Here is a 288,358-nt window from a genome sequence, read left to right on the forward strand (position 1 = left end):
GAAATGCCCATTCAGGACCTTCCGAGATGAAATCCCAGGATGAGGACTGTAACAGGCTCAGCCACCCTGTTAGGGGGATAGCTCTAGGATCCCGGGGCCATATACAAGGTGTCCCCAAAAAGTGTATGCAGACTTTGAGTAATTATTACAATGGGTTAAATCTGAAAAGAAAGAAACATCAGTTGAGCTATCAGATGTTAAAACATCATGAAGATGACTCTGGTCTCCCAGGCATAGAGACCTACAAAATTGTAGGCTTGTTTAAATAGTATATGGGTCCAAAGATCTAGAAAAAATCCTAGGTAGACAGAGATAAAAAGATTCATTTCTAGTCACTCTTCTTCTTCTTTTTTTTTTTTTTAAAAAGTCTTGTCATTTGAAAACCCTGGTGATACAAAGATGATCCTTTCTTAATCTATGGGTACTTCTCATATGGACAGATAATTACATTTGTCTATCTGTTTGGACTCTGACTTCTTATAAAAGGGCTTTAGTTGCTAATTACTTTATGTTCAGTAAATGCTAAGAAAAATGTGAGCAGAGTATAGTCAAGCTCAGGGGCAGAGTTTCCTAAGGAGATGAAATTTGAGCAGGTCTTTGAAAAATGATGGGGTGTCACCAGGTGGGCAGGGAAGAGGCTAGTTTGGGCAAGCTATACTGAAGAGTGTGGATTTCTTCTTGTATGGCGCCACTGAAGACGTTAAAGCAGCAGAAAAGCAGAAGTCTGAATTAGTACAATGACCTTTTACTTTACAAAAGCCTCATAAGAAAAACTTGCATTTTCTATTGCTTTAGTTGATAAATTCTCAGTTATATGCCATTGAATTTTTAACCCTGCTTAGGTCATATCAGAACCTCTTCATATTTTCAGAAAATTCCAGAGGATAGGAGTCAGGATAGGCCCTTACTACAGTAATCTTAGAGTATAATAATAGCATTCGTAGAGAACATTATGTCTTTAAAAAGTTGAGAGCTACCCAGGGCCTGTCACTCCCAAATATGCCTCATAGCAGTCCTCTTCCCTTTTTCCTGGTGAGGGTCAATGTGTCACTTTGGGTTGATCATGGAGACCAGGTTTTTCATGAGGCCAGTTTTTAAGTCCCCAAGGGTGACCTGGCTGAGGAGGGAGTATAAACTCATGAAGGAGGTCCGGTTGACAGAGTAGGATTGCCACTTGGTAAAGCACAGCATTCTGCCTGGTCAGAATCAGACTCAAATGAGGTGATTAAAAAAAAAATTAAATTCTTTATGGTTTAAAGTATTACATAAGTCTCCTTTTTCCCCCATTGATCACTCCCCGGCTGCCCCCACCCCCCAGATCATGCCCTCACCCCACCCTCTCTGTCTGTGTCCATTGGTAATGCTCATATGCATGCATACAAGTCCTTTGTTTGATCTCTTACCCCATCACTCCCTCCTCCCCACTGCCACACTGCCTTCCCTAATAGGTTGGACAGTCTGTTCGATGCTTCTATGACTCTGGTTCTATTTTTGTTCATCAGTTTATGTTGTTCATTATATTCCACAAATAAGTGAGATCATGTGATATTTATCTTTCTCCAACTGGCTTATTTCGCTTAGCCTAATGTTCTCCAGTTCCATCCATGCTGTTGCAAATGGTAAGAATTCCTTCTTTTTTATAGCAGCATAGTATTCCATTGTATAGATGTACCACAGTTTTTTAATCCACTCATCTGCTGATGGGCACTTAGACTGTTTCCAAATCTTAGCTATTGTAAATTGTGCTGCTATGAACATAGGGGTGTATATATCTTTTCTGATTGGTGTTTCTAGTTTCTTGGGATATATTCCTAGAAGTGGAACTACTGGGTCAAATGGAAGTTCCATTTTCAGTTTTTTGAGGAAACTCCATACTGTTCTCCACAGTGGCTGCACCAGTCTGCAGTCCCACCAGCAGTGCAAGAGGGTTCCTTTTTCTCCGCATTCTCTCCAGCACTTGTCAGTTTGTTGATTTGTTGATGATAGCCATTCCGACAGGTGTGAGATGGTACCTCATTGTTGTTTTCGTTTGCATCTCAAATGAGGTGATTTTTAATAGGGTTGGGGGTGGGGAGCAGGGCAAGCAGACTAGGGTATATTTTTGGGTGGGGGTGGGGGAAGACTTGAGTAAGGGACTATTTCAGGAAAGCCTAGAAACCACACAAGCATCTCAGACACCGCGATTAATGTTGAAGAGTGTGGAATGAGAAGAACCATGAAGAAGAGTAAGAGAATGGAAGAGAAATTATGTCAGCTCATTTTTTTGTCTGGAGACGGTCCTGTCCTCAGCAACCTATTGCAATTTCATGAATTCCCACTCATTCCATTGGGTGTAGATAATGGATAAGACTTCCATTCTGATTTGACCAGCTTTTGGGAAGTGAGAAGAAAGGCCAAAGGGAAGCACTTCGACATGGAGATTCAAGTCATACTTCCAGGGATGAGCCAGATGCTAGGGAAGCCTGTTGAAGGCCTTGGTCAGGAGTTGCTCTACCATGATGTCTCCTCGGCAACTGTGTAGCACTTTCTCTCTCCGCAGTAAATCTGAGGACAGCGAGGTATTGTTACCCGGGCTGGGCAATTCTAGGCTGGCCTCCGTTCACACTGCCCACATAGAAGACTGTCCTAACTTTGGACACTAAACCAAGGACAGAGACTGATAAAATAATCTCCATGTTGAATAGGACCTGTATCTTGTACATGGCTACTTTTTGGATAATTTAGTCCAGATTTGTGTGAGTGAGCCTGCACCTGTCAGAGGGAAGCCCCTGCTGCTCTGGGAATTTAATTGCCAATTCTCTGTTTTGTGGCCTGTTTTGACCCCAGCTTCTAGGATTTTCTCTCTGGAGGCCTTGATTCAGAAGTCCCCCATTGTATTGGGCTACTTGGGTGCTCCTAACTTCCCTGGCTTCAATGGGAACAAAGCCAGATAATCAAGGTGGGTGGTCTCCTGGGGGAATGGAAATGTCTTTGATCAAAATTGGCAAGCCAGGAGAAAGGCCAGGGAGTTTGGGATAGGGCATGAAGTTTTTTTTTTTTTTTTTTTTGGCTTGTTTTTTAAACCATATTATTTCCAACTAGAAATGCCAGTGAATTCTTCAGGTAAGAGATGTCATTTCTCTAGCAGCAACAAGTAGTCATCTGAGTGGATGAGGCACACTGAGCCGTGCATGGTGAACAAAAGAGGGCAGTTCCCACAAGCCTTTGACTGTCTCCAGCCGGAACCTCTTTTCGTTTGCAGGTTAAGAAAGGATGCAGGTCTGCCTGGAGCTACGTATTTCTAGAGTCTGAGGGCTGGGTGTCTGTCTGCCCGGGCAGGTTGTAGCCTTTTCTGTACTGAGCAAGGCAGCTTCTTCTCTAGAATGTGTGTTTCCTTTTCAGACACTGATATGCCTGCTTTGGAGGGAGGAATAGAATATTGCTTCTAGAACCGTTTTCAATTTTACATACAGAAAAACGAACTCAGGGCTGAGAGCCAAGAGCTACACGGGGTCAATTGAGCCCCAGTGTTAGGAACTGCAGGAGATGTCTCTTACTGGGCTTCATTTCTGCCAGGAACCTCTAATGTCATTTAACGACGGGATGGACACAGACTTCAAAATGCTCCTGTGTAAATGACCTCGACTGACAGCATGCACTTTTTTTTTTTTTTTTAATTTTTCCAGATGAGGAAGGGAATAGTCAGTGACGCAGCGGGTCGTGGGGTCCTGTCCTCCTTCCACCCCCGGGGCACTGCAGCCGGTCGGGGCTGGAGAGGCAGATGCCAGAGCGGGCTCTGCAGAAGCCGGGCTCGCCGCTGAGTGGGTCTGAGGGACGAGGCACCTCCAGGACCGCCGCACGTCCCGGGGCGGCTGACGCGGTCTGGGGGCGTTCCTGGGAGCCGGGGGCCGAGGAGTCAGGCCGAAGCCCCGGGAGGAGCCGGCGGGGCCACGTGACCGGCCGCGGCAGGCCCAGAAATAGCAGCGGCGGCGGTTCCGCCAGCGGCGCCGCGAGGGAAAGGCGGAGACTGGAGGACGCTGGCTCGGCGTGGGCGCGGCGCGGCCGGGGCCCCGGAGGATGCTGAGCCCCTGCCCGGACCGGTCCCGAGCACATGATGGCGATACGGGAGCTCAAAGTGTGCCTTCTCGGGGTGAGTCCTGCGCTGCCACCCGCCGGGGACACCCTCGACCGTGCGCCTCCCACGCCCCCTGCTCTCCTGTCGTTCTTGCACCCCTCTTGGCCCCTGCACCCCCTTTTGTCCCGAGACACCCCCCCTGATTCCCCTTGGTCTGTACGCCCTCCTATTCCCCCGCGTCCACCTCCCCTCGCCCGTCCCGGCGCTCCCCAAGCGCCCCCGTAGTCTCCGTGCCCCCCGGGTGCCCCCGCACCCCGTCGTCCCCTGCCGTCCCTGGCCCGTGCGCCCACCTTGTCCCGGTGCCCCTGGCCCTCCTACCACCCCACAACCCCGCCGCGTCCCAGCCCTGTTGGGGTTCGGGTCCGAGCCTGCTCGGCTTTCTGAACCCGTCCCACCCCCGCCGGCCGGGTTCCCGGGATCCGCTCGGGCCTCGCGGGGCCGGGCCGCCCGGGACCCTCCGCTGGAACCCAGAGCCGCGGCGGGTCCTGGCCACGGCCGTGGAGGGCTTTCTCCTGCGCTTTTGATAATTTCCTTCCGGCGGAAACTTTAAGTTCCTCGGACCCGGCAGGGCGCCGAGTCCCCCCCGGCCTCCGGGGCCAGCGAAGGTGGGAGGGCGCGAGGGGACGCCGGCCGGCGGGGAGGCGGGGGCGGCGGGTGTTGCGCCTGGAAAACTTCTGTGCCCCAGGTGAAAGCGGGGTGAGCAAGCCCCCTGCCACCCGCCCCCTTCCGAAGTGGGTCCTTCTGAGCCCGAAGAAACGAGAGAGAAGCCAGACACAAAGGCGAAAACAAACTCCCAAGCGGTGGGTCCCGGCGGACCTGGCCGAGGACCCGGCAGCCCTTGGAAAACCGCCCCGGGGAGTTCAGAGAGGGCTGACGGTCACTTCTTCCCCTTTCTGGCCTTTTCTGGGGCGTGGGGTGGGGGCAGTGTTCAATTCCAGAGTTATTTCTTTGGAAAGAGCCGGGTTCAAGCGGTGTTTCCAGCAGCCTTGGCGCCCGTACCCATTTGTACTGCGCTTGGCAAGGAAAACCATTGGTCCCACGAAAACCATTTCCAGAAACAGGAGCATCGGTGGGGGGGGGGGGGGGGGTAGACCCGTCCTTACGCGTCTCAAAGAAATGCTAACTGGCCTGTCAAGATGGATGTACAGGAAGTGTATAAAGAGGAAATGATTCTAGGCTAGGATTGACTTGTGGCAGCTCAGCGGGGTGTCCAGGCTACGACCAGGCTCCTCTGGAACCTTTGACAGGAGGGGTTCCTGACCGTCTCCTACGGCTGTCCTTGGCCAGAACTCTCGTGTCCCCTGGGCTGTGGGGTTCCCCTCGAGTCCCAGGGCATCTGGCACACTGCCTGTTGCTCCTGCACAACCCGCCTGGTGCTCCTGCCCCCTGGCTGGCTCAGCCGCCGGTGGGATCTGAACAGGAGGCTGCTCTGGGCTTCCTCTGTTGACCTTTCTCAGTGTGTCAGGGGTAGGTTTCACGGTCTGCCAGGCTCTGTAATGTAGTCCAGACATCAGTCCCAGGGATCCCGTGTTTTCCTTGTGAGGAGTCATTTCGGACTCTTAGAAGGCCTTCCAAGACTTAGAAGGAATGTCATGTCCCAGGGAATCGAGAAGCAACTTCGACACGTGTTGTGTGTGTCAGGCGAGGCCATGAGAACAAATGATGTAGGAAATATTTGGCCTCCTACCCCCCCCCCCCTCATGTTTTCTCCCTTGTCATCTCCTTGAATGGCACAGGCCCTGCCCCATCACATGAATTATTTTCAAGTTCACTGTTTGATAAATCTCCATGTCTTTCTATAAGGAAACAGATCAGTGGAAAGGGCCCTGCCTGCCCCAGGAGGCAGCATCCGGGTCCCCATTCTTCCCCCACTCACTAGCTGTGCAGCTTTGGACAAGTATCGCAGTCACCTCCTTTGTAAAATGGATATAATAACATCTTTTCTTTTAAGGCAGAGGACTATATCAGATGATCTTCTTAGATATGTGGTACCATTTCCTGCCAAGCTATGATTCCAGGTGACAGTGCGCAAGCTTGGGAGATGAGAAAGCTGGGAGAAATCCCTTCACTTCTTTTTCTCTTATCTCTGAGAATGAAGCACACTCTTAGTGGCGTCCTGGACACATGCCTCACCCTGGTTTGCTTGTTCTTTGCAGTGACTCGACTCTGTTGGCATAGGAGTCTGAGCTTGGAAAAGGAGAACAGTCCCAAAACAGAGCAGGAAAGATATTTCTGAACAAACAGAGGCTTTGATGTACCAACCATATCACACCACTTTCATGGCCTTTTAAAAAATTTTTTTGAGAATGGCTCTAGGTTTTAGTCTTACTTAGGTCAGAGGATATCTTATTTGAAAGGCCAGTGACCTTATTATTTGCCGGTCCTGTCCTGGACAAGATGTGTGACAGGCTATATTCTCAATTGTTCACCCAAATACGGTGATTTTTTTTGGGGGTGAGAGAGCATTTGGGTAAACAATTGTAACTGCCTTGGGTTTGTTCTCTTGATTTGAGAGAGAACTCTGTGGGTCAGTGGCTGGACTTACGAAAGTCTAGAAGTCCTTTCAAAAATTTGATAAGAACCCTGAGCTCCTCTGCTGTTTGTGTCAGGAGATCTGTGAAGTGTTGCATGTGGCTAGCACTAAGCTTCCTGTTTTTTTAGCACTGCCACACCTCCCTGAAGTCTCAGTATAACCAAGACCCTAGCAGGCACACCCTCTCTTGGGATCACTTTCTGTTGGGCCCCCTTGAGAAGGTGATGGAAAATGTGGGCCTCCTAATTGGACTCTTGCTATCTCACTGGAGAGGTTGGGGGCCTTTTTGTGCCTGATCTTTAACTTTGATTGCTTAGTGATTACTTGGGGATGTGCTTCCCAAGGTTGTTTTAGGCATAGGTAGAGTAGACTTTTATCTTCACTGTAGTCTCTTGCTTCCATGGTGGGGTCAGAGGTTCCTGGCAAGAGGGTCATTTGTAGCAGGTGGAAGTGAGAGTGGGCCAGATGTCTTCTCTACCTGTACCTGTGCCTTTCAGCCCTGATGTTAGGGTATGTCTGATGTTATTTCTTTTGGCAAAGGCTCCCACATGGAATTGACAGTAGTCTGTGGAACATTCTCTGAATGCTTTGTGCTGTTGGAAAAACCAAGGACTCAAGCACCTTGGATTTCTTTAGATATCCTTTTATAAATTCTTGACTCTCATTATTCTTATGGGTGTACTTCCTCGTTTTTTATCCCAAAGCTTTTGTGAATGACCTTTCTTGGGGTGAGTTGGGCCATCTATTGGAAGCTAACCATACAGGAGGGTGTGTTTGATAGGGGTTCTAGCTGGATACCTAGGACCCTAGGTTTTTGCCAATAGAGTACCAATTGTCCCACACTGTAATCTCAATTAGTATTATAAAGCATGGAGCTTAAAAACAACTCCCTTAAAAACAGCCAAGTATGTTAAAAAAAAAACCCCAAAAAACTAACAAAAACAATACTGAGGCAACAGCTGTTCCAACCCCAAAGGTGGAAAGCTTCCCAGTATGCATTTTTAACCCACATTACCCCCGGCAAAAAGCAAGAGGAGAGAGAGAGAGAGAGAGAGAGAGAGAGAGAGAGAGAGAGAGAGAGAGAAGAAAAAGCAAGAGGAGGAGGAGGAGGGAGAAGGAGGAGGAGGGAGGAAGAGGAGAGAAGAAGGAGGAGGAGGAGGAGAAAGAGGAGAGAAGAAGGAGGAGGAGGAGGAGAGAGAGGAGGAGGAGGAAGAGGAGAGGAGGAGGAGGAGGGGGAGGAGGGGGAGGAGAAAGAGGAGGAGAGGGAAGAGGAGGAGGAGGGAAGGAGGAAGAGGAGAGGAGGAGGAGGAGGGAAGGAGGAAGAGGAGAGGAGGAGGAGGAGGGGGAGGAGGGGGAGGAGAAAGAGGAGGAGAGGGAAGAGGAGGAGAGAAGGAAGAGGAAAAAAGGAGTGGGAGGAGAGGATCTTTCTTTTATTATTTTCTCTGGGTGTGTATGGTGTACACTTAAAAACTACTTCTGAGTGGAATCCCAAAGAGATTTATATTTGGACTTTGGTTGTCTTGACAACATTTTAGAGATTTCTGCCACTTCCTCAACAGCTGAGTGGTGAAGAGACAACTGAAGACACTCCTGCTTCTGATAAGGAGCTTGATGATGTATCTCTTTTTGGCCTTGTTGAATCTGTATGGTGTACATCACCTAGAAATCAAATACCTGGGATTTGGTGGGACATCTGAGCAGTGGGGTCTTCAGGTACATATGTACAGGCCTTCACATGTAAGATGCATGTGGTTCTTGAGGACACAGGAGTGGAATAGATTTCTGCTCACAGTAGGCATATCAGTCAGCACTGTGGAGCCTCAAATGGACTGCTTTGAGCAATAGGAAGCTCCCGTTACTGTAAGTGTTCTATAAGGTTACTTGAATTTGTCGGGGTCATTGTTTTTGTTTTTTTAAAAAAATATATTTTATTGATTTTTTACACAGAAGAAGGGAGAGGGATAGAGAGTTAGAAACATCGATGAGAAACATCGATCAACTGCCTCCTGCACACCCCCCACTGGGGATGTGCCCGCAACCAGGGTACATGCCCCTGACCAGAATCGAACCTGGGACCCTTCAGTCTGCAGGTCGACGCTCTATCCACCGAGCCAAACCGGTTTTGGCTGTCGGTGTCATTGTTGAAGGAATGAATATACCGGGAGGACTGGGCTAGGCAACTATCACATTTGCTTTTCTTTTCAGTCTGAGATTTTGTTAACATACACATTTTTATTTTCTTTCCCAGAAAGTAGCATTTCCTTGGGAGGGGGGGGGGGAGGGCGAGTGTGGAGAGGGTGTGCAGAGAGGCTAGCAATATAATGCATTTTTTACTACAACTGATTCCTCTATTAAATTGAACCCCTGTGGAAAGTGTGGTTCAGCGTTGGTGGTACTGGGCAGAGAATCAACGTAAATGATACAGCCTCTCACCATGGTCCAGTCCCAAGATGGCGGCCACCACGAAGAGGCAGCTGCAGAAGATGTCAATGTTGCCTTTGAAAATCAACAAAAGATAAACAAATCTGCACAGCATACAAGTAGAATCACAGAACAGAAGGAAGAAATAGATATCAAAAAAGAAACAACTCCAGAATTTTAGAAGATGCACGTGAGGACATCATGCTTGCAGATCCTAGCTGCTTAATGATACCTTATCAAGTTGGTGATGTTTTCATTAGCCATTCTCAAGAAGAAACACAAGAAATGTTAGAAGAAGCAAAGAAAAATGTGCAAGAAGAAATTGATGACTTAGTATCTGGGGTGGAATCACTTCTCTGATTGTTCTCAGATTTGAAAGTTTGGTTACATGCAGAAATTTAAAAAAATATATATATTTTATTGGTTTTTTTATAGAGAGGAAGGGAGAGGGATAGAGAGTTAGAAACATCGATCAGCTGCCTCCTGCACACTCCCTACTGGGTATGTGCCTGCAGCCAAGGTACATGCCCTTGACCGGAATCGAACCTGGGACCCTTCAGTCTGCAGGCCGACGCTCTAGCCACTGAGCCAAACTGGTTAGGGCTACATGCAAAATTTGGGAGCAACAAACTTTGAAGCTGATGAAAGTTAATATTTTATAATACTTAAAATTTTTATTTAATAAACTTGATACTGTTTAAATGATAATTTCCCTTTTCCAATGATATATAGAAAGCAAAGCTTCCTCTTTAAAATAGGTGCTGGGACATACAAAGATTTTGAGTCCATAAATTAGAAAAAGTGTTCAAATTTATCTTATTTTATTTTTTAATCCTCACCGGAGGATATTTTTCCACTGATTTTTAAAGAGAGTGGGAAAGACAGAGAGAAACATTGATGTGAGAGAAACACATTGACTGGTTGCCTCCTGCACGAGCCCGACCAGGGCCTGGGCTGGGGAGGACCCTGTAACCGAGGTACATGTCCCTGACCTGAATCAAACCCAGGGACCCTTCAGTCTGCAGGTTGATGCTCTATCCACTGAACCAAACCGGCTAGGGCAACGTCTTCAAATTTAATTGTGTCCAACAGGTTTAGCTAATTTTTAGTGCTTGCAAGTCTGTGCAACTATTATACTTTCATTTATCTTAGTTTTTATAATTTATAATGTGTTTGAAAATGGAACAGGCATTCATTCACTCAATCCTTCACCATTTATTGCATGCTTCTTTCATGCTGGGAGCTGTGGGTGTTTGATGCCTGTCTTCAAAGAGTACTCTGCTTTCCCCAGGATGTGGACACACTAGCAATGCACTAAACTACATGGCCTGCATTCCTGTGACAGCAGAAGTAACAGAGTGTGATGATAAATATTGACTATCATCTTATTAGACATGAGGACAGGTGAGGGACAGAAAGTTTTTAATCAAGGTTTGTTTTGAGTACTTGCTGTGGTGCAAGCTCTGCTAGAGATAGAAAGTAGGGAGGGTGGGTTTCTCGTCTCTGCTTGTGATGGAGAGACTCCTGGTTGAGCAGGAAAGACAGGCATGTGCACAGGAACTAGTATCCGTGGCATTTGTGATGCATGGGATGCTGGAGGTGCAGTAGGAGGTGGTGAAGTTTAAGTTAAATATGTTGGGTGCTGGGAAGGGAGCAATCTGGGAAGGTTTCGTGGAGTGGGAAGGATCTGAACATGCCTCAAAGGAGGAACGGTGGGCATGGACCGCAGGCACTGGAGAGAGCAGGTGTGGCTCCGGGTCTCAGTTGTTTTCTGGAGGGCTGATGTAGCTGAGCGTGTAGGGAGGTGAAGAGCACAGCCCTCCCACTCCTGGGCTGACCGCTCTTCCATTGATTCCACTGTCTCTCTAGGATGAGTTCTTTTATAAAAAGAAACTCTGCTTTTCCCGTGGCTTATTTTGAAAAATTTTCAAATTTATAAAACAGTTAAAGGAGTAGTACAGTGAATTGTTTGTAGACATCTCACATAGTAGGGCTAACATTTTGCCACTCTTGCGTTCTCTTTCTAATGTATCTAAATAACACTACTTTTTTTTTGTTTTCCCCTGAACCACCTGAAAGTAAATTGCAGACATTCTAACACTTCACCCCTAAATACTTCAGTATATATCTTTTAGGAAAAAGGACAGATCCCCCACACGACTATAACAGCATTATCTCACAAATACAATAGTGCTGAGCATAGGGTCCATACTCAGCTTTTTCATTTGTCCCTAAATGGCCTTAACAGGTGTTTAAAAAAAAATCCAGGTTCCAGTCAGAGATCATGTATTACCTTGGCTTGTCATGTCTCTCATCTAAAGCAACTCCTCTCCTCTTTTTCTACCATGACATTAGTATTTTTGCAGAATCCCAGGCCAGTTGCTTTGTAGAAAGTCCCAACATCTTAGTCTGATTGCTTCCTCATTGCTTCTTCTGGCTCAGCTTTTTGGCGAGAAGACAACAAAAGTGATGTTGGTCTTATTTTTTATGTGCTCATGTATAATTTTAAAATATTCTTTCCCATTTACTTCTGTGATACTCATTCAGAAAATATCTTTTCGCTTGTACAAGTGCCAGGCATGATGTGTCTGAACAAAACAGACAAAGGGATTTTGACTTGTAGAATTTAGATTTTAGCAGGAAGCTGGGGAATATAAAATCTACAGCCTGTCAGAAGGTCTTATATAGAAAAAAAGACATGACAGAGCCGAGTGAGGGGCACAGGAGCTCTGGGAGGTGGGGAGCGGGTTGGTTGGGTGGTGGGTGATCAAGTGTGTTCAGTCTCCGGCAGGACCAGAGGGGAGCATCACCTCTCACTTACCCAGGGGCTGACTTTGGTTCTGTATCTTCAGTTCCGTGCTGTGATCCCTGAGCTGCTGAGAGTCACACGTATGTCCTGTGGAGCCAGAGTTGTCTTTCTTGTTTTCTAACTTTGTCAGCAGAAATCAGAAAAAGGAAAGTGAGATTTAACATCAGTGTCACTGAATGAGTTTCTCACTGTGGTATCTTCAGTTTCGATGAGTCTTTTTCTGATATATTTTCTGACTTCTGAGGTCCCAGACCTGCTTCTACTTCACTGGAGGTCATGAACTTGGCTTCTGCTTGCTCAGAATTTAACCCATAGGGTAGCCTAGGCTACTTAGGTCAGTTCCCCCAGATGCTCCTAGAAGACTTGCGTTATCAGAAGATTGAGTGGGCCCTGAAGGAGAGCAAGCAGGACCTAGGGGAAATCATTTTCCTTCCATTTTTCTCTGCTTGAACAAGATACCAGAGAGCTAGATCCCTTTGTAACCACTGTATTTGTTTGTCAAAATTTTTGAATTCTCCGGCATTACTTCATTTCTGCCCTATGGAATCACTGTTTTAACTGAGGTCTGCAAATAGATTGTGTGGTCCTTAAAAAGAGCCTCCATCGGCCCCACCGGTGTGGCTCAGGTGGTTGAGTGTCCTCCCATGCACTAAGAGGTTGCTGATTCGATTCCAGGGCAGGGCACAGGCCTGAGTTTTGGGCTCTATCCCCAGTAGGGGGAGTGCAGGAGACAGCTAGGCCATCCCTGTTTCTGTCTCTCCCTCTCCCTTTCTCTCAATAAAAACATGTTTTAAAAAAGTGCTTCCATCCAAGACCCCTTAGAAAGGAAGGTGAGAGAGAGAGAGAGAGAGAGAGAGAGAGAGAAGAGGAGAGAGAGAGAGAGAGGAAGGGGAGAGATAGAGAGAGGAAGGGAGGCACACACACACACACACACACACACACACACACACACACACAGGGTTTCATGTAAAACTTGCCCTTTGCTGGTGAGGGGAGTGAACTGTTCCTGTTGGTTTTTTTTTTTTTTTTTTTTGTGTGTGTGTGTGTGCATGTGTGTGCATGTGTGTGTTTTGTTATTTTTCTGGTTAGACTATTAGCCAGGGCATTTACATTTATGGCAAGCTTAAGCTTAATTAACACATTGTGTACCAGTAGTTTTATTGCTAGCTTTATCCAGTGTCCAGATAAGTTTCTATTGAACGAGTACAAAAAACGTTTTACAAAGTATCATACTTTAAAAAGATATTAGCTTGTAAGAACATGTAATAAATAACTTCAAAATGCAATGGGTATTTAATTTTAAGGCGTGCCTTTAACATTTATGTAAAACACTGTGTAATATGAAAACACAAGAATGCTCGTGATCCGCCCGCAATGTGTTGTCTTTTTTTAAAGAACATCTCATAGCATCATCATACATGCTTCATAGATACATGTTTTATTTTAGAACTAAAATATCACCTAAACTTTCTCATAATAAACTTCAAGAAGGCTATTTTTTTCCATAAAGTAATACATGTTCATCTTAATTCAATTTTAAATCTAATTATGAGGTAGGGGAAATAATTAGTAATAAAATGTTAAATGTTGATTTTCCTTTGAGATCACGAGTTGAGGTTTGCAGTTTGATGCCTTTAACATCCTTTCTTTATAATAACATATGTAATTGTACCAACTTGCTGAGGTCTTGTTTTCCTCTGGTTAGTTTGTAATCCTGCAGGCGTAAAGAAATCATCCTGCCTGCCTCCTTGTCTTCACGGCTCACCTGCTCATAGCTCTTCTTCTGTCCCTGTATTCTGTTTTACATTCGGGTGACTGCTTTTTTATTTTATGATCAACATCAGGCTCACCATCCTCCCCCATTTCTTCTGCTACGTCTCTGTTCTTTTCTGCTCCACAGGGTCATTTTCTTCCCCCATTTAAATTTGTTTTCTGATTCTCTGCACTTCTCATCGATGAATCATCAGTCTGTCCTCCTTTTAAAGAGACATCCAGGAAAAAGTTTCTGACTCTGCTTTTCACTTACTCCCCTCACTGAGCAGGGATTATTCTGAGATCCGCATAAACAGTTTGTGTAAATTTTCATTATGTGTACATATTTACACAATAATTAAAGTCTACATTGGGGCCCCGTAGGGTCTTAAAAAGGTCTGAGAAATACTGCTGTAGGCACTCAGGTTGGCCATGGCTAATGGAGGCTTTCCCTAATGAAGTGTCCGTGTTGGCAGGACTCAGGGAAAGGAAGGCTGCGTCTGATCGTCGGTCCCTGGGCACCACCAGGTGGAATGTGGAGGTATATTCTGAGCGATGCTGAGTGTGGGCCCGAGATGCTATCCCAGAGCAGCAGGCCTCAACTCAACAGTCTTACTGCTTTTTCTGGTGTGATGCAACTAATGGACAATCTTGAAAATCTTAGATACTACCATAGAAACACATAGATTCTGATGAAACCTCAAATATATGTGACAAAATAAAGCAAATTATACATTTGCTTTTTTAAAATGCTCTTCTCATGAAGACATTTATAGAAGCATGTGAGTCATGAACTCAGTCATTTCAAGATCTCCCAACACAATTCAGTTTAAAAAGAACTACTAATAAATATGGTATATCAATTTTTTAAAAGAAAGACCTCTATTTAAAAAAGATGATTTGTATTATTTCTAAACCTCCACCTCATAGGTTAATCTTAGTAAGATAACGTAATATATAATACTAGAGGTTCGGTGCACAGATTCATGCACAGGTGGGGTCCGGCCAGCCCACCCCAATGGGGGCCGATGGGGCTGGGCCGGTGGTGGGTAGGGGATTTGGGAGGTTGGCCAGCCGGCCCCGCCCCCGATCAGGGTGGGGGGACCAGTTGGGGGCGGGGCCAGCCAGGGTTAGGGGCCTCGGGTGGTTGGGGCTGCAGTGTGTGTCATAGTGACTGGTCGTTTTGGTCATTGTGGTCATTCTGTCGTTCTGGTCACTTGGCTTTTATATATATAGATTGTACAATAAAAATGTACAAATTTAAAAATATTGTTACAATTATAATTGATATAATTTATTGCTATGAACATGTTGCTACTTTTAACATGAGTTGTATTATTGCACATTTCACTTGCAGCAGCCCTATGCTTTGTATTTATTCATCATAACTAACATGCCACAAGCCAATGGGCACATCTTTGTTCTTGCTTATGCATCGAGTGTGAGGGAGTTTTGTTCTCTTCATATATCCTTGACTTCCTCCTTATTAAAAAATATCCATGGGAACTTATATGCATATATGCATAGCTCATGGACACAGACAATAGAGTGGTGAAGGCCTGGGAGGAGTGGGGGCAGGGTGGAGAGGGTCAATGGGAACAAACAAACAAACAAACAAAGGGGACATCTGTAATACTTGCAACAATAAGGATAAATTAAAAAAGGAAAAAAGTAATTGAAAACTCACTGGCACAATAATAATTTGTAATTGCCCCTACCCCTAATCACAGTGACATCAGTAACAGTTAAGAAAGATTGTTGTACAGTTCTGGAATTGCAGCCAAACTTACTCTGTTCTTTTCCAATCAGGAAAGCATGATGCAGTGCCTTTGCCTTTGATTAAAAAAGACGTCACCTTGAAGTCACTCTAGCTTATCAATATCACTTTAATAATAGCAGTAGACATGTACTGACTATATCTCACGTGCCAGGCACTGTGCTGAGTGTTTCAGATATCCATTGCTGCATAACAAACCACCGCAAACTTAGTGGTTTTCAATAATCATTTATTATTATTTTTCTTAGTGCTGTGGGTTGACTGGGCTCAGATGGGTAGTTCTTGTTTGGGGTTTCTCATATAGTTTCAGTCAGGTGGTGGCCAGGGCTGGAGCCTTAGAACACTTGCTAATGCGCATGTCTGGTGGCTGGGCTAGGGTGGCTGTATCAGCTGGGATTAACCAGGCATCTTTTTGCATGTGGCTTCTCCACACAGTTAGCTTGGGTTTCCTATAGCATGGAGTCTCAGGGCAGTTAGACTTACATGGTGGCTGGCTATTTCTAGAGCAAGTGTTCTAAGAGCCGTGGGCAGAAGCTAAAAAGTTTCTTGTGATCTACCCTCACAGATCCCAGAATGTCATTTCTGCCACTTGTATTAATCAAGCAAGTAACTAAGGCCAGCCCAGAAGCAAAGGCAGGAGAATTACACTCTACCTCTGAATGGCAGGAATAGCAACAATTTGTGGCCCTCTTATATGGCCTCTGCTGAATAAGTGGTTTACATATTATGGCATTAAAGGACTTGTAAGGGTGAATGCTGTTATTATTGTCATCTTATTGATGAGGAAACTGAAGCTCAGAGGGTTGAGTAACATTTGCAAAGACTCTCTGTTAATAAATAATGCTTCATGGATTAGAACTAGCTTTGTAGGCCTCCAAAACCCAATGCATGTAACCTCTTTTCGGTGTGGCAAACTTTGTTGTTAGTCACAAATGACTTGTTCACAACCGGCATGTAGTAGGGAGGGCACCATTGAATCAATAGAATAAGATTTTAAAAACGTAAGAGGTCTTGTATCAATAAGAATTGTAATTTAACTAGAGGCTCAGTGCACGAATTCATGCACGGGTGGGGTCCCATGGCCTGGCTGGTGATTGGGGCCGATTGGGCCTGTCTCCTGCCCTGATTGGGGCTTGGGGCTGATCAGGGCTGGCTGGCCGGGGTGAGGGGCCACAGGAGGTTGGTGGGGCCAATTGGGGCCAGCTGGCTGCGGGAGGTTGGCTGTGGGAGCATCTGCCCCCTGGTGGTCAGTGCGCATCATAGTGACCAGTGGACCAGTCGTTCGGTCACTTAGGCTTTTATATATATAGTTAATCTGATTGAATAATTTGAACCAGGTATGAAGTACTTCATGGGAGAAAAAGAGGCAAATTGCCACAAGGTTGGGTCCTGGGCAGGTTTTCTGGGAGTGAGATGGCTGTTTCTCACTTCTGGGAATGTATTAGACTTGAAGAGTCAAAGTGCTTTCTTGGGGAAGGTCGGATGTTGATGACAGCACTAAGGTGTGACAGCCAAACAACAACACCTTGTATTTGTTTCTCATTTTATAGTTCACAGTGTGCTGTCCATATGTTGTTTTATTTAATCCTCAAACAACCTTATGTGGTAGGCATTTTGTCTCTATTTGCAGATGTGAGAGGCCAGGGCTTAGCAATGTTAAAGGCTTTGCTCCAGGTCACAGAGCTTGTGTCCAGGTAGCACCCTCGAGCCCCGGCTTTTTAGCTGTTCCATTTCCCAGCTCACGTGTCCAGGAAGTAGGCGACTTACTCTAGTCCTTTTCCCCCTTGGTTTCCTCATAGGATCCATGTCAAGTGCTCTATTTGGGTTTTGGAAATTTCATTTTGTGAACTGTGATCAATCAGTCAGGAAGGCCAACCTGCTGGACTGTAGGGGCCTGTTAGACTTTAGACGTTTCTTGGTCTGCCATTACAGCTGTGAATCACAACTGGACAGGCATCCTGCCAGTGCAGCACAGTGAGAGTGGGCACGCCTCCGGGCAGGCAGACGTGATTACCATGCCAGTCACGGAACGTCAGGGCTCCATTTCCTGCTTTGTAAACCGCTGACAGTTTACAGGGAAACCCTTTAGCAGGAAACCCTAAATGGCATATCATATACAAAAAATTTTCTTACCTATTTTGCCCCAAACAATTAAAAAGTATTTTGATTTGTAATTTATTGATTTTAGAGAGAGAGATGGAGAGAGAGAGAAACATTGATTTGTTGTTCCACTTGTTTATTGGTTTCTTTTTGTTTGTGCCCTGACTGGAGATTGAACCCGAAACCTTGACGTATTGAGATGATGCTTTAACCAACTGAGCTCCCCAGCCAGGATGCCCCAAGCAATTTTACACCTGATAACCTCAAGGCTCAGAAGAATTTGAATAGATTCTTTCTACAAGAGGGGCTCCAGCTTAGACCTTTTCTTGTGTCTCCTTTCCTAAGGGATCTTGCAAGGCACAGGTGCTAGGCAACAGCTTTTGATTTACTATGTGATACTGTAGAGCTTCATTATTTTCACTAATTGGACCAAATTTGTAACATATTCTTTACATTTTTATATTCAAGTACTAGAGGCCCGGTGAATGAAATTCGTGCATGGGGGGAGTGTCCCTCAGCCCAGCCTGCACCCTCTCCAATCTGGGACCCCTTGAGGGATGTCCGACTGCCCGTTTAGGCCCGATCCTACTGGGATTGGGCCTAAACGGGCAGTCTGATATTCCTCTCACAATCCAGGACTGCTGGCTCCCAACTGCTCGCCTGCCTCTGCCTGATTGCCCCTAACCACTTTTGCCTGCCAGCCTGATCATCCCCTAACCACTCCACTGCCAGCCTGATTGATGCCTAAATGCTCCCCGGCTGGCCCGATTGCCCCCAACTGCCCTCCCCTGCTGGCCTGGTCTCCCCCAACTGCCCTCCTCTGCTGGCCCAGTTACCCTAACTGCCCTCCCTGCTGGCTTGATTGCCCACTACTGCCCTCCCCTGCAGGCCTGTTCCCTCCCAACTGCCCTCCCCTGCAGGCCTGGGTCCCCCCCAACTGTCCACTGCAGGCCTGGTTCCTCCTCAACTGCCCTCCCCTGCACGCCTGGTCCCCCCCAACTGCCCTCCCCTGCTGGCCTGGTGTCCCCCAACTGCCCACCCTGCTGGCCTGATTGCCCACAGCTGCCCTCCCCTGCAGGCCTGGTCCCCCCCAACTACCCTCCCCCTGCAGGCCTGGTCCCCCCACAACTGCCCTCCCCCTGCAGGCCTGGTCCCTCCCAACTGCCCTCCCCTGCAGGCCTGGTCCCCCCCAACTGCCCACAACTGCTCTCCCCTGCCAGCCATCTTGTGGTAGCCATCTTGTGTCCACATGGGGCAGCCATATTTGACCACATGGGGGCGGCCATCTTGTGTCTTGGAGTGATGGTAAATTTGCATATTACTCTTTTATTAGATAGGATAATATACATTCCAAAAAACTACCTCTTAAATATAGCGCACCATGGATTTTCACAAATTAAACAGAACAAAATGAGTATTACCAGCACCCCCAGAAGCCCACCCTATTCCTCCTTCCAAAAAAAAAAAAAAATAGTAACCCACTCTCTTCCTGCCTTCCAACACCACAAAACTGTAACATATACTTACTGTAGGATCTTCATTATTTTGAAGTAATTATACTAAGGTGGTGGTGTTTGACAGAGGTTCCTAGTACAGGAGCCTCCCACTGAATGGGCTGGGGCTGACATTGGGTGCTGGAGGTGCAGAGACTTGGATGCTGGTCTGGCTTTGGCAGGTGGGGCAGGGCAGGCTGCAGCCACTGGTGGCCAGTGCTGTAAAACAATACAATGATCTGGGTGTACTGGTATGTGAAAGGGGTTGGAAAGCAGTGTCTTTGGAGACCTATTTTAATCAATTAACTAAGAAGCATATTAGTTGTAGATAAATAAGCCCTTTAAAGTGTTCATGGGCATTTGAAAGCAGTTCTCTCAAATATTAAAAATATTGTTTCCATTTTTAATGAAGAAAATCTTTGCTAAGATCAGTCTTTATTAAAGTTCTTTTTAATGACTAGGCTTAACACATACTTGTAAAGAATAAAAATGGTATACAGAAGGTACAGAATGAAAAGTAAAAGACCACTTTTTCCCTCCACTCATCTATTCCTTTTGTATTTTTCTAGATATTATCTATTCACTAGAGGCTCAGTGCACGAATTCATGCACAGGTGGGGTCCCTCAGCCTGGCTGGTGTTCGGGGCCAAATGGGATTGTGGGAGGTTGGCTAGGGGGAGGGACCACAGGAGGTTCTGCCAGCCGGGGGGAGGGACTGCAGAAGGTTAGCCGACCATGGGAGGTTGGCTGTGGGAGTGCACTGAACACCAGGGGGCAGCTTCTGTGTTGAGTGTCTGCCCCCTAGTGGTCAGTGTGTGTCATAGAGACCGGTCGACCAGTCATTTGGTCACTTAGGCTTTTATATATATAGATATGCACGTGTTATTTTCTTGCCCTTTTCACCTAAAGGTAAACCTTTAGTATATGTCTTTGTTAGTATGTATCAATCGACCTTATTTATTTTTAAAATCATCACCTGAATATATGTTTAGAGAGAGAAAGACATCCATGTGAGAGAGAAACATCAATCTGTTACCTACTGTACTTGCCTTGACTAGGATTGAACCCTCAGTCTAGGTTTGTGCCCTGCCTGGGGATCAAACCCACAACCATTTGGTGTACTGGACGACACTCCTACCAACTGAGCCACCTGGCCAGGGCAATAATGTCTTTTTTAAAAAACATTTTAAATTATTTGATCATGTGGAGTTTATCCCATATAATAAAAAGCTAATATGCAAATTGTCCCCTCGGGTGTATGACTGACCAGGAGTTTGACCGCTTGCTATGATGTGCGCTGAGCACCAGGGGGTGGCGCAGAATGAAGGAAGGCACTGGCTGACAGCCAGCAGCCAGCAGCCAGGGGAAGGAAGGCCCTGATCATCCCTGATCGCCGGCCAGGTTTAGGGACCCTACCCTAGTATGAATTTCGTGCACCGGGCCTCTCGTTTTGGTATAAAGAGCCAGAAGGGATCTGCTTTTTGTTTTTTAACTACTAATGCTTTACCTCAGTAATTACTTTTAATGCCATCTATTGATTAATTGATTGTTATTTACTGATCTAATATGCTATTTTTGTCATAAGTGATATACCAATGTGCATGTGGGTCTATTTCTTGATTCTCTATTGTTCTATTAAAAGTTTCATTGATTTCTGAATCAATCAGCTTCAGGCAAATTTAGAAATCACATAAAGGAATCAACTTGTGGGAACTGAACGGTATCGGTGCCTTGAATGCCAGGGTCTGCAAGTCAGAGCTGGTTAACTGGTTTGCTCACTCAACAAATATTTATTGAGCCATTATTAACAGGCAAAAGTTTTGCTAGGTGCTGAGTATATAGCGAGTTTTGATCAGCTATGACAATGCCTATCTTACTGAGAATAATAATCTGTAACATTGCATATATTGAATTGCTTCAGTCACTACTGGAAGACACTTTCATGGAGTGAAAAATCCAAGGGTAGCTAAAGGGAAAGAGGGGTATTGTGACCTGAGTTGGGGTGGTACCTGGCTTTGAAGTGTAATGGCTTATGTGTTTGGATCGGTGGTAGAAACCCAGCGGAGCAATGAATTACAGTTTCTACCATCAACAGCACTTGGGTATTTTCCAAGCTGTAAATATTTTTTTCAACTTCGGTATGTGTGGGATCACTTCCATTGGAGTTAGTTCAGAAATTGCTATGGCAGTGAGAATTTAGAGTCTAAATGTTAGGGATAAATCAAGTTTAACATGTAACAGTCCATTTAAAATGATCCTAGCCTAGCCAGTTTGGCTCAGTGGATAGAGCGTCGGCCTGCGGACCTAGGGGTCCCGGGTTCGATTCCGGTCAGGGGCATGTACCTTGGTTGTGGGCACATCCCCAGTGGGGGGCGTGCAGGAGGCAGCTGATAAATGTTTCTCTCTCCTCGATGTTTCTAACTATCCCTTTCCCTTCCTCTCTGTAAAAAATCAATAAAATATGTTTATATATAAAATGATCCCAGAACCTGGGTTCATCTCCACAAATAACGAGCAGTGCTGGAGTCCCTCTTCCTGCAGGTGAAAGCTCTCTAGTGCATGTGGTGTCCAGACTATAGGGCGTCTGCCCTGGTGAGTGAAGCCTTGGCCCACACTGCAGTGCTCGTCTAGCATTGCTGTTGCCAGTCAGACTGGGGGCTGGCTGCTCCGGGAGGATAGCGCTTCCTGGGCCCATGGTTGTACGGTTGGAATAGGAGCCTTGAGAAGTTATAAACTTGCTTAGGACCTCCCAGCCCACCAGCGGCAGAACCGGTGTTCACCTTCAGCCACCACACCCAGGGGCTGGATGAGGTCAGGTGTCTAACCAGGGAGTGTGGTCAAAGGTTGGTACTTAAGTTGTGAGTGAGCTCAGGTTAAGCCTCCAAGATGATGGTGGCCAAGGTCACTGTGCTCTCAGGCTTGGTTACTGGAAGCTGGTCCTGAACGAGGAAGGGGGAAGCCGTATCCCTGAGCCACTCCTTGTTTTGTGGGATGCGCCTACCTGGATGAGGGCACCTTTAGTGGAGACAGCTCAAGACTGGCTGAAGGAATTTAAAAGATCACCTTTGAAATCTTTGTCACATGAGACGTGTAAACAGAGCTGGGTAACCACGCGGCGAGGGCACACATACGTGCTCGCTACGTGTTTTGTGAAGCCTAGGCTAGCATTTTGTGTGGGCAGATTTCTGGTTAGTGGTGGAGGGAGGAGGAAGACCATGGCTCTGGGCTGAGGGATGTCCGCCAGGCACCTTCCAGGAGTGGCAGAGGAGGAAGCGGCCCTGGCCCTCACCTGCCCTTTCAGCTGTAAGTAAGAAGTCGTTGCTACGTGAACCGCTTAGAGGAATTAGGCTACTAGACATTGAAATGAAGTGTTGAAGGAATTTTGAAGCATTCTTTTTTTGGGTGCGTTTAAACTGCACACATGTGTTCAGATCTGTGAGTTAAAGTCTCAGTGTTTGAAAATGGAAAGACAGATCAGGAAGGGTTGCCCTAAGTGCGCACTTACAACAGCCCCACAGCTCAGGCCGGGCTCTTGTTCAAGTTTTGGGTTGGGGTCTTTTCCTTCAGCTTTAGTTGCCTAGTGTTTATTGAGATGGTAACTTTATTTATTTATTTTTATTGCTATGAAACTCTCATGTAAAGTGGTGGGGAAATGGTCAGAGTAAGCTTGTGCGTGTATTACCTCAGTTTCACTATTCACGCATGTGAAGTCATGCTCGTCAGTGGTGAACTTCCATACACAGGAGAGGTGCTCATTGCTCTCTAAACGGACAGAGCTTACTTTAGCTGGAATGTTAACACTTTTGTGGCCTATGATCCTCAGAAATCATGGGATGGAAGACTCCCTTAGCTTAGTTTCCAGATCAGATGTAGAGAAGCTTCCTCCAGAGAACCCGAAACGTGGCCGAGCAGGGAGCAGCTTCTCCTTGGAACTAAGTTTTTTCTTGAGTTGGGTGCAGCATCCGGTCTGAGTTGTACAAAGCCACAAAATTAGATGAAAGGAATATGTAGATATTTGTCTCTTATTTCAGGAAATTCCCTTAATTTAGGATGGAAATAGATCCTGGCTTCTGAATAGAAGCTAAAAAGCCAAAGACCCCTTTGGCAGGTTGGTTCCAGGCACAGGACCTGGTTCTACAGGCAGAGCACACACCACGGACTCTGTGTAGGAGCCGTACCCTGAGGAGCTGGGACGCCCCACACTGGCTGGGATGAGCAGTGCCCAGCAGACTTACATAGCCAGCCTGACATCTTAGTGGGATTTTGGCTGTGGTCACTGTCTATTTTCCCAGCCCAGGTTTTCTGAAAATCATGTGAGTTTATCAGAGTTCAGACTCTCACCCTCCCGCGCCCCCCCCACCCCCCCCACACACACATTTGTGTTCTTCAGGTACGGAGGGTTAAATGAATCATACTCCTCAGTTCATGCCACATTGTTATCCCAGGTCCATGTGCATCCTCTCTCATTTTTTAGCTTTGATTGATTCATTTTTATCTCTTTACTCCACTCCCGGCCTCTACCCAGCTCTGACCATTCTCTTGTGTTTATTGTGTGTCTTTTTGTTTCTATGCTAATATCTTTTCACTAAATTCCTTTCTGCTCTGACCATTCTCTTGTGTTTATTGTGTGTCTTTTTGTTTCTATGCTAATATCTTTTCACTAAATTCCTTTCTGCTTCAATGTGCCACTTTGACCTCCAACCCCAACTTCAGGGTATTATGGTGAGAAGTGTGGTGATGGGTTTGAAGCAACTTGGGTAGGCAGACTGCAAGAGTGGAGGAATAAATAAGTCATATTAAGTGGAGCTCATGAGCACAGGAAAGGAGAGCAGTGTGGGTGAGGAAGGGCCACATAGAGAAGATGTACAAAGGAGACTCAGAGAAGTCCCTGTGGAGGACGCATTTGTGGTAACCCTGACCACGTGGCTCCTCAACCTGGTCTTGGCTTCCAGTTGGTTCTGTGGACCCAGCCAGTCCACGGAGATCTAAGGGACTGCCCAGGGGAAGATGCCCAGGGCTCAGCCCTTCGCAGACCTGGCTCCAGTGTGACCAGTGCGGAAGAGAGGTGGGCACAGCCACGGGATGACTGAGTTCTGAAGTGAGAAGGAATGTGAGATCCATTCCTTGGATTAGGTGACTGAAAGCTCCCTGGGGTGGCAACGGCTATTTTACTCTTTCAGATGCCTGTTACAATTTATTAGCTGTTTGTACTTCTAAAATGTTTTGTACACCAATCCAATTAAGAATGGATCAATAGGTTTATGCGTCTAGCAGAGGATCGGTTAACAAGTTTAGAATATTGTGCTGAGGTGACACTTGTGTTTTATGACTTTGTAGATGATGGATTCTGCTCCTGTGACAAGGTCAAGCCCATAAAAAATCCAATCAAATGCCATAAAAAGCACAGGTCCATATGTCAGTTTAATTCTGTAGCAGTCTTTTTGTCGGCGTAGTTGGTGATTCCATCTGTTTCAATTTAAGATTAGCTCTAGTCATGCCTCCGTAATAGGTGGTCTCTCTCTCTTACACACACACACACACACACGCACACAGAGTTGCCTTATATAACATGTAATATAATGTATAGTTTACAATATATAAATATATATTCTATGTAATATAAAAGTATACTTATTTATATTGTAGGAGAGGCTGAGTGGTGATAGAGTATAGCATTTGTAATTCAATGTATGGAGGAGGATGCTGGTTTCTCTTTGTGAAAATGTTTTCATTATACTGCTTGTTATTGGGTGGATAAATAATGCTGTTAGTTATGAACTACTACTACTGAGCAGACACATGTCATTCTCTCCTGCAGCTCTTTATAAAAATGTCATGGCCAAAGTGAATTGCTTGTGCTGATTATTCTGGTCATGGATCGAAGCAGATGTCACAGCTAATCAATCTGGGATTGGTAATAGATTATCGTGAAGGCAGGAAATGTCAGGCTAGAACAAATTGACCTATAGCTGTTCTAACATCTCAGGTAATGATGGTAGGCTATATGCAGTGGGGCTGAAATACTACATTGCATAAGATGTCTAAGCCGGGGTCTTTAAATAGGTTACAGGATTCCAACAGATACCCCATCCCTTTCAGCTTTTTTAAAAAGCTCTTGTTACTGAATGGTCATAAAAGGTGTTTTGTTTGTCTTGATGCTAACCAACAAGACAGGATTACCAACAACTTGGGCCTGGCAGGCAGCCAGCCTGCCAGTGTTTAAATGGTGCTTGCTGCCATGGCAACCCCAAGGGCCGCATGTGTGTGAAACTAGATGCAGCTGCTGAAGAACAGTGTAACTTGACAGCACAGTGAGCATAGCCTCAGTTCAAATGAGGTGATGCCGGCCTGGGGCACGGGGAAACCAAGGTGGCAGACAGACCACCCGTCCAATAGCTAAATATGGGTGGGTGACATTTCCCAAATAAGAACATTGGGAAAAAATATGGGTTTAAAGAAATGGATTGTGATGCCTGGTATAGTGTCATCTTTACAAGTAAATCTTGTAAAGTTAGATTTGGAATTTGCAAGAATTCAGACAGAGGCCCAGGAGGAATGTACCTGTGTACCCCTTCTGAAGTGGGTGCTAAGCAAGGACATACGCTGAAGAAGCTATAAGGATAATTCTTAGCCTAGAGAGGAATACACAGGCTTTTAAGTTTCTTAGATTAAGTTTCTTGTATTCATTAGGATACAGGCTTAGCTGCTGAAACAAGAAATCCCAAAGTATAGTGACTAAAATAGGATAGAACTAATTTCTTTCTCCTTTATCATTCCTGGTTGCTGGTTTAGGGCTGGTTTGCTGGCATCTGAGGTCAACACATTGCCTGTGCTTCTCTCCTGTTTGCCAGAACCTAGTCTCATGGCCCCCTTTACCAGCTAAACTTGGGGTTCTTTTTCTGATGGATAAAGGGGAGAGTGGGTATTGTGCACCTGAAATAGCTTCTCCCATAAGCACCTTTTATGTTCCAATAAGGTCACTGCCAGGCCAGCAATGCCGTGACTGTAGCTTTGAATTGATTTTTCTCTTGGGCTCTGGACTCTAAGAAGAGAGAAGCAAGATTGGGTCATGGGAAGAGCATGATGATTCCTATCAGACCGACCAAATGACTGAATCCTGACTCTGTCACTTCCTATTTATGTGTCCTTAAGTTGGGGTTGCTGAGCCTGAGACACAAATCCCTCACTTGTGAGGCAGATATTGTCTCACAATATCTGTTGACAACAATATCTGTCTCAAAGAGTTATTGTTATAGTTAAAGAGCATAAGTAACATGAGACCATCCAGGGTCATGCCGATGATATGATAAATTCTCAATAAAAATTAGTTTTTTCTTTTTTAGGAAGAACTGTAGAAGTCACCTACTTTCCTAACACTTCTAGAAAAACAAGTTGACTTTCTCAGAAACTTGATTTAATTTGCATTATTGCACCAGTAATACATCACTTTACAATAAAAGTACTTCTCCTCCACCAGGAATACACCACTTTACAATAAAAGTACTTTTACTTTTCCAAATGCAAATTTTAAAATTCTATTGATGGGCTAATGTTACCCACCCAGAGGTAACTCACAGCCATCACACATCTTCTGGTTATTGGTGGAAGTGGGGTATCCCATTCCCCATTGGGTGCTGGGGGTCGGGTCCTTAAGATATCTTGAGGAAAAGAATTTCCTGAGACTCTCACAGGAGGATGAATAATTTTTATTTGGATTTCCAAAGACCCATTTCCCATAATCCAGTCCTGGAAGACGTGCAGTTGGGGATTCAGCAGAGCTAGAAGCAAATTCAGTCTCCAAAATGATGGAGCTGGGTCCAGTTCAGCATTAGGCTAGTTACAGTCCCTCAGTCCATTGTGTGAGGCCCACATGGCCATGAGCCATGTGGATGAGCACAGGAGCATGAGAGCCCTGCAAGCCAGGAGTGTAAGCGGGCAAGAGAGCAAGAGCCCAGGTGTGTGAACCAAGAGAGCAAACTCCTTTGTTTAGGAGATTAAATATCTTAAATCTTCCTGTGCTTGCAGTGGCCACACCTACTCTGCCCAATGACCTGTTTCCGGGTGTGTCTGACAGGCAAGTACCTTTCCTATAGCACCCGGACTCTACTGGGCATGGGTCTCTTCTCCACCCTGTTCAGGCTCTTTCCCCAGCGAGAGGGGGAAAGAGCCTGGGGAGTGTTAAACTGCATATTTGGCCTTCCCTTTGCTCCTTTCCTGTTAATTAATAACTAGGTTAAATTACAACGGTATCAATACCAATGCTAAATGAAGGGGTAAACAAAAAAATCAGGTTTCCTTGGGCAATGACATGCAAGCTGCCTTATGGGGGTCTGTCGTGGCAGCACGTGGCCCCAAGGAGGCTTTGAGGCAGTCCTGAGTGGCAGCCCTCACTGCATTGCAGATGTTCCCTCCTGGTATGTAATGCAAGATGGACTTGAGCAAGCCCCTGGCAGGTACAGTGCTGATTCATACCCCGAGCCCGGCCACCTGGGAAGTCACCTACCTTCCTTCCACCACCACTGCTGTGCACATGTGCATGTGCCAGCACTCCCTCCCAGGCCAAGCTCACACGCATGTGCACAGGCAGCTGTCCAGGGTGCTTTGCTGGCTTTCAAAGGCTGTTAGGAGTGGAGACCACGGCCTCCCACCTGGATTCCCTACTGCATCCATGAGCGCTTTAAGTTACCATCTACTTCACTGCACATTGGTGGTCCCTCCAGCTGCTCCTGGGCCTGTTAGCTCCCTCAGGTGAGGTTACTTTCTACATGAACCCTGAGATTGCCATTTGGGGGGGTTGCATGTGGAAATTCTCACCTCAGTTTGTCTTTTATGAACTGAACCTTGCCCTCATTCAGTGCCCATAGGATTCCTGATGATATTGGGGTCCCTGGGGCAGGCAGGGAAAGGGCGTCAGTGGCCCCTCCAAGTGACTTCCAGGCCTGTGGTGTGGCGGGGGGGGGGGGAGACGGGGAGGCTCAGGCTTGCTGCCCTCCAGAGTTGTCCCCAGGCCTCACCAACAGCCTGTGGATAAGACAGAGTTGAGTTCATTGCTGACCACCTGGCAATGCCAAAGTGTTGGCAGTGTCTCGGTAGGGGGAGGCAAGGTCTGGTGATTGAGAAGGACACGTTTGCTCTAAGGCGGCTTTCAGAGCAGGAACTTGGTTGGGATTGGGTAAGATTCATGACATCACGGTGCAGGATTGGTGGAAACAGAAAGGAGGTTTTTGAGGGTTTCAGAGAATCCTAGGACTTAAACTGTCTGTTGACGCTTCCTATTGAAGAGCGGATGGGTCTTCTGGGAAGTTCCTGTCCTGAACAATCATCCCATTTGTCTAGCAGGAAGAGTAAAGAAATGCTAATGTGACGGAGGAACAGCCAGGCCCTGTTACCGTAGCAGGAAGGGAGTGTGGGGCCAGCCCTTCGCTTTCAAGTGCACATGCTAAGGGCACACTCAGTGTTTTCTTCGTAGCTTTTTGTCTTCTAATAAAAGATAGGTTTTTATTCCTAAGCGTGGATGGAACTAGGGCTGGGGGAAGGGGAACAGCTAAGGGGTGAGGGATTTCTTTTTAGGTAATGAAAATGTTCTTGAATTGTGTGGTGGTGGTTGCACAGCTCTGAATATATAGTAAAAGCCATTAAACTGTACACTTAAAAAATGTGGATGGGATAAATGCCCATTTAAAAAGCAGTTGTAACCAAGTAATGCTTACCGAGTAAAATGAAGACCAGGGACAATAATTCAGCCCCTAGACCTACTTTTGATGGAAATAATTTTGCTTGAAATACTTTATTTTCCTTGGATTTTGTGATTTTTTTTTAAAGTTCTGTGTGGTGACTTTTCATGTACAGGCCTTAACGGCTATGAAGAGAATGATTAACAGATGTACAAATAAATTTCATATGTTCAAATGCTATAAAACAATATATTACCAAATATAAACAGGATAGATGTAATCTCTGATTATACTATATATCTCAATTCACTTGAAAATGAAGTATTGCCTTAAGCCAAATAATAAAACCTGAATTTTACATAAGCCTGTCTGAAAGTATTTGAAAGTTACTATTTTTTTCTAGATTTCTAGAAGGGCTGGTTCACAGGAGGGCTAATTGGTTAGGAAGGCAGTGGCCAACCCTCTCCTCTTCTGAGCTCCTAAGATAGATGCCAGGTTGGATCCTGGGTGGGTTTGGGAAAACTCCCGGGTTTCGACAGACACGTGTTCCCTGCTCCTGGGCTCCAGGAAACCTTCCTTCCCAGCCTACATGCACAACCGGTTCTGTTAGTCATTCTTGGCAAGCTGGGAGTCCTCACGTCCCCTTCCAGGAAGCGGTGACAACACCAGGTTTTGCCACCTTGGAGCCCAGATTGGTTTATCTGTCCTGTGTCCGGTGCCTTAGGGCCCCTATCATTTAGGCCTCCGTCTCATTTTGCAGAGAGATCTGGACGTTAGCCCACAGGTTCTACTACTGTTGACTCCCGTGGAGCAAGAGACTCACTTCATGTGAGTGCTTCCTCCTCATCCCCAGGTCACCTCCTAACTGCACTGCAGGCCTGGGCCTGATGTTACTAGGAAGCCCATTAATCTTTTCCCATTTTAGTTCTCATTTTCACTTAGTGGTGGAGTTGCTTCTGCTAATTCCTTTTCTCATCCACAACTTCAGCTTTTCTCTTATTTTCTGTGTCATGTTGTGAGGAAATGTGGAGTAAGCAGAAAAGATTCCTGGGTGTCTCCAATAAAAAACTATGTGTCATGTAGAGAACTCCCTTCCAAGGTATTGGTTCTCGCCTTTTCTTGCCTTTTGTCTGTTTTGGATCTCTGTAAGTTGTAGATGACTGGTAGCAATGCAAAAGAATTGCTGTTTATAGACATGGAAAAAAATCTATCAGTGTGGTTAAAATGCCAGGAGGAAAATTCTGAGACTTTCTGAATTGAATTATAGCAGCCTGGAGAGTGAGAGAAAGAGACAGAATAATAGCTGGGGGTCAGCTAACAACACTGCTCACATTCCTGAGTTAGAATTTAGAATTAACTTCCAGGCTATTCCCCGGGAGCCTCCACTTCCTGTTTACACAGGAACTTCCCAGAGCATTGCTCACAACCAGTCCACGGGAACCAACTCTTCCTCCTGGACCCTGCACCTGTCCTGTTATCAGAGAATTGAGTGACTGCCCTTCTCCGTTGCTAGTGGAAGTGGGGTTCTTGGGGCGCTGCTGGAATAAGAATTTCCAGAGGCCCGCATGGGAAGATGAGATGTGGTAGAAAGTTTTATTTGCATGGAATTTTATCCTTGGGTTTGTCAAGTCCCATTTCCCTTAATCCCGTCCTGGAAGAGGTGCAGCTGGGGATCCAGCAGAGCTAGAAGCAAAGCCAGAGTCCAAAGTTTCTGTTCCATGGTGGTGCTGAGTCTGGCACACATCAGCCTAATTTTAGTTTATCATTCCATTGTGTGTGTGGTCAGCCATGTGGGCAAGTACACAGCCTGAGAGCCCCGCAAGCCAGGAGTCAGGCCCTAGCAGCAAGCGGGAGAGAAGGTGTGTGTGTGTGTGTGTGTGTGTGTGTGTGTGTGTGTGTGCGCGCTTCTTTGTTCAGGAGCATTTGTGTCTCAGATTTCATTCCCTTGGAGTGGCCATGCCTATTCTGGCCAATGACCTGCTCCCAGGTGTGACTGACAGATAATCACCTCCCCTACCATCAAAAGACCTTAGTGGGCATGTGTCTATTCTTTCTTTGTCCAGTCCCTTCCCTGGGGATCTGCGGGAAACAGACCTGGAGAGTGCGAAATTGCAGCTTTCTGGCACAAATGGCATGCCTATATTATCAGGCCTCCCCCTGCTCCTTTCCTGATAATTAATAACTGGGTTAATTACAGTGGCATCTGTCCCACTTCACCTTTTCCCACCCCCTTTATCTATATCTATAGTCAATGTAAATTCTTTCAAAACAACTTACATGTGTCTTCTCCCTACGTGATGTAGGAGGAAAGCCCGTCAGCCCCAGGACAGTGGACATGTTGCCTTCTCCATCTGCTGGTGGTTACTTCATAGCCCAGGACCTGCTCTTTTTTCTTGCTAGCAATGGCCCAGTAATCCCTTTGTTTTAAAATGACTTTTAGCTGAGGGAGTTAAATTTTAATGAAGAAAAATAAAAAGCCAATTTGTTGTCTATTTGTAAATTCAGTTCAACCTTTGCTTAGATCATTCCTTTAATCCATACAAATTTGTGCTTCTTCCACTTCTCCTTTGAACTTGTAACATTCTACTGATTCCTTTATTAATAACAAGGTCAGTAAAATCTTTTAGCACATGTTCACCTTATAGCTATATGAGAGTCATGATTTTACCTTTGGTAATTGTTCTTAACATAACATTTTATGGTTTCTATTAAAAAAACAAAGGCGCTTTGCTTTCTGGTTAACCAGTGACAAGAATGGACCCTCGTGAGAGGAATTTGGATCCAAAAGGTGGAAGAACTACTCAATCCTAAGGGATTTGCGACATTAGAAGTTTTGCTCTTAAAATTGAAAAAATGAAGGTAGACTCATAAACAATCAATAGATCAAAGAAGAAATTAAATGTTATTTAGAAAATGATTTGAAATGAGTGAAAATGAAAACACAACATACCAAAACTTAGAGGATGCTACAAAAGGGAAATTTGTAGCTTATGTAAATGCCTAAATTTAAAAAGAATATTTCAAATCAATAACCTAACTTAAATGATACAGAGATTAGAAAAACAATAGGGAAAATCAATTAGACCAAAAGTTGGTTCTTTAAATATCAACAAAACTTGACAAACTTTTTGCTAGATTGTGAATAAGAGAGAAGATGGAAATAACTAAAATAAAAAAATGGAAGTGGGGACATTAATATTGACATTATAGAAGGGTAATGGACTCGAATCGAATCCGATGAGCAATTTTATACCAAAAAGTTAGATAACCTAGATTAAATGGATAGATTTCTGGAAGTATCAACGACCAAACAGTCTGAAGAAGAAATAGAAAATTGGAATAGACCTATCTATACTAATAAAAGGGTAATATGCTAATTAGACTGGGAGACCTTCTGGGAGACTTTCCAGACGTCCTTCCGGACAAAGCCATGGTGGCGGGGCTGAGGCAGAGGTGGTTAGGGGTGATCAGGCCAGGAGGGGAGGGCAGTTGGGGGCAATCAGGCTGGCAGGGGGAGGCAGTTGGGGGCGAGAAGGCTGGCGGGGGGGTGGGGGCAGTAGGTGGTGAGCAGGCCGGCAGGTGAGCGGTTAGGAGCCAGCGGTCCTGGATTGTGAGAGGGATGTCCGACTGCCGGTTTAGGCCCTATCGAACAGGGATTGGGCCTAAACCGGCAGTCAGACATCCCCCGAAGGGTCCGAGATTGGAGAGGGTGCAGGCCAGGCTGAGGGACACCCCCCTCCTGCCCCCCATATACAAATTTTATGCACTGGGCCACTAGTAACAAATAAAGAGAATGAATCAGTTATAAAAAACTTAACAAAAAGCTCAGAACCTATGGCTCCCCCCCCCCCATTTTATTGAGATATAATTGATACAGTTGATATAAATCACTATATAAGTTTAAGGTGTACAGTATAATAGTTTCACTTACATCATCTCATATAGATGTAATATAAAGAAAAAGCAAAAAAGAAAAATACTTTCTTGTGATGAAACTACTAGGATTTACTTTCTTAACTTTCCTATATATCATATAGCAGTGTTAATTTTGGTCATCATGTTCTATTATATCCTAGTATTTGCCTTATAATTGGAAGTATATACCTTTTTTCCCCCTGCAAAAAGCTTTATTGTTTCATTTGGTCCAATGCATGGGAGAGGGCCTCAGGGTGGTTAAAAGAATGGCTAGTAGTTTTGGGGAGAGGCTCAGGTAAAAGCCAGACACCAGGGGGATGCAGAGGGGCCTCTCAAAGGCCTCTGGGCTCCAAAGGCTCCTGGCCATGCTTGAGGGTGAGCCTTTCCATGAGATACTCACCCAGCCCAGCCTGGGGCCGGCAGCCTGCAGAGGTGAGTCAGGTGTCGCCCATCTTCTTGATGAGTTTCACCTCCTCACCCCGGAAGTGGTTCTGCAGGAGCCACAGGATGAGAGGCTGCGTGGGGAGAACCCAGGGCCTGCAGCTCCAAAGGGCCTGGTTCAGGTGCCTCTCCAAGGCCAGGCGGCTGCCATGGTCCTGAGTTTTGCCCACTCACCTTGGGGAGGCTTCAGCACGTCCTGGAAGAGAATGCGGCCACCGCGCTGGTTTTGCAGCTTGAAGAGCTGCTCAGCGCCCTCTCGCTTCTCCCTGGAACCTTCGGGAGAAGTGGCCTTGCCCTCGGGAGAGAAGCCAGAGAGAGGCACTAGGAGGTCAGGCGGCCGCAGATGCAGGCAGGCCAGGCAGTGACCGCAGCCTCCACTCGGTGGAATAATGCTGACGAATTCGGGAGCTCATGGTGGTCCAGCAATAGGGAGTTAAGGCAGAAAGACAACGGTGTGTTGGCTGGTCCCGGAGGTGGCTCTGAAGGTGGCGACTGGATGAGCTCAGGAGAGAGGCCGGAGGCGGGAAGAAGGGGCGTCCCTGGGTCTGTTCCATCCAAACACTGTTGAAGCAAGAGACAGATCTGGGACCACTAAGGGTACAGCCAAGTGTGAACCTTTGACCTTCCTCCAGTTTTCTCCCCATGCCCTGCCTCTGGTAACCACAGTCTGATCTCTGTTCCTATGACCACCCCAACCTTGTGCTCCATAAGCAGTTTGTGGGAGGGTGGGGGTTGTCATTATTTACAGTATCCACTCATTCTACTCCTGGACTGCTGTTTCCTGTTTTCATTTTGTTAGTGCCCCTAAGTGGTGTGTGCTCTCTGTGTTGTATTCCAGACCGTGACCTCTTCAAGGGTCTGTTTAATTGGAGTTCTCTCATGATGTCCTCCTCCCATGAAAAGAGATAGGGAGTAACGAAGAACCGTAAAAACAATTGTGATTTAAAGTTTGCAAAATTGTTCCCAAGAATGGCTATCAGATCTTGATCTATTTACTTGGAAAACAGTGTCTATAATTTTTATAGCATGCTGTATATACAAAACTAAATCATTAGAGACTGTTATTCTCTGTAAGGGAGGCAAATCCTGATGGTTCCTCTGGGACACTACATGGGTGAGACACAGATTTCCTAAGTCTCCTTTGCTCCCTTTGCTCCCTTCCCTCCTGCCTCCCCCCAGCCCCATGCAGTGACTGGTTCAAAAAATGAAAGGCTAAGCTGAAGAATCTCCTGATCCTGGGCTGGTGGGCCCGTGGCTGTATCTTTCTAACTTTTCTTCACACTAGGTCATTGTTTCTCCCCAAACTGAGCTCCCGATTGAAATGTAGCTGGCCACTCAGCTGATAGTGTGGTATGAGCAGGTCAGAGGGTAGGGGTTGGGATGCTTTGTGAATCTGGCATCTTACAAAGGAGGGGATGTTTTGGAGATGTGTGTGTGAGAACAGTTGTACACTGGGGTTGTGTGTTTTGGCTTTAGTGGAGATAGCACAGCCAGCCTAGCTGCTACTGTTTTGAGGGAGCATAAACAGCTAGCTGATTTGGGTCTAGAGTCAAGATTAAGCGTAATAGAAAATGCAAGTTCCAAATTTTTTTTTCCTTCTGTCAGCAGAATGGCAGGATGCTGCTGCCGTCTGTGTTCTGGCTGACCCTGTGTTCCTGGCCGCCACAGATACAGTTTGCCATTTAGATCCATTTAACAGAAAAGGGTCCTAGCTTGTGGTAAGAATGTCGGCTTGGCGTGCTGGGACTCGGGGAACACGTTTTAAAATTATACTACTCCTTTTTGGGGAGAGGGGCAGGCACATACAACGGGACTGTAGGCACATTTACCAGCATGTTTTCATGTGCATCAGATACTGGGGAAAGTATTTTGTGCCACTTTGGGTAAGACACCAGATTTCTGGGTAGGAAACCAAAGTTTGTAATTAGCAGCCAAGGTCGTGTGGTCAGATCACGGCAAAGCAGAAGTTTGCGCTCTGAGTTCAGAGAAGGTCTGTAATCTCTTTCTTGACCTTGAAGTTGTCCAAACCACTAAGTGAAGAAACATACTTCCTTTGGTTCATCTGACCAAATTATTCTTGTAAATTTTTGGGTTGTTTGCCTCAATCTAACTGCAATCTTTCAGCCTGCTTGAGAGAGAATTTGGTGGAGGAGGTGGGGGCAGCAAATCGTTGCTCCCCAGAGTCAAAACATTAACAGACCAAAGGTTCCAAACCAGAATGATGATTTCACTCTTGGAGCAAGTAATCCTCTTTCCTGGCATATACTTTATTTCATTTTTTTAAAGAAAACAAAGTCAATCAGTTGTATTTTTGTAAAGCTAGAATATAGAAATGAACATTCTCTGACAAATTAGAGCAGTGGTCGGCAAACTCATTAGTCAACAGACCCAGATATCAACAGTACGACGATTGAAATTTCTTTTGAGAGACAAATTTTTTAAACTTAAACTTCTTTTAACACCACTTCTTCAAAATAGACTCGCCCAGGCCGTGGTATTTTGTGGAAGAGCCACACTCAAAGGGCCAAAAAGCCGCATGTGGCTCGTGAGCCGCGGTTTGCCGACCACGGAATTAGAGGATGCACGTAGCTTTCTGTGACTTAGATTCTGAGTGCACATATTGCAATGCCTGGCTGTGGCCCATGATGCAGAGGAGATGTGCTCGATCCAGTGAGTGCTCCTGGTGCTGTGGCCAGAGGCAGACAGACTAATAACACTTGTCGAAGAAACCAGCTTGAGCTAATTAGTGCCTGTAAAAAGTATGTGTAATGGTGCGATGGCAAAGGGAAGACGCCCGGTGGGAAGGGGCCTGGCGATGTGTAACATGACCGGGGCTCATCCATAAAATCCTTAGGGATGTTTCCTCCTGGTGGTCAAGCTGCAGGTGGGGCAGCCTGCTGGTGTGCTGCTCGTGGACATCAGGAGGTTCCAACATGCCATGGGGCCCAATGAAAGAAAGAAAAGGTGCAAAATGTTCCATGGAGCCCAACAGCAGCGATGCAGCTGAGCCTCAGGGAGATGGGATGTAGTAGGATCACTAGCTGTCCTGGAGGGCTGTCTTGGGCTGCTTGACTTCATTCTCTGCACAGTTGCTTCCTATTTTCCCTGGCAGGGAGTTACAGGATGGCTGCCTCCAGCCTCGCTTCCCGTGTCATGGTTCTGGCTTCAGGGAGCTTCTCCTCTGCGTGTTTCCCAGCCTCGGCATGAGAGTTCTCCCCCCTAGTGCGGCGTGCGGTTCTTATAAGTCTATCTGCGTCACCTGCGAGGCTCTTAGAGCACAGAGATGTGAAATCTAGAGGTAGGAAGGGCAGTTGTGGCTTCCACTAGCTTCAATGTGCAGTGGGAAGGAATATCTCTACTTCATCGGCACGGTATTGAGAAGACACTGATGGATATGTCATTCTTTTAAATTTCTATTTCTGTAATGTTTTACACATTGTATACTATCTTAGTACAGTCATACATGAATACCATTTGTAAATAAATATACACATATTAGAGGATGCATACAAACTTTTTCTGCATTCAGGGATGTGCAATCAAAGCAGTTTGGAGTCTGTTACTTTATGGAATGTTTACACTACATATAGGATGTTTACCTACAGTACATCTGGGAATATTCATTGATTCATACAAGGAGTGATTCCTGGGGCTGCTGTCGGGAGAGGAGGTGGACATGCATGTGGGCTTTGCTGGGAGCCTTATCCTACTAGCATGCCGAAGACCTTCAGAGTATCGGCTGGGCTTGACTTCCTGCAGATTTCCCTTTTGGCCAACTGGAACCCAGAGCCCTACGGAGAAAGGGCTTCTGGGAAATGTCATCCCTGCTTTAGCCAAGTGGACAATAGGATAATCCAGGATGGTGCACAGCAGGCCAGTGGAATGGTGCCTGTAGAGGGTCTTTGTGTGTATGTGTGTGTATATGCATGCATGTACACAGATATGCATCTGTTTGTGCATGTGTATATGTGCACACATGTGCTTCAGATTCCCTTCATGGACATGTTCAGGAATGTCCGAAGCGGGGAGATAGAGCCTTGGGTTAGGGAGCCTCTTTAAGGACAATTCCTTCCAGTCAGAGCAGGGTCAAAGGAAGAGGCAGAAGGGCAACCACATGATCATGGGGAGGCATCTTTGCCATTTTCCCCTTTTAATGGCATTTGTTTGTCATGTTGCTGGAATTCTCCTCCTCTTTCTCTCTTCCTCCATTTTCCAATCCTGCTCCCCACCTTGCCTGGTTAATTTGTGCTTTTGGCTTCCGATTTAATGCCCCTGCCTCCACGAAGCCTTCCCTGATCTCTCAAATGTGGGTTAGATGTCCCTTTGTTTCCCCATCATAGCACTCATCATGGTATCTCTAGTTTACTTGTCTGTTCTTCAGGACTAGGCGTTCTGTAGTGGTAGGGACATCTGATCTTGCTGGGACTTACCAGCAATAGCCATTTCATTCTGTTTTTGATGTCAGACAAGTGATAAGTGGTCTGGCCTTTCTGATTTCAAGTTCTAAGTTGTGCTTGTGTGCATGTGTGTGTATGTTGATGGTTCATTCATCCCCTTGCCTCCCTCTCTGCCTGTAAGGATGACTGATGCCCACCATTGCTGGGACCTCTGCTCTGAAGGTGAAGCACAGGGGGCAGGATTTCAAGACAGTATAACTTATAACATCTTCAGAATTCACCAGGTGGCTCTGGTGGTTGGGAACAGGAAGTAGGGCAGTGGAAGATTAAGCAGAATTTACAATCTTAAAGATCAGGTGGTATGTGGACTTGAGATAAGAAGTGGTAGCTCTGTCTTTTCCAGTGTTCATAGGCATTCAGAGATCAGGAGGGGAGCCTGAGAGGTGTCCCCTCAGCTTCTTAGAATGGAAGGGATTTAGAGGCATCTGTGTCTTCAGTGGATCTTAAAAATATTTAGGTCAGAGGTGACACTGAGAATCTGATGAAGGACCTTCTCACCAGAAAAACTTGCCTACCTACAAGGTTTACATAAAATTGAGGGGGGGGAGGGTTATTGGATGCCTGACATTTGTGATCCATTTCTGACCCTCATCCTAGAGGTGTGGCCACAGGACTAACGAGCAGTATGCCGCTTGTTTGTGTGTGGTTGAATGGCTGGTGGGAACAGGGGAGGTTGGAGTGAGATGTTGTCTCCTCGTCCTTGTCCCAGAGCTTTTTCAGTTCATAGTCTTGCCTTTCACTTGAATGGAAAGTACTTTTGCCTGTTGTCCAGGCAAGAACAAAACCTATAGAAAAAAATGTAAAGAGTTTACAAGAGTTTATTTCATCCAAACTGAGGACATGCCTGGAAGCAAGATCGAAATGGAATGAGAAAATGCTCTGGAGAATGACGGTTATGGGATTCATTTTATATATATACTTAGAATTAAAGGAGAACACTGAAGGAAGGTTACATGAAATCCATTGGTGGCAGATTAAGGCGGTGGGAGAAAGCAAAGAGGGGAAATATCTGGGATTGGATAAAAAGAAAAATGGAGAGATGCTTCTTTTATATCGGTGGTGCAGGGTAGTTAACATTTAGCATTTATAGTAAATAGAGATGGGATGCAGGCAGCAAGATCACAGGGAGTATTTTTGGTGCATGTGCTCCTTTGAGGGTGGTTCCACCTCCAAGGGGTCTGAGAAGGATTACTCTGGCATTTCAAAGGCATGTTACCTTAGATGCAGAAGAGCATGGGATAGGGCTCACTTAAGGCAAAGATTAACCTTTCACTAAGGAAGCTATAGGCCTAGGGTGGAACTACCCACCATGACCTGCCCAGTTAGGAATTTATGATCAGATCATCTTGTTACTTTTGGTCACTGAGCTTGTCAGGTTTGCTACATTGCCCTTTTTTTGTTCACACTCTTTATGGTGGTACTGAAAGAACACAAATGCCATTGGATTCTAATAAGGGGTAAATGCCCTGAATGGTCTTTGGGTGCTGTGGGTGTGATGTGTCAAAGTGTCAGTTATCAGGATTGTGTCTGCTCAGAAGCCCCTTGGCTGGAGGGGAAGAGCATTGTGAGAAGAAGGGAGCATTGGCCTGAGGTGGTCCCAATAAACATATTTGCAGGGGGCATGAGGGTAGGTAAATTGTTAGATTGTTGTTTGCCTTGTCTTTCATCCAAGAGTTTGCTATTCCACATTTTTTTCCACTGAGATTTAGGGTCAATTTAATAAGTTGTTCTTTAGAACAGTGTTCTGAGGCATGTTAATAGGATTATCTAAAGCGGCGAGATGAGGGAACGAGCTCCCAGATATGTCCTCCATGCTTCCTTTCTCCCTCCATCTTCCAGGTTCAAGCACCAACCATCCTGGCTGGGGCCCAACTGCTGGATGGGAGAACATTTCTACATTTCCTCTGAAATGTCCTCTCATGGTTCCTAAGGCTCATGCTGTGTATGTGGAGGGAGGAGGTGAGATAGGAGGAACCAAAACAGCCCATCCTCTGACGTTGGGTTCCCTGTTGACTCACAGTGTGTGGAAATGAACCAACGAAGGAGAATGTTCCTAATGCAATGAAAAGGCACTTAATAAAATGGCGCAACACTTCACTGGGAGCTGTATGAATGGTTACTCAAAGCAACCCTGGAATGTCTGTGATGAGATCTTAACAGAAAATTCTGAAGTTTTCAGATTTTCTTTTCTGATCTGAGATGTATCTTCTCTAGAGGTTTGCCCTGAAGGCTGAATTATTGCTTTACGGTCTAGCTCTTTATCTACGACAACTTCACCTGATGGCTTTAGGTTTATCCTCAGTGCTTAAATCACTTTAAATAGGTTTTGTCTGTTAAAGCAATGTAATATCTTTTCATTCTCAGGGACCTAAGAGGACTCTTATAGGAATACTACAAGCCCGTTGCACGAAGTTTCGTGCAAAAGACCTTCCTTCACCTGGCTGCTGGCACCAGTTTTCTGCCAGCACCAGTTTTCCTCTGGCCACCCGCTGATCGGAGCGCCTCCCGCCAGCGTGATCGGCCACCCTGAGTTCCTCCAGCGCCGCCGGTGGAGGAACTTGGGGTGGCTGGGAGGCACTCCGATTGGCGGGTGGCCAGAGGAAAACTGGTGCTGGTGGAAAACTGGTGCCGGCAGCCACTCAATCAGCCACCCCGAGTTCCGCCACCGGCGCCTTCCACCGGCCCCATGGGTCCTCCCGCAGCGCCGGCCATTGGGGCCGGCAGGAAGAACGGGGTCCCCGCCCCCTGCCAGCCCAATCGGCCACCCAGAGTTCCGCCCCCAGCCTCCCAACGGCCCAATCGTGAGCGTAGCGGAGTGATGGTAATTTGCATATTACCACTTTATTAGGTGGGATTATTAGGTACGATTCAGAATCACTGCTCTCAGGGCAGAGTTTCAACTTTGCCCTCACTGCGGCTCAGTCTCTCACACTGTTGACCTGCCCTCAACCTTCATTTCCTACTCTGCAAAATGGTAATAACCCTACTTCATTAGGGTTGCTGAATGGATTAAGTAAAAGTGGTTCAGAGCCAGTGCTTAATAAATGTTATCTACAACATCTATAATACTTATTTGTTGCCCCCGAATGTAATGGTGTAGAATTATTATGTTGTACACCCGAAAATAATATAATGTTATATATCAATTATACCTCAACTAAAAAAATACAACTGCTTAAAACAATATGCACTTAATCTCCTGGTTTTGTGGGTCAGGAATCTGGGCACAGTTCATGGGTCTTCTGGCTTAGGGTCTCTTACAAGGCCGAAATCAGGTGTCAGTTGGGGCAGGGTCTGCTTTCCAGCTCCCTTGGTGGGCGATGACAAGAAGCAGTTGCTGGAAGCCTGTTGTAGGTGTGCACTGAGGCCTGCCTGCTATTGGCTGGAGCCTCTCTCAGCTCCTTGCCTCCTGGTCCCCCATGCATGGCGGCTTGCTTCATTAGAGCAAGCAGGTGAGAGGCAGCAAATGGGCATGTGAGAAAAAGGGCAGTCACAGTATTTTATAGCCTAACCTTGGGAGTAACATTGATCATTTTTGTCATATTCTGATTTTTAGGAGCAAGTCATTAGGTCCAGGCCACATACAGAGAATCACTGGGAACCATTTTGGAAGCAGCCTACTGTAATTATGATAATTATTTATCCTTAGTTGCTAGATCTGCAAGTCAGGAACAGTGGGAATATTGAGGGTTTCGTAACAAATTACAGAATATAATAAAATCCAATGATTGGTGCCTGTGTTGGCCAGGTATTTCATGGAATCAGTGGAGTTTCCCTCTAGGACAAGGGGAGCCTGTGTCTATGTCACTTGTCTAGTGACCTGTGTTACCCATCTAAGAGCCCACACATGTATTACTTGTGAAGAAAGAAAGGTGGCATAAGAACAGTTGGTTCCTTTGTCAGGAAGTATGATTTTAAATAAAAAACAGTGTTAAAAGTTGTTTTTTAAAAACAGGTCACGCCTTCTAGGATTCATTACATAAACTGAAATTTTTGCTTAGCTGCACAGAATTTGCACATTGGGACAAATTGCTCTTTGAAAATGCAGAGAAACAATGAGGGCTATTAGAAGAACAACAGAAGTGAAGGAGTTATGGACCTTCCTCTTCTCCATTTAAGGAGTGTCTTCCTTTTTTTTTCTTTAACTTATCTGAGAAATAAGGCAGGAGGAGAGATGGTGACCACGGGGGTTTCTTTAAGAACTGGGATGAGGAGAGGGATGGAGCCTCTGGTATTCATCGTTTCTCACTCCCAATAGATATGTCATTGATTTGGCCCCTAGGACATTTCTTTGCCATCAGCAGGGTCAAGAAGCTACCCAGCCATTGGGCCACAGCACTCCATGACTGAAATATTGCTGAACTTTGGAATCCACCAGATCTGCCAAATCTGGAATAATCTTACAACAGTAAAAGGGAACCATTTTTAAAAGTATTATAAATATTTTCTTACTAGTATTAGTTTCTTGGGATTGGATGATGTCCCAGAAGCAAGGCCAGTTATCGTTTTTAAACACTCATCAAAGAGTCAGAGAAGATCTTGGGTGGAGTCTTAGCTTTAACATCATGTCCTTGGACAAATTGTCCTGATTTCCTCCTCTGAAATGGTGCTGCTAAGACTAATTAGACCTGACCAAAGATATGGGGAGACAAGCCAATGACTGAATGCCTCCCCACAGACAATAGGACTGGCCCCACAGAGAATCAAGATAATGGAATTATCAAACATGAACTTTAAACTATGTATGTTTAATATGTTTAAGGAAATAAAAGTCATGCAGTCAAAATTTGGCAAGCAATTGAAAACTGCACCATGAAAATTTTACAATAGAATAAATATAATAATTGATATTGGGAAATCAATAAATGGGATTACTCTCATGTTAGATACGTCTGTAGAAAGAACTAAAAATTAGCTCAGAATGCAACCTCCAAACTGAAATTCAGACAAAAAGATGGAAAATGAAAAGAGAATATAAGAGATATACATGATAAGGTAAAAAAGATAAATGCAGGCATAATTGGAGTCCCAGAAGGATAGAGAAGATATAATGGAGCAGAAGCAACCCTTGAAGAGTAATAGCTGATGCTTTTCTGTGTAAAATGCCTAGCTGGGTGCCTGGAACTTCTTTTTTTTTATATATATATTTTATTGATTTTCTTTACAGAGAGGAAAGGAGAGGGACAGAGAGCTAGAAACATCGATGAGAGAGAAACATCGATCAGCTGCCCCTTGCACACCCCCCACTGGGGATGTGCCCGCAACCAATGTACATGCCCCTGACCGGAATCGAATCCGGGACCCTTCAGTCCGCAGACCGACGCTCCATCCACTGAGCCAAACCGGTTTTGGCTGGAACTTCTTATGTGCTCAGTAAATGTCAGCTTTTGTCATTGCCCTTATTACTATTTTGACCACTGTTGTTCGTATGAAAAGTGTGTACTATTGGCAGTATTACTAGAACCCAAATCCACAAGACCATTCACTCCCCCAAGATCTTACTCTCCTGGGGCATTCTCTTTGTACTAAAGGCCTGGGAATCTGGTTCCCACTGGCTGAAATCCCCAGTTTGAAATTAGAGTAAGTTTCCTATGGAAACGATATACATGGGTATCAGGTTCTTCTTTGTAGAGTACAGTTCAGCATAAGTTTGGGAAGTAATCATTATTTATTTACAGCATTATTTTGGTGAAAAATGCATGTCTGAATTTCAAATGGTTAGCCAACAAATGCACTTTTGGAACACAGCATCAGCCATCCAGGTGATGTATTGATGTTTACCTGTACGATAATCTCAGTCACTATCACCCTTACCCTGTCTGATTCTTTTGTAAAGTTTAAGTCTGATGTGTAAGTATCCTGACTGGAGGAATCAGGATTTTATCTTCTTATCTCTTGTCTTGCATATTGCTGACTGCATAGACACTGAATAAATGAATGGATGTGTGGATGGATGGATGCTTTCTGGTTTGGTCGGTGAACAGAGTGCTAGATATGGAGAAAGGGAAGTCTGAATCTTGTTTATGCTTTTACTACTCTATAGGATTGCAGGCAATTCACATAACTTTAAAAAAAAATTTATTTCAGAGAGGAAGGGAGAGGGAGAGAGAGATAGAAACATCAATGATGACAGAGAATCATTGATCTGCTGCCTCCTGCTGGCTCCTAACCACAATGGGGATGGAGCCTGAAACCCGGGCATTTGACTGGAATGGAACCTGTGCCTTTGACTGGAATGGAACCTGGGACCCCCTAGTCCGCAGGCCAACTCTCTATCTACTGAGCAAAACCAGCTAGGGCCACGTAAACTTTAAGACCATATTCTCCTTATGTGGGAAATGTGGACAATGCCATCTAGCCTCCCTTTACAAAGGGTTGTGGTGAGGACTGAATGAATAAGGTAAGAGAATATGTGTGTCTTTGTTTCTTTTTAAACCATTTAATAATTTATTTCTTGTGCTTTCATGCTCCTCATTTCTGCTTATTTCTTCACTAGAGGCCTGGTGCATGAAATTTGTGCACAGGTGTGTGTGTGTGTGTGTGTGTGTGTGTGTCCCTCAGCCCAGCCTGCACCCTCTCCAACCTGGGACCCCTGGGGGATGTCCGACTGCCGGTTTAGGCCCAATGTGGGATCAGGCCTAAACCGGCAATCGGACATCCCTCTCACAATCCGGGACCGCTGGCTCCTAATCGCTCGTCTGCCTGCCTGATTGCCACCTAACTGCCCTTCCCTGCAGGCCTGGTCACCCCCAACTGCCCTCCCCTGCCGGCCTGATCGCCTCCAACTGCCCTCCCCCGCAGGCCTGGTCGCCCCTAATTGTCCTCCCCTGCCGGCCTGGTCACCCCCAACTGCCCTCCCCTGCCGGTCTGATCACGCCCCTAACTGCTTGCTCCCCTACGCTGGCCTGATCTCGCCCCTAACTGCTTGCTCCCCCTTGCTGGCCTGATCTCACCCCTAACTGCCTGCTTCCCCGCAGGCCTGATGGCCCCTAAATGCTTGCTCCCCTGCCGGCCTGATCGCCCCTAACTGCCTCTGCCTCAGCCCCCGCCACCGTGGCTTTGTCCAGAAGGAATTCAGACATCCGGAAGATGTCCAGTTGATCCGGTCTAATTAGCATATTACCCTTTTATTAGTATAGATATTCTCTAGTAGAATTCTCCCCCACACACATCTCTCCTAGTCATTTTTGCACCTTATTCTCTGTATGTGGACTTTAGATTATTAGTTATCTTACCTTATAATAGACAAATATGCAAATTGACCGCACCTTCGCCCAAGCCACGCCCACCAACCAAGCCACGCCCATCAACCACGCCCACGAGGAAACCGTTGCAGGGACCCTGCTGGGGTGCGGCGGAGCCCAAGGTCCGGAAAGCCGCCTTGGGCGCCAGCTGGGTGCCTGCTCCGATCGCAGGGACCCGGCTGGGGTGCGGCGGAGCCCAAGGGGGCCTTTCCGGGCCTTGGGTGCCAGCCGGGTGCCTGCTCTGATCGCAGGGACGCTGGGTGCAGCCGAGCCCAAGGCCACCGCCCCGGCCAAGCCGGGACCCTGAAAGAAGGTAGAAGGCGGTGGCCACAGCCAAGGCCTGGGTCCCTGGTGCTGGCAGAAAACTGGTGCAGGCAGCCAGGTGAATGAAGGTCTATTGCACGAATCTTCGTGCAAACGGGCTACTAGTTATTATTTAAAATTCTCTTTTCTATAATTTTTAAAATTTATTTTTATTGATTTCAGAGAGGAAGAGAGAAAGAGAGATAGAAACATCAATGATGAGAAACAATCATCTATCGGCTGCCTCCTGCACACCCCCTACTGGGGATTGAGCCCACAACCCAGGCATATGCCCTAATTGGGAATCGAACCATTACCTCCTGGTTCATAGGTTGACACTCAACCACTGAGGCACACTGGCCAGGCTAGAGGATTGTGGAATTTCTAAGCTATGTTCACTAATTTCCATGGGGGCATTAACCTTAATGCTTAAATTCATTAATGCTATTAATATGTTAAAAATTAGGTCTGTAAGCTTTTTCACCCCCCATGAGATAGAGAAAACAAAATCTAATGACTATCAGACTTGGGGCAGAACCCACCTTTTTCTTTATTGATTAAGGTATTACATATGTGTCTTCATTCCCCCCATTGCTCCTCCACCCCCCCTTCACTCATGCCCTCACCCCACCTTTTTCAGTATGACAATTTAGTTTCATTTTTGTCATATCTATAGTTAGTTCCCCTTTGTAAATGGATTTAAGACATTTGTTATAATATGCACCACTGGCATTTTTCAACATTACCATGACGAGGAATTGCCAAGTTGTTTCTGGGAATGCTCAGGAGCTTTTTATTTATATTGTGTTTCTCTCAAATAATTTTGTGGTATGGTTTCCTAAATACAGTAAGATGCCTAGAGTTGGATTTTCTTGCATTGTTAGCTCACTTTTTCCTAAGAACATAGCGTGAAGGCTGAGATTTACTCTGCTTGGATAGAGATCTCACCACCACCAGAGGAAATCTGATAGAATATGTGGTAATGAAACAAGCATATTATGGATTTGAATTTAGTGATGCTTTTTGCTTTTATGGCTTTTTTTTTTTTTTTTTTTTTTGGTAGTGGTTCCTTTGATTGATAAATATTGAACCATTTTCAGTGCTAAAGAATCTGGTAAATTGTCCTAGGGATGTATAGGAATAATTTTATACCAGCAAGACACTATTTAGGGTCAGAGGCCAATAGGCCCATTACGTGTATAATTGTAGTATAACCTTGAACAGTATCCAGGAACAAAGTGCTTCAGACCTCCTGTGGGAAGGGACGTGTAAACACAGAATCAAGATCTCCAGGGAGCGCGGTGGAAGCTCTGGGAGTGATGTGTAGGACTCTGACCTTGAGTCCTCAGTTCGGTCAATTTCGTTTCCTCAGAAGCAGTGGCCTTTGACTTTTGTAAAGGGTGTGTGCGATTGGAGTTCTCATAATTGCTTTGTTATAATTCCAGTGCAGAGAAGTGGAGGGGATGTGTGTGTGCTCTCCATCTTGGCCAAAGCTTTAAAAAAGTGGATTCATATGGAATTTGTGCTGCATTTCTGTGGGATTTCTTTGAAGCCTCTAAGTGCAGACTACAGAGCTTCTCGGATTTGATTCCTGAGCCTGACAGAGGCATATTCCTTTGTGTTGACTTCCGTTCTGTTTTCTGTTCTGGGTGGACCCAGGTTTTGGGTTGTGAAAAGGACTGGTATTGCCATTGGGGAGCGCTGGTGTTATAGAGCAGAGAGAATTCATCCACCGGTACTAGCAGAGGCAAACACTCAACACCGAGAACCGCAGTGGAGAAAGATTGGGTATTTTATTATTAATGGCACCACCTCGGAGATTGGGAAGCTAATGCTTAAAGGATGAACTCCCCGATGTCTTATAAGTCACAGATTATGTAGGGCAAAATCACAAGACACTGTAGGTTAGAGGGCTCAGGGTGGTGCTGGGAGCTGATGGGTCGAAGGTGAGGTAAAGGTAATAAAGCATTTCTTTAGGTCTTGAGGACAGCTCTGGCATCTGTCTGGTCTCACGGGAAAGCAGCCAGCGGGTCACTCTGCCTTAGAGTTCAGGAACTGAAACATAACTTAAGTCAAAATGTTGTCTTTGGCCTGCCAGAGGTCTGGACCTTGTGATCATTAGTCAGGTCCGGGCTACTGTCTTCTGCTGCCTCAGGGGTTGCTGGTTATACCAGGTCTCTATAAGGCACATATACATAACTTCTAAAGCTAGGATTTGAAACTAAGTTTAATCAAAGTCAAAAGGACCCTGGGTTTCACTGGCCTGGATGACTGGGACCTGGTCTTCTGACACAGGGTGTGGTGATGAAGCCCTGTGTTGTGGTGCCCTACAGATACAGGAAACGGAAACTCTTTGTGCTCATGACCTCCTCTCTTCTGCAGCAGCACACACTTCCTCCAGATTTCTCCTCCATCTTCCCAAAGAGGAAAAAATAGCCAGATGTGAGTGGCACTGTCCCCTATCACCAGGCACTCCTCTCTGCATCTGCCTCCAGTTTGTCTTCACACAAGGCCTTTGTGTGCAAGGGCGTGGGGGATGGTGGCCGTGTCCAGTGCCCTTGACAAGACCTTTACTCCACTGGGTCGGGCTCTGCGCCGCTGATGGCTTCCCTCACATTTTGGGTCAGAAGATCAAACCATTTGTCATTCTATGGTTCTGCCTCTTTCTCTCCTTATCTTGTTTATCTCCACTCACAAGATCTGGCTGACCTCTGCAGTCCTCCTAAATTTAATGCCTTATCAACGTGTAAGACAAGACTTTTTAGAAGTATGCAAAGCTTAAAGTCTAAACAAATAAATGGATGGCTGAATGAAACAAAGAAATAAATGCAAAACTCCTTGCTACATGGATTTTCTCTGACTCCTAGACCAGATGCTGGATTTATCATTTCCATGACTCATGTTATGGGCTAATTGTATTCTGCTCTTACACATTTTTTTTTTTTTTTTAGAAATGGGAAATGATAAAAGACTGCTGTGGCTGGAATACAAGGTCAGAGAGGTAGGGGGAGAAGCTGGGGGAGGCAAGGGTCCAGTCATACAGAGCCTTGTGGACCATGGTTAGGATTTGGTCTCCTTCTCGGAGTACTGAGAAGTTATCAGAAGTAGTGGTGTGATCAGATGTTCATTCTTATGCAAAGATTTGGTAGAAATTAGAGATTTGAGAAACTTGGGGAGAACATTGAAGTATACTTCTGTTGAACTGAGATAGTACCAGAGAAGATGAAAAGAAGAATAAAAATTTGAAGCTCTTTGGGAAGAAATGGTCAGGAGTTAGTGCTTGATTGGGTATGGCTGCTGAAGAAGATTGACGTCAAGGGCAACTCCCAAGCTTCTGTCTTGAGCAACTGGATGGGTGATGACGATGATGACTTGGAAACTGGAAGTTCTAGAAGAAGACCAGATTTTGTGGAGGAATTTTAAGGTCAAATGGCTTAAAAAGGAGAGATGGGCAAAAATAGTGACTGCTTTACAAACAGGTCATGAGCTTCAGAATTGTAAATTTATTCTTGCTTAAATTATTTCCTTTTATCCTTTTATCTCATTAATAACCACCTAGGCACATACAAAGCACTTTTAATTATTTAGCTTTTGATTTCAAAGGATTACATATACAATAGTATTCTGTCACATTTTAAAAAATATATTTTATTGATATTTTACAGAGAGGAAGCGAGAGGGATAGAGAGTTAGAAACATCGATGAGAGAGAAACATCAATCAGCTGCCTCCTGCACACTTCCTACTGGGGATGTGCCCACAACCAAGGTACATGTCCTTGACTAGAATCGAACCTGGGACCCTTTAGTCCGCAGGCTGATACTCTATCACTGAGCCAAACTGGTTAGGGCCATTCTGTCACATTTTGATAAGCATGAAATGAAAGCTTAAAGATTACTGTTGACCCAGCTAGTGTGGTTCAATGGTTGAGCATCGACACATGAAACCAGGAGGTCACAGTTCTGTTTCTGGTCAGGGCACATGCCCAGGTTGTGGGCTCCATCCCCAATAGGGGGCATGCAGGAGGCAGCTGATCAATGATTTTCTCTCTCATCATTGATGTTTCTATCTCTCTCCCTCTCCTTTCCTCTCTCTGAAATAAATAACATATTAAAAAAAAAGATTAGTGTTTCCCTGGCCAGTGTTGTTCAGTAGTTAGAGTGTCAACCCACCCACTGAAGGGTCTCAGGTTTGATTCCTGGTCAAGAGCACATACCTGAGTTGCAGGTTCCATCCCTGGTCCTGGTTGAGGCGCATGCAGAAGGCAGTCAATCGATGTGTCTCTCTCACATTGATGTTTCCCTCTCTTTCTCTCTCATCTTATCTCTCTCTTTCTCTTTCCTTCTCCCTCTCTTCCACTCTCTCTGAAAAGCAATGGGGAAAAAATATTCTCAGGTGAGGATTAACAACAACAGAAAAGATTACTGTTTATGCCATAATTGATTTAACTTATGGTTAATTTTAGGCCATTTCTAATTTTTATAAATAATACTTCAATTAACTTTTTTTGTGATCATTTTTCCTTCTTTCAATTAATCTTAGGAGTGGAATTCCTGTATCTGTGTGTCTTGTTATGGTCTGTGATTTCCTTTCCATAAGAGGCATGTTGATTTATAACGTTACCAACAATGTATTTTCCTTACTAGTTTCCTCCACAACCTTACCACCTATAAAGGTGTCCAAAGCAGCTGCAGAGCAGCACTTAGTGAGGTTGGAGGGGGAACAGTCAGCTATGGGAGAGGACAGCCATTTGTTCTGAGTTGTAGTGATTCTCTGCAGAGCTGGATTGAAAAGATTTTGAGGCCTTTTTCAGGTTCAGTAACATAATGTGTTCTGAATTGATTGGTGATGTCTTCCATCAGAGAGGATTAGGTAGCAGTGATATATCTGCATAGGATTTACTATTCTTTATCTTGGGAGGTAGGAATTCCTACCAGAAGCCCCTTGCAGGAGTTCAGGAGTGAATCAGATAATGCTTAGAGTTTTTACGTGGCAAAAGCTGAGATTGTCATGTCTCAGAGTAAGTGGTTGTTCTCAGAGAATTGTTTTAATGAGCCTCAATAAATAATGTATATGGAAGGAATATCATGAGAGATCCAGTTCCCAGTTAGTTGGGACTAATTGCTAGTCTTCAGAATGCATCTGACATCAACCTTACAGGGGATACAGTGAAACACTGGTTATCCCTGAGGCAGGATATAGCAAACTTTATTTCTGATTTGTGGATTCATACTACCCAGTAGTTGGTAGTATGTCCTCCACATTATAGGCAACAACAACAACAAAACACTCAGCAGCTATATCTTGAGAACACAGGATACTCTATGGAAGGTAAAACTGGAAAGCAGTAATAAAAGTATTCCTTGTGAATCCTAGAAAATGGGCCTTTTCTATTGAAGCAATGCACTTTGGCAGGCAGGCGATTTAACTTGGTCAGAACCTTAAGAGGTTTTCAGTGGGACTCAGAAAATTTGGTTCTGACTCTGTCAGCCAGCTGTGTGACCTGGAGGAAGTCACACAACTTCCTCTTTTGCAAAACCAGGAGAATTGCAAGATGGGCTTCGACATTCTCATAGAATGGAAAAATACACGCATGGACAAGTTTCCTTCCATTGCTGTAAGTCCACTACAAATACAGGGACCTTTAGAGAATGGTGGGCAGCCATGATCCTCCTCTCTCATCCTTTCTCTTTCTTCACTGACTCCTTTATTCACCCAGTAGGCTTTCTTCTCTTTTCCTGCTTTAAACCTGTATGTATTCCTGTGTGATAGTCATGACTCACAGGCAACGTTTTCCTCTTGTGTATGTGTCATGTCTGAATGAGGTTCCTTCAGGAAAGGAAATCACAAAGCTGAGTGATTCATGAAAATTGCCCAGTCTCCTGGCTTCAGGCCACCTCAGCAATCCTTGAGCAGGGCCTTCCCCTCGTGGCCAGCAGGGGAACAGCAGGGGCCTGGGAGAAGGAGGTTCTGGAGGTCATTTCTTGAGCCCTCACAAAGCCACTGGTCAGAGATGATTTGAGGCTGTTGTGTGTTTTTTTGTGTTTTTTTTTTGGTAAGAATATTTTCTTTTCTGAAACAAACTAAAACTTTGCCTATCTGTTTGTCCTGTTATTTCCCTCCCCCATCTCAAATGTATAAGAAAAGAAGTTGTAAAAGGAAAAGAGGCACTGAGTGTATTTGACCGAAGAATTGATTGTTAAATCCAAATTTGAGCAGGTTTGCTGCTTGAACGATTCAGAAAAGCTGGTGTTTTAGCTTGAGTTGTCTGTAGAAGTTGATGAGTAGAGATGAATAAGATGGCTTTTGAATTTTTCATCTTCAGGGGTGTTTTGAGGGTCACCTTTGCAGGAGCTGCTTGGCTGTTTGGGGGACTTAGAGCCAGTTGTTTTGAGCAGAGCTCTTGGGTAGAGTGACTAGATAGACTCCAAAACGTGCTTCTTAGAGCAGAGTCCTCACTGCAGACACTCGTTGTAGCCAAAGCCTGTACACCCAAGGCCGACCACAGAGAGTAAGTGCCATGCCGCTAACAGCGGGGAGGGCCTGGGATGAGCTAGGGGCATTTCAGGGGGCTCATTTTCTCAGCTTGGAAGGAGGGTGAGCCTGGCGTAAGTTGAAAGGACACCAAGGAGGGCCAAAAAAGCAAAAGACTTGGGAGGTAAGGATTTGTCTCCTGATCCCTGGGCGGTGGGTTAGCCACAGGCAGAGCAGCCCTGCCCGCCCCTGTGTGCAGGAACTTGCCTCTGTCAGGCACTTTCCATGGTCATAGACCTCTGACCTCTGCACATTGATCTGCACATTGCAGATAAATGGCCTTTGGTGCAGTTGTTTTATTATAGCTCAGAACCCCGGAAGGCCGCTCTCTCTGGGATCTGAGACCAGGAAGCCGGGGAGGGGCCAGGTTATCACCCTTTGGTCAGGGCTCGCCTACAGTTGGCACGTGGAAGGTAGCACTTGATGATTGCTTGCTGGGCCCGTGGACAATGGATGCATAGAAGTGTCCTGAGAAAGAGAATTCCTAGACTGTGATCGAGAGGTCTGGAGAGGGACAAGACAGACCCTCGCATTAACCTGCCTTCCCCTTGTGGGAATGGCTTCACATGCTCAGAGAGGCCAGAGATGAATGACTTAGCATTTCTTCTGGAATAATAAATTTAGAAGCTGTGTAGCGTCGGGGAGGGGTTGCACCCCACGAACGTGGCAGTGATAAAATAAAAGTTAGTGGGGTCAGTGTTGGCAGTTTGCAGAAAAAGGTTCACTTTGTAAAAGTGGATTTTCCTTGTCTTCAAGGTTAAGGCAGCACAGTTCTTCAGTTTCAAAGGAGGGCCAGGAGCCACTCATCCACAGGGGTTTTAAAAGCAACTGAGATGAAAAGAACTGAGTTGTGGTTTGGGGGAGTGCGGGGAACATTAGCCGGAATCCATAGTGAGGGTGCAGTGCAGCTCAGAAATAGCAGCGGCATTGATTTGGAATCCGAGGAGCTGAAGTTTTAATTCTGCCGTCTCCTCTCTGAACTCTGCACATCGATCTGCTCACTGCAGACAAACGGCTTTCGGTGCCGTTGTTTTATTATGGCTCCGAACCCGAAGGCCGCCCTCATTGGCATGGGAGACCTCTGGAGAATGATTTTCTGATGAGTATCGCCAGCCAATGCCCCTCTTCCCCGAGGTTTGCTGGAATTGCCCCCTAACTATAGGAGCAAGAAGGAGTAAAACTAATTCAGATTGCCAGTTGGTATTTCAAATCTTATTTCATATTTATGTCTAAAGAAAAACACATTTCTCTGAGTTTTAACATCTTCTCCTTCATATTTACGCTTTTAAAGTTGTACCTTTAAACTAGGTACTGTATGACAATTCTTTTTTTCTTTTTGGGTCTCATTTCCCTTTCACTTATAGATCTCAAAATGTGTCCATGATCCTGTCAGATAAGCACAGCTGGATGAGGACTTCTGTGTTTATAGTATGCCGACCTCGCATCCTTTGGCCTTGTCACCCCTCTGGGAAGAGGAGTTATTGGCAACTGCTTTGTTCTCCTTTCTGGGCAATCTCCCAACTTTGTTTTGTAATTCTTCCTTTGAAATTTCCACTTCTACCATTGTACTTGTAATTTCTGAGAGAGTACGATCAGCCTTATTTTCTGAATGAGCATCCTGCTTTCTTGTTGTGTGTATAAAGTCCTGGTATTTCTTGTTTCTTTTTATAAGACTAAAGTACCCAAAGCTCTGTTTGCACCGAGGCTTGTCCACTGGTGCACACGTGGCCTTTAGTTGGGGGACTCTAAGCATCAGGAGCTGCAGTTTTACCTCTTACCAGGATGGGGTTCCTTGCCTCTGCTGTCTGGGCTTGCACAGGGCAGGGAAAAGCATCAGGTGCTCCCTTGAGCTGTACCTGAAGTGCCCAAACCCAACCACAATCGGTGCAGGTTTCCTGGAGAGTCGCCCTCCCATCAGGAGGGTCTGTTCTCTGGTATGTGGCTTGGAGGGCTAAGGGTATGCTTGTGTGAACCTTTCACTGACCATGATTTCAACTTGCTCCTTCAGTTCTTAATATATTCATGGTTCGGTGGCATGAATTGACTTGCTTCTCATTAGCTTTCCTTCCTGCAGGCATTTAAGGCTCCAGCGCTTCTTTCGCAGTGACCATTCGGCCAAGTGCTTTTCATTGACTTTACTTGTCTGGTGTTATCTCTTCTCTTATCTTTTGACCTTGTATATTTTATTCCTTAAACCATTTTGCAAGGGTTTTGGAAGGGACTGGGTAGAAATACTAGTACATATATTTGATTTCTAATGTGTAAGTAGACCTCTATCCTAATTAGCTTAGAAGAATTATTTAATAGAGAAAGAGCTGAGATGAATTCATATAATTAAGCAAAACTGGAGATTATTATGCAAACATCAGATTCTACAGAGAAAATGTCAGAAATACAGAAATTAGAGCTTTGGCCAAGTAGCTCAGTTGGTTAGAGGTATCACCCTGATACACCAAGATTGTGGGTTCAGTCTCCAGTCAGGACACATACAGGAGTCAACCAATGAATGCATAGATAAGTGCAGTAACAAACCGATGTTTCTCTCTCTCTCAACCAATGGGGGGAAAAAAAACTTACAAAAAAGAAATACAGAAATTAAAATTCAGAGATCTCACAAGGTGATACCTAGAAAAATAGATTTTTCTGAACACCGAGGTTTTGAACAAAGTCAATTCTATCTCTACCAAAATAATGTGGTGTTTTGCCATACTTCTCTAGACTGCTCTAAAAATTCCCAAATGTCTGAAAATATATGTATTGTGGACATGCCAGTTCTAGTTTAATTATTATATATATGTAGGACATGTTTCTAAAACTTATTTTTACCATACTTCTTTTCTTTCTATGAAAGCAATACAATTTCATTATAGAAATTACTGGTGCCAAAACCGGTTTGGCTCAGTGGATTGAGCGTCGGCCTGCGGACTGAAAGGTCCCAGGTTCGATTCCGGTCAAGGGCATGTACCTTGGTTGCGGGCACATCCCCAGTAGGGGGTGTGCAGGAGGCAGCTGATCGATGTTTCTCTCTCATCGATGTTTCTAGCTTTCTATCTCTCCCTTCCTCTCTGTAAAAAATCAATAAAATATATTTTTAAAAAAAGATAAGGAGCCTCGTGTTATTCACAGAGCAGCATGCATTTAAAAAAAAAAAAGAAATTACTGGTAAGAAATAGAAGAAAATATACCCCCTCCCCACTCCCCCCACACACAATTAACCAGAAATGACCTCTCTGTCCTCTTGCTCTGTGTTTATACTAGTTTGTAATTGGCACCATTGATATTCATGGTGTGTCCTCCTTCTTTTCCAGGACACCGGGGTTGGGAAATCGAGCATTGTGTGTCGATTTGTCCAGGATCACTTTGATCACAACATCAGCCCGACCATTGGGTAAGTTTCTGTGTGTTCCTCCCTTTCGCATTTCTTCCCTTCAGAGCACTCAGAGAGGTCACTTTGGGCCTGAGCCTTCAAGAGGTTTCATCCCAGCCAGTGGGAAAGACTTTGACAGCAATTCAGTCACTTTTAAGTTGTGTGTCTGGGCTTACTTTCTTGTCAGTGATTTTTTTCCTAGCCAACTATTGTCATGCTGCAGTCTAAGGTCATTTCCTTGATCTCAAAGAGTATTGTTCTGAAAATGATGCCAGCTTTCTTTCCAGATGGAAGATGAGACACAGGGCAAATCCCCAAAGGCTCTGTTGTAACTTACCTGCCAGTAAACCTGGAAATGCTGTGCACGCACATGGCAGAGGTGCCTGCCCAGTCTGTGGGAGAGGTTGGTTTTCATGTTCTGGATTAATCGAGTGTCAGCATTTCCATTCTAATGCTTGGGGACGGACGGGTGGGTTGGTCACTTCTGGGTCCCTGACCTTACATTTCCCCCTTTTCTTTGGATTCTTTTGCCAGACGTGCTTTTGCTATGTGTTTTGCAGGTGCTTGATTTTTCAGTCTCTTAGAGCTTGGCTTCACTTATGTTTCTCCCTGAAGATAGCATGATCCTTGCAGAGAGCAAAGTATCATTTTCTTCAGAAGGGAAACAATGCATGTATATATTTTGGGAATCCTGTACGGTTGATGATGGGCGATTGTCTCTGTTGGTCGTTAGTGGCAGGGCATAAGCAGATGCTCAAGAACAGTTGGTTGATAGGCCAGTGGTTGGAGCGGTGGAGGTGAGAAAAACCAACACATTTTGCAGTTAAAAGTGGCTTAAAGAGACATGTTCACAAAAATATATGTCAAGCCAACAAGTTAACTCTCCCAGTGTCATGGATGCTGACAGAAGACACAGGACGCCTGGGTCAGAAGCAAGGGAAATAGCAGTTGCTACAGTATTATTTTACATTGGTTCCCTAAGCTCCAATTTTCCATAGGGTGCTGTGAAGAGGTTCAAGTGACACTCCACATGCAGTAGCTTGCGTTATAGGAGAGGAACCCCAAGTTAGGGAACTCGAATCTTTTACAATGGACAATAGGCATGTCTGTGCTTTGCTCCAAAGGGATACCTTATCTCTCCCTACCAAGGCTATTTGCTTTACAGACATCCTTGAAAACACAGTCTGGGAGAAAGACAGTGCCTCTGCTTGCAAGAGACCCATGGAGTATTGTCTCCCAACATAGCCACTTCTGTAGATTGGGGACAGTTTTATAGAGGAAATTCTTTTTACTCTTCCCTTTGAAGTACTTTTTTTCTTCTTAATTTGCCACTTTGTCTTTCTTGATAGTAAAAGTAAGACCGATAAGAATAATTAACTCTGAAGTATGTTTCTAGAAGAGAAACTTTCATTGTCTATTTTTGAACTTAAAAATTTTAAAAAAATAACAAATCTGAATTTCTTTTGTAATGATATTTTTTTTAAAAATAAAAAGGCAATGCATGCTTCTACCACATATATGGTAAATATATAAAAGTGTTAAATGTAACTGTTATGTATAGTTATAAACATCATTATGCCTATACAGAAGTATGTCATTTTCGTCACAATCTCTTGATCATAATGACAACCCAGGTTCAAGGGAGGGGAAATAAGCGCTACTTCATGGTGGGAGGGGCAGCATGAGGAAGCCTTCCCCCGCCCCAATGGATCATTGGTAGCCAATCAAATACTGTTGACAGTGCTTTGTCTAGCAAATGCATTGTAGTTGTATGTTTTTTTTTTAATTATGTATTATATGAAGACTGTCTGTACTTTCTGCTTAATTTTTCTGTAAGCCTAAAATTTTTCTAAAAAACACTCTATGTATTAACTAAAACATTATATGTCTTTAAATTATAATGCACATTATGAAAACTTTAGACCATACATAAACAACTAAAAACAAAAACAGTATCACACACTACCTAACGTGTTACAGCATGTATTCTTTATCCACAAAGGTCTTCCTTATTCTTTTTCATGAATACAGATTTCTTGGAAGATGGCATAAACAGAATACTTTAAACTCTATATGTGCAGTCCAATTTTTCTGATTATAAAAGTTTATGTTCACCCTGGCTAGTATAGCTCAGTTGGTTGGAGTGTCGACCCATAAACCAAAGGTCATGAATTTGATTCCCATTCAGGGCACATATGTAGGTTGTGGGTTCAATTCCAGGTCGAGGTGTGTATAGGAGGTGGCTGGTCGATGTTTTTCTCTCACATCTCTCTCTCTCTCACCCTTCCTCTCTCTCTAAAAATCAGTAAGTATATCCTCAGATGAGTATTAAAATTTTTTTAAAATTTCATGTTCACTCTAAAAAGCTAAAAAACACATAACTTATAAAATAAAAATCATAATATATATATATATATATATAGTTTTATCCTATTTTCTACTTAATGTATTATGAACATGTTCCTATAATGTTACATAATCTTCAAAAACATGATGAAAATAGTAGTTTTTTTCTAGTTATGTACCCATTATAAAAATTGAAAATGAAGAAAACCATGAGGACAATTATAAAAATTACCCATGACCTAGTAACTACTGCAAACATTGGCTATATTTTCTTCCGGTCTTTTTTCTTATATACTGTATGCATTAAATAATTTTTTCATTTAACATTATATTGTGAATTTTATGCCATTAAATGTTCTTTAACAATAATGATTTTTAGCCGAAACCGGTTTGGCTCAATGGATAGAGCGTCGGCCTGCGGACTGAAGGGTCCCAGGTTCGATTCCGGTCAGGGGCATGTACCTTGGTTGTGGGCACATCCCCAGTAGGGGTTGTACAAGAGGCAGCTGATCGATGTCTCTCTATCATCGATGTTTCTGACTCTCTATCCCTCTCTCTTCCTCTCTGTAAAAAAATCAATAAAATATATTTTTTTAATAATGATTTTTAATGGCTCTGCTTTCATTTAAGGCATTTAGGTTGTTTAAAATATTTAAAAATATTATAAATAATGTTATGATGTATATCCTTGGGCATAAATACTTGCATGTACCTCTTTTTATTTCACTGGGTTAAACTCATAGCAATGGAGTAATTTAGTCAAAGAATAAGAACATATTTAAAGTTATTGATAGATATTGCCAAATTGTTTTTCAGAAAGGTTGTCCTTATTTTTGTATATACTTACCAGCGTTAGAAAATTTAGAAAATTTTTGTATATATGATTTTGAATTTTTTTTTCCTGTAGACTTCAAACTTAAACATGTCTTACACCTTCAAATTTCTTCATAAACACAATTTTAAATGATTGTAGCATTAAATTATGTGACATTCTGCTTTTTATCTACATAATTTCTCACTTTTTTCTGGCAACAAGATTAAGCTCAGCTCCTCCGTTCTTATCTGTTTTCTTTTCCTAATATAGTTTATTTTCCCAATTTTAAAATTGCTCAAAATTTCTTATCTCTTCTGAGATTTTGAGAAAATGTTTCCCAACCAGTTTCAGAAAAATAAAGCCTGCAGCAGCAAACAGATATTTGGAAGATGGCATAAATGGAATACTTTTCAAAAAATTGTGTGCTTATCCCTTAGCTGGTAGATTTGGTGGGCTGGCATTGTGGCTTACAGATGTGCTTTGTTTAGCCTGCTTTAAAAAATTAAGCTAATGATGAGGAATCTGAAGATTTTTACATAATACACTTACATTCCTGGCTTCTCGCATAAATCCGTAGGCTTGGAGCACATGCTTTGGTGGCAGAAGCCTCGTAGATGTGAGCCAGAGGCACTCTACTCCCTGTGGGTGGACAGGCTTTCTCTGCTCCATGTTGTCCCCACTATTACTATTATTGCTACTATTATTTTTATCAGTGTTTTACTCCTAGCCCGCTTTGCTCATTTACATGTCCTACTTGGCCCCATAGACATTTCAGTTCATGTCCCTTGCATAAGAGCCTTTTTCTCAGTTACCCTGCTGGCCCCAGGGACAGAGCAGCTAGGTGATTTGTTTAGGTAAACAGTAAACTTGTAACTCAAACCAAATGAGTCCACTTTTATTTTATTTTTTATTATTTTCTTTATTGATTAAGGTATTACATATGTGTCCTTATCCCCCCATTGCCCTCCCCTCCCTGCTCATGCCCTCACCCCTCTAGTGTCTGTGTTCATTGGTTATGCTTATATGCATGCATACAAGTCCTTTGGCTGATCTCTCCCCTTAACCCCCATCCTCCCCTCCCTTCCCTCTGAGGTTTGATAGTCTGATTGATGCTTCTCTGACTCTGGATCTGTTTTTGTTCATCAGTTTATGTTGTTCATTATATTCCACAAATGATTGAGGTCATGTGATATTTATCTTTTTTCAACTGACTTATTTTGCTTAGCATAATGCTCTCCAGTTCCATCCATGCTGTTGCAAATGGGAGGAGTTCCTTCCTTTTTACAGCAGCGTAGTATTCCATTGTGTAGATGTACCACAGTTTTCTAATCCACTCATCTGCTGATGGGCACTTAGGCTGTTTCCAAATCTTAGCTATTGTAAATTGTGCTGCTGTGAGCATAGGAGTGCATATATCCTTTCTGATTGTTGTTTCTAGTTTCTTGGGATATATTCCTAGAAGTGGGATCACTGGGTTAAATGGGAGTTCCATTTTTAGTTTTTTGAGGAAACGCCATACTGTTCTCCACAGTGGCTGCACCAGTCTGCATTCCCAGCAGCAGTGCATGAGGGTTCCTAGTCACAGGAGATGATAAAAATTAACTCTTTCAATGTTAAGACAATGACATTTCATAGCCTATGGCCTTTTCCCAATGAGAATATGATCTCAGTGGGAAGAAGGAGGGTGCACGTTAAAAGTGGACTCACCAAGTTAAAAGTGGACTCACCAAGCGCACCCTCCTTCTTTCCACTGAGATTCCATTCTCATTGGGAAAAGGCCATAGGCTATGAAATGTCATTGTCTTAGCATTGAAAGAGTTAATTCTTATCGACTCCTGTGACTCACCCTGAAAAATCTTGGCTCTGCTATTCAAGCAGATTGTGTTAACATCGTGTGTGTGTTAACTTTTACAAGGAAATTGGGTTATTTCTGCCAGATTTCGGTTCCCACAGATAATGAAGTCAGTTCAGCATTTTCGATGCTCCTTCTTTACCACTGTGGAAGGAAGTCCACAGAGAAGAAAAGACACTTGAACTTCTTAAGATTGAAAGCTAGCAAAGAGGCTGAAAAAAACCCTAAACAACCAAAAGATTAATCTTGATCAATTTTGATTCCAAATATTGATAGTCTTTCTCCTAGTGGCAAGAAATCAGGAACAGAGAAGGGTATGTACATGTGTGTGTGTGTGCATACATACTAGTATGTGTGTATTTGTATATATGTATATACACATATATGATATGCATATTACTGTTACTAAAGCTGTTCCTCACAGGCTTATTGTGTATCAAGGGGAAATTTCACAGATGTTATTGCCTCATTTCATCCTAAAACAGCCCTCTGGGTCACATAGAGTAGATATTGGTCCTATTTCACAGATGAGTGAACTGACAGACTTTCTAAGCGCTCATTCCACTCCGACGGGCAGTGAGGGCCTCTGCATTCTTTCCCGACTTTGCCTTCAGGTTCTCCTTTGACCAAGGTCAATGTGGTCTTTCGGGTCTCAGAAGCCCCCACTGTCCCTGCCTGTAAACTGAGGGGTTAGCCTGGGTATTTCGTGTTTTTTTTCCAGCTCTAAAGTCTATGGTCCTGAGATTTTAAAGGCATGAACTTAGTTTTCCAAGTCTGAGAACTTTTAAAGGATAGGATTGATGTAGCATTTATCCTGTTGCCTAGGACATATAGAGGAATGAATGGAAATCCGTCTTATATCAGAGTAAAAAACAAAAAAAACAAAACAAAAACAGAATATTGATATAGCTGTCTACATCAAGCATGTCAAACTCACAGCCCATGGGCTGTATGTGGCCCACAACGAATATTTTTGTGGCCCAGCCAATATAATGATATGTAAGAAACGTTTTAATAAAAATTTCGTAACTTAATTTTTACACTATCCTGTTATACATAATTATTAATAATGAACTACAACGTTCCCTAATGACTGATTACTATAATCGTGTTGCATTCATTTCCCTTACGTGCTTTACACACAGGTGCACCATTTTTCTCCTCTAATACTAGCAGCAAATATTTTAGCAGCTGATTGCCATGTCATTAGTATTGGACTGACTTGTTTGGTGCATGAAACAGGAAATATTTCACTTTCGGAGAACAAGAAAAATAGGTTTATTTGCGTTATGCTTATTAATTTGTGCAGTTATTCAGTGTCTGGTAAGTTAATGTTCAAGAAAAAATATTAATTTTTATTAAAATGTTCTATTATTTTATGTTAACAATTACTCATTTATTTCAGCCCTTTGTATTCAGCATGTCTCTATCGAAATAAACCTACATTTCTATGAAAATTGAAGCTTTTGTTTTTTTGCAACCCACATAAACGTAAACCTTGTTTATTTGGCCCATGTTAGCCTTTGAGTTTGACATGCTTGGTCTACATAAAAGTTTAAAAGGCATTTATGCCCTAGCCGGTTTGGCTTAGTGGATAGAGCGTTGGCCTGCAGACCAAAGGGTCCCAGGTTCAATTCAGATCAAGGGCACATGCCTGGGTTGCAGGCTCCATCCCCAGTAGGGGGCATGCAGGAGGCAGCCAATCAATGATTCTCTCTCATCATTGATATTTCTATCTCTATCTCCCTCTCCCTTCCTCTCTGAAATCAATAAAAATATATTTTAAAAAATGAAAAAATAATTAAAGGCATTTATGGCAAAAAATCCATAAACAAAGTTAAAGGGCAAAGATTAAACTGCAAAAAATGTTTTTTAAGGATACTATTACAAAGATTAGTATAAAATACTAAAACAGCATAAGAAATGGATGAGCATCCCAACTGAAAAGTGGGCAAAAGGCCATGAACTAAAGATACAAAAGAAAAATGCAAGTGGATAATAAACACTAACATGATGTTCAAACCTCTAATAAACATGATAAAAATAGGACTAAGATGCATTTTCTACCTGTCATACTGGAAAAGATTTGAAGGATTAGAACTGGTCGGGGAGAAGATGGCCCCATACATTGCCATGGATGTGTGGTTGGCACAATCCACAGGTTGGTGACTGTAGCAAAGTAGAGCATGTCTGCTTCTAAGAATTAACTCCAAAGAAGTAGTTGTACAAGGATCCACAGACCTAGGTACAAGGATATTCATTTAGTTATTGTCATCATAATGAAAATAGGTGACCAGCCGAAACCGGTTTGGCTCAGTGGATAGAGCGTCGGCCTGCGGACTCAAGGGTCCCGGGTTCGATTCCGGTCAAGGCATGTACCTTGGTTGCGGGCACATCCCCAGTAGGGGGTGTGCAAGAGGCAGCTGATCGATGTTTCTCTCTCATCGATGTTTCTGGCTCTCTATCCCTCTCTCTTCCTCTCTGTAAAAAATCAATAAAATATATTAAAAAAAAAAATTTTTAAAAAAAGAAATGAAAATAGGTGACCAAAACGTCTACCAATGGAGTAGTGAATAAATTCCTAACATGGTGTATAACATCATTTAGATAATGATGTTCATCTGTATTTGTAGAAACAGAAAGATGTCCATGACATATAAAGTAGAGAAGAAACAAAATTTATGATCAATTTGGGGGTAAAAGTTGTATAAAAATAATTTGGAAGGATATATACCAACTTATTAGTAATGATTGTGGCTAGGTGGTGAGATGGACAATTGATTTTTATTTTCTTTTTAGCAAAGTACATATATTGCTTTTATAATGAGAAAAGTAATAGGGATATTTCCATTTTTGGAATTATTTTTGCTCTTATCAGTAGTTTGGAATGTATTTTGAACATTTTTAAAGAAATAAAGTATCATGGGACAGAAGTTGTGTTGATAATATTTCATCATATCACATAAGAAAAATATGTTTGATAATTAGAACTCTCTATTAACCCATGGTACGTATATGTATGTTGTGAGAATAATGCGGGAATTGCAGGAATTTATACTTTTCTCCTTGGGAATTCTGTAATTTGTCTTAGGGTAAAGTGGAAGTTGAGGAAATATTACTGGGATGAGTGCTGAGTGAATGCAGGGCTGGACTCTGTACTGGCCAGTTGGGCCAGCTGGGCCATATGGAAGTGAAGGAAGACATCCTGACACTTTACCCCTAAAAACTCTAGTATGCATCTCCTAAGAATAAGAACATTATTCATACCCAGAAACTTAATTTTGATTCAATGATAATATCTGACATATAGTCTAAATTTAAATTCCTCCAGTTGACCCCAAAATATCTTTTAAAGCTGTTTATCTCCTAATCCAGGATCCAGTCAAGGGCCATATAGTGAATGCATTTGGTTGTTTTATTGCTTTCTTCTTTCTTAATCTAGATTCTAGATCAATCTCCATGCCTTTTGTTTTGTTTGCTTTTCATAACATTGACTTATTTGAAGCATTCAGGCCAGTTACCTTATAAAATCTTCCACATCCTGGATTTGCCTATTTCCTCATGGCTAAATTCAGATGAAACATTTTTTGGCTAGAACGCTGTGTAGGAGATGTATGTACTTATTCCATCACAGTAGGAGGCTTCTCATGTCTGGTTGTTCCATTGTTGGGGATGCTTGCTGTTTTTTAATGACGGGGAAGCTTTATATTACACAAAAAAGTCAAGGGTATTAAACATTTCTTGTATTAAATTTTTACATCTTTCATGAGCACAAAGAAAATGCTTATTAAGAGAAAATATACAAAAAGAAAAAGAACTTATGAACACAGATTACAGAGTGGTGGAGGGGGATAGGTGGAGGTGGAAGAGGGTATTTTGGGAATAAATGGTGATAGAAAATAAAATAAAGAACATAAAAATATATTTAAATTAAATAAAACTATAAATACGGGAAATAAAAAAGAAAATATGCAAAAAGAAAATACCATGTGTTTCATTATCTACTAAGAATTTCAAATTCATCCTTTTTTGTTGAGAAAGCATAACTATTTATTAAGCTATCCATCTTTATCCCTGCATTTATGCAAGTAGGATGGGAATAAGATAGTATTTTTTTTTTGGTGCTGCTAGTGTGGGATTCATAGCATAGGTAAAGATGTAAGGTAATTATTTTTAAAATATTTTTATTGATTTTTTTTTATTGAGAGAGAGAGAAGAAGGAAGATCAAGGGAGGGAAACATTGATGTGAGAGCAGAACATTGATTGGCTGCCTCCTGCAAGTCCCCTACCAGGGATTGACCCACAACCCAGGTATGTGCCCTGACCAGGAATTGAATTGGCAACCTTTTGTTTCATGGGACAACACCCAACCAACTGAGCCACGTAGGCCTGGGCAAGGCAATTTTTTTTTTACTTGTGCCATTGCAAGGCCCAAACTGGAAAATGCCTAAATACCAGCTGTCCTTCCATTCTTAATTGTTATAGTAAGTTTTTAAAATCTACAGTTTCATTTGTTTTTATGATCTTTGGCATCAGTCTTAGAACACCTGAAGATAAATGTTTTTGGAAATAGTATTTTGAATACATTTTTTTGCCTTTTTTCCTCTTCTAAAACCTCCAGCTGGACTAACAGAAAATGTATTTTCTTTTGGGTGACAGAATCCTAACAGCTCTCCTTTCCTCTTTGTGGCCCTTCAAGGACAAAGATGATGCTGGAACTTTAATGTTAAATTAAATAAATGAGGCATAATGTTAACTTGTTTGAAACAGAAGTCTTTTTGAAGATTGTAGAGGATAACTGGTAATGTGAAGATGTTGATTCTGTTTTTTCAGGGCGTCTTTTATGACCAAAACTGTGCCTTGTGGAAATGAACTTCACAAATTCCTCATCTGGGATACTGCTGGTCAGGAACGGGTAAGGATCCCTTGTTGTTGGCTTTCAAAAGAAAATACTAAGATCACTTTCTGAAGGGTTCTTTGTATTTGGCAAGACTCTAGTGGTTGCAAGTGACAGAAACCCAGCTGGAAATGATTAAAACAAAAAAGGAAGTGTACTCTTCAGCTATGAGAAAAATGTAAGGGGGTGCCTATTTTAAGGCAGGGCTGAGTTCAAGTCCTTCAAATGTATTGTCAGAGGCACCCAACTCTATTCCTTTTCTTTGCTAGGCTTACCTCTAGATTAGCTTCATTAGGCAGAACCTCTTCTTCCCTTCAGCAAGGGTGGCAAGCAACTCTAGGCCTGCATTCTGACACCTTAGCATCCTAATGAAGGAAAGCACTTCTTTCCCATGAGTTGCATCATATGTCTTGGCGCCTGAGGGTTCTCTTTGGTCATTTGGGTCACGTGCTCACTCTTGAGCTGATGCTGTACAGAGTTCGGGGGAGAGGGTACGGGCGGGGGGTGGGGGGTGGGGCGGGGCGGAGGTCAGCACTCCTACTAGTAGCACCAGGTAATATCCTTACCCCAGAGCTATCCGCTCCATCTGAATCACATTGGCTGCAAGTCAGATAGACTTAGTTCCCCAAAGAAAGTCTGGGTTCTCTTACTGGAAAATGGGGGAATGGACATTGGATTACTAGAACAGTAGATGACTTCTCTCTTATTCTTAATTCTTTTTGTTTGCTGAAAATATTTATGGAAAAGGTTATTTAAGAAGCTCATGTCTTTTATATTTTAAAAAAGTGAAATAATGAATTCCAACACACGGTGTCTATAACAGAATTTGTGTAATAACTAGATTGTATATTATCAAAGTTGAAAGGGGTGGTCAGAATAAATGAAGCACAGGGATAACCAATATCTTGTCTTAACTGAGAGTTTTCGGCTGATTAAAACTTTCATCAGAGCAAATAATTATGGAGTAAGATAGGTTGAACTTTCCCTTGTCTGATCCAAACGCAAAGGTCAGCTTCTCTACCTACCCCATTTAAAATGTCAACACCTCCCTCCTGTTCCCTCCCTCTAGAGCTCTTACCACCTTCTAATATACTATTTAATTCACTTAATTATTTGTTTATTTTATATATATAATGTATATTTTTTATCCTCACCAAAGGATATGTTTTTTTAATTGTTTTCAAGAGAGAGTAAGGGAGGGAGGGAGGAAGAGAGAGAGAGAAAACATCAATTGGTTACCTCCTGTATGTGCCCTGACTGGGGATTAAACCTGAAACCTTTTGGTGTACGGGACAACACTCCAACCACTGATCCACCTGGCCAGGGCACTTACTCTGTTTATTGTCTCTCTCCCTCGAAGAGAATCCAGGGTTCAGGATAATCCATTATTTTCATTATCAGCTTCTAACAAACAAGAGTATGTTTATATAATTTTCATTTTATGTAAGTCCTCATTTAAAACTAACTTTCCAGCGTTTATAGATTAAAGCCTTTTAAAAATCTCTTTTAAAAAAAAGAAAATTAGGACAAATCTTCTGGCCTACAAATGCTAACCTCATTAGAATGTCTTCTGTCTTGCTACTAAATTAAAAGGACAGGCTTGCATACATGCAGCCACTGCCTGAAATACCTCTTCAACTCCATTAGTCAGCTGTGCACTCTGACTCCCGAAAAGAGGGGGACGGATTGAAGGAAAAAGTGTCTTCTTAGAGACATCTTCGTTACATACTTTTGTGTTCTTTGTAGTTGTTCTAGTTTTTTTTGGTTTTGGTTGTTAATGAAACTCAAACAGTGGAATTTTCTTGCTCCCCTTTTTACTTTTGGCCATGAAATAGTTGCTTTTGCAGCTGCTTTTAATGAATGTAATAAGTCTATTTTACAAATAGCTGGTTTAATATTGCTGCTTCTACGACTGGCTGCTGTGTCCCGAGGGCTTGCTGTATTCCATGCACTATTCTGAGTGCCCTCTGTGCTAACACATTAGTCCTCTCACAGCACTCTGAGGTAGGGGCTGTTTCTATCCCCATTTACAGGTGAGGTCACAGAGGCGTAGAGAGGTTAAGTAACTTGCTCAAGGTCACACAGTCAATATGATATAAAGCTGAAATTTGAATCCAGTAGTCTGGGTCCTGAGGTTTTGTTCTGATAGAAAAACCACACAAATGCTATACAGTTGAAAGTAAAATTATCCAAAATTTCACTACCCAGATATTCCCACTATTGACATTAGATGGCCATTCTTTAGGTATCTCACTATGTATGTGTTGATAATTATATGTCAGTGGGATCATGATTCTTCATAACCTGCTGTTTTCATTTGATAATACCATTTTCTACAGGGAGATTTCTGTATATTGTAAGCAGAGTATTTGATATTTACCTACCTATTCTGATATAATATTCAAGAGGTTGACTGCTTTTGATGAAATTTGGTACTCTAAAGTGACTATGTGGTTTGTAGTTTGGCCCACTTACCATCTCAAAGCAAAACAGCAATAGAAACTTTTTTATATGATTGTATTTCTAATTATTGTAATTGCTTTTCCTAAAATTTGACTATTAGATATCTATTGCTATATTGCTATGTCTGTACTCTTAAAAGAATCTTATATATTATATTAGTATTACATATCTGATTAGTGTTATAGATTGCTACAATTATTAGTATTATATGTGCAAGGCATAACTCCATAGCATTGCTTCAGGGATGAGCAATTGAGATTTGGATGATAATTTCAGGTGAAAGCTTTTTAGAATCTAGATTTGTGGAGAGAGTGAGCAATATCTACATGGCCTTCGTGGCCATCAATCCCTCTAACCCTCGAAGGCCTGATTTAGTTATCCTCAGGCTGTCCTTGCCTTGTGTCCCTTGGTGCAGTCTTGCATCTCTCCAGTGATGGCAATTTTTCAATCGTTTTGGCAGCTTATTGCTAGACTTAATCGTGCTTGTAATGACGTTGCCTAATGTTTGAGCTAAAAATAAATTCCCCGCTGTTGCTTGTGCCTACTGCTGTTTGTTCTGTCTCATTAATTATTGGAGTCCAGTGCATTTTAGTATCCCTCCTTTAGTATCTTTGTAGAAATATGCTACTGTTCTCCTTAGTTTTCATATATTTAAACAAACAAAATCTCTTTGGCTTTATGATTTGACAATATAAAGACATAGATCTGTGTCCTCCAAGGAGGATAATGCTCAGCCCAGCTCTTTGCATGTATTAATTAGTCAATATTTGTTTATTTGTGGACAGAGTGAGCCAAGTTCTCCCTAGCATACATGGTATTCTGGTTAATGCCCTACTCACTGCCCCGTACTAATTCTATATTATATTTGTGGCACAATTCATATTCTTGAAAAATTACCTTTCCCTCTGAGCACTGGAAATGTGAAAGGATTCTCCTCCTCTTCCCTCTCTTTGTATAAGAGAACTTTCATTCTTGATTTGCTGTCTTACTTTTCATTCAATCACATATGATGGGCATCCTTTGATTCTTTCAGTGGCAAATTGTAATCCACAGAGTGCCTCTGTAAAAAAAAAAGTTTTAAAAAATTTAATCATTTTCAATTGATTGTTGAATCCAATTTGTTGAAAGCTCAGCATTTTCAAGATTTGTGCAATTAGTTTATTGCTATGGAGAAGGGTGTTGAGAGGGGAGCGTGTGGGCTTTGGCGGGTTTTCACCCTGTCCTCTTCAGATGGGCTGTGCTGGTTTCTGTTTCATGCTAAGCTGTGAGGAAGAGCAGCAGTAGCTCAGAAGGATGTGTGCAGGTACCGCAGCTCAGAGAGGTCCCAGGGGAGAAAAAGGAATTGATCTGCCCAGCTCTGTCCTCCCATCTTCCATCCATCAGGATTTGTGTGGGGAGATGAGAGAGACTTCTTTCCCATTCCGTTTTCTTTTGACTTCGTTCTTCATTTTTCTACTAAATTGGGATCCATAATATCCCTATTGCTGTTAAAATATTCTCATCACAATAGGATATACAACCTTCATTTCCTAGATGTGTGCTTCCAAATCATTGCTTCTGCTGTAAAACACAATCACAATCCATGGGATAACAGAATTTACAATGTCAGTATCGGAAGAATTTCAGGCTTCATTCCCTTGGTTTGATCCATCAGAGCAACATTATTTTATTTATTTATTTATTTAATATATATTTTTTGTTGATTTCAGAGAGGAAGGGAGAGGGAGTTAGAAACATCAATGATGAGTAAGAGTCATTGATTGGCTGCTTCCTGCATGCCACCTCCTGGGGACCGAGCCTGCAACCGGGGAATGGAACTGTGACCTGGTTCATAGGTTGATGCTCGACCATTGAGCCACACCGGCCCAGCAGAGCAGCTTATTTTAAGAATCTAATATGGAAAATATTAATATTTTATTCTTTTGTTTCATTTGGTTGAAGTCTGTGTTAAGCTGCCTGTCCTTCCTAGTGGACTGCCTGCATAACGGTTTAAATGTGTTTCCGATGGTCTTAGGCGACCCTGCTAGTGGTTCCTAAGACCATCAGAAAACACAGATATTTACATTACAATTAATTAACAGTAGCAAAATTACAGTTATGAAGTAGCAACGAAAATAATTTTATGGTTGGGGGTCACCACAACATGAGGAACTGTATTAAAGGGTCGCGGCATTAGAAAGGTTGAGAACCACTGCCCTAGAGTCTATGGTCAAGAAAGTGGTTCACTATTCATAGGCCATGGCTAGAGTCAGAGAAAGTTTGACTTGCGGGGGGGGGGGGGGGGGGGGGGCGGGGCTGAAGAATGAGGCCTCTTACAAGCTCAGAACGAGCTGCTCTTTGTTTTCCCCTTCGCTTGCCCTGCAGCCACTGGAAATAGCAGGCCCAGCTCCACACACCACCAGCAAAGAGCACACATTCAAAATCTGGCTTCTAGCTTGCTGTTGGCGGGGAATGCTTCACCCTATGGCATCTTCCCCACAAATCCACTAGAGAACGGTTTTCCTAAGAACTTCCCTTCGATGAGAGAGTAAATATACGATTTTGCTATCCCCCTCCTTCCCCAAGAGAACAGTGCCTTTAATTAGTGCAAATTGAGATCTGATGAGATAAATATTCTAAATATTCCCTCTCCCCCCTCCCCGCATGGCCAGAAGACAGATTAGAAGCTTGCCGTTAGGTGTATGCTATTAAAAATGAGATCAATAGCCATCAATACGGCTGTGCCATGTCGTTTTCTTTTAGAAGAAGCCTCAGGAATCACCTTCAGTTAAAAGGTGATTCAGCTATAGCTGAAGAGGTACAGTGATGTTTAAAATGGGCGACAACAGCTGCAGAAGGAAAGCATGGCAGTGATATTTGAGGAGGGGCGTCTGCTAGCAGCTGTGTGGGCAGAGCTGGAGCCACTTTGCTGGCATATATCCCCAGAGCCGTGCTGTTTGGGGTGTTGATGTCATTTAGGAAATTAGGAACTAAGGTGCAGAACTGCCCTTTGGGTGTCAGGATGCCACTGACAGGAGAGAAGGAGGAAGGACATGTCCACATGTTAGAATAAATTTAATAAGTCCTTTGGAAAACACTCAAAACATTTTTGTACGCGGCCGGTGAGATGGGAAAGCTGGGAGTGAAGGAAAGGGAATGGGAAGTGTGAGACAGGAACAGTGGGGAGGAAAATCTCAACCCCGAGTTGATCTTAGAAAACAAGGATGAGCTTCTCTTGCCTGATGGTAGACCCAGCCCCCTTCCCCTTCTGCGTTCCCCTCCCCCTTTGCCTTCCTCAGGAACAGGCAGGTTCTAGGAGGGAAGGTGACTGTTAGATTCTTCACAAGTTTGCCACGATGTTTTACTGGTGTGTATTTTAGTCTGGGATGCCCTACGTAGCTTCTAATTGTGAGACACTGTCTGTGCCTTTGGGTTGACGCCAATTTCCGTTCTGCTGACTCTCAGAGGACCTGTGGCAAAGATTACAGCATCCGAGCTGGAGATAGGCATTGGGGGTGAGGTAGGGTTGCATTTATTAAGCATCTAAGAAGTACTTTACCTGGTTGTGTTTTGTCTTCTCCCCTCCTCTCCCTATTTTTTCTTTTATACAGTTAATTTCCTAAATCTGGTTAAAATGCAGGCAAAGGGCACTATGAGGCCTATGAATCTCATTCTTGACAAGGAAATTAGGCACCTGGACTTCATGTAATTACCAAAAGGACATGCTCCTGAGGTGCTCAAGGACACATCTAAACAGGGACAGCTGGCGTGCCCTCAGAGCACAGACATGGCTGTTTGGAGACATTTGTATCCAGAGCAGCCCCTTTGAAGGCAGTCTGACTTCATCCTTCACTCCAAGAAAACATTCACTTTTTGAGGCCAGGGATCTTGTCTTCTTCCCCTTTTCTGTTTGTTTCCTGTGGCTGCTGTAACAGATGACCACACATTTAGTATATTCCTTCTCTCACAGTTCTGAAGGGCAGAAGTCCAAAATGAGTCTGATGGCCAATATAAACTACAATCAGGGCTGTGTTCCTTTCTGGAGGCTCCGGGAAGAATCAGTTTCCTTGCCTCTTTCAGAGAGACTGCCTGTTTTCCTTGGTTAGTGGCCCCTTCCTCCATCTTCAAAATCAGCAGCACAGCATCTTCAAATCTCTCTGACTCTCTTGCCTCCCTTTTCCACTAGTAAGGACCATTGGGTTGACATTGGGCCCACCTGGACAATCTAGGACAATCTCCCCCTATCAGGATCAGTTGGTTAGCAACCTTAACTCCAACCTTAATCCCCCTTTGCCATGGACCATAATATATTCACAGATTCCAAGGATTAGGACGTGGACATCTTTAGAGGGTATCATTCTGCCTACCAACTCGTATCTCCCCATTGCTAAGAACAGTACCTGTCATGTATCAAGTGTTCAGTAGATACTTGTCAAATAAATGAGTAAATTCGGCATAAGCTAAATCTTCATTTCATCATCTTAAGCAATGTTTTGTTTCAGAGAAGCAACTGAGGGATGGACAAAGCATGGGATTTGTTGTTAGAATTCCTGTGTTCAAGGTCTAGTTCTACCATAGAAGAGCTGGGTGTCTGTGGGCAATTTACTTAACCATTCTGAGCCTATTCCCTCATCTATAAAATGAGAACAGCCCTATCGTCTACCTGCCTTGACAGGGTTATTGATTCATCATGTGTTCAGTCATTAAATATGAGTCCCTGCTGTGGCCTAGATAGGGGGTCAGGGATGGGTTCTCAGAGGAGGTGGCAGTTGAGAAAAGGTGTGATGAAATGAGGGAGTGAGCCTTGCGGATGTTGAGGGGAGCAGGGTCCAGGTTGGGGGAAGGTATGTGGGAAGGCCTTGAGGCTCCATGTGGCTGCTTGTGTCAGAGCAGAGAGGAGTCCAGAGGCTGAAGCAAACAGGAAGAGGGCCTAGTGTTTGAGTATCTAGGGCCTTAGACACCAGAGTACAGAGTTTGGATTTTATGTTTAGTAAGTATGAACAGGAAAGTGACACAATTTGGCTTTTATTTGAAGAAATTACTCTGCTTTACAATTAGCACAATATGATGTTAAGTGTCTACTTCAGAAGACTCCAGTGGTAGAGTGGGTGGGAAGTGAGGAGAGGGTAGGAACATGCCAGGGACCAGGTGTTAGGGATGATCTTGAGCCTAGGGGATGAGAAAATGGACGTGCATCATATTATGCTCTCTTCTTGTGTATATGTTTGAAAATTTCTATAATAAAATGTTGAAAATAGATTTAATGGTCTATGTCAGTGGTCGGCAAACTCATTAGTCAGCAGAGCCGCAGTTTGCCGACCACTGGTCTATGTAAATCAAGCATGTCAATCTCAAAGGCTAACACGGATCAAATAAGTTTTAAGTTTATGTGGGCCACAAAAGAACAAAAAGCTTCAATTTTCATAGAAAGGTAGGTTTATTTCGATAGAGACTTGCTGAATACAAAGGGCTGAAATAAATAATTGTTAACATAAAATAATAGAACATTTTAATAAAAATTAATATTTTTTTCTTGAACATTAACTTACCAGACACTGAATAAGTGCACAGATTAGTAAGTGTAACGCAAATAAACCTATTTTTCTTGTTCTCCCAAAGCAAAAAATTTCCTGTTGCACATAACAAACAAGTCAGTCCAAGACTAACGACATGGCAATTGGCTGCTAAAATATTCGCTGCTAGTATTAGTGGAGAGAAATGGTGCGCCTGCGCGTAAGGCTTGTAAGGGAAATGAATGCAACACGGTTATAGTAATCAGTCATTAGCGAACGTTGTAGTTTGTTATTAATAATTATGTATAACAGGATAGTGTAAAAATTAAGTTACGAATTGTTTATTAAAATGTTTCTTACATACCATTATATTGGCTGGGCCACAAAAATATTCACTGTGGGCCACATGCGGCCCATGGGCCGTGAGTTTGACATGCTTGAGGTAAATAAATGCCATAAAGTCAGCTGTTAAAAACAGGGTCCCTCTGGCTATTGTGTAGCCAGCGTGGAGGCCACTGTAATATCTAAATGTTCTGATGGAAGCTTCTGGATGGCAGTCAAGGCAAGATGGCATGGGCTGGGGAAAGGAGGGCGTAGTGGGTCTGTCCTGTTTGGGCGTGGTCCCCAGTGCTGTTTGCCTGTTTGGGCGTGGTCCTGGTGATGTTTACCTGTTGTCCTATTCTGCAGGGAGACTTATCTCAAAGTTGGACATTTACCTGGAACAGGAGGGCTAAGGATGAGAGACTAAACCAACCTGAGCAGAGAAGAGAAAGGGAGAGACATGACCAACCTGAATGGCATTTCCTCCAACTGCATGAAACGGTGGCTGTGGGTGGGGTGAGCCATAGTTCTGGACTTTTAGGAGATTCCATTTGCCTGCAGTTGTGTATTCATGGGTAGGAAAAATGAATTTCAATAGCATTTCAGAACCTTGATTCTGTTTTATACATTATTCTAGGCATCAAAATATGCCAGTTCATTACCTTGTCTTTTAAAAGACACTAATCCATGCCGTCCCCCACAACACCTTTTAATGGAAAAGTGTTTGGGTTTGTGTTGGATCATTTTCTCCTACAGAAAATTTGCACAGCAACCTTGTCCATGGAAGTCAAACACATGTCAGGTCACCTCTAAGCCCCACCCCGTCCTGGTACTTAGCTTCATTCCTTTGATTCCTGAATGCTGAGGAAGCTATTTGATAATTGGCACATTAAAAGAAAAAAGTAAAAAGAAAGGGAAAAAGGCCCCTTCTCATTGCAGAAGTACCGTATCCTGTTAAATTTTTTTTTAAAAAATCAGAAATATTAAAATAAATGGTGGCCTGCCTGTATGGAATTATTCAGAAATAAGTACTGTTAATAGTTCAGTGTGCTGTAGTCTCCCAGCCCCTTTTCTGTTCAACTTTATATACTGTTGGGCTTTAGGACATCTGAGTAAGCATATGAAACAGACCCTCTGCTTTTCTGTGGAGAGAGAGGGTCTGTGCGAAAGTCAGGGGTGTTCTTCTGAATGGCACAGAGAGAACATTCAGTAATGGTTTTTCCATTCAACTTTTGCCAGCTGAGAGTGTGAGAATGTTGGGAATGTCAGGAATTTTCCTCTACCACTTCCCTCCTTGTTTGAATCCCAATGGCCCTCAGGATGTTTGGGCTTCTGCCCTTGACTGTCCACGGCCCCAGTGTTCTGTGGGAGGGTTAACCTTTCTGATTGTGCACTGGCACCTGAGATAGACCAGCACCGGCTCTCAGGATGCTTTGAAGCCACTCTCCAGGGACAGAGCGTTCTCCAATAATCATAACATAGAACCAATCCCTGCAAGTTCCTGGACCTGATGCCTGAGACTTGGGGCCTGGATAATCCTCATCTGGGGAGGCCAAGCCCAGCTGGAGCCTGTCCTTGTTTGGAAACTTCGTGTATTTTCCACCACTGCTCATTCTTGACATGCCGAGTTTTGCTGCTGTGGAATTTATGATGCCACAAACCTGCGTTTAAGGAATTTTGCCTGAAGCAGACTGGGTGGTCTGAGGGATTAGGAGATTTCTTGGAATAATACTTTCCACTGTATGCTGAGTACACACACACACACATGATAGTGTGGGATAGGAAGAAGGGAGGTTTGTGTTGCAGGTAAGGCCTCTGTAAAATCAAGAGCCCGGCAAGGGAAGGCGGTTCTTTCTATCCAGAGTCTGCCTCACCTTGGCCGCGAGTGTTGTCACAGAGCTGGAAGCACCTTCGCTATCACCACCAACCCTATCCTTACCACTTCCTCCATTTTACAAAGTATGGAAGAGTGTAAAGCCAGGCACAGGTCTCCGGATTCTGCCTTGATTCTAGATCTTCATACTACGCCCTGTGGTTGGTTCTGAGCACACTGGTTCCCTAGATGTTAATAATTACTACTTCAAAAATAAATTAGGAATCCTGAGTTCAAACCAAAATAAATGGTTTTTTTACTATAGACATTTTTCGGAGTCTTTAAGGTACTAATAGTATCATGTAAGTCTCCAGGGAACATTGTTATATGTAGTGTTTCTCAAACTTATTTGGCTAAGAAAGTCCCCCCCCCCCCCCCCCCCCCCGCCACCCCCCAGAAAGCACCTCAGGAATACAGGGTTCTGCAGAAGACCTTTAGAAAATACCAAACTAGGCCATCTTTCCTCCTGTGCCATTTCATGTTCTTCAGAAACCTGAGTTTAAATTGCTACCCAATAGTCCATTATATTGCTAAGCCAAATTTGTTTTTAGTCCCTGATGGTTAGGCATTAAGGGTGGTTCCAATTTTTCAGCATTATTGATCATTCTAGAATGAATTCTGGTTACTGAAAGATCAGACAGAGGTCGAAAACCAGGACCTTCGGGAGAAGGACCTGCGGGGCTGTCTCGCAAGGGGAGAACAGCAACACATACAGAGGTGAACTCGCCTTTTGAGGGGAGGAATGGGAAGGAATGGGGGCTTAGTGTACTCGGCACACGCTGATTGGTGGCTTAATGTATGGTCCATATAAGGTACATAGTTAGTCACTCAGGTACTTAGGGACAAGGGCTTAGGGTATTTGGCAGGTGCTGATTGGTGGTTCAATGTATAGTCCATATAAGGTGCCTGGTTAGGTACTCAGGTTACGTCATACTCCACCCACCAGTTGGGGGAAGGGAGGATCTATCAGTTACTTTGTGATCATCTCTGATTATTCCCTTCAGAAGTGGAATTGTTGAATCAAAGTGTATGAACGTTTTCAATGCTCTCAAAATACATTGGCCAGTTGCTTCTACCAGATGATGAAAGTGGGGACAGGGTTATTAGCATCCATCTGTCAGAGCTGAGGGCCTAAGGTGCTCGAAGGCCATTCTCTTCTCTCTTATCCTGTGGACCAGGGACGGAGAACCTTTTTTCTGCCAAGGGCCATTTGGATATTTATAACATCATTCCTGGGCCATACAAAATTATCAACTTAAAAATTAGCCTGCTATGTTTGATCAAACATTTAATTAACTCACCCATAATGCCTTGGCAGGGCCAGACCAAATGATTTCTCAGGACATTGTCCACCCCTGCTGTAGACAGTCAGCAATGAAAAAAACAAGCATTTGCCCTGGCTGGTATGGCTCAATTGGTTGAGCATTGTCCCATGTACCGAAAGGTCGCTGGTTCAGTTCCTGGTCAGGGCACATACCCAGGTTGCAGGTTCCATCCTCTGTCAGGGGGCGTGCGAGAGGCAACCAATCGATGTTTCTCACATCCATGTTTCTCCCCGCCCCCCTCCATTTTCTCTCTCTCTAAAATGAATAAAAACATTTTTTTAAAAAACAAACATAAAACCACAAGCATTCACACATACTAAGGACACAGACAGCCATTTCTTTTGAAGGGACAAATTGGCTTTTCACAATTTCCTGTGTTTCTTCTAAGAGTTCTCTGAAAACTTTAATTTGGTATTACAGATACTCTGTTTGATAGTTAGGGAAGAAAGGATTTTGAATTGGCATCTGTTTTGCTAATTTTCAAATAACCTTTCAAGGTGAGATTTAAAAAAATTTTATCAGCTTCCCCTGATTATGAACTTTGTTCCCAGAAAAAAATCTTTTATGGGAGTGCTTATGTCCTGTTGAGTATTGAGGCTGATTGTGGTGCTTTTGTTTTATATTTGTATGAGGAAAAGTATGTATATTGTAGGCTGGAAGTGATTTATCCTCTTGTCCACCACAAGTATTATCCTTTGGTCAATGCATTATTGGGTTTTAGAACTGAGATGCGAACTTGAAGTCATTAAAACTCCCAAGTCCCCGGCAATAAAGTCGTGTAAGTGGCTTCACCAACAGATTTATTTCAAAATGATTCCATTTGGAGGAAGGAAAGAACAAGTAATGCATTATATACAAAGACCTATTCAATAATTCATGAGACCAGCACACCAGTGACCATTTTGGATTCAGTTCATGGTCCTACAGCTGAAAATGAACTCTGTCTTAGAAGATAGCCACGGTTCGTCCCTCTTTGTGCTTGAGTCCACTTGTATCTTGATTTTTGAGATATACATTTTGTACTGATTCTCAAATTTGATGTGTTTAAATGGACCAGTCTTATATGGAGGCTATTTTGAAAAAATGAAAATTTTATATGATCGCGCTACAAGGACACTTTTATATGCATTCCCTTACCCTTAGCAAAGCAGGACTGTTTCAGAAATACATTGTGGTATTTTTCTTCGTTTGGGCAGAAATTTTTATTTTGTTTTCTACATGTGGACTGAATTGCCAAAGGGTGGATTAAAATGATAACAAACACAGTGTTGGCAGTCAGTGACTATGGAAAGGCACCCATGGAAATGGCTTGCTGTCCTCTGGTGAGTCCTGGCAAGTGGCCCAGGCCCTTCAGCTGGGAACTCCTGAGTTCATCCTGAGCTCCATCCAGCCCGACCACCACAGAGGCACCAGCTTCTTTTTAAGGTGGCGACGCGCCTGAAGGCATGGAGTTCGGCAAGAGTTGCCTGCTTCTGTCCACTCTGTGAGAGCCACACTAGCAATAATAGGGGAACAATGAAAGGGAAACGTGGGGGACTGATGTGCTTCAGATTTCCAAATAGGATCATTTCAGTTTGGCAAGTACTTATTCCAGGATAAGTATTGGGTGAAAAATAAAAATGAATGAGTGATGCTTTTGTTGTTTGCTGGAAAAGCTTCAGGATCCGTTCTTGCTTCCTTCCCTCCCTGTGCCCTCTCCTACTCCCCAATAAAAATGGCTACTTTTTAAAAAGTTAAAAACCATTTTATTTAAAAATTATTGTAAAAATGTATACTATTCAGACTCTTGTAAGGAAAATGTACAAATCACTAGAAATTCCACTGTTAACATTTTGAGAAGCATTTTATACCTATACACATAGACACCTACACACATTTTACTTAAATTATATTATGCTGCATATGCTGCTTTGAATCTGTTTTTTTACTTAACAGTATGTCAGAGATACCTTTTCCCAGAAATAAAAATCCTCCTCATCATTTTAATTGTTGTGGAATATTCCCTTACATACATATACCATTAGTGCATTCTCTATGATTAATCTAGGTTGATTTCATAATATTTGTTCCCATGTGCAACCGAGATGGTATCTTTGTGTGTATGAAGATCACTCTAGTATATGTTCCTACCAAGTGGAAATACTGGTTTGACCAGTATGCACATTTAAACTTTTGATATATATTACTGACAGTGGCTTTGAAAGAAGGTGTTTTTTAAAAAAAAAAAAATTCATATATATATTTCAGGTATACAACATGATGATTTGATGTATGTATACATAGTAAAATGATTACTATTGTCAGTGTAATTAGCTTATCTTCTTACCTTTTTTTAGTTGTGAAAGCATCTGAAATCTAGCTTCTTGACAAATTTCCAGATTTAACATACTATTATTAACCACTAGAGGCTCGGTGCACGAAATTCATGCACTTGGGGGAGGGGGGGGCGGGGGGAACCTCAGCCCGGTCTGCGCCCTCCTGCAGTCTGGGAGCCCTCGGGGGATGTCCGACTAATGGCTTTGGCCCACTCCCCGTGGAGAGCGGGCCTAAGCCAGCAGTCGGACATCCTTAGCACTGCCGCGGAAGTGTGAGAGTCTCCCACCACTGTACTCGCTGCTGTACTCGCCAACCATGAGCCTGGCTTCTGACTGAGCGGTGCTCCCCCTGTGGGAGCGCACTGACCACCAGGGGGCAGCTTCTGCATTGAGTGTCTGCCCTCTGGTGGTCAATGTGCATCATAGTGACTGGTCATTCCACCGTTTGGTCGATATGCATATTAGCCTTTTATTATATAGGATAGTCATCGTGCTGTATATTACATCTCTATAACTTATTCATCTAACGTAACTACAACTTTGACCAACATTTTCCTTCCCCCCTAAACTCCTTGTAGCCACTGTTCTATTCTCCGCTTCTATATATTTGACTTTTTTAGATTCCATATATAAGAGAAATCATGCAGTGTTTTTCTTTTGGTGTCTAGCTTATTTCATTTAGCATGATGTACACCAGGCTCATCCATGTTGTTGAAAATGGCAGGCACTCCTTTTCTAAGGCTGGATAATATTCCATTATATCTATATACATATCTATAAAATAGAGAAATATGCTAATTAACCAGGACGCCATAACGGGTCGACAGGACAGGAGGAGGTTGGGTGGTGCCACGCAATTTCAAATCGCACGCTGGGCTTCTAGTATACATATAAATATATGTATTCACACACATACATATACATTTTCTTATCCATTCATTCGTTAATGAACACTTAGGTTGTTTCCATGTCTTATCCATTGTGATTAATACTGCAATGAAGATGGGAGTGCAGATAACTCTTTGAGGCACTGATTTCATTTCTCTTGGTTATGTATATACCCCAAAGGGATCCTATGGTAGTTCTATTTGTAATTCTTTGAGGAACCTCCATACTGTTTTCCATAATGGTTGTACCAATTTACATTCCCACCAACAATTTACAAGGGTTCCCTTTTCTCCACATCCTCACTAACACTTGTTAGCTTTGGGGGTTTTTGTTTATTTGGTTTGATAATAGCCATCCTAATAGATGTGAGGTGATATCTCATTGTGGTTTTGAATTGTATTTCCCTGATGTTCTATTGTATTTCCCTGATGTTCAATTGTATTTCCCTGATGTTCTTTTTATAAGAAAGTCTTAAAACGCATTCCCATGTAGCTTAGTGCCTCCCTTACCAATTCCACACTGACTGAATATGATAAATTTTTTGAATATTTAATAAATGAATAAATGCCTCATTATTGCTTTTATTTTAGTATAATTGGACATGGTTTAAAATATTCATTGGCAATTTATATCTCTTCCTCTGTGATCTATCTATCTATCTATCTATCTATCTATCTATCTATCTATCTCCTTTGTCCATTTTTTTTTGTTGAGCTGAATTATCTTATTGACTTTCAAAACCTCTCCACAATATAGTCAAATATATTCAAAGATACATTCTTCAAATATACATAAAATCTATATGTATCCTGTTTAGAGATAAATGATTCCAGTGACTAGTGAGACTTGCTTTGTTCCCATTCTGGAATGGAGCTCATCGCTCTCACTGTTTGTCATGTGGTGGAAGGATGCAGTCACCCAGACCCGAGGGCGGTTGCCGAGTGCCCTTGCTGCAATGTTCCTCATTAATGGCTCAGTGAAAGTCTTGTGATCCGTGCAGTCTCCTCTCTTCTTCTTGATAAACATCTTTTACTTACTGCTGTGTAATTGTAATAAGATTGCCCTGGGTCAGCCATATTAAATAAGTGATGAGCAGCAGAAAAAAGACAATTCATAGGATATTAACATTTAAAAGGAAATTTATTTTTGGCCTTTGCCCAAGAGTGAATTTCATGGTCTGTAAACCATAAGTGTATAGGTGCAGTCGAGAAGAAAAATTTATATCTGATATGAACCCTGGGAAAATTCTAGGGGGATTCAGGGATCTTCTAGGGGTACTGTAGGGTAAAGTTTTATATTTAATTTGGGGTTGCATAAAATGTGTTCACTTTGGTCTAAAACTATTTATTATTCCTAAACAGTTCCATTCCTTGGCTCCCATGTACTATCGTGGATCCGCTGCAGCTGTCATAGTGTATGATATTACCAAACAGGTAAGCATGTCACCCTTAGAATTTAGATGTAATTTATGGTGAGTCTCTCTCTTAGAAAGACCAAAGAAGAGATTTCATGCTTAAATCTTGACAGTAGCCTGGAATGAGATTTCATAATGTGATTGTCAGGAATAATGAACACTAGATATTGAGTTTATTTCACCTGTATGTAAGGAAGATTCCAGGTTTATCTGCTAACTTAGATAAACAACAGTGAACATTCTTATTTATTTATTTACTAGAGGCCTGGTGCACGGAATTTGTGCACTTGTGGGGGGTCCCTCAGCCCAGCCTGTGCCCACTCACAGTCCGGGAGCCCTCGGGGGATGTCCGACTGATGGCTTAGGCCTGGGGAGTGGGCCTACGCTGTCAGTCAGACATCCTTAGCACTTCTGCAGAGGTGGGAGAGGCTCCTGCAACCGCCACTGTGCTCACCAGCCATGAGCCCGGCTTCTGGCTGAGCAGCACTCCCTTGGTGGGAGCACACTGACCACCTGGGGGCAGCTCCTGGTGGTCAGTGCACATCATAGCGACTGGTCATTCTACTGTTGGGCCAAAACTGGCTCTCTGACATCCCCCAAGGGGTCCCGGATTGCAAAAGGGCACAGGCCAAGGGACCCTACCGGTGCATGATCGGGGCTGGGGAGGGATGCAGGAGGTTGGCCAGCCCTTGTGTCCAGGCTGTGTCCGGCCCATCTCTCTCAGTCCCGATCGGCCAGACCCCAGCAGCAAACTAACCTACCGGTCAGAGTGTCTGCCCCTTGATCGTCAGTGCACGTCATAGTGACTGGTTGACTGTCTGCTCCCTGGTGGTCAGTGCACGTCATAGTGAGCAGTCTTAGCATATCATTAGCATATTATGCTTTGATTGGTTGAAAGGCCGACTGGAGGACCCGACACTTAGCATATTAGGCTTTTATTATATAGGATTTATTCATTCATTCATTCATTCATTCATTCAGGAGAGGAAGGGAGAGATAGAAACATCAATGATAAGAGAATCATCGATTGGCTTCTCCTGTATGCCCTCTACCTGGGATTGAGCTTGCAACCTGGGCATGTGCCCTTGGCCGGAATCAAACCTGGGACCCTACAGTCCGCAGGCCAACGCTCTATCCACTGAGCCAAACCTGCTAGGGTGAACATTCATTTTTCAAATTGACTGTTTGCCTGTAGAGGCAGGGTCATGCCTGCTAGTACTGTTGTCCAGAATGTCAGCTTTTTAGGAAAAGGAAAATTATTTTTTAAGTTCTGCATGCTTTATAATTATAAAAGACCTTCTATCAATGTTTCAATCACACTACATAAAATGCCAAGGAGAGTGTTTATGTATGGATAGTGTGTTTGTGTACATATAAGTATATTTTTAGTGTTCACATTGAGGATCCAGGATATCAACAACTGACTGCAGTGGTTTGCTGACATTTTTTTTTTTTCCACTCCTGGAGCGCTGACTCAGTGCACAGGACTGCTAGTTTAATGAGTCATCACAGTTACAATCCAGGAGTTCCTGACCACTTTTACCTAAACGTGGTGTCTATCTTGGCTTGTTTCCTGGAGGACAGTTGTGAGTAAAGGACAGAAAGGAAAACAGACTCTTACACTTTACTATCCCCTCATCCCTCTTCCTTTTGGTAACCACCATACTATTGTCCATGTCTATGAAGTTTTTTTTTCTTATTTGCTTTCAGTTTTATTTTTTATTTGTATTTTTTACAGAAATATTTTTATTAAATTTACTGGGGTGACATTGGTTAAGATTATATAGCTTAACTTTATCAAGTTCCAGTTTTAGAAAAGGAAACCTTTTATAGGCTATCCTATCTAATAATAGAGTAATATGTAAATTACCATCACTCTGCTATGCCCACGATTGGGCGGTGGGAGGCTGGGGGGCGGGACTCGGGGTGGCCTATCCGGCCATTGAGAGGCACGGATCCGCTGCCACTGAGGGGGGCTACCCTGCGCCTCTCAACAGCAGGGTAGCCCCCCTCAGCGGCTGCGGACCATCAAAAGTGGGGGAGCTGAGTGCCTGTCTGCTCCGGCACCAGGCCTTTCAGGCGGAGGCTTCTGAAAGGCCTGGTGCACCAGCGGACAGGCACCCAGCTCCACCGCGAAAAGCGAAAGCGTGTAGGGGACCCTACACGTGCATCATTCAATCATGCACTGGGCCTCTAGTTTAAGTATAATTTTGCTAATATTAGAATGTGTATCAAGATAGGAGTAGTTTGTTGATCTACGTGAACCTCCTGAAAATATTTTTCTCCATTAAATTGTGTTGGGTTTGTATTTCCACTTGGTTGAAATACTGTGTATCGAATTACACAGGATTATGTGCATAGTGTTATGTTAGGAACACATAACTCTAGTATGTTGATGGGTCTTTCCAATGCTTGATTTATCCTTTGGATTTAGGACTCATTCCATACCTTGAAGAAATGGGTGAAAGAACTGAAAGAACATGGTCCAGAAAACATTGTCATGGCTATCGCTGGAAACAAATGTGATCTCTCAGATATTAGGTAAGATGCACTTAAAATTTTTTGTGTGTAGTTAACCTCTATCCCTGAATGTCTATGTGTAAAAAGCTGTCATGCCTGCATTATCCTCAGTTGTGATGGTCAAGGTGATATTAAGAGTAGAATTAAGGGAAAATAGTAGGGAATTTGCAAATTTGATGGATCACACAGTAATGAATATTAATATAAAACCTCCTACACACAGCACAGTTACATCCCTGACACTAAATGTTTTGGGCTACATGATTTTATTATTTTTATTGTTACCTTTCATTATTATTGTCATTGTTACTACAGTCACCATTTTAGTAACTTGCATATGGTAAGGAGAGTTAGATTTTTTTTTTAAATTCTTACCTGAGGATATGGTTTTATTGATTTTAGAGAGAGAGGAGGGGAGAGGGAGAGAAACATCGATGTAAGAGAGAAACATTGATCAGTTGCCTCTTGTAAGCACCCCAACTGGAACCTGAACCTGAAACCTGATTAGAAATTGAACCCATGACCTTTGGTGTATGGGACGATGTTCTGACTAACTGAGCCACATCAGCCACAGTGAGAGATTCTTACGTTTTCCACACATCCCTGTTCGTTTTATTTCTATACTTAAGTTAAAGATGTAGTAAAGTCTGTAATATCACTGTTTTGTTCTAAGATCTGAACGTGGCCCATCATATATGAACATTTTGGCTTGTCCCAGAAACACTGGATTGTTGAATTTTTATACCTGGAGAGATGTTTGTAGACACACAGTCCACATGGGCTAGAGATTTGATGATAACTTTATCTAGCCTGATAAGCTACTTACTTTTACTCAATAAAAATTTTATGAAAGAAAAATAGAGAATTTGGGTTGTCTCCATTCCTCTGGTTAATTTAATTCTCAGCAATTCCAGTAGTTGATTTTCATAAAGACAATCGCATCATGCTCCAGGTTTTGCTAATCCAAATATGATTAAACCAAAGTTAAATAACAGTGAAAAAAGATCTTGCAAAAGCTCTTAACATGGCTTTCAACAAATTGCTCTGTTTCTTTGGGATTTCAAAAGCTTTATATCACATTGCATTGGGTTGGTTTATAATAACAGCCATCAACACCAATTAATCATTTGTTTTTCTGGGGGCTGGACAAACGTTTAAACTCCCCAGACTTAGTTCAGATCCCTACCTTCTTTACTGTAATCCTAAAGCAGTTTACTTGTCTAGTATTCCCAGTATAACTTTTGTCATTAGAAGGGGGTGGCACGGGTGGGTAGAGATGGCCTTTGCTGAGAGAAGGTGCTATCATCTGACACCATTGAACTGCGGTAAAGGTGTGACTTTAAGTGAATTAAGCCTTGTATATTGTGGGAGAGCTGACAGACTAGAATCTACGCAGAAAATGATTTAAACTTGAATGGAATTATTTGGTTACAGGGAACCAAAACCCAATTGAAATTAATTTCAGGGGGGAAAAAAAGGAATTTATTGGAAGGTACTGGTACCACATGGTAAAACACAGAGCTGCTTTTAGCTCTGGTATGCCATATATTCCAACTTTAGTCTCTGGCACTCTCTGTTTCTAGTCATTTCTATGGAAGGATTTCCCCCATCATGATAAGGCATTTGTGGTCAAGGGAGGGGACTTGGGTAATACAAAATTATTTTTCTGCCATAACTTTAAGAATGGGAGGGTGACTAGTTTGGAAGAGGGGCAGTTTCTAGTAAAGTACAGCCTGGGCAGACAAAACATGTCTGTGACATGTTGGCTTGGCTACTGGCACCTAAAGACACTGTTTCCAAGGGTGAAATTCAGCTTTTATGCACTGTATAGGGTTCTCCTCAGCAAGCATTCTGCTTTGTGCTAGCCAATTCCTACATGTACAATTTTCATAATGCATAATTCACCCATCTCACGTCTAACCACAGATTCACTCACAGCCCCTCCATGCCCAATGGGAGACAATTCAAGACCACATCCCAGCTACTACATCCAGTGGAGACATCATGGGCCACTGTCACACGAGTCCTAGTTCTCTGGGTAATATGATACCCTTTCTCTTTTAGTTTGGCCTCAGTGAGGTATGAATGTGGCTTCTAAGACCCCGCAGTTGTAGTTTAAAGTGTGGAATATCTATCTTTTGTTATACTCAAAAGTTATTTTAGATCTGCCTGTTATTGAATTGTTCAGAAAGAAATAATTCCCTTTGCAATTCTCTTTCAAACCTCTGGTTAAGTCAACAAGAAAAACTAGTTTGATGCTAGTAAATTTAAAAAATTTAAACATTTAAGTGTTAATATTTTTATTAAGATAACTTATAAACCATAAAATGCACCTGTTTGAAGTATATAGGTCAATCAATGTTAGCATATTTATAGAGTTATGCAGTCATTATGACATCTAATTTTAGAACATTTCCATCATCCTACAAAGAAACATCATGCTCATTTACAGTTACTTCCAGTTTTATATCATTTTCTCTTGTGCTTGATTTAATCTCATACTGTTTTGTGCAGTAACATGCTGTACCGGCTTATACCTAGGAGCAATAGAATATACCATATATCCTAGGTATGTCGTAGGCTGTACCATCTAGACTTGTGTAAATGCTCTCTGTGATGTTTGCACAATGACGAAATCACCTAACACGTTTCTCAGAACATATCCCCGTGGTTAAGCAGTCCGTGGCTGTAGTTGTCTGCAAAAGGCCCTCCACCTTAGACTGCTTTCTCTGTCTCTGTCTCTTGCTCTCTGAAAGGGAGAATAGGAAGTATAAAAATAAGTGTTAAAAACTTATTAGCTTCAAGCTCACATGGAACATTCTCCAGGATAGACCACATATTAAGCCGTACCATAAACTTCAATAAATTTAAAATAATTTAAAATCATACAAAGTATGTTTTCTGATTACCATGGAGTTATATTAGAAACCATCAACAAATGTGAGGATGTGAAAAACTGCATCACTCACACATTGTTGATGTGAATGTAAAATGGTGCTGCCACTTTAGAAAATAGTGCAGCAGTTTTTTAAAATTTATCTTTGTTGTTGAAAGTATTACAGTTGTCCCCCCTCCCCCCACTGACCCCCTTCACCCAGCAATAAAAAAACCCTAAATATGCAATTACCATTTGTCCCAGCAGTTGCACTGTTGGGCATTTATCCCACAGAAATGAAAACTTTGATCTATACAAACCTGCACATGAATATTCATAGAAGCTTTATTTGTAATTGTCCCAAACCAGAATCAGCCCAGATGTCCTTCAAAAGGTGAATGGCTTAAACAGACTGTGGTGTATCCATGCCATGGAATATTACTGAGCAATAAAGAGAAACAAACTAAGAGTACATGCAACTTGGGTGAACCTCGAGGGGAATTATGCTGAGTGAACAAAGCCAATTCCACAGGTTTCATAGTGTATGATTCCAGTTGTGTAATACTTTGAAATGAAAACATTTTAGAAATAGAGGACAAACTAGGCTGCCAGAGGTGATGGTTAGGGGCTGTGTAGGCTGGAGAGAGGGAGGAAAGTGGACATGGATATTAAAGGGCAATACAAGTTCTCCTTATCATATCGGAACTGTTCAGTATCTTCTCTGTGGTAGTGGACATGTGAACCTACACAGGTGATAAAATGGTGTAGAACTTGCCCTGCCAGTTTGGCTCAGTGGATAGTGTTGGCCTGCAGACTGAAAGATCTCAGGTTAGATTCTGGTCAAGGGCACGTACCTTGGTTACAGGTTCCCTGGCCCTGGTTGGGGTGCATGCAGGATGCAACCAATCGATGTGTCTCTCTCACATCGATGTTTTTCTCTGTCTCTCCCTCTCCCTTTCACTCTCTCTAAAAATCAATTAAAAAATATCCCCTGGTGAGGATTAGCAAAAAATAAAATAAAATTTAAAAATGGTGTAGAACTTTACACACACACACACACACACACACACACACACACACACACACACACACACACACAGGAGTACCAATAAAACTGGGGAAGTCATCCTGGCTGGGTGGCTCAGTTGGTTGGAGTGTTGTCTCTTACACCAAAAGGTTGCAGGTTCAATTTCCTATCAGGGCACGTACTTGGGTTGTGGGTTTGATCCCTGGTGGGGTGCGTATGAGAGACAACCAATCGATGTTTCTCTCTGTCTCTAAAAATCAATAAAAACATATCCTGGGGTGAGGATTAATATAAAAATACTGGGGAAATATAAGTAATATAGAGTGAATCAATGGCAGTATCCTGTTTGTGACATTATACTATAGATTTGGAAAACGTTGCCATTTGGGGAACCTGGGCAAAGTGTACAAAGAATCTATTGGTATCATTTCATATAACTATGCTATGTGGGAATCTCCAGTTACCTCAATAAAAATTTCAATTAACAAAAAGCTGATTGAGATAAAAATAATAACTAAGTATTAAAACAGTGCCATATTATAGATATATATATTCACAATATATATGCACACACACACACACACACACACACACACACACACATACACACTGAGTGGCCAGATTTTTATGATCTCTGAACACATAATAATCTGGCCACTCAGTGTATATCCTATATAATAAAAGGCTAATATGCAAGTTGTCCCCTCGACCAGGAGTTCGACCAGCAGGCATGCCGGCCAACCACCCATGTCCCCTCCCCCTGGCCAGGCTGGCCGGACCCTACCCATGCACGAATTCATGCACCGAGCCTCTAATACAGGGGTCCTCAAACTTTTTAAACAGGGGGCCAGTTCACTGTCCCTCAGACCATTGGAGGGCCGGACTATAGTTTAAAAAAAACTATGAACAAATTCCTATGTACACTGCACATATCTTATTTTGAAGTAAAAAAACAAAATGGCAAAAACACCCTCATGTGGTCCGCGGGCCGTAGTTTGAGGACGCCTGCTCTAATACACACACACACACACACACACACACACACACACACACTGAGTGGCCAGATAATTATGCGTTCAGAGATCATAATAATCTGGCCACTCAGTGTGTGTGTGTGTGTGTATAAATAAATAAATGTACATATATATATATATATATATATATACATATATATTAATATATATATTAATATGATTAAATAGACTTTGGAGGCCAAATGATGAATTTATCCCCAGAACATACAATGTACAAAAGGAAGGAAAATCAGATAACTATATTAAAAACTCCCATTTAGGAATGCGGGGAAGCCTGATGGATTGGCCCTTGCCCAGAGTATAAACTTTCCCCCCCTAGATAAGCATGGTCTGGTAAGCATAGTCTGAAGTGACCCATCGGCTTGTTGACACCTTTCCATGGCAGTGGAATCAGATTCTTGGTCAACCAATCTGGCTGCTCCAGATTCTGCCTGCTGGTATGACTTTTTCTGGGGAGTTAGCCAAATCTTTCACTACAAACTTTATTTAGAACTTGACCTTCTTTTACTTTAATCCTCAAGCACTTTGCTCTCCTATAATTGTCAGACACCATATTTTATTTTCGTTGGAGGTTGGAGAGGGACAGTATCTAGGTTTGGTTGTGTATGTGTGTGTGTGTTTGTGTGTGCATGTATGTAGTATCACCAGTCTCATCCAGCAGACTGTGGTCATGTAAACTTGTACATTCTTAAGAGGAGCTTTGTTTGCCTGTTGTATTTTGAGAAGGTACTGGAATTTGAATGGAATTAACTCCCTGAACTTGACTCAGCCCACTTGAGGTATTTGTGTGCAGAAGTGCCTCCAGAGTAGATGCCCCACCATCAGGTTAGTGTGTTTCATATTCATGATGCTCCAGAAGGTCTAACTACACTAGCCTGACTGAAAGGCATTCAGAGGCATCTGGTCGGGGGCATTCAGGACTTCTGGTTTGGATTTTTTTTAAGCTACTGATCTTTGTGAGAGATTTTCCTGGGTATCTTGAAGAAATCCAGACAAAATCTTTCTGTGCCAAGTTGTTGTGACATTGGAGTAATGTGTAGTCTCTTGAATCTAAGGTGAGGAAGTAAACTGGATTGATGTTACGGTAGGTAAGCAGGATGTACACAGTAGGTGCTCAGTGGATGTCACTTCCCTACTTTTCCGTGGTTCCTCTCCCTCCCCAATGGAGATGGGCCTTGTAGAGAAGCTCTGGTAAGGGAGTGTGCCATTCCTGATGGGGCCTGGGAAACGGGGCTACCCCCTTTTCCCTCTCATCTGCTGATGCTGAAGTAGGGATTGCAAACTTGTGGACATTTTAGGGATGTACAGGGTTGAAAGAAAGTAAGAGAACCTTGACTGAAGTGATGGTGCAGGACCTGACTTGAAGAGCATGGGCAGCTCAGAGCAGAGAGAGTAAATGGTGTGACTTGCCTAACTCAGATGGCAGGAGAAGCTGACATGAGTCTGTGGTGGGCCACCAAGTTTCTGAACAAGTAATGCATGGCATGGCGCTGATTCCAGTGACTCTGAGGAGGGCAGATTTGGCCTGTGGTCTATATAGAAAAGCAACGTTCTTCAGAGAGAATATGAAGAAACTGCCTGGCCTTGTGTTGGGCCTGGTGGAAGAATTGGGGCAAAGAAGTCTTAAAAAGAAAAAAATGAAATAGGTCACCTTGATTTAGTAGTTTCAGAAGTTCCATTGTAACGCCCGGAACGCTGGCCGCACTCACAAAGCACCAAGAGATGCCTCTCATGCAAAAAGCAAAGGGTTTATTGGTACAGGCATGCCCGGTCCCACAACATACTCTGAACACAGAGCAGAGGTTGTGGGCCCCGAAGCAGGGTTTGAACACAGGTTAAATACACTTTAGGGGGCAGGGTCTTTCCATTTTACAACCCGGTAACTTTCCACAGCAGGTTTTCTGCTTCCTGGAATAGTTAAGACAATTAAGTCTGTTGACATATAAACATTTTTCTTTATCTATGCACAAACTCTTGGTATCAGTTCCCCCCAGCCATAGATGGCTATCTGGTTTCTATCTCAAAGTTCTTGGCTGACTTATTCTAATTGTCTTCAACTGACCTTGTCTTCAACTGACCTCAGGCCCTTACTGAAATGCTGGCTTTTATGATTTTACAACTCTTCACCATGAACATAATAACATCATGAAGAGCACTTTTTAAAAATTCAGATTCCAGGATCCAACTCCAGAGATTCTGATTCACTAGGCAGGGGTAGGTTGGGAACATATGCATTTTTCAAAGTGATTTATGACTTGGCCAGTTTTGCTCAGTGGTAAGCGCATTGGCCCACAGATCAAAGAATCTCAGGTTCAATTCCCAGTCAAGGGTACATACCTTGGTTGCAGGTTCCCCAACCCCAGTAGGGGTGCGTGCAGGAGGCAACCAATCGATGTGTCTATCACATCAATGCTTCTCTCTCATTCCCCCTCCTCCTTCTCTTCCACTCTCTCTAGAAATAAATGGAAAAATATCCTTGGGTGAGGATTTTTTTAAAAGAAAGTGATTTATAAGGGGTCCATGGGCCATACTTGGAAAAGCATTTGAGTTAGATGAAAGGAACTTATGGTAGGGAAGAAGGAGGGAGAACCTAGCTAAGATCTGTGCAGGTCTGACTTCAGGCCACATATGCCTGAGCTTCCCTCTCACCCTCAGATCTCATGGAGACTGGAAATAGTGGCTTACCATCACTCACGATCCAGAAGCAGTTATTTGATTTCCAAATTAGAAATTCTTCCTGATTTGCTGATCATTTGGACATTGGCCTTCCTCCAGTGGGTTCTGACTTAACCTGCTCTTCAAGCTCAGTGGTCTCCTGTGGCTTTTCCTTGGAATTCCACCTCTTACTGGCATCTTTAGGTCTGTGAAGGAATCAGTAAGGATGAGGAAGGGATCATATAGAAGTGCTGATGGGAGAAAAGCTCTCAGGCCTGATTGATTTTATCTTGCAAATGGTAGCAGTAGGAAGTTACCTAACAAAAGTGATAGTGGAAATTAGGGGTTTAGGAGTGAGGGAACCTTCTACTCAGAGGTGGTAATGAACTGGAGATAGGTCTTCTGTCATTGGCTCTCTTTGCCCAAGGTTCCTCCCATTGTCCATAAATACAATCCGGGAGGTCATTAAGGACTGGGTGTCCTCTTTCCTCTCCTGAGAAATGGACTCATGGTCTCTAAGATCTTATATCAACACTTCTGCTATCTCTAAAGAAAGGGTGAGAGAGATTGGTGGGGCTGCTGCTGGTGAGTCAAATTTTTTTCCTGGAGTAGAGGTTGTACTCCAAGAAAGAAGCATCTGAGGGTAGAGGTGAAACTAGGGTGGGACAAAAGGAAGGAAATTTGTGCTATCAGTTTTCAGTCATTCGATTAGCAATACATTTTTCTTAGTTCTTTTGGGTATAGAAAGAACTAAGGGAAGAACATGAAAAGAGAAGAAAGTACTTTCTTTTGAAATATTTACTTCTGTTTGGGGAGCCGAGAGTAGTGCCCATGGGAAGGAAATATCTAATGAGCAATACAAGACTGTATTTAACAGAGTTCCAAAAGTCATGGTGCAGATAGGACAAAGGAATTCAGGAAAGGGAAAGCTCTAGTTATCTAGAGTGATTTCAAAAGGCTTGGAAAGGTTTGCTCCTGGATGAGTCACAAGATAAGCTGTTAAGGATGAGTCCTGTAGGAGGAAATTCCAGGAAGGGAAGATAATGGACAAAGGCATGGAGGTGGGAGGGAGTATGACTTGTGTTATGGGTGAGGGGACATCAAGAGTATCTCTCTGATGGCTTGCCCTGGGGAATGGAGAAAAAGATAGCTAGATAGTAAGAAGATAGTTTATGAATGGCTTAAAAGTATGTAAAGTGGTTGTCCCGCCAGGGCATGTGCCGGGGTTGCAGGCTCAGTCCCCAGTGTGGTGTGTGCAGGAGGCAGCTGAATGGTGATTCTCTCTCATCATTGATGGTTCTAGCTCTCTTTCCCTCTCCCTTCTCTGAAATCAATAAAAACTTATTTTTTTTAAAAAAAGTATGCAGAGTGGTTTGGGCTTGATTTGCTGGGCCAGGATGGCAAACACCTGATGCTCTTGCCCCCTCTTCCCTGTCTCTCAGACCCGTGAGTTGTTGCTTGCACTCAACATACCTGAGAAATTCATCCTAATGACAGCTGTATTTTGTACATTTTCATACTGTCCTGTTTTATGAGTGTAATACAGTTTATCTGTCCATCTTACTGTTGATGGATATTTGAGTCACAGCATTGTCTTTTCCTGAGTCTATTGTGGCCTCAGGTGCCTTCTTAACACAATGAATGCTCCATGTAGTCACCACCAGTTAAACAGAGGAAACCTATTTGCCAACCTCCAGGTAGGCTGCGGGAGCATTCTGAATTCTTGAGCAAGTAAGGATTCATGCAATTTCCTGTGTTATCTAGAGCTAGAAACTTGGGTGGAAGTTGGGCTTGGCAGCCTAAGTTCTCCATCTACAGCTTCCTGAAATACACACCAGCCAAGTGAGAAATCACCACACATCTGTTGTTTCAAATTTTGGATAAAGTTAAGGTCTTTAGCTGACTAAAAATATATTTGGAAATACATGTTTTTACTAAGAATGTATAAATTGCTTTCATTACTTAGATGTGACTCCAAAACTCATTCCAGTCTTAGTAGTAGGCCAAAAGTGGATATAGGAAGTCCTTTAAAATTATACAAATCAGAGAACTTGAGATGCTGGATAATAAAAATACAACTTATTTTAAATACTAAAAAACTAAACGCACAAAGGCCAATGAATATCAGAAGCCACCAAAAGGTCTGGAATATTATGACCAGTGTTAAAAGGCACACAGAATTTGTTCACGTGAGGTGAGGAAGCAGCGTAGAGGCTGTGCTGTTAAAATATGTGTTTTGTGCTCCAACACGGGCCGCACCTTCCGGTGTTTCTATCTTCTGATGCTGTGCAGGTGGCTGAGCCTGTATCTGCTCCCTATTGTCAAGCAGGAGGCTAAGACCTAAAGACCAAGCTCCCCCAAGAGCCAAGCAAAGGCATCTGGAATCTCTTTTTCTCAGTTTTCAAGTATTTTTAATGAAGAATCTGTAAAACATTTATGTGTACTTTAAGCCTTAAAGTACACATAAATGTTTTACAGATTTTATGAATTTTAAAGAATAAAATGAACAGCAGTGTAACTGAGTGAGCTTCCCTCCCCAGTTGTATCCTTAGCTCTTTCCCTTCATCCAGAAGTAACTATTACTCTGACTTTTGATATAATTATTTCATTTTCTTGATATTTTGCCACCCATGTTTGCATTTCTAAATGACAGATTTAGTTTGCATTTTTTAAAGTTTTTAAAAAAATGTATTTTTATTGATTTCAGAGAGGAAGAGAGAGGGAGAGAGAGATAGAAACATCAATGATGAGAGAGAATCATTGATCGGCTACCTCCTGCACACCCCACACTGGGATCGAGCCCATATCCCAGGCATATGCCCTTTACTGGAATGGAAACCGGGACCCTTGAGTCCACAGCCCAAAGCTCTGTCCCCTGAACCAAACTGGCAAGGGGTTGTTTTTGTACTTTATATAAATGGAATAACCCTGTATGTATTATATGATGAATGTTGCTTGCGCTCAATATACCTGGGAAATTCATCCCATTGACAGCTGTATTTTGTACATTTTCATGGCTGTATACTGTTCTGTTTTATGAATGTAATGCAATTTACCTGCCCATCTTACCGTTGATGGATATTTGAGTTATTTCTGGTTTGGTGCTATTACGAACATTGCGTCCTGAACTTTGTTGTACAGTTCATAGTGTCACGTGTATATGAGTTTAATTGCTGAGTCACAGGGTGTGCAGATGCTCAGTTTTACTCGGTAATGTCAGTGTTTTCCAAAGTGAATACCAGTGCATCATGAGACTTCCTGTTTCATTAAGTCTTAATACTGTAAGATGTTAAGGTGTGGAGTGATGTCTGATAGTAATTTCAGTTTGCACTTTCCCAGTTACCAATAAGATGCACTGGGTGCATCTTTTTATATCTTTATTGGCCTATCAAGCAAGTTCACTTTTATGTGAAGAGCCTATTTAAGTCTTTGTCACTTTTTCTATTGGGTCATTTACCTTAATCTTGTTGATTCATACAATTTTTTTTATGTAAATATCAAATTTCTTTTAATAAAAAATGCACAATAAGTCCATATAAGCAATATATACAAGTCAATTCTTCATTTTACTATTTGAAATATTCTCAGAACTGAAATATTGAGATAGATATCATAATTCTTAGATACAAATTGAAAAAAATGCTCATCAGCCTGTTTAATTTTCTAGGAAAAATTTCGATTCATACAATTTAAATACACACACACACACACACATATACATACATACATGTTATATACATATATATTTGATGCTATATATGTATGTGTTGAAATATCTTCTTCAAGTTTATGTCTCATCTTTTCACTTTCTTTATGTTGTCTTTTTATCATCAGAAATCTTTAATTTCTATGTAATAGTATGCATTAATTTTTTCCTTTATGCTTTTTTGGGGGTGGGTGGGAGGAGGAGGAATGGTGAGTCTTATTTAAAGAAATCTTTCCACACTTCCAAGGTAATGAAGACATTTCCCTATTTTGATGATCTTTAAAACATGTTGTAGTTTTATTTTCCTGTCTATCTTTAAATCACTTGGAAATTGATTTTATATATGCTGTGTAATTTTCCCTATATAGCTATCCAGTTGTCAGCATTCTGTAAGCCATTCTCTCCCCCCCACTGATGTGCAGTATCGTCTCTCTTATATAGCATGCACCCCATGTGCACAGGCCCGTTTCTAGAGCTCTCTATTCTGTTCTGTTGGCCTTCTTACCCATCCTTATGCCAATATTACACTGACTTAATTAACTATTACAGCTTTATTATAAGTTGATAAATGTCCTGGACTGTGATCTCATCTTCAGTCTTTTTAAGCAATATTTGTTGGCCCCAGAGAAGTTTCATGACAGCATATAGTGTTGATGTGGATGTGTGTGCTATAGTCTGGTGGATATTAGGGAGTGTTCACATCTATATGTGGTGAGGTATGTGTGTTATTTTTATGGTTTGTTTGTTTGTTTATTTTTAATCCTCACTTGAAGACATACTTACTGATTTTAGAGAGGGGGGAGGGAGGGAGAGAGGGAGAAAGGAGAGGAAAAGAGAGAGAGAGAGGGAGAGAGAGAAACATCAATTGGAGAGAGAAACATCGATTGGTTGCCTCCCATATGTGCCTCAACCAGGGATTGAACCCATAACTTGGGTATGTGTCCTCACCAGGAATCAAACCTGCAACATTTCGGTGTAAGGGGCGACACTGCAATCAACTTAGCCACACCGACCAGGGCTATGGTTTATATTTTAAAACAGTTAAATAAACTTATTTTAGAATAGTTTCATATTTGCAGAAAAGTTGCAAAGATAGTACAGAGAGCTCCCATATAGCCCACATTTAGTTTCTCTTATTGCTAACATCTTACATTATTATGTTAATTTTGTCACTATTAAGGAACTTTTTTATTAACTAAAGTCCATACTTTATTCAGATTTCATTGGTTTCCCCCTAATACCCTTTTTGTTATTGTTGTTGCTGTTGTTCTATGATCCCATCCAGAATATAATATTTAATTGTCCTGTCTTTAGGCTCCTCTCGGCTATGACAGTTTCTCAGACTTCCTTTATTTTGACAGTTTTAAGGAGTACTAGTCAGATACTTTGGAGACTCTTTCTCAGTTAAGGTTGTTCTGATATGTTTCTCATGATTAGACTGGGGTTATGTGTTTTTGGGAGGAAGATCACAGAGGTAGAGTACTATTTTATTACTTTATCATATCATATTTAAACATATCAAGGGTTCATGTTATCAACACACCTAATCACTGATGGTATTGACCTTGACCACCTGTTTGAGGTAGTGGTTGTCAGGTTTCTGCACTGTAGTTACCTCTCACTTCCTTTCCTTACTATATTCCTTGGAAGGAAGTCTCTTGCTCAGCCCCCACTCATCTCCTTGAAGGAGGAGTATCTAAATAAATTATTTGGAATTCTTCTGCAGGTGAAATTTGTCTCTTCTCCCCTTTACTTATTTAATCATAATCATGTGTGTGTGTGTGTGTGTGTGTGTGTGTGTGTGTGTGTGTATATATATATATAGAGAGGTAATATGCAAATTAGGCTGGGATGCTGTAATAGTCATGACTGATCAGGAGGAGGCTGCATGTGCAGGTGAGGCCCAGAGTGGAGACGGAGACAGAGACGGGGAGAGGGAGGGGGCCTGCCCGAGCTACCGTGCTGCCATGCCGGCTCGGGCAGCCACAGAGCAGACACAGGCAGGGGGGCAGGGGGTGCCTGGGGCAGAAGTCAGGCCCAGGTCCTGGCCACCCACAGCGTCAGTCAGGCCTGACTTCCACGGCAGCCTGAGAAGTAGGCAGAGGACAGACCACTGAGGGTCTTATATACAATAGCAGGGAGCTTAAAGTGAAGAATGTCAAGCATGGGAGCATCCTGGTCTTGCTTTCATTTTAAGTGAACCATTCTGGTGGCTGTGGCAAGGATCAATTTAGACAGCTGCAGTGTTTTTGGGCCCAAGAAAAAGAGAGACTGGTGTTGGGAACTAGGACTAGACAGAGGCAGTGGATCAGAGACATATTTATGAGGAAACCTGACGGAACTATTTGGCTGATTACACAGGGATGAAAGCAAATGGTATTAGCCCAGGTTTTCCAGTTTGGGCAACTTTGTTGAATGGGTGATTCTAATAATTGGGAGAAGGTATCGAGGAAAAGGAACAGTGTAAGGGAACTTGCTTAGTTCAGCAATAGCCAAACAATTAGGACAGAAGACAGACTTAGTGCTCTTTCTTTGCTGCAACGTTTGTTTTTCTTCCTTCAGCCACCATCATGTAAGGCTAATGTGCCATCTTTTCTCCTAATCTAGGATATTATCTATCTACTACACTTCCCTATCACCTAAATTAGCTTTCCTGCATGATCCCTTAAAAATACTTATCGAAGTCATTCAATGCTCTGTGAGTATGGAGACTTTCAAGATTTGGAAACATTATGAGCCTATATAGATTGATAAAGAGATATTGGGTGCTCAATTTTTAACAGTAAATATCAGATACTGAATGTGGTCATACCAGAGGCATAATTTTAATGAGCCAATGTCTCTACTGAAGTGTCACACTTCAAAAGAGATCCTCTCAAATAATACAATGCATAACACTCATCTGGGTTGCCTGTTAAAATGTAGGACCACACTTTGAAAAACACTGCTTCTAGAGCTCATTTTGGTGGGTAAATCTCCCTCCAAGTAAAGCAATCCTATATAATAAAAGTGTAATATGCAAATCGACCGAACGGCAGAACAACAGGTCAGTGGGGGGGCAGGGCCGGCGAGCAGGTGTCACCAGGCCAGCCAAGGCACATGCCAGCGGGCAGAGGAAGGGGACGGCGATGGGGTGTGGGGGGGGGGGGCGGGCAGCATCAACCAGCAGCGGCAGGGCGATGGGGGCTGACACCATCCCCTGATCGCCCACCTGGTCACCTCCCGCAGAGGGAGGCCATAGGTGGCAGCAGTGGCAGGGCAATTTGGGGCAGGGCCGCCCAGCACCATCCCCAGGTAGGCCTGCTGGGGTTGCCTCCTGCAGAGGGAGGCCACCAGTGGCCATGGCGCAATTGAGGGCAGGGCCAGCTGCTCGCTGCCCATCCTAGTTGGCCTGCTGGTCACCACCACAGAGGGAGGCCAGACTGCAGCTTAGGCCCGCTCCCCGCTGCACTAAGCCGTCAGTAGAACATCCCCTGAGGGCTCCCAGACTATGAGATGGGGCAGGCTGGGCCGAGGGACCCCCCCCCCCCGTCGTGCATGAATTTCGTGCACTGGGCCTCTATTTATAAAAGTACAGACTCATTTGTATGCATGAATATGGGCCTAATCAATGGACATGAACACCAGGGGGGTGAGGGCATGAATTGGGGGGGGGGGGAATTGGGGGATTAATGGAGGGATGAGGACACATATGTAATACCTTAATCAATAACGAAATTTTAAAAAAAGTACAGACTCATTTATTTTATACTTTGGTTTTTAATGCAATGCTGTGTTATTTAAATTGTTGCAGCTTTGGCTACTGGGAACTCTTTCTGTTGGCTCCTGTGTCCCTAGCCTATGCCTATCACTTTGGTTTTTGAGCACTTCCTTACTTTTTGGTACATTATTTTCCAGGCTCACCTTGTATATTTGAGGGTACAGCCCTAGAATCAGCCATGTCTCCAAGCAGCCTAGTTCCTTTCATTGGAGAATGGTATTTAGAAACTAAGATCTGCGCTGGGTGTGCTTGTTGCTACTGGGGTGTCATTGGGCATAGACCCTTTACGTGAACAGAGGTAGAGAATATATGCGTGTAGGCTAACCTGAGTATGCACACGTACCTGTAATTATTTCTATGTCTATCCATCTGTATCTAGATTAAGGTAAACATAAATTCATATTGATAACTCTGATTCTAATCCAGAGCCACATGACTCATTCTAACCTTCTTTAGTGTGTGTGGGAGGGATGTTTTAAAAAGTCATCAACTAATGTCTGACTAAGCTGAATGGTAAGCTTTTGTTCCTGGAGATTTCTTATAGATAAACAGTAATCTTTTCCCTTTGACTTTATATGCTGCCCAAATTTCAGAGTTTCAAAATGTAACTTCTGTTAAGAATTATGGCTGTCTCAGTGATTACTTTCAAATGGCACCGTGTTCACTATAATTATATGCTGTTCACTTAGGCAGTGGACTGAAAACAAGTTAATAAATCATTGCCATCGATGCTTACTGAATCGAATCCTTGCTGTGTTCCAGACACCATTGTAAGTAGTGTATGTTAACCTTCACAATCCTATGAACGAGTTACAGTTATTCTCCCATCTTATCAATAGGGAAACTGAGGCACAGAGATTAGGGAGCTTGTCCCAGGTTTTGTAGCTAAGAGGATGTAGGGGCCCAGTTTTAAACCTGGGTAATCTGTTCTAGAGCTCATGTTCTTGACCATCGTGCTATATTGTATCTCATAAGAAGTGTGAACAGGATCCAGGAAGGAGAATAATTTCTGAATGACTGAGAGAAAATGACAGCTGATTTGATTCTGCTCAGAGAATTTGGAGCTAGTGGATTCTTTCCAATGGTTCTCTCGGGCCTCTTCAGGACTAGCCCAAACTTCTGTCTGGAGAAGGATTATTGAGAGGCCAAGGAATGGCCAGGGCCCCTAGAGAACCTGTGCTTTCTGTTCGGCCCTCATTCGATTTAAATTCTGACACTCTATGAGAAACAATCCATTTCAGTCTGTGGTAAGAACCTGACACTGCTTGTTAGAACTTGACACCAGGAACTTGGCCCCAGGTGAATAGCAGTTATGGACACACGTTAATATGCAGGCAAGGCCCCATGGGAACAGGAATTCTTCCCAGGGTACACATACCAGGTGCTTTGATCACTGTAAAAGGTTATTGCACCATCAGATATTAATTGTGAAGGTGGCAATTCTTTGTTGTGTTTTTCTTTTTTTAAAAAGATCATTTTAGTGTTAGCTTCACCTTACAAGTAAGCCAACCCAATTATCTAAAAAAAAAACAACCCACCACACTGGGATTTTAAAGAGATTTTGCTGCTTTAATTATTGCTAAAGTGGTTGCCTCATCTGTGTGTTGCATGAATATCTTGGATATTTAGACAAAATATGAGCTAATGGGAGCACAGCAGTCCCTGGTTATTCATTTCAGTGGCTAAGACAGGAGGGAGTGGGGAAGACAGAGGCTGCTTCATGGCACACACAGCTTCTGCATACAGCCTGCAGCTTTCCTCTGCTGGATTTTGATGGAATGTTTTGAATGGTTTCCATTGCTTTTGGCTAGAATAGCTTAAACATGTGGGATGGTTTTGACAAAAAAATAATTCCACCAGACATTTAGCAGCTGTCTCCTGCTCACTGTTGGCTTGCTACTTACTCATGGCTTAGTTGGTTGTTTAAGCTTGACCTTGGCAAGGGGCTGTGGCTGGAGCAGAGAGTAAAAATCCAGGGCAAACATTTTTAAATGAATTGTTCTATTCCAGAAGTCTGGAAGAATACAAAATGCTTTGTTATTGTTGTTATGTGTTTAAAAATACAACACACACAACTAGAACCTACCTGAACCACCAAATATTTTGTTTGGGAAGAACTTGTGAGAGCATTATTATTTTATCACTTATAAAATCGTGTCTGAGAAATGTACAGTCATGCTTTAACAACAAGGATATGTTCTGAGAAATGGTGTCATTAGGCAATTTCATCCTTGTGTGAACACCATACAGGGCACTTATATAAACCTAGATGGTATAGCCTACTGCATATCTAGAATATATGGTACAACCTGTTGATCCTAGGCTACAAACCTATGTAGCATGTTACTGTACTGAATACTATAATCATAACACAATTTAATAATTTAATAAATCACTTAGGTGTAATTAGCTGGCCATAGGGGAAAATAGTTTTAAAATGAACAAGAATTTAAATATAAAATAACAAATTCATAAAAGTTAGAGAAAGGAGGTGAACTTTAAAAACAATCTTGAAAATTGTAATGAACTTTAATCATGATATAGAACTCAGAAGTTAGAGAGGAAAATAATCACTAAGTCTGACTTATACTTTTGTGTGGCAAAAATGCCACAAACAAGATTAAACACAAATGATAAGCTGAGAGAAATGTGGACACTACATTACAAAGGGCTAGGTTCTTTAATATGCAAAAAGCACTTTCAAATAAAAAAGAATTCTAACAACTCAAACCAAAGTGACAGAGAACATGCACAAGATTGTCACAGAACAAGAAATATGAAAAACTGCTCACCGTCTTTGAATAAAAGTTACTCAGAATTAGTCAGGTTTTTCATAGGGAGAAAGGACTTTAAAATATAATGCAGTTTTACTTTTGGCATGATTTATGGAAATAACTGCATTTAACAAGTTGGCTGGTATAGCCTGTGTTCCCTCATTCTTCTGTGGAATGGTAATGACTAGACTGGGAGACTTCTGGGGCCAAGTCTGAAAGACCTTCAGACTTTGAAGTAGGTGGAGCCTCCTATTTCCTTGGTTCCTATATTTGCATCATTTCCTCACTCTTTTTAGTATTCTGTAAGAAAATGGTCTCATGTCATCACCCTTGCTGATACAGCTTTGTAAAGAGACACTGATATGCCACTTAGTATGGGGCAGGTATTGTTTTGAGCACTTTATAATATCAACTTAACATTTAAAATTGTTGTAAAACATTCGTCCCATCAGGGAAAATGAGGAGCATACGACCCGAGGGAAGTGGACTTGAAGGGACTGTCTATTGAAGAAGACAATAGACTTATTCTCTGAGCAACACACTTGAACTGCCTTTCTCCCATCAGCTACTTCCTAGGTCATCCGTGGGAGATTCTGAACTATAACCCATGGCTAGAGCATACCCTTCAGCACACTTAGGCTCAGTGGAAGTCATCTGTCTCCACTGACTTTCAGAAGGAACCCAGGGAACTGAACCTTCCCAGGGAACCCCCTAGGAGGCATAGAGCATTGTTCTACCTTAGCCTGCTGGTCTGATTCTCTCCCTCACAGGTAGGGTTTCAGGAACGCCTCTTGGTGTACCTGTCCCCCTCTTTCCCTTCCATCAGTGGAGGAGGATCATGGACAATTAAACAGCCTTGGAATTAGAATGAGTCAGCTGCCATGTTGCCAGGTTCCACCCATGACCAACAAAACAAGGACCCTTATTGGTCAGAACAGCCTGTTGAAAAGTCTGGGGCCCACAGGAATGTTGTTTCCTGACCTCCCTCCCCTGCCTAGAGCCTCTGAGTGCTGTGGCCAGCTCAGGCTGTGCATCTGAGACACATGACAGGCTGATGTGTGGACCATACTGGGATATAAGCTGATTAACATCAGAGCCTGGGACTAGCAGGAGACTCCCCCTTTTATGTTGCTTGCACCCGTAGGCCTCCCTCCTGGCCCATTTGGAAGGGTGGGTGAGCCTCTGCCTTCAGGACTTTTTCAGTTGACATTCTCAACACTCCCCACGCTTTCCCGTAAGTCCACATGGAGACCTTCCTCTACCCGAATCCTCCTCTCTGCTGAAGGTAATTTGGGGGTGATTTTGTCATTCAGTCAGTTAGCAAATACTCATTGATTGCCTCCTAGGTGCCATGCAGTGTTATGATCCCGGCACCCTCAAACAAAAACCATGGTCCTGATATCCAGAAATCCACAGCCTATTTTTGAGCCACACAACCTCACGAGGATGATAGTATTGTGCTTGCATATGCACAGGTGTTAAGGGCAAGGGGGAAGAGCATTTTCTCTGGAGGGAAGGAATGCTGGCCTGAGCTCTCCAGGAGGCCACAGTGGAAGAGTTCCAAGAGAATGGGGAGGGGTGGACGGGGGAAGAGCAGGTGCATGGCCCAGAAACAGACACAAGCACAGTAAGTTCCCAGAATGACCACTTGCTTGGAATGGTTGTAACGTCGGGTGTGAACGGGGCGGGGGGGGGGGGGGGGGGGGCTGGGGGCGGGGATGAGACATGAAGCCTTGTTCTGCTACACGTTGGGTTTTATTCTGAGGCAATCAGTATATAGAAGAAATTCACATGAATACTTGGTAGATTTGCAGTTTTGAAAGATTCCCATGATGGGCATGTGGGTAGTGAATTGTAGGAGGCTGGAGGGCCAGTTAGAGAAGCATGTTTAGTTTTTGTTGTGGGGAGACAGCATACGTGTTATGGCCAGAAACTGAGTTGACTTTGCCAGCAATTTGTTTAGCACACGTTTGCTGTGGGAATTATAATAATTCCACAGGCCAGTAGCATATAGGATAATATCTTTTAATAAGCCAAATAAATAACGTACTCCAAACAAATGACACATTAATCAGACCATTGTTCTAGGCAAGTGGGGGTTGGGGGTGGGAGGTGGAGTATGAAGGAATAAAGTCCAGGGAGGCACTTGGGAGAGTCGGTGACCAACTGACTAATTTCCACATTTCCAGCGGCCAGCGCAGAGTAAACGTCTCCAGTTGCTAGAGCGTTTTGCTAGGGAATGAAGATACCAGTGTTGATCTCTTTCCCAGGGTCGCAGCCTGTCACCACTGGCTAGGAGGAGTGCCTCCCCAAGACAGGAGGGAAGGCCCCTCTCAAATAGTCCATGCAGACTCTCCGTATTTGTAGTCTAAATGTCCCCTTGGCCCGTAGTTGCTTCTCCACATGTTCTCATTGATAAGAAGGGGCCCCTCGGCAGCTGGTTGCTTATCAGTGACAACAGATGTAGAATGATGACATCCTGGCAGGACTTACTTTATTCTTATATCAAATAACTTTTGGGGGAGTCATAAACAAGTGGATTAAAAGAACTTCATTTAAGTCATAAGCAAGTGGATGTGAAATCATCTTCGCCCAGTACAACAAGGCAACTGCAGAAATCCGAGTCCCAAATGAAGGCCCGAACTCAGGCAGAGGCGGGGACAATAGAGGGGAGGCTGCCACAGAGGTTAAGCTTCATTACTCAGCGTTGGGGGATGAGAGAGGGGAAGCACGTGGGCACCTCCATGATTTCTTACTTGGTAAGTGGGAGGTTTACGGAAGGAGTGGCCTATCTGCGGGTGAAAGGCAGTTATCAGGCTGTGACAAGTGACTATTGTGAAGCGCATCTGCTGTTCAAGTAGCGATGACAAGCTAGCTCAACAGGGAGATAACGTCTAGATACAGAGGGGAAAGGGTGGTGTCTCCAGCCCTCTGAGCCTGTTACCACAGGCCGTGCAGAGGTAGGAGTCCATAAAGTGCTCTACTGCAGTGTCCACTGCTGAGACAGTCACCCCTCCCCTATCCTGACCGGATTGATTCCCATCACTCAGCTCGTGTTTTTTTTTTTTAATTGTTCACACTATCACAGATGTCCCCCATTTTTCTCCCCTTGCCCAGCACCCCTGCCCCTACCTTCACTACACTGTTGCCTGTGTCCATGGGCTATACATATATATTCTTTAGCTAATTCCTTCCCCTTCTTTTATCCAGTCTTCATCATCCCCTTCCTTCTGACCTCTGTCAGTCTGTTCCATGTATCCATGCCTCTGGTTCTGTTTTGTTCGTCAGTTTATTTTGTTCATTAGATTCCTCGTATTAGTGAGATCATATGGTATTTATCTTTCTCTGCCTGACTTATTTTGCTTAGCATAATGCCCTCCAGGTACATCCATGCTGTTGCAAAGGGTAGGAGTTCCTTCTTTTTTTTACCACAGCGTAGTATTCAATGTGTAAATGTACCACAGTTTTTTATCCACTCATCTAATGATGGGCACTTGGGCTATTTCCATAGCTTGGCAATTGTAAATAACACGGCAGTGAACATAGGGGCGCATATATTCTGATTGGTGTGTCGGGATTCTTAGGATATATTTCCAGAAGTGGGATCACTGGGTCAAATGGCAGTTCCATTTTTAATTTTTTGAGGAAACTCCACACTGTTTTCTAAAGTGGCTGCACCCATTTGCATTCCCACCAGCAGTGCACTGGTTTTCCCTTTTCTCCACATCCTCATCAGCACTTGTTGTCTGTTGATTTATTGATGGCAGCCATTCTGGAAGGTGTGAGGTGATGGGGCTTGTCTGTGGTAAGAAGGATTATGAAGTACAGATTCCAGCTGGCCTGGCTTAGGAGGCCTCTCTCCTCTGGTGAGGAATCCCAGGACAGCCGTCTTGGTTAATACGTTGGCTCTGGTTAGGCCCTTTTCCAACAAGTACCTGAAAAGTTCTCTCATCCGATTTGGGGTCATAAAGAATTTAAATGCCAAGGTAGAATTTTCCCAATAGCTTTATAAACGAGTAGTAGCCATTCATGAGGAAATTGGAGAGGGTGGAAGAAAGGGAAGGGGACAGGAAGATGGGGAAGGTCCCTTCACTGCCCCCTCCCAGTTTTTATTTTCCGTCCTCTCTTCCTTGTTCTTCTCCTGTCGCCCTCCCAGGCCAGCATTGTATTCTCTCTTGCCTACAGCATTAGAGGAGCTTCCGGATTCTCCTCCTCGCTGCCCCACTCTAGTCCATTTGTGCGTTGTGTTTTCCTAGATATGGAGGTTCCTAGTGGACCCTGTCACAGTTCTGCACTGGCCACTGCGTGCTTTCCTGCCCATCTGCCACAGTCCCTGCCGGACTCTCTCTCAGACACCATGCCATTCATTTGTAAATCCACTGTTGCACCCAAGGCAGGGTTGGGTGCAGATCGACTTTTAATAGTCTCTGGGGCTGAGGGTGCTCCTCACCGTGGGCCTTTGTCAGGCTGTTGCATCACAGTTCTCACCTGTGTTCTCCCTGCCCTGCATGGCCGCAGTTCAGGGGACCTCCTCCAACTCATCTCCTTCAGCTCCACTGATCAAAATGCATCACTTGCTACCCCTCTACGGCTTATCTTAATATTGCAGATGTTACAATGTTGTGGAATAGAGTGACTGTGGATGTGTTTGCCTTTGCTCGCGAATGTAGATTCCAGAAGGCAAGGACTGGTGTTTTCTCTAGCCCCTACAAGAAGGACTGGCATACCATAACTGCTCAATTAATATTTGTTGGATAAATAAATAAACTTCTAGAGAATCGGAACTGTGACTTTTTAATCTTTGGATTCACCATAGTGTCTTTACATAAAAAGTAGATCAATAAATGCCTTTTTAGATTGTTCATTTAAATAGAGTTCATGTCCTAAAACCTTTGCAGGAACAGCCGTTTAAAGGTCAGAGTTCAAATGTGCCATACTGCATCATAGCTATTGTAGCTATAGCATGTTCATTTCCAAACTTTCAAATCATGCCACGTATTTTGTCTGATTTGTGAAAAATGATATAATGGAGTCTTATAGAAACATGCACACACAAGGGTGCACACACACTTAAAAAAATACTGAGTCATTACTATGGGGGAAAATGTTTGAAATCAACCCTACTTCGGAAAGTTGGAATGTGTACATAACGATTTTTCCCACTGTTCTAGAATTCTTTACTTCTGTGGGACTGGACAATATGTTATATATGCACATCTTGTCTCTATAGATGCCAGAGGCCAGGTTTTAAACTTTAAAAAGTCTCATTCATACTAGGTTTTCAACACTTGCTTGAGCGATGGAGTTGATATCCTCTAGGAAAGTAACGGAGCTGTTTCCACATGAGCTTTTTGTTTGGCCTACTGGGGTTATTTATATTTTACAAATGAGCATTCATTTCTGTCTGGGTTTCACCTCTTTTCCAGGGAGGTTCCCTTGAAGGATGCGAAGGAATATGCTGAATCCATAGGTGCCATCGTTGTTGAAACAAGTGCAAAAAATGCTATCAATATTGAAGAACTCTTTCAAGGAATCAGTAAGTACCTGAAATCATGTTTTTAGCTTAGCTCACAGTTTTTATGCCTCTGATAGTCAAAGGATGAAATCACAGAGCTCTCAAGTAGAGCTATTCCTCTGTGTGAATTTGATGATGTGGATATAAAACCTACAAGCATGCACTTGTCAATACTGACCTGTATTGTGTCTCCCAAACCCAAATTTCCAAAATTCCGTTCTTTAACCTGGTAATTCTATGTTTTATGAATCAAAAGGAAGTAACTCTGTTGCAGAATAAAATTTATTTTTATTTAAAAATTATGTATTCTACAGCATTTTATGTGTGAGGGTGGAAAATCTAATTTGCCTTCTACCAACTTAAGTTCTGGCTGAAATAATGAAATTGACATGAGACTGATTAATAAGAGAAAATGACCAAATTTCTTATGTATGTACATATGGGGGCTTTATAAGAATCCCCCCCCCCCCCCAGGACAGAACTGGCAGTTGAGGCTTATATGTTATTTTGAGCTAAGGAGAAGCGGGGTAGGCGGGTTGTAGCTTGGGAATTCAAAGGGGAGGAAGACAATCCACATGGAGATGGAAAAGCAAATGTTTGGTAAACAGATGTTTGCTGGGCCATCTTTACAGTGGGACACAGAGACCGATCGAATGGGCCTTGCTGCATTCCTCCCTGTCTGTCACACTAGCTCATAGTAAACCGCTGTAGTTATCCGTAATGCTAGCTCCCTTCCTGGAGCAGGCCCTCTATCTAAATTCTTTTAGGCAGTTAGGAGGCAGGCCAAAGGTTTTTCCTTAGTCTTTCTTTTCTTAAGAATATTAGTGAGATCATACGGTATTTATCTTTGGCTTAAAATAACCAATATCTCAAAAGGCATGTTTTTGGCTGGCAAACTGCTTTCCCTCATATATCAGTATGTTGAGGGGAGGAGAAATAAAATAGATATTGAAGAGGTATAGAAAACTGAAGTCACCCATTAAACGGAATGACTCTAGGCAAGCGAAACAAAAGAACCTTTTGTACTTTCTTTTGCTTGTTGATCGCCAACAAAAATAGTCTCTCCCTCCCACGTGACCTGAAATTGGGAATTGGATGGAGAGTCTATTTGTAAATATTTTCCTCATTTCTGATCAGCTAAGTCATGGAAGGTGATGGCTCCCTTCTTCTCTCCAGTTCTGGGTAATGTTATGTTTCCCTTTCTTTATGCTGCTTCCCCATCAATGACCTCTACCTGAGAGCTGTTTCCCAGCTGGCGGGCCAGGCTTTCACCTTTACAACTTCTCTGATAAAGACGTTTCGTTCCGGGTCCCCTCAGAGAGCTACTTGCTGGCAGCGATCTTGGGAAACTGTGTCCTGAGATACCTTCGAGCATAATTGGGGACTTGAAAGAGGTGTAAGTGTTTGTTGAGGTTCTGAAACTCTAAGTCTTTGGGTCACCTTAGGAAAAGTTGAACTCCTGAACAGTTGGCAGTTGTTCTCAAGTATCTTGGCTCCAGACAGTTCCAGAAGGGAATTCCAGAAGGGAAACTGATAGTTGGATCTCTCTGAGGTCATCGTTGGCGGTGCTCTCAAAGTCAGAGGGACCGTTGCTTCCCAGAACAGATTTGATTTCCTTTTAACTGGTTTTGGTTCATTACTTCAGCCTCTGAGAACCCACCGCAGGGAATATTTTGTTTGTTTCTTTTGGCTTGATGGAGAATTCGCTGGAGATGAGGAACCCTGACTGGGTTACTTGCTCGATACAGAAACACACAGAAGAATGCATCCCCGTCCTTCTTGTTCTCTGGGTCTACACCACCTTTCCTTCCTGTCTCCTTCAGGGGGATTCATTGTCTTGCTGTTATTTCACACTCTCAACAGAATCGTGTTCTCCTAGTTGGTCTACCTGAGTGGCTGAACTCTGGAGTGCTAGGGCTGTCATTTTATGTCGGAAACCCCATATTCCCAGGCTCCTGCTCCTTCCCGAAAATGGGCCATGGGTGCAGTGCTCCGTGGTGAAGAAACTGCTCAGCTGCCCTCCACAGCTGGGTAACTCTGGGTGACATCTGACAGGGTTTGGTTTGAACTTATTCCATTAACCTCATATTTCCTGAGGTCAAACTCATTCTTTTTCTGGTGGCATTTGGCCTTTCTGGTAGGTTAGGCTAATTGTGCAGCTATTAAATAGTTTGTTTTTATTAATGCTTTTCATTAACGAAGCCAGGTAGCTCCTGATGACCGTGACTTCCACCCCTTTCCTTTGTGCAGCTCCTTGTATTTTCTAGAGCTCTCGCCTGCTTTAGCCCCTAGAAGGCAGACTGTGCAGATGGCAGTGCTCAGCGAGAGAAGCGCGGCACTCCGTATACCTCAAATGCAGCTGGAGATTTCTCCGCGAGCTAGGAGACTTTCCGAGGTCTATGTAAGTCATTATTAAAAATCCCAAATGAAATAAGGACCTCAAAGAGTAAAATAAACCTAAGCAGCAAGGATCGATATCTTAATTTAAAAGGTATTTCTTTGTATGGTCCAGCCAGTATAAATGCCTTCATGTATATGAGGTCTTATGGCTCAAAGGGATGGGGACTTGGACTAAGGAATTCCTGAGATCCTACTGGTCTATTCATTTAATAGAAAACAAGCTTTATTCAAAGCACTGGGGAATTGTGGCTTCAAATAATTCCTATTGAGGCTGTAGAATACTGTATCACCTCATCTTTCATGTCAAATAAACAACTGTTTCTGTTTCATTATACTGTGATTGTAAGTGCCTTTGCAAAGAAGCCTGTAAATGCACAGCCTGCAGCAAGATCTCTCTCCAGGTATATACTGTGAGTGCTGGTGCCTTCCCAGCCTCTCTACTTCTTCAGGTGCTATAGCTAATTACAGGTTAATTTAAAACACAGTACCAAGTACACCTAAATATATGGCAGCAGACGTTTCATTTATTTTCCTTTTCCCTGTTTCTACTTGTATTACATGTGCTTCTCTCTGAGTTCAAAATAGAAAGATATATTGCTGACATCTATGCTCCCCAAAGCAATTTTCCAGAGACAAACGTGCCTGGGAGAAAAGATGCAATAAAAAACCAAGAAAGAGCAATGAGAATAAAAGCCCTTTTAAAAAAGGATGCTTGAACAGAATTAATTCATATCGACTTGAATAAAGAGATAAATATTTCTCTTTTATATTCTTAGAGTGCTCATAAACCAGAAAGGAATCAACTGTTTTCTTAACATGAGTTAATATATTTTCTAGTTGGAAATATCTGTTTTCAAAGCCTGAAACTACCCTGGAAAGGACGTAAGTGCTGCGCTGTTTTGGGTCATCTGTGCACAGTCCTGACATATCACTTCTTACTGCAAACAGTGGTTTAAATGGGAACATTATTCATCATGGTGAATAACAGGAAATGATTTAACTGTCCAAAAGTTGGGAAATCATTTTTAAAAAATCCTGGTACACTAATATAAGCTAGTGATTAAAATGATGATGTAAATCTGTATTTACCGACATAGAAAGATAAATTATTGAGTGTGAAACAAAAGTTAGAGTGGTTTGTATTACATCCTGATTTTATAAATTGTGAACCATATAGTATATAAAAGTAAATAATATATTCTTCCGGGTAAAGATGTATGCACATTAAAATGTTAACAGTGGTTGCTTTGTGGTGATGAGATTATAGGGAACTTTTAAAAAAAGACTTTATTCTGGAAAATTTTAAGCATATGTACCAGTATACTGTGTAATATAGTGAACCGTCATGTACACATAACCAGGCTGGTTTCATCACTACCTCACCTCCCCACCTCCCTGCCTGTATTATTTTGAAGGGAATCCCAGACATTTCTGTAAAAATTTTCAGTACGTAACCTTTTTTTACATAACAATAATTGCATTATCACATTGATAATAATGCTGTTATCATATTAATACTATCAAATATTCAGTGTTCAGATTTTAATGATCTCATGATTGCCATAAATGACTGCTTTGTTTGCATTTTTTATTGAAATCTAATTGCTTGAATTAAGATGCAAGTAAGTTCCATACACGGTGATTAGTTGATAGGTCTTTAAGTCTCTCTTAAGCAATAGGTTCCTTCTCCATCTTTCCCTCAAATAATTTTTTTTTTAAGAAATTAGATTAGTTGTCCTACAGAAGTTAACCTATGCATTTTGCTGAGTTCTTTTTATTGCTGAGTGGTATTTCATTAAAAATGTAAAGCAGGAATCATTGATCCATTCACCTAACATTTGGGTCATTTTTTGTTTTTTAATATTTTTATTGATTTCAGAGAGGAAGCGAGAGGGAGGGAGAGATAGAAACATCAATGATGAGAATCACTGATGGGGTGCCCCACCCTGGAGATCAAGCCCGCAACCTGGATATGTGCCCTGACCGGGAATCAAACCATGACCTGGTTCATAGGTCAATGCCAACCACTGAGCAACACCAGCTGGGTTTGGGTCGGTTGTTTTTGGGTTTTGTTTGGCAATTACAAGTAAGATTGCTATGAGCATGCATATATAAGTTTTGTGTGGGTAAATACTTACAAATGGAATGGCTGTCTTCTCTGATAGATAATGTTTAACTTTTTAAAAGACTGCCAAACTGTTTTCTAAAGTATTTTAGCATTTTACATTTCCATCCCCAGTGTGGAGCTCCAGTTGCTCCACATCCCTGCCCACACTTGGTATGGTCAGTTGATAAAACTGTAACCATTCTATTAGGAATATAATGGTATCTGCTTGTGGCTTTTAATGTATAGCTTCCTAATGACTAGTAATGTTCAATATCTTTTTATTTGCTTACTAGGGGCCCAATGCATGAATTCGTGCACCTTAAAAGGGACTGTGGGCCACGAGGCTGCTGTAGGCACAGGGGCAGGTCTCAGCCCATCCTCCCCACCCCCGGCTGGCCCTTCCTGCTGTGGCCGAGGTCCCCTGTCTGCCAGCAGCCCTGCTCCCGCCGCCTCTGCTCACACATGCTGACAGTGTGGAGCGATTGGGGCCGGCACCTTCAGCGAGTGTGAGTGGCAGCTGCTTCCCCGATTGCCCCTCAGGAGCAGGGGGAGGTGGAGAAGCCCTCAGGGGCGATGGTGGCCGGCACTGGCAGTGGGTGTGAGCGCCGGGCAGGACTGTGGTGCGCAGGAGCAAAGAATTTTCAGTAACCACCAGAGGCTTGCCCTGATGACAGTGACCGGTGCCCTGCCTTGGTCTGGCGCCCCCGCTCACCTGCTCCCCCATCCCACTGTGGCTGACCCCAGCCATGTTCTGCGCACGCCCCCTGATGGTCAGCGCAAGTCATAGCGACCAGTTGTTAGGTTGTTCTGCCGTTCGGTCTATTTGCATGTTAGCTTTTTATTATATAGGATTTGCAATCCTGTGTCTTCTCATTGGCCCACACACAGAAGGGTCTCGAGTTCATTTCCCGGTCAAGGCATATACCTAGCTTGCAGGTTCATTTTTCACTGTGGTTGGGGCACGTGCACAAGGTAACCAACCAATATATCTCTTTCATGTCGATGTTTCTCCCTCTTTCCCTTTCCCTTTCCCTCCCTTCCACTCTCTCTAAAAATCAATGGAAAAAATATCCTTGGATGAGGATTAACAAAACAAAACAAAAAATGAAAGGGATATATCCATAAAATGGAATATTATCTAATGATAAAAACAAATGAACTGTGGTATATTTCCACAATGGAATACTACAAGGCTGTGAAAAAGAAGGAACAGTGCTATCAAGGGTTGCGAGGGGCTTGAAGGAAGGGAGGGATTACTAGGGAGAGCATAGAGGATTTTTAGGGTAGTGAAACTATTCTGTGTGATATTGTAATGGTGGATACATACCATTATACATTTATTAAAATCCATAGAATGTGCAACACTAAGATTCAACCCTAAAGTGAACTATGGGCTTTGATTAATAATAATGATCAATAATAGTCATTAATTATAATAAATGTTCCATACTAATGCAGGATGTTAAAATTAGAGAAATTTGGATTGGGGGCGGGGGGGGAGGATATGTGGGAACTCTGTACTTTATGTTCAAATATTTCTATAAATCTAAAACTCCCCCCACCCAATAGTCTATTTATTTGAAAAATAAATCAGTGTGTGGGGGAAGAAGACACCTTTGAATGGTCAAGAAGCCTAATGATTTTAGAGTCACTCAAACCCTCCATGTTTAAGACACTTGGTATTTTATTTTGGACTGACAGCAATGGTGACTTTCCCCTTCCTTCCCTCTTTGTTGGTGTATCACCTTCCTCCAGCTCCCTACACTTTTAACTTTGTTATTGTTTTTAATTTCTCTCTTTACCTTCCTACATCCAATCAGTTGTCACATCTGCCAAGTGTCTTGCTACAGTTCTCTTTCCATCTTTGTTTTCTACTTCCCTCAACTGTACCCAGAGGAAGGCTCTCTCTTTTTTAAATATATTTTTATTGATTTCAGAGAGTAAGGGAGAGGGAGAGAGAGAAACATCAATATGAAAGAGAATCATTGATTGGCTGCCTCCCGCATGCCCCCCACTGGGGATCGAGCCCACAACCCCGGGCATATGCCCTTGATCGGAATCAAACCTGGTACCCTTTGGTCCGCAGGCCAACGCTCTGTCCACTGAGCCAAACCAGCTAGGGCTGAAGGCTCTCTTAATCCCTGATCTGGACTTTGTGCAAGCCTTCCGACTAAATAATCTTCCTGTCTCCTCCTCCATTCATGCTCTATGTAGATGTTAGACTCTGTATTCTAATATTCAAGGTCATCTAGTAATTCCAACACTGTCCTCTTTACTGCAGCAAAAGAACAGCTACAGAGAGTGACCTCAAGTCCCACGTGTCTCCTCCACGCCCATTCTGTATTCTTAGGGCAATGTTCTCTGATTGTGAGCCGTGTTCTGTAGAGGACTCCACCCCGACCCCTGCCTTCTAAATGGAGAGGTTTGTGGATCCTTATCAAGAGTAAATACTTCCAAGTCCTAATAAACCTGGTCAATTTACTAATCTGAATGATTCAGAAAATCAGGATCAAGAAATGGAAGTTACACAGCAACTACCGGCACCACTAAAACTCAACAAAAGATAGCCACGCCAAGTAAATACTGGAACTGGGATGAAAGGAGAGAAGAAGTGGACAGGGAGGACTTACAGCTTGTGCAGGAAATGGCCGGTCCATCACACAAGGAGAGAGGACAGCTGCAGCTAAGCACGCTGTTTTATTTTTGTTGTGTGTAAAAGCATTACAGCCTCTAGTCCAGAATCATGATAATATTTATAGGCTTGGACTTCGTTTTTTTCACATATCACATTCCTGAGGAGTCATTTATAAAATCTGCTTTTTCTCTAGGCTGTCAACGTTCAGAAAAACTGGACTTCATAAAAGAGTCTTTTAACTTTTCCCAATCTTACACAATTCAAACCCTATGAAAATAAACACCCTGGCCTAGGGTTTACACCGAAAGATGCCTTATGGAGATTGTGTGCTCCGAGAACATTTTGTAAGAGCGGAAACATGCAGCTGATGCTCCCAGCCTTTTCAGATGTTTGTTTGGATATTTGTGTCCTATTCTTTGCCCTATGTAATTAGTACTAATTCAACAGTGTTCCCACGTGATCACCTTGGTACAAAATGCTATGGCCATTTTCCAGGACTATTTTTTTTTGCCTAAGTACACTTAACCTTTCAGTAAGTTCCAAACAGTTCAGACCATAAGATCCCAAGCTCTTGTGTTTTCACAGTGCCATTTGCTTCCTTCTCTTTTTAAGGTTATGACGTGGCTTTCCTCTCTGTCTGCCTTAAAGTGGAAGTGCTTCCTTTCTTATCACTGTTTGAAGCTGTATTGTGTGGGACACCTCCCGGGCTGAGTGTTCTGTAGAAGAGCAGGGCGGGTCCCAGTACCGGAACCGAGTGTCCACCATGGTGAGCCACTAGGCAGGGGTTTCTTCTCATGCAGACTCCATTCGAGCTGTGCCCAGAGCCAGGACTCCTTCCATTGTCATTAGTTCTTTCCATATTAGAAATAGCCATAAATCTGTATTGCATGGTAGTTTTCAAGTTACTTTCCCATGTGTTTTTTATAGGTGAGGAAAGGAACTCTTGGAGATACTAAATAAATGGACTAAGTTCACTAAACTAGAACACGGACTCTCAGATTTCAGAACTCTTTCTACCAGAGGAGTAAAATGATGTGTGAGAAAACTGCAGTAATTCTATTTTTGAGAAATATTTTGTTCTACTAAGTGAAATTTTGAATATTCTGAAGATAACAGAACCTGCTGCCTCTAAGAAGCTATGTTCAAAAACTGATTCAAAAAACATTGCTAAAAGTTTAAAATGAATAAGAGAGGAATCTCCTTGAGGCATTACTCAGGTCTTAACTTAATCTTGCATCCCTAACTGGTCTTACTTATTGTCTATTGAGGAGAGAAGTGCAAGGAAGGAAAGAGGGAGGAAAAAGGGGAGAGCAAGGGCGTGCGCTGACAGGCCTCCCTAACACTCCCTTTTTTCTGTGTGCTCTTTGTTTTCAGACTCATTCTACTTTTGTGACTTAATGAATATATTATGTATAAATATTTTCTGTAATTGGGGTACTTTTCATAGGACAAAACATGACACCAGGCTTGTAGAATAAGCCTTGTATAGCAGGACTAGAAGCCTAATGCTATTTTGTTGACTTTAGAGTTAACAACATAAGCATAGCATGAAGTTGATGTTAGTATAGGTATTGATTTTAATATTGCCAAAAATACTGATCAGTAAACAATACTTGTCTTAGTTAACTAGATCAATAGCTTGCACCAATTAGAATTATGATTTTGTCCCAAAATATTTCAGATGCAAATACAAAAGTCTGTATTGCAATACTTAACACACTCCGGAAGCACCTGAACTATTATTGATTGATTTAAATAACTTAAATAATGATGTATCTTGACACTATCATCCCTCCAAAACACCCTCTTTCAAGGAGTAAGTAACACTTGACTGGCAAGATTTGACTTAAATTAATCAGAGTATTGGTAGTCATTGGGAGCTACCCCTTCTATTTCTCACTTAAGATTTACAAAGTAGAAGAAGCATTTTGTTTACTTCCTTTTAATTATGACTAATGAAAGAACACAGCATGTCCAGAAGAGGAAAATACATACTTAACATTCTCATTTACTACTGGATCAGGAGTGAACTTTTTCGAGAATGGCCTGCAAAACTTTATATAGTTTTGCTAGCAATACGAAATGGCAGAAGCAGTAACTACAGGAATTATTACAACCCTTTTATCTGCTCCATAGTCAGATGAAGAGCCATTTATTTTGAATTTTGGGTAATTGCCAATGACCTTAATTTTTATACTTGAGCTTTGGTGAATGGCCACACCACCCAACCTACAGAACTCATTAATACCTTTGAAATGAACTATTTCTGCCTTTTGTGGAAATGTGCCTCTTCCAGGGCATTTCACTCTCTTTATGGTCCTTAGGCACCATCCAGTTGCATTGAAAGACTTTATCTTTGAAACTAGTTTCCCTTCCATTTCTAATTTCTGGTTTCTTAGTAAAGTAATATTCTAATTAGCTGACTTTAAAATCTCCTTATTTTAGAGTTAGCTTTCATGACTTTTTCATGGGGAAGAGAAAGTAGCATAGAGAGCTAATGTGGTACAGTGGGAAGAATATAGGCTTTGGGATCCATCAGAAAAATCAAGATGTCGTTTACAAAGAATCACCTGTGCCACTAATGGTTGATGTGACCTTCAGCACGTTATCTAAGTTTTCTGAGGAATAGTACAATGGTGATGATATAGCCATTCTGCCAGCTTCACAGGGCTAAGTGAGGATGGTGCCTATAAAAATCTTTGAAAACTGTCTAAACAAATATTTGTGATTTCCAGATCCTATTGCCTTTTTAAAAAATTGATTTTTAGAGAGAGGGAAAGAGGAAGGGAAAGGGAAGGAGGGAGAGAAACACTGATGTGTGAGAGAAACATTGACCAGTTGCCTCCCGTATGGGCCTATGTAGGGATCGAACCTTCAACCTAGGTATGTGCCCTGATGGGGAATCAAAGCCACAACCTTTTTTGGTGTACAGGATGACACTCCAGCCAACTGAGCCACCTGGCCAGGGCTCTGTTGCCTTTTTAAAAGTTTACATTTTAATCGTTATTGTTGAGAGTATTACAGATATCACCCCCTTTTACCCCCATTGCCCCTCTCTATCTGGTTTCTGCCCCACCCTAGGCCTTTACCACCCTATTGTCTGTGTCCATGGATAATGCATATCCTACCTAATAAAATGGTAATATGTAAATTACCATCACTCCGCTACGCCCATGATTGGGCCAGCGGGAGGCGCAGGGGGCGGGACTCAGGGTGGCCGGGGTAGCCGATTGGGCCAGCGGGATGCTGAGCTCGCATCGCCAGCGGCAGCGCGAGCTCAGCGTCTGTGCCATGGCTGTGCTGTGGAACAGAAGGGGCCTCTGGGGCAGCGAGCTCATCAAAAGCGGGGGAGCTGGGTGCCTGTCTGCTCCAGCACCAGTGGACAGGCACCCAGCTCCCCCGCGATCGAAAATGAAAGCGTGGGAGCTGGGTACCTGTCCGCTCCGGCACCAGGCCTTTCGAAAGCCAGCTCCCCCGCGACCGAAAGCAAAAGCGTGTAGGGGACCCTACATGTGCATGATTCAATCATGCACTGGGCCTCTAGTATGCATATAAGTTATTTGGCTAATCTCTTCCCACCTCCTTCTCCCCCCTTCCCTCTGAGATTTGTCAGTCTGTTCTGTTTCCATGCCTCTTGTTCTATTTTATTCATCAATTTATTTTGTTCATTAGATTCCTTGTTCATTTATTTTGACTTTTAGATTCAATTGTTGATAGATATGTATTTATTGCCATTTTATTATTCATACTTTTTATCTTCTTTTTTTCCCCTCTTTTTAAAGAAGACCCTTTAACATTTCATATAATACTGGTGTGGTGGTAATGAACTCCTTTAGCTTTTTCTTATCGGTGAAACTCTTTATCTGACCTTCAGTTCTAAATGATAGCTTTGCTGGGTAGAGTCTTCTTGGTTGTAGGTTCTTGCTTTTCATCACTTTGAGTATTTCCTGCCACTCCTTTCTGGCCTGCAATGTTTCTGTTGAGAAATCAGCTAATAGTCTTATGGGTGCTCCCTAGTAACTAACTGCTTTTCTCTTGCTGCTTTGAAGATTCTCTGCCTTTAACCTTTGGCATATAATTATGATGTGTTTTGGTGTGGTCCTCTTTGGGTTCCTCTTGTTTGGGATTCTGTGCTTCCTGGACTTGTATGTCTATGTCTTTCACCAGGTAAGGGAAGTTTTCTGTCATTTTTTAAAATAGGTTTTCAACTTCTTGCTCCCTCTCTTTTCCTTCTGGCACTTCCATGATGCTAATATTGGTATGTTTGAAGTTGTCCCAGAGGCTCCTTACACTATCTTCATATTTTTGGATTCTTTTTTTCTTTTTGTTGTTCTGATTGGGTATTTTTTTGCTTCATCATATTCCAAATCGCTCATTTGATTCTCAGAGTCCTTTACTGTTGATTCCCTGTAAATTATTCTTCATTTTAGTTAGTGAATCCTTCATTTCTGACTGTTCCTTTTTTTATGTTGTTGATGTTCTCACTAAGTTCCTTGAGCATCCTTATAAATATTGTTTTGAACTCTGTACCTGGTAGTTTGCTTGCTTACAATTCATTTAGTTCTTTTTATGGGGATTTCTTCTATGCTTTCATTTGCATCATATTTCTTTGACTGTATTTTGACTGCTTTCCTATGTTTGTTTTTATGTATTAGGTAGAGCTGCTATGTCTCCTGAAATTGGTAGGTTGGCCTTGTTTAGTAGGTGTTTTGTAGGGCTCAGTGGCTCAGTCTCCCCAGTCACCTGTGCTGGGCACTCTAGATGTGCCCCTATATGGTCTGTGTGCCTCTATTGCCTTTTTCTAAAGACAACTTTTTTTTTTTAGATAAAACTCACATACCTGATTATAGATAACAATCCTGTGTTATAAATTTCAAAATTGCTAAGAAACTAGATGAAATGATAATTATGCAATATCCTAGAGGCATTAGCTAACACTACAGAGATAATCATATTGCAATATTTAAATTATAAAGTCAACACCTTAAACTTACACAATGTTATGTCAATTATATCTCAGTAATACATTTTTAAAAATGCATGTGCCAACATTTCAACTATTTAAAGTGTATAACTCAGTGGTTTTTAAAATAGTCATAAATATATATGACCACCCTGGCTGGTTTGGCTCAGTGGATAGAGTGTGGGCCTGTGGACTAAAGGGTCCCGGGTTCGATTCTGGTCAAGGGCACGTGCCCGGGTTGCGGGCTTGATCCCCAGTGTGAGGAGTGCAGGAGGCATCCAATCAATGATTCTCTCTCATCGTTGATGTTTCCATCTCTCTCTCCCTTTCCCTTCCTCTCTGAAATCAATAAAATATTTAAAAATAAAATAAATATATGCAACCATCAGCAGTCAGTTTAGATTATCTTTATTATCTAAAAACAAAACCTCCACATCCTTTAGTTATCACCTTCCTAGACCCTCCATTACCTTTTTAATTTTTACTTTCTGTTTACTTACAGAGACTGTTGTAAATTTTTTAAAAATTAAATTAAGTTAAAATAGGATTACTTGTGGATGACATTAAAATACTGTTTCCTATGAAGAGTGTTTCTTAGGGCTTTTTAGTTCATGCTTCATGTGTATTGGTAGGATAAGGGGTAGCAAGCCAAGTGTTAGTAAATGATATTACAAAGAAGATTACAATACCCAGTCCAGTTCTATTTTAAGAACCAGAAAACACGAGGACTCACTGTCATTAGTGAAGTCCTGGTGCCACTGAGCAGCTTGTTGCAGTGGGATAGATCTGTGGGAAAGCTGGGGAGGAATGGGGGGCTGATGTTTGGGCCAAGAAGATGGGTGGGAACTTTTCCCTTTACTCAGAAGCACGAGGTTCCAAACCCAAGGAAATCCATATTATCAGGAAGCTGATTTTACTTTTCCTTAACCTTTGAAACATGAGCTTGATTTCATTCAGCAGAGCAATGACGTGAGGAAGGGAGGGAAGGAGGTGGGGGACAGAGTTACACCTGAAGCCCCTCTACTTTCCCACAAACATTACGTGGAGCTGGTGAAGCATGGTGACAATCTGCGTGTGGTGTCAACTGAGGAAAAGGAACTCAACCTTGGCCTCCCTTTTGTTCCAGGTCGCCAGATCCCACCCTTGGACCCCCAAGAAAATGGGAACACTGGAGCAATCAAACTTGGGAAGCAAACCATACCAGCCAGTCGGCGGTGCTGCTGACCGGGGCCCACGGCCCCCTGTACTTGAAGAAGCCAGAGCCACCTCCCTGTGCACTGCTGATGGACCCCATTCTCGGTGGCCTGGCACCTCACTTAGAGATAAGTGAGCTCGTTGGCTTGGCATCCTGGAAGGCCTGCAGGGAATGGGACAGGACATGTCCCTGGAAAAGTATTTGCAAAAACTCTGGAAAAATACACCACCTTTCATGCATGAAATGCACATGGGAGAAAAATGGATTTTAGATAATAAGTATAGTTGAGTTTTTGTTAAAAACCTTAAAATATTCTCAATTTGTACAAACATCATACTGGCTTATTATGTGTGTGAGATTCTAAAAGTGATGTTCCACTCTGACATCCTGTGTTCCCTAGCCAAATTCCAGTACCGTCTTCAGTGCCATTGCCTTTGTGAACTAGCCAGCCTTCACCGAAAGGCTAACTTAATTTTATTTAATTTAACCTTTTAGTGGAGTATAATTGGATGATCACTGAAGCTGTAGATTTGAGCTGTTATAAAAGTGGGAAAGATGTATTAGAAACTGTTGTCTGCATCTCTGACTTTTACTTGAGAACTTTTTTCTAAGTTTTAGTCATCTATAAACAAACAAATCAACTCTGACTAAAATATTGCATGTAATTTTGGGATTAGGAGGCCTGGTTTGGAAGAGTCACTTAAGGACTTACTGTATAAGCAGTGACAGGTGTAGGATGTAAATATTACTCCAGAGGTCACTTGGCATGCATCACCTCCCTGGTAATAAATTCCTACTCTCTTACAGAGGTTTAACACTACAGAGTGTTATCTTACTAATAGAATATGTCATGGCATCATATCTAGGGGGGGAAATTAACTGAAGGATAATATAGGGCAAACTTTTAATAATAGCCATTATTAAAAGGTTACAAGAAAGCCAGCCTAGGGAAGTACTAGCACCTTAAGATTCTAGACACCAATTGCAAAGTTGGAGAAAACATTTTAGAAGATGCCAAGCTTGGGGAAGTAGGTATTAGGGCTTAAGAGGGGTCTAATTCCGGAATGCCAATTAACTGAGTGTAGGCTTTGATTAAAAAAACAACAACACCTTCCTTTTCAGGTTCCCTGTCTGCTCAATTAATTAAAGATTTCTGAATTCAAAGGTAGTAAAGGGAGAAAAGTCATGAAGAGGAAGAAAAGCTATTTTTATTCCAAATTCGAATTGTGTTACCATTCTAATTTTAATAAAAACCTAGGCTCCAGAAGCAGTTGGTTTCCTATTAGGACTTATACCGGGTGGTGATTGTTAAAGGATATTCAGATCAGGGCCTTCTGTGGGAGCTAAGAAACTGTACAACAATAGTCTCAGAAATAGTTAATTGTACAGTGTGGTCCATGAACATACAAGGGCAAGCCAACATTTATTGAAAACCTACAATGTAAAAGCCAGGAGAGAGGTCATGAGCTGATTAAAGACTTCGAACTTTGAGTAACTCAGTGTGAGCTGCCACTTCACAGTCCTGTCACTTCTGTGTCCCCCGTGTTCTGATGCATAGAGACACCAATACCGCCATAGACAAAAAGGAAGAGTCCTTGAGAGACCAGGGCCAAGTTTACACTTCATGTGGATGGTAATCAAGACAATAGGTGGAAATCACAGATTAAGATTTTTTTGTTTGTTTTTAAAGCAAGGATATGTCTATTTGATGTTCTCCACCCAGCTTGGAAGAGTAGTTTGACAATCTTAGAATGTGAAGGTTGTAAACTTATTTTTGGTTCAAAAGTGCCTCCTAGCTCTCCCAGACAGGTACCTCAAAAAATGTTAGCAAGTGGCACTTGGGTGACTTTGCAGGGGTTTTTAGGGTTTTTCTCTACATTGTCAACATTATTGGTTAACATGATTCTGCTTGCAGGCCAAGCAATTACTATGCTTTTTCCAAAGTTAAAAAAATTTGGAATGAAAATTGAAATGCCCTCTTTCCAGGTTGCATGCAGGCTTATTTTGGAACCTTCCCTCATTCAACTGTCCTCGACAACCTGTGTTTCTCTCTAGACAGCCTCTCAGGTTGCCTGGCTAAGGTGGTACGCATCCCAGCTGAGAGCCACAGCTTTGGTCTGGGTCTTCAGTGGTTGCATTTTGCATACAATGGTTGGTCTTATCCTCCTGTAGTGAGCTGCCCACAAGCGAGGCCACAGTTTTATTTCAGAAGCACATGAGGGTGTGAAACCACTCTTTTGCCTTTCTGTACTGCCTTAAATATTCCAGCCAGTCAGATGACTAGATATAATCACTGCTTGGAGTAATTGGTGAAGAAGGCAGTGGCATTGGGGGACAGAAGCCTTTGCATAAACGTGGAGTCATCTCGGAAGGTAGATACTCGAGCCTTGTCCAGGCTTCCTTATCTTCTTTCTGCCTTGAGATTACTTCCTGGCTATTCTTATAATGAAACTATAACCAAGAAATATTATGTAAAGTCCTGGAAATTGCTGTTGCTCCAAAATGACAAATAGTTTCATGTGATATAACAATATTCTTCCCGTAATTTTCCAAAATTTGCTTCTTTTCCTCTGTTTTCCCCCCTTACATGTGTGGTATGATGTGTATTTGTGTAAATATGATTTCATATTTGTCACGCCAACATGTAACCCATTCCCCTGGCTGAGTTTGGCTCACGACTGTGTTATATCATGTAGGCATGGGTTCTCCCCGGGATGGTCCCCCAATGGAAAGCCCTCAGGTGGCAGTGGAGTCGTGCAAGCATTTTATGTAGGTACATAACTGACTTGCCATTTCGTGATTGAAAATGGTACACTGGGGTGCTGAGCATGCCGTTGTCTTGTAGATACAGAAGGCTGGAGAGTTAGAACTAACCCTTGGCCAACAAAATGGCTGTGCCCCAATGAGAACTGAAGTCCTTTTCTGGGGGAGGGTTAGATAACTGAAATGCTTTCTCTAAGATTGTGGCATGTGATGGCTGCATTAAGCTCCTTCCTGGGGACTCCGCTTCCATTGCTCTGCAATGCTCATGGGGAGTTGAGTAATGAGCTAGCTTATAAACGAAAGGGCTCTGAGCTGTATTCAGACCTGTTAGGTGTCTAGTTTATTCTTTTTACCATAATTGTTGAAACCAGACCCAGTGATCCTGTGCCAGTGCTCTGTTGTGTAAACACTCCTTTTTCTCATGTTTCTATAAAGAGCTTCTGTCTGGGCTGGACCCAGTTCTCATATAGAAGATGCCGCTGTAGACAGTTAGGACCTTTCCACCTTGTATTCATTCCGTAGTAAAGCATTGCCCTCAACATTGCCCAATTGTATCTGTTATTTTGGGTTTAACGACACTGATTCATACTAATAAAGTTTTTACGTTTTATCATGTTTGTCTTTTTCTTATTATCATGTTCAGTAGAATAATTTTTTAAAATTACAATCACCTCAGCATAGAGAATGGTGATTCACCAGGGAAACTTGTTTATCTGCACACATGAAGACACAGTTAAAGATGATCTCTGGCACTGTGCAATAGCAAAACGTCTTCCCTAAGGAAATTGTTAATAAAATGTGGCACAGCCACAGGATTAAAAACGATAGGGCAATTTAAATGGATGCAAAAGCTGTCATGCATCAACATGTGTCTCAAAACAGAATGTGAGCCCTGGCTGGGTAGCTCAGTTGGTTAGAGCATCATCACGATGCTCCAAGGTTGTGGGTTCGATCCCCAGTCAGGGCACATACAAGAATCAATCAATGAATGCATAAGCAGAACAACAAACTGATCTTTCTCTTTCTGTCTACCTTCCTTCTCTAAAATCAATTTAAAAACAACAACAGACAAAGCAAAACAGAAAGTGGAGTGCAGGGCCACTATACTGCATATCCCTAAGGGAGCCACTCATAGTGGTCTGTGATTGGAGCCCTTGGGAGCCGGGCAGTGCACAGCCCGAGCAGCAGAGCTGTGGTGTGGCTGAGTGCAGAAAGCAAGTTGAAGAAGTACAAGAGCATATAAACTTACACAAAACATGTGTGATGTGTGATGTTCATAAATGTGTATAAAAATAAAGGAAGAATCAGGACAAACATCTGCTTCATGATAGTGCTTACCTCTGGGGAGGAAGGGAAGTGAACAGGATCAGCGAGGAGAACACAGGGCATTTAACTAACGGTAATTTTATTTATTTCATGATATAAAAATCTGAAGCCAGTAGGACAAAACGATAGCATTTGGTAATTTCAAAGCGTGGGTTTCATTAGTCTGTATATTTTGCTGTATTCAATTTTTTCAAAGAGTAAATAGAGACAAATAATGAAGGATTAGGCTAGAAAGATTTCATAAGTGTAATGGCCAACTTAATGTACTCAGTACATTTTTATAAGGTTTACTTATTCCCATTCCTTCATCTCCGGGACCCACACCTGCCTGCCAACACACATCCTTTCTCCTAAGCACTTGTGGGTCTTAGGCTTTCTTTCTATGCAGAGCTTCATTTGGCGCATGGATGAACGTGCGGAAAAGGATGTGGAGAGGGAGGAGAGCAGGGTCTTATGTCCTTAGCATTTGAGTCATTTCCCAAGGCATATGCTGGGGAGCTGCTTTCCATATATAAGCAAACAAGAAAACCTCCCCAAACCCCTCACCACTTAGAGACTCAGTGTTCTGATTTTATAAGAAAACGAGCCATTATTCTGCATTTACTGAGAGTGGTTACACTTGGAGAACACTTCCTATTCAGATAAGGATGGCCCTGAGAGCAAGGCCTGCTGATTAAGGGAGGTGAGATACCTCATCCTAAACCCATGAGCATCCGTCTCCAATCACGTCTTCTCTAAAGTTTTGAGATGCTGCAGCAACATATAGTTCAATGGGCTTATGGTACAGATATGAAGCTACCTTCCCCCTCTTTTCCGGTGCCTATTAAAACCAAACAGATAATACCAAGCATTAGCAGTTATACTGAAAATGGCTACTCTCAAACATGCTGGTCAGAATATAAATTGGTTCGAGCTTTTTAGAAAGTGACCTCATGACATAGTAGCTGGCTTGCATAAGTGTAATTAATTAGTGATATGCACAGACTAAGGTGTTGGTCCTGTATCATTTATTGTGACGGAAACTTGGAATACAAATGTCCTATGCTCTGAAATTAATTAACTAAATTATAACATATTCCTAAAATAGAATAATGTGATCATTAAAAATTACAGTATTAGAAATAAGTGTTACTGGCCATAAAATTCAAGGGTACAAAAATATACCTCTTTCTATTTTCTGTAACAATTTAATTTCTACTTGATCCCCTATTCTGTCTAATACAGAAAGCTGAATGTAGTCAGACTTAGTTTTACCTCAATTGGGGCACATCTGAGAGTGAGAGTGAAGGGGATGCTGATAACATCAAGCTGGAACAACAAGAGTAAATCGAATAGTCCCAGGCAAACTGGGACATACAGTCTTTTTGGTTTAGCCTCCTACCCATGTAGCAAGATGGGCAGGAGCACTGGGGAGGTGGGGCAGAAAACTCTGGAGTTATTGGGTAAGTACCTTATCACAGCTCTCTTCATAAAATCATCCATCCATCCACCCATCCATCCATCCACCCAGTATTTGTGGAGGGCCACTGTGAGTCCATGCTAGACTAGCCCTCTATGCTCCATCAGATATGTGTAATTTCCAAGCTTACAAGGAAATAAAGATAAGGGGAAAGACCAGGAGAACAAGAATGACAGGAAGGAGCAGGAGATGTTCCTTCAAGGGCAGAAAGAGCAGCTTGACTGGGGAGGGTAGGAATGGGGCCTTGGAAATCAGCTCACCCCTGACTCATCATCAGATCCTGAACAAGTTTCTCCGTTTCTCTGAGCCTCAACTTCCTCCTGTAAAACAGGGATAGTGCCCACATCACCAACGTGAGTCAAGATTAAGTACATCATTGTGTAAGGCACTAGCACGGAGAACCTCGTGGCTGTGATTATGCCATAGCTTCAACCTTTGCCCTGGACTTGGGTGGAGTTCCTTTTGCTTGTCCTTCTGTTGCCACTTTCTTATTTTTGTTTCTTTCCTTGGGAAGCAATGTAGTATAGAGGTTAAGATAAAGAAATATAGCATCAGACACAACCTGAGTTTGACTCTAAGCTCTGTAATTTGCTGGCAGTGGGATGTTTGCCTAAGTCTCAGTTTCCTCCAATGTAAATGCAGAAAATAATTCATATGTACACTTATCCACAATTCTGAAATCCCAAAAGCAGAGATTTCTTTTTTTCTAAGTTTCATACAAAGTCATTTGGCAGTAAAACCAGATCTGAACTGATGTGATGTTCTTTATAGCCATTATTTATCCCACCAGGGGTGACTCTGCTGGATGTTCTGTAATAGATGCACTGTATTACTTTAATAAAATCCAAACAAAATTCTTAATTCTGAAAACATCTGCCCCTGAATTGTCACGTAGGTATTGTGGGCCCGGAATATCTCCCTGCCTTGCAGGTGTGTCATGAGGATTGAATGAGAAGAGGCGGGGGAAGAGGCCTTCCCATTGGGGAGCTCCAGGCAACCACAGGGGCACTGTTTACACGACTGGTTAACATTAGCCGCAGGGGTTTCACTGTGCAGAGAACACTTCTCCTCCTGGAAGGAGCAAATGCTCTTAAACAATAATAGCTAACATGAATATAGAGACTTGCCAGGTACTGTCGTAGGTGTTTTACATCATATTACCTCTTTTGTTTTCACACACCCCCTGTATGAGGCAGATATTATTATCTCCTTTCTACAGATGAGAAAACAGAGGCATAGGGGGTTAAGTAAATTGCCCAAGGCCATGGACTAGTAAGAAAGATCAAATTAAAACGTTAGCTACGCCCTGCCCCGGTAGCTCAGTTGGTTAGCATGTCCTCCCCATACACCAAGGTTTCGGGTTCCACCCCCAGTCAGGGCACATACAGGAATCAACCAATGCATGCATGAATGGGTGGAACAAATCGATGTTTTTCCTCTCTTCCTCTGTCTCTAAAATCAATACATTAAAAAAAAAATGTTAACTACAATTATTTTCTCCTTTTTAATTAAAATTTTTTCATGTATTGAGGTATAATTGACATAAATTTCAGGTGTACGAGATAATGATTAGATATTTATACGTATTGCAAAATGATCATCACAATAAGTTTAGTTAACATCCGTTACCTCACATAGTTACGCTTTGTTTTCTTGTGGTGAGAACTTGTAAAATTTACTTAGCAACTTTCAAATATATAATACAGCATTATTAACTATAGTCATCATGCTGTACATTAGATTCCCAGGACTTAAGCAGCTCTATACATATTTTATAACTGAAAGTATGTCCCTTTTGATCCCCTTCACTCATTCTATCCCCCAGTCCCACACCAACCACCTCTGGCAACACCCTCTTTTCTGGCTTTTTTCAATCAATATAATTTGGAGCTCTTTCCATATGTATCAGCATCTACAGATGTACTTTTTTTTTTTTAATGGCTGCATAATCATCATGATGATAATTAGCATTTATTGAACATTTGCAATATGCCAGCACTGTTCTCAGTGCTTCCATTTTCTCCTTTCTTTCCTCTCGTTATAAGTACTATAAATATAAAGGAATGAAGAAAGGGGAATTCTTGTTCATTGAATACTTCCTGTGAGCTACATACTTTCCAATTGCATCTCATTTTATCCACAAAACAGTCTGAGAAGGATGCACAACTGTTGTCATTTGTATAGAAGGAGCATGGAGAACTTAACTGACTTTCTCAATTTTGTAGTTAGTAAGAAGGGCAACTCCACTTATGCCAATGCCCATGCTATCACTCTTGCATCTCAGAAGGAAGTGTTGGCTGGGGAGCTAAGGGTTAACCAGCTCAGGCTGAAAGAGCTGAATCGCTCCATTAACTAGATTTGCTGGTTTCACTGAACTATTATCTGATCCCAAACTGCTGGAGTGACTCTCCTGGACCCCACTCCTCAGGCAGCTTGATTTATCTTTCCCATAACCCCGTCCTCAATGCTGACACGATCGTTCAGGCCTGACTGAAGTTCTTAACTGGCTTTTTGAAACGACTTCTGCATCAGAGTCTGGCAGGGTTGACTTTGTAGGGCCTAAGGCCCTGAATTTGCTTCTGAGTACCCAGTGCCAAAAGTGGTGTCCCTGGTTGGGCCTGCATGACCTGAGAGTGGCCAGTTTCCTCTGCTCGCCTTCACCTCGAATTCTCCCTAGATGTGTGTACCTATTGTCTCCTTTCCTTTTACTCCTTCCATCTTAAAATTCCCCTTGCACTGTTTTCCGCGACTCACCAACTTACATTTACGCACAAATTTTGATCAACTGCCATCCATCTCCTTTTCCCCATCCAGCTGCCCTCTTTTTTCCTTCACACTAATGACATTTTGAAAAGATAATCTTGATCTCCTACTTCTTTGATCTTCTATTCCCTCCTCCCTGGAATTTGGCCACTATCCTTCATTGTGCTCTTTCAAAAATTATCGGTGACTTACCTAATTGCACCACTGCTCACCTCTCTCTCCCCACTTCCCTGTGGACATGTGAGGCTGTTGCCCTCTCTTCCTGACACCCCTTTCCTGGTTTTGGGCCATGGTTCCCCTCACCTTCTTCACTGTGCCTTTGGACTTCTTATCTGCGTAAATGTAGCTACTCCCTGCAGATTCATGCTCCTGATCCCGCTCATTGTATGCCCCCTTCCTTATGATCTCATCTAATTTTATTATTTCATCGATTGCCTCTGGCTTCCAAAACTTGGTCTGGCCTGACTTCTTTTCAGGTATCAGACCTTGCTCCCAGCCGCCTGCTGGATGTGTTCAGCGGGCATCCTGCTTCAGGTAGCAGTGCCCCTCCAGGCACACAGACCCTGCGCCACCTTGTCACTGCGCACTTTGTGCATTGCATCCGCTCAGTGGCTCGGGCCTCACATGGGAGCGTCAGTTTCAGCTCCTCTCAAGCATCTATCAGATGATGTCATTCTATTTCTGGAATTTCTTGAACTTCCTAACCCTCTTTCCACTGTCCTAGTTGACTATGTTTTCTCTTAACTAGTGTGATTGTTTCTGAACAGCTCTCTTTGAATTCTGTGTTTGGTCCTCAAATCTATCATTGGATACGCTATCAGTGGATCTGCTAACATACAGATCACAGCATACCGATTTCTTAATACTTTCTGTGACAACTTATTGCAAATTAAATACAATCCCACCGCTGTAGCCTGTGGTAAAATATCCCTCTCCTCTGAGCCCAGCCTCTGTCCCTGCCTGCCAGCGGCTGTGGCCGCGGCTCCTGACACCTTCGCCTGTGGTTGCTCTCTCCCCACTAGGAAGGGCATCTCCATCTGCTCTTCTCTGCCTGGCAGTGCACCCAGCTTCTGGGGGCTGGGAAACACTCCTGGGAATTTTCCCTGGTCCTTGGCGGGGGAATAACAGCCCTTCTTCTAATGACTGTAGAGTTTGGGATAGCAGGTTAGTCTATAAGTTAAAGTCAAATAATGTTTTTTAAAGATAGTACTTTTTTGTTTTTTGCACTAAACACAGTGAATCTAGAATAAATTGTCATTTCTATTCTCTACTCTCAGTATTGTATCAGAGGACCAGGAAGTTAACTAGGTATTACTGTGGAGGGTCCGGAAAACAGAGAAACTCACTGCCTATCCGGTGTGGCTCAAGAGATTAGACGTCGTCCCATACACCAAGAGGTCTCCAGTTTGATTCACAGTCAGGGTACCTGCCCAGGTTGTGGGCTTGATCTCTGGTGGGGGGTGGCGGGGAGGGAATGCAGGAGGCAGCCAGTCGATGTTTCTCTCTCGCAGATATTTCTGTATCTCTTTCCCTCTCCCCTCTTCTCTCTAAAATCAATAAAAACACATTTTTCAAAAAAAGAGAAACCAACATGGCACTTCAGTCTTACAGTGAGTTTTTCTTGAGTGTCTGTGTGTTGCACGCCAAGCTAAAGACTGAGATGCCAATGCAATGCCCCTTGCTCTCAAGAAACTTGTACTGGACTGGGGAGGAAAAGTTTATGCCTGGTGACATCGTTCCACTAAATGTGTGGTGCTGACAGGAGGGGGCCAGGTGGTTATGTAACATTTCACTCTTTTTTGGGTTTAAACATTTGTTTTTCAATATTCTGATTTTGTACTTGGTATGGATAGTTTGGAAAAGTTTTATGGCAATTCATCCATTCATCTAACAATGGACACCTAGGCGTTTTCCATATCTTGGCTATTGTAGATAATGCTGTAATACATTTTCTAATTATTGTTTTTATTTAAAAAAATAAATACCCAAAAGTGGACACGCTAGCTTATATGGTAGTTCTATTTTTAATTTTTTTTAGGAATCACATACTGTTTTTCATAGCATTCTATGAAAATGTCTATTCTTGAAAACTGGGAAAATAGAAGGAATAGTAAGCAATTTACCAATCTGCCTTGACATTCAAAGCACCTAGAATGTTTTAGGAGTTTTTCCAGTGTTTGTTATTATAACACTGAGAAACTAGGTAAAAAATAATCCTCTGGTAGATATTTAAATGGATCAATGGCTTCATTTATTTCATGTGAGCCCACAATAACGTCTTTTGGATTGGAGGGATGACCTAAAGGAAAGTGGGATATTGTGCGTGAACCAGGTAAAACCCAAGAGAAACTGAATCCAGGCCTGTGCAATGACTTACACAGCCAATTGTTTTCTGATCACTTTAGCAAATAAAGTTATACTTCACAATATTAATAATGGTACCTGAACATTAGTGCTCTGAATAATTTTTATTTTTTTCCACTTATCTGTGTTTTCTAGTTTTTCTATTATGAATATGTAAGTAAAAAAATTATGCCAGTATGATAAATTAAAAAAAAAAGACCATCCTGTAGTCATTGTATGTGGTGGAAATGAATTTCCACACAGTGTTTATTCCAGCTGCTAGTGTGCTTCCCTGCACTGCAGAGGCTGGGAAACTAAATGCCACATTTCCTTGACTCCTTTGCAGCCGAGGTTCTGGATGTAAATTAAATTCTACCAATAGATGGACCTGCACGAGAAGGAGACCATTATCTTGCAGCTTTGTCCCTTTCTGCAGGGCCCCTGTGATGGGGACTGGTGAGGGACGCTGAAGCAGAACTCCAGCATTGACCTCTAGCTCTGAGCTGAGAGGGAGTTGTGGGGTGACTGACTCATTTCTGGATTGAAGCTATAGCAGAAAGTTCCTGAAGTCAACAGTTCTAGCAGTGACTTATGATTCCTTACCGTCCTGATATCATGAAGGCTGCAGCCCCCTTGGGAGGCCTGTTTTGCAACTAGGAATCAGCTCTGGACACCTTGCCTGAAAGCAGTCTTTCTAGCTATTTTATACAAATAGCTGGTTATTTGTTTTCTTGACAGAACCAGGACTAATATAACCATATTGCTCATGAGCAATTTGGGGGCAAGCTTGTGTTGAAAGAAAAAAACAAAACATTTCATGACAAGTTGATGAAGATTATTCAGAGGCATCAATATTTCAAGTTGCTTAGAATCCATCTGAATTGCAGAATGAAGAGCAGGAATAATTGGAACAGCTCTGCTGAACCTAAAACACAACTCACATCTCCAAGTATAAATGTAACGGGATCACAGTTCCTCACTTCCTCACTCATTGCTAAGATGTACAGATATAATGTGACTTTAAAATTTTTCTTGAGCGGATCTTCTCTTTCCCAGGAGCCTTATCTCAAAGGGATTTGAAGAGGGATGGTGAGGAGCAGGGACATGAAATTAAATCTATTTGTGGTATTTCAACTCAGAGAATACTTTCTCATTTTGGTAGCAATTTGGACTTTCCAATTCCTCCTATGTGGACTGGTTATTGCTGGACCCTCTGCCTCTGCTGGTCTGGTCCCTAGTCTGAGGACCACAGAGGACCCCTGATTACATCTAGGGGTTGGGGCACTGTGTGGTTACCTACTGGTAGAGCTTGTGCCTCTAGTCCTTGCTTCTGGTTGCAAAACCCCCTACACTATGGCTTCTTTGTTCCTCTTTGAAGCCTCTGCTGGTTCTCTGGCTTTCTCAGAACCCTCACAGCCCCACTGCGGAGTGTGCATGACTTCCGGATCCCTGGCATGTGCACGCCGGGTCACACCCTCTGCCAATGGCCCACACTACTGTGTTGATGGGGAGTCCATGTGGATGTGAGCCATTCATGGCCTTCCAGCTGGAGAATGAGGCCAATACTGCTCTGCTTTCAGCTGTCCTCCGAACACATCTAACCTGCATCTGTGCTAAGGTTTCCACCTGGAGAGAGGAGGCCAGGACGCATGTATCTGTTCTCTTGGTTCCCCACCTACCAGGATGGAAGGGCTGAGGTTTTTATTTCTTCCTCTAAATTAGGGAATGCCTTCTGTGTCACAATCCACTCCCATCCAAATAGCTCCAGCAGGACTTCTGACAGTCAGGCAGGGGTTGGCAGAGGAGGTGACGTGGTTAGGAGGAGATGGTTACAGTGGGTGAGTCATAAAGGGAAAACTGGAGCTGGAGAATCCTAGAGGGAGATTGTAGGAAAGTTGGTTTCAAGTTACCCATCCTGGACAGGGCATTTGGCAAACAGTACAACACAGTGTCGTATTGAGAGCGAGGCCTCGGAACCTGCCCCACATACTAGCTTTGTGACCTTGAGTGAGTTATGCAACTTCTCTCAGGCTCAGTTTTCTCATTTGCAAAGTGAGGGATCACAATGGTACTTACCTCAGTGGTTTGTTGTGTTATAGAAAATAATGCTTATGAACGTATATCAGGCCCCAGGCACAGCCTCATGCACAGTGCAACCACCATAACTGAGGCTGTCATGAAACTCTCCAGTACAGAGATGGAAAACCATCTGTAACTACACAAATATAAGTTGTTACTCATTATAAGATGTTATATTGAATAGGTTGGAAAAGTTGGAGGGCACAGCCTTGTTTTCACTATGAGACATTTATGAAGTAGGAATGGAAAGTGATGAAGCTGGATCCCCAGAAGAACTGAACATGAGACCTGACAAACAACCAGAAACACATGAAGGTGATCCTAATGGTAAGAGGGAGGGAGGGTATTGCCTTAAGGGACCTATGTGCTTTGGGAGTATGCAGTAGTGTAAGACTAAGCTGAGAAAATTGTAATCTAAAAAAAAAACCTACATAAAGGATACATGTAATCACATGATGCTTGGCCTTTTGTTGAATGTGATTATTCCAATTAATACATTATTCTAAGACTATGTTTGTGAGTTCTAAAGATGACACAGGTCTTCTTTGGAGTATATGATCAAAATTTGTTGGTTTTTTTTTTTTTTTTTTGCATTTTATTTTACCTGCTGTTTTGTTCAGAGATTCCACTATTACAGGTTCTGCCCAGCTATGTGACTCCTCTGGCCCCAGAGTTCTTGGATCCAGCACTCACCCAGAAAGCCTTTGCCCACGATGTCAGCAGCATACAGCACATGCCGGCAGAGAACTCCCAAGTTCCACAACCCGAGGACACGTTTCTTCCTGAGCAGGGTGGAGATACCAGCTCCTCAGCAAAAACCATGCAGTCCAAGGAAGGTGACACTCCCAGTTCCTCAACAAAAATCATGCAGCCCAAGCAGGGCAATACAACCAGTTCCCCAGGCAAAACGATCCTGCCTAAAGAGGGCAACATCTTTAATTCCTCCGGGAAAACCATCCTTGCCAAAGAGGGTAACCCTGCTAATTCCTCAGAAAAAACCATCCCGCCTCAGCAGAGTGACATCTTCAATTTTCCAACTAAAACTAGCCCCCCTAAACACAATGATACTCGTATATCCCCAGGAAAAAGCACCCTTCCTAAAGAGGGTAACACCCCTAGTTCCTCAGCAAAAACCATCCCATCCAAGCAGAGTGACAACCCCAGTTTCTCAAAAAAATCCATCCTACCCAAGAAGGACAACATCCTCAAGTTGTCAGAAAAAAACATTTCACCCAAGCCGGGTGACACCTCCAAATCTCCAGAAGAAACCATTCAGCCAAAGCAGGGCAACACTCCCATGCTATCAGAAAAGAACATTTCATTCAAGCCGGGTGTCACCTCCAAATCTCCAGAAGAAACCATCCAGCCAAAGCAGGGCAACACTCCCATGCTATCAGAAAAGAACATTTCATTCAAGCTGGGTGTCACCTCCAAATCTCCAGAAGAAACCATTCAGCAAAAGCAGGGCAACACTCGCAAGCTATCAGCAAAATCCATTTCATTCAAGCCGGGTGACACCTCCAAATCTCCAGAAGAAACCGTTCAGCCAAAGCAGGGCAACATTCGCAAGCTATCAGAAAAGAACATTTCACCCAAGCGGGGTGACACCTCCAAATCTCCAGAAGAAACCATCCAGCCCGAGGAGGACAACACCCCCAAGTCCTCAGAAAAAGCCATCCAGCTCAAGGAGGGTGACACCCCCAAGTCCTCAGAAAAAGCCATCCAGCTCAAGGAGGGTGACACCCCCAAGTCCTCAGAGAAGAAAGCCATCCAGCTCAAGGAGGGTGACACCCCCAAGTCCTCAGAGAAGAAAGCCATCCAGCTCAAGGAGGGTGACACCCCCAAGTCCTCAGAGAAGAAAGCCATCCAGCTCAAGGAGGGTGACACCTCCAAGTCCTCAGAAGAAACCATCCAGCTTAAGGAGGGTGACACCCCCAAGTCCTCAGAAGAAACCACCCAGCTCAAGGAGGGTGACACCCCCAAGTCCTCAGAGAAGAAAGTCATCCAGTTCAAGGAGGGTGACACCCGCAAGTCCTCAGAAGAAGCCATCCAGCCTGCAGAAGGTGACATCGCGGCAGAAGAAACGGTGGAGCTTTTGAAGGTCGACATGGTGAAAATGATCCTGAGCAAAGAGGATTTTGAGTTGGCGCTCAAGGAGGCAGGGGAGAGGCTGGTGGCCGTGGTCTTCTCAGCCATGTGGTGTATGCCTTGCAGGACCATCAAACCCCTTTTCTGTTCCCTGTCTGTGAAGCACGAGGATGTAGTGTTCCTGCAAGTAGATGTTGATGACTGTGAGGAGCTGGTGAAAGACCGTGGGATCATTTATGTCCCAACCTTTCAGTTTTATAAAAGAGAAGAAAAGGTGAGTGAGCTTTGTGGTGCCCTTAAGGAAGACCTTGGAACAATCATTGCAGAATTAAAGTAGTGCATTCTGAAAGCATTACAGAGAGTCAACTGTTCATAGCTTATGATTTTTTTATTTACAAAAAAAGAGGTATAACAAAAGTGTATATCCAAATGACAATTATAAATTGTAAATGTTAATTCTACTCCTGTCAACAACTAGTCAGAGCACTAAAGCGTAGTGTGACCATATTTTTCTTAATAGAAAACTGTGATATTAGAATTTCCTTTGGTGGAGATTGGAAGTCCAGCTGTCCCCTACTTTTTGATCTTGATTTTTTTTTTTCCCGCTCACCCTTAAAAATTCATCTCATTTCCTGTTAGCAGAGACATTGGAAATTTAGACAATTCTCTAGAAGTACTAATTTAAAGATGAGTAGAAACTTCTCAAGTTCACATATCTTTGGGATTTCTGATAAGATATTTTGTAAATAAAGAATCTGAAAGATTCACATACCATATCTAACCTTTTTCTTGTGAGGGGAGTGCTATGGAGCCCCGGGAAGTTCCATGAGCTTGCCAGTCCCGATTCATTGGTGGCAGAGCTGACACCAAGGCCATGCTTCCAGATTTCAAGTCCAGGCCTCTTTTTTACTAATTGGCACTCGCAAAGTCTGAGACAGAGCTCAGAACTCTGGTCTCTCAGGCCAAGAGCTTTATTATTCAGGTTTAAGTTAGTGTGATCCTTGGTGCCATTGTGACATCAGCTCCCTGGTGTCAAAGTTCCTGTTTTTTTCTCCTTGGTAACTAGGTTTCTGATACCTGTTCCCAGATATCTCAGAACACAAAGGCCCAGGTCTGGGCCATAAAAGATGGCTTGGTCTGTCATCTTTTCCACAGCAGCTATGTTCCAAAACCTCCGGTGGATGCCTAAAACCATAGATAGTGCTGAACCCTATATATATCATGTTTTTTCTATACATACATACCTTTTCACTTAAGGGCTTCTCTTTGACATATCTGATTGCTAGCATCCCTACTCTTGTGATCTGGGGCCATTAGTAAGCAAAATAAAGGTTACTTGAACACAAGCGCTGTGACACCTCAATAGTCGATCTGATAACCAAGCAGCTGCTCAGTGACAACTGCACGGGGAGCATGCAAAGTGTAGGGATGCTGGACAAAGGATGATTCACGTCCCAGGAAGGACAGAGGGGGATGGGATGAGATTTCATCATGCTACTTAGGACAATTAAAACGTAACATGAATGAATTACATCAACTGTTGTTTTTTCTGGGACGGTAGTATTGAAGAAATTTCTATCATAGGTTTTTCTTTATATTTAGGTTACTAAGTGATGACATGGACAATGACCTAAAGAATCCTTTAAAATAATTGTAATAGATTTTCAGGTGATTTTATACTATTCCTGCTGTAAGTCAAAGGAAGAAGGCAAAGCACAACTTCGCAAAGGGAATTCTGTTGGGTCAAGAAAATGCGGAGGAAACCGTGTGGCTCTCTGATGATCTAGCTTGATCCAGGGATAAAACCTAAACTACCAGAGAATCAATTGATGTCCTTCAAATATTCATCATAAACACCATTTTTCTTGACTCTTGGGATAACAGTCAAACAGTAACCAGGTCAAAGTTACATTCTCTGGCAGAAAGCTTGAATATGGACATTCTATTTTGCTCATTAAAAGAAAATTATGCACTTAAATGATCCAAGGAATTGTTATCACTTGTAATATTTAACATGAAGGAGAAATAAGATTTCTAATGAAAAGGAAGATTCCAGATAGTCATATTGGTTGTGAATGATGATAATCTAACGAGAGCCTTAATAAGAATTAATGGAAAACTGTTTGAATTGATAACAGAACTCAACAAAGTGACAGAATTAAGAGTAATAGCCCAAAATCAATGGTTTCATTTGGACTCAATAACAAATAATTGGGAGTCATTATGGGAAAAGGTCTCATTCACAATAGTGAACATAAAATGAAAATATAATTAAAATAAATTACCTAACAGCAGTCCTAAGAACAGTAAGGATTATTAAGATTAAATGTAAAAATTCTGAGAGGTATACAACAAGAAGCTCTGAATAAGTGCAATACGGTTCATTTCCCCCTTTGAAGAAAAAAAATTGAAAGATGTTGATTTTTTTTTTGCTTAATTTAGTAGATATACTGTAATTACAAACCCACATCTCAATGAGATCACTGGGAGAAACTGACAAACTACTTAAAATTCACTAAAAATCATAGCCAAGAGTAGGTACGAAAAAGTCTTAATTGAGAAGTAATGAAGAGCAATTTACCCTATCAGCTAGAAAAAATGTATTATTAGTATGGTAATTGTAGTGACACCGATAATGGTATCGATGAAGGAAAAAGACAGCAATGAAACATAATAGTAACCAAGAATCAAAATTTGGTATGTAGGTAGTAATATATGAAAAAGGAAAACATTTGAATTTGATGGAATATGAATGGATTATTTTTAAAAACTTGCACAACAAAATTTGGACATTTGGGAGAAAAACCAATTTACATCCTGTTTCTATACCAGACACTAAAATAAGTAAAAGTTGGATTAAAGAATAAAAAATAAAATATGGAATAATTTTTAAAAATTGAAGATTTAGTTAAACATTTATCTGATTCATGAATTAAAAAATTTTTATAAATAGAAATGCAATTAAAGAAATAGATTTGAACATATAAAAAATTTAAGCTTTCTCATGCCAAAATATAAACAAAGTTAGCAGGAAACAAAAAATTGAAAAAAATTTGCAAATGAATGACTTGAGATTCAATGTATTTATTTATTTATTTATTTATTTTAAATACATTTTTATTGATTTCAGAGAAGAAGGAAGAGGTAGAGAGAGAGAGAGAAACATCAATGATGAGAGAGAATCATTAATTGGCTGCCTCCTGCACGCCCCTACTGGAGATCGAGCCCGCAACCCGGACACGTGCCCCTGACTGGAATTGAACCCAGGACCCTTCAGTCCCCGGGTAGACACTCTATTGACTGAGCCAAACCGGCTAGGGCTCAATGTATTTATTTATAAGAAAGTACTCCTGTAAATCAGTAAGAAAAAATAGACTACCACAATAGAAAAAGAGTGAAATCAAATTGATAATAAACATAAGGCATTTTTACTGATAGATAAGAAAATATAAACAAAAGTCAACCAGACTTTGATAGTACAGCCAGCAAGAATGTAGGGAAATAGTGCTACTGATGAGTGGTAAGACTGCCACAGACCCTTCTGGATTATAGCATTGTAACAAAGGTGCAGAGAACTTGATGAACTTTAGCTTTTGTGTAACTCTGCTAGGGCTGCCACGACAAACTATTACAGACTGGGGGACTTTAACAGCAGGAGCTAGGGGAAAGATTTATATGGAGAAGGTGTGGAAAGATAGCAAGGAAATTATTTGACTGACCAGGGCTTACAGCCTAGTTGGCTGTTTGTGTTTGGTTATCCTTAGGTTTTGATTTTTTTTATCTTGAGGCATTGTAGGCTTAGGTTTTAGTTTGTTTATGTAGGCCACCAGGGTACTAGGGTCACTACAGTCTAATGGACTCCTTGTCTAGTTAATTTAGGAAGGGTTACAGTCTACTGAATTATCCTGAAGCAAAGGTGTGAGGGTCTTGATTATATGCCTTTTAATGGTGTGGATTTCTGAACTTCATTTATTAGATGGAGGGCCTTCCTTCTATCAGTCAATGTGGTGGGAGTGAGGAATGAGGAAAAGAATGATTAGGTTTTCCAAATTTTCTGGGGAAAGTGGAGGGAGTGGGGGAGAGAGAGAATTAAAAGTAAAAATGTTAAAAAAGAATAATCCCTATTTGAGCAGTAGATGAGCAGATAAAACAGCTATGATACATTTACACAATGGAATACTACACAGCTGTGAAAAAGAAAATGTCACCCTTTGCAACACCAAGGGTGGACCTGGAGAATATTATGCTAAGTGAAATTATCCAGTCAAAGACAAATACCATATGATTTCACTCATATGTGGAATTTAATGAACAAACTGAACTAACAAGCAAAATTAAACAGACTCATAGATAGAGAGCAGGCAGACATCTGTTGGGGATGGGTAAAGGGATTGAGCAAAAAATTTTAAAAAAGAGAACTTATGGACATGGACAACAGTGTGGTGATTGTGGGGAGTGGAGTGGGGAAGGTGGTGGAGGGTTTGGGGGGGATAAATGGTGATGGAGAAAAATCTGTGACTCATTAAAATGTCCCCAAAATACATGGGAGAGGCTCAGTAAAGCATTTAGTTATGAAAAAAATTGGATAAAAATCATAAAGTGTTGGTTGGCTAATTCTATACATAGACATTTTTCTTTCACTCTTATTTTTTTCTGCTCACTTATATAATGAAAAGAAAAAAAATAAATGGAATACTTTCAAGACTCCAACTGCTTATAAACTGCTAGGAAAAACAATGTCTGGGAGGTCAGAAGCAAAGGAGAGTGAATATAATGGCCCAAGGTCAAGCATGTTCTGGCAGAGTCTTTGAATGCTGAACTTAACCTGAGGTTCTGTGTTTCAAATGAGCATTCTGGGCCTTCCAGGCTTTATATTACAAACAACCCTACCGACTAAATCAGTAGGAGTTTTTCTGTTTGGAGATGAATTGTCTAAGTGATTGTGAATGTCATGGGGTAGGTGATATGTTTGTTTTTTGGTGGCAAGTTACAGAAACCCAACTCAAACCTGTTCCAGCAAAAATACCAAGTGTATCGAACCTTGAAACTGGAAATTCTAAGGGGACAAACTGCTTCAGGCAGATGTGGGGGGTTCAACCAACTTCATCAGGACACTGATAATTTTTACTTTTCAACGTTGCTGCCCATCTTGATTTTATCTTCGATTGCTTCACAGTTCATGATCACAGATAAAAGTGAGCCTGTTCCTTTTAACTCCATCAAAAGTCCTTGGGGTGGGGTGGAGGGGGGAGTCCTTGGAAAGACTCTGATTGACTGGGTCGCATGCCTGAACCTGTGTATCTGGGAGAGATGGGGTGCTCTGATTGATCAGGCCTGGGTCACTTTGCACCCTGGAGCAGGGTCAGTGCCATCAAACCATATGAGCTAAGAAGGCTTACATGGGAGTGGGAGGAAGGAAGAACTGCTATGCAGACAAGCATATCCACTGCACGGGTCACATTTGGCACCACTGCATCAGATCAAGAGTTACACTAAATATGGTCAGAATCACCCTTATCCCTACTTAGCAATTCCCATGAAAAAATCCAACCTGATAATACTAGTAAGTCTGTGCACTTATCAAATTCCTTTTAAATACATCTCACTTCACTTTAATCCTATCTAATTTTCTTAGTCTGTAACTATATGGCCTTAAAACTAAATAATACCCTGTACTTTATTCAAATGACAAATTATCTTATGATAACACATTTCGCTAAAGATGACATATGGAATATGAATCAATGTACGAAACACTTATTAAGTAAATACTCGGAAGGATGCAAACGATATAAACAGGGTAAGACAGTTTTGGGGTCTGACCTTCTAAATGATGTTTTTGAAGTTTATTTTTCTCCAAGTATGAGCCAGTTGATTTAATAGTGGGGATTTACATATAATATTCCATGGGTGTTCAATACTTTTTGAGGCAGAAATATTAATTTCAAATCAATTACATTCAGCAAATATTTGAAAGTTATGATCTATTGTTCCCTAGAAAACTCCAATGTGATTTTTGACAGATTTTTAAAAATATATTTTTATTGATTTTAGAGAGGCAGGAAGAGGGAGAGAGAGATAGAAACATTAATGATGACAGAGAATCATTGATCAGGTGCTTCGTGCATGCCCACACTGGGGATCGAGCCCGCAACCCTAGCATGGGCCCTGACCAGGAATCAAACCTTGACCTCCGGGTTCATAAGAGGATGGTCAACCACTGAGCAACACCGTCTGGGATAAGGTGGGTATTTCAAAATGAGATTTGGCATGGGGAAGATTGGAGAAGACCGGGTTGTTCTCACTCAGAACCTACCTGCAGGCCTTATTGCTGTTTTCACTAAACGCCTCTGAAGGGTCTCTGGCCTCTGGAGGGTCATCTTACAGGTAAGGCTGGAGGAAGAAGGAAAGGACTGCTTCTCTGTCCTGTGCCCCAGGAAGGTCACAAAGCCTTGGTGTTTGAAAGACAAAGCTAAATGCAAGTCTAATGACTCATAGATCAATATTTGGCACTGACATTAAGGAGATCCAGGAGGAAGTCACCAACCCGTTTGCTAATGACTCTTAGTTTAGGAAAGGCAGATAGACTAGTCATCTCCCAGGGAAGGCTTTAAGATTTCCTTTAAATCATACCAGTTAACAATGGTTAGACTGTAGCGTGTTGTCGTGCTATCAGAAACAGCCAGATAACTGGAGCAGTATCTTAAAGAAACAATTCAACATTAATGGACTTTGATGATCCCCTGTGCTCATTTCCCTAATAAACTTGATCTCTTTCTGTGAGCTCAGAATAACTCATATGATAAAGATGCTTGCTTTGAAATTCCGTTTTGGTATCTGAGAGTTGTTTTTTTTTTTTTAAGTATTTATAAATCCAAATTACAATCCCACTCTATTTTGGATTGCTATTTTCATATATGTCTATGTCAGATATAAAAATCCTAAAATAAAGCTGGTCACTTATCTTCTTCAGGCCCCAACTATGGTACTGATTTGTTCCTTAAGTGCTCAAAAAAAAAAAAAAAGTCAAGATTTATGATGTGTGTTTCATATAATACACATGTTTTTTTTATTGATATTCAGGTTGAAGGCAGAAAGATAAGGTGCATATGTCAGGAATGAGCTGTATTCAGAGCTAATAAATAAACTGTTTGAATGCAGTGAATATTCAGAGCCCATAGGCTGAACTCTAGGAAAACTGTTTGGAGGTATATATAAAACTGAAAACTCCTCTGCTTTTAATTAAATTAATAAATTAGTTTCTAATTCTTAGGATTCTTCTATACTTTATTGGCTTGCTTAAATACCAGATCATGATAACCCTAGTTAATCCTTTTGGATAAAGATCAGATGCCTTTTCAACAATTCAAGTGAAACTTGTCCAAATGTCCCCTCTTCAGTAAGCATAGGAGTTCAGCTGGCCAGCAGGGGGATGGGAAATTCCTGAAAGTCAAGGGCTGAGAGTAGAGGTCTCTCTTACTAGTATATCAGGCAGTAGAGAAGCCAACAAAGCTGAACATGAAGCACTGGGGATGAGATCCAAGAAATCAGGAGGGAACTGCAGGAGTTGCCAAACCATAGGGGTGAGCAGGGGGTATAAAAGTCAGAATCTGGTTCCTGGGTGTGGAGATAAAATGGGCTCAGGTGAGATGATGTAGGGAAGATGTGGGAAGAGGAAGAGTTGTTACCTGGGACAACCATGGAATGAAGGGGGCAGAGGTACGCTGTAGAGTTGGGTCACCCTGACTTCGAGGACCATGGTCAGGAAGAATAAGATTTTAGCATTTGAGTACCGCCCTAGCAATTCCCTTTGTGTTTCTTTTCTAAGTAGATCACTGGGCTACACGAGAAATCTGAAATCATATTGATTATGGAATTTTCAGCAACTGGATAGCTGTAACTAGATGATGCTTACCAATCTCACTGTAAATTAGTTAATAGGATGGTGGTTTAAAAGTCCATCTGAGCCCTAGCCAGTTTGGCTCAGTGTGCCGCGCCAGCACAGCCAAGGGTTCGGTGAGCCTGAGGAGGGCTAGTGAAGGATTAAAGAAGACAGACAAAGAAAATACAGCTGGGGCTTGGCGGATCTCCCATGCCTGGATGAGGACACAGAAAGACCCAGCCTGCAAGCTGAGGCTTTATTTTATAGTGAGATCAAAACAAGGGTAGTGGTCAACATGTTTACAATGTTCTTGTGAGTTTCATCTTGTTTTGGCAGCACTTGCTGCACCTTCCACAGCCCATTAACTACCTAAGAAGGAACGAGGGAGGGCTATAAGGTTAAACCTCTATTAAAGCATGAAAGGCTACAGAATGGTAGTCCCTCCTATCATGTCTCCTTTTGACTAGCTGGTCTGGAACCTGCAGAAACCCAATGGCAGAATACCACAAACTTAACCAAGCTGTAGCTCCATCGTAGCTGCTGAACAGAGCAGCATTGTTGCTAAAGCAGATTAATAAGGCCTTATTATTCATGATCTGAGGCCACTGACTTGGCAAATGTGTTCTTTTCTATTCTGAAGAGAAACAATTTGTATTCATGTTGAACAGACAACAATATTCATTTACTGTTTTGCTCCAGGGCATTGTGAACTTTTCCATCTTCTGTTACATTATAGTATGAAGAAACTGGGACTGTCTGGACATCCTGTGGTATGTCACAGTGATCCATCACATTGATGACATCATGCTGATCAAGCAGGACAGCAAGATGGGCTAGTGTCCTGGAGGCCTTGGGAGGATGGTGGAGATTCAGAAACTTGCCTCTTCAGGAAAGTGTTTGGAGGTTCCAGTGATTAGAGGTGTGCTCAGATATCTTCTCCAAATTCTTGCTCTTGCATCCCTTACCACAAATAGGAAGCACAGTATGCGGTAGGTCTTCTTGGTTTCTGGATGTAACACATTCCACACTGGGAATACTGCTCCAACTCAGATGACACGGAAGGAAGGTTGCCAACTTTGAGTGGGGCTTTGAGCCTTGCTATGTGGCCCATAAAATCTAGCCGAAACCGGTTTGGCTCAGTGGATAGAGCGTCGGCCTGCGGACTGAAGGGTCCCAGGTTCGATTCCGGTCAAGGGCATGTACCTTGGTTGCGGGCACATCCCCAGTAGGGGGTGTGCAAGAGGCAGCTGATCGATGTTTCTCTCTCATCGATGTTTCTGACTCTCTATCCCTCTCTCTTCCTCTCTGTAAAAAAGATCAATAAAATATATTAAAAAAAAAATCTAGCAGAGTCTATGGTGTTGGAAGTGTCTGTGGTGGGAAAAGATGCAGCAGCACTTGTTGATGTTGATGACAAGCTCTGGTGTTCTGGAGCATGACCGTATCACCTGCTGCAGAGAATCCCTCATCTTTTGAAAAACAGATCCTGGTGTTTTACTGGGCCACTAAATAACTATGCATCTGGGGCTGCTCCTTATGGGCCCCCCCTGTCATAAGAATTTGTCAGACCCACCAAGTCATAAAGTCAGAGAGAGCCCATAGCAGTTCATTGTGAGATGGAAACAACACATTTGGGATCGAGCCCAAACAGGAAAAGAGAGCACAAGTAAACAACATACACAGGTAACCCAAACCCCATGTCACTCATGGTGGTTGCCCCCCCGCCCCCCGCCCCCAAGCTCATATCCTTGGCCTTGTGGGAGTTTTGTACAGTCAGCTGAAAGAGGAGAAAAGCGCTCAAGCTTGGTTTACAGATGTCAGCTAGTATATGGGTGCCAATGGGTGGGTGGTGGTATTACAGCCACATTTAAGGGTGGACAAACAACAATAACAACAACAAAAACAGAGGAGGTGAAAATGCCAGGTGAGTCTCTCCTGTTCCTGACCTATAGTCACCCCACTGCAAGGCTTTGTGGTGAGCAAAGACAGATGAATAAAACTGCATGGAAAGGAGATGAAGGGAGTTAGCAGTGGGGTAAAAAGTTGATCTAAAGCCCTCTGCCGAAAAGACTAAGTCCTTTCTAAGTCTGAAACTAGTAAAATAGTGTCGAGTTCAGAATATGGACAAGAGAATTTTAAATATGCTTGATTTGATGGAGTAGTCTCTGAAACACATAGCTTCTGGTGGAGAAAAAGCAAAGCAAAATGGAAAGAAATTGATCAGTAACTAAAACTACATATACAGTTACCTTTTGACCTAAAAATCCCACTGTTAGGGATCTATCCTGCACATACACCTCCGACCAAGTGAAAATACATATGTACAAGGTTGTTCGTTGGAGCATGGGTTAATTATTGCCAAGTATTGGGAAGAGCCTAAATTCTCATATATAGGAAAGCACAGTTGATCCTTGAACAATACAGGTTTGAACTGGGAAGGTTCACATATATGCAGAATTTTAAAAATAAATATTGTAAATATATGTTCTCTTACTTATGATTTTCTTTTTTTAAAAAATTGATTTATTGTCTAAAGTTTTACATATGTCTCCTTTTTCCCCGCTTGACATCCCCGCCCCCGCCCCGCAACCCCCCCCCCCCCCCCCCCCCCGCAAGCGATTCCCACCCCGGGCAAGCCCACACCGCTCCAGTGTCTGTGTCCATTGGTTACGCTAATATGCATTTATTTATGATTTTCTTAATAAAACTTTCTTTTCTTTAGCTGACTTTATTGTAAGAAAACAGTGTATAATACATACACCATACAAAATATGTGTTAATTTACTATTTATGTTATCAGTTAGGCTTCCGGTCAAAAGTAGCCTATTAGTAGTTAAGCTTTTGGGGAGTCAAAAGTTATACATGGATTTTTGGCTGCACAAATTGCTGGCACTTCTAACTCCTGCAATACTCAAGGGTCAACAGTAGTTAAGTAACACCACAAATAAAAAAGAATGAGGAAGTACTCTATGAACTGTTATAAGGGGTTTCCAGGGTATACCAAGTGAAAAAAAAAAAAAGAAAGAAAAAAATTACATTCAATTCTTAAAGTAAAAATGCGATTTATATAAAAAATATATACATGTATCTGCTTATTTGAGCTAATGGGAAATATATATATATTTCTGACTATTAGAACCATGTTAATGCTTCCCATACTTCCCCCTCCCCAAAGTAATTAAAACAAAGGCGATGGGCAAAATGGAATACAGGCAGCAAAAAAGTGATTTGAATTGCATTACAAGTGAATAAGATTACTGCAGTGAAGGGGGTGGGGCAGAAAAGCACTAACCTGAGTAACTTTGGAAAATAGTATTTTGACTGCATACCATAAAGTTAAAGACAAAACGAACTGTATACAAATGTCATCCTCGATTCAGTAAATCTGTTTTCCAAGGAAATGGGTTAGCGATTCTGAGATTACTTTATATGTATTATATGCATCTCCTACCTTTGTCCACTGAAAGGGCCTAAAGGTGATGGCATTCTAGTAGCATGAGCACATCTAGTGGCCGGCCAACCTTGGCTTCCAAACACCATTATCAAATTAAAGGGCCTGGATCCTCTGAGATCTGGCAGGGAATTGTAGAATGATCCTGAAACATGTTGTGATATCTAAAGTAAGGAAGTGCTCAAAAAAGGATGGAGGCACTTTGAAGTCTGAGCCCGGTAGCTCAGTTGGTTAGAGCATAGTCCTGATACACCAAGGTTACAGGTTCGTTCCCCAGTCAGGGCACATACAAGAATCAACCAAGGAATGCATAAATAAGTGGAACAATAAGTTGATGTTTTTTTCTCTCTCAGACCAATTAATAAATAAATAATATAAAAAATGATGGAGGCACTTTGAAACAACACATGAGCCAACCTGAAGGAGCTCCCAATGGTCAAATGTGAAAGAAAGTGAGCAATAATAAAAATAATGATACTGTATTATAATAAGATAGCCATGGGTCCATACTTAGATGAAAAATAAATAAATGTGGGGAGAAGGGACAGCTGCTTTTTTACAGTAGAGTCCAACAAATAAATGTAGAAGGAATGATGGAAATAGACTATCACTGTCAGGTAAACACCTCTATAATTGTTATAGGCAAAAATCACTGATGGATACTAAAATTAGTGAGTTGAAGTCTGATTAGAAACAGTATTTGCATAGTCTCAAAGTATTTCACTTAGCATAATGTCCTCAAGATTCATTTGTATTGTAGCCTGTGTCAGAATTTCCTTTTTTAAAAAAAACAAAACAAAAAAACTCACCTGAGGATAGGTTTACTGCTTTTAGAGAGACAGGAAGGGAGGGAGGATGAGAGAGAGAGAGAGAGAGAGAGAGAGAGAGAAACATGGATGTGATAGAAAAGTATTGACCGGTTGCCTCTTGTACGCACCCCGACCTGGGATGGAACCTGCAGCCTAGGTATGTGTCATAACCAGGACTCAAACCCCAAACCTGTTTTGGTGTCTGGAATGACATTCCAACCAGCTGAGCAACCGGGCCAGGACCAGAATTTCCTTTTTAAGGCTGAATACTCGTCTATTGTATGTATCTACCACCGTTTGCTTTCCATGTGTCTGCCAATGGACATCTCAGTCGCTTCCAACTGTTGGCTATTGTGAATAATGCTGCTATGAACATCAAATGTTTTTGTTCTTAACTAAAAACAAAACATGACAACAAACACAAACCAAAAACCCTCCAGAAAAATAAAATAAATTGTTCTAGTAGTAAATCTTAGAAAGGAGAGAGAGAGAGAGAGAGAGAGAGAGGGAGAGAGAGAAAGAGAGAGAAAAAGAGAGAGAGAGAGAGAGAGAGAGAGAACCTGGACATAAAAAAATGCCATGATCTTGAAATGTTTGTGTATCCAACTTCCTTGAAGTCAATCACTCCTGTTCCTATTCTTCCATAATTCTTTTCAGTTGCTTCTTTTAACTCACATTATATATTGGATTATGGTTGTTTAAATCAATTTAGACCAGCAACTTCTTCAGACTCAAATTAGGTATTGGACTTCTCTGTGTCTGCCGTAGCAGGTTGGCCCAAAACAGATCATTAACCAACAATTGGGGAAAAAAAATTTTTTTAATCCTCATTTTCAGAAAACTCTAGAAAATTATCATCTGTTTATTAAGTATTTCACTAGGAGATTTAAATGTCTACAGCCTTACATATATTTGACACATTTCAAAGGTGATATCAAATTTTGTAATATTTTTTAAAAGCTCACTATTTACCAAGCACTATGCTAAGCACTTTATTCACATCATATGAGTTAGTAATCATAAGCAATATTATGTATAGGCTGTATTGTCACTTTATAGATAAGACCATAGAGTTTAACTGCACAACAGGGCAAAAAGTGGTGGAGCCTTCAGTTCAGCCTGTCTGACGTCCAAATCTGTGCTCTGCACACACAGCTACTCTCAATGTGCTTAGGGCTAGACAAAGAAGTCTGTGTGTTCAGAGACTATGAGAAGTCAGTCAAGGTATCATATGTGGATTTAGTGTTCATAGGTATCTTTAGATTTCTTCTTGTTTGGGTTTCTTTAAGAATAATTGTATTTGTGGGAGAGAGCACATTATTTGCTAACAGAGAATCTGGTTGCTTACAGGTGCTATCATCTTTGCAATCTAGAGAAGGGAAATGGAATGAGGAAGAGAAGAAGATGGATTCAACAAAAAATGTACAATTTTGACCCTGGTCAGGTGGCTCAGTTGGTTGGAGCATCATCCTGTTCACCAAAAAGTTGTGGGTTCAATTCCTGGTCAGGGCACATGCCTAGGTTGTGGGTTTGATCCCTGGCTGGAGGTAACCGATCAATGTTTCTCTCTCACATTGATTTTTTTTTTCTCTCTCTCTCCAAAATTGTACATTTCTTTTTAATCCTCTCTCACTAAAAATCAATTAAAACATATATCTTCAGATGAGGATTAAAAAGAAATGTACAATTTTGGAGTCCAAAACTATTGACCCAAACAATTTAAGGATACTTATATATGGTCCTTCTTCTGCTGCTGGTGTGGGGTGGGATCTACTTGTGAGAATGGGAGAGATCGACACCCTCACACATTCCTATTAAAACTGTGAACTACAACCACCCTTTGGATAAACAGTGTACAGTATGTCTTAAAATAGGGAGATATCTTTGATCCAGTGGTTCCACTATTGGGTATCTCCTTATGGAAATAAAAGCATCCTATGATCAGGACAGAATAAAGATGTTTATTGCATTGCTATTAGTTGTGCTAAAAGCCTAGATCAATTTATACATTCATCAATAGGGAACAAATGGTACCATAGAATGATCATTTATTCTATGGACTCAGCTATTAAAAGACTGAGTTTGGCCCTGGCTGGTGTGACTCAGTTGGTAGGAGCATCGTCCAGTGGGTCGCAGGTTCTATTCCCCATCAGGGCATAAATCCAGGTTGCAGGTTTGATCCCTAGTCGGGGCACTTACGGAAGGTAGCCAATCAATGGTTCTCTCTCTCTCTCTCTCTTAAAAAAAAATCAATAAAAGCATATCCTTGGGTGAGGATTAAACACACACACACACACACACACACACACACACACACACACACACAAAAACCGTATCCTCTGGTGAGGATTAAAAAATAAAAAAGACTGAGTTTGATCTATTTCAGTTGACCTGGTCATATATCCATAATATACTGTTAGGTGAATAAAGCAATTGCATAGTAATATGTTCCTTGGTGAAAAATCCAAAACAAACTAGCTATATTTTTATAAGTATGGATAAAGTTAGGGAGTGATACACAACTCAGGCAATTAACACTGGTTAGCCTCAGTGGAGTGGAAATCGGGAAGTATAAGAGGAAACAATTCATTTGCTTTTGGATTGTGTCACTTGTTACAATAAGCCGGTATTGCTTTTACAGTATAAAAGATTGAGAAAACACCTATTATTCAAATTATTTTTCATATACAAAGATGATTCATTTATAGCTTTAACTGCTTTAAGTGGTCATAAAAACAAACATCCCCAGAATAAGTCTTTTTCTAATTCTTCTTTTCCCAGACTTGATTTTATCTGGCAAAGCTTCCATCTGCCTTGTCTTGGAATTTATATTTCTCACAGAAGTTTGACAAAAACGCTACAATAAGCACCATCAACAAAACCACATTGATACAAGTATTGCCTCCCTGTGATATGCACTGACCTTGTGCGCATTTCAGTTGGCTATCACTCTCTAGCTTATCCATCCGTTTGAGAAAGAGCTCTTTGTGTGAAGTGACTGTTTCAATTAGGTTTTGCCTCCAGCATCCTGTTCCTCTGTCAGGTGAAAAGTTTCCAGTCCTCACTTTATAGCACAATTCAGCAGATTTCTACACCGTTGACCACCTTCTTGACCCACTCTTGGCTTCCCTGACACCTGTCTCTCTGTAGCACCCTACTATCAGAAGCAGGAAGCAACACAACAAAGGAAATGAGGTGCTTGTTAAATGCTGGGGTGGGGTGGGAGAGCAGGCTCTAGACCAGGCTCTCCAGGAATGCCTCCCAGGGCAAGACTGAACTGCACCCCCAGGGCAGCTGCCGCCTTTGAGGTGCACTGCTTACTTCTGACCCAGGGAACAGGAAGCTGGACTCGAGAAGGAACCTTGCTTCTGCTGACTCTGCAGCAACTCACTGCCTCTTGATATCCAGGACTAGTACTAGTACATGGGTGCTGGAATGCTGCGCAGAAAGCCTCCCCTCTCTGGGCTCCTGCCTCAGCAGGAAAACAGCCAGAAGGCACAGAACACTGGCCCCCTCCCTCTCACGTAGAACTTTCCAACATCACAGGAGTGTAATTCACTGGTTGAACTTATTTCAAGAACAGATTCCTAGATGCAAAAGAGCATTCATGTTTGCCTCTTCTACTTGAATGTAAGCTTGTAAGGGCTGAAAACCACGTCTCTTGGTTTATCGCCGGGCACATAGCAATAATTTAACGTTAATAAGGGAACAGTCCTGGAACCAGGCACTATTTTAAGCTCTTCCTGTAGATTAAATCATTTAATTTTTATAAGAAACCTCAGATGTAGGTACTATTCACCCCAATTGACAGATGTAGTGTGGGGAAGCACAGGACTTGGTTGGAAGGTCTAAAAGGAGGGATCTCTGAAAGGTCAGAGGCCTCTGAGGGACCTTGCCGAAGGCAGCAGCCCCTACCTTGACTTTTCCAAACAATTCCGATCTCCCGTTTTGCTAGAGTCTATGTTTAGTCTTTAAAGACCTGACCTTGGCCCTAACCGGTTTGGCTCAGTGGATAGAGCGTCGGCCTACGGACTTTAGGGTCCCAGGTTCGATTCCGGTCAAGGGCATGTACCTTGGTTGCGGGCACATACCCGGTGGGGAGTGTGCAGGAGGCAGCTAATCAATGTTTCTCTCTCATAGATGCTTCTAACTCTCTATCCCTCTCCCTTTCTCTCTGTAAAAAATCAATAAAATATGTTTAAAAAAATAAATAAAGACCTGATCTTGTAGAAGCATACACTTCCTCAAGGATACTTACCCTGCTAATTGTATCTAGAGGTTAATTTTAGTTCAAGCTGTTGTGACAATAAAAGCCTAAGAAGGTAGGCGAACAGGACTACTTTTTACTTCTAAAATAAAAGTCCCTTAGCCCCTCTCTCACAGAAACGTATGTCAGAGAAATCTGTTCATCCATCACTCAGGTCTGCCAGTCAGCCCTGGCAATGTAGAACAAGCACAGAGTAGTGAAGTAAGTTGCAAAGACCACATAGTGGAGAACAGGATTTGAATCCAGCAGTTCAGAAACAAAGTTTGTACTCATTTACTGCCTCAATATTTATTGAAAGTATGCCGCTTTGGCTCAGTGGATAGAGCATCAGCCTGTGGACTGAAGGGCCGGGTTGCAGGCTCAATCCCCAAGTACAAGGCATGCAGGAAGCAGCCGATCAATGATTTTCTCATCATTGATGTTTCTCTCTCTCTCTCCCTCTCCCTTCCTCTCTGAAATCAATAAAAATATATTTTAAAAAAATGTTTCTCCCTCATCGATATTTCTCTCTATCCTTTTCCCTTCTCTCTCTCTAAAATCAATAAAAACATTAAAAAATAAATGTTTACTGAACTGAATTATGCAGAGAACTGATCATAAACGTATTCATAAATATAGAGAACCTCAATGTTTTAGACATGTTAAACTTTACTATTGGACAAGGTATACTTTGTTACCATTTGTACTGAAAACAAGTGTGTTTTTTATCTTTGCCAAAGCTATAAGAGATAATTTGTCCAAAGGTGACTACTATTAGTAATCAAGTAGGTTGAAGTAATATTCAAGGCCTTCATGCCTCTTAGATTCAGGAAAACTTGAATCTAGAGAAATATGTTTGAGTATATATTTTTATGCTAATATATCAGAGACCACTATATGCTGCATTAACCAATGCAAAAATGAACATTAGGCCCCTTGTTTCTCTGTTCCAAGCTTAACTGTTAAACAACAGAGAAGTCAATTACATTGTAAATTGTTGCCTTAATCACTCTTGCCATTTTATTGTGGCTTTAGAAAGGACAAAAATGCACAGAATGAAAAATTGGGTGAGTTTCTCCCCATAGTTTAGCTCTATTACTGACATGAGATGCTCTCACCTGTGTTTTTATTTTCATATTTAACAATAAAAATAACACTTGCTGTTATAAGGTTGTTCTGAGTAGCATGTGATAATGTTTATAAAGTACTTTGAACTGTTAGAAGAAAGGTATTAATAAACACCCAAGCACAAACCACTGAACTAGAGCACTATTTAAAGAGGGGTAGATGATTCAGGAGGGCTCTGAGTCATTATTAATGCAATGCTCTCAAATAGAATAGAATTATTCCCAAAAACATTTCATGTATTCTTACTAGTAGACTACCACATATTTAAATTCACATCCACATTAAGACTATGCCTATATGATTTTTGAAGCAATATTGAGAAGAGAAAAAACAATTGATTCCAAAGGTGACAGCTTACATCAGCAGATGTTTCTTAATGACATATAGACTGGAAACGGGAATATATCCCATTTCAGCTTCCTATTGAACTCAGGGTGAATGGGCAGCCATTGTCCCATAAAAGAGTGACTGGGATCTTTCTCAGCATGCTATCCTTGCGAATTGGCTGTTTGCAGACTGGAGATTTCCTTATGAAGATGAAGTGTCCATCTAGCTGTGGAGGAGCCAGAGCCAGTTCATCCCAGGCTAACTTGCCCATGGATAAGAGTTCTTAGGCAAGCAAAAAAAAAAAAAAAAAAAAAAAAGAGTTTGCGTCAGTTTTAGGGTTGTCAGTTCATAATTAAACGTATGTGGGACACCATCCTGTGCGTGAATGTCAACCTCAACTTAAAAAAAAAAATCTTAAACTCCCTTTTTACAAACATACAATTTTTGTATACTCTTTTAATAACCATTAAAATTTCAAAATAAATTTGTGAATAAAAAGAAATCAAAGTAAAGGTACACTTAGAATATGCTTTTCAAATGATTTAAGCGCTCCTAAACTCTGAGGTTTTTCATGGCTGAAGATACATGACTCTTGTGTAGCACAGTCTTCTATGAATGCTAGGTTAGCTATTCCGGAGGGCTATTCCCAGATATACTTTGTGTCTACGCCCAGACTACTGTTCCATTTGTCTCATTTATTTTCCGGAAAAACTGGGCTGCTCTTTTATGGCAGCAGCACCAATATATCCTCTGTTTCGTGGTGCTTCTAGGGATCTAAATTCGGGTATTACTATAAAGGTTTCTTTACAGCATATGCAATTTTTTTTTTTCATTTAATGTTCCTGTCCCCGATTACCTTGTCAATCGGTTAAAGATTTGTCAGCAACTTTGCTGCTGGGATTTTTCAGCTTGCTACATGCTCCTGTAAACGATGCAGATGGAATTCATTTCCAATATGTGAACGTGACAACTGTTTTGGTTTGGGTTTATCATTAACCAAAACGGAGAACAGACTACAGCAACTGAATGCTGTAGATTTTGACTTTTATTTCTAGCTTGTCAGATTTCCTCAACGGCGCGTTTGCTTCTTAAACGAGATGTGTTTCCTCATTTTCTTTTTTCAGGAAGCAGGAGAGATTGGATTGGAACACGACAGAGAATTCACCTCTACCAATAGAGGGACAGATAGAATTAAAGAGCAAACCGAAAAATCCCGGCGTGTTTTTCGCAGAGAATGTTTTTTATTTCTAACCAGGGGACCTCGGATCAGTCTCCAAGTTGTTGTTGTTGTTTTTTTTAGCGCAAACAAGACGCTCTCTAAGAGCCAAAATGAGGGTCATCGCGCCCCACCCGATTTGCCTCCAACGGACCTCAGTCTCTTTCCCGCCCACAACCAACCACTACTACAATTCCCAGCAAGCATCGCGCAGTGCCGCAAAGGGACCAGGCCCTGGGCGGAGGCTCCGCCCCCGCATGGAGCATGCTGGGAGTTGTGAATGAGTCTGACTACTCCTTCCTTTTATTAGGCATTCCCACTCGGAAGATGGCGATGTATTGCCACGGCGGGTTCTCCAGTTTCGTAATAGGAGCTAAAACGTGACCGAGGATTGTGCCCCCTTGCTCTGCGGTGCTCACCGCGTCGGTCCCCAGGAGCTTAGCTCCGCCCTCTGCCCACACCCGTTCCCTTGACAGCTGGCGGAGTACTCCTAGCGGCGGTGAGGCCGGGAGCGCGCAGGCGCACCAGCCCGCGCCCCGTAGGGCAGAACTCGAGGGCGGGACGTGCGCTAGGGGCTCCCGGCCGCAGGGGCGCGCACGTAGGCACGCAGAAGTCATCACGTGGGGCACTGAGGATCGCAGTGCGCGTGGCCGGGCGGCTGGTGTGGGGTTGAGTCAGTTGTGAGACCCCGAGCTGCTGAACCAGCGGGCTGCCCAACAACCGGCCTCATAGCGGCAGGCGTCGGGGTGCGGGAGCCGTGAGCTGACCCCAGCGGAGAGCTCGGCTGAGCCGTCGCCGCCATCGTCCCCAGCCAGCCAGCAAGCCGCCGCCGCGGGCGCGCCCCCGCTCTGCGCTGTCTCTCCGATGGCGTCCGCCTCTGGGGCCATGGCGAAGCACGAGCAGATCCTGGTCCTCGACCCTCCCACAGACCTCAAATTCAAAGGTAGGCAGGGAAGCAGGCAGCCCCCGACTGGGTTGCGGCGGGCGGAGGGCTTGATTTGGAGTGGATGATGGGCGTGGAGGGAATGTCTGCGGCCGGGGCCCCAGGGAGCGACCCCTCCCCCACGCCCCGGCACTGCCATCCTCGGGCGGAACCTCGCTCCGGCTCTCGGCTGGCCTGCCCCGCGCCCGGGCCCTCTTCCCTCCCCTGCCCGCCCGCATCTCGGTGCGCGCTCCGGCCCGGGAGAGGCGGAGGGGCCCGGTCCTGCCGCCGCCGCCATCTTGCGGTCCCGCGGGGGCGCCTCCTGGTGCTGCCCGCGCTGCTGCCCGCGCCTGGCACTTGTCCTTGGCCCCCGAGGAACGACGGGCGTGGTCTGGGAGGGCGTGGGTGGGTGGTGACCTTACCGCGTGCGCTCTGGTCTACGGTGGGAAGGGGTGGGGGGGGGGGCTGCGATTGGCGCAAGTGCGTCCGCCACCCGCGCGGGTTGTCAGGAGGTGGGAGGTGAGGCGAGCGGCGGCGCGGCGGCCCCTGGACACGGTTCCCGGAGAGAGAACCACCCCCCGGCCCTCGCTGCCTCCATCCACCTCCCGGGAAGGGCCGGGTGGAGCTCGCCCTCGGTTCTCGCCGAGGGTGTTGCTCCCTACCTTGCTGCCCCGTTTATTAGTCGGCTGTCAGGTCCATCGAGAGCGAGGGAGGCGGAGAAGCCCGGAAAGTCTTCTGGTTCTGACTTCCCTGGTGGTGTTGGCGGAGACCCAGGCGCGTGCGGGCTGGGAGGCTCTGCGTCAGCTCCGGAATGGAGAGTAGTAGGTTCATAGTAGACGCCTTTCTGGTCCTGGGATGGGACATTTCGGCTCACCTTCCGCCTAGGGCGGACCGGGTGCTCGTCGGCTCGCGTTTAGCCCTTTAATTGAGCTCTTTTGCTGCGGAGTCCTCAGTGTTTGTGGCTTTTGCCTTTACGTTTGTGGTTTCTCAACAAATCCCCCGCTCGAGAAGGCGGGTGCGGTGTCACTCGGCCCTGAGCACCGTTGATTTAGTATGTTGCAGCAATGCCCACAGGCATTGGTCAGACTTGGTGATCTGAGGAATCTGAGGGGCTCTTTGGCCCATTTGCTTCTTAATACGTAGGGTACCTTAGGGAAGAGAGTTCAACTGTGAACAGTTTCTTTTTAGAAGTAGTAAAAGGGTGTGAAGATCCCAAATAGAAAGCAGATGCCTTCCTATCTTCAGTTAAGTGTAAAGTAAGTTCCCATTTGGAGGACTCAGCATCGTGTATTTCAGTTTCAGTAGCTATGAAGAGAACAGTTTTTGGAAAATGTATAGCCACCCCACTGCTTAAAAATGTTGAATTTCTTATGGTACAAGATTGAGTCCAAAAAGAAAAATTATTTTACAATGGAAAGTTTTTAGTTCTAGAAATTTTAAAACATTGTATTCAGGTATTATCGTGAGAGTAATATTATATAACCCCTTTATTTTTGTAAGCATTGCAGGGCATTTGCAAATTTCTCAGTGGAAATGTCTGTGAGCTGCTTGTTAGATAAAGATTTGGTTTTAAAACTACGAAGTAATTTTGAGGGGCACTATGCATTTTATTATATCAAGTTGATGTGTGTGGATGATTTTATATAGTTTTAGCTGAAAGAAAAAAATGCTTCTGGATAATCATTAAATTTTTTCCAGAATATAACTCTTTTGCATTTACTTTCTGACAGGCTGAGTTTACAGAGAGGAAATTTCCTCTACTGGATAACCATGTGTGTATTGCTATTAAGGACCTAGAAGCCTTTAAAACTAGTTTTAGGCCAGGAAACTTCCACAAAGTTTGAGGCTTTCTCCCTAGAGAAGTTGTAATGTTGCTATAGTAAGAAACTAGTAATATAGAAGCAAGTTAAACAACCAAAAGCCCTAGACAATGACTTACCCATATATTTCACTTATTTTAGATATTGAAGAATTAGTAGCTCATGATAGAACAGGTTGTTCTAGTGTTATGGATGAAAGTAATTCATAAGTCTCATTTAAAAATGTTTGGTCATCAATGGCTACCTTTTAAGCCTGACTTTAAAAAAGTGTTTCATTGAAAAGTTTAGGAACACAGATTCAGTTGGGTCATTTATTTAGTGAACATTTACTGAAAGCTTTGAGCTATCCCTATATTTATAAGAGTATTAAACTGAATAATTCATTCAACAGGTATCAGCTTATATTTTGGGATTCTTTTCTCCATCTTAAGCAAGGTGGAGAAAAGATTCAGTTTGTGCTTTAATGGAGAAAGCGTAGTTAAAAAACAGTGAAATGCCCTTGAAGAACTTGGAGACTAATGAGGGAGACAGACAGTATATAGATGGAGGAGGCAAAACAAGTTGAGGAAAGAAGGCCCTTCCCTCCCATCCCTCTCACCCATTCCTTTAGGAGACTTTCTAGTAAAAGCTTTGTTTTCAGTTGGTGGGGGGCAGAGTAGAGTGTTGGGCAAGGGAGTGATGGTTTGCTCTGCCACTGATGTAGAGAATGTATGGCTATTGGTTTGCTGTGTTCTTCTGTTTAAAGATGCATAATGAGAGGATTGGGAAAGTGGAGGAGGGAGGAGTAGGATGAATTAGGAGGTGACACTTGGTGTCATTTGATTCCTTCCTCAAAGTTATTCTTTTAGTCAAAGGTAGTTTGCTGTAATGGAATTCTTTCTGTATTCTAATGCACAGTTCAACACTAAGTGAGGACATTCATTTAGAATCAACAGTCGCTTTATGCTTAGTTTGATGAGGATATAAAAACAGTCGCTTTATGCTTAGTTTGACATTCATTTAGAATCAACAGTCGCTTTATGCTTAGTTTGACTTGCCCTAGGTCACCTATAATTTTTAATTTAAGTAAAAGTCTGTTAAAGGATAGTTTTGCCGAATGTCATCTTCATAGTAGGTTTATTTGAATTATTTTGACTCTACATTTCAGGTATGGTTTCTCTAAGAGTGACTCATTTAATCATTCTGAGATTGGGTGATGAAGTTTTTCTGTTATACGGGGTAACAATCATAATGATATGAAATCAGCACTTACCACAATTGTGGAGAAGCAGATACCATTTTAATACATTTCTACATATCTCAATATTGTATTTAAAAATTTATTGTGTGTTTTACATAATTGTTTATATGAAAGTGCTTTTAGATGTAATGAAGTAATAACTCTCTTGTTACATTAGTAAAGAAAAAGTAGATATTTTCAGATTCTATTGTTTAAAACCTGGTAGTGATTTCCAATCTGACTTAGACTTCAGATTGGAAATTCATTACACGTAAGGGACTGTTTTTTGTCCCTAACATTTTTATTATTGTATTGTATTGTATTGTATTGTATTGTATTGTATAATGTTTTATTTTTTTCCCATCTATTCGTAGTTTTGTCTCATTTGTGGCCTTCTTTTTTCTTAAATGCTAATGTTTCTGAGCTTCTGATTTGGTTTCAGTCTTATCTCTGAACTTTGTTCAATCTCATTGTTTTGAGGGTTTTTATTTTCCTTCCTTTCTCTTTGTACACATTGTTACACACTCTAATCTGTATTTTAATTCAGACTTTACAGTCAGTTTTGGAATACATACTAATTAATTATTGATTGTCTGAATTTGAATGTTATTCAGACATCTCAAATTCATACTGGTTTTTTTACTATCTAAGCCTACTCTTTCTTCCCATATATATTTTTAAAAATATATTTTTATTGATTTCAGAGAGGAAGGGAGATGGGGAGAGAGAGATAGAAACATCAATGATGAGAGAATTATTGATTGGCTGCCTCCTGCACGCCTCCTACTGGGAATCGAGCCTGCAACCTGGGCATGTGCCCTTGGCTGGAATCACTGGAATCGAACCCGGAACCCTTCAGTCCGCAGGCTGACGCTCTATCCACTGAGCCAAACTAGCCAGGGCTCTTCACATATTTTTTAAGTTAGTTGCATCATCATTACTCATACCAGCAATACTCTGCACATCTAATAATTAAAGTCTGCATTTTTACACCCCAGATACAGCTCTTGAACCTGTCTCCTTTAATGTGTATATATTTTTAAATTTATTTGTTTTAATTCATTCAATTATACAATAAAGATTTGAGTTTTTGCTTTGTGTAATGTGTGGTAAATCATTGTTGGAACTACAGTTTTGGGTAAAATAAAATTTTTTTTTATGAAGCAATTCTAATGGGAGAGATAGACACTAATTATATAATCAGAAGAAGAAAATGTAGCTATCAGAATATAAATAGTAGACTTTGATCTGGTCAGGGAAGGCTATCACAATTGGACTAAGATTTCCTATGAATGAGTAGAAGTTATCTGGGTGAGGAAGAAAGGAAAAGGAACTAGAAAGATCCTGTGGCAGGAGGGAACATGAAATATTTACATGTTATTTAACATAAAATTGAACATGTTAAATAACATGTTGTTTACGAGGCTGAAAGACTCAGTGTGTGATGGTAATAGAAATAAACAAGATGGGTGTGGTGTTGGTTTAGTAGGTGAAGTAAGGAGTTCTTTTATATCCTAACCCACTGAGGGATTTTAAGTTGGGGGTGGGGGTGGGGTAGAATAGTAGAGGTAGAGGGAATGGAGTGACATCACATTTGTATTTAAACATACATATGATTCTGGTAGCAATATGAAGTAATAATAGTTGGGAGATAGAGGTGAATTAGGCCTCGTTGCAATCCAGGCAAGAGGTGACAACTTGGACTGTTGAAAAGTTAGAGATAAAAACCAATGAGACTTGGTGGTCTATTAGATATGTGTAATGAGAGTAGAGATATCTTGGATGTCTGAGATTTCAGGCTTACTGAGATTTCTGAATAACTGGAGGAATGGTGGTGGTATGCACTGAGGGAAGAAACGAAGAAACCTATGTCTGGATAAGGACCAAATGTATTTGTTTTATTTGGGGATGTGTGGGAGAATGGTAGGAAGATCATGACTCATTAGATATATGTTTAGGTTCTTTCAACATATTAATGAAGAGGTGACTAGTAGGCATTTGGTTATAGGAATGTGTTACTCAGGGAAAGTTCTGGACTTTGGATAATTTCTTTATTTCAAGTGATTATCTTTTATCTACTAGACACCAGACCTGGTGTCTTTTATCTCTAGTAACCCTCTCTCTCTCTCCAGCCTGTCTTCCACACTGCTGCTAGAACTATCCTTTGAAAATATGATACTGTTCCCTTGGTTAGAGAATCTGCAATACTTTCCCATTATGTGCTTAACATTTTAAGTCCAAAATCCACTCCCTGCTTCTTCATTTCTCTTCTATCCATAGTTTTGGTTATATGAAACCATTTTCCTAAACACTTGAAGCTGTTGGAAGACTCTGCACATGCTCTGTTTACAGAGTATTGTTCTTCACACCTGTCAGGCAGTCTACCCAGTGTAAGAATCATTTCCTCTCGTGAAGTGTTTGATTCTCCCAGTCTTGAGTTGGTCACTGCCTTCTTCATGCACTATCGAAGTTTGTCCTTACCTGTAACGACATCACTTAACACATTACATAGTATTTATGCTCACATACTTTTCTCTCCCAAACTGTGCTGTGGACTACTGGAGGTTATATCCATTTCTTTTATTTTGAAATCCATAGTAACAAGATCTGGCATGGGATGATTGCCTAATAAACATTGATTGCATTACTAAGACAGGTGATTTCTCCTGTAATTCCCATGTTATTAGTATTGGATGTCTTTTAACGGATTTTTTTCAACAAGTAAATGGCATGATTAAAAAATAAAGCTGGGGGGGTTACTGTTAAGATTAAGAAAACTTGGCTACAATGCACAGGTTGAACAAGCCAACAACAACAAAAAACCAGTTACATTGGGAAAATTTCAGTAGATTTAAATGTTAGATGATATTAAAGAATTATTTTTGGTTTTATTAAGCAACAGTGCTGTCATGATTATATTTTTTAATTTTTTTTTTCCTAGAAGTGCAAGCTCAAGTATTTAGGCTTGAAATGTTATGATAACATATTGCAGCAAAAAAAAGCAAACATGGTAAAATGCTAATATTAGACTTAAGTATATGAAGTTGTGAAATTTAAGTTCATAGAGATTCATTAGAATCTGTTTTTATGAATGTTTGAAAAGTTTTCATAAGTTTAAAATTTTTTATTAAGTAATTTCAATCACATTTCACTTATAATAAACCTGGTAGACAAGCATTTGCAAATAACAGCCCCTCTTTCGCATTTAAGTTTTTATAAGGATTTTTTAAGTAGAAATACAAAATAATATTACATTTTGTTGTCTGTACACTATAACAAGCCAGAAAACATTTTTTTTCTTTTGAAACAACTTTTTACGGTTGAAAGAAAGCAAGATCCATCCTAGATGAATTACTATCCCCTCTGAAAGGCAGATAAGACTTTACTGGGCAGTCAAGATAAGATATAAAAGCAACAGGAAAAAGGTCAGGAAGTGCCTCTGAGAAAAAAGGTTGCTTGCTAACAGATTAGACTTTCTTCACAGACCATCTCTGCTTGGTTAAGGAAGGTCTTACTTAAAAGGAAATTTAAAAGGTAGCTTAGTACAGCAACCCAACAACAAAATTACCAACATTTAACAATATCAAAACCTCCAACTTTAAAGAATTTAATCAAGGTTTCCCAAATCTCTGATATTTTCCCCCTTTATAGAAAAATGTTTTCTTTTTGTACTCAACTGTCATATATTTTTACAATCTTTAGGACCAGAATAAGATCCAAAAAAATCACCTAGTTCTACCTCACTTTAAAAATAGATGGATAGTAATGCATCCATTATGTGAGTGTAAATACTATGTAATGTGGTAATAAGAGCTGAAAATTCCATCCCTTTTCTGGAACTACAAAATTTTGAAGAGAGTCTAGTCTGTAGATACATTGTTTATTCTTCGTGCTTTACCTTTTTCATTAAAAAAGTAAATTTTTATCGATTTCAGAGGGGATGGGAGAGGGAGAGAGAAAGAAACATCAACGATGAGAGAGAATCATTGATCAGCTGCCTCCTGCATGCCCCCTACTGGGGATCAAGCCTGCAACCTGGGCATGTGCCCTGACCCGGAATGGAACCATGACCTCCTGGTTCAAAGGTTGACACTCAACCATTGAACCACTTCTGCTGGGCTGATTGTCTTACTTTTAGTAATATTAAGTTGACTGGTGGTGATAGCCTTGTCCTTACATTGAAAAGTTGCATAAATATGAGCCCATTTATGGTATATGTGCAAGAAAAAAATTTGGGAAGAAAATGTTAGCAAGCATTAGCTCTACTTTAGGGTTTGGGTAGTTTTTGTTTTTATATTTTTACTTTTCTGTGTTTTCCAAGATTTTTACAGTGAACATTCAGTGCTTTTTATAATAGAGGAAACAAATTATTTTGCTCTTAGACTTGATGCCTTTGGTCTTGTTTGTCCTTCCTAAATTAATTTAATTTTTCATTAATTAGCCCTTTACACAGTCTGAAGTGTTTTTTGTTTTTTTTTAATAATAAGGGAAGATATGTAAAGGTAAATGGGAAACAAGGCTAATGTTCATAACCATGTAGTAACATTTTACAAATCAAGGCCTATAAAGACAAGTAGAAAACCATGTTTATCTGAAAGTAAATATAACTGTCCTGTAACAGTTCACAAATCCTAACTGCACTTATATGTGTTTTAAACTTCATTGAACTCTTTTTGTTAGCCTCTTGTGAGAAATATGATAGATTTGTTTGGAAGTATTTCTCTGGGAATGGACCATGCCCATAGACTATAAAGAGGCAGGTAGGTCTAAGCAGCAAACAGATTTATAGGACCCCTCTTCTCCCAGACAATGCTGATTGGCTTAGTGGTGGGCACCTAACCCAAGGCCAGCCAGTATATATGCTGATGACTGACTAGTCAGAATTTTGATGCTCCTCCTTTAAATACAACCATAGATGATGATAGGCTTTAGACCAGGGGTCCTCAAACTTTTTAGACGAGATCGGGCACGTTCAGGGTGGTATGGCCGTTGACCTCAAACTTTTTAAACAGGGGGCCAGTTCACTGTCCCTCAGACCGTTGGAGGGCCGGACTATTGTTTTAAAAAAAACTATGAACAAATTCCTATGCACACTGCACATATCTTATTTTGAAGTAAAAAAACAAAACGGCAAAAACACCCGCATGTGGCCCGCAGTCGGTAGTTTCAGGATGCCTGCTTTAGACTTTTAAAGTCACATAGGCTTGGAGACAGTGACTGACAGATTTGGGTAATGTGCAAGTAGAAGCAAGCTAGTTGAGAGAGAAGAGGGAGAGAAAAGCAGGCAAGAGATCTTGTGGTCCTAGTAATCAGTTTCCCCTGAATGCAGTCTCTTCTAGTGAGGCCAGTTATACTTCGTTTCCTGTGTCATTGAGATTGCTTATTTATATCTTTATAATCTCTTATATATGATTTTATGCTTTATAATAAAATTCCTTGCTTAAACAAATTGAACTTTATTATTTGTGAAGATGTTCAACTTTATGATTGTGACACATAATCTACTTTATAAAAGTAATCTAGATCAGTGTCTTAAATTTTTATAGAAGACACATCCATATAGATATCATTTTTGATGACTTATGTGTCATTAATATAACATAGTTTGCTTAGCTGCTTTTTTTCTGGCATTTGGGATGTTCTCTATAACTAGGTTACTAAGAACATTTGGTACTATTTTCAAAACTTAGATTTAAATGAATGAGAAGTTATTTGTATTATAGCTTTTTAAAAAATATTTTTATTGATTTCAGAGAGAGGAAGGGAGAAGGAGAGAGATAGAAACATCAGTGATGAAAGAAAATCATTGATAGGCTGCCTCCTGCATGCCCCCTTCTGGGGATCGAGCCCACCTTGACCGGTATTGAACCCAGGACCCTTCTGCCCGAAGCCCGATGCTCTATCCACTGAGCCAAACCAGCTAGGGCAGTATTATAGCTTTTTAAGGACATGATTTGATTCACTTACCAGTTTTAAAAATAGAGATGTCAATTTTAAAAGGGATCTAATAAACAAAATAAACTGATGAACAAAATAGATCCAGAGACATGGAAGCATGCGTGGAACAGACTGATGAATCCCAGAGGGGAAGGGAAGAGATTAACTAAAGAATTTATATGCATATATGCATAACCCATGGACACAGACAATAGTCCAGTGAAAGCCTGGGGAGAGGTGCGGGGGTGGGAAGAGAGAAGGGTGGAGGGGGTCAGTAGGGGTAAAGGGGAGGCATACGTAATACTTACAACAATAACTTGAAAAGATAAGAATCATTAATGAGAGGGCTTTACTATATAAGTTTGTAATATAATAATACAAGCCTGCATTTTCACAGCTTTTTATTTTGTACCTATACGTGTCCATATATATTCCTCTGTATGTATTTATGTTTATTTATATTTACATATATATTTATTTTTTAGTATTCGGGTAATCTGACATGAATTGCAGTGACGACCATACATTTAAGAACATCATGGTGTTTTCTGTTTAGTTTATTTTCTCTTTGACAAAATTTTACCTTTATAACTTATATGGGAAGATGAATTGTTTGGTCTTGTTTTCTGAGTTCTGTTCCCACTGCTAAAAACCTATTTAACAGCGTCCTCAGAAGATACATTTTTCAGAAGAATCTTTTTAGTCCCCTCCCCAAGATTTTACCAATAAAAGGTTTTATGAACAAATTAAGCTAATATGTATACAGATTTAAAAGTCCCTTCTGATTATAAAATCAATACTTAATGTTTACCTACCACTGTTAACATTTACTATATTTCTTTTTATGTTTTCTGTGTGTAACTCTGCACATTTATATCCTGTAATTTAAAATTAATATTATTGTGGCCATTTTTTTCATATTATACTTTGCTTCTAATCCAACAAGAGCTTTAGATCTGTAAATAATGTGAAAAGTGTTTATTTCAAGTTCTTCCAAAATATCAATTTCTCTCTTAATCTCTCCCATCCTATCTAGATTTTAAAAAGTAATCTAAAGTTTGAGATTTTAATGAGTTTGAAAAAAAATATTAAAGGTAAATTAAGGTGACTATTTTTTAAATTTGTATTGAAAATGTCTTAGGACTTTATTCGATGTAAACTTATAAAATATTTTCTTAGTGTTCTTGTTTTAGGAAATGTTCATTGTTGACCTTTAGGACCAAGGGAAATACAATATCTATTTAAAAAAGTTTTTTTTATATAGTACTGACTTGACTGCAATTTCATGCTTTAATGTTGTGGAAATCTACCTGGAATGCTGATGAATTAGGAAATAAATATAACTAAGTATTTGCATAAAATACATACAGAATTTAGGAGAGTTCAGGCTCTGGAGTCAGACCTCGTTTGATTTTCTGCTTTATTGCTTTGTAATTCTATGACCTTGCACAAGTGTTTTAACTTCTCTGAATCTGAGTTGGACTCACCTATGAAATGGGGCTATACATAATAAAAGTATCTTTATCATAGGCTTATTATGAGTGAGTTAAATGTCATAATTCATGCAGTTACTGATACATGGTGAGTGTCCAGTAAAAGCTAGCTATTGTAAAAACTTTTGTTGTTATATTACTTTTAATATTATACTGCTGCTATTCTATTACTGTGAGAATTCCTAGTTAGATATTCTGTCTACTTCATATGCATGATTATTTTAAGTTAATGTAACATGACACTATTAAGCAACATAACCCTTATGTAACTGCAAAACTGTTTTAATCAGTGATACAGCTGTTGATTTACTAAAACTTATGGAAACATTGAAGTAGTCATCATCTGCATTGCTACAGTTACATTATTTATATACTAGTATTTGAGCTGAGCATCTAGTCTTTTTTTTTTTTTAATATATTTTATTGATATTTTACAGAGAGGAAGGGAGAGGGAAAGAGAGCTAGAAACATCGATGAGAGAGAAACATCGACCAGCTGCCTCCTGCACACCCCCTACCGGGGATGTGCCCGCAACCAATGTACATGCCCTTGACCGGAATCGAACCTGGGACCTTTCAGTCCGCAGACCGACGCTCTACCCACTGAGCCAAACCGGTTTCGGCTGAGCATCTAGTCTTACTAGAATTTTTACTTATGCTGTTTTAGTTAAGGTAAGGATGAAGAAACACATAATGTTGGAATAAATGATTTATGAAGACCTAGAGTCATAGCATTTGAAACAAAACATGCGTGCTTCTGATAGTTTTTGTTGTATGTTGTTTAAAAAGAATTAATGTGACTATTCTACCATACTTCCAGAGTATATTCACTCAGCAAATGTGTTAGCAACTGCTATAACTTTAGGCCTGTGTTAATTATTCCAGTTCATTCAGGGATGAATTGAATGCTTCTTCACAAAGGGCTCATAGTTTAGTTGGGTGAGATAAGATGTGCATGAATAATAAAAGAAAGCGAAAAGTGCTATGAGAGGTATAGATTATGTGCCATGTGAAATGTATGGTCAGCCATGTTTCTCTTCAAAGATTCATGCTTTGGTGCATTGCACTTTCTGGTATTAATTATTCAGAGTTCACTAACTCAGTCTGTACCTCATAGCCAAGAACTCAGAAAAACCTTGTCAAGAACTGGAGGATCTGAAATCTTAGCCTGCTACAATTTTGTGGGTGTTGGTAGAAGACATTAACAAGACTCCTGGGTTTAGAGACAAAAGCCATTATTCATGGCCTGTGAGCAGGATGAGCTTCATATTTGTGTTGGTTTCCATTGCCCCCTCAAGTTTCATGGCGGCAACACAAAGGGTTTCAGTTTTCAGTGGTTCTCAACCTTTCTAATGCCACGACCCTTTAATACAGTTCCTCATGTTGTGGTGACCCCCACCCATAAAATTATTTTCGTTGCTACTTCATAACTGTAATTTTGCTACTGTTAATGAATTGTAATGTAAATATCTGTGTTTTCCGATGGTCTTAGGTGACCCTGCTAGTGGTTCTCAACCTGTAGGACCAAAATTACAGTTATGAAGTAGCAACGAAAATAATTTTATGGTTTGGGGTCACCACAACATGAGGAACTGTATTAAAGGGTCGCGGCATTAGAAAGGTTGAGAACCACCGGTTAGGTGGATGCTACCTTTATAGTGGGTTTTCATCATAGGTGAGAAACCTTGAGTTCAGGGAACCTGAATCTTTCAAAATGGGCGACATGGAAAGCTACCTGACTTTTTTCCATAGGAAGCTTATTTATTATACTGGACAATACACAAACCTACCCTGTCTTCAGGAGGAAGAAATTATTTTCCAAGACTGTTCACTATTTAATACATTCCTAAAAAGATAGTGTGCATAAAAACTGTCAGTGTCTCCACTTGAAAAAACATGCAGAAATGCTAGGGACCCATAGAGCATTGTCTCTCAACAGGCTTCTGAGTAGCTAGCCTAAATGGATGTCACAGAGTTCATGAATTAAATGTTCTTGTGCATTGCCAGTTTATTCTGAAATGCTGTAAACTGTATACTACTTTTTATCCTGAGTTAAAATTTGATTCTCTTCACAGAAAGCAAATATTGAACTCAGGTTGCTATACCTGCTCAGGTTTTTAGGAGTGAGTGTACTAATGTCTTCATCTTACTTTAGAATGCATAAAAAACAAGATGGATAGATGAGCAGACAGAGATGGATAGATTGTTATATCTCCAAGTAATTAGAACAAAATGTTAATTTTAGAATTAGGTAAATGGATATGATTTTTCACTGTGCAGTTATTTCAATTTCTCTTTATGAAATTTTTCAAAATGTTGGGGGAAAAGTCAACTGAATTCTTATTCCTCCCAAGTCAATTTTCTTTGCAACTAAACTCAGCTTGGCATTCAAGAAAACTCTAATGCAATTTACATCAAAATATGAATGGATGATAACCATTTAAAAAATAGTTTTCTCAGAGTGGTTTTACTATTAGCTGTTTTTAGGTTAATGGGGTTCCTTTTAAGATTGGAAGGCTTGAACAATAAAGGTCCCATTATTTAGTAAAAAGTCATTACTCTGAATACTAGAATTTTGGATATAAAACCTGAATATAAAGGGCATTTTATGCCTGAAATACATTTTTAGGTAAAGGAGACAGGATAGTCCACTTTAGGACCTCCTTTCTGAGTGAGCTACCCTAACTCTTTCCTACCTTTGAAATTTCAGGTTCAATTTTTTTTTGTATGGCCAGCCCTTTTTATACAGAGGCCATATTTGTATATGTTATATTTCTGTCTGATAAGATTTGGGACCTGGAATAGGATTTTGGCTTATTGGCAATGACATTTGTAAGTGGAGTGAGGACAGAATACTTAGTGACAGGAAATGTTATAGTCTTTTAAAAAGGGTACTAAAGGAGAGGGCAACCCATGTAATTAAAAGATTGAGTTATTTTGATTGTAGTTCTCTCTCCCCTCACCCCCCCCGTAAAAGATTGCAAATAGATGAAACTTGAGTTATGTGGAATGTTCTTGTTTTTATGGACTTTTCTTACATATAAACTGAAATTTCATCTCTAACATAGGAAGTATGTGTATCAGGTGGTTCTTGTGATTGGTGACTGGTATATTATCAGATAACTTTAAAATGGATTATTCCAGTAATTAAGCTCTATGTTGGACAAATGACAGGATTTTCTTTCTTTTTTTTAAAAAAAAGGTTTTATAACTTTATTTTTTATTTTTATTTTTAAATATATTTTATTGATTTTTTACAGAGAGGAAGAGAGAGGGATAGAGAGTTAGAAACATCGATGAGAGAGAAACATCGATCAGCTGCCTTCTGCACACCCCCCACTGGGGATGTGCCCGCAACCAAGGTACATGCCCCTGACTGGAATGGAACCTGGGACCCTTCAGTCCGCAGGCCGACGCTCTATCCACTGAGCCAAACCGGTTTTGGCTGTAACTTTATTTTTATTGTTGATGCTATTATAGATGTCCCTCCTACCTCCACCCAGCCCCAGGCCCCCTTCCCTCTGTCACTTTATTGTATGTGTCTATGGGTTAGCTTTTCTACAAAGAATTACAAGTTTGTTTTGTATAAAGGAAAACTATGTAAGGAATTAGCAAAAGTAAATGCTCATGTAACCAGTGCTCGGAACAAGAAATAGAACTTGGCCAGCATTCCAGAACTCTCCTTGTACCCTTTCCTAGTTACTACCACCTTTCTCTGTTAAGTTAACCCCTATCTTGGCTATTAGTAATCATTAATTTTTCCTTTTTTTAACATGTTTTTATTGATTTTCAGGAGAGAGGAAGGGAGATGGTGATGGAAACATCAATGATGAGAGAGAAACATTATTGATTGGCTGCCTCCTGCACGCCCCCTACTGGGGATTGAGCCTACAACCTGGCCATGTGCTCTGACCTGGAATCGAACCAGTGACCTCTTGGAGCATGGATCTATGCTTAACCACTAAGCCACATCAGCCAAGCTAATTTGTTTTTCTTAATGGTTTAATTACTTAAGCATTGAAGAGGATAAGTTATTCAGTTAGTAAAGATTATTAACACATTGCGGACCAGTAATTTTATTGCTAGCTTTACCCAGAGGCTGGGTAAGTTTCTATTGAACAAGTACAAAAAACATTTTACATAAATGTTAAAGGCATGCTTTAAAATTAAATACCCATTGCATTTTGAAGATATTTATTACATGTTCTTACAAGCTAATATCTTTTTAAAGTATGATACTTTGTGAAACACTGTGTAATATGATGTGAGAATTCTCGTGATCCTTCCGCAATGTGTTAATATAATGCAGTGTTTTTAAACACTGTGAGACACAAGGTCCCATTTTAATATTTTATATTTTGTAATGTCCTTTTTACCATCCCAAAATGAAATTCATATAGAAAATTACCTGCCAATGTAACTAATTAAAATTTTAATATAATTCCCTAACTATAACATAAAGGAGAAATAAAAAGAAAGTAAAATCTTAAAGAAGTATGTATTTTGTTTTGTAAATGTTTGGGCACATATGTACTAGAAAATCTAATGAAGTAGCCAGATGCTTGTGACCTACTTATAATAAACTAGAGGCCTGGTGCACAGGATTCGTGCTCTGGTGGGGGGCATGGCCTGCGGGGATCAGCCCGCTGTGGGAGCACGCTGACCACCAGGAGGCAGCTCGTGCATTGAGTGTCTGTCTCCTGGTAGTCAGTGCGCGTCATAGCGACTGTTCGACTGGTCGTCTGGTCGTTCTGCCATTTGGTCGCTGGGCTTTTATTATATAGGATAAGTTTGCATTTAAGAAAAGTAAGGCAAGCTGGCTGGCATGGTTCAGTGGTTGAGCATCCACCTATGAACTAGGAGGTCACAGTTCGATTCTGGTTGGGGCACAGAATTGTGAGCTCGATCCCCAGTGTGGGGTGTGCAGGAGATAGCCGATCAATGATTCTCACTCATCATTGATGTTTCTATCTCTCTCTTCCTCTCCCTTCCTCAATAAAAATATTTTTAAAAAGACAAGTAAGGCAAGAGTTATATCTGAATAGAGGGCTGACTGCTTTTCTTTAACATTTTTGTAATGGCAAAAATAAGAATATTTATGCATATGGGTAGAATCGTGAATGTACCACTTACAAATCTCTGCTGAGTGTTACAGATATGTTGTAGTGATGATTAAAATATCATGAGTGACGTTGTAGTTGTTAGAATAATTTTTTGTAATAGTAAACTTGCTTTTAAACTTTTGGAAGAAAGAGAATATTTTTTTCCCTGTTTTTCCACAAGAGGTAAATTTGAAAAAGGCATTTTTCATCAGTATGAATTTTTAGAGGGGTATTTGAAAATTTGGTGGAATTAGCATATTACTTCATTTTATGGGTCTGCCCTGGCATTGCAGGATTTCTACCATATTGGTCCATTTTCCCCAACAACAGTACCACCTAGCCATAATGTCAGGCAAAAATAACGGACAGGAATAGTATTACTCTGGGACTTAGAATTGTTTCATAGCAAGTAAATTAGGTAGATTTTTTTCTCTGTTTTTGAGTGTTGTTAAAGATAGATTTTTATTAGGTCTTTTTAACCTGCAGCCTTCAGGGGTCCCTCCCACCCCTACTAATCTCCTTATCTCACCCTTATCCCCCAAAATTCAATGTAAAATTGTTGTGAATATTTGTCTTTGTATGTTTTTCTGGGGTCTGCTTATAACTTTGAGATTCTCAGAGGATACTGTGACCCAAAAAAGCAGACCAGATAAGGTCTTTCTTCTCAAGATCTCTTAATAGCTATTAAATCTGATTATTCTTCTGCTGATGGTCATCAGTACTTGCTAATTTTCCAGGAAAATGGCTTAGACTCTGAACTGCCTGGTGGCAGCAACCCATATTGAGGGGCGTAGTTAGAGGAACATAATGGAGCAGAAAATCTCAAATTCACTTATTAGGTGGGTTTATTCTAGATAATTTTACTGACAAGGCTAACATATCCAGTTAAGAATTTTGTTTTAAATTGATGGAGTTTTTTTCTTTTGACATATTATCTTCATCTTTAGATAGTTTGCATTTTTATGTCTATTACTGAAGCTTTATAAGTCCTGCTGGCAATATAAAGTTTAAGTACTCCAGAATTCACATGTTGATGAAAATTGACATGTTTATTTTCTAAATTAGTTTAAAAATTCTCTTTTACCTTATTTTTTATAATTGATATATTTTTTTAATTGGGGAGAATTAGAAAACTTGAATTTAAAATTTAAAAACTTTTACATAATTTTGTTATAAAATTTTGTGAGATGTTTCTTTTGTCATGTTAAAGTCCTAGTTGAAATAGCCCTATAAAATTTTATACAGTTTCAATTATCTGCAGTAGTTTTTGGACTTGGAGAATGTTAAGAAATGGAATCTATATCTTTAAGACTCCTATTTCTATTAGCAGTTTAAAATGTGTCGATAGCCAACCATTTTGTGGATGAATTCATGTGGCAAAATGGACAGATTGGTGTTTTTTTCTTTAACATGCCAATATTTGATAGAGTTGTTAATCAGCTGCTCATAAAAAATGCAAGCAGTTGGGATTAAAGAAGAAAAAAGGGTGCAAAATAATATACAAATTGAATTATTAACTTGACCATATAATTAAGTAAAGCAAACCGAAAGATTGCACTTCATATATATGGGGGTGGAGGATGGGGAGTAGGTTTACAGTTGAGTGTGGGAAACAGAGTTTATGCTTGCATTATTAGTTATTGTACTATTTTCTATATAAACAACTGTAAACCTACTTTTGTTCCACCCTGTATATTGTATACTATGTACCTTTCCCCCTAAAAGACATGCTATTTTTACATTAAAATTTTTTCTGTAACTGGTTCTCTGCCTTTATATATTTTCTTCTAATGTTCTCTCATTTCTATCTTCATAATCTCATCCTCATTCCAACTCTTTGTTAGAAAATAATTTATAACTCAAAAACTTTAAATATAGGATAAAATTATTTCCTTTCCTAGGACTTGAAATTAGTAAGTTCCTTTTAAAGACCTTGCATTTGAGATTTATTTCTTTTCCTCTCATTGCATTAGGCAGATCTGCTTGTTTTAAAAGGCATGCATATTCTTGTTAATTTAACTTTGATTTCGATTCCATGCCCAGGTTGCAGGCTCCATCCCCAGTAGGAGGTGTGCAGGAGACAGTCCATTGATGTTTCTCTCTCACATCATTTCTCTCTTTCTCCCTCTCTCATCCTTTCTCTCTAAAATCAATAAAAACATATCTTTAAAAAATGGTTTAGGATTTATTAATTCAGGCAGAACTAGATCACTTTTTTGGATTCTTTGTTTTGTAATTTTGTGTCACTTGCGAGTAGAACCAAAGCTTAAAAACTTTGTATCTAGAGTATTGGACACAGTGGTCATAATAAATACTTAACAACTATATGAGTGAGTGAATGAATCAAACTAATTGAGGTGAAGCAAGAGCACTGTTGTCATTGGATGTAGTGTCTTCAAATGTAGAGATTTTTGTAGTTGGCTCAGTAAAGAATGTTTGAAGATTGGCACCAGTTTGCAGACCATTGGAAAAATCCTGTAATGTGGTACTAGCCTACTATCCTATATAATAAAAGAGGTAATAAGCAAATTGACCCTCACACCCTCACAAGATGGCTGCTTATGACCAGGCTGGCAGGGGGTTAGTGAGGGATGACCAAATGACTGAACAGCAGACTGCGTGGGGCGACCAGGCCAGCAGGGGGGTTAGTGAGGGATGACCAAACGACGGAACAGCAGGCTGCGTGGGGCGACCAGGCCAGCAGGGGGGGTTAGTGAGGGACAACCAAATGATTGAACAGCATGCTGCATGGGGCGACCAGGCTGTCGGGGGGTGGGGGGGCTATGAGGGGCAACCAGGCCAGCAAAGGGGGGGGGGCAGTTAGGGGCACCTAGGCTGGCGGGGGGGGGGCAGTTGGGGGCAGCCAGGCCGGCAGGGGGACAGTTGGGGGTGGCCAGGCCGGCAGAGGGGACAGTTGGGGTGGCCAAGTCGTCAGAGGGGGGCAGCAACCAGGTTGGCAGGGGGGCGGGCAGTTGGGGGCGATTAGGCCGGCAGGGGGGGCAGTTGGGGGCGACCAGGCCAGCGGGGGGCGGGCAGTAAGGGGTGACCAGGGAGGCAGGCAGGTGAGCGATTAGGAGCCAGTGGTCCAGGATTGTGAGAGGATGTCCGACTGCTGGTTTAGGCCTGATCCCGGGGATTGGGCCTAAACCAGCAGTCAGACATTCCCCAAGGGGCCCCAGATTGGAGAGGGTGCAGCCTGGGCTGAGGGAACTCCTCCTTCCCCCATCCCCCTCTCCCAGTGCACAAATTCTGTGTACCGGGCCTCTAGTAAGAATACAATTGTGGACTTTATTTTATGAATTGAAACTTTCAGAATACTTTTATTTGACAGAAGTAATAAATGCTCATGTAGAAATTCCACCAAATATGGTAAAGAATGAAGAAGAAAGTAAAATTTGTAAGTCTACCACTTTGTGAGAAAAGTAGTCATTTGGTATATTTATGTACACAGATTTTAATATATATACTTTAAATAAAATTCAGCTTATATACATTTAGTTTTGAATTCTGTATGTGTGGGACAATCCAAATTAATTGTTTTCCCTTCTGTTTTTGATTTTTGAAACTTACAGGCCCCTTCACAGATGTAGTCACTACAAATCTTAAATTGCGAAATCCATCGGATAGAAAAGTATGTTTCAAAGTGAAGACTACAGCACCTCGTCGATACTGTGTGAGGCCCAACAGTGGAATTATTGACCCAGGGTTGACTGTGACTGTTTCAGGTAGCACATCATATCCAGAATTTAAACAATTTTGAATTTTATGATTATTTTTAACTTGGTTTTAATTAATAGGGTTTTATCTGGGGGAAGAAGGAAGTTTTAAAGTTATTCTGACTTTGCTTTTATTTAAATGATGTCCTGTTCTCTTAGTATATATATGCAAACAGTTGCAGAAATTTCTCACCCTTACCTGTGATGGGTGTTATATGGTCATTTTATAAGCAATTGTCAATTTAAATTTTGTATCTTTAGTTTGTATCTTTATTTCTATAGTTCATTACCATATTCTGTGCCCTTATTATTGTCTTTGAAATACTAATTTGTTTTTGTTATTGATCATTCTTATTCAGATCTCTAGCTATTGTTACATGTTATATGCAGCTATCGACGAATTCGAAATCTTTTGCTTAAAATATATAATGCCTCTTTTTGCTAATTGTATCAAATTAAATGAGCATTTCTGCTTTTCATTATAAACAGTGCCCTGCACTTGAAAACTATTTTTATTACTCCCTTTTGTGTTTACTTGTAGTCCAAGGAGTATGCCTGTTCCTTCCATATATGAATTGCTTTCCCTTGCCATGGAGTTTGTGCTGATGCCATAATTAATGCCCTCTATAAAATGTTCCTTTCTTTTCTCAGACTTTCCAAGATAGTACTTTCTAACATAGCTGAGAAATAGGAAGCAAGTATGAGAACCTCTCAGGTCTCACAAGAGACCATTTACTCTTATTTTTAGCAGTGGTTCTCAATGTTCAATGTGTGCCATAACAACACAGAGAGCAGGAACACACATGGACCCTTCAAGATCAGAATCTCTGGGGACATGGCCTAGATATATACCTTAAAAGTACACACACATGCCTGGTGTTCCTGATAAGTATTCCTAAGACATAATAATTCATTATGTTTTCTGGTTTTCAAGTCCACAATAGCAAATTACATAAAGAGCGAGAGTCTAGAGCACACCCATTAAAGTATTTAGAAGTAGGACCTGACTGCAAAGGCAGTATAGGACAAACCATAGTCAGCTAAATCCTCCCTTAGTAGCTAGAATCAAAAACTAGAGCAAGGAGGAACTAGAAAAGATGTTTTTTTGTGAGTTTTGTGGTATCGTGTCCTGAGAGAAATGCTTCCATATTTGTTCAGGTCATCAGTTCCTGGGGGAAATGGATGGGAAATAAGATAAAGCAATGACATGCATTCTGGAAGTTGCTGCCTAAATCTTCAAGCCTTTAGTTAAATTGGAAGAAAATTATTTCTACTTGTATTAAAAATAGTATTGGATGCAAACAGTTATATATCTATCCCTAGGAGTCCATAAAACTATTCAGAATGACTTTTTCTTTGAGAGTTCTAGATTGTTGAAGTTTTACTATGTTAATGTTTCTTTAAGAATTGTGTACTTCTCAAAGCATTTTCTCTCACATGAACCCCTTGTATTGAACACATGACTTATTAAAAATTCCAGACACACTATTATTTGCCCTGAGATCCCTCTCCTCCCATTAGAACTTAGCTCTTCCAATTTTCAGTGTAGTGCTTTTCCATATGAGGAGTTACTCAAGCTAAACTTCTTCCAGTAACTTTCCCTGATTGACTGTCTGTACTTACATACTCATCCCCCCCAACACTTTTTATATATACTAGTGTCCCGGTGCATGAAATTTGTGCATGGGGCGGGGGGGGGGGGGGTGTCCCTCAGCCCGGCCTGCACCCTCTCCAATCTGGGACCCCTTGGGGGATGTCCGACTGCTGTGATCGGGCCTATACCGGCAGTCGGACATCCCTCACAATCCTGGACCCGCTGGCTCCTAACCGCTTACCTGCCTGCCTAATCTCCCCTAACCACTCTGCCTGCCAGCCTGATCACCCCCAACTGCCCGCCGGCCTGATCGCCTCCAACTGCCCCCCCTTGCCAGCCTGCTTGCCCTCAACTGCCCCCTTCTGCTGGCCTGCTCGCTCCTAACCGGCTCTGCCTCAGCCCCGCCTCCATGGCTTTGTCCAGAAGGTCTCCCAGAAGGTCTCCCGGTCTAATTAGCATATTACCCTTTTATTAGTATAGATATTTTAAGATTGTCTTTCTCTTGTTATTTGCAGCCTTAGTGTATATTTGTCATAAAATCAGTCATGTTTAAAGTTATCTTTTTGTCTAGTTCCTAGTGACTAGCCTGTAATGATTGCTCAGTGAAGAGTATTAATGGAAATTTATTGTGCTTTATTTGGATTCTGGTTATTTATCCTGTGCATTTTCTGCTTTGGTCTATAAAAATTTTTTTTGAACCATGATGGAAGTTGATGGACCTCTCAGATATAGCTTAGAAATAAGATTTGCTTATATAATTTATATTTCTAATGTTTGCTTAATTGCATTTGTCTTTCTGAAAGTATTGAAATGCATATACTGGTATATCTTAGAAATAATCTAAATATTAGTGGGAGAATAATTTTCCACAGTACTACATATATATTTTATATAATTGCTGATACATTCATTATTAGATTCATATTATATAATTTAACATGACTTAGAACCACAAGGAGTCTCTAAAAACCCCTCTTATAGGCTAGGCTACTAACAATCATAAATGCTTAGGAAAATGTTGAATATAATTATTTGAATGCTAGAAAAATTCTAGGAATCATGAGACCATCATGAGACCTTGTATACTTTGTTTTCTTAGAATCAGATTTAAACAAATTGATAAACTCCTTGAAAGGGTGTTTATTTAAAATCTATTTTTAGCCCTGGCCGGGTGACTTGGTTGTTGGTTTGATTCCTGGTCAGGGCACGTACCTAGGTTGTGGGTTCGATCTTTGGTTGGGGCGAGTATGGGAGGCAACCTATCGATGTTTCTTTCTCACATCTATGTTTCTCTTTTTCTCTCCCCCCCCCCCCCCCCCGCTTTCTCTAAAATCAATAAAAACATATCCTCTGGTAAGGATTAAAAAAAAATCAATTAAAACATTAGTTATATTAGAATACTAATAATACATGGTAGTGAGTTTTTAAGTTACTTAGAATTTCTCCTTTAAATAATCCAGTTGTCTAATTTTAAGAGATATTATCCCTACTAAAATGGAAGCCTAAATTTATAACTAGTTTTAATAGAAAATTTACTAGATTTAATCCAAGCTTGCAGGCATGAAAATACTTAACCTTGGCAAAGTTTTGAAAACTTTCCCAAACATAAGTTTACAGGGACAGTCATAAATTTGATACTTATTTTTTAAATAGCCATTTATTTATTTTGTAGGTTGTTAAAGATTTAGCAAATCAGAAAGGTGTAAAATTTAAAAATAATTGTAAAATATAAAGTTGATTCTGGATCCTAAATGTAAGTAATCTAGTGTTTGTTTCTTGAAGCCTTCCTTGTTTTCTTTAAATTTGCACATTAGTGAATCAGGTAATACGAATAAGAAGCAAACAAATGCAGAAGACAATGTAATGTGTCCTTTCTTTTTATTTAGTAATGCTACAACCTTTTGACTATGATCCTAATGAAAAGAGTAAACACAAGTTTATGGTACAGACAATTTTTGCTCCACCAAACATTTCAGATATGGAAGCTGTGGTAAGTATAGAACTTGAGCAGAATTTATTTTGGGGAACGTTGTTTAAACTGGGGGTTTAGTTACTAGTTGAGAAATCTAATTTAAAAAAATCTATAAGTCTATTACAGATAATCCTACCTGTAACAAAGAAAGAATTTTGAAATAGTATTTTTTAGAAACAATTTAGAAATGCTCCCAAGAAGAAAGTCCTGTAATCTCTATAGAGATATTAGTGGTGTGATTTCAATGGATGGTGATAGTAGCTCTTCTTAGAATTATTCAGAAATTTCTGTGGCATTGCCAGATAATTATGGCATGGTGGTCAATACAGAGGGCAATGCAGTATTGCATCTTGGCTGAGCCAAAGACAGCACTCCTGTTCTAAGCAGCTACACTAATCTTTTAGTTGTCCCTTGAGGTGAAACCTACTTGTCACAGTCATATCTCTTCTGTCTCATGTTTGGTTTTATTTGTTTTTAGTGGAAAGAGGCAAAACCTGACGAATTAATGGATTCTAAATTGAGATGTGTTTTTGAAATGCCCAATGAAAATGATAAATTGGTAAGTAAGAAAATCAGAAGCTATTAACAAGCTCTCAGTTCCTTTGAGATTAATTTTCCTTTTGTTTTGACCTTTGTGAGGTATGTAGTAATGGCTATTCCACTTTATAAGAGTCAGTATTTAGTTTAAAAAACAACTTGAAATGCTCTTTTCATTTTAATAATGTTTGTTCAAGAAGAAAAATACTTTTACATTGAAGCTGTATGATGGAGAAGAACCATTTAATTCTACCAAAATTTTTCCACTTACACGATTTAAAGTTCTTTTTAGAATTGAGGCATTTGTATACATAAATATAATTAAGTAACAGATGTAAACCACTTTTTGGCAACTATAAACCAGCAACCTGAGTATAAAACGTTTAGTTTACATGGACAAAGTTTATTCCAAGTTTGGCTATTCCTGAGTATTTTGCTTATTACTGATTTTGGTCAAAATCCATTTGATTTTTCTTTTTTTCTTACTGTAAGTTGTTTATTGTTAGATAATTTATAAATATCTTGCTGTCTTGAATCTGACTTTATTCTTTAACATAAGTAATTTTTATGTTGCTTTTTGATTAGTGTGAGGTAAATATAATTTGGGGGACTGAGGGATATATGTGTGTAGTTTAAAAAGTCTGAATGTATAGAATGGTTGTGGTCACCTTTTGTGTTCCCCTTCTGAAATGTAAATTTGAACCTATCTGTGATTGTAGGGGGCTTGAAAGGTAAGTTGGGGTTTTTCTTTTTTTTGGGGGGGGGGGGATGACTTAATGTATAAAATAATATGAGTAAATAGAATTGTTTGTCACAATTAGGTTGCAATCTGATAGGACTATTGCCTTGATTTGGAGGCTCTTTGCCCTGTTGATAAGTAAACTTGCAGATTAAATACATAGGCTCGATTATTTTGTTACTCTTTTACTTTAGGTGGAAATGAAAAAATCTCTGAATGTTGATTAGGTGTTGATCAAATTATTTATTTTGTTTTAAAATGCCTTTTAAAAGGGATTTTGGGGTATTTACCTGAAACAAAAAACATGAATGCATATATTCTTACTGGAGAGTGGGGTTAGCATGTTTATGCTTTCCTTTTGGAATTTATTTTCTCTTTGCCTAGGCTGCCAGCAAGCCAATAATTTGCAAAATTCTTTTCATTTTATTTTTTTCCAGTTTTGAGATATAATTGACATACATCACTGTATAAATTTAAGCATAATGACTGACTTGTATATATTGTGAAATGATTGCCACATTAAGCTTAGTTACCATTCATTATCTCATACAAATGCAAAAAGAAAGTTTTTTTTCCTTATAAGAACTCTTAGGATTTACTTTCTTAACAATTTTCAAATATACCATGTAGTAGTGTTAACTATAGTCACTATGATGTACATTATATCCCCAATTCTTATCTTACAATGGAAGTTTGAATATTTTTTGAACAAGTCCCCCTTCCCATTTCCCACCTCTAGTAACCACAAATCTGATCTCTTTTTCTATGAGTTTATTTTTATGAATTCACATATAAGTGAGATCATACAGTATTTGTCTACCTCTCTTATTTTACTTAGCATAATGTCCTCAGGGTCCATCCATGTTGTTGCAAATAGCAAGATTTACTTCTTTTTGTTGTTGTTTTATGGCTGAATAATATTCTATAATGTGTAGATACACCACAACTTTTTATCCATTTTTCTATCAACGACCACTTAGGTTATTTTCATGTCTTTGCTTCGATAGATAATGTTATATAAACATGGGGGTGCAGATATCTCTTTGACGTACTGCTTTTGTTTCCTTCTGATATAGTCCAAAAAGTGAAATTCTGTGGAATATGGGTTGACTTATTTTAAAAACATGTTTGGATATTTTCTCAATATATATGTTATTTTTTTAACAATCTCTCTATATAAAAGCCTAAGTGACCAGCTGACCGTTCGACTGGTAGCTATGATGCGCTCTGACCACCAGGGGGCAGATGCTCAACGCACAGGCATGGAAACATGGAACAGACTGATGAATCTCAGAGTGGGGAGGGAGAGGGCAGGAAGAGATTAACCAAAGATCTCATATGCATACTAGAGGGCTGTTGCACGTGCATCAGTGGGGTTATGGCCTGCGGGGATTGGGCCGAAATCGGCAGTCTGATATCCCCCAGGGGGTCCTGGATTGCGAGAGGGCTCAGGCCAGACCAAGGGACCCCACTGGTGCACGAATTTGTGCACTGGACCTCTAGTCATTTAATAAACTTAGAGCTGTCTTTCATCTGGACTTCTGTTATGCTCTGAATAGCAGAAAAATTGAGATTATAGTGTGAAATGGGTTGGAAGTCAAGTATTTGATACTGCTGATCAAGAGTAGTTTTCACTGCTTTGGAAACCAAACCAGAAGTTGATGGAAATGATAGTTGATCCTAGCTATTTAATCTTATAGAGCAGAGTAGGAGATATATCTACATATAGGTGTAGCCCATAGTAAACCAAGAAAGCGGTTTTGGATCTGCTAAAGGCCTTGAATAAAGACTGAATGTAGTCCCCAGAGTCCCACACCATGGAACATGAGCAGAAGTAGTTTGTTCCTGGAACATTTTTAGACCAGGTATTTTTAATAACCCAAAATCTGTTCAGTAATTTCAGAGTACTCCAGAGAATATCTGATTTTGAGCCTGGATGAACTAGCTGCAGATTGTATTTGCACTAACTGAGCTACTTGGACTTGAGGTACAGTTATTGACTGGTTAAGTTGTAGGGAATATTTATTGAAGATAATGTTTTATTAATATTTTATTTTAACCCTTAGAATAGTATACAGTACAATGAATCCCTATGAACCTATGGCCAGTTTTAACAGTTACCAGTTTATTGTTAATCTTATATAAATCTTCACTACTTCCCATCTCACATTGTTTTAAGGCAAATTCCAGATGTGATATAGTTGCATCTATAACTATTTCAGTATGTATCATTCAAGTACAAGGGCTTTAATTAATAAAAGGGAAAACAGTTTAATGACAAGACTACCATCAAGCCTTTAAGCTTAACACATTGCGGGACGGATCACAAGAATTCTTGCTTTGTATTACACAGGGTTTTACAAAGTATCATACTTTAAAAAGATATTAGCTTGTAAGAACATGTAATAAATAACTTCAAATGCAATGGGTATTTCATTTTAAAGCGTGCCTTTAATATTTATGTAAAACATTTTTTGTACTCATTCAATAGAAACTTATCTGGCCACTGGGTAAAGCTAGCAATGAAACTCCTGGTCCGCAATGTGTTAATATGTTATTAATATCAAACAATGCAGGCAGCGTTCAAATTAATCTCACAAATGCATTTAAAATTTTTGTCAGTTTGTTGGAATTGATTTAAAAATAAAGTCCAGATACTGCTGTTGGATATGTTTCTTAAATCTTTTAATCAATAGGCTTCCTCTCTGTTTTTCTCTTGCAAATTATTAAAGAAACTGAGTTTGTCCTATTCACTTTTCCCTACAGACTAGATTTTGCTGATTGCATCCTTGTGATGTCATTTAACTTTTCTGTCTTCATATTTCCTGTAATTGGATCTAGAGGCTTGATTAAATTGAGATTTAGTTTTTGCTGGTGGGGAGAGGCAAAGACAACTTTGCAAGTAGGGACATACTTTCTTAAGGAGGCTCATAATGTCTTTTGTTGTGTTTGCGAACTTAGCAGCCATTGGTGGGCAACATGCATATGAGTGATTTTCAGCCAGGGGTTGATTTGCCCCCCAGGGGACATTTTTCAAAGTCTGGAGACAGTTTTGGATGTCACAATTAGCTGAGAGGAGTGGTCTGTAGGGAGAGGCCAGGGATGCTGCTTAATGTCCTAACAATGCATAGGATAGCCCCCGCAATGAAGAATTATCAGGCCCAAAATGTCAAAAGTTGAAATTAAAAAAATACATGGTTTAGGTCTATTCATTAAAGTTTGCATAATAGTGATATTTTGTCATTTCTGCTTCTTTATATTAGTAGAGTGCCTGTATAGAGAGAAACTTGTGCCCAAATAATATTTGGTTATTCATTCAGCCATAGTTTGTAAAGGCAGGATAAATGCTCAAGTCTTTCTCTTCAGTTACAGGCTTTCAAAAAGTGAGTTGTTCATAAGTGTCCCTCTGATATGATGTACAGTCAGGCAGCCTCCCTTGCTCCTTCAAGGCCTTCCTCCCTCTTTTTCTGTCTTGTTATAAACTTCAGCATATCTGTGTTTCAACTCCTTGCAGTTACTGTCATTATTAGTGCTCAGATTGGCTAGTAGGAACCTCATCAGATTGGTTCCCGAGTCCTTTTTACCTTAGTATTTGATAATTTCCTTGATGTCTAATATGACAAAACCTAGACCTGGAATCAGCCATTTCTTCAAGAAGCTTTGGCTTCTTTCAGTGGGAGAGGGTATTTCAAGACCCTAATTTGGGCACTGGGATAAGACATCCCCCGAGGGCTCCTGGACTTCGAAAGGCCACAGGCCAGGCTGAGAGACACCCCCCCTCCCTCCCCGCCCCCCCAAGTGCACAAATTTCATCCACTGGGCCTCTAGTTATTGATAAAAGCTGAATTCTGACTTATACAAATTGATTAAAGGTGCCATTCCCCTAATCAAGAAAAATATATTTCTAAATGTGCAAGATTAACAAAAATGTTAAAAATATATTTTTTAGTTTTATAGTATGACTAGAGGCCTGAAATTTGTGTACGGGCGGAGGGGTGTGGGTGTGTGTCCCTCAGCCCAGCCCAGCCCTCTCCAATCTGAGACATCCCTCTCTCAATCCAGGACTGCTGGCTCCCAACCACTCGCCTGCCTGCCTGCCTGCCTGCCTGCCTGATTGCCCCTAACCACTCCCCTGCCAGCCTGATCGACGCCTAACTGCTCCCTTGCTGGCCCAGTTGCCCCTAACTGCCCTACCCTGCCAGCCTAGTCACCCTTAACTGCCCTTTCCTGCCGGTCAGGTCGCCCCTAACTGCCCTCCCCTGCTGGCCTGATTGTCCCTAACTGCCCTCCCCTGCCGGCCTGGTTGCCCCTAACTGTCCTCCCCTGCAGGCCTGGTTGCCCCCAGCTGCCCTCCCCTGCTGGCCCAGTCACCCCTAACTGCCCTTCTTTGCAGGCCTGGTCCCTCTCAACTGCCCTCCCCTGCTGGCCATTTTGTGGTGGCCATCTTGTTGGAGTGATGGTCAATTTGCATATTACCTCTTTATTATATAGGATTGCTTTATAGTGAATTACTTGATATTGACCTTTATTCTTTTTTGTTTTGTTTATTTGTACCGTATTTTCCGGCGTATAAGATGACTTTTTAACCCAGGAAAATCTTCTATACGCCCAGTCATCTTATTCGCCAGAAAATACGGTAATATGTTGTAAAAAAAAGGTATGTTAATTGAAACAGAATTCAGTTTATTTTGTGACAACTGCAGGTTTAATATACCAATAAACTCTTTCAGGATGGCATATTTAGTGTTCAGAGCACTGGAGAAGTCCATATTCAGTTAGTGGTTTCTTACCCATTTATTTTAGAGTTGTTCATCAGAATTTAGGATCTGAAATTTAGTTAGTATATCCAAATTAGATAGATATACAGTAGCTATCATAGTTGCTAATACTTTTTTCTCAAAGTTGGTGTAGTGAGCAGGTCTTATACTTTACCATTTTGTTTATGTTAAGCACCCATCCCACTCTCAAACCTGTCTCTGCCTGCAGCTCCTTGCCCACCTTCCTGTACCCCCCACCTCCCTTCCAATAAGTAGATAGGCATTTAATTGAAGTGTATTATATATCTGTTTGAAGATATGGATCTTTTTAGGTATGCTATTCTTGGACATATGCATGTTCTAAAAACATTGGAAAAGGCTATGTTATTTCATTGATTTTTGTCAGTTCTTTTAAGACTTTGATATCAATTATATAAATGTTGAAGTTTTATGATCAATATTGTAGAATAAAAAAGGTGCCAGCTTTAGAAGTATAGTGTTTGAGTCCATGTTTTTATTTTTATAGTTTAAAGAAGTTATTTTTTTTTAACAGAACAATTCTAATTTATGTGAACCATCCTCAGAATGTGGGCTTCTTTTTGGGCAATAGCTGTCTAATTTGGATCATAGATAGAGTTACCTAGGAATTCAAGGACCCTTTGGTTTTGGAATAAAAGAAGGTACTATTAATAATTATCCCTGGATAACAGGTATTAGCTAATACTGCCTTTAAGCACACTGACATATGTGGTCTCCCTAGTCCTACGGAACAGCAGGTCTTCGACTGGATTTATTTCAGTAAATTAATGGCCCATTGGAGTTCAGTTGAGTTATGTTCAGTGCTCATACTGAGAACCATCCAGCATGGTTCTTGGGTTGTAGATAACAGGAGGCAGATGATACTAAAACATTGACTATTCTATATTTTATAAAGTGGGGCTTTCTGAATTATTAGCTCTTTTCAGTTACTGTCAACTCTGTATTAAATCTAATGTCCAGTTAGTAGTAGTGTTTTTTTCAGGATTGAATGTGTCTTTAGTAAACTCCTTTTGTTTTGTTATCATGTTTATCACCTATTCAATTCTTCGGGTTCAATTCTTTTTTTTTTTTTTTAGACATAACTTTACTTAACATTTTCCCAATTTTAAGAGATGTATTGGATTTTGTTTATGCCCTATATATAAAACATCTGTTAATGACATTTTCTAGGAAAAAACAATGATTTGTCTTAATGAAGAATGAAAGGCTGTCAAGAAAAGGTCATTTCAGGGGACTTTATGTATAGACATTTTATGAATAAATAACACATTATTTTCTATTGAGACAAAGAACAGATTGGAGACAGTGCATTATTAAGTAAGATAGAGTTCTCTTAGTTATTATATACAATGACCTAATTACCAATAAGTTATTATTTCAGAGTCTGTTCTAACTTTTTTTTGGGCAATATTTTTATCTGTATGAGGGAAATTTGAGAAGATAAGAGAATGGAGGTAATGATATAATGGAATGTTATGTGCATTTTAAATTTATTTATCGGTCCCGGGAGAGAGGGAGAGGTGTGTGTGTGTGTGTGTGCGTGTATTTGGGGGGAGGGGTGGTATCATTAAGTACAGGAGAGGTTTATAAGTCACTTAGTTTTTTAACTTCAAGGGGAAAAATTCATTTAACTTAAAAAATTGTTCAGGTTGAATATTATCAAAGGTAAGAAAATATGAAGTGTTTGTTGTTTAGATATTGACAAGTATTGATCAGTAAAATTCAGAGCCACAAAGTTAGAAGGTAATTCATTTTTTAAGACACTATGAGGCTAGCATAAATTTAATAAGGTTTATACATTTAATTTGTAAACAGAATACAAATTGATGATAGCTAATTTTGTTTGCGAAGTAATTTTAAAAGTTCATAGTTAACATAGTTATTATCTATTACTATTATTTCTTATGTATAACAACACCTTTTTATAGAATAAAATGTGAATGTTTTAGAGCCTAATGATTTCTGTGTTAGTCATTCCCAATACCATGCAGGAGAACCCAGACTTTGGTGTGAATCTGAGAATATGTTTCCCATGCCACCTCAGGGTATAACTCCACCAGGGACTGCTCCAGCTGTCACTTCAATAAGCATCATCAACAAGCCAGTTGCAACTCCTGCCAGTTATAGCATGAAGAATGACCCCAGGGGACTCAGTGTGTTCAAACAGGAGAAGCAGAAGGTTTGTTTTAGGGAGTTAACAGACATAGGAGTCTACTAGTTTTACTGGCTATGTTAATGTAAGTTACCATGCGTGGTATTGTGAGTGTATTATGTGAAATAAATAGAATTGAACTTTTCAACTATGTTTAAAATTACTGAACCACAGTTCACTTAAAAATCATGAACACAGATTATTCTCTTTAATGCACACAGATTATTATTAAATTTATTAATTTAACACTTAATAAGATCTCAGTAGTGAGCAGGATAAATGTAAGTTTGAACATTAATATGAAATTGCTATGATTTTTCCTGTCACTGAGATTTTGGGAGCATCCTCTAAAAAGGGAGTTAGGTGCATATCGCAATAGACTAGCAGGTGTGGCAGTCAAGGTAGGAGCTGGCAAACATTGATTTCCAGGCAAGTACTTGTGTTTATATATATTTTTAAAAAGTGAAATTATTTTATGTTTGTTATCAAATACAAATAATAGTAACGCCTTTTTAATTATCATGATTATTTACAAATGCCCCATGGTAGGAGAATTTGTGGTATAAGCCCTAAAGAGCTTAGGTCATACTTGAATTTATTAATGTCTTCGTGTGTGTGTGTGTGTGTGTGTGTGTGTGTATGTGTGTGTGTGTATGTGTGTGTGTGTGTGGACTTGCAGGTAGTGTAATGGTTGTTGTGTGATTCCTTCAGCATTTCTTGCTTATTGGAAACCCCAGGAACCCCACAGTGAATAGGTTTCTTATACTTTGATTTGGCTTTGCAGAGAATATGTTTGGCTTAAAAACATCTGATCCTGCCCTTGGCTGTGTAGCTCAGTTGGATGGAGCATTGTCCTGTACACCAAAAAGTTGGGGTTTGGATCCCTGGTCAGGATGCCTAGGGGAGCCAACTAATTGGTCTTTCACATCACTATTTCTCTCACTCCCCTTTCCTCTCTCTCTAAAAATCAATAAACATATCCTCAGGTGAGGATTTAAAATTTGTTTTAAATGATCCTTTATGTAAATTCATCATCATCAGTTATTGATGAACCTAGAGTAACAGAATTGGTTGTTTAGAGTGAAAGTAAATCTTCAGTAATCTTATTATTCAGATACTGTCTTTTCCGAGGGTATGACCTTAATTATTGCCTCTGAACAGTTTGATGCCTTAGCTCTAGGCTTTAGCTTTTATATATTTACACCCCTTACTCATAATAGTCACAAGAATGAAGTCGCATATTTACATTCTTTAGCTCCCCTGTCCTTCCCAAGACTTCATTGCAAAAGCTACTTTGCCTTATATTTTATCTTTCTCAAATTCCAATTCCTATCTCATTTTTGTCTAATTACCCCAATAGGAATTACTTAGAATATTGGAACTGAAAGTTGTTAAAAAAAATACTTAAGTAAATTCATTTCACAGATGGAGAAGGGATTACTGCAGATAGGCTAAATAATATAAAACAGTGGTAAAAGTACAAGGTAGTGTACATTTTCTTAATTGATATTATGGCCTTGATTTTTTAGTTTATTCTAAGTTACAGCATTAAATAAAATGTTAATGTAATGTTACTGTTCATCAATTTCCTAAGTGTTGCAGCATGTTGTTGAATCCCTCTAGTTTGCCTTTTTCATGGTTCTCAGAACAACCACTCTCCACTTTCTGGACCAGTCTGAAGCAACTCTCAAGAACAAGCTGTTTTCCTGGAGCCAAACCTCACTAATGGAGCTCCTGAATGGAAGCATATATTTAAAGTCACAGCAGCCTTAGTGTTTCCCATCAGGCTCTTCAGATTGTTACTACATGAACGACTCAGCCCACCCCTCCTTTTAATCCCCAACTAAGTTAGGTTATATATGCTTATATTTCAAATATACATAAATAAATTAGATTTCTTTGCATCTCTTATGTATGTTGACTGGTTTGTAGGGGCCCTAAATAGTACATGATACAATTGTACTCCATGTAACTTGTTCCATGACTGACTTGGCTCACTCTTGAAATGTGTTTAAGCTTCACTATATCTGTTGCATTCCTAGTCTTATGTTTATGCTGCACAAGTTGGTTATGACATTTCTTCTTTAAGTTATAAAAGCAATATAACAACATTAAGGAAAATTTCAATAGAAAAGGAAATCTAATTCTGCCACTGTAAGGAGATATTTATTGACATGTTACTTAAATCCCAAAGAGCGGGAGCTACCCATTAAATGTCTGAGTGAAATGTTCAAGTAATTTTGGTAAAGCACAGGATAGAATATTTAATGACATATGTTGTCATTTAAAATAAAAAAGATATGCATATGATTGAATAAAGAAAGATTAAAATTTTATGAAAAAATATTGGAAGATAGCATAAATAATAGTTGGGTTGATGAGATAATGGGAGGTAATTTCCTCTCAATTCTAAATTTTCTAAAATTTCAAGAATTTATTTAAAAATAAAAATCCAATTGTGAAGAGTTTGATAATTCCTCATAATTTTTTTTCTCTTCACTTGTTGGCCTCATGAATCTCCTTTTAATTTTTTAGGCAATTTTTTGGTTTGAGCATGATATTTTTTTGCCAATTCTTAACCAAAACCTAAAGATTTCTCAGTTGCGATATTTTTGACTATTGCCGTTTTTACAGAGGAAGGCAACATGCCACCCTCGTTTTCAGAAGTTGGACTTGTTGTAGTTTGGAATTTGAACACACTAGAAAAATCATTTTAAAATATAATTACTGTTAAGGAAACAAATAGGAAATAATATGGGTGGAGAGCAAAATAGATCTGAAACATTTTTTATAATAGAGATCGGATTAGTTGGGGATAGGGAAGGATAGGGTGAAGAACAAGAGAGCGAGCAAGAGAAAAACTCAGAAGAAAATTAAAGTAGTCTTCTTAAAATAATCATTCACAACTGAAGTTTCTAAGAAAAATGGAAAAAATCCAGGTCAAATACTATATAATGTACATTACAGCCTCATTATAACAATGTTTTACGTGGATTTAGGCATAATGATCAAATCACGTCCCTTTCATAAGAAAATTCTAGTTTTGCCCCTTGAACAATTTATTTGCACTTAATATAATTAATTCAGGAGCTGGGATGATTTGATAGGGATGTAATCTGTAATTAAAATCTTAATGAGTACTGTGGAATGCCATAAAGTTGATTTGGAAATATTTTTGTTACAAGTTTATAAAGTTAATAAAACAGTTTATATATTTTTATCTAAAATTAAATTTTAAGCAAGTAAAATTTTAATTAAAAAGATGACTAGCACTAATATTGTTATGTTGTAGTGATAAGAAATAATGTTAGGATTGAAGGATACAGAGCCACTTTAGATCACAGGCTCAGGAGTACTTAGGTACTGCTTTAGATATTTACCTTCATGCTTTTGCCACTAGTTTCAAATGGATAAGTGTTGGTAAGAATTAAGATTTTGGGGGCTCATAGTTTTAAAAGTGTCTAAGTACTGTGATTCCATATTGAATTTGGTGAATTGAAACAGTGATACTAATTATTTGAAAGAATCATTTATGTTTGAGTTTAAGATCATGGGATTAACTCCCTTCCTCTTTTTTTTGTTTTGTTTTTTTGTTGTTGCCATGATATGTTTGTGTTCAGTATCTCCCCTTGAAGGTTTATATCCTTAAGTCATTTTCCCTCCTTTAATTGAAGTTAGGTTTTTTAAAAAAAATTATTTTTATTGTTGAAAGTATTAAAAATGTCTCCCCCCTATTGATCCCCTCCACCCTGTTCCTCCTCCTTCCCCAGGCCTTCACCACACTTTAGTCTGTCCATGGGTTATGCATATAAGTTTTTTGGTGAAGTTAGGTTTTTAAATGTTTTTCTTAGTTTCCTAATTTTATTGGAATGATTACGATGATATTCCCCCTATCCTCCCAGAAACTCATTTGAATTGCAGAATCAGAGCACTGAAAATGACCTTCCTATTTGCTTGTCATCATTCAACATACTTGCACTGAATAACTACTGTTGGTCAAAGTGTTGGGTTAAGGGGTAAATACAAAGAGAAATGACTCTTGCTCTTCCAGCTTTTGGAGTATTGTAGGAAAGAACATAAAAAATACATTGTTATGATATATGATAAGTGCTTTGGTAGAGGTAAGTGCAAAGGGTTATGGGAGTAGAGGAGGGAGTGGGCTTATTTTCTTATCTAACTGCTAACATTTACTGATTTAGTCCTTCTAAAATTGATCACAGGTGACCATAACATTCGCCATCAAAAAAATTCTTAATTGAAAATTGTCAAAACTTTTAAGTAATTATTTTGAAAAGAAGTTGGTGGAGCTTAAATTTTATTTGTTTAAAACCAGTAGAGATTTGGTCAGTTAAAAAAATTTCCACTGTCTTTGTAACACAGAATGATATGGAACCTAGCAAAGCTGTTCCACTGAATGCATCTAAACAAGATGGACCCATGCCAAAACCACATAGTGTTTCACTCAATGACACTGAAACAAGGAAACTCATGGAAGAATGTAAAAGACTTCAGGCAGAAGTGATGAAGCTATCAGAAGAAAATCGATACCTGAGAGTAAGTTGTTTTTTGAAAATAAGTTGATTTAAATGAAGGCATAGGATATGTGAATATTATTAGGCCATCTTATCTATCAGTTTTTAAATTTATCTTTGGTTAATCCCCCCCCCTTTTTTCCCCCAATTGTGATTATGTCCTGTCCTTTGTTCTTCACTCCCAGCCTCTTTTGACAGTTTTACCATGACTTCTCATTTTTCTAGGCATTGCTAGCTTCCTTTCTTGTTTGTACTCTTCACATTCTGTGCCCCAGTCTTATGAATTGCCTGCTGCCCATAGAGTAGCCAGCCACTGGTCATCTGGGGCTATTGAGCACTTGAAATGTGGTTAATTTGAATTGAGATGTGCTGTGAGTGGAAAATACACACTGATTTCTTAGACTTAATGCCAAAAAGGTAAAATGTCTTTTTTTTTGGTGTTGTTACATATTGAGATAATATTTCAGTTATATTGGGTTGAATACAATATATTATTAAAAGTAATTTTGCCAGTTTCTTTTTACTTTTTTAATATGCTACTAAAAAATTTAAAATTACATATGTGGCTCACATTTGAAGTTAAAATTATATTTGTATTGGGCAGTGTTGGGCTACAGTTTCCTGAAGAATCCTCTCTGTTTTATTACCCCTCTTTTGCTTTAGTTTAAGTTCTTCCCTCTGACTGGAATGCCTTGAATTCTTGTCCCTACCCTCGCAGCAAAGACATGCATTTTCATCTCTTGGTACTTGTTTCTTGTAATTTTTTTTAGTATAACCTTTTGTAGGATACTCTTCCCTCCAAAAAAAAAAAAAATTTGGCCAAAACCGGTTTGGCTCAATGGATAGAGCGTCGGTCTGCGAACTGAAAGGTCCCAGGTTCGATTCCGGTCAAGGGCATGTACATTGGCTGCGGGCACATCCCTGGTAGCGGGTGTGCAGGAGGCAGCTGGTCGATGATTCTCTCTCATCGATGTTTCTAGCTCTCTATCCCTCTCCCTTCCTCTCTGTAAAAAAATCAATAAAATATATATTAAAAAAAAAAAAAATTTGTTTAGGAATGCTATCTCCTTTGTTTCCATCATACCTGTTACTTGTTGGAGGTGTTTCTTTCTTTTGTGGGCAGTAGTTTCCTTGGGGGCAAGGATTGTGTGTGTGTATTCATCTTTGCATTCATGGCACATGCATATAGAAGTCATGAGTAGATTTGAATGAATAAATGAATGGACTGGTGAATTGAGGACTAATTTGAATGTGTATGGAATTTATTAATAATTAGTCTTTCACAAGTAATTATTTCAAGATTTGAATACCTTTAAATTTCTTTTTAAGGCTTTGAACTTTTTTAACAAAGTAGATGATACAAAAATGTATGAGTAATTAAGCTAAATTATGGAACTTAATCTACATTTGGTTATTCTGTTTAAGTGTTATAAAGGAACTACTTTCTTTTTAAAAATTATATTTTTATTGATTTCATAGAGGAAAGGAGAGGGAGAAAGAGAGAGATAGAAACAACAATGATGGGAGAGAATCATTGATTGGCTGCCTTCTGCATGCTCCCCACTGGGGATCGATCCTGCAACCCAGGCATGTGCCCTGATCTGGAATTGAACCGTGACCTCCTTCCTGGTTCATAAGTCGATGCTTAACCACAGAGCCGGGCACATAGGAACTACTTTCTGAATCAAAGGCACTATATCTTGAATTGATTTGTGTTGAAATAATTTTTCTGGCTAACTCTTCATATTCCTTAGTATCCCCTTAAAGACCCCCCTACTCCCACCATCTGTCTGGATAGTGGAAAAATTATCTCCATTTCATATTCACACATCGTGCAGTTTTTGTTACTTTTACTTTGTCTGCCATGACTTGTACAGTTATGTTCTTTGATGAAAGTTATGTTCCTTAGCATGCTCAGTGTATTTGTTCAAAAAACCACTTTATTTCTTGGCAGGGAGGAGAAGAGTGGGAATGGTGGGTAGGAGTGGCACAGGTAGGGCAGGGCTGGAAAATAGGAAGAGTGAACAGGGAGATAGGTGAGGGAGACTTAATTCCTGGTCTCAGCTGTTTTATAGGCTGATGTTCTCTAGTAGATGTTACTTGGAAAAGCATTCTGCTGTCTAGAAGATAAAAGACAGATAAAAAGACCACTGGCTTATAGAATAAATTTCAGGCTTTCATACATAAGGCCCATCATAATTTGGTGCCAGATTAACTTTCTTGATATCTGATCACCATCCTTCCCCCCCCACCCCCCCTTTTTTAAATTCTCACCTGAGGATATTTTGTTCCATTAATTTTTAGAGAGAGTGGAAGGAGAGGAAGGGGAAAGGGAAGAGAGGGAGAGGGAGAGGGAGAGAGAGAGAGGAGAGAGAGAGAGAGAGAGAGAGAGAGAGAGAGAGAGAGAGAGAGAGAGAGAGATATTACCTCCTGCATGCACCTGACAGGGATCAGTGATCGAACCTGCAATTAAGATATGAGCCCTTGACTGTGAATTGGAACCTGAGACCCTTCCATCCATGGGGCCGTTGCTTTAACCACTGAGCAACCGGCCAGGGCTGATCACTACCCCATTTTATTCTACCTCTGTGGTTCTTAATCTATCCCTTATCTGAATCTCCCAGAGAGCTGTTTAAAAATGCACCTGGCTAGCCCCTCCCCAGACCTAATGAATCAGAATCACTTAGAAACATTTTATATATTTTTTAAATTTCTTTATTGATTTGAGAGAGAGAGAGAGATAGAGAGAGAAACATCAATGATGAGAGAGAATCATTGATTGGCTGCCTCCCTCACACCTCCTACTGGGGATTGAGCCCGAAACCTGGGCATGTGCCCTTGGCTGAAATTGAACCTGGGACCCTTTCTTTCCGTAGGCTGACACTCTAGCCACTGAGTCAAACCGGCTAGAGCAGGAACATTTTTTTAAGTTCTTGCTGGGAATCACAATTTCTCCACACAGGATTAACTAGCATAATATCAAAAATACCCACAAACACTCAGAAAATCTAGTAATGCAAATAAAAAGGTATGACATCAGGTGAACTAATTTACCTGGTACACTAGAGGAATTAGTGTGAGAAAATAAAAATTAGCTTGCTCTGAGGAAATAAAAATGTGCCTTGTTATTCATCTGGTTGACAAAGCCAATTGCCTAGGTAACAGGTACAGATATCAGTATTTTCCCCAAGGTCATACTGCAGCAGATAAAGTGCAATAACAACCTCCTACTTGGAGTGACTACTGCTGTCTTACTGAGAAACATTGTCCCCTAAATCATAGACTGTCAGAAAATTTGCTGTGTGAAACCATCATAACAGTAAGAACGAAGCAGCCCACTCTTGTCTGGAGCATCAAAGTCTCTTTGGTGCATAGAAGCAGCCTCCCTGTTCAGTCCAGGTGCAGAGCTTTGGATGGGTTTCTTACACAACATTTCACATCTCTCGTAATTTGTAGTTTCTAAAGAAACAGGATTCAGTGTCTACTTTGCAGTTCAGATCCAATGCTGGCTCTTTTACACACAGCCCTTCTGCTTGGAACATATCATAACACTATATTACTTAAATTTCATCCCGAACTTATAAAGGCCTGCCTCTTCAGTGAGATGTTACCTGTGCCTCTGCTATAGGGTGCTCCGGTTGCAATAAGGCAGTAAATCTGTCAGACTGCAGGTTTGTTTCTGGTAGTCTTTGGCTGGTGGGGCTAGGACAGGTATAACCAATGTAAAAATACTATGGGCCACTTTGGAAATAAGTGGATGCACAGAACTCTTTAATTGTATTAATTCTAATGGGATTTTTCCTTCTATGTAAATACAACCATATATCTGATTTTTCATGCATTTAAAATTATATTTCTTAGCTTCAGTTTTTAAAATCGGCATTATTGAGGTATAATTTACATTCTGTAAAGACACTCATTGCGAGTGTACAATTCAATGATTTTAGTAAATTTATAGAATTGTGTAGCCTTCACTAGAAACCAGTTTTAGGTTGTTTGCATCACCCTAGAAACTAGTTTCCTTATATCAGTTAGTTTTATTCCCATCCCTAACCACATGCATACTGATCTGCTTTCTGTCTATTGATTTTTAGCTCAGTAGTCCTATTGTGTGCATATTTGTATTTAAAATCTTTTTTTTGTGTGTGTGTGCATATATTTTTTCTCTCTAGGATGAAGGCTTAAGGCTCAGAAAGGTAGCACACTCGGATAAACCTGGATCGACCTCAACTGCATCTTTCAGAGATAATGTCACCAGTCCTCTTCCTTCACTTCTTGTTGTAATTGCAGCCATTTTCATTGGATTCTTTCTAGGGAAATTCATCTTGTAGAGTGAAGCATGCAGAGTGCTATTTCTTTTATTTTCTCTTGACCAGAAAATGATTTGTTTACCTACCATTTCATTGGTAGTATGGCCCACGGTGACCATTTTTTTGTGTGTACAGCGTCATATAGGCTTTGCCTTTAATGATCTCTTACGGTTAGAAAACAATAAATACCAACTTGTTCGGCTACTGGACAAATTGTATATTACCAGATCATCACTAGCAGATGTCAGTTGCACATTCAGTCCTTTATGAAATTCATAAATAAAGAATTGTTCTTTCTTTGTGGTTTTAATAAGAGTTCAAGAATTGTTCAGAGTCTTGTAAATGTTATTTTAATAATCCTTTAAATTTTATCTGTTGCTGTTACCTCTTGAAATATGATTTATTTAGATTGCTAATCCCACTCATTCAGGAAATGCCAAGAGGTATTCTGTGGGGAAATGGTGCCTCTTACAGTGTAAATTTTCTCCTTTACCTTTGCTAATATCATGGCAGAATTTTTCTTATCCCTTGTGAGGCAGTTGTTGACTGAATTTTTCATCCTTACAATCCTGTCCCATGGTATTTAACATAAAAAAAAAATAAAACTGTTAACAGATTCTCGCTCGATAGCTTGTTTGTGTCTGTCGTGTCATTAGATGGGGATACCAGGGAGTCCACTCTATGATAATTTGAAATTTATAATGCATAATTTTTAACTCACATTGAAACCTTTTCAGGTATTACAATATTTGTAGGTAAAAGTCCTCATTCTATTAAGGAAAGGAATTGATAAATTTCAAGCTACTTTTGGTATTTTGGAAGATCATAGTTTGTCGTCAAGATAATATAAAATAAGCAAATATCATGAGGATAAAAGTGTTGTAATTTTTGTCAGTTTATGTGTATGCCTTGTGGCTCTATTGTGTTTACCCCATTTTAAACAGGTTCTTTCTTCTCAAGAAAGACTTGTTCTTGGTTGTTCTAGTCAAGTGCTTTTTAATGAGCCTAATAATTCCCTATATAATATTTTGTAAAAAGAGTTAAAAATAGGTGTTTTTCCTGCCCAATTCAACACTCAAAAGTAAATTCCCATTATAGAAATTTGTTATTATTGAGCAAGCCTTGGGAATCTTCTTTGTGAGAAATGCCATTATTCTTTGCAAACCTATCTGTTAACCATGTGAAACACATTTTTAGTATAAATATGCATTATAGGGTTTGAATTTATTTCATATGATTAGCATAGAAAATTTTGGAATCATAGAAAATGTATTCAATTTTTTTTTTTTTTACTGAGTACAATCTAATACAAGTGAATTTTGATCCTGAAAATAGGTGTTGGTTTTGTAAAAGATATGCTTCTATCTGAAAGGGAGATTGGACTTTGGGACTTGATGTGGTGCAGTGAAGCGTATTAGGCCCAGGTCTGTGTATACATTTTATAAATGAGTGAACTGTCCTAAGTATTTTGGTTGCCTCTTCATTTTAAGTGTATTTTGATTTGTCAGATCACATGTATTGTGTCATTGGCTCTGTGGTATCTTCTATTTAGAACCTCTTGCTTATATGCAAAAGTTACTAAAAACAGACACAAGTAACACCTATCCATTACTGGCATGCTACTGCAGGTAATGTTTCCATTGTATACTTTACAGACACTGTAAAATTCCCTCCCTTCCCTTTCTGATAATGAAAAGCATGCTAGAAAGAGTTTTGCATTTTTGTCCCATAAATGAAGAATTAGTAATTCCTTGGCTTAAAGCTCTATATAATCTCCATTATTGGTGATAAGTATCAAGCTTGACATTTCATGGCTGTCATTTTTTTAAAAATTGAAGTTCTCAAAATTTAACAAAATCCCGTTTTATGGGAATGCTCCTTAGAAGTCATTTTGTTCAACCCCTTTGTTTTAAAGTTGAGGAATCTGAGGCCTGTATGAGAGTTAAGAGAACTTTCCCCATGTCTCATAGGTAGATAGAGGTAGAGCTGGAGCTAGAAATCTACTTTCCTGATTCTAGTTTGGTGTCTTTTTTGGTCACTTTGTAGAAAATATTTGTATTAATTTGACATGACTGAAATAATGAACATAAAATGCTATTTAATAAGTGTATATGAAATTTTCTATCATAAGCTTGTATTACAGGCTACTGTTGAATAGTCTCATGTATATGTTTGCTTTCAGTGTTTAGGCTAGAAATCCCCACACCTCATTGGTAATAAACACTATGAAATACAGTGTATTTTTAGATAGGCATTCTACAAAATGCATTATGCAGTGGTTGGTTTTGAGATAGATTATAGTCTGGGTAGCATCTGTAAAAAAAAAAAAAAAAGTGTGCTTGGGCTTCTTAGTTGCTTTACAGATCAGGAAATGCTCCAGTTGTACAGGAGACTTACTTTCTGTTCCTTTTAATTGCTGTATGAAATGTAATCAGGTTATTTTACTACCATTGGTTAAGAGTCCAACTGTATTGACTGATAACAGATTAAATTGTCTGTCTTCATTTTTTACATGTTTAGAAATTTTTGTCTGCCTGCTTACTTGTATGTGTAAGCATGAGGGGAAAACTGTTGCTAATACTGAAATCACAATCAAGAAACTAAGGCCTTATTAAGTTCATATGTGACGCTAAATGCACTTACCTTCATTCTTTCTTACTACCTTAACTTTTGCCCATTCTTGCATTTACAAGAAGCAAATTTAAGGGTTGTATTCTGAGTGTGTAACCTTTAAAAAAGTGACACTTGGGAAAAAATATATATCAAATTCAGAAATTCTGGTCAAAGGAAAAATAATACTAATTTCTTCAAGTATCTTGCTCAGAACTTCTAAAATTAATATTATCTACTCTGGGAATTACTTTTGGATTGTAATCATTCAAAATATGCCACTTCAAAAACAAGTTTTATCAGCAAGGCATAAAAGAAGAGTTCTTTCACAGTATATTCCCAAATTGTGATCTTCTGCCACTTTAGAAGCAATCAGCTAACAAACAGCTTTCCTAGAGTTTGCACATTCCTATTCCGGGATTTGGTGTGTGGGTAGATTTTTAAAAATTGACCTTTTATGAGAATTAGGGGAAAATGTTTATCATATGGGAAAACAACAAAATAAGAAGGTAAATGATCTTTATTTACTAGCTTTTAAAGGAAATTAAACTGTTCGGCGAATAAATAAACTGATTAAAAATGTAGTGACGTGTCCTTTTCCTTTAAAAAACAAAAAAAGTAATGTTATTTCAAAAGATTATGATGGTTTGTATGTTTATGTTCTGTCTAATAATAGCCGGTCATTGACTGGGAGTTGAGTTCTGATGACAGATAAGATTTTTGTCTAATCACCTACAGCTGTGGTCGGCAAACTTCGGCTCGCAAGCCACATTCGGCTCTTTGGCCCCTTGAGTGTGGCTCTTCCACAAAATACCACGGCCTGGGCGAGTCTATTTTGAAGAAGTGGCATTAGAAGAAGTTTAAGTTTAAAAAATTTGTCTCTCAAAAGAAATTTCAATCATTGTACTGTTGATATTTGGCTCTGTTGACTAATGAGTTTGCCGACCACTGACCTAGAGGTTAAATGCTTGTTAGTAGGAAATTGGGATCAGCTGGTGGAGTGCCACATTCGCTGGCCCACACTGTTGGTAGGAGCCTTGCTTTTGTAGAGTGCTGTGCAGGAACAGTGGTGCCCAACCTGTTGGGGACTGGTGCAAAGAAGTTTGGACATTCATCCTTAAAGAGAAAGAACATTTTATCTTCCTATGTTTCTGATTGTAGAAATAATAATGTTTGCATTTTAGAGAATTTGAAAAATACATTATAAAAAAATAAAAAATAATGCCAAATCTGACATCCAGCAGCTATCAGTTTTTATGGACTTTCCCCTATAATCATCATAAATTATAATTCTGTATCCTATTTTTTTCATTTAATTATTTCTCTGGTTTATTGAAAACCAAGCATAAGTGACTGTAAAATGCTTTATTTTTATGATCACTTCATCTTAAGATCATGGATATTTTATTTATAATGTAAAACTTGGCCAGGTAATTCTTTTTCTAGTTAGGCATACCAATATTTCTTTTGTTTTAAAATTCAGTCCTGTTTTCCAGTTGTTTCTGTATATAATACCCATCTTGAAAGTAGGTGAAATAAACTATTAAGATAACTTTATTTTTATTGATACTCAACTACAGTACATTAACTCAATGTGATGAATTTAAATGATGCTTGAGCAGTACCTGTAGAAAAACGATTCATCTGGGGTGGATACCTGGCATGGTCATAGGTTTTTAAGCTCTACTCATTTTAATTTGCAGCCAGACAATTGCTTTATATTATAGGCTTTTAGATGTCAAAGCTGGATACAAAATAGGTTTAAGCAAGACTTTAGTCCTACAGTATAGGAAGCTGTGTTTTCAGGATTCTTTGTATATTAATCTTTAAAAATAAGTTGTAGGAGTCACCTTTACTTATTGCTTAGTGCAAGAGTTATCTTTGTGAAGTTAGCATACTAGTAACGTTTTAAACTCGTAAATAAGTGAGCTGTCTGTATGGAAATAAATGATTTAAGAAATTTTATGGGGCTCATTTTTAATTACCACTTAGTTAACACCTAAAGTGATTATCTTTACCCACCTAGGAAATTTATTTTGCCCGTTATATATTTCTCAAGTAACAGATGGTTTTCAAGATGCTAATTACCACCTTCTATGTATTTTATGTCAACTCATTTAGTCATCCTAGGTCCTATGAAGTAGATACTGTTCTTACCTGTATTGTATAGGGTGCAGGGTGGCAGACTGCTTTAGAGAGGTTAAAACATGCTCAGATTTACACAGCTTTACATAACAGGACAGGAGTTAGGTAAAGTTGGATCCTGATATTCTGATCCTAGAGTCCATGCTATTAACCATTGTAATCTGCCATGCAAAGGAAATGACTTGTACCCTGGTCCAAGTCAAGTACTGTCTCCACAAAAAATGGTCAGGTAATTTTATGTCGCTTTTGAGTTCACTTAAAGGCAATACTTAAAACTGATATTTCTTTGTGAAAACTTGGTCTTAATTTTTAGGCTTTTTTTTTTTTTTCTCGCCATTATCTCTAAAACAAGTGAGACAAAATAAACTGCCCATTAGCAGCAATACAGCTCTTGAACAAAATCAGCATGAGCATTAGTAAGCAAATGTATTAATGTATTATATAAAGGAGGCTATAGAACTTTGAGAAATGGTTTATGTAACCTTCAGGGCTGGAGAATTTTGATCATGGTCTAAATTCTTGATACTATTTATGATTCTACAAAGAACAAAGGATGTGAAATATACTTAAGAACCTTAAGAAAAAAAAGATTTTTTAGAAGTTATTGATACCTAAGTTGGAATTGCAAGTACTGTTGCACATTCCTGGATAATGTAATTCCTCATTTTAGCACATTATTTCATGAAGTAGAGGTTTGTTAGAAGTTATATAAAGAGTTTTAATATAGTGTATAGTAATATAGAAAGGGCAAACTTGCTCTTTGTGTGTTATTTTAATCCAAAGTGTATATCCTTAAATGTATAATACGTAGATAAATATGTGAGGGTGTGTATCATGGTACTTTGAAGTAAATTTAGGTAGGGAAATATTTCACTTAAAAAATTCAACCTACAGATAAAAATACTGAAGATAAACTTTTGAGAATGAAAAGTTTTGTTGCAAAGTATTCATTAGAGTGCTTTTGTGTACCTTGCCATCAAGTTCTATGAAATTGAAATAAAATTCAGATTTTTTTTGAAAAGTCTAGTGATCATGTTGAATTCATCACATAAGTGAACTCATCTTTCCAAGGGAAAAATTCTCTTTGACTTTGAGGACTTACCTTCCCCACACCCCAATTGAATTTGTCAACTGGGAAATTTACTTACATATGTTTTAAGAAAACATGGTTTATTACCAAGATTCTACAGTTTGCAACGAGGAAATGCTTTGATAAGAGTCTTATAATTGGATAAAGTGGTGGTGGAATGGAAATTTCAGGGAGATAAGTATATTGAATGTATACTGAAAGGTTTTCAGCATGAACTTTTAAAGTGCTAATTTGTGTGCTAAAATTATTTGCATTGATTGCAGTTGAATATGCCATATGAGGGCTACAGCTACCATTGTGGAGTATATTTTAATTATTTTTTAAAATACATTTTTTACAGAGAGGAAGGAAGGGATAGAGAGTTAGAAACATCATGAGAGAGGTACATTGATCAGCTGCCTCCTGCACACCCCCTACTGGGCATGTGCCGGAAACCAAGATACATGCCCTTGACCAGAATCGAACCTGGGACCCTTCAGTTCACAGGCCGACACTCTATCCACTGAACCAAACCAGTTAGGGCCCATTGTGGAGTATTTAACAAGTCTTGTAACTTCTCTGTATTTGGTTGAGATGTTAAATGGTATAAGTGTTCCCAACAAATAGTGTTTAAGCTACTTAAATATGTAAGCAAATTCTTTCCATCGAATAATGATTAGATTTTCTAAAGCTTAAAAAAACTGCATTGCAGATGTCGATAGAAAACGAAGTTTTACGTTTAAATGTTTCCCATCCCACAATTGTGTGGGTATAGGTGGACTGTAGTGCCTGGAGAATGGTGTTTTCTTCAACTTAGTTTTTACTTCATTATCAAGTTTCCTCCGGTCTTCAAATTTTATTTTTCTATGTTTGCAAATTTTAAAGAACAAATCATTAAAGATAATAGTAACTGAAATCCCCTTAATACACTCTCCAATCACATTTTCCTTTGTCAAACCACTAACCTGAATTTTATGCATATCATTCTTGTTCCTGCAGCAATACTAGTATTTACATGTTTATGTAATAGTATATAGTGAATTTTGCATGTTTTAAAATGTCCTTTACACAGTTACTTCAATAGCTCTACCCTCACCTAAAAGTTCTTATTTGGAAGCCCCCACACTTCGAAGTCTATCGCTTGGGTGGGGGGTGTCTTCAGTTGTGTTTCATGAACTAATATACCATTTTCTGCTCTACCAGCTTGGGCCCATTGCAGTGATGTTTTCTGTTGCTGCCAATGCTAGAATTGAAATGACACCAGTACCTACAAGGGCCCTGCCACTGCTGCTGAAGCTGCATGTGGTGGTGGTTTGTTCTGGGACTGAGAGATGAAGGCTGGCCAGACAAAAGCCTATTGGGTGACTGTATATGTGTATTTCTACATGTGCTTTATGAAGAGAGGAGGTGTGTGAGTACATGTGAGATCTTCATGTTCCTGTGTATTCTTTATGTGTTTATGCCTGTACGACAGATTTGTGTGTTGGTGTGACATTAGTTTTTCTTGCATGTTTTGAAAATGGAGAAATGTCACATAAAAATATGGAATACTTACTTTTGAAAAATTCCCCAAGATTTGGAACACAGGACTTGCATTCCCAAAGGCAACAAAAACCTCTGTGCAGTTTTATCTGCAATTCCCATCACTTCTTGTTACAGCCTTATTAGTTACCTGCACAACCCCTGTATGCATTTGAGTTTGTGAACCTGGTTTAGATACTCATCACCTGTTACTAACATTGAGTACTTGTCCTGTACTGGACACTAGTGAGAGAGGAGGTGGGATAAGATGATACCAGATTGGAAATTAGTTTTGGACAATGGGATCTAAGGGGATCCTATTAGGAGGTGAAAAACACTTACACTTAGACCTAGTCAACAGATGATTGGGCCCAAATGTCCAAAAATGGTCATTTGAAACCTAGGTATGAAGTTTGAGGAGCACTAAACACTGCTTTTATAGAGGAGCTATTGTATGCCAGGATACACGTTCCCCCCCCTCCCCCCCCCCCACACACCTCCTTTTCAGAACAACCTTTCCAACTTTTTAACAGAGAACTTGGAGAAATAGGTTTGCCCAGGCTTACTGTGGTAGAACAAAGTCTTGGGTCCTTCACTGTGCCATGCTGCTTTTGACGAAAGAGGGAACGATACTGTGAAATTAACTAAGGGTGTTCAATAACAATGAGACCTTACTTGGGCCTCAGTCACTGGGTACTGGGAGTTTAAATTGTTTCTGCTTTTCAAAATTTTGGCATCAAGAATAATATATCAAGCTTATTACACACTGCACTAGTGGCTAGGAGTTGGGGTGTGGTTGCAATATGGTTTCAGAATATAAGGTATTTTGAAATTCAGGCTCTTTATAGTGGCCTTTCAACAAGTTAACCTAGACACTATGAGTATGGGAAGGAAGCGTATTAAAGTGGTTATGAGCCTGGGGTCTGGAGTGACACTGTAGGTTATATAACTTCACTAGTTAGGACCTTGGGCATTTTATCTCACTGCTCCAGCTTTCTCCTCTAAGACGGGATACTAAGCATGCCTACTTCACTGAGTGTGAAGGGGATTGAAGAATACAGTACCTAGAGCAGAGCTCAGCACAAAGCAGATACATATGAGGTGGAAAATACTGATTACTTGGGTTAAAAATTAACAGTATATTTAGACAGTTCTGCAGCTGTAGGCATTATCTGTATGCACAAAAAGAACCTGTAGAGGCAGCAGGATGTATGCAGTGCGGGTTTTGGAGGATAGATAAACTTGTCAGATTTGGATCGCAGCTCCGCCCTTGACAAGACACGTGGCCTTGAACACAGGTGGAACCTCTCCAAAGTGCAGCTTCCTCATCAGTGACGCTGCCTGGTTTTCCACGTGTCTCTTGTAACCTTGTAAGGTGGTGGTGAGGATGTAAAACCTATTCGAAATAACCTTGCATAGTTTATGGTACACAAACATTAACATTGCATTTACTTTGTCCTTTAATCCTATGTCAAAAATATGGCAAGAATTTAAGTTTTAATAGATGCTTAATGGTAATGGATGATTTTGAGTTAGAAAGTGTAAACATTTTAAGATTTAAAGAAGGAGCTTGTTTTTTAAGGTAAGCAGCCAGTGTTGTGATATCTTTTTTTTTAAAAAAAATATTTTTATTGATTTCATAGGAGGGAGAGGGAAATAAAAACATCAGAGATAAGAGAGAATCATTGATTGGCTGCCTTCTGCTGGGGATTGAACCCACAACCCTGGCCCTGATCTGGAATCAAACCTTGATCTCCTGGTTCATGGGTTGATGCTCAATTACTGAGCCACACCGGCTGGGCGAATGTGATATACTTTTTAAAAAATTTATTTTTATTTTATGAAGGTAACATTGATTATAGAGGCTTGGAAATTATAAAAAAGGAAAAACCCAATATCTCACTCCCTAGAGATAACTTAATAGCTTTCTAAATGCCTAGGTGAGTGTCAAATATATATAATATTTAGTGTAAATACATATTAATAGTATAAAAATATGTATGTTTTGGTAAATAATAAAACTTTATTTTTTACCTGGAAACAGTTTTGAAATTGTAAGTACAAAAACACTCATACACTCTTTAGGTAGATTCATCAGTTATTAACATTTTGCCCCATTTGCTTTATTATATTCTCTATATACATAAAATACATTCAGTTTGTATGCATGTAACATTTATGTATGCATATTGCATAAAGCATGCATATACAGGGGTGGGTAGAAATAGATTTATAGCTGTGAAACAGCACATGAAACAGTTTATTATTTCTTTTTTAAAAAATTAAATATTATTGAATATATTACATATGTCCCCTTGTTTCCCCCATTGACTCATTGGCTTTCCTCTTCATCTAGCTGAAAGATCTAACCTCCTGCTCAGATATCTCTCCTGAATTCCAGACTTATACACCCAACTACCTCAGGCACCCTTTCGACACCTCAAACTAGGTATGTCTTCACTCCCACACTTGCTTCGTCCAAGTCTTCCCCATCGACATCCTTCTGGTTGACCAGGCCACAGACCTTGGAGTTGTCCTTGATTCTTTCCTTCTTTCATGTGCCAATCTTAGTAAACACTTCTGTTGGCTCTACTTTCAAAATACCCCCAGAATCCAGTTACTTTGCACCACCTGTATTGCTACCTCCCTGATCTGAGACCCCTTCATTTCCCTTCTGTTCTCCATAGTCTTTTAACAGATCTCCCTGACTCCACCCCTGACCCCCTTCCTGTTAAGTCAGATCATCTCTTCCCTACGTTCAAGATACTCTAAAGCAGTGATGGCGAACCTCTGACACGCGTGTCAGTGCCATTTCTGATGACACGCGGCCGCTGAGGCGGCCGCATGCCGAGGATGAAACATTTATGTTATTTAAACTATAAATATCGCGAAATAATGTTTTTTCCTCAAAGTGACACACTACCCGAGTTATGCTCAGTTTTTTGGCAAAGTTTGACACACCAAGCTCAAAAGGTTGCCCATTACTGCTCTAAAGCCTTCCTATTTCATTCTGAGCGAAAGTCAAGACCTTACAATGTCCAACAAGGCTCCGTAGTCTTCCCCACCCTCACTGACCTCTAGAATCATTTCCTGCTCCTTCCTTTACTCCATTTTGCCTGTCTTTGGATATTTGTAGAACACTCCAGCATATCCTAGTCTCAGAGACTAGGTGTTACCTCTGTCCGAATGCTCTTCTGTGTCCATGTGGCTCACCCCTCATCTCTCTTAGGCCTTCACTCTGGGAGGCCTCTCCAACTAAACCTGTACCACCCTACACGCTAGCTTCCTTCCACGTCTGTTCTCCCTATGTCTCTCACTTCCACTGAATATGCGATATACTTGATCCGTTTATTGTCTGCTCCACCAAATGAAAATTCCACAAGAGCAGGATTTTATATGTATTGTTCACTGTTGTATCCCCACTCCCTAGAATCAACTGGCATATAGTAGGTGCTCAGTAAGTCTTTGGAGAGAAAGTCAGAGCAAGCACAATCATACATACACACACACAGGTTAATATAAAATGCATTCTTCCTATGGGTTTTAATTAAAACTGCCACTGACCTGCTTCAGTTTGATCCTATCTGTCACCCGTGTCCTAATCTCAGCACAGAGCTCTGGAATTCACAGTGTATGATCAACAAACTTCCTCTATCTTCACCTTCTAGGGATAGGCTTTGGTCAGCATGTTCTGACAGAAGCCTAATATCTATGGAGAAGGAACTTAGCCAGGAGGAGGGGCTGGTTTCCTTCCTCATTTTCATGCGGATTCTAAATGACCATTTCCTCTTCCTCTTGCAGAAATGACTTCTCATTTCCAACGCACTCCATCCATAGTTCACTTGCCTCCTTGCTGCACTGTTGTTCTTTAGTCATGATCTTGTTGCTTTCCATTCCTGTAGCATGGCAGCTCCTGGCTCCCAGTCCTCGCCACCAATCTGCGCATCCCACTAGTTGAGAGACAAAGGTGACCCAGGCAGGGCCAGAGAGACAAAATTTCACACCTTAAAGGGATCTGTTTCTTCTGGTTTAGTCAGTCCATTTCAGATTAGTTAAGTCTTTCTCATATTAACTCAAGGTTCAAGTCACTAACAACACTATTCTCATCTCAAAGATTCGGATTTCACAGTGCTGCTGGTCCTCCAGTCTCAGCAACATGCTGCAGAGTGTGCCTGCTCTGGTATCGCCTCACCTCCACCCTTGTAGCCCCTCGTGGCAGGGCCACTGACTTAAATCAGGGCTACTTTGTGAGTCCCCAGTGGGAACTTGTAGATCCTTTCATGTAACAGGTTGACTCCCCATGACTTCAGTGGGCGGGTTTCTAGTTCCTGACTGCCCTTCTTCAGTGGCCTGTCCTCGCCACCTCTGCCACTCACTGCCCCACTCTCTCTGAAGGTTGTCACCACCAGGACAGAAATATCGTGGGGGTTTTGACTTCAGATTTACCGCTTTGTAAGCATGGCTTTTTTTTTTTTTTTAAATATATATTTTATTGATTTTTTTACAGAGAGGAAGGGAGAGGGATAGAGAGCTAGAAACATCGATCGATCAGCTGCCTCCTGTACACATCCCACTGGGGATGTGCCCGCAACCAAGGTACATGCCCTTGACTGGAATCAAACCTGGGACCCTTCAGTCCGCAGGCTGACGCTCTATCCACTGAGCCAAACCGGCAGTAAGCATGGCTTTCTATCCTCTCATCTTAATTGGAGAAATATTCCCAATTGCCATAATCTTTGACCCTACTCTTCCACAAAGTTTACCATTTTCTCATCATTCAGATTTGGTTTCACTGTCCATGGTTATAATCCATTTTTTGACAATGCTTTTAACTCTATTGCTTCCACTTACTATCCCCATCTAGCAAACACCTTTCTGGGTTCACAGGGAATCATTTAGCTCCAGGGAAGGTTCCAGAAAATGCAGAGGCCTTTACGTGCGAGGGCATTCCCCTTCATTTCAGTTTTGCATTCAAGATGAGCATGCAGGTATAAGACCAAGCACCCCTGACTTTAGGAAATGCTGGCTTCTTAGTGAATGTTGAGAATTTGGGGACCGGGGTTAAGATTTTTCTGGAAAGGTATTGGTGCTCCCAACATGAGTCATTCTGGGAAGTGGTTATTTGGAAATGAGGCAAGCCTTGGACCCAGATCCAAGAACAGAGAGGCAGGTACAGCGTGGGTGAAATTACCTGTGCTTTTGTGGAACTTCCTACAAGGGGAGGTGGTGATGGCAGATCCCTGCAGGGTCCTTCCAGCCTAAGGGGACATGTCTGTGACCTGGTCCCACCCCACTCTCAAGCAGTGAGAGGAACATGAGGAGAGCGGGGGGGCCCCTACCCTGCCTGAGGGGTGTGTGGCTCAGGTGAGAACTTCTCAAATCAGACACTGGAGTTCGTGGGCAAGTCTTGGGGGAAAATGGTTGCCACTGTGCAACTTTGAATAGATCATGAAGAGCTGGCAGTTTTCCTGAGGGAGCCCCTCAAACTTCTTTCTTTTTTACTTTGAGGACTCTCTGGGAGAGTCTCAGGCCTCTGTTTAGAAAGGGCAGTGGAACAGAGTTGGGGTTTGGAGACCAGCAAGCAGGGATTGGCTTTGTAGGGAAGAGCTGGAGGAATTCTATGCGTGGACATTGCAACAGGTGAAGTCAAGGGGGCCCGGGCACTGGCGGCCAGCGCATCGCTGTGGACCTTTTGTGGATTCAGACAGGCGCCCCTGGGAAAGCCTCAGTGCTTGGTGCTTGATTCTGTAATCCAATTAAGAAAGATATACTAGTATGTGGACTTAATTTGGATAATTGGGTCAAATTTATACAACAACTATAGTTAGATGTAAATTGTATAAGCTTAAAATAGGAATTATTAAAAAAATTTAAAATACAGTTTTTATTGATTTCAGAGAGGGGGAGAGGATAGAAACATCAATGATGAGAGAGAATCATTGATCGGTTGCTTCCTGCACACACCACACTGGGGCTTGAGCCCGCAACCTGGGCATGTGCCCTGACTGGGAATTGAACTGTGACCTCCTGGTTCATAGTCCGCACTGAGCCACTCCTGCCAGGCCAAATCGGAATCATTTTGTTGAGTTTTTCAGGATTATAGAGCTTCCGTCCTCCTGAGGCATGGCCAAGTCACCCACTAACTCCTTATAATGCCCCTCAGGGTAGACCTCTCAAGAGACTTCAGGGGAGTGCAGGTCTTTCATTCCATCACACTGAAGCAGGAGCTCGGTGCTCTTCTCTCTTTGTAAATTGTTGGCTATTGTGCTAATTTAATTTACCTTTTGAAATTCTCCTTAATATTTTAACCCCAATAGTTTAACTACCATGATGTGTTTGAAAAAGGAACCACAGGCATTTATTGGATTGATGTAGCACCTATGCTTGGAGCTCCTTTTATGCTTTAAAACTAGGTAAATAACTGTATTAATCTCCACAGCCTCATTGATTTCATTTGGGCTAAATGGCACTGCTGCTCCGCATTAGGGGCACCTGAAGTGAGCTCATTTGGAGTTCCAGCTTGTCAGTGGGGGAGGGCTTTGTTCCACAGAGGAATTGGGCTAATGGCTTTCCTAAAAAGATTCAGAACTCACAGAACGTTTTGTTTTAGTTTGGCACCACCAACACCATCTGTTTCTCAGATCCTTTCATTTTTCTTGAACTTAAATGATAACCACCTAAAAAACATACTTTTCACTTTTAAAATAATAAAGGCTGGTGAGTTCTTAAAATGAATTATTGCAAAATTTGATGCTGCCACCAGGTGGCAATGTGGTCTTATGTCTTAAAGCTTTCTGGACCAGGGAAAACCCAAGTTGGTTTATCCCATCTGCACTGACTAGACGGATTCCTTTTGAAAATCCACATGTCAAACAAAATCAATTACAGTTTTTACTCAATCTGCAATTACCAACTGATGGGAGCGTGTGTCTTGATTCTAAGAATAGATGTCAAACTTTCCCCCCTCCCTTAGAAGATATCAGATAGTCAATACAAAGTTTGTTTTTCCATCATAAAGTTGGGGTAATTATAGCAATAATGTGGGTTAGTCCTTGTAGTATCTTTGATGAAAGGATACTATAGAATGATACCTTTAATTTCATTACTTTCATCTGTGTGACTTCTTTTGTTGCAAGCATTAATTTTTTATAATGCCTTACATTTGCAAAAAGTGTTATGTGCTCCTTCACTCAAATGTTGAATAACGTTTTGATTTAATGATTTAAGTGGTTAAATTCTGGGTTCCATAGCCTCTCACCCCTTTAACATGTAAGTGGCCTGTCCTATCCATCAATTGTCAATACAACCTCTGACCAAGAGGAGGAGAGCAAAGCTTGAACAGGACTTAAAAAATAACAGTAATTTATAAAGCAAAAACTCCTAATTTTTTTTTAACCATTAAAAATATTAATACATAGCCGAAACCGGTTTGGCTCAGTGGATAGAGCGTCAGCCTGCGGACTCAAGGATCCCAGGTTCGATTCCGGTCAAGGGCATGTACCTTGGTTGTGGGCACATCCCCAGTAGGGGGTGTGCAAGAGGCAGCTGAACGATGTTTCTCTCTCTTCGTCTCTGTAAAAAATCAATAAAATATATTTTAAAAATATTAATACATAATTGTCTTTGAGTTTTCTGTTTTGAAACTCAAATGATAGTAATCTCATTAACTTTATTACTTTTCAAATTCAATTTATTTCTGGCTTTTCTCTGCTCTCAGGTATTGTATATGCCTCATGTTTTGTGCACACCAGTTTGGAATGAATCTCACTTAATATGCACCATGCCTGTGCTTCAACGTACTATCCTAGCTAAGAGCCAAGGACCAAGAAGATGGTTAGCTTTGACGAGAATCTTGATTCTTGAGTGGCTGAATTATATCTGATTAAAAGGCCATCCAACCTGGGCCAGGTAATAGCCATGGGGGTAGGGTGGGGTGCCTAGGGTTTCTCGGGTTCACTCTTTATTGATGAAATTAAAACACAAGAGGGAGCATTACAGCGTGGGAGAGGAAAAGCTGGGTTACTGAAGTGGTCAGTTATCGAGGTCACCCAGGGCTTTCTGAAAGGGAAGTTCAATGGGTGGGTGACCTGGCTCTTTATCTAGTTGTGTAGCTGGCAGTGTGTTTATTTGAGGCGATGGATGGGTGTCTTGGTAATCAGAAGCTAATTGTCAGGGGTTGGAGCTTGGTCTCTGTCCTCAAAGAATGTGCTGTAATTCCCTGTGTTCCTGGGCAGGTGGATGGAGGCTGGACAGTCTTTGGGTAAGGAAGTCTGGTCTTATGGCCACCATCTGGAGGGGAAGGACAGTGTCTCCCTCCTGTAGCGAAAAGGGCATTTTCCCCTTTGCCTGGCATGGTTTACCGGGAAGGAAGGGAATTCCCAGCATTCTCCAGAAGTGGCTCATTCTGCTGAAAGCTGTCTGCATTAGGAAGGAGAGCAAAGGTGGGGGTGCCACTGTGAATGTCTGCTTCTCATTAGGGGGAGACGGGGAGAGGGGCTAGGTGGAGTTCATTAGCATCATTAAATAGCTCATTCTAAGAATGAATAAATACATTTCCCCGACCTACCTCAGCAGAAAGGAATGAAGCCTCGGGACATTTTCAATTAAAAAAATCTGATGTTAACTTTTGGGGGAATAGTTTTATGTTTACTCCTTAACATACCATTTCTAATGATGTTCTCTGACTTCTAAGAGAACATTTTTTTATTGACCATAAAAACAAAACAATCTTGGTGGTGTCCAAACCACGTTCCACAAATTCAGCCTGGAAGCATCTGTGAAAAGCAAACAAACAAACCAAAAAACACCACGTTTAGAGAATAAAGCATAACTTTGAAGGAACATTTACTGCTCTAAATAAAGGTATTTTGGAAGTCCGTGCGGCCATTACAGCGGATTTTACGAAGTTAGGATTATGGGTTTTGTGTGTCATTGGTCAGGCTGGAAAAGCAGCATCACCACTTGCCGACCCAGCATACATTCTCCCTTTCCTCCTCACTGACAGGACTCTGCTTTTGTTTGGGGGCACTATACCTCACTAAGACAATGCCGTTGCTTGGCTTCCTTTTTAGTTGGGTGGAGGGTCATGTGATAACTGTCCTGAACAATCGGAAGCACATGGAGCTGAGAATGGAAACTGGGATGTCAAGAGAACCAAATAGAGCCAGGAGGCCTTAGAGAAGTTTGTCTTGCACATGTTCTACCCAACGCATTTCTCCAGGAACTTTTGAGCTCCTCAGCCTTGCCTGGACCTTAATCTCTTCCTCATCAAGGCAACCAGATCATCTAAGTTCCTTACTTTGAAAGAGCCAATCCATTTTGCCAACCAGTATCCTTCATTTGCATACCCAAACTAACCAGTCTCAACCTATCAGAAGCCTTCATTTACCTGAAAGGACCAGATTGAGGACTGACTGCCCATGTAACCAGAGGCTTTATAAAGCCTGTCCTTTTTTTGTCATATACAGGCAGTGCTCGGGTTACGTCAGACTCGATGTATGTTGTTTCGTGGTTACGTCGCCATCTCCCATTTATTTATTTAAAAAAAAAATTCCATTTGGACGCATGTACATATGTGCTTTATGTTTTTTTATTATTTATTTACCACAAGTAAAGGTCAGGAATTGTTATCTTTCGTTTAAATTTCGTTAATACTGTTCCACTTCATTACTGCTGTGTATGTGCTCCATGTGAGTGAGGTAGGTGGGTTCCGACTTATGTTGAAAACCGCATTATGTCGCGCAGTAGGGACAGATCTCCGGCATAACCCGAGGACCTACTGTACTTTAGGTTGCTATCTGAATCTGTGTCTCCCAGTTGCAACCTCTGTATTCAAATAAATGCTTTTTATTTCTCTGTCAGCTTAGGCCTATTTCTTGTTTACAGAACACTGCTGAAATTTTCTGGGATGTCTTCTTTATTTTGATCTGTACTACTTTTCCTTGGTGTTATTTTCCTTTTTCTCCATGTTGAAATGTGAATTTGGTTGGCTTTACCTTTAGTAGACATCTTGAGACCATGAGGTAAAGACTAAGAGAATCACAGAAGTCTCAGGCATGATATATTTGAGCTGCTGAACTAATGTCAGTTGGCCTACTCCTGGATTTCATGTGGCATAAGGAAAAAAACAACAACAAACCCCTAATTTAAGTGAACTGTGGTTAAATTTTCTACATTTCTAACTTATATATGACATTTCCCCAATGTAAATGTAATTATGCTTCTTTCATTTTCTTCTTATTAAAACACTTCAGCTGTCTCGTGCCCTTATTTAGGAAGTCTAGTCTCTTCCTCATCAGGTCTCTCCTGTCACCCTTCCCACCTTTTACAGTTGACCAAGGATATCCATTCTACTTCCAAAACAAGGCAGAGAGAGAGAAAGGAAAATCTGATTGCCCACTATCAGAGTCATTGTTTAACCACATGATATTGTTGAAAAGTGTTTCTAAGCAGTCTAATGCTTCATAACCTGCCTTTGCTACAGCCTTTTATTCTAAAACATTTATCTGAGAATGTCATTATTTCACCTACATTCTTGAAGTATATTTTTGCTAGGTATACACTTCTAGGTTTGCAGTAATTTTTTTCTAGACCTTTAAAGATATAATTCCATTGTCATTTGGGTTCCACTTTTTTTTGGTAAAACGTCAGCCATTAGTTTATATATTGCTCATTTAAAGGGAATTCTCTCTCTCTCTCTCTATCTCTCTCTCTATCTATCTATCTATATATCTATATATATATATATAAAATGAGGTGTGGGTTTGTTTGTCTACTCTTTCTGGGATTTGAAAGATATCTTGAATTTGTGACTTTATATTTTTCACAAGTTTTGGGAAAATTTTTTTTTATCTCTTCTAATATAGCTTCTATAAAAATTCTTTCTTTTTCCCTTATAAGTTTCCCATTATTTGTATGTTAAACTTCTTTTTGTATCCCCTATGTATCTCACCCTGTCTTTTGTGTTTTACTTCCTTTGTCTTTCTGTGCTTTATTTCTGGATATTTTTTGCCTTCTACTTTATTGTTTCTCTCTTCAGCTGTATCTAATCTGTGGTTACATGTTTATAATTTTTTTTTCACTTCTTAATTTTGCTGCATTTTTCAGTTTTATAGTTTCCTTTTAAAAATAGTTTCTAGTTCTCTGCAATAATTAAAAAAAAAATATCTTTTAGCTCCTGGCACATATTAAGGATAGCTATTTTAAATTCCATGCCTATACCTCAATTATCTGGAATCCAAAGGTTGATTTTCCTTTTTGTTAGAATTCTTGTTTTCTAATGTGCTAAAAAGCCAGATATTGTATATGAGAAAATTTAAATACTGTGTACCCTAGAATACAAGAAGATACAAATAAACATCACCTTAGTACATTCTGCACAGTTAGAATCGCCAGAGTTTTAAAAATCACTGCTGCTTGAAATCCATACTCAAAGGTTATGACTCAGTTGGTCTGGAGTTGGTCCTGGACATCAGTATTTTGCAAGATCTCCTTGAGCAGTTTTAATGAGTACAAGGATTGAGTCCGGCCCTTAACATAAAATATAATAAAGATGGTACAAAAAGGGAAAAAAACTTAATTACTTAATCTCATGAATATAGTTGCAAAATAATATATATAATTCAACTGTTATTAAAGAATAATTAGACTTTAACTAAATAGACTTTCTTGCAGTAACACTTGAATTATTCCCTCCCAGAAAGTTTATGGGTATTATTTACTACTTTTTCTATGGAGAAAATTCATAGGAACATACCATTAGATATTGAAAATTTAACAACAGAATAAAAATGTTTTAATAGGAATAGAAAGAAGTTACTACAATGTAATAAAGTCTGTTTGGTAGATATTAATAATGCTTACCAATATCTGGTTTCTGGCATACAGATGGTTTTATTTCCCAGACCTTTTGCAGCTAACTCGGTGGGGTCATTTGAGTAGTTTTGATGAATGGGCGGGGCTGCATCATGGAGAGTGCATTATGAGAACGTTGTGTGCTCTCTCCCTCCACCGTGGTGATCCAGAAGGCTTTGTGTTGTGATGGCAGAGACACAGGATTGAAACGGCCTACTTTGTGTCACTTCATGGAGAATAGCATGACTGGAGGTTGTCCAGGCCCACAGCTGGCTTTGTGGGAGTTAGGAACAAATGTGTTAAACCACTGAGATTTTGGAGTTGTTAGTTACCACAGCATAACCTCTCTTGACCAGCGGTTGTTGGGAAACTTTTCCTGCAAAGGGCCAGATAGTAAATACTTTAGACAATATGGGTCATATGGTCTCTGTCACAATTACTCCATACTTCAATTATAGCAAAAAGCAACCATAGAAAATTCATAGATTTTCTATGGTTGCTTTTTGCAGGGCTGTGTTCCAATAAAACTTTATTTACAAAAAATGGGTGGCAAATTTAGTCCACAGAGCATAGTTTGCTGACCTCTGTTCTTGGCTAAAACTTTTGTCTACTCATACCTCATTACAAATATAATTCTAAGTAATAAAATCCTAAACTATTTCAATTACTAACAGAGCTGTCCCCACTATTATCACTTAATAATACTGTTTTAGAGGCTGTGGTTAATGCAATATGATATAAAGTTGAAATAATTGGTATAAATATTGGACAAAAAAGTATATATATTTTGCTGACAAAATAATCATATACCCAGAAAATACAAGCAACATTAGTAAAAATAATTGGGATTTATAGGATAATTTGGTAAAATGACTGAATAAGATAGATATGCAAAAGTCAATTCATCATCAAATAGCAAAACCTTGCATGATAATGAAATAGGAAGTATTCACAATAGCAGTAAAAATTACACAATGAAATGATTATGAGTACATTTAACATGAAAGATATAGTACCTATATGAAGAAAGATATCTCATGATGGAAAGATTTAATATAAGAATGTCAGTTTTTCCAAAATTATATTTAGAAAACAAAATGAGAATAGCTAAAACTTTATGAAAAATAAAAATGGGCTATATGTGACTTGACAAACAAGACCCAGAGATATATTTTAAAAGGTTTCCTTCATATACCATTACATGATTCAATTAGGTAGCATTACATGTGCATATGTGTATGCATAAAGGTTTATATGAAAGAAGGATGGCCAAATTATCAATGGTGTTTATATTAGGATAGTGGACTTTCAATTACTTTTTTTGTTTTTCCTTGTATTTTTAGGGGTTATTAATGTATTTATGATGTATGATTTACTCAGAAAACATAAAGATTTTAAAATTACAAACATTGCCTTTTTAATTTGGTTTATGATTTCTTTAACTGTGCAGAAGGTTTTTAGTTTGATGTAGTCCCACTCATTTATTTTTGCTTTTGTTGCTCTTGTATTTTACATGAGCACAAAGAAATCTTTTTAGTTAGTTAACTGAGAGAGCAAAAAAAGAGAGAGTTCAATTGCCCTCTGTGGCGTGGCTCGTAAGGCCATGATAGGTTGCATATATTTAGGAGCTTAAACTTTATGAGTGCTGGAAGCACAAATAGAAATCAGGTTCCTCCAGCTTTGCTCTGACTGCAGGAGTGCAGGGCAGTGAGACGGGGGGGGGGGTGGGGGGGCAGTGTGCCTGCCGCCTGCCCTGGTGGTTCAGGTCACTGCGGTCACTGGCTAATAATGATGGTAAATGAACTCACCTCTTAGTAAGTCTATGACCGCTTCCCTGATGAGTGTCCAGAATGTACACCCAGATGCTTTCATGAGAAAACTAATTAGGTTGTTCCATACAGAAGAAGCATATGCTAAAAGTTTATGAAACTTCTGATAACAAATAACCAGCCTTCCTGGTGTCATTATCAAATGCCGCCAGTTGTTTCTCATTTTTTTTCCTGGTGCTGTTTCTGCTTAATTAAAATCTATCAATCAATTCAATCAATTTATCAGAATCTGTTCCAGTTTAACTGTGTGCTCCACACCAGGTTTAGCGCCTGAGACAACAGAAACGATGAGAGACACAGTCACTGCTTTCAAGGAATTGAAAGTCTGTGTGGGAGCAATGGCATGGCTGTGGAAGACTCAAGCTGTGCTGGGCTGCACTGAGGACAGCCGGGCTTCTGACAAGGCAGAGGAGTGCCGGCGGGAGTTTTCTCAGGCTTTATGGAAGGGTGAGATTGAGCCTGGCCTGAAAGAATAGTAGGAATTGGAGAGGTTGAAGGAAGGGAGGAGGTCATTCCAGGGGTGTGTGTGCATAGGGTGGAAAAGCGCCAGGAGGTGGGATTCGGGTTGGTGTAAACTGGGGACGATGCGGGTCCATCAGAGGTTATGCTTTGGTGTGTGTGAAAGACCAGTTCCTGTCTGCATTGTCATCAGAGGGCAAGGATGAGGGAAGAGTGCACAGGCCCTCTGGATGCAACAGAAGCCTGTGGTTTGGGGCAGAGGATCATTTCTCACTCACATTCAAACCTGCTGTTGGTGGGGGCAGCTCCTCAGTTGGGAAGAGTGAGAGCTGACACCAAAGCCTCTTTCTCTGCAGTTCTCATTGCCAGGGGGTCAGGCAAAGAGTCTGGATGATTTAGGGCAAGTTCCTGAAACTCCTGCCTCAGTTTCTTCATCTATGCTATGGGGATAATGACAGGCTGTTAGGAGTATAAGCACTTAGCACATTGCCGAGCAAGTATTTGTGCAGTGTGTATATAAATATACTAGAGGCCCAGTGCACGAATTCATGCATGGGTGGGGTCCCTCGGCCTGGCTGGCAATCAGGGCTGATTGGGGTCATCTTGCCCAGTTCCGATTGGGGCTGATGGGGGCTGGCTGGCAGGGAAAGGGACCGCGGGAGGTTGGCCAGCCATGGGAGTTGGCTGTGGGGGTGCACTGACCACCAGGGGCCAGCTCCTGCATTGAGTGTCTTCCCCCTGGTGGTCAATGTGCATCATAGCTACCGGTCATCTGGTCGTAACAGTCGCTTAGGCTTTTATATACTATATAGAGATACATACATATATATGTAATAATATATTAAATCTATAACATACTTAATATATAATTATATAATAGAATATAACTATAGTATATAAGATGTAAACATATTTAAAAATATATAAAATGCATTTATATATTATACAAATATATAATACATAAACTACATTTCTATATTATATATGTTTATAACTACACTAGGGGCTCAGTGCACGAATTGGTGCACCTTGAAAGGAACTGTGGGTCACGAGGCTGCAGTGGGCACAGGGGCGGGTCTCAGCTCATCCTCCACTCCCTTTCTCGGCCCCTCCTGCCACAGCCCCCAGTTCCCTGTCTGCTGGCAGCCCCACTCCTACCTCCGCCGCCACTCCCACCGCTGCCACTCCCACACACCGATGGTGCTGGCCTGCTTGCGCCTGCTGATGGCATGGAGCGATTTAGACCAGTGCCAGCAGCGGGTGTGAGCGGTGGCTGCTGCCCTGATTGCCCCTCAGGAGCAAGGGGAGGTGGGAAAGCCCTCAAGGGTGATCTGGACTGGCAGCTGCTGCTCGTACTCGCTGCTGGCACTGGCAGCAGATGGGAGTGCTGGGCGGGACCGAAGTGCAGGGGAGCAAAGAATTTAATGTAACCACCAGAGGCTCACCCCAATGACAGTGACCGGTGCCCCGCCTTGGTCTGGCGCCCCCACTCACCTGCTCCACCATCCTGCCGAGGCTAATGTTCACCATATTCTGCACTCTGCTGCCTGCTGCCTATACCTGCCATGTCCCATGTGTGCTCCCTGGTGGTCAGCACACGTCATAGCGACTGGTTGTTCAGTTGTTCCACCGTTCGGTCTATTTGCATATTAGCCTTTTATTATATAGGATGTATTATAAAATGCATAATTTACAATGTAATTTATATTTATAAAATTATATTATATATAACACTAGTGGCCTGGTGCATGAAATTTGTGCACATTAAAAGAGAATTAATTAGAGGAAATATTTTAATATTGCTATTTGCCCTTTCTCTATAATAGAAGTGTCCAGCCGGCCCCACCCCCATTGGGCGACACCAAGACTCGGCCGGCCCCACCCCCATCAAACCCCACCGGGTGGGGGACGCAGCCTCACGTCCTGGTGCCAGGGTGGGGGGTGCAGCCTCAGGTCCCCCGGCCCTGGCTCACGGCACACAGCCTCACCCAGACCCATCACGCCACGAGACCCCAGACCCGCCGTGCTGTGGGACCCATCAATGCACCTCCTGGTAACTGGTCATTTGGTCATTATGGATAAAAAATAGAGTCATGCATTTAAGCATGCACATTCATTTTCAATGCCTGATTTGTCTACGTTCTCTAAATTGCAAAATAAATAAGATCTTCAGCCAGATATCATCATAATGCCAAGTTCTTTATATAATGACACATACCATTCTCTCCACTCAGTATGCTCCATTTGAATGGATTAAATGTATGTGACTCCTATGAAAGGCACTGCTGCTTGCTCTTAATAGAGGAAGCATTAGCTCATTACCTAACACCATAAAGTGGTTTAAATGGCATATACTGACTTGAAGAACAGAAGGAAAAATAACAAAACAAAAACAAAAAACAACGTTCAGTGCTGTGGACGGCAGAATCCTCTCCCTTTCCCTTTGTTTTATTCTACTTTTCCCAGGAACCTATTTGTGCTCTGCTTCAAAATCAACACAGAAGACAAAATCAGATGCTGTAACCTGCATTTTATAGTGCCATTTGAGTACAAAGAGGTGTTTTTCAATCTTTACTTTTTTTTTTTAATCCATGCAGCTCAAACTTGCTCCCAACGTTCCAGGAGCCAGGCCAACATGGCTGTGCGGACACACCTTTGCTAGGTGCTGTCAGGCTTCAGGACTGGGGCAGGGAACATGCCAGGTGTTGCTGGAAACGAATCAGCTCTCCTCTCTACATAGCAGGAGTCTTTTCATTATAAAATGCAAAGCAGCAGCTGTTTTTCGTAGGAAGGGGCTGGGAGGATATTTACTCTCGGCTCTTTGATTTCTCTTATTTAACTGAGCCCAGGGACAGCTGCTTCTCTGAGCACAACGCCAGCCGGCTCAGGGCTAGCCGCACCTGGAAGGAAAGCGGCAGAGCTGACCAGGGGCTTTGACCAAGCCCAAGAGTGCAGGTCACAGCAACCTCAGCAGGCGAGCTGCTCCTGAAGACTCTAGGCCCCTCCCAGCTCCACACCCCAGCTCCCTGCTCTCCCCCTTTCACCCACAGGTGTCACCATTGTGGTGTGCCCCAAGGCTTGGTGTGCAGACACCAGGGTTGCAGGTTCAAGATGCTCCGTCTCCTCCTCGTACTTTGAGCCATAAGTTCCGGCAGGGACCTTTCCACTCGGTCTTGGTCTTTGGTCACTGCTGAGGTTTTCTGGACTCTCTAGGCCAGGGACACCCAGGACCTTTGCCTCTGACCAACGCAGTGCCTTCAGCCTGCCTGGGGTACCCCCAATCCCAGGAAAGCATGGGGGCATGGCTGGCCTGGGTGAGGGACCATGGAGGGGTGGGGGGGTTGGCTAGCTGCTCCACCCTCAATTGGGGTGGGGGAGGTGGGCTGGATAGCCATCTTGTGATGGCATCACAGCATGAGGGTCAATTTGCATATTACCTCTTTATTATATAGGGTTAAGTATATTTATAATTATTGATATAAATTATAAAGTGCATTTATAAGGACCCCCAAAACTCATGGCTTTTCTCTAGTTCCTTTTTATTACGCAACCTCTACTTAAGAACAATGGAGCCCTGGCTGGTTTGGCTCAGTGGATAGAGCATTGGCCTGAGGACCAAGGGGTCCCAGGTTTGATTCCAGTCAAGGGCACGTACCTTGGTTTCAGGCTCCTCCTGGTTGGGGCTTGTGCAGGAGGCAACCAATCATGTGTTTCTCTCACATGGATGTTTCTCTGACTTTCCCTCTCTCTTCCACTCTCCCTAAAAATCAATGGAAAAATATCGTTGGTTGAGGATTAACAAACAAAAAATCAACAACAAAAAAGAAGAACAATGGGTAGGGGTTTGTCTCCAGGTGGACAGGAAAAGGAAATCCCCCTTTGTACTGTGCTCCAGTTTTGGCGCTTTGTATTAGCTTCATTTCATCTCAGCTTGTGGCTCTATTTTAAGGGTGAGGAGATGCCAGCCACAGGAGTGAAGCTGATTCCCTCCACCCTGCTTAGCAAAGCAGCAGAGGAGCCCATCCGGGTCTTCTCACCTCAAGTCCTGTACCCGAACCAGGATACCAGGCTTCCTGGGGACCCAGCAGAATTAAACGGATCCTCTTCTTCATCACCATTGGCCCTGAACTCTTGACCATTTTTCTTTAGCAAGATTCATCTCATGTGCTTATTCTTAGAGAATTCAGATCCCCACCCATACCAGGCCGAGGCGGGCCAAGTGTGACCTGTGAGCTCAGCTGAGGCTGGCCTGCACAGTGTCACCGCCAGGCTGGATCCCAGGCCAAGGTACCTGCAAAGAGCCGACTGAAGTGGGTATGGGGACAACCCAGCACCCCAGGAGCCTGACACGCTGTCCAGAACACAGAGCTGGTATCACCCGCGTTTGCCATGTACATTTTGTATGAAAACAACTCCAACATGGGAATGCTTCCTGTGTTCCTTGTAGAATTATCTAGACCACTGGCACCATTGTTTTGTTGACTTAGCTAATGCCGATTAAGCTTACTATTATTATAAGCATTATTTCTGCCACCCTTTACCTATCACACAGCTTATTAAACACGGGGAGGAAAAATAAACCCGGATTTCCCCTCCAATTTACCATCTTCACAAACAAGGTGCCCGCTGTTTGTCTCTGAAAGCGGGGATATTTGGAGCCACGGGAATGCAGACAGACAAATCATTAGGGACCACTAGGACTTGTTCTCTGTGCAAACAAACCCTGGGGTGAACACACAGGCCTTTTGTTCTCACCGACACTGCTTCACTGGCCCTGAGAATGTGTGATGAACTGACACACTGACTCTGGGCACGAAGGCACGTGGGCTCCTTCCCCTCCCCACCTTCGGTAGGTGTGACTTGGCCTCCTCTCAAGGCCAATCTGCTTTCCGCTCTGCACACTTGGCCTTGGCCACTAAGGGCCTTAGGGCTTGCAGAGGCAACATCAGTGGGCTCCATTCCCTAGGGACAGAGTCACTTTGAGGTGTGTGGTCTTGAGCCCACTTGGGCAAGATAAGTGATAGCATTCCCCCAACACAGACCCATAAATATGATTTTTCTACATGCAAGTTATTGAGAATAGTCAAAGGCAGAAGCTTATCACAACTTTGAAGAAATTTCTTGTCATGAACTCTCTGGTCCTTTAAATTGCAGAAAGTAAATCTACGCAAAGCAGTTTTGAGATTGCAGGAGCAGACAGAAGGCGACAAGAGTACGAGCTGATCCTCAGCGAAGCCCGGCTTTCACTTCCTGTGGAACTGCTTTGTCCTGCCGTCAACACTTTTTTCCATTCCTGCCTCCAGTCCTGGCTGCTTACTTAGTCTGCTGACAGTCTTATTTGCCTGTTTTTACCCTAAACCAGAGATGAATAATAATCTGAAATGGATTCATTTGCGGGTCTCTTGCCATTGCACCTAAACCCAATATTCAGGGTCTGATGCGCTGGAAACACAGAACAGATTTCTAAACTGTGTGATGAGAGAATTAGGACATGATTGAGTGTTTCTTTCTCTTTTGAAGTTCAAAATATTGTAGCCAGTCACCCTGGGTAGGTTAATTGGGGAACCCCACTCTCCCCAGGCACTTTGGGAAACAATTTGTCATCAGAGATTGAGGCATTGGGGGAGAAAGGGGAAGTTGTCCCTTGCAATTGATCTGGAGCCTTCCCATGTCTGAGCACTTATGGGATTTTCCTCTATCTCTTAGATGTGACTTTTAAATTTCCAGAGCATGTGGAATTTTGTCCATGTTTTAAAAGAGGTGCAAGACTTTTATTTGTGACCAGCCTCCTCCTCTTCTTTTTCTTCCTCGTATCCCCCTTCTTTCGTTTCCTCTCTTCCTGTCATTGCAATTTGGGGACTGAATTAACTGAATTAACTTACAGGCCTTTTGTCCTTGTGTCCCCACCGTCCAGTCAATCATCATGTCCTGTGAGTTCTAAATCCCAAATGCTTCTCAAATCTGTGCATGTGTCCCTTTGCCCACTGGCTCCTGCATTGGGGCCACCATCAGCTCTTGCCCAGGTCACTGTGCCTGCCTCCCAAGTTGCTCTGTCTCAGGTCTTCGTATTTTTTCAATCCATTTTCCAAACTGCAGCTAGAGTGATCTTTTTAAAATGCATATGTTGTCATCAAGTCACTCCTCTGATTAAAAATTACAGTGGATTCTGTGCTTTTAGGAAGAAGTTCAAACTTCTTAACTTATGTGGATTTTCATGTCTTGGCCCATCCTCCTTCCACTCCCATCTCTTGCCCTTGCTTATCTGTGACATACTATTTTACTTTCGTCAAGAAATAAAATGTGGGGCAGTCTAAATCTCCCTCTGTCCATGGCGATTGGCCAACTGCACCTCATTCTGGAGTCCCGAGGGTTTGGACAGTGGCAGGCTGGGAATGTCACCTCACCTTTGGAAAGCCTGTGGCAAGTTCTTTAGAGCCAGCAAGGCCTCTGGGATCTTGCCCTGAGGTTTACCAGTTTTCTCTTTATCTTCACTTCTTAACTAAGGAAGCGGGAGGGAAAGGGGATGGTGGATCTTCAATATTTAAAAACACCAAACCCAACAAAATTTATGTGGATATTGTAATTATTACGATGCTGAATTAATGAACTCTATCCTCTCCTTTTTGGCTGAAAGAACATAAAAATCCCAATGAAAGGAAACAGATGTCGTTGCTTTGAGCATTTCCAAAGGAAACTGCAGTAAAATATGAAACATCACCATATAAAAGCCTGCTGTGTAACGGAGATGTTCTGATATTGTTTTCATTTGCCAGCTGTGTGTAAGTGGAGTTGGTGCCTCTGGCCAACACAGACCCCACATCAGAGTAATAACAACAACAAAGTAATGGGAGTGTTCAGGGAAAAAGCCCTAACTGCACTTCTAACTGTGCTCGATTTTCCTTTTAACCAAAAGCCATGTCAAAGAAGTGAGTTCAAAGGAGGGCTTGTGGGTTGGTAATTAAAAGTGATTTATGAACCAAGGAGGAGAAAAGAGGATCATCAGGAAGAACAATCTCTGGTGATCAATTAATTTATAAGCCCCAGTTAGCAGGCAAGAACTCTGGTTCACCCTGACCGTGAATGGGAACCATGCTTGCTCCAGGAAGGACAATAGCTCAGGGTCACATTAGTTGGAGTGTTCTCGGATAACCCGCCTATCTGCCTTTTTGTGTGCAGGGCATCTGACCCCTGACTGGTGGCCTGGATGTCTGAGGGGCAGCCTCTTCCGCCAGTGCATGCTGGAAGGGGAGAATTTATTCTCTCTCCCAAGCCGGAGCCAGTGGACAAGTTTGCTTTCCTACAAAACGTCAGAGCATGTGGAATTTTGTCCATGTTTTAAAAGAGGTGCAAGACTTTTATTTGTGACCAGCCTCCTCCTCTTCTTTTTCTTCCTCGTATCCCCCTTCTTTTGTTTCCTCTCTTCCTGTCATTGCAATTTAGAGACTGAAAATCAAGGGGAAAAAGAAGGGAGTTTGCACATCTTGATACTTGAAGTGGGAACCCCAGTGATGGTGTTGATGAGTTCTGGTGGTGGGATTGGGCGGGGAGCCCACTCACGGCATGGGAGCCTGCAGGCGAGCTGGTCCGTGTGGAAGATCGCCCATACGCTTGTGAGAGGCAGGGTGTGTGCCTGGCTCCTCCGCTCTCCGTGACCCTGGTGGTTCTCCAGAGCGAGGGGAGAGGATGGCCCCATTGTCATGGTCACCCGAGCAGTTGCTTTGATAGATGGCTTCATTTTTTCAGGCTGCCTGGTTACCAAGGGGCTTGAATTAATGATTGACTAAAATTAATGGGGCAGTAATTGTCTAAGTGAAATGTGGTCTGGGCTTCATTTCAACTTGACAGTTCATGTTCTCCTGTTGGGTTTTTCTGTGTGGTATGTACTGAAGCAACTTTAAAAAGCCATTCATGGGTGTGCCTTAAGTTTGATTTGTGGTTGAGCTCTTTACTCTTAAATTAAAATCCCCAGCAAACAAAGGACTCAGCTCTTGAGTCCAGAAAACAAATAGCGGAAGTACAGGGTGGGGCAGTGGATTTATCGGAAACAGGAGTGAAAAGGTTGGTTGAGAATGAAGGTGATATTTAGTACTGGCTGTTGTGCCTGCCACGACCCTGTGCTGTTGCCGTGTTGATGAAAGTGCAGCATTTAGAAGGAGAGGAGCGATCATCTTGTCCTGGCCTAGTGGGACCACCTGTGGAGTGTGGGGGTTTCCGTGAGGACACCTCTCTTTGAAGGGGGCGTAATTAAACGAGAACACTCTGAAAGGAGAACAGTCAGGACCTCATGGGCACCCCAAACCATGCTGCATGCAAAATGAGTGAGATGTGGGTGCACATATCTCTGTAAAGGGAATTGAAGGGCTACCAGCTATGAGAAGGACCACTGGACTGTGTTGGGTGTGGTTCTCCTGTGGCTGGGCCGGGACACTTAGGGTGCTGCTCGGTGTGGGGGAGCCTCCCACAGCTCTTCCAGGGGGACTGAGTTTGGGGTGGCAGTGAGGACCCCATTATGAGAATACTGCATAGCCACCCTATTTATCAACATCAGAAAGCTGACATAGGTGACTTTAAAGTCTTGTCCAGCCATGAGGTTTTATGAGTTTGAAATGGGTCAATCTATATTTTTAAGAGGTTAAGTGAAGTTTGATAAGCAGGTCGGGAGCAAGCATGCTCTGGGGTAATTTCAAAAGAGCTGCTTGGACCAACCCTCAGTGGGATCTCAGTTCTCCCTACTGCTCAGAGACGACTCCCCAATTTGGTGCTTGATTCACCCTGGGGGACCTTTTGATGAGCATGAGGCCTGCCCACCAGGAAGCCTCCATCCGCTAGTGCCTCCTCGACGTGTCCAGTTTGTTCTCAAGGAGGCATTTACTTACTGGCAGCAGATGATTAATTTTCACACCGTTTGTGGGACATTGAACAATTGGTAGGGAACATGTAACCAGAACTCCATACATTTCTCTCTCTTTACCAGTTAAAGCCAGAGGGGTGGGGTGGAGGAGAGGGGGGCGGCTGACGATGATTTGGAGAACAGCGGGCCTGCACTTCCTTCCTGGCTGGCCCCCGGGAGAGAAAGCCCAGCAGTCTTCCCAAAGTCTGACAAACAGGATAGAACTGAGAACACAGTCACTCCACAGTTCCGATCTGGGGCCAGGACGCAGGATGTTTAAACTCCGTGAGTGACACCCTGCTTCTTGCAGAGAGACTGAGAGTCCATGCTGGTTGTCCAGGGATCTCTGAAGGCCGTGTAAATGCTTCTGTAGGCTCCAAGAGAAAGAAGGGGCAGGAGGCAAATGACCTTGGGGAGAACTATTTACCTCTTCCCCTGTTTAAAACAGGTAGGCGGCATTATGTGTTGGGAAGAAATGTCAGACCAAATCAGATAACCCGTCTCGCACTGAGACATCACTATCCTCCTGTTAAAGGCACAGACACCCCTCCTAGCATGGACTTCACTGGGTACAGTGCTGTGGCTCCTGGCAGCCTATGGGATACCTGGTCCTGCTTCTGCCATGAGAAAGGAACACACAGAGCTCGCTTATCAGCTGCCTTTTAAGATGATTTACAATACCACGTGGAGAGTCAGGGGCTTCCAGATAGGCTCTGCTGACTTCAGTTGGCTTGACCAACGCATGGACAATATTCATTTGAAGACTCTCGCTGTGGAGTCCCCTTGAGGCTGACATTTCAGCCCAGGCTTTCCAGCTGGGTCACAGGCCCTGCATTTGGCTCACCAGTGAGTGGGACCACAGAAGTAGGAATGCGGGTCCCAGGCGGGGTAGGGGATCTACCACAGCCCTGTGACATGAGAATGAATCCGAGGGGCTGTGGGCCTTGTGTGTGTGCATGCGTGTGCGTGTGTGTTGGGGTGGAGAGGGAATAAGAGAGAGATAAATGATGAAGTAGAACTTGGAGAAACACGGAATCAGATTTATTCTGACAGTGTGCGGGCCCACAGCTGTAACATTATAAATCACTTTCTTAGAGAGGAATTTACTTCCTAAGCTTTGCACAACTTCATAAGCCTGGCATATGTATGAGAACAGAACCCAGAAACCTGAGAAGGGAAATTGATGGTTTGTACAAATGTGGTTTGAAGCCACAACTGGTGATTTTGTCTGCTCAAGGGGCTCCTAGGACTGGGCCCAGCACTGCAGGGAGCATAAACTGCTCAGGCACTCACTTCCAGTGCTTTCAAATGGAATTTTAAAGAGCAAAATTTTAAAAAATGCATGGCCTTCAAATCTGGGCTAAAAAGAAAATTAAAGGGAATTTTGGGTCTGGGGGTGAGTGCAGGATTGGAGCATCAACAGACGGTCTTTGTTCAGGTGATCCTCTTCCAGGAATGGGGTGTCCACATGACCAATGCAGACCCAGGTTCTCTCTCTCCGATCCCATCTGCAATAATATCCACTGCTCTAACACACTAGTGGGCGCACACCATGTGCTGGGAAGTCGTGGCTGATTTAATGAATGAAAAATCAAATCCTGGTAGAACTGGGCTTGCCCTGGTCTTCTGGGTCGACATGAAATGGCCTCTCTTGCGTGAAGTCTTTCCCAGTTTTGTTTTGTATTTTTTCTTATGACACTTACCTGGTAGCGCAGCTATTTTGCACTATATGTAGCTTTCCTTGAGCCATGGCAATCGTGACCTTTCAGCCCGTGGAGCAGGTAGCCCAGTGCCTCTTCTGCATTAGGCCCAGGTGGATATTAAGTGTCCTTGGGTTGGTACCTAAGTGACCATTCGTTACGGAGTGCTGTTTCTTTATCCAGACAAATGAAGAGGCTCTGAAACTCTTGCCTATGTGATGTTCTAAGATCCATAATTGCATCTGACTAATTAACTGTAAGCTGTAATGCTGGGGAGATTAAAACAAGGTTTAGTTACATAATGAGAATGGCCCACTAACCCCAATGAAGATGGCAGGCCTCTGAGTCACAGGGGGCCACGCTGTGCCACTCTTCAGCTCATTCAGGCAACATCTTCCTGCCACCTGGATGCCACTGCTCGGGTGGCCAGGTGCATCATGGGGATTCTCACCTTCCACACAGCATCAGAATGGCAGACGCAGAGCAGACTTGGTTAGTTCCCTCCATCTGGGTCCTGGGCACATGCTGACTGTCCTTCAGGAGATGGACAAAACCTTGCTGCCCTAGGATGCCCTGTGTGCAATTCCCTTTCCCCGAAGTGTACATGGGCAGGAGGCTACAACAGGACCCAGAGAACAGGGGTCTAGTTTGTGACATTCTCAAGGGCAAGGCTGCACCCTAACACCTTCCCTTTGTTGAGAAGTAGTTTATATTCACCATCTCTTATTCTTTTAAACTATTCAAGGTAAATATTAATTTCCATATCACCTTTGTATACCCAATACCTAACACAACATATGTCATATTGTGGGGGGATCATTCATTGTGCATTGATTTTAATTCAAAATTTTTTCTCTTTATATTCTTAAACCTTTCAGCTCATTGTTTTCATGGGCATAAGGAAACACACTCTATTATCTTGTGGGGCAAAGATAAATCTAATGCTGATAATAATATTTAAAATGATAATTAATTACAAGAATGTGGATGGTCACAGATTTCATTTGTGTTATTTGCTCATAACACAAAGGAAAATGCAAATACTGGAGAGGGCGAAGCCTCCAGATGTCATATTTTGAGCCCTACATTTTTGCACATGGAACCTTTTGCTGCTCCATTTCCTCACTGTCTCCTAAAATGTTCCGAGAGAGTTGGTTTCATACATGGCTGGCGATGACCGACTCCACTCGGCTGGTCATGGACTCCGTCTAACAGAGGCCACATAGTGCCCTAGAGCCCCCTCCACTTCCTTAGCACCGTCTTTGTGCTGCACCACCAGGCCTTGATTTTTAGAAGCTTCGATAGGGAGTGAATCTACCAATATTGTATTTCAATCTACGGTGGTCTTTGTCTTCCACCTCGTTAGCTAAAGGTCAGAAGTTATGCCCGAGACTGCTGTCCCAGGGCTTGCTTTGCACTTGGCAAGTGTGTATTAAATATACTAAATTAATCTGCAGTACCTTACGGTAAGGGTGGGGTAGAGAGAAGGGAGAAGGGCCTAAGAAGAGGGCTTTGAGATGCTCAGTTTCTTTGTCCTGGGGTAAAAAGTATATTTTAATCCTCCTTCAGCCACATCCTGCCATCTGGCCTTGTGGCAAAATCAAAAGAGAATTGTGCCCAAAGACTGAAGGCAGAGAACATGACTTGCGTGTTAGATTAAGTGGATAATTTCCCCCCAAGTCCTCATTCATTAAGAGACACTATTGTGTTGCCATGGGCAGCAGTACTTGATAAACAGCACTCTTGCATTTTCTTCCCATCTGTGGCCTCAAAAGAATTCATAAATTAGAATTTCATGCACATTCTTATTTGTTTATTGCCAAATGCACTGTCTATTTTGAAATCCCCAAGGCCAACAGACTATAAATATTCAATAAATCATATCTCTTCTTTAGCACCAGTTTTCTCATTTCTATAATGACAGCATTGGATTAGGTTATCTTCAAGGCCCCTTCGGGACAAAATCTGGACTATTTTAGGGAATCCTGAGAGCCAATGAGCACCTTCCAAAGCTGAAGGTGTCCACACTGAGGTAGACGGCACATGGTCTCCCACCTTCTGCCCAGATAGGCAAGCGGCACCATGAACACACTGACAGGAAGTGGTGTTTGTATCTGAAATTTCCATTTTATAAATTTCCATGAGGCTGCACATGTCTCCCAGAGCTGGGATGCCCTAGTGTTCTTCAAAGGTCCTTGCTTGCTGCTTCCTGCCATGTGGAGCCTCAGCAGGCATGGGGCCAGAGTCTAACGGTCAGGGCCCAGGAGAGGACCTGCTCTTCGTGGCTTTATCAGGCAGCAATTCATGAAATAACTTAGTTGGACGCCTTGTGTCTCGGTTTCATCTGGAAATGGTGCTGCTGAAGATCCAGCCTGTGCACAGAGAGGGCAGGCAGAGGCTGGGGCAGCCTTCTCTGCACACACTGTAGATGTCCTGCTTCCCCAGCTAGAATCCAGAGCTCAGGATGTCAGAGGCCATCGCTGAGGTGACTCAATCCTTTGTAGACTTTGCAATGCTGCACATACATGTAAGGTTCTAAAAAATGAAGTGCCCGTTGATTTCTCTCTGGTTTATGGAAGTGCTACAGAGATCTGGGCTTAATACTTGGCTATTATTACTTATTAACAGTGGCATTGCCTAAGTTACCCCACTTAAACTCTAGACTCGTATTTTTAGCTAAGGAGAGGGCTTTGACACAACTTTCCTTGTACACAACTTTCCTCTCAGTTGAAATTCCTTCCCTACCCTCCACCATCTCAACATACCCTACCATCCCTTCGGGCTCTGCTCACAGAAGCAACGCCTGTATAAATCCACTCAGTCGTCCCAGCATTCTCTGTGAAACGTCCAGGAAAATTTGTCTTGGCTTCTCTGGTGGCACTTTTCACTTTTCTACCTTTGATTAAAGCTGTTTCTGCACAGGGCTCACCTCTCCCTCCAGCCTATATTCTGCTGGCCAGCAGGAGCTGTGACAGGCATTTTGTGTCATGCACAGTACCTTGCACCTCCTAGACGCTAAATCGAGAAGTGCAGTGCCTCTTCTGCCAATCTCTCCTATGCAGGTGCTGGCAGAGGCGAGAACAGCACCAGGTTTCAGACCCGTGGGGTCAGCAAACTTGCTACTTGAGTTCTGGCTAGGAAAGAATTTAGAGCCAAGACTCAATCTAGAGGATAAAGTTTATTTAGAAAATCACAGAGGTAGAAGTTAGTGGTAGAAGAAATGGGCTCAGGAAACAAGTTACAGAGGCAAAGGAAAGGTCCTTGGAGTTAGGAGAGAGAGGAGGAAAGGTAACATGCCTGGGGGGAAAGTAGGGGGAGGGGAAAAGCTCATAGTGCTCCCAGGAGGGAGAGCATACTAGGTCCTCCTGGGTCCTCAGGCCTAAGCACTTTTAAGGGCGGGGATTTTAGGGGAGATCCCAGGAGAGGATCTTACTAGAATATTTATCAGCTTTCCAGGTGTGTCCTTTCAGGGTCGTGGTCACCATTGATTGGTTGACGCCAGGGTAAGGGTCATTGGTCATTGCAGCTGGGCCTGAGGTCAGCCATGGCGTTGCTTGTCTGGTTTTGCTACTTTTCTGGGCCTGGAGCTGAAACACAACTGAGGCCTAGATGTATTTGATGTGGGTCACAACCCGATTGATTGTCCTAGGGGACATAATGCTTAAGGGCTGTTTTCTGGCCCTCTTGTTTGTTCCCTCCCTAAGGGATTTGAACCAGCATGACTAGCAACATGCCAGGGGAGGAAAGGTCAGGGGGTATAAACCATATGACCAGTAATATCCTGGGTGAGGTCCTTGTTTTCCCAGTTTTGTCCCTTGTTAGACACCTGAGACTTTTGCCCTGGTGACCTTCTGTCCCTGGCCCATCGTCCTTGCTCTGTGCATGTCTGTCTAACTGCCTACCACACAAGAACACCTTAAAGATGTAGGGATGGCTCATTTATATAATCATTTCTGTCCACTCAAAGTAGCCCTTCACTCAAGATTTTAAATTCCTCTTGATGCTGCACAACAGAAACCACTGGGACAAGCACGGACCTCTTGAAATGATATTCTGAAGGCCTTCAGCTGGTTAAGCAGACTGTAAGCCCACCCCGAACTCTCACCGCAGGCTCTTTCTTTTAAAAGAACAAACCTAGCATTCTGGGCACATATATCATGACTGGAAAGAGCCACAAAGGAAAACCAAGAAGGCAGCAAGCTCAATTATCAGCATCAAAACTGCTGAGCGTTTTAAAAAGCATCGCAGGGAGGGTAATTATAGCTCTAGCATCATACTGCCCATGTCTGGTCCCTTAGGCTGTAAAGCTCACGCTGACATTATGTTCTCCCCTTGTTTATATAGTTGGTCTCTGAGGGCAGGGGAATTTATCCCGACTAATCCATGTGCTATAAATCCAGCTCCTGATGCCTGCAGTCCTGCTTGCTTGGAGCAGGCACCCACCAACCCTGCCTGGCCAGGTGCACACTGTTCTTCTCCTGAGGGGAGATTCCTTGGCACAACGTATCCCAGATTCCACTGCACCAACAGGATGGAAACTCCAGAGTAGCCAGGACTTGTGTCGCCCAGTGTGCACACACTGAGAGTTTGACTCTACGTAGTAAAAATGCCAAAACCCATGCCGAGCTCTGTGGTTAGTAAAATGCTTTCACACCCACAGTCTATTTGATTCTCAGAACAATCCATGAAGTTGCCAGGGCAATTATCAAATGCAATATAATTAGAATTCTTTGGTGGCAAGCAGGAGGAACCAATTTTGGCTCACTGCAGCAAAAAGTAAATTTATGGGGAGGATAAAGAAGGCTCAGATGATTGAAGGAACAGCTAAAGAACCAGGCTAAGAATTGGTGCATAGTGTCCATCCTAGGGACCCCTACAGTTAGGAGTTGAAGGTCTGGGAGAGGGTCTAACAGGCCCAGCCTGGGTCAGCACCCCACCCTGCCTTCGCTGACAGAGTCGTGCCAATATGATCACTGGGGAGGCCTCAGTGGGGCCAGAGTGGAGGAAGGCTATTCCCCAAGATGGATTTGAGATGCTCTGACTAGAGAAGAGTTAGGGAGGTTGGTGGGTCAGAAACCATAGTGTATACCACCATCCCTATTTTGCAGATGAGGAAAGTTCTCAGTACTTTATCCAGAAAACCACAGAAGTGGAGCCAGGGCTATAATTCAAGCTTTCCCACTGAAGTGCAATGAGCATCTCCCACCTCCTTTTCTGATTTTATTGTGGAAACGATATGAGAATAGCAAAGGCCACTTTAAGAATAATCACCTCTCATTCTATCAGGGTAACAGTTGCCCATTTCCTCTCGGATTTGCCACACGGCTTCAATCTCATGTCCCTGTACCCGTCCCACTGGCTCATCTGTGAGGCTCCTTGGGCTGGTGAATTCTGCTGACTTTAGTTTTTATGATGAAAAAAAAACAAAAACCACTGACAGGATATAGCAGTTTCATTTGGGGTCAGTGGGTCCCTTGTATGTTACACCAGTGGAAATTTACAAGGACAAAGACAGCCTTTCGGTCAAGATCTGAAATTCCTTTGATGCTGTCCAACAGAAACCATTGGGATAAGCACTTAACTTCTGAAATGATGATTTGAAGTCAATGCCAGGTTTTGCCGAGGTGAATGGATGGGTTACAGTGCAGTGGAAGCATCAGGGTACACTGTCTGTTAACAGGTTCTTCCTCAATGGAGTCACAGATGTGAAAACAACACAGCTCAATATTGAACGCCTTTCAGGCCTCCCTTTAATTTTAAGGTTCTGGAGTAGGAGGAGCAGATGGATATGGTGAGACACAGGCCTGAAGTCACGTGATAAATCAGGCAAGAGCCCGCTTTTTCCTGATTCCAAAGGCACTGGATTAGGCAGAACCATTTTATTCCAGGCGCTGTGTTCCAGATGAGTTCATGGTCAGTGGTCAGTGTGGGCCCTCAATGAGCACACCCCTGTCCTGGATGGTGAACAAGGGAGCAGCAGTGACCCACACCCAGCAGGTGGAGCTCGGAGGGCTGCGGCGTGTGGGGCTAAGATCACAAAATCCACTCTGAGACCAAGGTCCATAGGTTTGGTGCCCATGTTTATACTTGTATGTATTTTATTGGGAAACACTTTCTTAATATGGCAGGAAACAGTCACTGTTATTAAAGTGTGAAGAGGCATGTGCTCAGCTAGGGAAGCAAAGCCCCACTGTGACTTCTCACTTTGGTGGGTCAGGAATATCTACGGGAGAAAGAACCAAAGAACTCCTACAGAACTGACAGTAATAAAAGGCAAAACATGATACGTTTTTTGGTTTTCAATCTCAGGGAAGCACTATATAAAACTGATGCTGTGCTCCAAAACTGAGCAGTCAAAATCATTTGCCTGAACTATGATAAAGAGTTCGTCTGCAGCTGATCTAATGCACAGCTGTCTGCACCTCTGAAACATTCCAGAAGCTATTGAAACTATTGAGGGAGATTACCCAAAGCAAGATATCCTTAAGCCTGGAAACACTAGGGCTCAATCAAGTTAAGCATCAATAGACAAGTATGTAGAAAAAAAACACACAACTAAGAACTTTCCATGAATGATGAAGTATTTATGTTTCTTTGAAGCTTGCCCTATATTATGCAAATGCATACAGTTAAATGTTCGCTACACTCACTTGGAGAAAGGATGTGGTCAATGGTAAAACAATCCTTGAATGAAAAAAAAAACCCTCAAAAGACCGATTCATCTTCAAAATATTAAAGATGAATATTTAAGATGTCAAATATTCATGATGCATTTTGGACTTTTTGGTGGGCAAAGATCCAAAGATGAGCAAATAATACCAATAAGACTTTTTCAGTGTGGAATGTCATATAGATCAATGGAACAGACTAGAGAACCCAGAAATAAACCCATGCCTTTATAGACAATTGATATTTGACATAGGAGGCAAAAACATACAATGGGGTAAGGATAGTCCATTCAATAAATGGTGTTGGGAATATTGGACAGATACATGCAAAACAAGGAAATGAGACCACCTACTTATACCATACACAGAGTAAACCAAAAAATTGATTAAAAACTTAAATCTTAAACTTGAAACCATAAAAATCCTAGAAGAAAACATAGGCAGTAAAGTCTCCGACATTTCTCAGCAGTATTTTTTTCTGATATAGCTCCTCGGGCAAGAAAAATAAGTAATCAAAGTAAATAAGTGGGACTTCATCAAACTAAAAACTTTTTCACAGCAAAGGAAACCATCAACAAAATGAAAGACAACCCACTGAATGGGAGAACATATTCACTGATACATCTGATAAAATGTTACTATCCAAAATTTATAAAGAACTTTTAACACTCAACACCAAAAATAGACACAACCAAATTAAAGAAAATGGGCACAGGTCATGAATAGACATTTCTTCAAAGAGGACATACATATGGTCAATAGACATATGAAAAGATCTCAATGTCACGAATCATCAGAGAAATGTAAATTAAAACCATTTGTATGTCTTTTTAAGAGTAGTGTTTGTTGAGGTCCTCTGCCCATTTTTAAAATTGGCTTGTGTTTTTTGTTGTTGTTGAGTTGTATGAGCTCTTCATATATTTTGGATATAAACCCCTTATCAGGGATGTTGTTTACAAATATATTCTCCCATTAGTTTTGTTGTCTTTTTATTTTGCTGATGGTTTCTTTTTCTGTGCCAAAGCTTTTCAGTTTGATGTAGTCCCAGTCATTTATTTTTCCTTTTACTTCCTTTGTCTTTGAGGTCAAATTCATAAAATTCTCTCTAAGAACACAGTTCATAAGTTTATGTTTTATTTTGTGTAATTTATTGTTTTAGGTCTTATATTTAGGTCTTTAATCCATTTGAGTTAAATTTTGTGTATGATGACAAATAGCAGTCTAGTTTTATTTTTTTGCATGCGGCTTTTCAATTTTCCCAGCACCATTTATTGAAGAGTTTCTAAAAAAACTATTGTATGCTTTGGGTCCTTTGTTGAAAATTATTTACCCATATACTAGTACATGCGGGTTTATTTTTGGGTTTTCTGTTCTGTTTCATCAGTCTCTGTGCCTGCTTTTCTGCCAATACCATGCTGTTTTGATTATTGTTGCTCTGTAGTATAATTTGAAGTCAGGGAGTGTGATACCACCAGCTTTGTTCTTTTTTTCTCAGGATTGCTTTGGCGATTTGGGGTCTTTTGTGGTTCCATACAAATGTGATGAATTTTTTTTTTTTTTTGGTTCTGTTTCTTTAAAAAATGCCATTGGGATTTTGATGGAGATTGCATTAAGTCTATATATTGCTTTGGGTAATATGACCACTTTAACTATGTTGTTTCTTCTAGTCCATGAATACAGAATATCTTCCCCCTTCTTTGTGTCTTCTTCAATTTCTTTTAATAATGTCTTGCAGTTTTCAGTGTATAGGTCCTCTAAGTTTATTTCTAGGTATTTTATTCTTTTTTAAAAAATATATATATTTTATTGATTTTTTACGGAGAGGAAGGGAGAGGGATAGAGAGTTAGAAACATCGATACCAGAGAAACTTCTATCAGCTGCCTCCTGCACACTCCTTACTGGGGATGTGCCCGCAACCAAGGTACATGCTTTTGACCGGATCGAACCTGGGACCCTTCAGTCCGCAGTCAGATGCTCTATCCACTTAGCTAAACTGGTTAGGGCGGTATTTTATTCTTTTTGTTGCAATTGCAAAAGAAATTGTGGTTTTTTAAAATTTCTTTTTTCTGAAAATTTCATTGTTAGTATGTAGAAATGTAATGGATTTTTGTACATTGATTTTTATATCCTGCAACTTTACTATACTTACATATTGTTTTTAATAGTCTTTTTGGTGGAATATTCAGGATTTCCTATATAAAAATAATTTTCTTTAAAAATTATTTTCTGCAAAAAGTGGCAATTTTACTTCTTCATTTTAAATTTTGATGCCCTTCATCTCTTTCTCTTTCTGGCTCAGACTTCCATGGCTGAGTTGAATAACAGTGGTGAAAGGGGGCATCCTTGTATTGTTCCCAATTTTAGAGGAAAAGCTTTCAGTTTTCACCATTGAGAGATATTAGCTGAAGGTTTGTCAACATATGGCCTTTGTTATGTTGAGGTACTTTCCTTCTATACACATTTTATTGAGTGTTTTAATCATAAGTGAATATTGTAACTTGTCAAATGCTTGTACTAAATCTATTAATATTACTTTAATCCTTAATTTTGTTAAATGTAAAATCATATTGATCGATTTGTGTATGTTGAACCTTCATTGTGCCCCTGGAATGACTCCTACTTGATTGTGATGTACTATCTTTTAAAATGTATTTTCTAATATTTTGTTTAGGATTTTTGTGTCTGTATTCATTAGAGATATTGGTCTACAGTTTTCTTTTTTGTGTTATCCTTGCCAGATTTTAGTATCCGGGTAATTTGGATCCATAAAATGTGTTAGGAAATATTGCCTCTTCAATTTTTTGGAAGAATTTGAGATAGATATTAAATCTTCTTTAAATATTTGATAGAATTCACTAGTGAAGCCATCTGTCCTGGACTTATACTTTTTGAGAGGTTTTTGGTGATTGTTCCAATTTCCTCACTGTTGATCGGTCTATTTGGATTTTCCAGTTCTTGTGATTCAGTCTAGGAAGGTTATATATTTCTAAGAACTTGTCCATTTCTTCTAGGTCAGTGGTCGGCAAACTCATTAGTCAACAGAGCCAAATATCAACAGTACGACGATTGAAATTTCTTTTGAGAGCCAAATTTTTTAAACTTAAACTTCTTCTAACGCCACTTCTTCAAAATAGACTCGCCCAGGCCGTGGTATTTTGTGGAAGAGCCACACTCAAAGGGCCAAAGAGCCGCATGTGGCTCGTGAGCCGCAGTTTGCAGACCATGGTTCTAGGTTATTGAATTTTGTGGCATATAGTCTTTCATAGTGTTTTTGTCTGATCTTTTGTATTTCTGTGGTATCCATTGTAACTTCTCCTCTTTCATTTTGAGTCTTTTCTCTTTAGTGAGTCTAGCCAGAGGTTTGAAAATTTATTAATCTCTATTCAAAGAACCAGCTCTTTGTTGCATTACTTTTTTGTACTCTTCTTATTCTCTGTTTCATTTAATTCTGCTCTAATTTGTATTATTTCTTTCCTTCTGCTGACTTTGTGCTGCATTTGTTCTTCTTTTTCTAGTTTTTTAAGATGTAATGTTAGGTTGTTTACTTGAGATAGGCCTGTAATGATATAAACTTCCCTCTTGTTACTACTTTTGCTGCATCACAAATTGTCATTCTCATTAGTCTCTAGGTATATTTGATCTCTTTTTATTTCTTCTTTGACTCAGTTGTTCTTTAGTAGCACGTTGTTTAATCTGTACATACTTGTGGTTTTCTCCACTTTCTTTTTTTGTAGTTGATTTCCAATTTCAAAGCATTGTGGTTGGAGAATATGCTTAGTATGATTTCAATCTTCTTAAATTTGTTGAGGCTAGTTTTGTGTCCCAACATATGGTTTATCCTTGAGAATGTTCCATGTGCACTGGAGAAGAATGTATAATCTGGTGTTCTGGATGAAAATCTCTGTATATATTGATTATGTCCATTTGGTCTAATGTCATTTAAGCCTGATATTTCTTCATTGATTATCTGTTTGAATAATCTACTCATTGCTGTCAATGGTGTATTTAGATCCCTACTATAATTATTTTTGTTGTCAGTTTCTCTTTTTAGTTCTGTTAGTAGTTGTTGTGTGTATTTTGGTGCTCTCTGATTGGGTGCATCTATGTAAATAAGTGTTGTGTCGTTTTGGTATAGTGTTCCCTATATCATTAAAAATGTCCCTCTTTGTTTCTTGTTACCTTTTTATCTTAAAATCTATTTTGTCAGACATAAGTACAGCTACACCTGCTTTTCTTTGGATGCCATTTGCTTGGAGAATAATTTTCCACCCTCTCAATTTGAGTCTATATTTGTCCTTGTAGCTGAAAACGAGTCTCCTGAAGGCAGCATAATGTTGGGTTTTGTTTTTTGACCCAATATGCTACTCTGTGCCTTTTTATTGGTGAATTCAGCCCTTTCACATTGAAGGTGATAATTGATGCATGAGGATTTCCCTGTAGTCATTTCATCTTTTGTTTTCTGGTATGTAGTTCTGGGTCTCTATTGTTTCTTTTCCTTTGTGTTTCTGTCTTTTGTTTTAGTTTGATGGTATTCTATGGTTTCTCCCCTCTGTTTCCTCTTTTTTTAATGTTCTGTGTCTCAGTTCTGGATTTTTTTGTGTATGTGTGTGTAGTTACTATTAGTTCATCAGATCTAAAGAAAAAGGGGCATTTCTTTGTAAGAACAAGAAAACCTTTTCTAGATTTCTCCCCAGCTCACTTCATCTCATATCTCCTTGGCCAGAATTTCAGCACATTTTCATGCCTAAACCAATCCTGGCAAGAGGGATGGAATTACCATGACAGGTTTAGGCTAGTCAGAATTTACTCCTGTTGTATTCTTCTCTTAAGGTGGATACATGAACAAAGTCAGCAAGGAACTGGGGTGGCGGAATGAATGTTGAGTAGGTGGTCGCTATCCCTCTGAAAAAATTTATCTATCCTCCAAATCAGAAGGGGTCTCTCCAGTCACCGACTCCATTAATTCCTCTATCATAGGACACACAGCATGGAGTGTGAGAATGTGTTTGCTGGAGGGCTGAATTTCCTCTGTTAAATTGTGAGTTCCCTGTGGGGGGAGGGCCATGCTTTATTCATCTTTGAAAGCTGGACACTAGCACAGTTTCTTGCATAGATAGATCTCAGTAACATTTGTTGGACTGACTACACATTTATTCAACCACAAGTCAATTTGTATCTTCTTTCTCATTTATTCTCTCAGGGACCACACCTGTTGGTCTGGAATGCAGCTGGAATTGAAAAGCAAATTTATTTCCACTAAATGAAGAAGTGTCAGAGTGAGCAGGCAGGTGGCAGCTGAAGCATGGAAATCAGCTTAAGAGAATAATGTCAAATAGACAGTAACTGTTGATACGTTGGAAGATAAACCAATTAAAACAAGGCACAGAAGTTAAATGTGCTTTAATGTAGAAACTCCCAAATGCATGCAAGAATCAAAGCCTTTAAGAAGCTGATGTAATTGGTACTTGGGAAATGTCTATATTATTTTGTATAAACTATAAAAACATAATCTTATTTAGAATCTTCCATTTACAGCCTTAGCTATTTTCTCCGTTTATTTTCAGATTTTCTTTTCTGCCTTATTTCCTAACTCCTGGGTATCTGACTCTAGTACATCTGCAGTTTTTCAGCTGGGATGTTTATGGGGTGTCAGATACCTACCCAGTGAGAGCTCTTCCTGTCTCTGTGAATTAGATGTTAAAAGACAGAAAGCAGGGCACAAGACCACGTACACCTTAGCTCTGAGTTAGATCATCTGAAAGCTATGTACCTGGACCTCATTATCTTAGCTCCCCACAGGAAAGCATCCAACAAATCAAGATTTAATGTCATGTCTTCAGCTTTTATAGAGGGCAGCTGACACACAAATGTTCTTTTGAAGAACAAACCTGGGTATTTTACAGAAGTGCAGCGGAGGACTTTTTCTATCATGTTACCCAAAGTCCTTTTTATGAGAACCTGTAGGTCAGGAAAAGGTTTGTTTCTCCAAATGAACATTAGATTGACCTAAAGTGACAAGTATACCCCATACTGTCACAGAGGACTCAGTGCTGCCCCTCATGGCAGCAGCTATCACACCTTTGACTGGTGGCATTCATTTTTTTTTTCTCCTTTCAACTGAGTTTGATTCTGATTTTATTCTTTTAAAAAAAATTTTATTTGTATATTGTGGTTGATTATCTAAGTTTCCTCAGATGCTTATGGATATGTGTGCATGTGTTTTTTTCCTACTTACCTGCCCACCTAGCTATGTATATGGTGTAGGTCCCCACCAGACTGGACTTTTTAAAAGAGTAAATAACAGAGTTGTTTTTTCTTTTCCTTCTTTGACCAGATTTTCCAGTAGTTTCCTACAAAAATACGGAGGATTCAGAGCCAGTTGTGTAATAGAACTTGACAATGAGGTGGAAGTCATAGGTTTGATTCCAGCTTTGACTCCTGCTAAATGTCTAATCTTGGGCAAGTAATTTAGCCCCTAGGTGTTTCACTTTGGCCATTTAAAAAATGGGAATAATTATATCCACTTTACCTACCTCATAGGGTCAGAGTGAGGACATATAAGTTTTGGTGTGGTGGCATACATAAGGTTGTAGATAAAGTGTTTTTTTAGGATAAAGTCTTTGGTCAGTAGCCTGGGCAGATCAATTAGCATCCTCAGTGTATAATTAGGAGGACTTGAATGTCTTCTCTTAAGCATTTTCTTCCAACAATGCTAACATTTCCACCTTTAGATCCTTTTTTTTTTTTTTCAGGATCCTGTAGGAAACTTGTGTATTTCATGGGTTCCTGACGTAATGAAGTCAGATTTCTATTTCAATGTACACCTTTTGCAGTTTTGAAGAAAATAAATTACTATTTATTAAGTTTAGAGTGCAACTAGTTGAGATTGAGTTTGTATGTTAGAATGCCTTTTTGAAATAGAATGTCATGGGTAGCAGTTTTTCAGATGAGTCTGTCTTCTGTGATTGTAGGTAGGCTACAGTTCACTCATACACATCAGCACAAATTCAGTCTCCCTTTGATACTTCAGGATGTGTGGTCATGCAGTAGAGAACTAAGATCTGAGGTGAGAAGGTGTAGGGTAAATAAGTTGTGGTGGAGAGTGGGTAGGAAGACAGGGTAGGGGAGGGATGTTTCTACAGCACTTAGGATTCAGTATCAGGCCCCAGGTGAGCTGTTCCATAGACAATAATGGGAGCTGGTGAGAACTTGGACTTCCAGCACAAGCACAGGCTGAACCTGGCCTTATGGAACTTGGGCCTCAAAATTATTTGCAAAATGTTGCTCTTTTTACATGGTGTGGAGGCGACCGAGGAGTGACTTAGGAATTCCATGTATCCCTGATGTTTGCCAGTGGAAATTCCCAAGCAGCAAGACAGTAATTGGTTTCCTCAAAATTCTACTGACCTCTCACCTCCAGCATCATGATCTTGTCCATAAGATATTCAAGTTACTTTTCACCTTGCTGACCACTTCCTTGCAAGAATCCTAAAGAAATCTTAGACAGAAAAAGAGTGATTTAACCATTAGTGAGTGTTCCAGGCTCTTTAAGCTGGGCAACCCTCCTCACACATCTGGTGCACAGAAAATGAGGCCAACTCTGGCCAAGACATATCAACCATGAAAGAAATCTGAAACGATAGCAGGTGTTTCTCAAAATAACTTTCCCTTTATTGATGGAAGTAGATAGGCCTCTGACATAAAACCTTTAATTGCTCATCAAATATTTGATTAAAATTGAGTAGTTTTCTTTCAGAGGAAGTTAGAATTCTTAAATCACTAGCAAATGAGAGGTTTGTAAAAAATTTGCCAAAGCACTCTGTGTGTATATACAGTGGTTAGTGCTCAATAAATAAGTAATTTTCTTTATTGCCCAGAGATTCTGTTTAATGTTTTAATTTTAAAAAACCATACCATTTAAATGAAGTATCTAATATAGTCAAATTCATAGAAATAGAAAGTAGAGTGCTGGATGCCAAGGGGTGGAGGTGTGTGGAATGGGGAGTTGATAGGTACAGAGTTTCCATTTTGTAAGATGAAAAAGTTCTGAAGATCTGCTGCACAACAATGTGAATATATGTAAAACTATATTATGTATTTTTCCATAACTAAAATAATTGCAGGGGACATCCATGTAGGTAGTGAACATAGTATTGATTTTATAGTTTTAACTTCCTGGGTTGCTTTAAATGAAAATGTTCATATTGTGGGAAGAGTCAAAGGTTAGAAAGTAAAAGACTTCTTTTCACTGTATTTTATGCGACTCCTCAGACTATTGATAAGTAGTACTGAACATCTATTCAATCTATAGAGGCATATATATATATACTAGAGGCCCGGTGCATGAAATTTGTGCACAGGGAGGGGGGTGTCCCTCAGCCCAGCCTACACCCTCTCCAATCTGGGACCCCTTGAGGGATGTCTGACTGCCCGTTTAGGCCCGATCCCACTGGAATTCCATGTATCCCTGATGGAATCCACTGGAATCGGGCCTAAACGGGCAGTCAGACATCCCTCTCACAATCCAGGACTGCTGGCTACCAACTGCTTGCCTGCCTGCCTTCCTGATTGCCCCTAACCGCTTCTGCCTGCCAGCCTGATCACCCCCTAACCACTCCAATGCCAGCCTGATTGATGTCTAACTTCTCCCCTGCCAGCCTGTTTGCCCCCAACTTCCCTCCTCTGCCGGCCTGGTCACCCCTAACTACCCTCCCCTGCAGGCTTGATCGCCCCCAACTGCCCTCCCTTACAGGCCTGGTCCTTCCCAACTGCCCTCCCCAAGGGAAACCCAAGCCTCCCTCCTGCTCTCTCTGTGGCCACAGCCATCTTGGTTGGGTTAATTTGCATACTCACTCCTGATTGGCTGGTGGGCATGGCTGGTGGGTGTAGTGGAGTGATGGTTACTTTGCATATTACTCTTTTATTAGATAGGATATATATATATATATATATATATATATATATATATATACACACACACACATACACACATACATATGTATATGTGTGTGTGTGTACATATATGTATATATATATGAATATGTGGAATTTGAATACATTTCATTAAAAGTCATTGTTTGTCATTAAATTTTCAGCCATTATAAACGATCACTAATTAAAAAAAATTCTTCTGGGTATACACTGAGTGGCCAGATTATTATGATCTCTGAACGCATAATAATCTGGACACTCAGTGTATATTCTATATAATAAAAGGCTAATATGCAAATTGTCTCCTCAACCAGGAGTTCGACCAGCAGGCAGGCCAGCCAACTGCCCATGTCCCCTCCCCCTGGCCAGGCTGGCCAGACCCCCAGACACTGAGTGGCCAGATTATTAAGTGTTCAGAGATCATAATAATCTGGCCACTCAGTGTATATTCAAAAGAGCTGAGAGCAGAATCAGAGAGGGATATTTACACACCTATGTTTATAGCAGCTTTATTCATAAAAGCCAAAAGGTGGGAGCAATCAAGTGTCTATCGGTGGATGAATGGATAAACAAATGTGATATACATGTATAGTGGGATACTAGTCAGCCTGCAATGGAAAGAAAATTCTAATGTATGGTAAAACATGAATAAGCCTTGAAGACATTATGCTGAGTGAAATAAACCAGTCACAAAAAGACAAGTACTGTATGATTCCACTTATATGGGATACTTAGAGTTATCAAATTCATAGAGACAGAAAGTAGAATGGCAGTTGCCAAGGACTAGCAGGAATAGATGGGTTGGGGGTGGAGTGGGAAGTTAGTGTTTAACGGGTACAGAGTTTCAGTTTTGCAAGATGAGAAGAGTTGTGGAGCTAGGTGGTGGTGACGATTGCACAAAAACGTTAATGTGACAATTGCACAAAAATGTTAATGTATTTAATGCCACTGAGCTGCACACTTAAAAATGGGAAGATGGTAAATTTTTACCACAGTTAAAAAAAATAAAAAATGCTGTAAAAAGTCACTAGTCAAGGAAGAAACCCATCAAGTCATCTGGGTCATTCATTTTAGGCATTCACTCACCCAAGCTCACAGGACTCTTTCTAACAATCCACCTCCCAACCGAAAGGGTTGATTGAATATCTGATTGAAATCTGTAAGTCTTGTCTCATTCTTGCCTCTTCTTTTTGACAACGAGGTCCTCTGGTGTGAAAATAAACAGGACCTACCTCCTTCCCACTTGGTATTCTTTTCATATTCTGAAGCATTTGCAGTTTGTACTGTGTATGTATGTGAAGAAGATTTTTCTAACATCAAAAATATTTTTGTTTTTCATTATTGAAGAAAGCCTTTATTCATTCATAATCATCTCAGTGATGTAATTTCTCCAAATGCTTCATTTGCAAAAATTGATGATTCTTAAACAAGATCATTGCCATATTGGCCCAAGATGTTTGTTTGGTACAGCCCTCTGAGCCTCACCAGGGGAACACAAAAATTGGACGTTGCCTACTCCCACCAAGGCAACATCATCTACAGCACCAGCCCATGCTGACAGATGACTGTGTGATGGGACATTTCTGAGGGTTAGTAGCACTCTTTGTCTCTGCATTGGGTTCTTTTGATTTCTATAGGTTTCTGACTTTTATCCCGAGTTATTCCATTGTCTCTTGGCTGTTTGAAAGGCCCACGTAACTTGGGGCATTTTTTCCTCTTGCTGAAAGAGCATATCAGCACTATCCACAGAGGAAGGTTCTAGGATAATCATCATCATCCCCATGTTACAGAAACTTAGAGAATTTGCTCAAAGCCACACGCTGAAGAGAAGGTAGATCTGGAATTGACTCTGGGGAGAGGGAGTCAGCAGCCCTGGCCTTTCCTGTTGTCTGTGGAGTTGCCTTATGTCCCAGAGAGTTGGCTCCCTCTTCCTCCAGCCTCACTCAACAGTAGCCTTGCACAGCCGGGTCCCACGATAGGTAGGTCTAGAGCTCCCATACTACACCCAGAGACTCATGGACTCAGTGAGTGGTGTCACCTGCTCTCTACATGAGGGGAGTGCAGAGAGCATTGGGCTCAGAGAGGCGATCTGGATGTACAGTAGGACAAGGGCCTGGTGGTGTTTTCTAGTCTGTTCCGTCTGGGGTACTGACAGACTTTCTGCTGGGAACACCCCTCTTGTTGACATATGCAAGCTGGTTCTGGGACATCTATTTGGGTGATCTCAGGTGTCTACCACCCTTAGGATCTTATATCCCGACACCCCATTTTCCCTTGTGTGTTTGAAAAGTTTTCTCTTTTGACTCCTAAATATGGATAGGTAAGAGAACTGTCTGCCCACATTAGAGCAAGGAAAGCAAACTTATTGTTGTCAGGGATTCCTGAACCCTCCCAGGAGGCACCTCCTTTATCAGAGCAGAACATCTCCTGTCACCCCATTCAGCACTTAGCAGGCACCCCTACCCTGAAGCCTGGATGCAGCTTGAATACATGATCAAAGCAAATCCTTGCCTAAAATGTTTCTGTTTCATTCTAGACCTCCAAAATGACTTCCTTAAACTTTCCTTTTCTCATTGTCTTCTACTCTATGCTCACTAACCACATATTCCTTGGAGTCCCTTTTTCTGATCCCTTTCAGAGGGCATTGTTTGCAATGATGTTTATCTTTTTATCTTTATATGTTTATATATTTAAATACACTCTCTAGGTTATGTTATCTATTCCATGCTTTTCTCTGAGATATATAATTATTATTTAAAAATTGTTAAATGACAATCTACACAGGGCATTGTGTGATGTGCTGCAATATTCCTTAGTTATTGTCTCAGGTTTTGAGTAGATGACATCCAGTATTATTTTCTCCCTTCTATTTCTTGTTCCCTGCTAGTTTTTAACAATCCACTGTCCTCTGGATACTGAAATCTGAACAGATGCATTTCTTCCACAAATGGCCCTTTTGTTCCCAATTTGATCATCATCAACCTTGCATTCGACTCAGATCTTACCTTTGTCCCTAGAGAGTCTTGGACTTATCTCCACCCACTAGGGGTCCTTGAAGTCAGCATGGAGTCACCTGGAGACCTTGGGAAACACTGATGTCAGGGTTCCCAACCCTGGAGATGCTGATGTCATTGGCCTGGGGCATGGTGTGGGCCAGGGTTGTGGTCTCCTGCCCTGCACCTCACTGTCTCCCAATGTATAAAGGTGAAATGAGGCAGTGGGTGTCAAACAGCTTTGGAAGCAAATATAGGTGTTATCTTGCCTATCTAGAGGAAAATACCAACTTCAGAATGCCATTGGCTTAGAACTCAAATCAGATAGTCAAATGCGTGCCTGAACACTTATATGAGATTAAGACAAAATCAAGACCAAAGAAAATGAATAACAGATGTCTGGGAGACGTTGAGGCCTTAAAAGTATTTTTAATCTCTGATTTTGAAAAAAAATATCAGCTGGGATCAGATAAGAGACAACTCCCGAGGCCAGCTGGTGCCCGTATCCTAAGGTGCCTGGCATAAGCAGAACGGGGTGGGGGGTGGGGGTGGGGGGCTCGCAGAAGGAGTGGAGCTCGCAGACCTCCCTGTGCAGGACCCTCCAGCGGGAAGTTCTGGGGCCACTTCCATTCCTCCCAGCTAGCCCTGCTAGCCCTGTGTCAACCACATGAGAGTGCTGCTGGGAGGCAGACTGTGGAGAAGGTGTTGAACAAGTTCTACTCCTGCGAAAGTGGGGATGCCTGACATTTGGGATAAGGTTGACAGATTTAGGGGGGAAAATCCCTGAAAAACAAAGCAAACAAACAAATCAAACCTTGCAAAACCAAACGCCTAGTTACATTTGAATTTGAGTTAAATGATGAAAACATTTTTACTATAAATATGTCCCATAAAATGTTTGAAATGTACTTATACTACAAATTTATTTGTTGTTTATCCAAATGCCAATTTAAGTGGGCATCTTGCATTTTATTTGGTAATCCTATTTGGGGAGGGCACATTTCTCACCTCACTCCTCTGAAGAGGTAGAAAAGGTGTTACTATTTCTGTTCTTCTCACGAAAAAACCATTGGGGAGCTAACTTGCTTGGCTTGAGCTGCTAGGAAGACAGGAGTGGCCAGGATGGCCACTTGGTTCTCTTGCTTTGCAGTTTTGTGTTTTCTTCTCTCATCATGTGGAGCTTCATGAGGAAAAACTCCCAGGAGCTGAGCCCCTCGCTGCATGCATGCAGCGCGTGGCTGAGCCAATGGCCAGGGGGATTACGGGCCTCCTAAAGGGAAAGTAAATAGTTGGAATCAGATTTTCCTTGCTGCTGAAGGGACACGTTGGGGGAAAGCAGAACAACACCTGCACTTGGAAGCCCTCCACCCGGCAGCCACCGGGTCTCTGTTGTTGGCCACTTGGGGGCAGTAGAAGGTAGCAGATGTCCTCTGGGGTCTCAGGGCAAAGGAAAGGAGGGTGGGCCTGCAGGAGGGCCTGGCCTGAGTATGGTGTGGCTTGGCCTCGTCTGGTTCAGTGAGTCACTGTTGTGAGCCATGAATTTAGGGAAGGTAGGCAGGACTTTAGGCTAATGAGATGGGAGAGGGTCTCTGCTCTGGCTAGACACCCCTCAGAGCAAAGGGCCATGGGCAATGCCCTCCTGCTGCGCCAGGAGCACTGAATGTTGAGTAAATTCGCAGGGGAGAGGTGGAGCAGCCTGGTGGGCTCTCTGGGGAAACCGGAATGGCCCTGGGCCCTGGCCTGTGGGAAAGGTGTGGGTGGTGGGTGGAGCCATGGTTTTCGAGGTGAGGAGAGGCTCTGGGCTGGCATGCTTGGTCCGTGTTAGGAAGGTAAAGAGTTATTTTAAAAACTCAACAAATGAGAAATGCACTTAGTTTCCTCCCTCTTTTGTTGGGCTCCAGTTCTACACTTGACTAGTCTTTTATGCACGGGGTCGCTCAACAGATACTGAGGCTGTGCTTTGTTCCAAGGGCCCGAGACCAAATATTAGTTTAGTGAGGGTGAGAGAAGTGCTCTTTGCAATATTCATTCCCACTGCAGTAAATCTAGTAGTAGGACACCAGACTCCCGGAGCTGGGAGCTGGCTGCCTAGATGGCCTTTAGTATTTGGGCTGTTCACCCGCCTGCTGATACATTTAATGCTGGAAAGCCCAGGGGGCCTCATGACTGACAGTAAAATAGCCTTACCAACCAGTTGTTGAAGAGGAAAATAGTGTGGGCGTCCTGGTGTGTGTGTGTGTGTGTGTGTGTGTGTGTGTGTGTGTAGATGACAAGAAATCCCAGTAGAATTTTGACTGTCATGCTATCCAACAAATATTTTCTTTTTCATCCTGTCCATTGCAATGATGACTTCAATGGGTCAGACACTGAAGACCCTCATCTAATTATTAACTTTCTTTGCTCTTAGTCTTTCCTGGGTTTCTTCTTTCTGTGTCCTTCTGCTATTAGATGGCTTCTCAGGCCCCTCAGAATCTTCCATGGCCTAACCATCTTCATTGAGACAATGGAGGAAAGGCATCTGAAGGGGCATCTACTCAGATCTGAAACTCATAGCCGCCTCAACAGAAAAGGTTCATGGTAGATAGAGGGTTAGGCTGGTATGAGGCAGGTGTGAGAATCATTCCCAGATACACACAACTGATGACGGAACCAAGAACCACTCTTGTATGGTGAGGTTTGATTGACAGTTTCCCTTCATTACCTCATTTGATCCCAGAACCAGAGCAACAAAGGTGTGTGATCCTAACACATTCCTCCATGAAGAGCTTGATAGGAAGTGACTGAGGTAGACAGTAGGAACAATTTTGGCCACCTCATTTTCACAATGGAGTTGAGATTTCTATCCTGCTGGCTGCTTGCTGGTGCCAAGAAGTGGGTGACTCAGCAGGTCTAATTAGCAGGTGTAAAAAGTGTGTTGTGTTATTGACTCTTCTTTTAAACATTGCATAAAAAGTAATTAAAACTTATCCCTTTGTCTATGGCCATGTTCTAATGTTCTATCCACACACATGGGCAGTTTCTTTAAAAGGTCAGCCAATTCCTAAACTTTTATAACTTAAGGAAATAATGCACTTTGTGGACAAATTAGAAAGTATATACAAGCAGAGATCCTTTCAGAGGTTCTTTTGGGCAGACTCAGCCATGCTCAACTTGGTTTACTGTATTTGATTTTTAGAAAACTAAATCATTCTGCACATTTTCTTTTGTACTCCATTTTTGCCTTTAGTGATATATGATGAGCATTTTTGTCCATCATGGCATAGTCTTCTAAATGTAATTATTAATGGTTGTATGCTATTCCGCTGTAACTTTGCAGATTTACCCAATACTCGTATGGTCAGACATGTCATATCTTGAATGTCTAGAACAGAAAATAATTAGCCCAGGACAGGAAGGTGCCAGATCTTTTATTCTGAGGAGGTGATGGACCCAGAGTTCCACGGGAGGACATCTGGGCACACTCCCCCTGATGGAATCTGTGGAGAAAGAGACTGGATGCTGAGAGGATTCTACAATCAAACCTGCTCCCTTGGGAGTCTGGGTGTCAGCGTTCTCTCAGTGTCCATGGCGTTTAGCTCTCTGGAGCATGTTTGCTGGAGTGTGACCTACAAGCGTAAGGTATTAATTCATGTCCCCCCACTTCCCCAACTCAGATGAATATCTGCTGTGAAATTTTTAGGGGGAAAAAAGATGTGCTACTAACCACCCAACCCAGCCCTGCACAGCCTAGGGAGGATGTTGAAGTCAGAGGAAGAGATCAAGTTACATCCCCCAGGCATTAGCCGCATGGTGTTGGAGCACATGCCTTTGATAATCAGCATCAGTATCTCTTTCATGTCACTGAACGCAGAATGAAGCTGCATCAAAGAGACTATTTCAGAAAGAAATTGTTGAACAGGCTTGACTGGGTTGAGCGATGCTGGAAGGGACAGGGTTGGAAGGGTGGGTCAGCACTCTGGGGCCGAGCGGGGCCTCCTGCCGCCTCTGCAGCCTCGGTGGCCCTCCTGCTGCTGGTGCGCATGTGCCTCCCCCTCTGCTCCGTGACCGTGACCGTTAACAGTGTTAAGGGAGCAGGAGTTGCTTGGTGGCCAGAAGTTGGTTAGCCTGAGCTTTTGATCGACTGCAGAACTACAGTTACACAGCCTCTCTTATTTTTTTCCTCTTCCTAATCCTGACTTTTTCTTAATGTTAATCTACTAGTAGATACTCGTCCTTTTTCAAAGGCACTAGGGGATCCAACAAAAATATGAGACAGAACAGCTCTTTGTTCGCTTGCCTTCGGGAACCTGGCTCAGTGAGCGCCCCAGAAACGGAAAGCCTCTACAAAGACACACAGTTGTCCTGGCTAACGACATGATTTGACGCTTAGATTATACAGGCTGACCTCCAGTCTCATCTCATCCCCTTCTCCTCCTGACCTCTTGGCATTGCTACCATCATTTGTTCTTCAATGAACTTTCTTTTTCCTTTTAATGTTTAAACTTTGACATGATGTAAAGTGAAGACAATTCTACTATGAATTCCAGTTTGAGAATGAACACACGTGATGTGTATTAGACACTTAAAACTCAGGAAGAAGAAACCAGGCAGTACTTCAATGATTTCCATTGAAGGGGCTAGATGGTCCTAGTTCAAAACTCCTGGCCATGGCTTAGAAATGAGAAAAATGTGGCATGAAGCATTTGAGTTGCTCAAGGAATGGTTCAAAGCCCTTTGGTAAAGTTTTATGAAGGCTCCTTGTTCTACCTTCTCTCCCTCAAATGCTTTCGGTTGTCCTGGCTCTCTTCTCTTGGATCTCATTGATCTCATTCATTCTTTCCCCTTTAATTGAACTACAACACCTACGCAGAAAACTGTCATAGAAAGGATCAAAGCTGCATTTCAAATGTGGGATGTGAGTAGCCCGTGGAGGCGGAATAGCATGCTGTGAGCCCTTAGGACATGAACTGGCCTTAACAAACTATGTTGCCTGCCAGGTCTGGGTAGTGAGACAAATGACCCATGTGAGTAACCTGTGGTGTTGGAGAGAAATAGAGGGACAATGTGGGAAGCATGTTTGGGGGATCCTGAGAATTTTGTCAGTTTTGATCTATAACTTAGAGTCATGGTTACAAATTGGACACGTGTTGAACACAATGTGGGCTTCAGCTATTGTAGGGTAAACCATGTTACTGAGTAACCTAGTTAAAATCTTTATAAGCAATCTCCAGGTAAGCTGGCATAAGCCACTGAATATTGGGGTCATTTTGCTATCCTCTGCAAAACATCGCCCTTGGTTAGTCCGAAAGCAGAGCTGGGCCTGGACAGCCAGCTGCTTCCCATCTGGCCTGTAGCTCTTTCTCGCAATGACTGTTGGGCTGCTTGTGGGCACTGGCTCTTGGCGTCTTGGCCCTGCTTCATCTCCCTGTGTTCTTGAACCTAGCACAAGGATCGTGGGATAAATAAACAAAGCCTGTCCCCAGCAGGCTGTTCACAGTGGGTATTCTCCTCTTCCTTCCGTCTCTCCTCCTCCTCCTCAGATTCTTCTTCCTCCTCCCACCCTTTGCACACAGGTCTTTCTCAAGGACCTCTTCTTGCCCTTACTATTATTTTTTAAAATATATATTTTATTGATTTTTTTACAGAGAGGAAGGGAGAGGGATAGAGAGTTAGAAACATTGATGAGAGAGAAACATTGATCAGCTGCCTCCTGCACACCTCCTACTGGGGATGTGCCCTCAACCAAGGTACATGCCCTTGACCAGAATCGAACGTAGGACCTTTCAGTCCACAGGCCGACGCTCTATCCACTGAGCCAAACCAGTTAAGGCTTCCCTTATTATTTTTAAAACATATTTTTCTATGTCAACCCCATGATTTTAACAATTTCTTTTATGCAAGCTTGTCCTGTTGGCACCTTGGGGAAGAACCCTGTTTTATTTCACCTTAGTACCCATATGACTTTTAGCAAGTTACTTAGTTGATGCTCCATAAGCACTTGTTAAATATATAAATAAATGTTGGGTGAGGATGACATAAAAATGAAATTTTCCAATAATGTGAGCTTTATCTTGGCCGGTGGTTTTGTCTAAAAGTGCTGTGAGCAGGTAAAGATATGCCAGCTGGAGAATGGGGTCACCACACTCACATCTGAGTAAGTACTCAGTACAGGTGGCCTCATGAATTCACATACTTCATTATGATTACAACTCTTTCCTTGGGAGAAGAAAATAAAAAAGGGGGGGGGGTCCCCATGAATTCTCTTAATATTTGAGGCCTTGCCATGTGGCTTCTCCTTAATAGTGACATCAGAAAGTGCTAGTTAATTCTGAGTGTAGATGTATTAATTAACACATATCCATCAAACACCCATGGCCTGCACTCTGGATGGTACAAGGCAGTGGCATTTTCAGTGGTAAAAGGAAGAAGAAAGTCTTGAAAAAACCAAACCCATGTGAATAGAAACCCCATGCTTAAGTCAAGGATAAAGATTTGTTTTCAAACTGTTTGCTGGTTAGGGTTTCTGGAAAACCACATTCTCTGTCCAGGGCATAGCCATTCTTGGTTTAGTTTAACAAATGTTTATTGAGCGTAGGATGTTTGTATGTAGGTAGAATTTAAATACAGGTCATTGAACTCAGGGTATGCATAAGGTTCTTGCTAGGAGCTGGTGCTTGAGCAGAAAGGTAACTAAGACAAATCCTCTGCCCCCAAGTTCACAGTCCAGTTGGGGAGGCAAATATGACCACACGCAAGTTACAACAGAGAGAGCTATGAGACAAGACTCACAGAGGAGGGATCTCGAGCTCTGCCTGGGTGATCAGGAAAGGCTCCCGGGGAAGAAGGTATCCTAAGGTATTCCTAGGATGCTGTTTCTCTGGGTCAGCATACCATCAGTTATTTCCTTTATGTTGAGCCTCTTAAAAGATGATGAAAAGAGAGCTTTGGTGGTCTTGTGCCAGAGCTGATTTGGCAGGTAGAAACTTGGGATAGTAAAGCCAACATTTTTCTGGACTGTCTAACGGAGTGAATACCTTGGGACAAGCTTTCTACCTCCCACTCATCCTGCTTTAATTTGTCTTTCTGAAACAAGTGCTACTTGGTGTGGTTTGTCTGGGAGCCCCTAGGCAGCCTGAGCTGGATTTATGCAAAAATCTCCAAGTCACCCTTCCCGCCAGTGGTCAGGGGCTGCCCTCTGTGTGTTAACACACGAGGTGTTCCAGCCTGGGGCCAATGTGATGTGGTGGCAGGGAATTGCGGTTTCTCTCAGGGGCTAGGAATGAAGTGAGCTGTGAACTGATAAGGGAGCCACGCTAATTTACGGAACACTTAGCTGAAATCCAATATTTATTGTTTACTCAACCATGAATGCAACCGATGTTATTAAAAAAAAAAAAAGTCCAACCAAATGGGAAAACAAAATCTCTAATCCTAAGCCCGAGTGTATCAGTTTGAAACCAAACCTGTATGTTTTTAATTTATTAAACTAGAAAAAATAATGGCATCAAAATATTTTAAATTCAGCTGCTCTCCATTCTGTTTGGCTTCCTGGCCTGCCTGGGGATAAGTGATAAGAGGGCAAGTGGTAAAATAGAAGGACATTCCTACAAATGCTAGTGAAGAGACCTAGCTCGACTTTTCCCATCCAGTCTGCTGGAGATCACGTGCTGTCTGCCCCCGGGTTTCAGACAGAACCAGTAGTTGAGAGCACTCGTGCTCTGTTAGCAGCTGTGCCCCATCCTCCTGAGGGCAGCTAGGGCTTGCCTCCCCTCCCCTTTTCTCACATGTGGCTCTCAGTTCATCTCTCTCATCTATAAAATGGAAATAATAATACATAGTCTGCATACTTCATAGAGCTCTGTGGTCGTCAATTGGGATCACTCGAGTTATTCATTCACTTTCCATTTTATTTTTTTTCTAGAAGCACAGAGACAAACATCCCAGTAAGAGTAAAAATGAGATCTGGTTTCTTGAAAAGTTTAGCATGACAAGTACTTGTAAGTTTTAGGTTAAGAATACTTGGTTGAATTGAGTACAGAGCTATTTAATGTGCACCCGTGGTGTGCCAGGACTTGTGTGCGAGGTGCTGGGGGTAGAACTGTGAATCAAGGCAGACTCAGCCTTGTCCCCAGAGTCTATCAGGACAAATGAGCAAGTGATAGCCCGCTGATGTGAAGATGCAAAAGGAGAGCGCCTGGTGCCATGTGAGTGTGTCTACAGTAAGCAATGACAGGTCTGGGAAGTCTTCTCAGAGGAAGTGAAGCTTATGCTGGGATCTGAAGGAGGTATTTGAGTTACAGAGGAAGGAAGAGCGAGAGGACAACATTGGGGATCTCAGTAAAAACATCTCCAGGTTTTGTCAACACAACGCCAAACATGTAAGATGGTTGGTGACTCTGAGTTTTGGTCTGATTTTTTTTCCTTAGTGCTGACACTTAGGATCTCTACACATACCCAGGATGCTGCCGCAGTGATGCACATATAGACATCCAAGTGCAAGGCAGATTTGAGCTGGTCAGGTCACCACCCTGAGTGGTCAGACATCCAGAATGAAGAGTATGTCCGTCCACACCTGGGGTGGGAGCTTGAGTAGGGCATATGCTGTTTTCTTGTAGAGAAATGAAAAATCCCTCCCTTTCAGGAGCTCTTCATGGATATTTTCCTGGTTCTTGGAACATAACCAGACCCTGAAGCTCTTGTTCCAAGACCTAGCTGATGAAGGGGTGTCTTTTTCTTGACAAAAGAGGATTTTTCCTCAGCAGAAAACAAGTCAAAATGTGGCAATATGCCACTGACAACCTAGTGGAGACTGGTGCTCCTTTACCCCCAGCTGACTTCAGGGTGCTGTCTGCTCTTTCCTCACATCCCCTACAGATGGGGTGAACAACCATCATGTGTGTCTGGGGCTAGGAGGTTTCCTGGGATGTGGGACTCTCAGTGCCCAAACTGGGAAAGTCCTGTCAAGCCTACCCACAGAGTTACTTGGGGCAGGAGAATCCCTCTTTCCAGTCTAGGAAAACACAGGATGTGTGATTAACCCTGCTGGTCCCCGATTCTGTCCAAGTTTCCATTAAATGTCAGTGCATTTAGAGACACATTTGCTGCTTTCTGGACCACCAGCTCTCTGCCCCTAAAGTGTGATCTTAGAGGGAAAAATAGAAATATGCCCCAAATAAGCAAAGTGACTTTAACATGAACCTGAATGAAACACCTCCGGAGAAGCACAAGTATCACAAAATATGGCATATCTCTTTTATAAGTTAGGATGGGTCTAGGCATGCCTTGGGTGTCAGCCCCACCCTGTATGCACTGTTGTGTGGCCTTGGGCTAGCTGCCTCACCCCTTCAAGTTTCCTCATCTGCAAAATGGGGATAGTGGCCTTGGGTCCCTTGGGAATAGCAAAAGATAAAACTTGCAAAACACAGGGCAAGTAGTTCCTCAGTAACTGCAGTTATTACTATCATTGTTGTATTTATGCTACATTTAGCTTAGAAAGCTGAAAGTTGGCTAAATAACTAAATATGTAAAATGATCCAGCCTCTATTAAAAAATAATCTCTATAAATCAATGGCATCTATGCTATTTTAGAACATAGGAATCCTCTTCTACCTCCCGCCAACCCCAACTCCCTTTTCCTCTGGTAATCACCTTACTATTGCCTGTGTCTGAGGTTTTTTCCCCCTTAATCCCTTCACCTTTTTCACCCAGCCCCACAAACTCTTTTCCTCTAACAGCTGCCAGTCTGTTTTCTGTATCTATGAGTCTGTTTCTATTTTGGAAATTTCTTAATCTCTATTGAATTATCTTCCTTCGTCTATGAAATGGGAGTGGATTGTCACACTTCATGTGGGTGTGTGGGCACATGCCTTGCACATCTTAGGTGCTTAATAATCCTTAGTCTCCTTCCATCTTCAAAGTAGCAAAGCTGCATGTCTAATTCTCTTCCTGCTTCCAGTCTCTCTACCTTCTTCTTCTGCTATTGACCAGAGAAAGTGCTATACTTTTAAGGGCCACTGGATAATCTCCCTGAAGGTCACTATGCCATAAGACATAACCTAATCATGGGAGTGGTAGCTCATCATACTCATGGGTTCTGGGGATTAGACATAGAATCCTGGGATGGAGGCCCATTTTTTAGAATTCTGACTACCACAGCAGTGGTATTTTTATTTTCCCCTTTTTTCAAATATATGCTTTAGGTTGAGTTCTGCTAAATAGAACAAGTCAAGGTTGAGCTGCTGTGGGTGGCGAGGAGGAGGGAAGGTTGGCGCTCTACCACTAGGGCCTCTGCTTAAGGCATGCCCCCAAACCTGGGGTCATCATTTTGAAAGTTACTGGTTTAAGGCATTAAGGCTACTTCTAGAACACATATGCTTTACTGAAAAGGGTAAAACATCAATCCATTAGTACTTTCTGTAAATAGTTTATTGAGACGACTTTTACTGAAATAAGGTGTTGAGCAAATGAGCCACAGGACTAATATGTTTTGATGAAATAGGAGGAAAAGAAGCAGATCCAGAGTAGCTGAGTGGTTAGCTGACCCACATAAGATCATGCCAAGCTGGGATTCGAATCCAAGTCTACTTGACTCCAAAACTTTCTGAATAACATTCTAAGGCCATGCATCAAGCCAGACCACGAGAGAAATCACCATGGAAGAGCCTAGCTCTCCTGCTTTGCTTTTCCATGCATTAAGCAAGGGTAACTTGTCATTGGGAACTCAAATTGCAGTGGTTTCCTAGACTCATACTGCAGTGATGAGCACAGCCATTTGAATGAGTAAACTCTTATATCTGTACCTACAGACCTAAATAGATTTTATAGCAGAGTTGTACCTTTCCTTTCCAAATACCAGGCTCTAAATGCCAAAGAGCTTTTTGGTGCATGACTTTTGTAAAAAGGAATACTTCCCACTGGTCAGATTGCACCAAAAAGTTGCTGGATCGATTCCCAGTCAGGGTACATACCTGGGTTGTGGGCTCAATCCCCAGTCAGAAGGCAACCAATTGATCTCTCTCTCTCTCTCTCTCTCTCTCTCTCTCTCTCTCTCTCTCTCTCTCTCTCAGCATGTTCTCAGATTAGGATTAAAATACATACATTAATAAATAAAAAGGAGTAATTCCCAAGTTTCAATTGAATGAATGTTTTGATAAAAGAAGAAAAATCAGACAGACATTCTTTAGGGTTCTTCTGGGGGCCATCTTGGGACAATCTCATCTACTTTGTTTGTGGACTCTTTATATTTAGTAACACACACACACACACACACACACACACACACACACACACACAAACTAATTGCAAAAGTAATGCTTAATGTTGCCTTTCTGTTGGGTGGTCTAAGTACTTATAGCAGAGTTTATGCAGTAGTTGGTAATTGCTTGTTGGAACAAGTGCCAGAGACATTCTCAAACAAAAGCCTTCCCCTCACTGGATCCCTACTCATTCTCCTGGGAAAGAACCTAAGGTGGCCTCCTCTTCAGGCTGAGATGAAGCCTTATGTTCAATTCCTCACCAAGTCACCCAGTCCTGTCCCTGTCCACTCAGCACACAAGGACAAGAGAATTTAACACCTAAACTAGATTCAGGTCATCAAATGAAAAGCCCTAAGGTTACAGAATCAAGCCTTATCTAGGTTCACATTAATAACTTGTGTTTTTCAAACTTTAGGGTGTGTAAAATCTCCAGGAAGCTTGTTAAAACAAAGATTCCTCACTTGTGCTTCCAGAGGCAATCTGCCTCAGTTGGCCTGAGCGCGAAAGCTTTAATTTCCAATAAGTAGCTCAGGTCCAAACAAGAATTCTTCCTAACTGAGCTTGTCAGCAGAGACACAGCCAGGGACACACAGGGAAGGACTTCCTGAACCAGGTCCATTATAACTCTATTTTAAGGGAAAAATGGGACAATAACTTGAAAGCCCAAAGTGGAGAAATGGGTTGGTAAATTAACGGTGCATGAGTACCATGGAACATTAGGTGGCCAATAAAAATGGCACAACTACACATGTAATGTAAACACAAGAAAAATGTGGATTCATGATGTTTACAATGACCTGGGCAAATAATGGGAAGGGAACAGCAGAAATAGACATGATTGTTTTGAATATTGTTTAATGTCATCTATTTAGTTATTTTGTAAAAGTGTTCATCACGAGCTCAGTATTAAAATCTTCATATATTTTGCATTTTATATTGGTACTGGGCTCTGTAACAAATACCCAGAAGATATAATTCCTATTTTTAACAAGCTGTTGGCCAAGGGATGAGAGAAACGCCAAGGGAGATCTAGAAAAAAAAATTGCAGGATTTTGGCCAGAAGATTTGTTTGTGTTCCAATCTTAGCACCAAAGTCAGGAGCATTGGCAAATATCTTAATGTCTGTTAGCACCATTTTCCACATCTTAAAAATGAGAATAATAACAGCAATAATTACAACTTCTACCTCAAGAGTTGTGATGATGGTTATATGAGGCTAATGAAAATGAAAGTACTTTATAGACTATAAAATGCTATGCAAATAGAAACTATTTTCTTAAGCTGTTATGCAAAAGTGAAATATTAAAATGTCAACACTGAGGAACCTTCCCCCGGGAGGTTTTAAAAATCACCTATGAGTTTGGAAATTCCTCTTGGGTCTATTTAATAGTGAATTCTTGTAATCAAGCAACTCTGAGACATTTCCTAACAGAGAGAAAAGAATGGCCTCAGGATGGTCAAGCACAACATGTACCTCAGTCCTGGCACACACTATCAACCAAAGCTGTGTCCATACGTCTTGACCTTCAATAAGCCCCTCCCATGTTTGTCTGTAGAGGGTGATGTAAAAGGCCCACCGGTATGGGATGGACATATCACATGGAGTGTCCATTCACTTTCCATTGGGTCCAGCTCTGGTTGCAGATCTAAGGAGTCTGTAGCCTACAATAGGTAGCAGGAAGCCATTCCTTCGTGCAATGGTCAGCATTGTCAGGACTGATAGAAGGCTCGGCTAGGCCACCGTCTTAACAGGTGTGTGACCTGTTTTGCTGGAGTGACAAAACAGGTATGTGACCTGTTTTGTGACAGTGCTGGAGAAGGGGTCAGTCACTCTCACTCCCATGGGAGGCAGTCAGCTAGTGTCCTCCTGGAAAAGGGGTGGGAGAATTATCGGATTCTTCCAGTTAGGCCGATAAAATCCTCGTTAGCTTCACGGTCAGTTCCACACTGTTTATCAAAGATTTTCTGCTTCAATGTAAAGCTTCCAAATATGGTATTTCACGAGCCTGGCTGGGATGTGGCTGAGTGCCTGAGGCATATAAATATTCACTAAATAAGCGAATTGCACTTGGACATGTGTTTCTGTCTCAGCATCAGTGCAGTGGCCATTGGCATTAATTCTCAGAGTGAGGCCATTTTATGAGTTAGTCCCAACAGAGGCTAAGGAAACACATCCTTGTCCAGGTCTTTTAAGGTCCACGAAGGCCAGGGGGACAGTCTACATGTTTTATGAAAGGTGACATTTTATGTATAGAGAGGCAGTGGTGACCCTATTCTGTGCTGGTAATTCTTGCAAAGCATTGTGGGGTAGAGAAGGTTTCAGAGGCATTAGGCTCAGTCAGACTTGCGTTCGAGTACCAGCTTTGGCACACTCTGTAACGTCCTGTAAATAACGCATCCTCTCTGAACTCCTGTTGCCTTAAGTGTAAACGAGGGATAGCAGTCCCCAGTCCATGGGTTTTGTGAGGAATAGGGGAGATGATGTATATGAAGCATCTGGCCAATACCACATACTCATTAAATACTAGTTTTCTTTTATTTTGAGTTATTGTATTTTTTTTTTTTAATGTAAGGATTTCCCCAATCTCACATTCCTTACCCAGGATGTTCTTCTGAAGTCCTAGTGTATATATGGAATAGAATTGTATCCACATGTTCTTCATTTGTGTATGCTAAAAATGTCACAGTGTTATTAGGAAGATTTGTTTGATGTTCAGAAATTCTAAACTGGGAGCACTGGGAGAGTGCCTGGCATGCTCCTAAGATGTACCATTCAGTCAGATTTCAAAGCGGCCTTAGTAAGTGCTTTTTATGTCCTGTCCGATTAGGCCAGTCTTGAAAATAACCACTGGCCTATATAACAGCAAAGACTGAAATGTGATTGCCCTTTTTTTTTTTTTTGCTATAAAATATGATCTCAAATATTTTCTCATTTGATCATCAAAACAATACTGTGTGACTATGTGATTATCACATCATTATCCAGCTTTACAATGAGTAAACTGAGTCTCAGAGGGATCAAGCAACTCATCCAAAGGCAAAAAACTGGTAATTGGCAAAAGCGAGTTTCAGATCACATTTTTTGTCTCCAAATCTAGAGCATGCCACAGTCACACAGGGGCCCAGAAATTAGAGGTTGTTAAATGTGATCCCTCTCTCCTTTGGGTTAGTTTTGCTTGGTTTTCTCTGGGAATTCCTATAGAGGTCTAAGCATTTAGGCAGAACTTGTGGACTCATTGTGCAGTGAACAAAATTGCTGGGGGTAGGGCTCAGTGCAAATTTTTCAGGCTGTGATTTGAAAAAATCTGGCAAGAATCACAGAATTGAGAGCCAAAGGGGCCCTTTAGAGGTTGTTTTGTTCCTGCAGGCATTCATTATTTCATTCAGCAATTTTTATGGAGGTTCTGCCGTGGCCAAGGCACTGTGCAAGGTGCTGGCGATCCAATGTCAGTCCTAATGGATGTAGTCCTTGCCTTCAGGGATGTAGGGTCTGCCTTTCATCTAATCCTCTAAATTCACAGGTGAAGAAACAGGCTGAGAGAAGGGAAATTACTTTGCTTCAGGCAAGTTACTGGCAGGTTCCCAGTCTTCCAACCCCCAACTTCACCTCATTCTCACCACGGCCAGCGACTTAGAAGAGAGAAGTCACCCAACACAACTCTTTATGTAGGAGTGGAAGAAGAACAAACACCCCTTTCCTGGCTAGTGGTTCCAAAGTTCTGGATTTTTCTTTCTATTCCTGTGATGTGGTTGATGGTATCCACTTGATGAGTCCTTGTGGGAGGAAAACCAGAACACTTTCCATAGAGGGGACCAGCAGAGAGCTAGTTCTGGATGGCACGTGCCGGCCAGGGCAAAGAATGGGGGCTAGAAAGCATCTCAGGGAGCATTCTTCTAGCCTCCTCTCAGCGCTTGGGAAGACCCAGCCCCTGGTACTGTCTCTGAGTGGGGCCACTATTTCCCAGTGGAGGAAGGCCAGCCCCAGAAGAGTTCAGATTCTTTTAACCCTTTGTACTCGCTTGCTTTTTTCTCGATTCCTTTATTCTACTCGGGATTTAATTTTTTAAATACTCCAGATTTTACAAAGCGCAGCAGTAGAATAAAAAAAACTGGAGTTTCTTTTCATAGAAACTTATTTATTTGGATTTTTTTATATTTCAAATTATTGATACATTCAATACAATTCGACATACGAGCTGCTACCGATGCTAACTGTGTCGAGTCACACTCGACATCTGAGTGCAAAAGGTTAAGTGGTGCCTCACAAACCTAGGAAATAGGGGGAAATAACCCTCCAAAACCCAGTGATGGGGGTTCAGTCCTACAGCATCAGGTCCTGCTCTGCCTAAATCAAGACATCCGTTCACTTTGTTTCAGCAGGACAAAGAGCCTTTTCTTCCAAAGCCAGGATTTTGTGTCTTTAATCTTTTCCAGAAGAAAAGAGTTCTCATTATGTCTGCATCTTATCACATAACTGTATATCATAAAGATGCCGTTATCGCCTCTTCCTTCTGATTAACTGGCCCTGAGTGATTCTAGCCGATGTTATGAGCTGTGCTCCAAAAACAATGACACTAGTATCACTCAGCCATCAACAAGAGGCCAGAGTCGCGGGCACTGTTGAGGAATCTGCATGAATCTTTACAGGCTCTTCATAATAAACAATGACGAGAACAGTTCTTTGTCCAAACCTCGGGGTAGAGAGCCTTTCTGTGCAGAGATGCTTTGGTACCTGCAACCGGAGCCCGAGAGCCTCCCGCAAACACCATTCCAATATGTGGTCTCATGCGTTGGCTTAGTTTCTTGAGTCAAAACAACTGAATGGAGATGCAGCACCTGGTGTCTTCGGTGGCCAAAGAGCACACAGGTGTTATCCCTTCATGTGTCAGGTGCTGTTGGGAGGTGGCCTGATGAGGAAGATGGGCATTGGTTTCAAATTTACAAAAAATCGAGAGAGAAGTATGCATATTAGAATAGCATGTCAATGGTTATTGGGACAGGAAGGATGAAGATGTAATGACAATGCTAAGCACTCTCATTTTATGACAAGTGCTATGATAGCGACAAGCGCTTGTCTATGACTTGGGGGGCATAGACGAGGCCAATGGCAATCAAACCTGGCTTTCTGGTAGACTCTCCTGGCCCAGTTGCACCCCCCGGGAAGGTGGATTTAATTGTTCTAGGGGAGGGCCAGCCTGAGCATTGGTACAGTTTCTGTTTACACTCACCAGGTGATTTTCATGTGCAGCCAGAGTTAGGAACCTCTCCCCGCAGTGAAAATCACTCATCTGCTAGGATCAGGATGGAATCTGCAAGGCAGTGACTTTTAAGTGACTTAAGAGTGAGCAAGGTGAAAGGAGCAGAAGAGGGTCTAGGCAGAGGAACAGAACAGCAGAGTGGGGCCGAGAGGCAGGTGCAGATGCCTTTCTGGAGGAGCAGGATGACTATGAGTTTGGCAGGAGTGTTGTGTGCAAGTCTGGGAAGAGTGAGACTTGAGGCTAAGGGGCAGGAAGAGACGGGCGGTGAAGGGGTAGGTAAGCAATGCTGAGGAAGTATGCAACTCATTGCAAGTGTGATGGGGGGCCACTTAGGTGGCTTTGACCAGGGTACATGACATCCAATATATATATTCCTCAAAACCAATCAAAGGAATTTTTGGAGGATAGATTGAAGAGCAAGAATGGAGGTCTGGGGCCAGGGGGAAGCTCTAACTTGAATGAGGGTGACGGGGCCCTAAGCAGAGGGACTGGCCATAGAGGTGGTGGATTCAATTTATCAGAAGGTGGAGTTGATATGGTTTGGCAATTGTTTGGCTGTTGAAGTTAAGACAAGGAGTCAGAGATTCCCAGGAAACCTTCCCTGCTCCTTTCCAGCTCCTGGACTTCCTTCCTCCCAAGTTCATCAGCTTGTCTTGCCCTTTCCCAGGCTAGGACCCCCTCTCTCCCCCGACATACCAGGCCCCTGCTGTTCTGTGCCCACCAGTCCCAGAAGCAGCAGGCTCTTTCCTGAGCCATGATCCCTCTAAGCCATTATGGCTGAGCGTATCTGTGCAGTTCTCTTCCAGGAATATGTGCCTTCCTTCCTTCCTTCCTTCCTTCCTTCCTTCCTTCCTTCCTTCCTTCCTCCCTCTTCTTTTTTTCCTTCCTCTTCCTTCCTTTCTTTTTTGTTTTTGCCTGGGAGAGCATGATGTCACAGCATCATGACTTTACCACATTGGTCAGTAGGAGGACTAAGTGCATTTTAATCAGAGAGCTCCACTCTCCCATTTCACCAATGGGTGGGACTGGGCTGCTTCCCAAGCTTAGAAATGCCCTCCCCCATCCAGTAGCCCAACCGTCCTTGCCTTCCATTCCTCCAGATGCAGCCACATGAGAATTCTGGTCGAAGTCATGCCCATAAGAGCTCACTTGCAAGGAAAGGGCCCAGAATTCACCGGTCATACCAAAGCCTGGCAAAACTTGATTACTAATGACGCCGTCACTGTGGTGACACCACTTCTTGGCCTGAGGTCCATTCATCTTTGTGGAAGGCAAGTTTCTAAGCATCTGCTTGCTGGGCAATTTCAGGTCACCGACTTCCCTCGCTGGGATTAACATCGTTTAGAGTTTAGACCCTCTTCTTGCAAAAATCCCTTTGGTTTAGGAGAGACTAAGGAGATTCTTAGTGAAAGTTTGTTAAAGTGCTGAATTATCTCTGTCAAAATGTAAGTTACGCCACGGAGAGGTATTGAGGGGTGAATGGCAAATGATACTAAGGAGGAAGCAGGCTCCAGAAATTAGGCAGGGAGATCACACAAAACCGCCTGGCATTTCTGACTGTTTACTTAATGTGCTCAGAGAAGTTTTGCAGACACAAGTCTCAATTCTCCAAGTCAAAGCGGATGCTGGCAGCTCGGCTGTTGGGGGCAGAGATGGCTAGCTGACTATGCTGCCCAGTCTGTGTCCCATGGGGCTGCCCACGTGTGTCTGCTTTGCAGAGACTGGCTAACAGAACCAAGACCAAACCAAACCTTCTTCACTTCCCTTTGGCCTGTGGACATGGCAGAGACTAGCAATACTGGTTTGGCATTGCCAAATTTGTTAATGTGACTTTGCTTTCTTTTCTGTCTTATTTGAATGCATGTGTTATCTTTATAATCAGATGAAAAACAAAGCTCCATTTTGAAAAGACATTTGGAAGGTATCATCCAAAGTGATGTGTGTGCGATTTTGGTCATATCGAAAGCATACTTAGACGACAGAACTTAAAAGGTATATGAAAACACCGGTGATGGGAACAGCCAAGTTTGCAGACAGGCTGGAGAGCTCAGCCTGTGTTGGTTGGGAGTGAAAATAAAATTTAAAATAGAAAAAACACACCTCTTGAGGAACTGGTCCAAAGGTCTGTGAAAGGACTGGTTGGAGTGAATGGAGAGAAAGCTCAAACGAGAGGCCTCTGTGAGACTGTGGGGCCGAACGCCCTGGAGACCTATGCCTGTGAGATTTATAGCACTCCAGTGTCCAGCGGCCTTGCCTCAGTGGAACCTGGTGAAGACAAGGCAATGTTCTGCAGGTATTTGGGCAACTCACGTAGCTGGTACAACCCCTTTGCCCCAAAGCTTTTGCATGAATTCTGAACCTCTTCAGTTTAAAAAAAAAAAAAATAAATAAAAAATATATATATATATAAAATATATATATATATTAATTATTGATTTTAGAGAGTAAGGGAGAGGGAGAGAGAGTTAGAAACATCAGTGGTGAGAGAGAATCATCGAGCCCGCAACCCAGGCATGTATCCTTGACCGGAATCGAAGCCGGGATCCCTCAGTCCGCAGGCAGACGCTCTATCCACTGAGCCAAACCAGCCAGGGAAACCTCTTCCGTTTTATTCTGAGCTGCTTCCTGGGCGGGCGCTAACGTCTGGGACATGCCATCTTTGTCTGACAGCACCTGATGCGAAGGGCCATGGATGTGCTGCTGTCTCTTCAGGGCCGATCAGTGGTTATCAGCAAACCATCGATGTTCAGGCCCCTCAGGGCTGCTCCTGCAGTCACCACAGCCAGTCCCACTGGCCCCACTGCTCCCAGTGTTTGTGGCCCATGGACATCTTAGAACAGTTCTTCAGTTGTGGGTCCCCCCAAAACCCCGGCGCCTCCCCCAGGTGTCTGTCAGCAGGGTCTTAGCGGGGAGCAGTGTGGGGCAGGCACCTGACCATGTCTGTATGACCGTTCCTTGTCAGCCATAGATGTTTACCTCAGCTCATTCATCTCTTAGGATGAGTTTTCCCTTGGTTCCCCCTGTAATTTAGGTCCAGATGGGTCCCCACCATCAGCCTGTCCTCACTATGCGATTAACATGCTCAGATCTCAGGAATAACACAAGGCAGGCATCCAGGCATCCAGGTGGGATGCCTGAGATTATATGAAAAACTGAAGGATCTATATCATTGAAGTGCTGTGACGATAAAAATGAGCTAATAACAAGGGCCTAACCCTGTGGTTGGCAAACTGTGGCTCGCGAGCCACATGCGGCTCTTTGGCCCCTTGAGTGTGGCTCTTCCACAAAATGCCATGGCCTGGGCGAGTCTATTTTGAAGAAGTGGCGTTAGAAGAAGTTTAAGTTTAAAAAATTTGGCTCTCAGAAGAAATTTCAATCGTTGTACTGTTGATATTTGGCTCTGTTGACTAATGAGTTTGCCGACCACTGGCCTAACCCCATGCAATGTCCGGCAATTACTTAACACCCAGCAGGTGTATGCCCACACCACACTCATTTTGGAATACGGCATTGGTGGGGAGCTTGGCTGGAGGCTCCTGTTCTGAGTGGCATCCAAGCACCGCCCCTTCTGCTCCCTGGCAGGCTCATTCCAGTGTGACTGTGACTCGATGAAGAGAACGCAGAACTCATGGATCATGAGCAGTAAGGGCGGTGTTGCTTTGACCTGGCCAGTAAGAGGTATGGACAGAAGCTACACTGCACACAAATACGACATTTGAAAAAAAGTCACCTCCAGTTACTATGTGAGAAAGCAAACTTTAAATGGAGAATTGTTGTCCGTTTAATCATCACATTTGCTGCGAGAAACAGTGTGGAACCACTTTACAGAGAAATGTGTGTGTGTGTGTGTTTGTTTTTTTTTTTTTTTTTAGAACAAATATCCAAAGACAGAAAAATGTGACAATTCAAAGTGATATCTTTCAGCTGTTGCTTGGCCATCAGCCAATATTGCCTTTTATTTCCTCCTTTTATTGGTGACTGTTACTCCCCCTTTAGTAGAAGGTAATAGCCCAGAGCTGAATGGGAAAGAACATCTGTAGCTGGTGCTGTGAGGCCTGAGCCCGGCCTGAGAGGCGCCCCGCGGGGGACAGCTCACAGCTCGAGGCTCCCGGACCACCGCAGACGGTGGGGTCTGACTCGGCCTTGTGAAGGGAAAGTGGGTGACCGGGACAGTTTTTCCCTGAGTACCTTCTGCCTTCTCTACTCAGCCTCCGATGCTCAGTTTGGTGGTAAACTAAGTTAACTGGTCATGAAGATCAAAGTGGGAGGAGGAAGTTTGGAGCAGGTTTACCCTCCTTCCTGGAAAATAGCCTCGAGTGTGGTTTGAAATAAGAGATGATCTTTAAGGATTAGTTGTATTTTCAAAACCACATCAAATGGAAAACCCAGAACCACAGAAACTCGGCTTGGCCTTGAGTTAGGAGATGTTGCAATGATGTGAACCAGCAGTGACCTAACAGGAGGTGCCCAGAAGGGGTCCAGTCTCACCTGAGCTTCCACTTTTAGCTCAGAGGGTGGACACCCTGATCGCAAAGGGCAGCCTGGCTCCTGGGTCCACAAATCCCCCTAACTGAGAAGGTTCTCCTATGTACCTCCTGGGAAAGCAGAACAGTACAAAAACCTGGGACCGAAAACTTACAAACTGGTGTGATTCTAGCACCGAAGGGCAACTTAGAAGCCTTCACTGGCACTCATGGGATTCTAAGCGATCGCTTTCTGTAATGTGATTTTGTTTCAGTTTATCAGAAGGATATATGGTTCTGGAAGGTCAGGCCATTTGTATAGTCTGATGGTAAAATCCAATATGCCAAGAGCTTGTGTCACCACAAGAGGGCTTTGGGAAGAAAGTGGGCTCTCTGGGGTCAAAGGTCAAATCGAGAGACCTGGAGACAGGTGCTCAGTAACAGAGCCCTGTGGGGTGGCTTTAAAGGTTCACTATGTCTTAATATAAATGAGTGGCCCTGGGGCTGTTCCTTGGCCAACCTAGGGGAGGGTGATCAGTAAACTTGCTCGTAGTTCAGACTGGGTGATCTCTGAAACATTTTTGCTTGCAGCCTCCCAGAATCTGGTCACCTTGAGGAAAATGAAACAACACAACCAATAGAGTTTTACACGGGGGAGGATGGCGGAGTATTTACAGCCCCTTGATCTCTGTGTGGGAAGGAAGAAGTCTGTCTTTGCTGGCTCCGTTCTGCCTTGCTGGGCTGGGGGAAATTGAAGTGACCCAGACTGGCTTGGCTCTGTCTCTGGTAGAGGGGGCGGGTGTGTGTAAGATTCAGATCAGCTGGAGAAGAAGGAGGGTGGCCCGGCCAGAGCAGGCTGGCGGGAGAGCGTTTTCTTTGGCATCTGAAGGGAAGGAATGGTTGAGGTCGCCTGCCACTCTGTGTGTGTGTGTGTGTGTGTGTGTGTGTGTGTGTGTGTGTGTGAGCAGGAGGGACACTGAGAAAGAGCTAGATCAGAGAACTGTAAAAAAGTTCTGCTGTGAGTCATGGATGAGGCCTCCCTTTGCCATTTTCTCAGATTGCCATAAATACTTAAATTGCTATTCAAATGCCTTTGGTTGTCAACCCTGTGTTTCCTCTGAATAAGACAGTGAGCTGTGCCGGGCTGCAGGAGAGGGCCGCTGTGCACAGTTTACCTTTCAGTGTTGGCCTGTGCCGGGGGCAGTGTTTCCATAAGGAGTTGTCCCCATCGCTGCATTCTGCAAGGGGCTGCTACCTGTTGTGCTCACTGTAGACACTTGAGCATTAAGGAACAGGGTTGTCAGTTGAGGCCACTTGCGCCATATAATATGTGAAACAACATTTTAATAAAGACTACTTAACCCAAATCTGCTTCTTTTCCACCCCTCCCTTTAATTGTGATAAAATACACAGAACATTCACCTTCTTAAGCATTTTTAAGTGTTCAATTCAGTGGTACTAATGACATTCTCATTATTGTGCAGTAATCGCTACCCACCGTCTCCAGAGCTCTTTTCATCTTGCAAAACTGAAGCTCTGTACGCATTAAGTACTAAATCGCCATTTTTCTTCCTGTGTCCATAAAGTTGGCCACTCTAGGTATCTCATATAAGTGGAATCATACAATATTTGTCCTTCCATGAATGGCTTTTTTCACTCCTCATAATGTCCTAAAGGTTCATCCATGTTGTGGCGTGTGTCACAATTTCATTCCTGTTTAAGGTCGCATAATCCTTTGTGTGTGTACACCATACTTAGTTTATTCATGCACCTGTCAGTGGACACTTGGGTTGTTCACCAGTATACCCTTTGGCTAATTGTGACGAATGCTGCTATGAACATGGGTGTACAAATATCTCTTCCAGTCCTTGCTTTCAACTCTTTTGGGTATACACCCAGAAGTGAAATTGCTGAATCACATAGTAATTAAATTTTTAATTTTTTGTGTGGGATCTCCATACTGTTTTCCATAGTGGCTGCACCATTTTACATTCCTACAAACAGTACCCAAGGGTTCCAGTTTCTTCACATCCTTGCCAACACTTATGTTCTGTTTTTTTTGGTAGTAGCCATCCTAATGGGTGTGAGATGGTACTGCATTATGTCCCACTCTCTTTTATCAGAAAGAAAGTCAGATCATGCTACTTCTCTGTTGAAAACACTCTAAACAGTAGAAGCCACAGTTGTCCTCATGGCCTCCTGGACCCTGCAGGATTTCCCCCAAGTGACCTCTGGCCTCATCTGCTGTTGACATCTTTCTTACCCCTACACTGTTCTTCAAACCCATGGAGGGGCCCCTGATGTCCTCTCTGTGGGACACTCTCCAGGATCTTATTGGAATTCCTTCTTCCAGGACTTCACCCAAGGTCAGTTCTGCAAAGAGGACTTCTGTTTTTCCTTAAAAAATAGCAGCCCTTTTCCCTGCTCTTGGTCCCTCACGTGGCCTTATTTTTCACCACAGACATCTTACCAAGTGGACATTGCGTATCTATTGATTCCTTTGTTTTCCATCCTTCCCACCAAGAAAGTGAGCTGCATGAGAGAGGAGGGACTCTGCTTTGTCTTCTGGTGAGTCTTGAGCACCTAGACCCCCGCCAGCACACAGTAGGTGCTCAGCTGTTGCCAAACAAATGAAAGGAAAGTGCTTACGCTGAACCATAAACCAAGAATAAAGGGCAGGGCTCTTAAAGCCTCTTGGGCATCTAGTGGTTATTATTAGGTGTTCTCTTGCACTCCTTGATGTAGCAAATTATATTAACGGGTTTCTTAAAATTGGTCCATTTTCCTATCTCTGCGGTCGAGTCCTGCCCCCTCCCCCACCCCAGGGCCACAGGAGTGATGCTGGTGGCAGGCCCCAGCCAGACGTGCCTGGGAACCAGGCCACGGCAGCCATGGCAGGCTTCCCGGGGAGCGCTCAGGATGGCTTATTGTTTCTGAATTAAACAAATGAAGAATGTGATTCAATTAGAGGCAGCATAATATAAACCAAGATGGATTTATATTTAGCCGGGCAGAGGCATGTGGGAAAGAATGGAACTTCCTTCATCGCAGGCTTGGAACGCTGGCTTTGAAGTGACGGAGCCCCGCCCTTCCACGCTGTCTTCACCTCCCCCAGCCTTGCCCCCAGACGTTTCCCTCTGGATAGTTCAACTTCTTGGGAACGCATCAGGGCTCAGTGGAAAGAGAAGCTCCAAAATCTTCAGCTAGAAAGGAGACCTATGTTAAACTTCAGACAAAAAAAAACCCCAAAACAAAACAAAGAAAGAAACAAAAAAAAAAACAACCCCAAAAATCTTCAGCTAGGAGCCTCACTGTCTTTGTGCAAATGCCGCCTGCCAGGGCAAAAGCCACGTTGTCGCAGTCTCCTCGTTTCCAAGTGGGTTGAAGTCGCTCAGTGTGATTTTTAAGAATAGATTAAAACGTGGCAAAGAGTTTCCAGTCCTTGATGGATATAAGTTTCCTCCTCAGCTGGACCTCAGCTGGTAATTCAGGGTACATGTTGCCCACTTCCGTTTTATTTCCAGCCTGGCCCTGGGAGGTGCAAGAAAGGCCTGCCCATTCCCTTCTAGGAATCTCTCCTAAGAAACCCGAAACACCCATCACAAAGAATGCATGCACCCCCATGTTCACAGCAGCACAATTTACAATAGCTAAGATCTGAAATAGCCTAAGTGCCCATCAGCAGATGAGTGGATTAAAAAACTGTGGTACATCTACACAGTGGAATACTATGCAGCTATAAAAAAGAAGAATCTCTTACCCTTTGAGACAACATGGAGGGATCTGGAGAGTATTATGCTAAGCAAAATAAGCCAGTCAGAGAAAGATAAGTATCACATGATCTCGCTCATATGTGGAATCTAATGCACAAAATAAACTGGAGAACAAAATAGATTCAGAGACATAGACGCATGGGACAGACTGACAAATCTCAGAGGGAAGGTAGGGATGGGTGGGTGGGTGGGGAGAGATGAACCCAAGAATTTATAATGCAGATATGCATAGCCCTCAGGCATAAACAATAGTGTGGTGAAGGCCTGGTGGGGGCGGGGGCGGGGTGGGGGAGAGGGGGTCATTGGGGAATAAAAGGGGACATTTGTAACACTTTCAACGTAAAGATAAATTTAAAAAAACATGGCAAAGATATTAATACATTAGATTTGTATCTCCAAACCAAATCCTAGAAAGCACTAGACAGAGAAAAAAGATCCTCTCTGTTTTAATTCTGATTGGGTTCCCTTCTGGCAGGAAAATGAGAACGTCATGAAATTTTTTTAGTTGAGAATTTTGAATTAATGTGGAACCGCAATTGTGACAGTGAGACCCACTGTCCCTCAGCTTTATTTTCCTTATTCTAACCCCTGCGTCCCGCTCGGCCCGAGGGGTGGCGGTGTCACTGCGGCTGAGGTTGCATTGCTGCTGTGCTCACAGCTGGGGTAGCTCCGAGTCCAGGTCTCTGCTCTGAAGGCAGGGGAGGGAGACAGGCAGACTTGATTCTTTCTCTTTCACATCTTTTTCTTTGGGGTTGTAAATAACCTCGCTGTTTGCTGGCAGATACACAGTGTAAAAACTTGATAAATAACAGATTTCATTGCACATAGTGGGAAAAGGATGGGCTAATCAGTAAAAGTGGCTGGGATGAATGGTTATCCATTTGAAAACGAACAGACAAAAATACATCATGGGCTACCCCATACCATAATAAAAACTAATTCCAATTGTATTAAAAACTTAAATATGAAATTTACTAATGTTAAAACACTAGACAATTTTATAACAACATATCATTATGTCCTTTTGGGGGAGAATTTTTTTTTAAAAATCATCAAGACAAGGAATAAATGAAAAATAATGATAAATCTGACTCCTATTAAAATTAGAAATTTGGTTCATCAAAAACCACTGAAAACAGTGAACTCGAAGAAAATGATTGTAATATAGTTAAGTCACAAATGATTACAATCCAGAATATGTAAAAACAAATGGGTCTGACCTTTTTAAGATCAGATTCCTTGTGGGAGCTGTTCTAGGGAAAATAAGTTGGAGGATTATGGACACAGATCTGTGGGGTGACTTTATTTTTTTATTTTTTATTTTTTAAATTTCTTTATTGATTAAGGTGTTACATATGTGTCCTCATTCCCCCATTACCCACCCCCCCTATCCCCCCCACTCATGCCTTCACCCCCCTGTTGTCTGTGTCCATTGGTTAGGCTTATATGCATGCATACAAGTCCTTTGGTTGATCTCTCCCCCTTACCCCCACCCTTCCCTACCTTCCCTCTGAGGTTTGATGGTCTGATAGATGTTTCTCTGTCTCTGGATCTGTTTTTGTTCATCCGTTTATGTTGTTCATATGTGGGGTGACTTTATTTCATAAGAGGCACCTCAGAGTTTACAGTAGCAAGAAAGCAAACGAAAGGTCAGGGCCTTGGTCACTTGGGTAAAGAAAAATGAAGCCTTTCAGACTAATGGGAAATACCCGTCCCCTTTGCATAGCAGCGGGAGCGGCCTGGAGGGAGGCAGACACAGGAAGATGTCCCTAAACAGCCACCGAGGGAAGCCCATCTGGAGCCAGCCTTTCGGGTAAAATGAGTTTTGGATGAACAGAAACAGTAAGTCTTCCTGGAAAATAATTTGGACTTTGATCCCTTTACCTACAAGAGTATTATGCTGCTTCTGAAAAGAAAGAAGAAACTTGTCAAAATATGTGCTGTTCCTCCCCCCCCCCCCCCATTTATTATGCTTTTCTAAAAACTAAAGCATCCCAACTTTGCTTGTATCTCCCTTGGCCCTCCCCCTCCCTTCCTCTCCCCCTCTTCCCTGCCTCCCTCCCCGCCCTCCAGACAGGTCACAGAGGGTGGGGCTCAGGTGGGGTGACCTTCTGCAGTCACCTTGTTTTATGAAGATTAGCAAAATGAACACCTTCCTTTTTAAAAAAGTTTCTAAGGATTCTTTGCTTCTCCAGACCTCTGGGGGAAAAAAATCAGTGGTGCTGCAAGAAGGAAAAAAAAGAGTTAATACAATTCTCCCTAGATTTTCCTTCTTTTTATATTCAGGAGTGAGTGGAAAAATCAGACCTTTTCAAGATCACCACCCTGTGGCAGTTTGGGCGTGCTCTTGTCTGTGTATAGAAAGCATGTCAAGACCGATTAAATTATCTAATTAAAATAATGACCACAAAGAGCCTGTTTGTTTTGGCCTGAGGAAGGTCAGCTCAGCCGGCCCCCTTTCTGTTCTGTTCTAGGTCCCTTTCCTGCTTACAGGGACAATCACCAGTAGCACTGAAGAACTTTCTTTAGGGCACTTTAGAAACTTCTCTTGTCAGTATCTATTTACTATAGAAATTTCAAACGTGAAAAATTCAGGAAATTACTATTATTATTTTTGAAATAGGTTTTTATTGACTTCAGAGAGAGGAAGGGAGAGGGAGAGTGAGATAGAAACATCAATGATGAGAGAGAATCATTGATCGGCTGCTTCCTGCACGCCCCCTCCTGGGGATCAAGCCCGAAACCTGGGCATGTGCCCTGATCAGGAATCGAACAGGGGGCCTCTGGTTCATGGGTCGATGCTCAACCACTGAGCCACACTGGCTGGGGAAGGAAATTATTATTTTTAGTGTACACAATTGACAAGTGTTTGATTGACTAAGCTGACTGTTGTCTTGACTGGGCACTCCTTGCTTTGCAAAAGAAAAAAAAAACCTAAGAGCCACAGACCACGTTCACTAGTAACAAGTGAAAAACATGCCAGAAGCATTTCTGTAGTTGTGTGGACACTCCTCGATAACTGGCGGACTAATTTGTCATGAAATTGCTGGACTGTCTGGATGCTGGGTGGCACAGCCCAAGAAAGGCACGACTTGGAAGGCTGTGGCTGCCCTGGCTGCACTGAGGACACGGCATTAATGATGGCTCATTATATTCAAGCCAGATCAGGTTTCTTCGGCCTCAAGTAAAATTTGGGGCATGGCAAACGAATATACCACGCATGATTTAATTTAAACGCAGCCATCAGGAAACGCGCTGAGCCTGCTCTCTGCTGGAAGCCTAGCACAGGGTGTCGAGCCATTTCTGTGGGTGTTACAAGCATTCTGTTGGTTTTGCACTTAGTCAGTCAAGGGCTTCCTTTGGGGGGTATTGGTCCAATACCCTATAAGTCCTTGGAAAGGAGGCCACAGCCTTTGAAAGCTGGAGTGCGAAGGCTCATTTTTATTTTATCTCCTGTACCCAGATGAGGGGCTGGTGAATGAGCAGTCTTCAGAACAGAGGCCAGGCTTTCTGCTGACTCCTGAAGGACATGGTAGTTCTTGCAAGTGAAGGGGAAATGTTGTGGCAACAGCTCACGTGGCAAGTGACTATTGGCTCTAATACTATGTTGTTGTCCCTCTCTACCTACCTCCCAGAACATTTAGTAAGTATCTCTAATGAGCTATCAGTGATGGCTCACTAAACAGTTTTTTTGATATTCAATAATATTAATTGACTATTATTTTCATAAAATTTCTTAAGTCCTGTGTGCAACCATCTTACGTTGGGATACGAGAAGAGAAAAGGAGAGCAAAGCATCAGCTTCTGCTGGGAAATTGTTTACAAATGTTACCATGACTACCTTTCAGTTTGGGTGCTCTTCATTCCTCTGTGTGGATCTACATTTCCATCTGGTGTCACTTTCTTCTGCCTGAAGGATTTCCTTTAACATTTCTTGTGGTGCTGAACTACTGGGGATGAGTCTATCCAGCTTTTATATGCCCCGAGAGGTCTATTTTTGTCTTCATTTTTGGAAGTTTTTTTTTTTTTCCCCCTCCTGGATATAGAATTCCAGGTTGGCAGTTTTTTCCCCCCCAGTAGTTTAAAAATGTTGAACCATCTTATTCTGACTTGCCTTGTTTCTGAAAACTCCTGTCCTTTTAATCTTTTTTCCTTTGTATGTAGTGTGTCAATTTTCTCTGACTGCTTTTAAGATTTTTCTCTTGGCAGCTCTCTCTGTGGAGCATGCTCACGCCTTTCCCCACCCCCTTCTTTCCCTAGAAGTGCTCTCTCTCTTTCCGGAGCACACCCTTGCCTCTCCTCCCTGTTTAGTCCTTCAAGGGGTGTATCTCTCTCCCTCTTTCTCCTAAGCTCCGAGGGCCCTTCTACTGCTTCTGCAGCTTCTAAATAAACTTTCCCCTATTAAAAAGAATATATTTTTTCTTTACCACTGGCTTTAAGCAATTTGATTATGATGTGCCTAGGTGTGGTTTCCTTCATATTTCTTATGTTTGGAGTTTGTTGAATTTCTTGAATCTGTGGATTTAGAGTTTTCATCAAACCTGAAAAAAATGTTGCCATTTTTTCTTCAATATTTTTTCTGCCCCCTGCCATGGGAGGTTTCAGTTACCTATATATTAAGACTCGAAGTTTCACAACTCAGTGAAATTTTCTAGTGTTTTTCTCATTCAATGTTTCATATTAGATTATATTACTAGAGGTCAATTTTTCTGCAGTTCTGCTGTTAATTTCACCCAATGTATTTTTATTTCATATATCATATTTTGCATCTCCAGGAGTTTGATTTGAGTCTTTATTATAGCTTCCATGTCTCTGCTTAACATATTTATGCCTTTCTCTACCTTCTTGCACATATGAAATATAGTTACAAAAGTTTTAACGCTCGTGTCTATAAATCTATCCTTTGGGCCATTACTAAGTCTGTGTACATATATTGATTGATGTTTTTTTCATCATGGGTTATATTTTCCTGTTTATTTGCATGACTCATAATTTTTGATTAGAGACTAGACATTTCATCTCTACATTTTCCTCTGTAGAGCACTGAGTTTTTGGTATTCATTTAAGTCATTTTGGGCTTTGTTCTGGAATGCAGTTGAGTTACTTGGACACTATTTGGTCCTTGTGAGTTTCACTTTTAAACATTGTTAGGTGGGGCCAGAGTAGCCCCCCAGTCTAGGTGTTATTTTCCTGAGATGCTTTATCTGATGGCCTGTATATTGGGATGTTGCCCAGTCTGGCTGTGGGTATGTGAAATAGTCCTGAGCTCCTCTCTGCTCCTGTGCCCTGTGAACTCTGGCCACCTTTGCTTCCCTGACTTCTCAACTTTCTCCTCAACTTAGTGAGACCACAGAAGTCAATGTGGGTTTCCCCTCCTGCCTGGCAGCCTGCAAATTCTCTAGGTGGTAACCTGGGACAATTGTTTGTTTTCCTCCGCTCAGGGATTGCTACCTTGCGTTCTCTGTTATCCAATATCTAGAAACCGTTGTTTTCGATATGTTGTCCAACATTTTCATTTTTTAAGATGAGAAGGTCAGTCTGGTTCTTGTTACTCCATTGTGGCAAGATAAGTTTTCCTTTAGGCCCTGGAATACGGGAATCACTAAGCTTGTATTAGCCTCTGCTCATGTGGAGCTCATAGTATAGAAGTACAAAGGAATTTCATATAGGTATTCATTCAACAAACTTGCTTGGTCTCCTACTAGGTGTGGCAGTGCCCACAGGTAGAGAAATATAGCCCCTGCTCTCAGTGTCCTTATCCTCTAGCTGGTGGGTCATGCTCTATCCACAAACAGCTGAGCGGGAGAAGATTTGATTAGAGGGCAGGGGAAAATGTTTTGCTCTTTGTTCTGAAATCAGTCAACCACTGGACTTCTCTCTGGCATACAGGGTTGAAAGCCTGAAGTATCAGATATTCCTTTGGACACAACAGATATACTTTTTCCATTTGCGCTATTGATTTTGTTCCCCCTTTGGTGTGTGAAATGCTATGCTATCATTTCAAAGCCTGCCAGTGCTGGGTAGGATGGGTTTTCCGTGAAGAGTTTTATCTGCTCCTATAGTAGGCCTCACTGGCTCCACCCCTCTCCCCTTTCTTAGTAGTAGGCACCCGAGCTTAACTAAGACTAGACTTCCTTCAGAACTGGTTAGCACCTTAATGTTAGGACTTTAACAATCACCTCATGCTTTTGAAAACAGCCACAGAATGTGAAAAACCTGGAACTGATGGGTGTAAGTTTGGGATTTGGCTCTGCTGAAGCCCACACAGCTTTGCAGCGGGGGTAGGTGCTTGCCTTGCCTGGTGGCCTTGTGCTCTAAGGTTGGGGACCTGAGCAAGAGCTGCTACAAGAACTGTCTTCCATGTTCCTCAGGTCACCATTCTCTCACTCAGGCACTCAGTGAGTTAACACAAAACATACTGCAGATATTCCCATAGAGCAGACAGTGAGCGAGGGGGTGGGTGAGAGGAAGGCAGGGGAAGCTGGAGAAATACTAAATGTTCTAGAAGAGGGGGAAAATGAACACAGGTCCATTCCCACAAAAAACCGATGAAGCACTTTAGGAATTATACCATGTAAAGATATACCAACAAGAATATTGCTACAGCCAATTTAAACTCTATGCCTCACTGTTCCATTTAGGAAAGGAGGAAAGATGACCCCTCTGTATGCAGAGCATCTATCTTTTGGTTTATCTGCAGATGCTACAGAGCACTGTTTAATTAGATGTTCAGTTGCTGAGAGAGAGTCAGGCTGTTGGGATTAGTGATTGGAATGAAAAGATAGAAGAGAGAGAATGTACATCGGTTCAGCTCGGACTGCATTCCGGAGCCAGACTCTCCCGTGGCATGGGATCTGTTGGTTTGGATAATCTAGGTCTCTGCTCTCAGTTAAAGGAGATCTAGCTCAATTTACCCCGAGGTTCTTTTTTTTTTTTTTTTTAATAATATTTGTGCATTTCTTATTTATTTATTTATTTATTTTAATTTCTTTATTGATTAAGTTGTTACATATGTGTCCTTATCCCCCCATTACCTCCCCATCCCCCCATACCCAAGGTTCTTGTCATTGACAGGGTAGGGATGGAAGTTGACCAGTTATTGGATGGCAAGCCAAATTCTTTTTGTTGGACCCAGTGTTCTCTAACCGTATTTGTCCATAGTAACCCTTCCCTACCCCTTTTTACATAAAATGTATTAACAGTCCATGGAACCCTGTCTCCAGAGCTCAGCTGCTAAGAAAGATTCCTTTAGCCCCAAAGGGCACAGGAAGCATTTTGCAGATGAAAGCATCACTGGGAGGCCTTCGGGAAACCCCAGCTCACACAGGGAAAAGCTCACTCCTTATGAGAGTAGTTCGTTCTTAATTTCCATGCCTCTAAGTAGTGCGTATACAATAAATAAAGTTATGATCACAGATTTCAATCAAGTAGTCTCAAAGATGAGTTTATGTATTTAGATATGAAAATACATATTATGTCACAATGTTTGATATTTACTCATTGCTAATGATACAAAAATTCTATCATTGATAATGATTCTAAAAATTAGATTGAAAGTTAATGTCATTCTGAAATGATCTGAGGCGATTTTATATAACATTTCTTGAAAAGTTAGAAGCAGAGCGGATTAAAGAAAACAATAACTGGAAATACTTGACTCCCTCCCTCACGCACATGGTTCTTAATGGACTTCCAGATGATCTAAAAGCCTGACCAGCATCTGTCCATTTAGTCTAAAATCACATAGACATTCATGTTGTCTGAGGATCAAGCAATACAAATCCATACACTACGAATTCCTCAGAGGTTAAACCTTGCCTCATAAATAGATGTAGGCTTTTAAAACTGACAATCAGACATTCCAGCTGCATGTGGATAAAACTGTCATTCCTCCCTATTTTTCTTAGAATCTGTGGGTATTTTTTTAAAGTCCTGTTTTCTTGAGCAACCTAATCAGAAAACCAGGGTGAGGTGACCAGCGCTCTGGCAGCCGCCTGTAAATCTTCCTGCTGTGCCGCTGCGGAAGGTCCCACTGACCCAACCTCCCTGCGGGAGTGCAGAGGGAGGGCTGAGGGACCTGCCGCACAGGCACTGGCGTCCTAGCAGGGACACAGACATTTCTGGCCTTGCGGAGGTCGCCGCCTGGGGAGAGATTTTTGTGGAGACTGAGGAGAGCATAAACTGTCCCTAATTTATCATTCACGTACCCTTCGCTGTGAAATCACCCTGACCCAGAAGTGTCGCACCCTTCTTTTCCTTTAAAGCTTTCTATATGCCTCCCCTGTGTGCTCCAGCCTGGAACCTGCCTCTGCCCCACTTTCTTCCTGCACCCCTCCTCCTCCAGCACCCCTCTTCCCCCTGCACCCCTCCTCCTCCAGCACCCCTCTTCCCCCTGCACCCCTCCTCCTCCATCACCCTTCTTCCCCCTGCACCCCTCCTCCTCCATCACCCCTCTTCCCCCTGCACCCCTCCTCCTCCAGCACCTCTCTTCCTCCTGTACCCCTCCTCCTCCAGCACCCCTCTTCCCCCTGCACCCCTCCTCCTCCAGCATCCCTCTTCCCCCTGCACCCCTCCTCCTCCATCACCCCTCTTCCCCCTGCACCCCGCCTCTTCCGCCATCCCTCTTCCCCCTGCACCCCTCCTCCTCCATCACCCCTCTTCCCCCTGCACCCCTCCTCCTCCATCACCCCTCTTCCCCCTGCACCCCTCCTCCTCCATCACCCCTCTTCCCCCTGCACCCCTCCTCCTCCATCACCCCTCTTCCCCCTGCACCCCTCCTCCTCCAGCATCCCTCTTCCTCCTGCACCCCTCCTCCTCCAGCACCCCTCTTCCCCCTGCACCCCTCCTCCTCCAGCATCCCTCTTCCCCCTGCACCCCTCCTCCTCCATCACCCCTCTTCCCCCTGCACCCCTCCTCTTCCGCCATCCCTCTTCCCCCTGCACCCCTCCTCCTCCATCACCCCTCTTCCCCCTGCACCCCTCCTCCTCCATCACCCCTCTTCCCCCTGCACCCCTCCTCCTCCAGCACCCCTCTTCCCCCTGCACCCCTCCTCTTCCGCCATCCCTCTTCCCCCTGCACCCCTCCTCCTCCATCACCCCTCTTCCCCCTGCACCCCCCCTCCTCCAGCATCCCTCTTCCTCCTGCACCCCTCCTCCTCCAGCACCCCTCTTCCCCCTGTACCCCTCCTCCTCCAGCATCCCTCTTCCCCCTGCACCCCTCCTCCTCCATCACCCCTCTTCCCCCTGCACCCCTCCTCTTCCGCCATCCCTCTTCCCCCTGCACCCCTCCTCCTCCAGCATCTCTCTTCCTCCTGCACCCCTCCTCCTCCAGCATCCCTCTTCCTCCTGCACCCCTCCTCCTCCAGCATCCCTCTTCCTCCTGCACCCCTCCTCCTCCAGCATCCCTCTTCCTCCTGCACCCCATCCTTCTGTACTCCCTCTTCATGCACTTCCTCTTTATACACCCCCTCTCCTGCACCCTTACACCTCCTCCTTCTGTATTCCCACCTCCTGCACCCCTCGTCCTGCACCTCTTCTCTTGCCCCAGCACATGCTCCCTCCCTCATGCAAGCCTTTCAAGTGAGATGGAACTTCTGCTTGGAGTACACAGCGGGCAGTCTAGTGACGGAAGCAGCCATTTGCAGGTTATGTGCGTGAGGGAGAGAGAGAGGGTGGAGGGGGGAGAAGAGAGAGGGAGCTGGGGAACATGGTGTGTGGAGGGAAACCTACAAGGGCTGGAGCTGGACTGGGAAAGCCTGTGCTGCCCTGGGCTCTCCTGTTGATGGTTGCAGACACCAGGTGCTTCTGTGGGCCAGGAGCCCCAGGGACCTGAGCCCTAGTCTCCGCTCTGTCCCCAAGCCCCAGGGGGACCTCAGGCTCACCACTCTCCCCCTTGAGGCTTCAGGCCCTTCTCTGTGAAACGAGGGGACAGTTTCTGCTGGTTCTGCAATTCTGCGCATCCCCTTCTCACCCAGGCCCACAGGAGGGCTCCTTCCTCGGGTTCCTCAAAGTGTGATGTGCAAGGGCAGGCCCGGACTCCTGCTTCCGGCTGCACAGCTGCAACCAGGCGGGGAAACCTGATTCCGCACTCAGTTAAGATGCGACAAAGGTGCCAGGAGGCCATGCACCCAGCGCTTGGCGATGGCTCCGTTCCCCACTCCCGGCTAATCTTGAAAACCCGGCTCCTCTGGGCTGAGCACTTTTCTTCTTTTGATGGGGAATTTCCATTCATCGAATACGCTTAAATCTTCCTTTAAGGGGTTGCCATTCTAAATATTTTGGTTCTTAACTTTTGAGAGATTTTCTGCTTTTGATAAGGTGGTTTCCTTTGTATTTGCTTAATGCTTTGGAAAAGATCAGAGTAAGCACCTGTGCTGGTGGATTGCAAGCCCACCCCTGGGAATAAAAGCCAGGGTAGTAGCCGAGGGAAAATCACCGGGGAAAAGTCCCATCTGCCCCCTCTCTCAGCCCCGTTTTGTAAGTAGAGGGTATGTGTGAATGTGGAAGCCAGAATGCTGCCCCGAGCCATAAAAACGCCTTTCTGTCATTGAACAGCATTTATTACTGTCTTGGGTTTCAACGTGCCTATGTTTATGCGGAACAAATGGAAGGATTGTGAGCGAGATGACAGGGAAGGTTGCAGTCTTTATCACCCCTCCCGTCCCTGACCCCTGCCGCCCCCTGCCTCGGCCCGCACACCGCACACCGAGGCCAGGAGGACTTGGGCGCGTCCTCCGCTGGTTCTGAGTAACTCGGCCGTGCTGTCTCCCCAGATGGGCAGCTTCCGTGCATGCCTGGCCTCTCGCATTCTGCACAGGGCGTGAACGGTGGCCCCAGCTGCCTTCCGAGGCGCCCCTTGTTGCGGCCTCTGATGGGGGGAGGGCCTCTGTGCCAGGAAGCTGTCGCCTGACGCGCACATGGATGTGGGCCCTGCCGTCGCCCCAAGAGGCTGGGGGTTGTGAGCAGGACTGCCAGGTCACTTGGCAGGGCCTCTGTTTTTCATTCATCCATGGGAAGAACATCTGCCATCTCCTGGGGTTAGAGTGAAGGTCAAGGGGAGAGGCACTGGGAGTTTCTCAGTCCGTGCCGTGGGGTCTGCTGGAAAGCAGAGCTGGGCTCGCTGGCCTCAGGTGTCCCTCTGCCTTCCTGGCCTCAGGTCGCGGAAGTCAGGCCAGGTGAAAGCAGCAGCCTGGACCAGCCGCCGCCTGGCACCCTAGACGGGAGGGGCGGGTGCTGCCTGGTGCCCACAGCCCGTTCTGGCGGTTCTGGTGATGTGAGAGGCCTCGCAGGGAATGTGATAGGAATGTGGTCACAGGGACGTGGTCTCTGGGGTGGGTGGACCCTCGCTTCCTCCAATATTTTCTTTGTGCCACCTACCTCCTTCCTTCCCACCCAGGGGCTCCCCCACCGCGAACTGGCCTCTGTTCAGCTGCCTTCCTTGCTCAGAGCAAATGAAGTCAGCAGTTTTCAGCCCCAGGCCCGCCTTCCATGCCGCTGTTTTGCATGTAACATTAACTAATCGCACCAGGCGCTGTGCATTTAGCCATGGATATTGGCGATGGGACAGGCTTTACACTTTACTCGGTTTTGCATCCAAGGGAAATGAAGTCCAGAGCGGTGAGCAGCTTGCCTGTGGTCACACAGTTGGTTAACTGCAGATCTGGGACAGGAAACCAGCTCTCCTGGCCGTCAGCCGGCACGCCCCACTTCTTCTGCGTGAAGTGAGGCGCAGGTGTGACATAACATGGCTGATAACATGGATATAATATATGCGTGCGCACAATTTATCAGCTATAAACATCAATCCATAAGCATTGCTGTCTGAGGCAGACTGTGTGATGGAGAGGGGGCCCACGCCCAGAGGTTGAGTTTGAGTCCTGCCTGTACCAACTAGCGGTGCTCCTGGGCAAGTCACTCTGCCTCTCTGGGCCCATTTTTCTTGTTTTAAAAGAAAAAGTTTAGATTTCAAGGCCACTTCCAGCTTTACAAATCCGAATCTGTTACTAAACTGAACCGCATTTAAGGACAGATGTTTCATGATGAATGCTGGATCTTTCTGAAAAGTGAATAGTTACGCCCTAAATTCTTGTTTTGATAATTTCAGATTTTCATATGTCAGTCCTGAGGGCGCAGAGCTTTGAACTACAGAAGCAAAGGGCTCCGGTAGAATGTGAATGCTGGTCCCCTACATATGTCCTCTAAATAGGACATCCTCACTGGCCTCACCGAAGAGCCTTGTACTTGTCCTGCAGGCCAGCTGTCCCCTGCCCGCCCCTCCATGCTAGGTGCCCTGAGAAAGTCGTGGTGCCGGGGCTAGAACAACAGTGACAGCCATCACAGGTCCTCACCCCACTTGGAGAGGTCACTCATCTTCAGCCCAACCTCCATCCACCCGTGGAGGAAGTCTGGTCACTTTGCCACCAAACCCAGTTCCCTTGGGACTTTTTCGTGTACATAGGCTACGTGAATGCTGACCCATGGAAAGGCCCAAATGTGGTCAACTCAGTTACTCATATTAATCAAGGGAGCTGCCTTATAAATAACTCAAAGCTGCTACAAATCCACAAAGCTTTGTCAGATTGCCTGCTTGCAGTACGCTCTCCATAAATGTCTAATGAATGATTGAATACATTAACGTACAAATGAATATTTTGCGGTAGGTTTTGGTATTTATAGTTGCACATCTGTCTGTCAAATGTTCTGAGGATTTGCAGCAGCCCTCCCAAATGATGAAGGCACTCTAAGACCAGGCCCCGAAGAGCAAGAACGCCAGCGTGCCATGGTTCTTCCGCTCTCCACGGGTGGCAGGGGATGGGGGTGTCACCTCGGCTGACACGAGTCTCCGGTCTGAGGCCACTGCAGCATAGAGCCTGAGGCTAAGTATTTATTCTGACTTCTAACTCTCTCCTCTGGCTTTGGTCAGAGGTAGGCAACATGGCCCCCAAAGATGTTCACACCTTAATTCCGAACGTGTGACCACGTAATTTGCAGATATAATTAAGATTCCGAATTTTACAATGGGAAGATTTTCCTGAATTGCCTGGGTAGGCCCAATCAAATCCCACGAGGCCTCCAAAGCAGAGACCTTTCTCCAGCTGACGTCAGAGAGGCAGGGCGGCAGGAAGAGTGGAGAGAGTCAGACGGAGAGAAGGGACTGCAGTCCTGCAACCACAGGGACTGGATCCTGCCTCCAAATTCAGGAAGCGTGGAGTGGAGTCTTCCCAGGGCCTCGGGAAGGGGCCGAAGCCTCTCGGACACCTTCAATTTGGCCTGGGGCACCCTAATTAGAGAACCAGCTGAGCCACACCTTGCCCGGACTTCTGACCCAGAGAAACAGTAATAAATGGGTGTCAATTTAGGGCACCAGGTGGTGGTAGTTTGTTAGAGCAGCACGTGAATACGGAAGCAAACCCATGTCCGTGACTTTGGTCACTGCTTTCAGCTCTTGGGACCCCGTTCCCTCCGCTGCGGGTGGAAGGGTTGGGCCAGATGATCTCTGATGCCTCTCCCAGCTCCCAAGCTCTGGGAGTCACTAGTGAAGATGGAGTGGATACAAGTACCAGTATTTTTTGAAAGAAAGCGTTGGATTCAACTGGACTGGGTTTAGAAAGTCGCTTTACAACTGGATGCCGTGCCACCTTTCTGTGTTTTGTTCCTTTGCTGTAAACAGGGATAACAACCGTGGCCTTACAAGGCTTTTAGGGTTCAATGGGGTACCGTGGACAAAACCTAGCTCCCAGTGTGTGCTTGACAAACACCACTTCCTTTCCTATGTTGTTTTAATGGTCCTGCCATTGCAAGTTGTGTTGCCCAAAAATATGCAGGGAGGTATCTCAGCCACTTTCAAGGTTCCTGGGTTGTTTTTTGTGGCTGAGACTTGAGCCAGAACTCCAGGGACAAGAAAATGACCATTTCTTGTTATGGTTATGAGGAACCTGACCAGCCCACTGAGCTGCGAGAAGTTTGCTTTTCCCTTTTCGGTCCAGCAGCTGGCCAGGAGCCCCTGCCAGCATGCCCCGCAGCGAGGGAGCCCACAGGGCAGGGCCCTGCCCTCCAGGTGGGGCCAGGACCCCTCTCTTTCCTCGGGCTGCTAGGAGTTGAGTTGGTTTAGCTCCCTGGCTGCGGTTGACTTCAACTGGGAGGTTAGGGCCACTTTTGACACTTCTTGACCTCCTTTGCTCTTTGGTGGGAGAGTTTCCTGGGATTTGCCACCTCAGATTCAGAAAACTGACAGCTTGACCTTTTTTCAGGGGGCTCTTTGATTTTTCTGAAGCTGGAGTTCAGCTTCTTTTATTTGTCTTGGGGACACCCCCTCTCCACCCTGGGAGCTGCCACTGAGGTCAGTGATTCCTTCCAGGGTGAAGGGGCTGAGCAGAGGCCCGCTGTTTCCACCACTCTTGGCCCTCTGTGCTGGGCTCCCTAACACTGTGATGTCCTCGACAGGTGCCCGGTTCCCTGGCTCTTTCTGGAAACAGCCAAGACCCTCACCAGGAGCCTCACATTATTTCATCATTCTCTGGGGTGGATGTGACTAATGACCAGTAAGCACCCCCACCTGTCCATCTGAGTAGGCCCATCTTTGGAAATGGTAGCAAGAAGCACTGTATTTAAATGCAAGTTTGGGAAAACATCTAGCTCCAATTCAGTGAAGTCTTGATCCTTAAAATGGTATCTTTATATCCATTAGGTTGAAATTTTATATCCATGAGGTTGAAATTTTAGCTGGGAGAATCTGAGGGACTTCTCCTTAATTGTGTGAGTCCGCCTCACTGCGCCGCTGGGATGTAAATGCAGGAACAGTTGGGTTGAAGTGAAACAGGGTTAGCAAGCATTTGCAGTCTTGGAGCTAAGCAGCATGGGTGAAAACTCTGGCTCTGTACCCGGCTAGCGGTGTGATTAGTGTGAGGTACCTTTCTGTGCCTCAGTGTCTTCATCTGGAGGGGTTGTTGTGAAGATGAAAGGAGTTTAAATATGTAAATATATGTAAATATATGTAAATATATGTAAATATGCAAAGGATTAAGAAAGTGCTTGGTACAAGGCAAGTGTATTATAAGTGTTAGCTGTGATTGCAGATTCTAACAGGGTCTTTGCACTAACTAGACGCTGCTGATCCCCTGGGCCAATCCTCTCCGTTGGAACAAACCAGCAAGACCATGATCGGGTAGACCCTGGGATTAACCTTCTCACCTGAGGTCCTCCCTCTGGTACCTGCCCCGTGGGCCAGCCATTCTGCAAAGTCACAGTCTCTCTCTCTCTCTCTCTCTCTCTCTCTCTCTCTCTCTCTCTATCTCTCTCGACTTTTGGAACTGGCTAGTAAGTTCTCTATAGGTAAGGTTACTGCCTGCTTTCTCATGCACCCGGATTGCTATTCCAGATGTATAAACCCTTTTTTATAGAGTTTTTTAATGCTCAGTTTTAAAAAATTATGTAAATAGCTGTATTGGCTCACGATCAGCAAAAGAAAAAAGCTCTGCCTTTCAACAAAGCAGTCAAAAATGCTGAATGCGTCTTCCCCTCTGAGGACTTATTTATGGCTTTCTTTTTTGGAATTCTTTTCTTCGGTGGTTAGGACATGCACAATGTCTTTGAAGTGGGCTAGACATGTTTTCTGCATGTGTGAGCAGCTGTTTGCCCCTCTGCAGTGCCGGTTCAGATAAATCATTTATCCTTATGATTTCCAGTATTCGATGGAAGGGTCTTCCCCAGGACTTTGCACATACTTTGGTCCCGGTGGACAAATAGGGGGTTTCAGAGGTGGATCCTCAGCACCACTGAGAGCAGCAGTCTCCTCTTGCTGCTTGCAGGCAGCATTTTTGCCAAGCCTCTGTAGCCCCAGGGGTGCAGTTTCGCTGTGACAGCAGGCTCAGGATCGGGGCTCTTGTTCCCACATTGCTTCTGTGTCAGAAGCTACTTTGCACCAGTTACATATACGAGGAAGCCAAGCCCAAAGTGCAAAAGATCCTGCAAACATAACTGTGAAGCCTTTCCTGTCAAGTTTAAATTCTAGCATATTCCTCTGTGATTATGTTCTCATTGTGATTAGGAGTTAGCTCCATTGCAATTTATTTCAGGGAGGAAGGGAGAGGAAGAGAGAGACAGAAACATCAATGATGAAAGAGAACCATTGATCAGCTGCTTCCTGCATGCCCCCACTGGGGATTAAGCCTGCAACCCGGGCATGTGCCCTGACAGGGAATTGAACCATGACTTCCTGGTTCATAGGTCAATGCTCAACCACTGAGCAACACCAGCCAGGCTCATTGCAATTTAACAATGATCACTCCAGTCTCTGCTTTTCTTCTCAGAGCAAATTTTAGGATTCCATAACAACAAACTTTCTGAAAAAGAAAGACATCAATTCCATTTACAATGGTATAAAAAACAATGAAGTACTTAGGAATAAATTTAACTAAGAAGGTAAAAATCTCTGAAAACTGGAAGACATTGGTGAAAGAAATCAAATAAGACACAAATAAATGGGAAGGTATCCTATGTTCAAGGATTGGAAGAATTAATATTTTAAAAATGTTAATACTGAAGTCCATCTATAGATTCAATGCAATCCTTATCAAGATGGCAGTGGCATTTTTTTTTCCATAGAAGCAGGAAAAAAACCCTCCTAAAATTTATTGAAACCACAAATGACCCCAAATAGCCAAAGAAATCCCAAGAAAGAAGAACAAAGCAGGATGTATCACACTTCCTGATTTCAAGCAATAATATAAAACTATAGATATCAAAACAGTATGGTACAGGCATAAAAACAGACAAGTAGACCAATAGGACAGATTTGAGAGAACTGAAATAAATCCAAGCAAATATGATCAACTAATATTTGACAAGAGAGCCAAGAATACTCAGGGGAGAAAAGACAGTCTCTTCAATAAATGGTGCTGTGATAATTGGATATTCACATGTACAAGAATGAAACTGGACTTCTATCTTATATCACTCTCAAAATCTCACTCAAGATGGATTAAAGACTTAAATACAAGACCTGAAACATGAAACTCCTAGAAAGGAAACACAGAAACAGAGGTCTTTGACATGGGTCTTATAATTTTTTTTTGTTGATATGACACCAAAAGCACAAGCAACAAAATAAAAAATAAAAGCAGGACTACATCAAACTAAAAAGCTTTTGTACAGCAAGAGAAATCATAAACAAAATGAAAAGAACAACCTACAGGATGGAAAAATAATATTTGCAAACCATATATCTGATAAGGGATTAATATTTAAAACATATAAAGAACTCATACAATTTAATAGTAACCCCCTCCCCCAAATTGGGCAAAGAACCTGAATAGACAGTTTCCAAAGAAGACATATAAATGGCTAACAGGTACATGAGAAGATGCTCAACATCACTAGTCATTAGGGAAATGAAAATTAAAGCCATACAGATATTACCTCACTCCTGTTAGAATGGCCATCATCAGAAAGAGAAGAGATAACACATGCTGGTGTGGATGTGAAGAAAAAGGGGACCCTGTGCACGGTTGGTGGGGAATGTAAATTGGTGGGAATGTAAAAAATTAAAAATAGAACTATTTTCTTATGATCCAGCAACTTCACTTCTGGGACTACATCCCTTAAAGGTAACACAAATATTAACACAAAGAGATATCTGCACCCCCATGTTCATAGCAGCATTGTTTACAACAGCCAAGACCTGGAAAATATGTCAATGTCCTTGATGGATGAATGGATAAAGAAATTGAAACAATGGAATGTTATTCAGCTGTAAAAAATGAGGAAATCCTACCATCTGAGACAACATGGTTGGATCTTGAAGGCATTATGCTAAGTGAAATAAGTCAGAGAAAGATAGTATTATATGATTTCATTTATATGTGGTATCTAAAAAACCCTAAAACAACAACAATAACAACAAAAAACCTCCCCCTAACCAAAAACAAACAAACCCCAAACTCATAGAAAAAGGGATCAGACTTGTGGTTACCAGAGGTGGAGTTAGAGGGTGAGGAATTGGAAGAAGGTGGTCAAAAGGTACACACTTCCAGTTAAAAGATAAATAATTACTAGGGGTGTAATGTATAACATGATGACTATAGCTAACACTCCTGTAGGATATATAAGAAGGTTGATAAGAATAAATCCTGAGTTCTCATCACAA

At 42.0% G+C, this 288,358-nt stretch overlaps 3 protein-coding genes and 1 long non-coding RNA gene across 10 annotated transcripts; 3 read left to right on the plus strand and 1 right to left on the minus strand.

The window, feature by feature from the left end:
* Window positions 1-3,747: 3,747 nt before the first annotated feature.
* Window positions 3,748-123,473, plus strand: RAB31 (RAB31, member RAS oncogene family). 2 transcript variants are annotated; one of them, XR_008557594.1, is made up of 8 exons: window positions 3,748-4,129; window positions 54,875-54,954; window positions 64,780-64,861; window positions 80,882-80,953; window positions 83,369-83,475; window positions 106,712-106,821; window positions 109,051-109,201; window positions 120,032-120,082. XR_008557594.1 is itself a non-coding variant. In XM_008159802.3 (7 exons), exons 1-7 carry the CDS (start codon window positions 4,091-4,093, stop codon window positions 120,127-120,129), a joined length of 588 nt encoding a protein of 195 aa, XP_008158024.1. In that variant the 5' UTR covers window positions 3,753-4,090; the 3' UTR covers window positions 120,130-123,473. The 2 variants fall into 2 exon arrangements, 1 of the variants encoding a protein (XP_008158024.1); XM_008159802.3 differs by lacking the exon at window positions 109,051-109,201 and having other exon boundaries at window positions 3,753-4,129; window positions 120,032-123,473.
* Window positions 85,744-135,733, minus strand: LOC129150849 (uncharacterized). Of its 2 annotated transcripts, XR_008557597.1 has the most exons (5): window positions 135,694-135,733; window positions 125,909-125,968; window positions 91,076-91,251; window positions 90,042-90,118; window positions 85,744-86,203 (listed from the first exon to the last, which is right to left on the minus strand). It is a non-coding gene; the product is annotated as an uncharacterized LOC129150849 (long non-coding RNA). The 2 variants fall into 2 exon arrangements; XR_008557598.1 differs by lacking the exon at window positions 90,042-90,118.
* On the plus strand, window positions 132,815-135,276 carry TXNDC2 (thioredoxin domain containing 2). 2 transcript variants are annotated; one of them, XM_054723707.1, is made up of 3 exons: window positions 132,815-133,160; window positions 133,454-134,129; window positions 134,310-135,276. In XM_054723707.1, exons 1-3 carry the CDS (start codon window positions 133,076-133,078, stop codon window positions 135,256-135,258), a joined length of 1,710 nt encoding a protein of 569 aa, XP_054579682.1. In that variant the 5' UTR covers window positions 132,815-133,075; the 3' UTR covers window positions 135,259-135,276. The 2 variants fall into 2 exon arrangements, 1 of the variants encoding a protein (XP_054579682.1); XR_008557595.1 differs by lacking the exon at window positions 134,310-135,276 and having other exon boundaries at window positions 133,102-133,160; window positions 133,482-133,554.
* An 18,686-nt stretch (window positions 135,734-154,419) lies between the features above and the next one.
* VAPA (VAMP associated protein A) lies at window positions 154,420-212,020 on the plus strand. Of its 4 annotated transcripts, XM_054723705.1 has the most exons (8): window positions 154,420-154,923; window positions 174,045-174,197; window positions 177,669-177,772; window positions 178,233-178,313; window positions 185,871-186,005; window positions 190,359-190,532; window positions 209,883-210,073; window positions 211,237-212,020. In XM_054723705.1, the coding sequence occupies exons 1-7, from the start codon at window positions 154,845-154,847 to the stop codon at window positions 210,045-210,047; spliced, it is 891 nt and encodes a 296-aa protein (XP_054579680.1). In that variant the 5' UTR covers window positions 154,420-154,844; the 3' UTR covers window positions 210,048-210,073; window positions 211,237-212,020. The 4 variants fall into 4 exon arrangements, with proteins under 4 accessions (XP_054579680.1, XP_054579681.1, XP_008158003.1 ...); XM_054723706.1 differs by lacking the exon at window positions 185,871-186,005 and having other exon boundaries at window positions 154,429-154,923; XM_008159781.3 differs by lacking the exons at window positions 209,883-210,073; window positions 211,237-212,020 and adding an exon at window positions 194,683-195,437 and having other exon boundaries at window positions 154,450-154,923.
* The last annotated feature ends 76,338 nt before the right edge of the window (window positions 212,021-288,358 follow it).

The sequence above is a fragment of the Eptesicus fuscus genome, chromosome 12 (assembly GCF_027574615.1).
Source record: "Eptesicus fuscus isolate TK198812 chromosome 12, DD_ASM_mEF_20220401, whole genome shotgun sequence".
NCBI lineage: Eukaryota > Metazoa > Chordata > Mammalia > Chiroptera > Vespertilionidae > Eptesicus > Eptesicus fuscus.

What these genes read in the sequence shown, in the direction of transcription:
- RAB31 (XM_008159802.3), top strand. Translation starts at nt 4,091, where the DNA reads ATGATGGCGATACGGGAGCTCAAAGTGTGCCTTCTCGGG. An exon ending in AACATCAGCCCGACCATTGG is followed by an intron (nt 54,955 to 64,779) that starts GTAAGTTTCTGT and finishes CTGTTTTTTCAG; the next exon opens with GGCGTCTTTTATGACCAAAA. An exon ending in AGAACTCTTTCAAGGAATCA is followed by an intron (nt 106,822 to 120,031) that starts GTAAGTACCTGA and finishes CTTTTGTTCCAG; the next exon opens with GTCGCCAGATCCCACCCTTG.
- TXNDC2 (XM_054723707.1), top strand. Translation starts at nt 133,076, where the DNA reads ATGGAAAGTGATGAAGCTGGATCCCCAGAAGAACTGAACATGAGACCT. An exon ending in ACATGAAGGTGATCCTAATG is followed by an intron (nt 133,161 to 133,453) that starts GTAAGAGGGAGG and finishes TGTTTTGTTCAG; the next exon opens with AGATTCCACTATTACAGGTT. An exon ending in CCAAAGCAGGGCAACACTCC is followed by an intron (nt 134,130 to 134,309) that starts CATGCTATCAGA and finishes GGGCAACACTCG; the next exon opens with CAAGCTATCAGCAAAATCCA.
- VAPA (XM_054723705.1), top strand. Translation starts at nt 154,845, where the DNA reads ATGGCGTCCGCCTCTGGGGCCATGGCGAAGCACGAGCAGATCCTGGTC. An exon ending in CCAATGAAAATGATAAATTG is followed by an intron (nt 178,314 to 185,870) that starts GTAAGTAAGAAA and finishes ATGCCACCTCAG; the next exon opens with GGTATAACTCCACCAGGGAC. An exon ending in AAGAAAATCGATACCTGAGA is followed by an intron (nt 190,533 to 209,882) that starts GTAAGTTGTTTT and finishes CTCTGCTCTCAG; the next exon opens with GTATTGTATATGCCTCATGT.